The following is a 259,428-nucleotide window of genomic DNA, read 5'->3' as shown; positions in this document are numbered from 1 at the left end:
CATCATCAGGTCTGCTCCCCCCCTTCCCTCTGCTCCCCCCTCTCACATTCCCTGGTACCTTCGGTCTCTCTGGCGGTCCCGGTATCCTGCATCATGGGCGCCGCCATCTTGGAAAATGGCAGGCGCATGCGCAGTGCGATTGTAATATTTCACCAATGAAACTTGGTGAAATATCACAATCAAGCCATGGCCGATGCTGCAATAGCATCGGCCATGGCTGGAGACACCAATGAGACCCCTGTCGACTGACGGCACCCATCTGCTGCCGCCACGACTGACGGCAGCCGCAGTCATTAGCTCCCCTCCCCCTTCCCTCCGCTCCCCCCAGCCTTCCGATCCCCCCTCACCCTCCCCAGTACTGCCTGTCACTCTAGCCACCCCGGTGTCCTGAATCATGGGCGCCATCTTGGAAAATGGCGGGCGCATGCGCAGTGCGCCCGCTGGAATCTGCCAGCTGCAGATTAATTCATTTATTTTGATCACTGTGAAACTCAAAGTGATCAAAATAATAAAAAAAAGTAAATAAACCACCCTTTATCACCCCCATAGGTAGGGACAAATATTTCCCATTAGGGTTGGAATTAGGGTTAGGGTTGGAATTAGGGTAAGGGTTGGGATTAGGGTTAGGGTTGGAATTAGGGTTAAGATTAGGGTTAGGGGTGGGTTGGGATTAAGGTTAAGCTTGTGGTTAGTGTTAGAGTTGGGATTAGGGTTAGGGGTGTGTTGGGGTTAGGGTTGGAGTTAGAATTGAGGGGTTTCCACTGTTTTGGCACATCAGGGGGGTGTCCAAACGCAACATGGCGCCACCATTTATTCCAGCCAACTTTGCGTTCAAGAAGTCAAACAGTGGTCCCTCCATTCCGAGCCTCAATGTATGCCCAAACAGTTGTTTACCCCCACATATGGGGTATCAGCGTACTCAGGAAAAATTGCACAAAAACTTTTGGGGTCTAATTTCTCCTGTAACCCTTGGGAAAATAAAAGATTGGGGGCTAAAATAATTTGTGGAAAAAATGTTTTATTTTCATGGCTCTGCGTTATAAACTTCTGTGAAGCACTTGGGGGTTCAAAGTGCTCACTCTCTGGCGGTCCCGGTATCTAGTTTACAAAATGGGGTTAATTGTGGGGGTTTCCACTGTTTAGGCACATCAGGGGCTCTGCAAAATGCAACACGACACCCGCAGACCATTCCATCAAGTCAGCATTTCAAAACGTCACTACTTCCCTTCAGAGCCCCGACGTGTGCCCAAACAGTGGTTTACCCTCACATATGGGGTACCAGCATACTCAGGACAAACTGGACAACTTTTGGGGTCCAATTTCTCCTGTTACCCTTGTTAAAATAAAAATTCGTGGGCTAAAAAAACATTTTATGAGTAAAAAATTATTTTTTATTTTCACGGCTCTGCGTTATCAACTTTTGTGAATCACTTTGGGGGTTCAAAGTGCTCACTATGCATCTAGATAAGTTCCTTAGGGGGTCTAGTTTCCAAAATGGGGTCATTTGTGGGTCAGCTCCAAAGTTTAGGCACACAGGGACTCTACAAATGCAACATGGTGTCCGCTAATGATTGGAGCTAATTTTCTATTCAAAAAGTCAAATGGCGCTTCTTCCCTTTCGGGCCCTGCCGTGCGCCCAAACAGTGGTTTATGACCACATATGAGGTATCGGTGTACTCAGGAGAAATTGCTCAACAAATTTCAGGATCCATTTTACCCTGTTGCCCATGTAAAAATGAAAAAACAGGCTAAAAAAATTTTTTGTGAAAGAAAATTACTGGATCAATTTGTGAAGCACCTGGGGGTTCAAAGTGCTCACTATGCATCTAGATTATAGATAAGTTCCTTGGAGGGTCTAGTTTCCAAAATGGGGTCACTTGTGGGGGAGCTCCAATGTTTAGTCTCACAGGGGCTCTCCAAACATGACATGGTGTCCGCTAAATATTCCAGCATATTTTCCATTCAAAAAGTCAAATGGCGCTCCTTCCCTTCTGAGCCCTACCGTGTGCCCAAACAGTGGTTTATGACCACATATGAGGTATCGGTGTACTCAGGAGAAATTGCCCAACAAATTTTTGGATCCATTTTATCCTGTTACCCATGTGAAAATGAAAAAATTGATGCTAAAAGAATATTTTTGTTGGAAAAATTAAAATGTCCATTTTTTCCTTCCATGTTGCTTTAGTCCCTGTGAAGAACCTGAAAGGTTAATAATCTTCTTCAATGTAGTTTTGAGTAGCTTGAAGGGTGCAGTTTTTAGAATGGTATCACTTTTGGGTATTTTCTGCCACATAGACCCCTCAAAGTGACTTCAAATGTAAGATGGTCCCTAAAAAAATGGTTTTGTAAATTTTGTTGTAAAAATGAGAAATCGCTGGTCAACTTTTAACCCTTATAACTTCCTAACAAAAAAAAACTTGTTTCCAAAATTGTGCTGATGTAAAGTAGACATGTGAGAAATGTTATTTATTAACTATTTTGTGTCACATAACTCTCTGGTTTAACAGAATAAAAATTCAAAGTTTGAAAATTGCAAAATTTTCGCCAAATTTCTGTTTTTTTCACCAATAAAATAAAAAATTATTGACCTAAATTTACGACTAACATGAAGCCCAATATGTCACAAAAAAAAAAAATCTCAGAATCGCTAGAATGCGTTGAAGCATTCCTGAGTTATTACCTCATAAAGGGACACTGGTCAGAATTGCAAAAAATGACCAGGTCATTAAGGTCAAAATAGGCTGGGTCATGAAGGGGTTAAAGAGAAACTATCAGAAAATTACATTTTTTTTAATCCCTCCTCAACATGACATACTGGTACTTTCCATTTTGAAGTGCGTTCCCACAAATTGATGTACCGGTATGTCCTGACGATTTTGCGGGCACAGGAGCTGTGCTTGTACAATCACCACTTGGAGCTTAGCTTAAGTACACGATCGCCACTTGGAGCTTGGCTTAAGTGGTAGATGAGCTCCAGCTGTCACAGCCAGGGCAAGTGCCCGCACCCCCCGGCTGTTTAACTCCTTAAATGCTGCAATCAATAGTGACTGCAACATTTAGAAGGGAAGAGTAGGAAGGAGTCTCTCTCCTCTTGACCGAAAATGGTACCAAAAAAAAACTTCAACTCATCCCACAAAAAAAACAAGCTCTTGCATGACTGCCTCAAAATATGTCAATATGAAAACTTTTTGTAAGACAAAAAAAACAAAATTTTTAGTTTGTGATAGTATCAATACATAAAATGCCAATACAAATCTGGTATTGCTGTGATCACACTGACTCGAAGAATAAAGAAGTCTTATCACCCTGAACAGTGTAAAAAAATAAATATAAAGAATTCTTCACTTGCGGTTGAATTATTCATTCTGCCTCCCAAAAATCGCAGTAAAGCTCGTTTCACATTTATCCATTCTATGACTAAGAGCTGCTGCAAGTCAGGCGTCAGAAGATTTTAATATAGTACCTAAACTAGTTTGTGGTTTTATGGATTTTCAATAAACTTTTTTTTATCTACTTTCGTTTGGATGTGCCACATTTCTCAAATTTTGTCAACAACTGCTCAGCACACCAGCGAAATTCCTGGCACCCACAGCAGCTCATTCATCCATCCTGCATCCAGCTGATATACAAAGAAGGTGATGAACCCTGTTTTATTCTCTGTATACACACTTTTATACTGTGCAGAGAGCTTGCATTGGGGTTTCCATGTAAATCTCTGAAATATGTGATTCAGAGAGAACCCCAGGCCGAAGATTCCCAATGAGGCAGATCGAGCCACTTTAGACTCAGTCTGGTCTATGATCTGGGAGACGTGCACAGCAGCCCAGTTAGCCACAGTTTTGTGTACGTCTGAAAAGAAGGACATCACTGAACAGAGGCCAGACGGAGTCAAGAGTAACTACTTCCTAATTCTAGTGAATCAATCCTTTGAAGGTTTAATCCAAATAGCATAATTTGGAGATTTAGATGGAAACCCCGATATACAGGTGCTTCTCACTAAATTAGAATATCATCAAAAAGTTAACTAATTTCAATTCTTTAATACAAAAAGTGAAACTCATTATATAAAGTCATTATAAACAGTGATCTATTTCAAGTGTTTATTTCTATTAATGTTCATGATTATGGCTTACAGCCAATGAAAACCCAAAAGTCATTCTCAATAAATTATAATACTTTACACTCCCTGACAGAAGTTATGTCGCTTATCCATGTTATGTAAATAAAAGCTTATAACCTGACGTTAAATTCATCCTTTGGTTGTATAAATTTTTCTTTTGAAAGCTGAAACCCTCCAAAATGTGGTTTAAGTTAAGAAAATAAATTGCCATCAATGCAGAAATATTGATCATTTAATGGACACAGAACGGTCAGATTTTGGCAAGACAAAAGTTTTGTCGGCCACAGAAAGTAATGTGATATTCAAACAAATAATTAACTTAAAATACAAATATATGTTGCATAACATTGGTGAATGAAGTTGTGGTGCTATTAGAGTCATATTTAATATTTTTTGTGACTTCCATGAACTTGAAGGACTGCATCCATGCGGTTAAACAATGATTCATACAATTTATTAATGAAGTCATCAGGAATAGCAAAGAATGCAGTCTTACATGCCTCCCAGAGTTCATCTAGATTCTTTGGTTTTGTCTTCCAAGCTTCCTCTTTCATCCTACCCCAAACATGCTCAATGATGTTCATGTCTGGTGACTGGGCTGGCCAGTCCTTGAGCACCTTGATCTTTTCTGCCTGGAGGAACTTTGTTGTAGAGATGGACATAGGAGATGGAGTACCATCCAGCTGCAGAATGACCCCTTTAATGATTTGGAATACAAGAGGTAGCTAATACTTCTTGATATTTTAGGCTATTGATATTGCCTTCCACCTTGCAAATATTTTGCACACCCCCATACTGAATGTAACCCCAAACCATGATCTTTCCACCACCAAATTTAACTTTTCTGGGTATATTTTGGATCCATTTGGGCTCCAGTAGGTCTCCTGCAGTATTTGCAGCGATTGTGGTGTAATTCTACTGAAGATTCATCAGAGAAATCCACCTTCTGCCACTTTTCCAGCGTCCATCTGTTTAGCAGGCTGTGGGACTTTGCAAATGCCACACGGTTTTTTTATTTGCCTTTTGTTTAGTGCTGGCTTCTGGGCACTGATTTGACCATGGAGGCCATTTCGAGACAGAATCCTACAAACTGTTCTAGTTGACACAGGGACTTGGTGACCAGGCCTGTTGGAGCTCTCCTGCAGTGGAAGTGGAAGAGGGGCTTGCTTTGGATTTTCTAACCAACAAATGTTCCTCCTAAGCAATAGTCTTGCGGGGTCTGCCGGACCTGGGCTTGTCAAACACATCTCCAGTCTCTTTGAATTTTTTTTAATTCTTTGTACTTGACGCCGAGACACATTAAAGGTGCCAGCCACCTCTGCAGTGGATCTGGTCTTCAGCCTCTTGATAATCCAGGCTTTGGTTGCAGGGTGGATTTTTGGCATGTCGTCAGAGCTCAAGTTGCAGCTCAAGTGAAGGTCTGGGGTGCTGGGTTTCTTTTCATACACACCCACTAATTAACTGATCATTTACTGAGCACAGGTGAGGATGTAAACTAGGATTGGGTACATTATATGACCAGGCGTCAAAACTTTTGTCTTGCCAAAATCTGACAAAATCTGTGTCCACTAAATGATGAATATTTCTGCATTGATGACAATTTATTTTCTTAACCTAAACCACATTTCGGAGGGTTTCTTTTAAATGAATAATTTATACAACCAATGGATGAATTTAATGTCAGGTTATAAGCTTTTATTTACATAAGATAAGCGACATAACTTGTCAGGGAGTGTATAACACCAGCTTGAAAAATTATTTAAAAAATTCAAAAAGTTGGCCTACTAAAATGTATGTTCAGTAAATGCATTCAATACTTGGTCAGGGCACTTTTTGCATCAATTACTGCATCAATGCAGGGTGGCATGGAGGCAGCCAGCCTGTGGCACTGCTGAGGTGTTATGGAAGCCCAAGTTGCTTTGATAGCAGCCTTCAGCTTGTCCTCATTGGTGGGTCTTGGTCTCATCTTCCTCTTGACAATACCCCATAGATTCTCTATGGGGTTAAGATCAAGCAAGCTTGCTGGCCAATCAAGCACAGTGATACTGTTGTTCCTAAACCAAGTATTGGTACTTTTGGCAGTGTGCACAGGTGCCAAGTCCTGCTGGAGAATGAAATTTCCATCTACAAAAAGCTTGTTGGCAGAGGGAAGGCATGAAGGGCTCTAAAATTTCCTGGTAGATGGCTGGGCTGTCTTTGGTCTTCATAAAACACAGTGGACCTACACCAGCAGATGACATGGCTCCCCAAGCCATCACTGATTGTGGAAACTTCACACTAGACCCTCAAGCAGCTTGGATTGTGTGCCTCTCCACTCTTCCTCCATACTCTGGGACATTGATTTCTAAATGAAATGCAAAATATACTTTCATCTGAAAACACCACCAAGGACAACAGTATGGTTCTTTTTTTTTTGCTTGGCCCAGGTAAGACGCTTCTGGCATTGTCTATTGGTCATGAGGGGCTTGACGCAAGGAATGCGACACTTGTAACCCATGTCCTGGATACGTCTGTGTGTGGTGGCTCTTGAAGCAATAACTCCAGCAGCAGTCCACTTCTTGTGAATCTCCTCCAAATTTTTGAATGGCCTTTTCTTAATCCTTTCAAGGCTGCGGTTATCCCGGTTGCTTGTGCAGCTTTTTCTACCACTTTTTCCTTCCAGTCTATTTTCCATTATTATAAGATAATCCTTTAATCGTCCCACCATGGGGAAATTCAGAGCATTACAGCAGCAAGGCAGGAACAAGTACAGATACAGATGCATAAAAGGCATTACATTGACAGTAGGTAGGTACATATACGAAAAAAAAAAAAATGTAACCGGACTGTCACAACTTTGGATCTATCAGTTCTCTGTTTGGGTCGTTCTCCGTTTTGGACAGTGCTGGTTATACAGCCTAACTGCAGCAGGAAGGAAGGACTTTCGATAGCGCTCCCTCTCACATTTAGGATGAAGTAGCCGGTCACTGACAGTACTGCACATCTTTGTCACGGTCTCATGCATGGGATGGGAATCATCCCATGCATGAGACCGTGACAAAGATTTGCAGATTATGCTTGGAAACAGCACTCAGTGAACAGCCAGCTTCTTTAGCAATGATCTTTTGTGGCTTACCCTCCTTGTGGAGTGTCCTTATGGACATCGGTCGAGTCTGCAGTGTTCCCCATGATAGTGGAGCCTACTGAAACAGACTAAGGGACCTTTTTAAACTATTAGGAAGCCTTTGCAGTTGTTTTTCTGCTACTATAATTTACTGAGACATTGACATTTGGGTTTTTATTGACTGAAAGCCATAATCAACATTAACACAAACACTTGACATAGATCACTCTGTTTGTAATGACTTGATATGAGTTTCACCTTTTGTATTGAGGAACTGAAATAAATTAACTTTTTGATGATATTCTAAATTTAGTGAGAAGCACTTGTAAGTAGTCAGAGTAGAGCACAGGGTAAGGTAACCCCTTCCCTTCTGAGTTCCAGTTTATGGCTGCTACAAATAGTAGTTTTACCACATGAGGCATCATCATATGCCAGAGAAATTGCACAACAATTTGGGTGGTCCAATTACTCTTGCTTCTCTTGTGAAAATGAAATATTTGGCGATTTAGTAAGATTTTTGTCAGAATTTTTTTTTTTTCATGTTTATGGCTCAACGATATAAAATTTTGAGAAGCACCTGTGGGCTTAAGGTGCTCACCACACCTCTAGATAAGTTCTTTGAAAGGTGTAGTTTCCAAAATGGGGTCACTTATGGGGTTTTTCACTGTTTAGGCACATCAGAGGCTTTGCAAGCACGACATGGCTTCCACTATCTACTTCAGCCAATTTTGTGCTGCAAAAGTCAAATGAAGATCCTTCCCTTGAGCCCTTCCATACGCTCAAACAGTAGTTTTCCACCAAATAATGGGTATCGGTGTACTCAAGAGAAATGGCAAAACAAATTTTCGAGCCCATTTTCTCATGTTCCCTTGTGAAAATGAAAAATTTGGGACTAAAGCAACATTTTTTAGGAAATATTTTTTTTTTCCTTCCACAGTGCTTTAAATTCCTGTGAACAACCTAAAAGGTTAATAAACTTCTTGAGGAGTGTAGTTCTTAAAATGGTGTCACTTTGATATTTTATGACACATAGGCCCCTCAAAGTGACTTCTATGTAATGTGGTCCCTTAAAAAAAAAAATTGGTTTTGTAAATTTCGACAAATGAAAAACTCACTGATGGAAAAATTAGAAGGGTTAAAAGCTTAAAAAAAATGTTTAAAAAACGACGCTAATGTAAAGTAGACATGTGGTAAATGTTATTTACTAATGATTTTGTAAGGCATAACTTTCTGGTTTAAGTGCATAAAAATTCACATTTTGAAAATTGCGAATTTCAAAATGTAAAATTTACATTTTTTATTAAAACAAATCTAAATCATATCAACCTAAATTTACCATTAACATGTCCAATCTGACACGGAAAACAAAACAATCTCAGTCACTGGGATATGTTGAAGCGCGCCAGAAATATTACCTCAAAGTGACACTGGTCAAATTGAAAAATTTGGCATGGTCAGGAAGGTGAAATCAGGCTGAATGGGTTAAACCAGGTATTTGTCTCCATATTACGATCTTTATTAAAAAAAAATATAAAATCTGATTTTCACACTGAACACAGGGGCTTTCTTAGGATTACAATGACAGTAACAAAACCACACACATTGGATACAACAGGATCCACTAATCACAATAGGCAACGTCACCTTTGCTAAGGCTCATTAGATTCATCAGTAGAAAAAAAAAATAGGGTCAGAGTCTGCTCATTGTGGATTGTACATTTGTTGCTTCTTGAAACACCATGAAGTTTGAGTCCCAAAAAGCCCAGTGTTCACCATGTTAATTGCAAGATTTCCATTTTTATTACAGATTGAGAGATGTATAAAAAAAAGCCAAAAATTAAGCCAATTCACAAAAAACTCATTTACACAATAGTTAATTATCCGATGATAGTTTCCCTTTAAAAAGTATTAGGAGAGCCATTTTTCATTTTTTTCCCTCTCCTTCTGCCAAGTCATAACTTTATTTTTCAGTCTACATAACAGTATGAGGGCTTGTTTTTTTTGTTTTTTTCAGGACAAGTTGCTCTCTTGAATGACATCATTCATTTTATCATGTGATTAACTGCGTTGAAATTGTAAAAGCAGTGCAATTCCACAGATTTTCTTTTCTTTAATTCACCATGTTCACTATTCTCCAGATCAGTACGAGTATGCAGATACCAAAACATGCAGTTTTTTTTTTTGTTTTTTTTTTTAAGTGGTGAAAAAAAAATTGGAACTTTGTAAATAAATTTTTTTTTGCTTGTGTTGCCATTCTCCAAGACCCGTAACATTTTCAATTTTTGGGATATGGCACTGTGTCTGCTAATTTTTGCACCCTGAGCTAACGTTTTTACATATACAATATCGTGCTAGATATGATGCTTTGGTCGCCTCCTGTTGCGGCAGGCAAAAAACTAAGTCTAACGTTTCAATTGTTTTTCTCATTACGCTCTTTACAGTTCAGATCAATTTATTTTCGTACTTTTACGAATGCAGTCATACCAAAATATTTTTTTTTTTTTTTTTTTTACATGGGACAAAAGGGGGGTGGATTTGTTTTTTTTTTTCACTTTTTACTGTATCTTAGTCCCCTTTGGGGGTGCTGAAACTGCGATCGTCTAATCGTTTGTAATTTTTACTATACATGGAGGTGTTGAATTGCTATGTGTAGTACAATCTGTTTTGAACACCAGCTAAATGCTGGCTTTCACAAAATGGTCATGACAAGCTTGGAGGTCTGCAGCAGATCCCCAGCTGTCATGGCAACCCATCAGCGCACCACGATCACGTCACAGGTCTTCCTACTTTGCGCATGTTAAATGATGCTGTCAGATTGACAATGGTATTTAACATGTTAACAGCCGCAGGTGGAGGCAGAGTATGACTGCATAATACAGCCATCATCGGTCAGGAGAGATGCGGGCTTGGCAAATAAGAACAAATCCTAAATTACAATAACCGTCACCTTGTTATACCGATAGAAACCTGTCGTAGAATGTTTGGGTAGATGCCTGTGAGCATGTGCAGTAGGAAGCTCCGCTGCTATCACCTGGAGATTCTTATAATGTTCAGAACAGTAGCACACAGACGTGTGAGCGGCCTCTTCTTACCGCCTGGAACCTCCGGTAGTGTTAGTGGAGCACATCTTCCTACATACGGAGGGTGGATTTTTCTGCTGCACATGCTTCACTCATTTTAATTCTATAGTGATGACGGCACTAGACAAAACAATTGTGATAGGCTAATTAAATGTATTTAGCAATTTCTATATAATGACTTTTGTTTTAGCCATTTTCTATACTCTGAGATCCCCTTTAAGCAGAGATCTGTAGGACCATGGAAACATGGCTCTTTGTTAATACCATTTGCAGCAGTTTAATCCTTTAGTGGCCAGGCCAAATTTTTCAAAAGAGACGTGTCACTATGTGGCAATAAAATCTCAGTGATTTTAAGATTTTTGGGGGGGACATATTATATTTTATGATAACAGTGAAGTTACAATGTTTTGCATTTCATTAAAAAGTAAGAAATTTGACAAATTTCTAAAAATAATCAATTTTCAAATTTTGTATAATTATCCCTTTAAGCCAGACAGTCATACCACACAAAATAGTTAATAAATACAATTTCCTTCATGTCCGCTTTGTAAAATGTCCTTTTATTTTGTTTGGATGTTTGTTAGAAGATTTAAAATTGCAGTAGTAATTGTTCATTTTTTTCAAGTAAATTTACAAAACTTATTTTATTTTAGGGACCTATTCCGTTTTCAAGTAACTTGTGGGAGTCCTATATATTGGAAACCTCTCACAAAAGTGATACCATTTTAAAAACAGCACCCCACAATATATTCAAAACTGCTGTCAGATACAGGTGCTTCTCACAAAATTTGAATATCGTCAAAAAGTTAATTTATTTTAGTTCAATACAAAAAGTGAAACTATGTATTAGGCTGGTTTCATACTTGCGTTCTTTTGCGCAAAAACTCATGCGTTTTTTTCCTATTCTTTACATGGGTGTGCATACACATGCGTTTGTATGCGCATGCGCTTTTTTTGTAGTGTGCGCTCGGGCGCACAGAATGCACTCTGTTGCATTTTTTGTGCGTCCGACTTCCCCCCCAAAAAACGCATGCGCACGCAATGCGTTTTTTTTCACCCAAACACCCATTATAGTCTATGGGTGCGTATTAACATGCGCACGTCAGCGCAAAAAAATGCATGTTTTCTTTTAAAAACGCGTGCAAAGCCGCAAAAAACGCTCAAAAACGCATGATGCGTTTATGTGCGTTTGTACTGCGCACGGTGCGCAGCGCAAAAAAACGCAAGTGTGAAAGTAGCCTTAGTCATTAGAGAGTGATCTATTTCAAGTGTTTATTTCTGTTAATGTTGATGATTATGGCTTCTTCAAATGAAAACCCAAAAGTCATTATCTCAGTACATTAGATTAACAAAAAACACCTTCAAAGGCTTCCTAAGTATTTAACCTCTTCAAGACCGCAATACGTATATATACTGACCTGAGATATAAGAGAATATCATCCCCATAAAGGTGACAATCCAGCAGTTTTCGGCTGTCCACTATATCTGACAACTTGCCGTATCACAAATTATCGGTGTTGACACCGTCCATATCTGTTTAACCCCTTAGTTGCTGCTGTCAAAAGTGACTACATCAAATAAATGGTTAAAAGATTGTGGGGGCTTGCACTTTAATCTAATTGACACACCGAGATCATGATTGTGTGGTCCTGATGTTTGCCATAGCTGTTCATGGCCAAATAGCGGTCAGTTCAGAAGTTAGCGACATTTAGGTGGTAAACAAACAATTTTTCATTCCGGCTATACCACTTTGCATTAATTCCTAAAAATCACCTGAAGGGTTAATAAACTACCTTACAGCGGTTTTCAATATGTCAGGGGGTGCGGTTTTTAAAATGGTATCACGTTTGGGGTTTTCCAATATATAGCACCCCTAAAGTCACTTCAAACCTGGATAGGTCCCTCAAAAAAATAAATTTTGTAAATTTCCTTGAAAAAATGAAAAATTGCTGCTACATTTTTAAACCTCCTAAAAGGCTAACAAAATAAATTACAGTATAAAAAATTGTGCTGATGTAAAGCCGACATGTGGGAAATGTGGTTTATTCATGTTTTTCTGTGGTATGACTATCTGGATTAAAGGGATAATCAAAGTTTGAAAACTGCAATTTTTTTTTACATTTTTGTCAAGTTTCTGATACTTTTATAAATAAACACAAAACATTTCAATCTAAATTTACTATTATCATAAATTATAATGTGCTGCGAAAAAACAGTATCAAAATCACTGGGATTTGTTGAAGCATTCCAGAGTTATGACCACATAAAGTGATATTGGTCAGAATTTAAAAAATTGGCCTGGTCACGAAGGGGTTAAAAAGGTCCCTTAGTCTGTTTTAGTAGGCTCCACAATCATGAGGAAGACTGCTGACTTGACAGATGTCCAGAAGGCAGTCACTGACACACTCCACAAGGAGGATAAGCCACAAAAGGTTATCGCTAGAGATGGGCGGACACCTGGATGCTGTATCCAAGCATATTAATGGAAAGTTGAGTGGAAGGATAAAGTGTGGTAGAAAAAGGTGCACCAGCAATCGGGATAACTGCAGTGCAGCCTTGAAAGGATTGTTAAGAAAAGGCCATTCAGAAATTTTGGGGACATTCACAAGGAATCAACTGCTGTTGTAGTCATTGCTTCAGGAGCCACCACACACAGATGTATCCATGACATGAGCTACAAGTGTCACATTCCTTGTGTCAAGACACTTTTGACCAATAGACAATGCCAGAAGTGTCTTACTTGGGTCAAGAAAAAAAAAAAAAAAAAAAGAACTGGACTGTTGCACATTGATCAAAGGTGTTGTTTTCAGATAAAAGTAAATTTTGTATTTCATTTTGAAACCAAGGTCCCAGAGTCTGGAGGAAGAGTAAAGAGGAGCACATTCCAAGCTGCTTGAGGTCTATTGTGACATTTCCACAATCAGTGTTGGTTTGGGGAGCCATGTCATCTGCTGGTGTAGGTCCACTGTTTTATCAAGACCAAAGTCGGTGCAGCCATCTACCAGAAAATTTTAGAGCACTTCATGATTCCCTCTGCCGACAAGCTTTATGGAGATGGAAATTTCATTCTCCAGCAGGACTTGGCACCTGTCCACATTGTCAAAAGTACCAATACCTGGTTTAAAAACAAAAGTATCACTGTGCTTGATCAAGGCCAGCAAACTCGCCTGACCTTATCCCCATAGAGAATCTATGGGGTATTGTCAAGAGGAAGATGAGACACCAGACCCAACAATGCAGACAAGCTGAAGGCTGCTATCAAAGCAACCTGGGCTTCCATAACATCTCAGCAGTGCCACAGGCTGATCGCCTCCATGCCACGCCGCATTGTTACAGTAATTGATGCAAAAGGAGCCCCGACCAAGTATGGAGTGCATTTACTAAACATACATTTCAGATTTGAAAATCATTTATCAAGCTGGTGTTATAAAGTATTCTAATTTACTGAGATAATGACTTTTGGGTTTTCATTGGCTGAAAGCCACAATCAACATTAATAGAAAATAAAATACTTGCAATAGATCACTGTTTGTAATGACTATATAAAAAGTGAGTTTCACTTTTTGCATTGAAGAACTGAAATAAATTAACTTTTTGATGATTTAGTGAGAAACACCTGTAGTATGTTAACCCTTCAAGTGATTTTCCGGAATTAATTCAAAGTGGCATATAAAGAACAAAAAATATTTTTATCATCTAAATGTTGCTTATTTCTGAACAGGTCACTCTAGCTGGCAGAACCTTAGGTCATTATTTGGCTGTAAATTGCCATGGCACCCATCAGGACCCCATAATAATGATCACAACATGCCGATGGAGGTTAAAGAGGGATCTCTCACACTCTTTGGCATCTAGATGGTAAAGAGTCACTTCTGACAGCATTTAAGGGGTTAAACAGTCATAGTTGGTGCCAACACAGATTGTGACTAATGGAGCACGGTGTCAGCTATAGTCTACAGCTGACAGCTGCTGCATTTTCACCCATCGAGGGACACTATTCACTCTCATCGCAGGTCAGTTGTGTGTCTTATTGGTGGTCACTAGTGATGAGGGAATGTGCTCGAATAAGATGTGATCTGAGCATGCTCATATGGTAACCGTGTGTGTTCGGCGTGCTCCAAAAATATGTTCCGAGTCGGGTGTTCGACATGAGCATATTATTCAAGTATGTTAAAGTAACTCAGCACACATGAGCATGCTAAAATAACATCTTATCCAAGTGTTCGCTCATCACTAGTGGTCACTATTGGTATATAAATATATATATATATATATAGCAAAACCCCATCCAAGTGTTGTGAGTACATGGTCACAGCAGCACATTATTTCAGGAGAAGGGTCAATATAATGGGAGGCACCGACACTTAACACCTGTAAGTAAAGTTAACAGTGGTGATAAAAGGATAGGCAGATTAATATACCACTTTCTTTGATCTTGTATCAGAGTGCAGTCATTTAATATGTCATTAAAAGTATTCATTGTGCTGATAATACAAAATCGCTTTATATTTACAAGGCATTCAGCTGACATTTTTGCAGATTTTGTAAATGTGCACACAACTTTTTTTTACACCACAAACCACCAATATCAGGTAAGACCAGTTAACCATTGGAGAAGAGAAATTAATGGCGAGCTCTTGCATACAGGTGATGCACTCATTCTATTAAAGCGGTGTTACAATTCCACACAACTCTGCATCTGAGGGTCTACATAACGCAACTGGGTGCCTGAGGTCTAACACTGCAGCAGTGCCAATCATTTCTGGTCTCATGCCCAGGTTTTCTTGGACATTCACAAGTGCTTCTCACACCGACCCTATATAAAAACTCAGGAGATCTGTAAGCTCTATGTACGGTAAATAATTGTGACATATGACCAGGCTCGCTAAGTGACAATTTTGGAATATATTCTAAAATAGACTCCCAAACTTCATACTCCCAAGAGTCTCATATCTCAATACCCGGCACTGCCGCCAGCACTGGGGACCGTAGCGCTTAGCTGCAAAGAAATACATGCAGCCGCACACTCCGGTCCCGAGTGTCGGTGGCAGTGCCGGGTACTGAGGTGCGAGTTTCTCGCAAGTGTGACCCCAGCCTTAAAAGGAGACTGGCAGTCTATGACAATTACATGCATCTAAAGGAGTCATGGTAAAAGGATTTATTAGTCAACAGTTCCAACTGTGACTCCTAAAGGCCAAATTTATAGATTCTAGTCTTTACAATACAACCTTAAAGGGATTTTCCACAACACTTATACTGATGACCTATCCAAAGGATAAGTTATCAATATGAACTCAGGAGAGGAGGGCAGAGATCGATACACAACAAAAGCCACATCAAAGTTGAACTGCGCACCCAAGTTTGGTTTGAACAGTTATTTTGTGCTAACAGCTTAAGTTAAAGAATGACAATGCTTCCCAAGTGCCTATCTGGCCTTGGTTTAGTGCACTCTTGCAATTCAGTGACACGAGAGGTTTGCAGTGTTCTATTTGTCCTTATGAGCTACAATTGATAGTACTGATTAACAACCAAAGGTTGCCGTTTGTAACAGAAGCGTAGACCAGAATCACTAAGTAACTTTATAATCTGCTTTCCAATGTGATTAAACTGAATAGGGTGAATAGAAAATGTTAGTTTAAAAAAACATTTATAAAATATATCCATTTGATGCAAAGTATTTGCTTTAGCACCGATGAATGTATTCATAAAATTATGCATATTAGAGTTGGTGCAAATTGATCCATCGGCCACTGTATGGGAGCCCCAAAAAACACCTCTTACCAGCCAGCATCTGTGGCTCACCTTCTGATTAGTAAGCCTGGTACAACATCACATGTATACCAAGCAACATTGATGACTTGACGCTAAACTCGCTAATCAGAAGATGATGAGCCATAGATGTTGACACGCATTATTCGGTTCTCAAGTCTCCCGTCTAGTGGCCACAGATCTAGGACATGGCCAATGGAGCAGATCCTGCGAATCGATCTGCACCAATTCAACTGCACACTAATATTGAGAATACGCACCTAAACAATTCAATGAAGCACCATTAGGAAGGATGTTATACCATATTTTTTTTCTTTTTAATATTATAGTAATATAATTGAGACTATTAAGACATCATGTATTGAATAAGATGTAATTTGGCCTTATAGTGAGACTCGATAAATTATATAAAATTAATAACTCGCCTAACTCCTCTAAACAAAATACAGCAAATTTACATACACCCCCTCCATGCTGGAGAATTTAGGTTGATTTGCATACAGTTAGGTGATTACTTGCTTACATGGGTTGTACAGGAATACATTTACTTTTTTATAGTCAAAAGGCTTGCACATGTTTAAAATAAAAACACCCCGATACCCAACCTCTTCAGGCCCATTGCAGGTTTCCAATCGCTGCTCTGGTCTGTGTGTACTGGTGACCTTGGCAATATCATGACTACAGCACGCTGCAGCCAATCATGGAGGTCAGCGGCTCCGCAGACGGCATGAGCTCAGTGCTTGGCTGTAGCAGTGATGTGCGCTTTAGCCATGTCATTGCTGTGGACAGTAGACAGACCAGAACTGCAGAAGAATGCCCGGAGAGTATCATAGTGTCTATTCTTAACTGTGCTCCATCCTTTAGGATAAAAATTTGCTCCACAAAGGAGGTCAGAAAACCCAAGCTCTTTGCCCCATTTAACGCTTATCTTATGCATTTTACTTGCTTGTAATACAGCACCATTAAAGGGGTTGTCAAGGACTTTTTTTTTTTTAAACTACATGCCTAAAAAGGAACAGGCAGGCAAGTTGCTAAATCACTTGCCTGTTCTACCTGATGCCGATACTGCCCAACACCAACAGAGCACCTCTTCCTCATCCAGGCTGCTCTGTCCACAGGGAGTGACTGCCGATGTCATGTTGATTGACAGTCAGCCCCCAGCAGTTAGGCCAGCTGTCAATCAGCGTGACACTGGTAATCATGCCAGCCAATAGAGCAGTTCACATTAAAATAGGTTCCCAGTAAAGAGAATCGTTATATATGGAGATGGATCTTATTATGCACCAGTCCACACCTATTTTCTATTTTGAAGTGACGGTCAGTCTTATTATTAGTCACTGGAGCAGAGGGGAAGACAAGCAGCTGCTCTATTGACACATCATCGGAAGATGCTGAATGGCTGGCAGGAGCAGTCAGTGACTACTCTGAGCCGGCAGAGATCGGCACAGGGTACAACAAGTAGGTAGTGAGATAAAAATTACATGACTGTTAGTTTGACTCCTTAATGACCTATTATGCGTATTGTCCGTCATAGGTCACCTCCCCCTCTTTGGTGCAGGCTGCGATGAGCCCACACCTTTTCCGGTACATGACAGCTGATCTAATCAGCTGATGTGCTCTTAATAGCCGTGTGTGGAATCGCGATCCACCTGCGGCTCTTAACTAGTTAAATGCCGCTGTCAAATTTAGCTTGCGCAAACCGGATGCGTGTCTTAGCTCTGCCCATCAGCGCCTGTGTCACATGACCACCGGTCGCAAGAGGTTGCCATGACAACCCGGGGTCTGCAGGAGTCCCCTGTGGTTGTCTTTGCCGAAATGCTATGAGCATTTTAGCTACACATAGCAGGGCTATGGTGTCAATAAAAACGTCAACTCGACATGCAAAAATAAGTCTGCACCCAGCCCCAGATCTCGAAAAACGTAGATGCTACAGGTCTCGGAAAATGGGGGATTTTTTTTTCACCACTTAAATAAAAAAAAGAACCTATATATGTTTTGTGTCTTACGAACCCGAAATAATCTGGAGAATCGGAATGGCAGGTCAATTCTAGCATTTAGTGAACATAGTAAAAAGAACAAATTGTGGAATTGCACTTTTTTGCAATTTCACCGCAATTAGTCCCCCACCCCCCCTTTTCCAGTACACTAAACAGTAAAAGTAATGGTGTCGCTCAAAAGTACAACTCGTCTCGCAATAAACAAAGCCTCTCATGGCCACCTTGATGGAAAAAATAACAAAAGGTATGGCTCTGGGAAGAAAGGGAGCAAAAAAAAAAAATGGAAAAACAAAAACGGAAATACCCCTGGTCCTTAAGAGGTTAAAGGCCCAGTTAAAAAAATAAAATAATCCCAGATAACCCCCTTTTACGGAGAAAAAGAAGGGGGTTTTGGAATATACAACTGTATTTTCTCCAAGTTTGAGATGATATTTCCCAGACATTAAAGTTATTGTCCTTTGCACAAATAAAGCCAACATTGGATAGGTTTTTTTTATTAAATAAATGCACTCAAATACAAGACCTTCTTAAAATATATTAAAACAATATATTAAATTTATTTGCCCTGCTTTTTCTTCATCAATAAAAACGTTTATATAAAGTATATATATATGTTATGAATTTTACATTATTAAATTTCATTTTACGTGTGTTGCATGCAGGTGAAAAGTACGACTTTTTGCGTTCTTCGAATTTCGGTTCACTAATTTAGTGAATATTGTGGTATTTTGTTGCACTGTGTTCAGGTGCCATCAGGAAACGTTTTTTTACAAAAAGATTTACATTTAAAAGTAGTTTCAGTGTTTGATAAAAACTCGACTATATGACGCAAGTTTCCTCTTTGTCACACAATAATAACCTATACCTGTATAGGATATAGACTTAATTACAGAATCACCTGTGAGCAGATTCAGAATTGTAAAACGAATATAAGAGTGTGCGGAGTGGATTATGGCATGCAGCATAGTAATGAGAAAATAACACCAAGTTACATAACACAATATAAATCTTATTTTTTTTCTTTTTTTTACCAAAACTATAAAGAAAGGGACACACTTTTAATGTGACACATTTTTTTTTACATATTTAAAAACAAAATTGGATTAAATAAAATTTACAGTGAGTACAGCCCATTTGTGCAAATAAATACCCATGTTAATGTACTCTCACAAGCATAAAAAAAAAATTTAAAAAAAAAGGGAAAAAAAATATACAATGTCCAGGACAATCAACTCCAAAAAAACATAAAAAGGCAAGTTTTCCACTCAGGGCCGAAAAAAAAAAAAAAAGTTACCATCATTCTGTTACCATATGGCAGTTTTATACCCGCTACAGAGCATTTCAGCTCACGATCAAAAAATGGGTTATGTCTATATGAAAGTACCGCAGAGGAGGGAATCAAATGAGGACGAAAATATGATATTGTGGCATTGTGTACAATAATTAATATATATATATATATATATATATATATATATATATATATATATATGCACATTTTAAGGGGATGAGAGTATGCATCTCAATGAGAATGTGCAAGAAGCACAAATTGATAGGCATGGTGACATGGAAGAAAGTGAATTATGAAAGTAAAAGAAAAAAAAAAAAAACAAAGGCGTGGGAATAAAACAATGAAAGGAGAAAAAGGGAGAGCAGCAATGCAGCTACAGTTACATGGTATGGGTGCTGGACAGTGAGCCAGGAGGTTGGCCGATAGGGGACAAACAAGAGATGTACAACTGTAAAGGGAACAAAAAAGTGCACAGATAGTGGAGTTAGAAAGAGAGAGGCTGTAGTAAGTCCAGTGTGCTTCTTTTGGGGCGGAAAAGGAAGAGAGGAAGAACTGTGATGGAAAGAGAGGGAGGGGGAGAGAAATATTTTATTCCTCCAGGTCTTAGAGGCAGCCCTCTTTTCTCTTTCCTCACATCTTCCCCCACCCATCTTCACACGCTATTGCGAGCTGGCACGTTCCAGTATGCGCAAATCATAGTTCTTTTTGATACTGCGCAATTTGAAGCGGCTGAGCGGACTATTTTGCTGCACGGAGGCGTTTTGTGCTGCCATGGTGCTAGGGAAGACTGCCACGATGGTATAAAAGGCTGCCAGGTCGTTGTTGTGAACTTGGCGCCCATTCTCTGCAGGTCCATTGTGGTCACTATTAGGTCCTGGGGCATGACCCTGAGTGTCCCTTAGCCACTGTATTTTGGCCCCAGACATTGCCAGCTGTGTAAAAAGCTTGCCTGCTTCTGCTCGTGTGATGCCCTCTGGGAGGTCTGTGATTTCTAGGACTCTGCCAAGGACTAAAGGAGAGAAAAGGGAAGAAATGTTAAGATGTAAAAAAGGGAATCATGATATCTATACCAGTTATAGAATTCAAAATGACTTGCCTATGTCTGCTGTACCCAAGTCTGTAGATGCGGACTTCAGAGCCTGCCTTTTACCTCGGTTTCCATGTTTCATCCCTGTCTGTCCATTCAGAAGGATATGGTGGAAGAAGAAAGTAACCATGAGACTCATATCAATTATCAGTGTCTAAAATATCTCTAAACATCACTAAACCAAACAGATGTACTTACAAACGTAAGAATTCAAAGAAAAGAAATACAATGTTAATGAGTTTCCAAAATATGATCACCGCACCATTCAGCGTCTATGGGACTGATAGCCTGAAAGTGCACGCTCAACGTACATAGGAAACCTGGGACCTCTGCTCTCATCAATGGCTGTTTAAAGAAATAGTTCCCAAAAGATTTATCCTATTAATATACTGCAGTCATCATATTATAAAGCACTGTGTACATACATAATATTACACTATAAACTGTGCTCCAAATTATTATGCAAAAAGAGTTTAGGAGTGATAAGGTTAGAATTTTTTTGTTTGTCATTTAAACTCATTGATGGTGGTGTGTCAGGGCTCTTTATATCACTGAAAGCAATTGCAGATACCTGTGCAAATTAGTTTGGCAGGTGTGTCCAAATAAAGGCAAGACTACTTAAGAAGGCTGTTCCACATTATTAAGCAGCCTACATTTTTTTGCCAAAATGGGAAAGAAAAAGGTTGTGTCGGCTGCTGAGAAGCAACAAATTGTGGAGTATTTAGGTCAAGGCATGACTACAATCAACATTGCCAAGACACTTCATCGTGATCATCGCACAATCAGGAAGTATGTAGCAGATTCCCAGCACACACGTGTGCGTGCTGATAAGGAAAAATTGAGGACTCTTTCCAACAGGCAATTGCATCAGGTTAAAAGAGCAGTTGCAAAAATGCCTTGTCATAGCAGCAGACAAGTTTTTGAAGCTGCTGGTGCCTCCAACGTCCCCCGAACAACAAGATGCAGGGTCCTTCAGAGGTTTGCAGCTGTGTGAAAGCCATCCTGTCGACCACCTCTGTCCACTGCACACAAGCAGAAACAGCTCCAGTGGGCCAAACGATACATGAAGACTGACTTCCAAACGGTTTTGTTCACCATTGAGTGCCGTGCAACGCTCGATGGTCCAGATGGATGGCTTGGAGGATGGCTGGTTGATGGACACCCCATGAAAACACGGTTAAGGCGCCAAAAAGGAGGAGGTGGAGTAATGTTTTGGGCTGGAATCATGAGGAGAGAGATTGTCGGCCCCTTTAGGATCCCTGAAGGGGTAAAGATGAACTCCATAATCTATGTGGAGTTTCTAAAACAGCACTTCCTGCCATGGTTCAAGAGGAAGAACCGTGCTTTCCGCAGCAAGATCATTATCATGCATGATAATGCACCGTCTCATGCTGCAAATAACACATCTGCATCTCTGGCTGCTATGGGCATAAAAGAGGAAAAACTTATGGTGTGGCCACCATCTTCCCCTGACCTCAACCCCATTGAGAACCTCTGGAGCATCATCAAAAGGAGTGTCTATGATGGCGGGATGTAGTTCACATCTAAGCAACAGCTCTGGGAGGGTATTCTGTCCACATGCAAAACAATTGAAGCACAAACCATCCAAAAACTGACAAATTCAATGGACGAGAGAGTGCAGAAGCTTCTTTCGAACAAGGGGTCTTATGTGCAAATGTAACATCACCTAGAATAAAGTTTTGACTTGAAAACTGATTTCATTTTGTAATAAGCTGATAATGCTTATAATTTCACAATTGACCATTTTTTTGTTCAAAATAAAAATAAAAAGGTTGCAAACTCTGCTGTGCATAATAATTTGGAACATGCATTTTGAGTGTTTCTTATTTTTAAAAATATACTGTTTTCATAGGCAGTTTGTTCAAAAACATTGCAATTATACTAGAATATTAGATGACTGGAAAATAACAATGACTGCAATTCATATAAGTAATTTAGAGAAAATATGAGGAAATATTTTTTGCATAATAATTTGGAACACAATGTAATATATATATACAGGGGTTGGAAAAAATAATGGAAGCACCTGGAAACATCAACAAAAGTTAATTTAATATGGTGTAGGTCCACCTTTTGCGGCGATTACAGCCTCAGTTCTCTGAGGTATGGATTCATACAAGGTGTGAATTGTTTCCAAAAGGAATTTTAGCCCATTCTTCAGTTAAAACACCCTCCAGTTCTTTGAGCGACGATGGCGGCGGAAATCGACGTCTAACTTGAATCTCTAAAATCGACCATAAATGCTCAATAATGTTGAGGTCTGGGGATTGTGTGGGCCAGATGAGATGCTCAACTTCATTACAATGTTCCTCGTGCCATGCTTTAACGATTCTAGCTGTATGAATTTGTGCATTATCATCCTGAAAGATGGCGTTCCCCTCCGGGAACAGTGCTTGAACCATAGGATGCACATGGTCGCCCAAAATGCCTAAATAATCTCGGCTGTTAATTCTTCCATGATGGGATATCATTGGCCCGGCGGATCTCCACGAAATAGCACCCCAGATCATCACAGAACCTCCGCCATGTTTTATGGCTGGGAGAAGGCAGTCTGGATGGAATGCTTCTTTCGGCTGTCTCCAAAAGTACACTCAGCCGGAGGTCGGAAATAGGGTAAACGATGATTCGTCTGAGAACATCACGTTTCCACTGCTCGAGGGACCAATTCTGGAGGTTACTACACCACTCTAAACACTTGGAAACATTTGTCATTGAGAGCAGCGGTTTTCGAATTGCAGCTCTTCCGTGGAATCCAGATTTGTGCAGGTCCCGACTAACAGTTTTTGTGGAAACTGGGTTCTGTAGGTATTCATGGAGCTCAGCAGTGATTTTCGGAGCCGTGGTCTTGCGATCCTCTCTCACAATTCGCTTTAGAGTCCAACGGTCTTTCTCAGTCAACTTCGACTTTCGGCCGGACCTGTGCTTTGCTGCGGACGTTTTTCCTTCTCTTTTAAACGCAGTCATTACTTTGGAGACAGTACCTCTTGACACGCCAAGCATTCGGGTACTTTCTGTTACACTAGCGCCTGCCATACGAGCACCAACAATTTGGCCGCTTTGAAAATCCGAGAGGTCTACCATTGGTATCAGGGTCTCATCAATGTTCTTACAATTCTGCAAAACAAACAGTTAATTTACATACACATATCACATAACACAAATAATCAACTACAAAACATCATATGTCACGGTTTGCATGTTTATAACATGTTCGAAGATTATGATGCCAAAACGTTAGGTGTTTCCATTATCTTGTCCAACCCCTGTATATACACACACACACACACACACATATATATATAATTGGTCACGCTAATGTAGAGGTATCAGACTACAAGGGGCTGAATATAAATGCATGTCACAATTTTCAGATTCATATTTTTTTTTAAATATTTAGAAAACCATGAATCATTTCCTTTACACCTTACAAACACTTGCTACTTTGTGTTGGTACATCACAAAACATCCAATAAAATACATTTAAGTTTGTGGATGAAATGTGAAAAATATGGGGAAAAGTTCAAGGTGTATGAATACTTTTTAAAGGCACTATATACATAGATACATATAAGCACATACATACACTAGTGGTGTACACATTTGTAAACTATCAGTATATTTTTTACATTTTTTTTGCATTAAAAGGGTTATATCATGCGTGCAACCCATCTTCGTGCACTCAATTAGGGCATGTGCATGGCATTCATTGGCACAAGCGCCATTTAACACTACAATCCCATGTGAATGATGGAGCTACTACCAGTGGTCTTGATTTCGAGAAGAGTCCGATTTGAAGGAGAAACGACTAATACACCCATATATGAGAAACTCTTATAACTGCAATGCTCGCGCTCTGCCTGGTTGGCGCGAGCGTGGGGTTGTGGCCCCACTGTGCCAAAAACCAGACTACCTTGGTGTTCACTGGAGCCTCTGACGGTGAGGTCAGGCTTGAACGGCAGGTAGCTGCCAGGTACCACTCTAGGGTGGTGTCTGGCTGTAGCAGCTGATCCCACTGGGGGACGGAACTGGGCGACAGCCTCGACTGGCAAACAGGCAGGTGCACACGGCTGGTACTCTGGTGAGTAGGTGGGCACGGCTGGTACTCTGGTGAGTAGGCGGGCACGACTGGTACTCTGGTGAGTAGGCGGGCACGGCTGGTACTCTGGTGAGTAGGCGGGCACGGCTGGTACTCTGGGGAGTAGGCGGGCACGGCTGAGACAGAAGGGGCAGGAAGTGACTTGGGTAGGACAGAGACACGGAGTGGAATGAATGGTATATGGGAACCGGTAGGGACCTGTTCAGACTGGTTGAGCTGGAACCGATACAGAGAGGACAGAAGCACGGACAAGTATGAATGTTATATGGGAACAGGTAGGAGCTTGTTCAGACAGGAACCAGTTCAGACTAGAGGGCAGAACCGCAGGGTGCGGTGCAGGGCAGAACCGCAAGGTGCGTAGCAGAGCCGCAGGTTGCGGAGCAAAAAGAGGAGCAGAGCAGAACCACAAGGTGTGGAGCAAAGAGCAGAGCAGAGCTGCAGGGTGCGGAGCAAAGAGCGGAGCAGAGCAGAGTGCAGAGCAAAGTCGCAGGATGCAGAGAAGGGTGCAGAGCAAAGTCGCAGGATGCAGAGACCACAAGGAAACACACAGCGGGATAGAAAAGGCTACAGACAGGGATAGAAACGGACACAGGTAAAGGACTCAGTTCAGACAAGGTCAGGTGTGGGATAAGGTACAGGAATAGGACACAGTACAGACAAGGATGGACACGGGAACAAATGCAGGACAAGGATTCAGGCCTGAATGTGCAGCCCTCAGGGAGGCGGGAACAGAAGACACATAGCACAGTAACAGGTCTGGGAATGCAGCCCCCAGAGAAGGCAGACAACAGAGACAGGACCTGGCAACTCAGCAGCAAGGCACTGACAGAGAAATCGATGCTCAGGCATCCTCCAATGGGCGAGGATGCCTTAAGTACCTGAGGCCTCTTGGCAATTGACTGGGGACACCTTAGGAAGGTGCACACTGACTCTATAAGAACCAGGAAGTGCCGGTGCCGTCCCCCTATGCACACAGCCAGGAAGCATGCAAAGAGCAGTCAGGAGACAACAGGCACACAGTATGGAGCCGGCAGAAGACAGAACTCACAGCATAGCCTGGAGTAGTGAGTAAGTTGTTTTGTAAGGCAGGTGGGGATGGGAGGCCATGCAGTGATGCCGGCAGGGTTGTTGCAATAACTGAGATTTCATTTCAAGTCAATCTCATTTATAATGTAGTTATAAAGCTAACTAGTTTTCTTATAGGCCATAAAAGGGAATGTACGAAAGATGTTCTAGATCGCTTTCCAATGCCATTAAGTAAACAGATTTATAAGGTTACTCTGACCTGCAATAAACACCTGATTTGTGGACTATGCCAATATTCCTATGCGGTTTCCTATAGCATTAATTCTGTGCATCAAGAAAAACGTAAGAAATCAACAACCAACAGGTATGAAAAACCTTAAACATTTGCTAAAAATCAGGACACTGAATGTAACCATCAGCTTTATGCTACAATTTTAATAGCGTACCAGTTGTGTGGAGTAGGGTGGTTGACTGTGTAATAATGGGGGACAAACTGAAAGGTTGTACTGGAGTGGCTGTCCAAGCAAAGAGTACCGGCCATCGCCTGCAAGTAAAGGAGTGACAGGTTACTAGTGCACTGAAACCATACGTGTAAACAGTTAAATTTAATGTACATGTACCTTGTCCTGGGCCAACTGGTCGGGAAAACTGGGGGATGACAGATAATGGCGACAGTCCTGTGCAGACACTGTTGATGTTGGAGCCTGGAGAAGGTGTTGGAGACTGTGCTGGAGATGTAATAGGACTGTTCATAACGTTACTAGGCTAGAGTGGGAAAAAAACCACCAAAAAAAAACTCTGTTAAAGGGTTTGACAGGTTGAAAACCAAAAATAGCATGTACATGGATTTCCTCAAACTTCATTCAGAATAGAAAAGTGACAAAAATTTCAGCAACAAATCAACCACATGTAACACAAGGGTAAGTGTCCAAAGGAATTAGAAAAATCGGCAGTGTCTGTAAACTGCATTCTTCCTAGTGTGCCTCGAGTTAAGATTTGCAGCTGTTAGACTGCCTCAAATCATGCAGCCGCAGAGACTCAAACATAATATACGAGCACACCCAGAAACTCGGATGTCATCACTATTATCATGTACTTTGCAGTTTTGGGATATTATGCTGTAATCACTTTTCCATAAAACAGTGAATTATGCCATCTCCCTACCTGAGTGCTAGGATCAGATCCATACAGATGTTCAGGTTTCTGCCGTTGGTCAATACTAAAATATTTGCAGTGGTTCCACTGGACCATTGGTGGGTTTTGAGACGTTCCTTGAGGACCATTTGGTACATTCAACTGCATCACCACCACACCAAGACTTGAAGGGTTGACTCCTGTAATAGCAATGTTAAGTTACTGTAATCACATCAGCAATGAAAAAGACATATAAGAATATAAAATTTACATGAACTCTACATTTTAGGTAAAATGTAAAGGGGAAGTAACATATAATCCATAGAAAGAACTAAATGTTCCCTCTTCATCTCTCAATCTGTATTTCTTGTCTTTCAGGCAGATGGGGGACTATGATGAGAATTTCATTTTACGTATCCCAACCTTATTTTTAGCAATCTGTACATAAAATGACTCAAATGTTATTGAGATTCATTGTGACAGCTGACTGGCAGCTCAGCAGTTAGCCAGAAATGTACTGGAACACCGACAGAACTATGCAAAAAGGTGACCTGGATTCTTTGAGGATAAGTGATGATTCTGGGTACACCAGATAAATAAGTGACTAGCGGGTGGTTAGGGATAGTCACTTTTCTTCCAATTTTATAAATGGCAGCTGATACCCTTTCCATTGAATACAAACTGATTATATTGCATATATTCTGATGAAGAATTACCTGTTTTTTATCCCCATTTGATTCACGAACACAAAATTTTTTAATTCAAAACATTAAATATCTGATGCCCCTTGTGGTTCTCAAGTAGCAGAAGAGAGAGATTTTTGGTATTTACCGTAAAATCTCTTTCTTGGAGCCTTCATTGGGGGACACAGGTTACCATGGGTGTATGCTGCTGTCGCTAGGAGGAGGACACTATGCAAATAAGAAAAAAATAGCTCCTGCTCGGCAGTATACACCTACCGACAGGCACAAAGCAATCCAGTTGGTGCTAAAGCAGTGGGAGCAAGCACAACAAAAACTCAACCTATGTACCAACCCAAAACAACGGCAAATTGGCCAACACGGTACAACATTAAGGGAGGGTGCTGTGTTCCCCAATGAAGGCTCCAAGAAAGATTTTATGGTAAGTACCAAAAATCCCTCTTCTTTCTCGCTTCATTGGGGGACACAGGTTACCATGGGACGTCCAAAAGCAGTCCCAAGGGTGGGAAAGAAATGCTGAGAGAAGGGTAATTAGGTCGGCCGGTGGGAGACTGCTGCCTGCAGTATCTTCCTACCCAAGCCTGCATCAGCAGAGGCGTGAGTATCTACCTTGTTAAATCTCACGAAAGTATGGAGAGACGACCAGGTAGCAGCCTTGCAAACCTGCAAGGCCGAAGCCTGGTGACGAACGGCCCAGGAAGCTCCCACAGCCCGGGTAGAGTGAGCCCTCACCCCCGGAGGAGGCTGTTTGGACTGAACGCGGTATGCCTCCAGAACCGTTGAACGAATCCGAGTAATGGTGGATTTGGAGATTGGAAACCCTTTCTGACGACCTTCAGACGACAAACAGTGAATCGGACTGACGGAAGGAAGCAGTCCTAGCAAGGCAGACTCGAACTGCCCTGACCAAGTCCAACTTGTGGTGAGTTGGAGAGGGATACAGAGGAGAGATACAGAGGAGAGGACGATGTCCTCATTGATGTGAAAGGCAGACTACCTTTGGCAGAACGGAAGGAACCGGTCTGAGGACCAACCTTATCCAGATGTAAAATTAGGAAAGGAGAATGGCAGGACAATTCTGCCAACTCTGAGACCCTCCTAAAAGAGGTGATGGCGACCAGGAAGGCCACCTTCCACGAGAGGAGGGAAAAATAAATATCCTGAATCAGCTCAAAGGGCACACACTGGAGGACGCTCAAGACAAGATTTAGATCCCATGGATCAACCGGAGACTGGTAAGGAGGCGCTATGTGAGTGACGCCCTTAAAAAAAGTCTTCACCTGGGGAAGGGAAGCCAGATCCCTCTGGAAGAGGATAGCCAGAGCGGACACCTGACCCTTTATGGTACTGAGGGAAAGGCAGGAATCGAGACCTGTCTGTAGAAATCCAATAACGGAGGGAAGAGAAAAAGTCATAGGAAACAAACTGTTGTCCTCACACCACCGAAAGAAGGCTTTCCAACATCTTTGATAGATGCGTGATGATGTTGGTTTTCTTGCCTTAATCATGGTCTGTATGACTTTGCGGGAAAAACCTGCGTCTCTCATGACCGCGGCCTCAACGGCCATGCCATTAAACTCAGAGACCGAGAATTCGGGTGGAAGAGGGGCCCTTGCGATAGAAGGTCTGGAAGCCTCCAGGGAATGTCTGAGAGCATGTTCACTAGCTCCGCATACCAGACCCTCCGTGGCCAATCTGGAGCTACTAAGAGAAGGGGACTCCTTCTACCTTTATCTTTTTCACGATTCTTGGAATCAGGGGAAGAGGTGGGAACAGATAAGGCATGCGAAACTGGGACCATGGGATCACAAATGCGTCGCAACCGACTGCCATTGGATCCCAAGACCTGGCTACGTACTGGGGAACCCTGTGGTTTGTTCGAGACGCTATGAGGTCGACATCCGGAACGCCCCACCTCAGGCAAATTTGGTGGAAGACGGCGGGGTTGAGAGACCACTCACCTGACACGAGCCCCTGACGGCTCATGAAATCGGCTTACCAATTGTCCACCCCTGGAATGTGGACGGCCGATATGGCGGGAACATGGCTTTCTGTCCAACGCAGAATCTTTGCTACCTCCAGCATGATCTCCTTGCTGCGAGTTCCGCCTTGGTGATTTATGTAAGCCACCGCCGTGGCGTTGTCTGACTGGATGCGGACCGGCTTGCCTGCGAGGATGGACTGCCAGCGGATGAGGGCAAGAAGGATTGCCCTGATCTCCAAGAGACTGATTGGGAGGAGAATCTCCTGAACATCACAGCGTCCCTGCGCTGTGAGGTGGAGGAAAACCGCTCTGCGAACCAGGAGACTGGCATCGGTGGTGATGACTTGTCACCGAATAGGAAGGAAGGATCTCCCGCGTAGGACCGAGGTGGAAAGCGTCCACCAGGTTAGGTATTGCCTCACCTTGAGAGGCAGAAGCACCGGTCGGTCCAGGAAGATCATTGTCTTGTCCCAGGCAGACAGGAGGGCCAGCTGGAGAGGGCGGGAGTGAAACTGGGCATACGGCACTGCTTCTAAGGAGGCAATCATCTTCCCCAGGATTCTCATGCAGAGCCGAAGAAGAAGAGGGACCGGGCGCTTAAAGGCTTTGATCCCCTGCCGGAGGGATGAGAACTTCTCCTTTGGGAGGAAGACTCGAGCTTGGATGGAGTGGAATTCCATGCCCAGGAATACGAGACGCTGAGTTGGGATCAGGGTTGACTTCTCTTTGTTGACTATCCAGCCGAGACGGCGCAGCGTGTCCAGAGTGATCTGGAGGCTGTGACAGCAGTCTCGGCGCGACGGGCCCTTGACCAGGAGGTCATCGAGATAAGGGATTATAAGAATCCCTCTTGAACAAAGGATGGCCATGACCGCCGCCATGATCTTCATAAAGACCCTGGGGGCGGATGCCAGACCGAATGGGAGAGCAGTGAACCGGTAATGGTACTCTTGTATGGCAAACCGAAGGAATCTCTGATGCTGCACACAAACAGGAACGTGCAGATAAGCATCCTGAATGTCCACAGAGCAAAAGATATTCCCCCGGCTTCATGGAGGCGATCACCGAGCGCAAGGACTCCATTCGAAAGTGGCGAACCCGAAGGTGGCGATTCAACTGCTTGAAGTCCAAGATCGGGCAAAGGGAACAGTCCTTTTTCGGGACTGCGAACAGGTTTGTGCAGAACCCGGAAAACAGTTTGTGCCAAGGAACGGGTACGATTACTCCTGAGTTTAGGAGGGAAGATACAGCCTGGAGAAGCCCTGGGGCATGAGAGGGCTGTTTTGGTGGATGAGAGAAGAAGAAACTTCCTTTTGGGGGCGAAGAAAATTCTATCTTGTAGCCTGATGTGACAATCTCCCTGACCCAGGCGTCATCGACCGCCGCCAACCAAGTCTCCTTGAAAAGACGAAGCCTGCCTCCCATCCTGGAAAGATTCCCAGGTGGGGGTGACCCATCATTTTGAGGAAAATCTGTAGCCGCAAGAAACGGAGGGCTTAGAGGGGCGGCTCTTAGACCTCCAGTGATGGGTAGGTTTTAAGGAAGGTTTCCTTCTGCGGAAGAACGGTCCTGCTGTGAGAGTCTGCCTGAAGAAGAGAAAGGTCGAAAGTGCCGAAAAGGCTGGGGGCCCATTCTGTTGAAGGGGCGTCTTGGCCTGGATTGGAGCAGAGAAGTACATATGCCGCAGAGAAGTACATATGCCTCCGGTGGCATCCGAAATGATCTGGTCCAGCTTGGCCCTAAAGAGCCTGGAGCCCTGGAACGGTTGGCCATTGAGATTTTTTGGATGCTGGATCTGCGTTCCACGCCTTCAACCAAAGGATGCGGCTAATAGTAATAATGTTGCTGTTTGCTCTTGCTGGGCAAGCAGCAGCAATCAGGGAGGCATTCAACAGGCATTTTCCCGCATGGGCAATTTGGTCTGCCAAATCTGCTAGCTCCTCTGTGGGAGCTGACGCCGCAATGCCTCGGCGAAGTATCTTTGCCCAGGCCGAAGTGGCTTTTGCCATCCATGTGGAGGAAAAATTTGGGCAGAAAGAAGCGCCTGACGCCTCAAAGGCTGATTTGGTTAAAGCCTCAATCTGTCTGTTCGTAGCCTCTTTGAGAGACGCCGCATCGGGAATGGACAGGACTGTGTGGGATGCTAAGCGTGAGACCGGCGGGTCCACCTTAGGAGATTCAGACCATTTGCTGACAAGGTCTGAGCTAAATGGGTATAGGATGTCTAGTCGTTTTCTTCCCGGGAAGCATTTGCTGAGATGTTCCCAGTGTCTAGAGGTAGTGGTCTCAAACTCATTGTGATTGGGAAAAAGTCTGGAGGGACGTTTTACCCGTTTGAAAAAAACGGATTCGTCCTGAGCAGTCACATCTTCCTCTTTTAATTTCGAGGGTTTGAACGATAGCCGAAATAATCTACCATGTCCTGCGTTTCAGAGGTCTGATCTGCATCCGAGTCAGACTGACAGAGAGGCTACATCTGACCCGACGTCCGCCTCTGAGGAGGGGGAACGGGCAGAGAGGGCAACCTTGGTGCTGTCGAATCTGAAGAGGAGCTAGACAGAGTCCGTTTCCTAGACCTTCCTCCTGATCTCGCCCTGTTGAAGGTCATGGTCAGAGGTGCGTGCGAATCACCGTGTGAGGTGTTCGGAGCACTGGTGGCAGCAGTGAGATGCAGCATACGTTACAGGACCTGTACCAGGGACTGTGATATTTTGGTCAGGTCTGAAACCGACTGAGACATGGCAACAGTCAGACCTGAGACCGACTGGGACATGGCAACAGCCCACTCTGGAGGGGGTTGCTCTCATCCCAGGCGTTAGAGTTCTCCTGAGGGGCAGACATGGTTGAAGGACTGCAGGACGGACAGAAGGGAGACAGCTGGCCTGAAGCCCACTTTCTCTTACAGCGGACACAAGCGTAGTGAATTACCGTAGGAATATAGCCAAAGGCCCCTGCAGGATTGGGCATAGGTAGAGCCTATGTGAAAAAAGCTGCAGCAGGATGCTATTGAGGAAATACTGCTGAGGGGAGCTAACAAAGTGGCCAGGGGTGGGGAATGCAGAGCCTACCAGACACCCAGAGATGCAGCAGAGCAGGTAGCCGTGTCCCCTGCCGGATTCCTGATGCAGGAAAGCAGGTAGCTGTGTCCTGAGTCACAGAAGACGCTGCAGGAGTTCAAGATGGACGCTGTGCACCCTCAGCCACGAGACGTGCTGAAGCAAGCTGTGGGCGGGGTTATCATCCTGATGAGAAAATGCCGGAGGGGGCGTGGCCTAAACGGAGAACAGCCTGGGGGAAGAAGGTTGTAAAATGTCGGTCAGCGCGCGCTGTAAAGAAAAGAGGGTGCAAAATTTTAATCTGGGGCCCGTGCATAAGGAGAAACGGGAGCTACAGGAGCCCTACCGGTGAGCGCTGCTGTGGAGGGAGGCGTCATACTACCTGCTTGAATCGGCTCCTCTTCATAGATGAGGACCACATCAGGAGCCCTCGGGAGGGAGACAGTCCTGGGACAGAAGATCCTCCTTCCCACACCGTGCAGAAGACGGCGTCAACCCCTTAGTAAAAAAGGGGGGAGGCCACCAACGGTGACCACCGTCTTCCTCTCAGCCCTGTGGGGAGGGGAAAGGCGAGGACTGGACACCAAGAGTCACCCTGAAACACCCCAAAGGGGGACAGGGGACAAGTCCGAGAGTGGGTGATACCACACTACTCTCTCGATCGCATAAATGTGGGAAGACAGGGTGAGAAAAACTGCACCCTGTCACCTGAAGAGCTGTATCTGAAAAACAAACGGGAAAAGATTAATAAACACACACATGGAAAAACACTTGCGTACCTGGTGTTAGATCCAGGTCCGCCTCCTACAGACACCAAGCAAAAACTGGATTGCTTGGTGCCTGTCGGTAGGTGTATACTGTCGAGGAGGAGCTATTTTTTTCTTATTTGCATAGTGTCCGCCTCCGAGCGACAGCAGCATACACCCATGGTAACCTGTGTCCCCCAATGAAGCGAGAAAGAAATTGCCTTACAGGTCACATGAGTAATAAAGCTATGGTCATTATAAAGTCAGCAATGGACCGTTGCACATTAGCCACTGTTTGTCAAGGTGTTACTACATATGAAAAAAAATAAAATAAAAATAGCAGAATACAAATAAAAAAAAATAAAAATCAAAAGCTCAGATTTTGAATAAAGTAATAAACTAATTGGAGGGGAGAAATTATCCCACAGATGTCAGAGGAGAGAAGGATCCAGCATGATGAATGTCAACCAATGACCTGCTGCTGCCAGAGGATTCTGGAGGACAGGTAATTATGGAAGCAGCTCTTCAGTGGAAGCACAAGAGTTCTCGGCCAAGCTGAGTAAGCCTCGTGTGCATAGGGAGATCAGGAGGAATAGCTTTTGGGTGATCAATTCAGCCATCACCTTTCTAGTGCTTATAGGGTCATTAATGTAGTTGTGACTATCATTACACTATAAATTATTGGCGTCAAGAGCAAACACGCACTGCATAGAGTTACACCAAATGTGATCAGGTGCAAGAAAACGGTAAAGCAGCTTAGAGGGGTTGTCCACTACTGGACAACCACATCGTAAATAATTCAGATCCCTAATTAAAATAAAAACAGTGAATACTCAAATCATGCAGTGACACCGTTTCAGCGACGTAGGTGCCACACAGTTCCCGGTGAGCGACATGTCTTGTTACGCGTTACCTGTCGGCTGCAGTTAAAGTTGCGGCTGCTTGTCAGCTGCATCCTTTACTAATTCATTAGAGTGGATGTCCGCTCTGATGGAATATTGATCAGCTACAGCCAATGAGCTGCTGCTCATTGGTTATAGCTGGCAAGCGAGGAAACAAGTCACTCAACAAGAACAGAGGTGCCAATATTGCTGAACGGCGCATCTTCAGAAGGTTGAAGAAAGTTTTCACCTAAAAGGTCCCAAATGAATTAAAATGGGGTTGAACATTAGCAAACACCCCCTTTAAACTTCATGAGATGGCAAAAGATGACAGGCAACAACAGGAGTAATAAGTCATGGTGCAGTGCATAAATAATCCACGAGAGTATCAAGAGTCAATGCACCATATCATAGCCGATTTACCAGTTCATTTATCCTTTAGTGAAAAATTGTAAGCGATTTGCTTAGTATCTGTTGGTAAAAAGTTCCAATAAGGGAAACATACGCACTAGGTAAAGGCTACATAACATCTTTTCCTTATACAGTGGCATGTAAAAGTTTGGGCACCCCTGGTCAAAATTACTGTTATTGCCAACAGTTAAGAAAGTTGAAGATGACATAATCTCTAATTTATTGCTATAGTGTACATGACTATTGCTATTCACAGTCCTTTTTTTAAGTTTTGGAAAAAACATTGAGATATTGAGAAAATTGAGAACATAGAATCATCAATGTCAAGTGGTGCTGTGTACGGAAAAGCAGTGAAAACCCAGAGTAGGTCTGGATGTGAACTGCACTAATTAGGAATGTGCAGCAATATGTCCTTACCTGAATACTGCTGCTGCATTTGTGGTGGACTGCAGGGAGAGGGAGACTGAGGCATCTGGTACTGCTCAGAGCCAGGAGGGAGAAATCCAACAGATGGGCTGCAAGAAACATGGAAAGGATGTGACAGGACAGGCTTTATTAAAACCATGAACCCAATCGAAATTATACACACATGTAGGCAGTTGGGCCACTAAGAGTGGACCGAACAACATGGGATGAGGAAGCATGACCACTGAGTTACTAAGCAGCACAGGATGCTGAAACAAAAAAATCCCACACACTTAAAAAGGTGAAGATTCACTTTAACTCCTTTTGGACAGTCAGTGACATTGAGGGTGCATTGTAATGGTGTGGGCGCAGAAGGCACCACATCGGCAGTAGGTGTTGTGAGCGAAATACACTCTTCTATGCCTTCAGAACTCTAAATTAATAAGATTTGACTCCTTATTTCGGTCACAAAATCAGTTTCCAACATGCGTCTTTCAGGACTATAGCTTTCATCCACAAATGACAAAATATTTTCCATTATCTCCTCTTTCTATGAGGCATGCCATTCTAAATTTAAGATGGACTGTTCCCACTATTTTGTCAAACCCCAATGCTGCAGGACCTCAGTATTCTTCCCTGAGTCCCTGCAAATATTCAGCTCTTATCTGCTAATTTTCCATTCTTTTCACTGTCCCATTCACTTCCTTATTAATATGTGCAGTCACATCTTTGTCTTTGATTTACTCATTTCTACAGGTCTTCACCTTGTAGTTATATCTGACCTGCATCTGTTGGATGTCTGATAATGGAAACAAGCTTCTTATCTTAAGGGCATGTCACACTAAAGGGCCTGTCACACTAAGAGATATCGCTAGCAATATCGCTATAACTTTTTTCGTTTTTTTTTTTTTTTTATTTTCACAGCTCAACTTTATAAACTTCTGTGAAGCACGTTGGGGTTCCAGGTGCTCATCACATATCTAGATAAGTTCCCTAAAGGGCCTGTCACACCAAGTGATATCGCTAGCAATATCGCTATAACGTCACTGGTTTTGTGACGTTATAGCGATATTGCTAGCGATATCGCTATGTGTGATACTTACCTACAACCCGCTCCCCCACTGGTTATCGCTGATCGCGCGAGAACAGGCTGGACCGTTTCTCGTCGTCAGCTTCCTGCTGTAATGACGAGCGACGCGTGGAGCCGGGCGGGAGGACGCAGGATCGCCTAGTGTGACAGGTAAGTAGCGACCCCCGTCCCCAGCGATGTCGCTAGTGAGATCTGCCTGTGTGGCAGCTCACTAGCGACCACTTAGCGATGTACCAGCGATCCTGACCGCGTCATATCGCTGGTCGGGATCGCTGGTGCATCGCTAAGTGTGACAGTACCATTAGAGATATCGCTAGCAATATTGCTATAACTTGTGACGTTATAGCGATATTGCTAGCGATATCGCTGTGTGTGATACTTACCTACAACCCGCTCCCCCGCTGGTTATCGCTTATCGCGCGAGAACAGGCTGGACTGTTTCTCGTCGTCAGCTTCCTGCTATGACGACGAGCGTGGAGCCGGGCGGGAGGACGCAGGATCGCCTAGTGTGACAGGTAAGTAGCGACCCCCGTCCCCAGCGATGTCGCTAGTGAGATCTGCCTGTGTGGCAGCTCACTAGCGACCACTTAGTGATGCACCAGCGATACTGACCGCGTCATATCGCTGGTCGGAATCGCTGGTGCATCGCTAAGTGTGACAGTACCTTTAGTTAACCGTTTTATCATAATTAATCATGTAGTACTCATAGTATTTTGTAAATTGCTCTGTCAGCCTTCACCTACTGGTAAGTTCATCCCCTCTCAATGTGATTAGCTCTTAAGGTGGTGTCTGCTTCACTACCATGTGTCTTGGTTATCATTGGCCTTAAATCTGGTTACTCTACAATTTGAACACCTATGTTTCCATCCTGTATTCTATATCTACTGTACATGTCCAGCGTCCTGGTCCGTTCTAGAGAGGAGGTACTGAGGATTCTGTCTGATTAAGTCCATCTAGTCCATTATTATTAAAACATTCATACAACATTCTGTTTCCTATAGTGGTTTCTTTGCAACCTCCACTTATTACTTCTTCAGCCACATTCCTCCACTGTTCAGCTTTTTCTGTTATAGCCCATTGTTCAACAACCAACCATAATACTCTTTCATGAACAGTTTCCACTTAATCCAGATTTTCCTCAGGGGGCATTCCAGCCTTTTTGTGCATTCTTTTACTGTCTCTAACAGCACCTTTACCTTCACATCCTCTATTTTTTGCTGTCTTTCCAATAGATGTACAAGTGCACTAAATTAGATCAAAAAGTTAATTTATTTCAGTTCTTCAATACAAAAAGTGTCTTCTCTCCCTGTACACAACAAGTTTTCCACACTTGCCTCAAACTCCGTGCTAGCACAATTTCCACAATAATAGGCATAAAGCCATGGGTCAAATAGGCAGGCATACAGCCACAAATCCTAATATTGTAACATAGTCAGGCACAGATACTACAATACAATCAGTAAATGGCCTACAGGATACCCCTCCTGCTGAGCTGGTCAGTCTCAACAGCTAAACAAGATAACAGCAACTCCAAAAATCCTCCAAGTACAAGCACCACTATTTTTCACACATACACTGATCAGATCACATGCACACAGTTCAAAAAGGCACAGTTCATGGACTATAGTCCCAGTGGTCCCCAAACTTTTTGATCTTGAGAGCCACATTCAGCACTGAGGAGCAACACTCTGCTCCTGTCCCCCTCAAAGCAATGTCAACAAAAGCCCCCATTATAGGTATAATCATAACAAAAGCTTTTCCACAGAAATCACTCAAAAGCAGTACACTCAGATCCAGGGGTTCCCACAATCACCCATTCAGTATTGTCCCATCAAGGACTCCCAACACAGTCACATCCAGCTTCAAGAACCTCTTCTAACAGGTAGTACCATCCTCCAGCATACCATACTTAAAACATCTCTAAACCCCTAAGGCTCCCGTCACATTTAGCGATGCACCAGCGATACCGACCACGATACGACCCGGTCAGGATCACTGGTGCATCGCTAAATGGTCGCTAGTGAGCTGCCAAACAGGCAGATCTCACCAGTGATGCAGCAGCGGTCGGCGGTCGTTACTTACCTGTCAGACGCGGCGATGAAGACGTCCTCCCGCCCGCGTCCAGGACGTTCTCGCACGATCAGCGATAGCCAGCAGGGGAGCCGGTCGGAGGAAAGTATCACACATAGCGATATCGCTAGCAATATCGCTGCTGCGTCACAAAATCGGTGACGCTTTAGCGATATTGCTAGCGATATCGCTAGCGATATCGCTATGAGTGAAGCCCCCTTTAGACCAGTATATGTGCAACCAGATCTGCTCTACTGTGCAGGGCTACTCACACAATCCACCATTTTGAGATGTGCTCTTCATACCTGTTTGCTAAACCTGGACCTAATGCACCAAGCTGGCATTAGTCGCGAGCCACAATCCCTGGGACAGCAAGCCACATGTGGCTCCCGAGCTACTGGTTGGAGAACCCAACTAGACTATTAAATGCAAAATCTCTCACCCATATTGGAGGTAGACCAACTCGCAGTAAAAGTGAAATACAATTGTAAGAATAAACTTCTTACCTTATGCTGCAGTGTTTGAATTCACTTTTAATCGAGGGTCTACCTTAAACGGAATCTGTCACCCTGCTTTTGGCCTTTCAGCTGCCGGCATAGACATTGGGGGCTTATCTACAGCATTCTGTAATGCTGTAGATAAGCCCCCGATGTAACCTTAAAGAGAAGAACGCCTGCGCACTGCAGGACTCTGCTCTTCCCTCAACAGGGCAGAGCAGTGCGCTTGCGCCAGAGCCATTACAGGACAGGAGAAGAGGACGTCACCACATGAAGGAGGGAGGCGTTGGACCGGACCGCAACACCCAATGGACCGGACCGCCCCCTCCGGTGAGTATAACATAACGTGTTTTTCTTCTCTTTCAAGTTACATCGAGGGCTTATCTACAGCATTGCAGAATGCTGACCTGCTCTGCTCTGACCTTATGACTGCACAGTTGGCTCAGGTCTCGACGCAGCTGGAAAACCTGGCCTATAGTAAAGAGGTTGGAGATGCGGTGCGCCCAATGACAGAAAGAAGAGGACCTGAGAGCCGGCAGCGGGATGGCTGGAGACATTAAAAAAATAAACACTTGCCTCTACGGCTGCCTTGCTGTTCCTTGTCCGTTCCTCTTTTTGCTGATGGCGTAAAGAGGAGGACAAATGATGGCTGCAGACATCAGCGGTGAGGAGAGCATCGGTCTGTCTTCTTTTGAACATCCAACATAATGTAGTTAGGTCCATATATATTTGGACAGAGAACATTTTTCTAATTTTGGTTCTAGACATTACCACAATGAATTTTAAACAAAACAATTCAGATGCAGCTGAAGTTCAGACTTTCAGCTTTCATTTGAGGGTATCCACATTAAAAAATTGGATGAAGGGTTTAGGAGTTTCAGCTCCTTAACATGTGCCACCCTGTTTTTAAAAGGGACCAAAAGTAATTGGACAGATTAAATAATTGTAAATAAAATGTTCATTTCTAGTACTTGGTTGAAAACCCTTTGTTGGCAATGACTGCCTGAAGTCTTGAACTCATGGACATCACCAGACGCTGTTTTTCCTCCTTTTTGATGCTCTGACAGGCCTTCACTGCTGTGGTTTTCAGTTGCTGTTTGTTTGTGGGCCTGTCTGAAGTTTAGTCTTTAACAAGTGAAATGCATGCTCAATTGGGTTGAGATCAGGTGTCGGACTTGGCCATTCAAGAATATTCCACTTCTTTGCTTTAATAAACTCCTGGGTTGCATTGGCTTTATGTTTTGGGTCATTGTCCATCAGTAGTATGAAACGACAACCAATCAGTTTAGCTGCATTTGGCTGGATCTGAGCACACAGTATGGCTCTGAATACCTCAGAATTCATTCGGCTGCTTCTGTCCTGTGTCACATCAAACACTAGTGAACCAGTGCCACTGGGAGCCATGCATGCCCAAGCCATCACACTGCCTCCGCCGTGTCTTACAGATGATGTGGTATGCTTTGGATCATGAGCTGTATCACGCCTTCACCATACTTTTCTCTTTCCATCATTCTGGTAGAGGGTGATCTTGGTTTTATCTGTCCAAAGAATGTTCTTCCAGAACTGTGCTGGCTTTTTTAGATGTTTTTTAGCAAGGTCCAGTCTAGCCTTTTGATTCTTGATGCTTATGAGTGGCTTGCACCGTGCAGTGAACCCTCTGTATTTACTTTCATGCAGTCTTCTGTTTATGGTAGATTTGGATATTGATATGTCTACCTCCTGGGAGTGTTGTTCACTTGGTTGGCTGTTGTGAAGGGGTTTCTCTTCACCATGGAGATTATTCTGCGATCATCCACCACTGTTGTCTTCCGTGGGCGCCCAGGTCTTTTTGCATTGATGAGTTCACCAGTGCTTTCTTTCTCAGGATGTACCAAACTGTAGATTTTGCACTCCTAATGTTGTAGCAATTGCTCGGATGGGTTTTTTCTGTTTTTGCAGCTTAAGCATGGCTTGTTTCACCTGCATGGAGCGCTCCTTTGACCGCATGTTTCCTTCACAGCAAAACCTTCCAAATGCAAGCACCACACCTCAAATCAACTCCAGGCTTTTTATCTGCTTAATTGAAATGACATAACAAAGGGATTGCCCACACCAGTCCATGAAATAGCCTTGGAGTCAATTGTCCAGTTACTTTTGGTCCCTTTAAAAACAGGGTGGCACATGTTAAGGAGCTGAAACTCCTAAACCCTTCATCCAATTTTAATGTGGATACCCTCAAATGAAAGTTGAAAGTTTGAACTTCAACTGCATCTGAATTGTTTTGTTTAAAATTCATTGTGGTAATGTCTAGAACCAAAATTAGAAAAATGTTGTCTCTGTCCAAATATATATGGACCTAACTGTAACTAGGGCTCATAAGCAAGTCTAATAGCCGTAAGTTAGGAACTGCCTGTATGTTCATTAGTTTCATCAGGTAAGAACAGGCAACAACTAACGAGACCCAACTACACCAATCCACTGAGCAGAAGTCTGGCCAGAAATGGTCTTCATGGAAGAATTCCAGCCCAAATCCATGCCACTGTCATGGAAATATGGCCAAGTGGCACAAAAACATAGAAAGTGAACGCAGAAAAATGGCAGCAGGTGCTCTGGACTGATAAGTCAAAATGTGAAATATTTGGCTGTAGCAGAACGAAGTTTGTTCACTTAAGTGCTGGAGAGCGGTACAATAATGAGGGTCTGCAAGGAACAGTCAACATAGAAGCAAGTTTGGGTTGTATTTCAGCAAATGTAGTCTGGGAATTGGCCAGGATTAACCCCTTAACCCCCGCAGCTTTTTTCGGTTTTGCGTTTTTATTTTTCGCTCCCCTCCTTCTAAGAGCCATAGCTTATTTTTCCATCAATATGGCCATGTGAGGGCTTATTTTTTGCAGGACAAATTGTACTTTTGAATGACACCATTGGTTTTACCATGTTGTGTACTAAAAAACGGTAAAAAAATTGCAAGTGTGGTGAAATTGCAAAAAAAAAGTGCAATCTCACACTTGTTTTCTGGTTGGCTTTTTTGCTAGGTTCAAGAAAATGCTAAAACTGACCTGCAATTATGATTCTCCAGGTCATTACGAATTCACAGACACCAAATATGTCTAGGTTCTTTTTTTTTTTTTAATCTAAGCGGTGAAAAAAAGTTCCAAACTTTACTAAAAAAAACAAAAACAAAGAAAATTGGGCCATATTCCGATACCCGTAGCGTCCCCATTTTCCGTGATCTCGGATTGGGTGAGGGCTTGTTTTTTGCGCACCGAGCTGACGTTTTTATTGATACCATTTTGGTGCAGATACGATCTATTGATCGCCCGTTATTGCATTTTAATGCAATGTCACAGCTACCAAAAAAAACGGAATTTGGCGTTTTGAATTTTTTCTTGTGACGCCGTGTAGCGATCAGGTTAATGTTTTTTTTTTTATTGATAGATCAGGCGATTCTGAATGTGGCGATACCAAATATGTATGAGTATATTTGATTTGATTTTATTGTTTTATCTTGAATGGGGCGAAAGTGGGCGATTTGAACTTTTATATTTGTTTTTTTTTTTTATATTTTTAAACACTTTTTTTTTACTTTTGCCATGCTTCAATAGGCTCCATAGGAGGCTAGAAGCTGCCACAACTCGATCAGCTCAGATAGATAGAGGCGATGAGAGATCTCCTCTATGTAGCTGAATTACTGACTTGCTATGAGCGCCGACCAATGGGTGGCGCTCATAGCAATTTGGCACTGACAACCATAGAGGTCTCCAGGAGACCTCCGGTTGTCATGCCGTCACACCGGTGACCCGAGATCACGCGACGCGGGTCACTGGTGAGCGTATTTCTGGTCCGATGGCCGGAAGAGCTTGTTAAATGCCGCTGTCAGCATTTGACAGCGGCATTTAACTAGTTAATAGCCGCAGGTGGATTGCAATTCCACCCGCGGCTATGGCGGGCACATGTCAGCAGTTCAAAACAGCTGACATGACCTGGGAAATATGTGGGCTCACCGCCGGAGCCCATTTCAAAGACAGTGATACCGACATCGGCGTAATAGTACGTCTGATGTCGGTAAGGGGTTAATGGTGCCCTCAAAGCTGAAAAATACAGGCAGATACTTAGTAGTGCAATACCATCAGGCAGCCATCTGATTGGCCCCAAATGTATTCTGCAGCAGGAATCACAGGCATAAGAGCCAATATCAATAAGAATTACATTCAGTGACAAGAGGTCCTGGAAGTCATTATATGACCAGACCCATGATCTCAACATTATCAAGTCTTTGAGGGCTTACATAGACAAAAGTATCCTAAAAAAAGGTTGTGGTTTTGAACAACCTTCCTGCAGAGTTCCTGCAAAAACTGTGTGTGTAAGTGTACCTGCTGGAGTTGCTTTGATGCCGTTTTGATAGCAAAGGGTTGTCACACTAAATAATGATTCGATTTAGATTTTGCCTTTGCTCATTCACTTTGCATTTTAAGTGATAAAAATAAAATATCGAACACCATTTTTGAAATTATTTTTCTTTGCATTTTTTTCCACACTTGCCTAAAGTACGTTTGCAAATACTGTACGTTCTGCATTGCCATGACAACATCAACCCATAAAGTTAGAACGTTAACATGTTACTGTATTTCTCAGACTATAAGACGCACTTTTTTACTCCAAAAATATGGAGGAAAATGGGGGGTGCGTCTTATAGTATCGGGGCCCCTATGACCGGGGATGGGATAGTACGTCATCACAATCAGCGGTGCCCCCGGGGGGGGAGCAGCGCTGATCGCGGCCGGGTGTTAGCTGATTTTGACTGCCAACACCCGGCACTATGTGACAGGGGCGGTCACGGACCGACCCCGGCACGTTAACCCCTGGCACACTGCGATCAAACATGAAAGCAGGCACGAGGAAGCCTCTGCAGCGCCTGTCAGATCGCTGATCTGTCACAACGCTGTGTGAAGTGTCAGATCAGCAATCTGACACTTCACAGTAATGTCCCTCACTGGGACAAAGTAATAAAGTATAAAAAAAAACAAAAAAAACTAAAAACATTTATAAAAAAAAAACACTAAATAAATGTAAAAAAAAAATCCATAAAATTCATTTTTTGGAAATAAAAAAAATAAAAATAAAAGTACACATATTTAGTATCGACGCGTCCGTAACGACCCGCCCTATAAAACGGTCCCACTAGTTAACCCCTTTAGTGAACCCCTTAAAAAATAAAAATAAAAAACAAAGCAAAAAACAATGCTTTATATTCATACCGCCGAACAAAAAGTGTAATAATGTGCAATCAAAAAGACTATAAATAACCATGGTACCGCTGAAAAAGTAATCTTGTCCCGGAAAAAACGAGCTGTCATACAGCATCATCAGCGAAAAAATAAAAAAAAGTTATAGCTCGCAGAATAAAGCGATGCAAAAATAATTTTTTACAACAAAAAGCGTCTTTTAGCGTATGACAGCTGCCAAACATAAAAACCCGCCATAAATAGTATATCAAATCCCCTTTATCACCCCCTTCGTTAGGGAAAAATAATAAAATTAAAAAAAAAAAAAAAAGTGTATTTATTTTCATTTTCCCATTAGGGATAGGGCTAGGGTTAGAGTTAGGGCTAGTTCTAGGGTTAGGGCTAGGGTTATGGGTGTGTTGGGGTTAGGGCTGGAGTTAGAATTGGGGGGTTTCCACTGTTTAAGCACATCAGGTGCTCTCCAAACGCAACATGGCGTCTGATCTCACTTCCAGCCAATTCCGCGTTGAAAAAGTCAAACGGTGCTCCTTCCCTTCCAAGCTCTGCCATGCGCCCAAACAGTGGTTTACCCCCACATATGGGGTATCAGCCTACTCAGGACAAATTGCACATATCTAGGTAAGTTCCTTGGGGTGTCTAGTTTCCAAAATGGGGTCACTTGTGGGGGGGTTTCCACAGTTTAGGTACATCAGGGGCTCTCCAAAGGCAACATGACACCCGCAGACCAATCCATCAAAATCTGCATTCCAAAATGACACTACTTCCCTTCCGATGTGTGCCCATGCAGTAGTTTTCTCCCACATATGGAATATCAGTGTACTCAGGACAAATTGGACAACTTTTGTGAAAATAAAAATTTGGGGACTAAAAGATCATGTTTGTGGAAAACATATGATTTTTTTATTTTTACGCCCGGGAATTATAAACTTCTGTGAAACACTTGGGGGTTCTAAGTGCTCACCACACATCTAGATAAGTTCCTTGGGGGGTCTAATTTCCAAAATGGTGTCATTTGTGGGGGTTTCCATTGTTTAGGCACATCAGGGGCTTTCCAAACGCGGCATGGCATCCGATCTAAATTCCAGCCAAAAAAGTCAAATGGAGCTGCTCCCCTTCCGAGATCTGCCATGCTCCCAAATAGTGGTTTACCCCCACATGTGGGGTATCAGCGTACTCAGGACAAATTACACAATAACTTTTGGGGTCCTGTTACCCTTGGGAAAATAAAAATTTGGGGGTGTTAAGATCATTTTTGTGGAAAAAATATGATTATTTAATTGTATGGGTCTACGTTATAAAATTCTGTGAAGCCCCTGGGGGTTGAAAGTTCTCGCCACACATCTAGATAAGATCCTTGGGGGGGGGGGGGGGTCTAGTTTCCAAAATGGTGTAATTTCTTGGGTGGTTTCCACTGTTTTGGCACATCAGGGGCTCTCCAAACGTGACATGGCGTCCGATCTGAATTCCAGCCAATTTTGGTTCCCCCCCACATATCAGGTATCAGCGCACTCAGGACAAATTGCTCAATAACTTTTGCAGTCCAATTTGTCCTGTTACCCTTGGTAAAATAAAAAAAAATTGGACCTGAAGTAATTTTTTTTGTGAAAAAAAGTTAAACGTTAATTTTTTTTTTAAACATTCAAAAAATTCCTATGAAGCACCTGAAGGGTTAATAAACTTCTTGAATGTGGTTTTGAAGGAACAGTTTTTAGAATGGTGTCACTTTTGGGTATTTTCTATCATACAGACCCCTCAAAGTGACTTCAAATGTGATGTGGTCCCTAAAAATAAAATGGTGTTGTAAAAATGAGAAATCGCTGGTCAACTTTTAACCCTTATAACTTCCTAACAAAAAAAAAAATTTGGTTCCCAAATTGTGCTGATGTAAAGTAAACATGTGGGAAATGTTACTTATTAAGTTTTTTGTGTGCCATATCTCTGTGATTTAAGGGCATAAAAATTAAAAGTTGGAAAATTGCGAAATTTTCGCCAAATTTCCGTTTTTTTTCACAAATAAACGCAAGTTATATCCATGAAATTTTACCACTAATATGAATTACAATATGTCACGAGAAAACAATGTCAGAATCACCGGGATCCATGGAAGCGTTCCAGAGTTATTACCTCATAAAGGGACAGTGGTCAGAATTGTAAAAATTGGCTCGGTCATTAAAGTGCAAACCATCCTTGGGGGTTAACGGGTTAAAACCTAGGTGCGTCTTATGGTCCAGTACATTTTAGAGTATGAAAAATACAATACTTATACTGCAATGTGGACACACAAAAAAAAATGCTTTACTTTTCATTACTCTGCTATCACTCTCCCTCTCCCCAGACCAAGGAAAATAAAGGTTTTTAATACATTGTGCATGTTAAAAGCTACAAGTCTGGCTTCTGGGGCCGACCTTTCTTCTATGTGGTCTTCAACAGCTTCGGCCTGCCTATTTTACCAGATAGAAATAGATGAGCAGCAATGACTATTGCTATCCTTCACTTATTTGGTATGATTTTCCATTTGTGGGAAGAAGCCACTAACATATGTTTTGAGATATTATATTCAAGTTCTCTATATTTGTTCTACAATATCTTTAAGGTTGGAGTCACAGTACTGTAAAAGACGGCCGAGTGCTGTGTGATAAAACATCACATACCACTCTGCCCAGTGTTATACTATGGGGCAGCTCAGATCTGCATGGTGTGATTGGCAGCGAGACTCCGCTCATTTGCACCCATATAAGTCTATGGGTGCATGTGAAACATCGCACTGCACTCACATCATCTCGATACAGTGCGATTCCCAGCGACACCGGCAGCAGAGATGGAGAAATTACTTTCTCAGTCTCCTCTGCAGCTGTGCTCTGATCCGGTCATGTGAGCAGGAGCCAAGGGTAACTAGCATATCGCATCGAATGCAATACACTGGTGTGATTCCAGCCCAATACTGTTTCTATTATATACTAAATGTCCAAATAGAAAATGTTAATAGGGGCACTAACCAAAACATTATTCCGCATACACAGGGTGGTGCACAGCAAATACAAGTATCCTTTCTCACAAAGCTATATAATCAATCTACTCAGCCTTCCCTGCTCTATTATAACATAGTGCCTGCAGACTGGACGCCATTTTCATGGGAGCAGGTTCCCTTTAAGGAACTATTGTTTAAAAGCACCCAACTCTATAAAGAACAAAAACATCTTCTACCCATACTGGGATCCATATATAAATTGTAATACTAAAACAGGACATGCAATGCATCAATGAAAGTCAGTTTACCTGGAGCCATTTTGTTGTGCTGGTGGTATAACACTGTAGTATATTGGCATCCCTCCGCCTGGCATGGCTCCCTGCACTGACTGGTTAGCCGGTACCAGTACAGATTGCTGATAGGATTGTGGCACAACTCCCTGTGATTCATTTCCCACAGGAACCTAGGTGAAAGTGCAAAATTAAGGGGATTTCTACTTTATCATTATTTGAACAAATGTGTTCACGACCGATTTGGTGGCACCTAATATCATTTTACCAAGTAGTATTGGTTCTCCTCCTGCTCTCGTTAGCGTATGTTTCCTCAAACTGCACAGCTCTGCTGTTCTCAAAATGGCAACTAATGGAGGAGCATGTGACCAGACCTGTCCATCAGTTTCCTCCAATCAAAAAACAGATTTCCTATGAGTAGAATTATTTCATTGGAGGAGACGAATGGACAATTCTGGTCACATGCTCCTCCATCTAATGCCATTTTGAGAACAGTAGAGCGAAGTTATCTATAATGACCACTGCATTACCAGGGGTTCATCAAGGAGGAGATTGCCGTTAAAATTTTATGTTAAGAAGCATCCCAAAATTGTGTCCCAAACACACAGAGGGTGAAATAAGTATTGAACAGTCACCAACTTTCTAAGTAAATATATTTCTAAAGGTGTTATTGGCATGAAAGTCTAACCAGCTATAACAACCCATCCAATCCACACAGGCAAAGAAATCACACCATAGAGGTCCATACATTAAGTTATGTGTAATATAGGGATTTTTGTGTACTCACCATAAAATCCTTTTCTCCGAGCCATTCATTGGGGGACACAAAGACCGTGGGTGTTATGCTTTCCTGCCACAAGGAGGAAACTAAGTAAACTAGAAAAAGTTAACTCCTCCCCTGCGGCATACACCCTCTCGCTGGACGAGATCTCATCAGTTCGGTGAAAAAGCAGTAGGAGCTTAAACAGTTGAACAATAACTATAACTATGTTCCAACATAAAGATGCTAAACAGGCTGTGTCCTCCAAAGATTGGCTCGGAGAAAAGGATTTTACGGTGAGTACACAAAAATCCCTATTTCTCCTACGCCTCATTGGGGGACACAGAGACCATGGGACGTCCTAAAGCAGTCCCTGGGTGGGGAGCATACATGTGCTAAAACCCCATGTACCACTGATTGAACTCTGAGGTACTGCCGCTTGCAGAATGCGTCTGCCGAGCGCTGCATCCGCAGAGGCCTGAGAATGAATCAGGTAATGCTTTGGAAAGGTATGCAGACTGGACCAAGTCGCAGCTTTGCAGACCTGTACTGCCGAGGCCTGGTGCCGAATGGCCCAAGAGGCGCCCACTGAGCGGGTAGAATGTGCCGTAATCCATGCTGGGACAGGCGCGTTCCTGACACGATAGGATTCTTGAATCGCGAGGCGGATCCACCTGGCTAGCGTTGCTTTGGAAGCGGCTAGCCTCTTATGCCCGTCTGGAAGTATGAACAGGGCATTTGACTTGCGGAAGGGAGCCGTCCGCGAGATGTCCCATCTCAGAACCCTAACCACATCCAGAGTGTGGAGGGCTTCCTCAATACGATGGACTGGTGCTGGACAAAAAGGCAAAACAATTTCCTCAGTGAGGTGGAAAGAGGATACGACCTAAGGCAGGAAGGACAGAGCCGTCTTGAGGACTTCCTTGTACTGATGAAAATTCAGGAACGGAGGGCGGCAGGATAGAGCCGCCGATTCTGAAAGACGTCGGATTGACGTAATTGTCACTAGAAAGACCACCTTCCAAGAGAGAACAGTCAGAGGAACGTCGTTGAGGGGTTCAAAGGGAGCCTACTGTAGGGCCCCAAGAACCAGGTTACGGTCCCCAGGTTCCAATGGTCGTCTATAAGGAGCCGCCACATGGGCAAGTCCCTGAAGGAATGTCCTGACTTGAGGTTTCGTGGCAAGTCTGCGTTGGAATAACACTGACAAGGCTGAGATCTGGCCGTTGAGGGAACTAAGTGCGAGGCCCGATGTTAGTCCGGATTGAAGGAATTCCAAGATAGTAGGAATGGAGAACGTCATAGGGAATTAGCCACGATCCTTGCACCACGAGAAAAAAGGTTTTCCAGGTGTGGTGATAGATGCGCATGGACACAGGATTCCTAGCACTTATCATTGTGGAAATCATGTTGTGAGAAAACCCAGCCTTTGTTAAAATCCAGAATTCAATGGCCACACCGTTAAGGACAGGGCCCCGGAGTTCTGGTGGTCAAACAGACCCTGAGAGAGCAGATTCGGACGATCTGGAAGACGCCAGGGAACATCGGCGACTAGCTGAATCAGTTCTGCGTACCAAGCGTGGGGAGGCCAATCTGGCGCGACAAGAATCACTGGTACTCTTTCCGATCTGATCTTTTTGATGACCCTCAGAAGCAAGGGAAGAAAGGAAAGATGTACGGAAGCCGGAACTGGAGCCACGACAGAACTAGGGTATCCGCACCGATGGCGCGTGGATCACGTGATCGGGCGATGGATTGAAGAACCGAAGAACCTTGTTGTTTAATCTCGAAACCATGAAATCCACATCCGGAGTCCCTGAACGATGACAAATCTGCTGAAAACCTCCGGATGAAGTGACCACTCTCCCGAGGCCAGGCCCTAGCGGCTGAGAAAATCTGCGGCCCAATTTTCTACGCCCGGGATGTGGACTGCCAAGATGGGCGAATGATTGGTTTCGGTCCAATGGAGGATGTGACTCACTTCGTGCATGGCCATCCTGCTTCGTGTTCCCCCCTGGCAGTTGATATACGCCACAGTCGTGGCGTTGTCAGATTAGATCCTGATGGAGTGGCCTGCAAGGAGATGGTGAAAACTCCGTAGGGCTAATCTGATCGCTCGAATCTCTAGGATGTTGGTGGGGAGACGAGACTCTCGAGGAGACCACCGACCCAGTGCCGTGTGGTGACGAAAAACCGCACCCCAGCCCAGAAGACTGGCGTCGGTGGTTACTACAAAGCAACCATTGTACTGGGAGAAAAGACTTCTCTTGATTCAGGGAGGATTTCAGAGTCCACCACTTGAGGGCTTGTCTGACCCGCAGAGACAGGAGGAACCGACGGTCCAGAGAGAACGGGTTCTTGTCCCAGACTAACAGACTCACAAGTTGCAAGGGACGGAGATGGAACTGGGCAAACGGGACAGCCTCCATCGTTGCTACCATCTGTCCGAGAACGAATGGAGAGAGAGACTGGTTGAGAAAGAGACCACGCTGCTTGTTGTAAGGCTCGGGTCTTTTCTGGAGGGAGAAAGATCAACCCGCGGGAAGTATCAAAGATCATTCGAAAAAGGAAAACTTGAGTCGGCTTTGGGAAGGACTCTTCAAACTTTATTTTCCAGCCCAGGCGAGAAAGTGCAATAACCGTTATATTTACGGATTCCTCGCATGCTGGAAAGGACGGGCTCTTGATGAGCAGGATGTCCAGATACGTTAACACTACCACTCCCCGAGAGTGAAGAATGGCCGAGACAGCTGCCATGACCTTGGCAAAGACCCTGGGGGCAGTGGCGAGTCCGAAGGGCAAGGCAACGAACTGGAAGTGTTCCTCGTGAATTGCAAAACGTAGGAACTGCTGACTGGACGGGCAGATCGGAATGTGAAGGTAAGCGTCCTTGATATGGATGGATGCTAGGAACTCTCCTTTTTCCAAGGAAGTGACAACTGATCAGAGATTCCATTCGGAACCACCATACCTTGACCAACTGATTTAACAGTTTGAGGTCCAGTATGGGCCGCATCGTCCCGTCCCTCTTTGGAACCACAAAAAGGTTTGAATAAAAACCTCTGAACCATTCGTCCTGAGGGACCGGAATGACAACTCCGTCCTTTTGCAGCACCTGAACAGCCCGAAGGAAGGCTGTTGTCTACTTTTTGGGAGGGAGGATGGGAAGAAACGTGTTGACAGAGGAGAATTCTATCTTGTATCCGGAGGACACCAGTTCCCTGACCCACTTGTCGTGGACGAATACGAGCCAGGTGTGACTGAATGAAAGAAGACGATCTCATACTCTGCCAACGTCCGCCGGATACCGCAACAAGTCATTGCGTAGAAGATTTGTGGGATCGGGGTCCTCGAGAACCGAATGCCCTGGGTCTGGGCTTCCAAGAGCGATTAGGTCTGTATGAGACCTGGGTGCCTCCATCTCCGCACGGGGGCCGACTAGAGTCTGAAGAGAAGGTAGAGGAGGACCAACCGGAGTTATTGCGATAAGAAATCGCGTCGGCTGTTGGTTCCGAAACGGCTGAACAGCCTTTTGCTGAGGAGGGAAATTACTTCCCCCCCCCCGGTAGAATCAGAGGTGAGCTGGTCCAGCTTCTCCCAAAGAGGCGACCAGTCTGATAAGGTAGAGAAGTTAGCGATCTTTTAGACATGGCGTCCACTCGCCAGTCACAGAGCCAAAGAGCTCTTCTAATGGAGATTGCATTAGCGGCAATTTGAGCAGCCCCATTGGGGGCAGCAAAACAGGCATCAACTACAAAATCTCCTGCGTGAACTATCAGCCTGGCGACGTTGGTAGCTCCCAGAGGGAGATTGCTACCCTAAAGAGCAGTGATTAAGACCTCTGTCCAAGCGGCCATAGCCTTAGTGACCCAAATCGCTGCAAACAATGGAAAAAACACCGCTCCTGAAGCCTCAAAAACTGAGCGGGCGAGATAATCAATTTGACGATCAGAGAGGTTTCTGACCGAGGAACCTTCCGAAACGGATAGGAGCGTCTGAGAAGCCAGCCTCGATACAGGAGGGTCCACAGATGGGGACTGCAACCAATCTTTGGTTAGGTCTGGGTAAAAAGGGTATTTAGCCTGAATAGACTTATGCCCTGTGAATCTCTTATGTGGTCGATCCCTATGTCTCTGGACAATGTCCTTAAAATCAGGGTGGCTGGTAAATAATTTGCGTACACGCTTGGTCCTCTTAAACGAAAAAGCGTGTGCTGGAGTAGGAGTATTTTCCTCCTTTAACTCCAGAATCCTGATATCGGATTCTATAAGTGAATCAAGCGATTCTTGGTCAGTTGGAGGATTGGGGAGCTGAAGTGTCAGATTCCAATTCAGAGTCGTACTCGCTGTCACCATTAGGAGAGGGAGAGCGGGAAATAGAACTTGCTGTTGCTGAAGCACGAGAGTGACTGAGGGACGCGTCATGGGTCCGCTCTATCGCTTGACTGTCCCTTGAACAAGTACGACCCATGTTGGTGGACGGTTCCCCGCGAATATGCCCTCTGATTTAAAGAGGCTTCCCGGAGAGAGTCTATAGGCTGTAGTCCGTGACTCCACGGACCGTGACAGGGGCGCAGCCCACTCAGGGGGACTAAACGCAGGAAGACTCGCAGCAGCGGCAGCGATAGGCGTTTGAGCGCAGGCCACGTCGCAGTCCGTGCATAACAGATTAATCTGGCGCAGGGCAGAGTAGATTTGCAAGGGGTACACACGGCATAGAACATAGTGTGCTTCTTAGCAGCCTGCTTAGCGCTCCGGAAAGGGTTAACGGCAGAGTCTGACTGCAGCAGCAGAGAATGTGCCGGGAAAGGGTTAAGCCTTAATCTGAAGGCAGATGCAGCTTACCCGGTCCTGTACTGCGTCCCCCGGGAGGAATAGCTGTTGTAGTGTCACCCAGTATCCGCCTGAAAGGTCACCACACAGCTCTGAGGTAAAAGGAGATGGCCCCTGAGATTATAATTGCGTGTCTCGCCAGTAATGAGAGGCGCCAAGAGGAGGGGCGGCGATAATAGCGCGGGCGGTGCTATGCAAACTGCGGCCTAGTAGGCCTGAAAAGCTGGGGGCTCAATTTCTGGCCTACCCGCGGTAGGCGCCGGGGCGGCGCTATGGAAATTGCGGCCTAGCAGGCCAGAAAAAGACGAGGACTAAAATTCTCAGGCCACCCGAGAACGCTGAACGCGGGGGGCGCCGGTGTGCCGCTGCTGACGCTAAGTCAGCGCTTCTCCCGGGGGCAGGATCCGACCTCGTACCTCCACTGCAGTGCTCACTCAGCGCCGAGTCCATTCTTCTCATCATGGGCTGGAGTTCTTGAAGGGGGGTGCTCGATCGGTCCTCCCTCTGGGCAGGGGGACGGAGAGCTTAAAGAGGTATGCTCAATCGGTCCTCCCTATGGGGAGGGGGATGGAGAGCTATGGGGCTGACTCAGAGCTGAAGAAAGCGCTATACAATCTTCTCCACAACGGGTCTTCTGCGCTCGCCCTCGAATCTGTGATGGGTAAGGAATCAGCCCCTATTCGTCGCAGGAAAGTGTACGTGAAGGGTTACTCCACGTGCTTGCCTGTTGTTGGTTCGGGGGAGAGCGGGCCGTAGAAAGGAACTGTCGCCCCCTTCACTCCGTTAATTAAAAAATAAAAATTTACAGAAAAATTCAAAAATAAAAAAAACGATGGGGTCTGAAACCAGACCCAAGTGCCTCCTACAGACACTAAGCAAGAACTGATGAGATCTCGTCCAGCGAGAGGGTGTATGCTGCAGGGGAGGAATTAACTTTTTCTAGTTTACTTAGTGTCCTCCTAGTGGCAGGAAAGCATAGCACCCACGGTCTCTGTGTCCTCCAATGAGGCGTAGGAGAAAATGTGAAATTAAATTTATCTAGAATGAAACTTATTTAGTACTTCGTACAACAGCAGCTTTAGGGTATGTGCACACGTTGCAGAAAATTTCTGCACAAAAACCTGAATCCCTTCCCAGAAACCGCACCTATTTTTCCGCGGCGGTTTTTGCGCGGTTTTGATGCGTTTTTGATGCGTTTACCGCAGCGGTTTCTAAAAGCATGGGAGAAGCCTAAACCGCAGAAAAAACCGCAAAATTAATGTGCATGCTGCGGTTTTTACCGCGATGCGTTTTTTTCGCGGTAAAACACGCATCAATGTGCACAAAAAGTGCAAAATGCATAGAAATGACTGTGCACCTTATTTTTAGCGGTTTTATAGCGGTTTTATAGTGAAAACCGCGGTAAAAACCGCTAAAAAAACGCTGTGTGTGAACACAGCCTTAAGATACCTCCTGTACGGAGAAACCAGTCGCATACATTGCTCAGGTGTGAATTTTTTTTTTTTTTAAATTCGTTTAGTGAACCATTAGCAGTTATATAATACCCACATTTAGTACAAAATGTAAAGCGTGATACATAGTATATATATGCTCAGGTAACCTGAGGACGTGAAGCATAATATGTGCAATAATTGTGTGTGAATAAAGCAGACAATCAAGTGAATAACAGTAGTGTTGTGTTATTGTACCAGTAATAAAAAACCTGCCTAGCTTCTAAACCTACCTACATCTACCAAAACGTAAACAGTTCCACAGCCTACTTCTATACAATAAACGGTTTACTGTGCGACTTCCCCCGCCCTGCAAAGTGAGGTGAGAGGAGTTCCACCTCTCCCAAATCTTTTTGAATTTACCTGGGCATCCTCTATTTTGATACAGTGTACGTTCATATGGGATAATCGAGTTTACCAGAGTGATCCAGGACCCAAGAGAAGGGGGTGAATTCCCCATCCACCGTAACGCTAGTATCTTCCGCGCCATCAACAGTGTTACCCGTAGAAAAATCCCCACATAATGACCCCAGGCCTCCTCATCCCACACTCCAAACAGACAGATCAGTGGTTCAAGGGGAACAGGGGTTTGTACCAAGGATGTTAATAAAGACGTCACCCCCCCCCCCCAGTATTGCGCAACAGGACAGCACCAGATCATATGGATAAAATCTGCATCTACTGAGTGACATCTTAAACATTCCGATGACGGGTACCGGCCCATCCTAAAGAGTCGAATAGGAGTAAAATATGATTGATTAATAATATACTGTACAATTGTATCATCCTATTGGCAGACGGAGACACCCAGATTGGTGACTTCAGGATTTCTTCCCATTCCTCACCCAGTGTACCCGGGATGAGTCTCTCCCATTTCTTCCTAACGGAGTCTAAGGCATTTTCTGTCCCCACTGACAGCATATATGTATATAGAGAGGAGATGAGACCTTGAGGGCCCTGTGATTTAAGAATCCCTATCAGAGGTAGAGACGAAATGGTATTATCTATTCCCATACATCTCATGTGCGATTGAAAAGCAGATCTTAGTTGTAAATAGTGAAAAAAATTGGGATCTCGGGACTCCACGATTAACTTGTAATTGCTCAAAGGATACCAATGTTCCATGATCATATAGATCACCTATCGTCGAGACACTGTATTGAGCCAAAAACTCAGCGGATGGATGTTAAGTAGTACCGGGAAGTAGTCATTATTCCATAGGGGCATTTCAGCTATAACATCCCCAAATCTAACCACCCCCTTGATCTGTCTCCATATCGATCGTGCCAGACAAAGCAGGGGTAACAGTTCCGAGACGTTTATTTTCCTCATTTCCAAAAAACCCAGTAGGCAACCAATCCCTGCAGCGTGAAGTAGATGGTTCGCAGAATTCGGAAGCTGGCCTCCAGGCATCCATGTACTTATGGCCTTGGCCTGCCCAGCCAAATAATATAAAAAGAAATCGGGTAACGCTGCCCCTCCTCCCTTCTTGGGCCTCTGTAGAGTGGTTAATTTAAATTTAGGCCTGGCTTCCCCCCAAATAAAAGATGTGGTTTGGGAATTTAAATTAGCAAAAAAGGATTTGGGTACCACCACCGAAATATGCTTAAGAAAGTAGCTAAGCCTGGGGAGTAATATCATTTTAATTAAATTAATACGTCCGGCTACAGACAGTGGAGGTTTGCCCCAGATCGCGAATTTACTCCTGACCATCTCCAGCAATGGTTGTATATTGAATTGCAGATCAAATTTACTACCTTGAGAGATATGAACACCCAAATATTTAAAACTAGTTACAATGGGCAGTAAGGAGAGAGTCTCAAGTTGTGGCATTGGAGTGTGGGAAAGAGGCATCAAAGCAGATTTCTCCTAATTTATGTATAGGCCAGAATATTTACTGAAATTATTTATGGTAGTGATCACTCTTGCCAGGGTCTCTTCCGCTTTGTCCATAAATATCACCATATCGTCAGCATATAGGCCTATAGTATCTATCCGATATGCTATTTCTATACCAGCAATATTAGGGGAGGATCTTAAACGTATTGCCAGCGCGTCAATAGCAAGAGCAAAAAGGGCCGGGGAAAGGGGACATCCCTGACGAGTTCCCCTATGTAATGAAAATGGCTCAGATATGGAGTTATTTACAATAACCCGGGCCTTGGGCTTCATGTATATAACATTAACCCATTTTTGGAATCTTTCACAAAAATCCATACCTCTGTAAACATGTGCGGAGAAAACGCCATTCAAGCGAGTCAAAGGCCTTGGCCGCATCCAGCAATGCCAATGCCCATTCATTATCTGGTACCAGAGAGCTATATTGGACCACTGACTGGACTCATCTGATATTTATGGAAGTACTCTTACCCGACATAAAACCCTTCTGATCAGGGTGTACAAGATCTAATATGATTGAATTTATTCTTTTGGCTAAAATTTTTGTAAAAATTTTATAATCCACATTTACTAGTGATATAGGCCTATAAGATCCAGTGTCTAGAGGATCCTTCCCCTCCTTTTTAAGAACTATTATATTGGCCTCATAAAAGGACTCCGGCAAGCATCCCCCCTCCCAAATCCCACGAAACACTATCAACAAAAGGGGTGCCAGTATATCCTGATATTTCCTATATAGTTCCACAGGAAATCCATCAGGCCCAGGGGCCTTCCCAGAGGCCATGTCTTTTATGGCATCATCTACCTCCTCCAGAGTAAACTCTGCATCCATAATGGCCCGCTGGGAAGGACTTCGCTTAGGAAATTCTATATCTAACAAATAATTTAAACACTCCAGGTCATCCCCATCGGTCTTAGAATTTTACAATGAACCATAATAGTCAGAAAAACATTTTAGTATCTCTTGAGTTGAGGAAACCAAAGTACCATCTGAGTCACGAATCTGTAGAATTGCGTTAGTAGCATTATGCTGCCGTACTAAGTAGGCCAGAAATTTACTCACCTGATTCCCCATTTCAAAATAAGATTGACGGGCAAAGAATAGTTTACGTTTCGTTTTAGTGTCAGAGCATTGAGCATATAGCCTTTGAGCGGTCAGCCATTCTACCCTGTTATTGTTAGTTTGATCCAATATATAGGCTGCCTCTGAATCTTTCAGACGTCGCTCCATCTCGCCATCCTCTTTCGATGTCACTCGCTTAATATGAGAAATTGTAGAGGATAAACAATCCCGTAAATAAGCTTTAACCCCTTCCTGACATCAGACGTACTATCCCGTCCATGGGACCCGGGCCCCTATGCCCATGGACGGGATAGTACGTCTACCGCGATCAGCGGCGCCCACGTGGTGAGCGCCGCTGATCGCGGTCGGGTGTCAGCTGATTATCACAGCTGACACCCGGCACAGTGTGTCAGGGGCGGTCACGGACCGCCCCCGACATGTTAACCCCTTGCACACCGCGATCAAACATGATCGCGGTGTACCGGGGGTTAAAGGGAAGCATCAGCAGGGAGGGGGCTCCCTCCGTGCTTCCCTGAGCCCCCCACGGCAGCGCAAAGTGCAGCGCTGCTGCGGGGGGCTCCTTTCCTGCAGGCCCCCGAATCCAAGATGGCGACGGGGGCCTTCGGGGGCCTGCAGGAAGCTGGCTTCCTCAGTGCCTGCAAAGCGCAGGTATGAGGAAGCCTTCTGCAGTGCCTGTGACCTGGGACTATTTAATAAAGTAAATAAAAAAAAGTGTTAAAATAAATTAAAAAAAAATCGCCAAATAAATTAGAAAAAAAAAAAAAATTCCCCCAAATAAATCCATTTTTTAGAAATAATAAAAAAAAACAATAAAAGTACACATATTAGGTATCGCCCTGTCCGTAACGACCCGCCCTATAAAACTGTCCCATTAGTTAACCCCTTTAGCGAACCCCTTAAAAAATAAAAAACGAAGCAAAATATAATGATTTATTATCATACCGCCAAACAAAAAGTGTAATAACGCGCGATCAAAAAGACGCATATAAATATCCATGGTACCGCTGAAAACGTCATCTTGTCCCGCAAAAAACGAGCCGCCACATAGCATCATCAGCGAAAAAATAAAAAAGTTATAGCTCGCAGAATAAAGCGATGCAAAAATAATTATTTTTTATATAAAATAGTTTTCATTGCATAAAACCGACAAAACATAAAAAAACAACCTAAATAAGGTATCTCTGTAACCGTACTAACCTGAAGAATAAAACCGCTTTATCAATTTTATCGCACGCAAAACGGTGTAAACGCACCCCCCCAAAAGAAATTCATGAAACGCTGGTTTTTGTTCATTCTGCGTCACAAAAATCGGAATAAAAAGCGAACAAAAAAATGTCACGTGCCCGAAAATGGTACCAATAAAAACGTCAACTCGTCCCGCAAAATATAAGACCTCACATGACTCGGTGGGTCAAACTACGGAAAAATTATAGCTCTCAATATGTGGTGATGCAAAAACTATTTTTACAATAAAAAGCGTCTTTTAGCGTGTGAAAGCCGCCAAATATAAAAACTGCCATAAATAGTAAATCAAACCCCCCGTTATCACCCCCTTAGTTAGGGAAAAATAATAAAATAAAAAAAATGGGCTAGAGCTAGGGCTAGAGCTAGGGCTAGAGCTAGGGCTAGAGCTAGGGCTAGAGCTAGGGCTAGAGCTAGGGCTAGAGCTAGGGCTAGAGCTAGGGCTAGAGTTAGGGCTAGAGTTAGGGCTAGAGTTAGGGCTAGAGTTAGGGCTAGAGTTAGGGCTAGAGTTAGGGCTAGAGTTAGGGCTAGAGTTAGGGCTAGAGTTAGGGCTAGAGTTAGGGCTAGAGTTAGGGCTAGAGTTAGGGCTAGAGTTAGGGCTAGAGTTAGGGCTAGAGTTAGGGCTAGAGTTAGGGCTAGAGTTAGGGCTAGAGTTAGGGCTAGAGTTAGGGCTAGAGTTAGGGCTAGAGTTAGGGCTAGAGTTAGGGCTAGAGTTAGGGCTAGAGTTAGGGCTAGAGTTAGGGCTAGAGTTAGGGCTAGAGTTAGGGCTAGAGTTAGGGCTAGAGTTAGGGCTAGAGTTAGGGCTAGAGTTAGGGCTAGAGTTAGGGCTAGAGTTAGGGCTAGAGTTAGGGCTAGAGTTAGGGCTAGAGTTAGGGCTAGAGTTAGGGCTAGAGTTAGGGCTAGAGTTAGGGCTAGAGTTAGGGCTAGAGTTAGGGCTAGAGTTAGGGCTAGAGTTAGGGCTAGAGTTAGGGCTAGAGTTAGGGCTAGAGTTAGGGCTAGAGTTAGGGCTAGAGTTAGGGCTAGAGTTAGGGCTAGAGTTAGGGCTAGAGTTAGGGCTAGAGTTAGGGCTAGAGTTTGGGCTAGAGTTTGGGCTAGAGTTTGGGCTAGAGTTTGGGCTAGAGTTAGGGCTAGAGTTAGGGCTAGAGTTAGGGCTAGAGTTAGGGCTAGAGTTAGGGCTAGAGTTAGGGCTAGAGTTAGGGCTAGAGTTAGGGCTAGAGTTAGGGCTAGAGTTAGGGCTAGGGCTAGAGCTAGGGCTAGAGCTAGGGCTAGAGCTAGGGCGATGGCTGAGATTAGGGTTAGGGGTGTGTTGGGGTTCGGGTTGGAGTTAGAATTGGGGGTTTCCACTCTTTGGGCACATCAGGGGCTCTCCAAATGCAACATGGCGTCTGATCTCAATTCCAGCCAATTCTGAGTTGAAAAAGTCAAATGGTGCTCCTTCCCTTCCAAGCTCTGCCATGCGCCCAAACAGTGTTTTACCCCCACATGTAGGGTATCAGCCTACTCAGGTCAAATTGCAAAACAATTTTTGGGGTCCAATTTCTCCTGTTACCCTTAGGAAAATAAAAAATTGGGGGCAAAAATATCATTTTTGTGGAAAAAAAATGATTTTTTTATTTTCACGTCCGAGCGTTATAAACTTCTGTGAAGCACTTGGGCGTTCAAAGTGCTCACCACACATCTAGATAAATTCCGTGGGGGGCCTAGTGTCCAAAATAGGGTCACTTGTGGGGAGTTTCAATAGTTTAGGTACATCAGGGGCTCTCCAAACGCACATGACAACCGCAGACCATTCCATCAAAGTCTGCATTCCAAAATGTCACTGCTTCCCTTCCGAGCCTCGACGTGTGTCCATACAGTAGTTTTCTCCCACATATGGGGTGTCAGCGTACTCATGACAAATTGGACAACAACTTTTGGGGTCCAATTTCTCCTGTTACCCTTGGGGAAATAAAAAAATTGGGGACTAATTGATCAGGTTTGTGGAAAAAATACGATTTTTTTATTTTCATGCTCAGGCATTATAAACTTCTGTGAAGCCCTTGGGGGTTCAAAGAGCTCACCACACATCTAGATAAGTTCCTTAGGGGGTCTCGTTTCCAAAATGGGGTCATTTGTGGGGGGGTTTCCACTGTTTAGGTACATTAGGGGCTCTCCAAAGGCAACATGACACCCGCAGACCATTCCATCAAAGTCTGCATTCCAAAACGTCACTACTTCCCTTCCGAGCCCTGACGTGTGTCCATACAGTAGTTTTCTCCCACATATGGGGTGTCAGCGTACTCAGGACAAATTGGACAACAACTTTTGGTGTCCAATTTCTCCTGGTACCCTTGGGAAAATAAAAAATGGTGACTAACAGATCATGTTTGTGGAAAAAATTCGAATTTTTTATTTTCACGCCCGGGCGTTATAAACTTCTGTGAAGCACTGGGGGGTTCAAAGTGCTCACCACACATCTAGATAAGTTCCTTGGGGGGTCTAGTTTACAAAATGGTGTCATTTGTGGGGGGTTTCCACTGTTTAGGTACATCAGGGGTTTTCCAATCGCGACATGGTGTCCGATCTCAATTCCAGCCAAAAACGTCAAATGGCGCTGCTTCCCTTTCGAGCTCTGCCATGCGCCCAAATAGTGGTTTACCCCCACATGTGGGGTATCAGCGTACTCAGGACAAATTGCACAATAACTTTTGGGGTCCTGTTACCCTTGGAAAAATAAGAATTGAGGGTGAAAAGATCATTTTTGTGGAAAAAATATGATTTTTTTAATTGTACGGCTTTATGTTATAAACTTCTGAGAAGCCCTTGGGGGTTCAAAGTTCTCACCACATATCTAGATAAGTTCCTTGGGGGGTCTAGTTTCCAAAATGGGGTCACTTGTAGGGGGTTTCCACTGTTTAGGTACATCAGGGACTCTCCAAACGTGACATGGCGTCCGATCTGAGTTCCAGCCAATTTTGCATTGAAAAAGTCAAACGGCGCTCCTTCCATTCTGAGCTCTGCCATGCGCCGAAACAGTCGTTCCCCCCACATATCAGGTATCAGCGTACTCAGGACAAATTGCACAATAACTTTTGCAGTCCAATTTCTCCTGTTACCCTTGGTAAAATAAAAAAAATTGAACCTGAAGTTTTTTTTTTGTGAAAAAAAGTTAGATGTTCATTTTTTTTTTTAAATATTCAAAAAAATTCCTGTGACGCACCTAAAGGGTTAATAAACTTCTTCAATGTGGTTTTGAGCACCTTAAGGGGTGCAGTTTTTAGAATGGTGTCACTTTTGGGTATTTTCTATCATATAGACCCCTCAAAGTGACCTCAAATGTGATGTGGTCCCTAAAAATAAAATGGTGTTGTAAAAATGAGAAATCGCTGGTCAACTTTTAACCCTTATAACTTCCTAACAAAAAAAAATTTTGGTTCCAAAATTGTGCTGATGTAAAGTAAACATGTGGGAAATGTTAGTTATCAAGTTTTTTGTGTGCCGTATCTCTGTGATTTAAGGGCATAAAAATTAAAAGTTGGAAAATTGCGACATTTTCAAAATTTTCGCCAAATTTCCGTTTTTCTCACAAATAAACGCAAGTTATTTGAATGAAATTTTACCACTAACTTGAAGTACAATATGTCACGAGAAAACTGTCAGAATCACCGGGATCCATGGAAGCGTTTCAGAGTTATGACCTCATAAAGGTACAGTGGTCAGAATTGTAAAAATTGGCCCGGTCATGAACGTGCAAACCACCCTTGGGGGTGAAGGGGTTAAGAGCATCCCAGAATACATTGATATTTCGGGGTTCGGGGTGGGATGAGACGAAGCAACGTAATTGATCTATCGTTCTATCAGGGGATGTTATCAACTTCAGCAAAAAAGGGTTCAACTTCCATGTTATCCTATTAGTCAATGGCCCAAATTTAAGCTTGAGAATAACTGGACTATGATCAGAAATTCCTCTACTTCCATGTTTAATATCATCCAACCACGCCGCCAGACCACTAGACCCAAAAATGTAGTCTATACGAGAAAGTATACTCCTTTGTCTCTGGATGACGCACCCTCCATAGATCTAGCCACCCACTACCCGTCATGAATTGTGACAGTTGGGATGTGCCCAGGGGGGGGGGATCCCCGCCCTGTATTCCATCACCCAGTCTCAATTTATCCAAATGGCTATTCATGACTAAATTGAAATCTCCCATACAGATGACATGTGCGTCTGGGTAATTCAAAGCAAAGCTCAATGCCTTCTGAATAATTGATATATTGGCCGGAGGGGGATTATAAATACAAAGGATGACATATTTCTGAGAATTAATCATCGCGTGCACAAACACAAATCGTCCCTCTGGGTCTTTCCGGGCCTCCCTAACCTCCCACCGAACATCCTTATGAACCAATAGTGAAATTCAATTCCCCTTGAGTAGCAGGTGTGAAAAGCATGTATAAACCATTGCACCCACGGTTTCTGTACCCACCGAACCGTATCTCTGGTCAAATGCGTCTCCACCAGAGCCACAACGTGAGGACGGTAATGTCTAATTTGGGAGAACACTAATTTTTTTTTCGAGGGGTTTTTATGCCTCTTACATTCCAGGTCATACAAATCAGCTCAGAACCCATTCTCGTCTATCTGGATATAATGCATGATGATGCCTGAACCAGGTGCAGAGAACCCACACAGATAGCAGAATTTGACGTCAGCTGTGGCCTCTAGCTAAACAATTATGAAAAGTAAAACTTTTGAAAAAGAAAAGGCAAAACAGGAACCTAGTAACATAGGCGTACAGTCTTACGCCCCCATCAAAAGATAAACAAGGGGATACCATCACTGTATACAGCGTCCGGTATATCTGGCATCTGGGAACTCGCCAAGAGAGCTCCAATTGGACTGTTAATTGAGAGGATCCAAGATAACAGCCGCCACATTAGGAATCTTTCGCAGGGGATCCCCTATGGGATCGTAGCCACTCAGCCGCCTCCGCCGGATCTGTAAAAAATACGGAGGAGCCTTCATGGGCAATCCGGAGCCGGGCCGGATATATCATCGAATATATAATGTTCCTGTCCCTGAGCCGCTTCTTGACCTCGAAGAATTGTGCCCGTTGCTTCTGCAGTTCCATGGAGAAATCCGGAGAGATGGAAACGACAGCATTGTTGAACTTGATAGGACTTTTCAGGGGTGCGAGACGCAGAATGGTATCTCTGTCTTTGCAATTGAGCAGGCGTGCCAGGAATGGCCGAGGCGGAGCCCCAGGAGGCAGGGGTCTTGTGGGGACCCTGTGAGCTCAATCAACAGCGAACATTGATGAGAATTCATCCCCCAAGGAGGTCTTAAGCCAATCTTCCAGAAACTGCTCAGGATGTTGACCTTCCGAGAGCTCAGGCAGTCCAACAATACGGATATTATTCCGGCGCATTCTATTTTCCAAATCATCCGCCTTCTGCTTCCAAGCATTCATGGAGCCCACCACCTTCGTTAATTTAGCCTCCATGGGTGGAATGGTATCTTCCACCTTAGACACTCTTGTCTCCACCTCCGTAATACGTCCCCTCATAGCCTGCATATCCTGACGGAGTCTCCCCACCTCCGTATGAACATCCTCAATTTTCTCCGTCAGGGATGTCCTGGTCAATGAGATAAACAAGCATCGGAGCAGTTGATGCAGGCTAAGGGTCAATTCCTCCTGGTCCATCTCCTCCTCACCCCTCCTATTATGTCGCGCACTTTCAGCGGGGTCAGCTCTAGCAAATTCCTTCAGTTTTTCCGCCGTTCCCGACCCTTTAAGTCGGCTCATGATTGTCTGCAGTGCGGTTTAGCGGGACAATTAAAACGTGTAATCCAGGTATTGCCCACTACAGATGGGAATCACAGCAGGGCTGGCAACAGTTAATTGCGGATTAGACCACCGAGGGACGCCACAGGGATTACAAGGATGGTAGCCAGGTACCGACCAGATCTTAATGACCCGGGGAGGGAGGAGGAACCCCGCAGAGGCAGCTGCAGTGGGGAAGGGCGCACAGAGCCTCCCCTGGTAATGGCGCCAACCAGCACACTGAGCCAATAGATTAAGAGGGATATCACGCAGGGCCCGTTTTTCCAGGGCACTCACCGCGCGTCCCCTCAGATTGCCAGCCGGTTTTCTTTACTGCCCGGCGGCGGTGCAGCAATGGAGATCGGTCGCTTCCATCTCTCCTGCCGCCCGCTCCCAGAAGCCTTCCTCCAACCTGCCACGGAGTGTCCAGGGGTCCCAGTGTCTAAGGGGTGTCCAGGTAGCCGTGAGTGCGGTGTCAGGAAGAGGTCCAGCGGTAAGGATCTTACAGGATGGTGAGGAGCTCTCTGTACCAGCGTCCTCTCCCGTTCAAGGCATAGGCACGCTCCCTTAGGTGTGAATTTAACCCATTCTTCCACACAAAAACACTTTTCAAATCTTGAAGCTTCCTTCAACTATATGAAGTTTACCAGTGCCTTATGCTAAAAAACAGCCCCAAACCATAATGTTTCCACCTCCAAATTTCACTGTTGGTATGGTATATTTGGAGTGACGTGCAGTGCCTTTTGGCCTCCAAACATGGTGTGTATTATGGTATTCAAAGAGTTGAATTTTGGTCTCAACTGAGCAGACTATATTCTCCCAGTACTTGACAGGCTTGTATAAATATTGAGCAAGCTTTAAAAGCACTTGAACATGTTTTTTGTTAAGTAATGGAGTCTTGAATGGCGAGAGTGCACATACGCTATGGAGGTTCAGTGTAATAGTTTTCTTTTAAAGGGAACCTGTCAGCAGGATTGTGCATAGTAACAACCTACACACAGTGTCAGGTTGGCGCCGTTATACTGAATAAAAGGATACCTAGTTTGATGAAATCCATCTTGTGGCCGTTTCTTAATCTTTATTTTCACTTTTGTGTTAAGGGGAGTCTGTCACCCATATTTAGTGACATCATGTAAAGATATCACCCAATTGTGCGTCCCATAAAGGATTGTATTAGGATTTTTTATTCCCTCTGGCCCCGCACCTTTGAGGCATAAATACCTTTTTAATCTTGTTGGGGGATGTATGCAAATCGCCGCGGTCCAGTCCGATGGGCGTGGCTTAGTTGCCTTCTCCCCCCCCCCCCCCCCGGCTTGCTGCACGTAATCTTCATCTGTGAATATCACAGATAACGTTGGTTTCGGCACTTGCGCACTGTAAAGGACTCCGGCACCTGCGCAGTATGCTTTGCCCAACTGTGGGCGAAGCACATAATTGGTCCTGCGCATGCGCCAGTATTTCTTTATCGCCTTATTGGGGGACACAGATTACCATGGGTGTATGCTGCTGCTGCTAGGAGGCTGACACTATGCAAAAACAAGAAATCTGGCTCCTCCCCGGCAGTATACACCCACCGACAGATACCAAGTACCTCAGTTTGTGCTTAGTGTCTGTAGAAGGCGGACCGGGATCTCCCCAGATCCGCAGATTAATAATCCCTTTTTTCTTTTAGGTTTTTTAGCCGAACCTTTTAATCTTTTCTAATTTATTTTTCAGGTTCAACATCGGGAAACAGGGTGTAGCTATCACCCTGATTTCCCATATGCGGCTGAGCGAGCAGTGTGGTGTCACCACATCGCAACTCTCAGTACCGCAGGCAGGACTTTTTCCCTATCACCATTCGGTGCTATGGGCGGACGACAGGTGGCCGGTCCTTGCCAAAGCAACTCCTCATCCCTATCCCGGGACAGGGCTGAGAGGAAGACGGCGGTCGCCATCGCTCCCAACAAAAGGACGCCGTCTTCTACATGACACGGGTAAGAGGACCTCTCCCAGCGGCCTGCTCCCTATTCATGCCCCTGCGGTCATCCTCTTCAGGGACGTCAGGTAAGATCCTGAACGATCCCTTAGCCCCGCATGTCTCAGGAAGCAAAGTGCAGCATTTGAAACTCCTGCCTCTACTCCTTCACTACAGCCGCGCGTCTCTCATATCAGCCGTGCTCCTTTTTAATACAGAGGCACATAACACTGGTGGTCTTCCTGGGCACAGGGGAGTCTTTTTTACATAGCAGGGTAGCGCAGGCTCACCTTAATTAGCGGCACCGCGGACATCAGTATAGAAGCTGGGGCAGGGAGGGAGACCGCTTTCACTTTGTCACGCTCCCTCCTCCCCGCTCTGAGCGCGCTCCCATTTACTCTGGGCGCGCTTTCTTCGTTCTGGGCGCCCATTCCACACCTATCACAGCTCGACTTTCTTTTTTGGGGATGTCAATCTCCCTTTTTACCGCGCCCCCTCTACTATTGCCCAATCACCTCCTGGCGCCGAATCCCGCCCTACGGGCTCACAACCTGTTTCCTCCTGCAATTTTCACTGCTTCATGCGCTGCTTGGGGGACACATCAGGGTCCAGCTGCTCGTCAGATTCTCTGTGGGCTCAGCGCTTAATGGCAAATTGGCTCTCCTCTGCAGTCCTTTTCTATGTTGTTCAGCCATAAGGTGTAACTTTCCTATGCTCAACCCTGCAACGGCTCTGTCTTTCAAGCCCACCGTTACCCATTACGCCTGTGCACGCTGTAAAAAGTGGGCTTCAGGTCAGTCGTCACTCCTCTTTCCGTCCTGCAGTCCTTCAGTTATGTCGGCCTCTCAGGAGCACACCGATCCCCGGGATGAAGGTACTTCCCCTCTCCCAGAGTGGGCCGTTGCAATGTCGCAGTCGGTCTCTGATCTGACTAAAGTCTCAGTCCCTGGTCCAGGTCTTAGAACGTTTTCTTCAGCTATCTACAGCCACCCGTGCACCGACCACCTCTCAGGGTGAGTCGTCCGCACCTGACCGCGACCTTCAGAGGGACAGGCCGAGTAGGATTTCTAGGAAGCGTGTTCTGTCTGGCTCGTCTTCCAGTTCGCTAGGCCCGTCTGTTTCTCCCAGGTGTCCTTCTTCAGAGAACGACCCTAGGTCAGACGACGATCCCCAATCGGGATCTAGTTCAGAAGCAGATTACATATCTAAAACGCGGAATATGGTCGATAGCCTCCTTTCTGCCATATTCCAAACCCTGGAAATTAAGCAGGACAAGCCCCCTCAGGAATGTTCTGTTCCATTTAAGCGAGCGAGGCCTCCATCGCGAACCTTTCCAAACCACAAGGAGTTCGATACTACTCTAACCAAACACTGGGAACACCCTGAGCAACGCTTCTCAGGCCGCAGGTACTTAGATGTCCTGTATCTCTTTGATGTGGATCTGCTCACAAAATGGACCAAAGCCCCCGAAGTGGATCCTCCAGTCTCTCGTATAGCCTCTAAGACGGTTCTATCCCTTCCGGACGGTGCATCGCTTAAGGATCCAGCAGACAGGCAGATAGAATCTCTGGCTAAGTCTATTTTTGAGGCATCCAGCGCCTCTCTCAGTCCTATTTTCGCCTCCTCCTGGGTGGTGAGTCATTTCAGCTTGGGCTAAAATTCTTCGCAGAGGCATCTTAGCGGCAGCTCCTCAGGACGAGTTGGCAGATCAAATTAATCATGTGGGTAAATACCGCTTAGCCGCCTCCTTGGATGCGGAGCAAGGGCTAACAGCAACATAGTAGCCATACGCTGAGTCCTTTGGCTAAAGTCATGGAATGTGGATACCACCTCTAAAAAGTCGCTTACCAATCTGCCATTCCATGGTTCTAGGCTCTTTGGAGCCAAGCTGGATCAAATTTCTGATACCACTGGTAGTAAAAACACTTCTCTCTCCCAGTCTTGACCAAAACGCTTTTTTAACAGAAAGGATTTCCGGCCGTTTAGGCCCTTTAGTCCCTTCTCGTCCACAGAGAGATCTACCCAGCAAGATCGGCCTTCTGCCTCTAGGGAGCGAGAGCAGAAAAAAAACAGCTTACAAACCCGCTCCCCGCTGGAGATCACGAGGACAATACTCCAGGTCTTCAGGTGCCCATTCTGGTAGGTTCTCCTCCAAGCGACGGGTCACCCCCACCTGGAAGTTAATCCAGGGTGGGAGGCAGACTTTACTTTTTCGCTGACGTTTGGCTGTCTGTTGTCGACGACGCTTGGGTCAGGGAAATCATTGCATCCGGATACAAGATCGAATTTGCTTCCCAGCCAAACAGACGATTTTTCCTGTCTCGACCTCCAAGACAGCGGTCCCACATTCCAGGATTCTTTCAAGCCGTTTCCTCCCTTCTTTGCGCCGGAGTGATTGTTACCGTTCCATCAGACGAACGGTTTTCAGGGTTCTACTCAAATCTCTTCGTAGTCACGAAAAAAGACGGGACCTTTCGACCAATCCTGGATCTCAAATTGCTCAATCGCCATGTGAAGATTCTCCACTTCAAAATGGAGTCGCTTCGATCGGTGATAGCCTCAATGGAACCCGGAGAATTCCTTTGCTCTGTGGACATAAGGGATGCTTATCTTCACATCCCTGTTTGTTTGCAACATCAGAAATATCTTCGATTTGCGATTCAGGAATCTCACTATCAGTTCACGGCTCTTCCCTTCGGACTAGCCTCTGCTCCCCATGTTTTCACGAAGGTAAATGGCAACAGTCATGGCCATCCTTCGCTCCAAGGGGATCCTCATCATCCCTTACCTGGATGATCTCTTGATCAAGGGCTCGTCCCATCAAGACTGCCTTCAAAGCCTCCAGATAACCCTGAACACGCTCTGTCGTCTCGGATGGATAGTCAACAAGGAGAAGTCCATTCTGAGCCCCACTCAGCGTCTGAACTTCCTGGGCATGGAATTCGACACGGATCTAGCTCGGGTGTTTCTCCCGAGGGAAAAATTTTCGGCTCTTTCCAAGGGAATCCGAGCCCTAAAGCGGTCAACGCCTATTCCCTTTCGATCCTGCATGAAAGTTCTGGGGAAGATGGTAGCCGCCATGGAAGCAGTGCCCTTTGCACAATTTCACCTTCGCCCCCTCCAGCTGTCCCTTCTTTCAGCTTGGGACAAGAGTACGGCGTCTCTGGACCGCCCCATTCTCCTCCCTCTCAGAGTGAGGCAATCCCTGACTTGGTGGACAATGACAGCGTCAGTTCTACAAGGGAGGTCTTTTCTTCCACTTCAGTGGCAAGTCATCACCACCGATGCCAGCCTTCTAGGATGGGGAGCGGTTTTCCATCAGAAAATGGCCCAAGGACGCTGGAATTCACAGGAAGCTCTCCTCCCTATCAATCTTCTGGAGATCAGAGCAATCTTCCTGGCCCTTCTTAGCTTGCAGCCTCTCCTTGTCGGCCTGCCGGTCCGCATTCAGTCGGACAACGCCACGGCTGTGGCGTACATAAACCACCAGGGGGGCACTCGCAGCAAGCAAGGTCAGAAGTGGCCAAGATACTGCGCTGGGCAGAACGTTACGTTCCGGCAATCTCCGCCGTTCACATTCCAGGGGTGGAAAATTGGGCCGCTGACTTTCTGAGTCGTCAAGGCCTAGCATCCGGCGAATGGACTCTTCATCCCACAGTCTTCGATCAGATATGCCAGCGCTGGTGCTCGCCGGATGTCGATCTCATGGCATCTCGGATGAACCACAAAGTTCCGTGCTTCGTAGCCAGGTCCAGGGACCCTCTAGCAGTCGATTGCGACGCCCTAGTTATTCCGTGGTCCCATCTTCCTTATCTGTTTCCGCCTCTTGCCTTGATCCCTCGAGTGGTCAAAAAGATTAAATCGGAAGGCGTGCCAGTGATTCTAGTGACGCCAGACTGGCCGAGACGGCTTTGGTAAGCGGAACTGGTAAACATGCTCGCGGACGTTCCCTGGAGGCTTCCAGACCGTCCGGATCTTCTCTCGCAAGGCCTCCTTTACCACGAGAATTCTCAGTCTTTGAGTTTAACGGCATGGCCATTGAGGCCGCAAATCTGAGAGAATCAGGTTTGTCCAACCAGGTGATCCAGACTATGATCAGGGCCAGAAAACCGGCCTCTTCCCGCATTTACCATAGGTACTGAAAGGCTTTTTTCCGTTGGTGCGACGGTAAAAATGTCTTTCCGATGTCCTTTTCTATTCCATCCATACTTGGGTTCCTCCAGTCTGGTTTGGAGGCGGGTCTGTCCCTCAGTACGCTCAAGGGCCAGGTCTCCACTCTATCCTCTTCCAAACAGAGCTCGCTTCCTTGTCGCAGGTTAAAACCTTTCTCCAAGGGGTCGCCCACGTGGCTCCTCCTCATCATTCGCCGATAGAACCGTGGGATCTCAATCTCGTTCTTAGCGCTCTTCAAAAGGCGCCATTCGAGCCTATCCAGGACATTCCGTTATCCTTTCTCATGGAAGGTACCTTTCTTGATTACCATTACATCCATCAGAAGAGTTTCTGAGTTGGCGGCCTTGTCATGTCGTTCCCCTTATCTGGTTCTCCACCAGGATAAGGTCGTCCTCCGGCCCGTTCCTTCTTTTCTTCCAAAGGTGGTATCCTCTTTCCACATTAATGAGGATATCGTCCTCCCATCTTTTTGTCCCGCTCCTTCTCACCCTCTCGAGAAGTCTCTCCACAAACTAGATGTAGTTCGAGCCTTGCGGGTCTATCTCGCTAGGGCTGCTTCACTTTGCCAGTCCAATTCCTTTCTGATCAACTCTGAAGGTCGCTGGAAAGGGCTTGCGGCATCCAAATCCACGATCGCTCGCTGGATTCGTTCTACCATTCTGGAAGCGTACCGACTTCAGGAAAAACGGCCCCCTCCGGGAGTGAGGGCTCACTCCACCCGGGCTGTGGCAGCTTCGTGGGCCGTTTGACACCAGGCTTCGGCCTTGCAAATTTGCAGGGCCGCGACCTGGTCATCTTTGCACACGTTTGCGAGGTTCTACAGGGTTCTTTCCCAGGCCTCGTCTGATGCAGTCGTTGGAAGGAAGGTCCTGCAGGCGGCGGTGGCGCACCGGCCGACCTAAGCCCTTCCTGTTCTTTCGTTCCTTATTGCTGTTCCGGCCCTTGGGACTGCTTTGGAACGTCCCATGATAATCTGTGTCCCCCAATAAGGCGATAAAGATGGATTTTTGGTTCTTACCGTAAAATCTCTTTCTTGGAGCCTTCATTGGGGGACACAGCACCCTCCCTGTTTTAAGTTGTACCGTGTTGGGTTGGTACATATGGTTATAGTTATGTGGCTTCTCCTACTGCTTTTTCACCAACTGAGGTACTTGGTATCTGTCGGTGGGTGTATACTGCCGGGGAGGAGCCAATTTTCTTGTTTTTGCTTAGTGTCAGCCTCCTAGCAGCAGCATACACCCATGGTAATCTGTGTCCCCCAATGAAGGCTCCAAGAAAGAGATTTAACGGTAAGAACCAAAAATCCATCTTTTCCAGCGCGGTCTATGCCCCGGAAGTCTTCACATGCAGGACACACTTCCGGGGCATAGACCGCGCTGGAAAATACCAGCACATGCGCAGTAGTGATTATATGCTACGCCTACAGTTGGGAAAAGCATACTGCGCAGGTACCGGAGGCCTTTACAATGCACAAGCGCGGAAACCAACGCTATCTGTGATATTCACAGATGAAGATTACGTGCAGCAAGCCGAGGGGGGGAGAAGGCGACAAAGCCACGCCCATCGGACCGAGGCGATTTGCATACATCCCCAACAAGATAAAAAAAGGTATTTATGCCTCAAAGGTGCGGGGTCAGGGGGAATAAAAAATCCTTATACAATCCTTATGGGACGCACAATTGGGTGATATCTTTACATGATATCACTAAATATGGGTGACAGATTCCCTTTAACGATATGCTTGAGTCCTAAGGCGGGGTTCATATATGTGGTACTCTGATTAGGTATTCATAATGCAGACTGCTAACAGGTCACTGATACATCACTAACCTGCCCCCTAGTTTGCATAATGAACACCATCACATACTGAATTAAAAAAAAAACACTTATGCAGGCAGGTGCCAGCCATAGCACCTACGCTGCAGCATAGACGCATCGTTAGGCTGGGGTCAGACTTGTGAATACAATGCGAGAAACTCGCATCAATACCCGGCACTGCCGCCGGCAATCGGGACTGGAGTGTGCGGCTGCATAGAAATACGTGCAGCCGCACACTCTGGTCCCGAGTGCTGGCAGCAGTGCCGGGTATTGATGCACGAGTTCCTCGCATTGTACTGGCAAGTCTGACCCCGGCCTTATTGTGCACTTAATCCCTTTTGCAAATTTACTTGAGTGAGGGAAAAAAAAAAAAAAGTAATTTTGAAAAAGGCACCCCACGCAGTAGCAGCTATCGATTTGTATAGAGATTCGATAACTGCTGTTGCGCAGGCGGTGCCATCTTGCGGAAGATAAAAAAGTCCTCCGCCAAGATGGCGCCGTCCGCGAATGCGCAATCTTAGCCGTCGTCAATCTCCAAGACCTGATACTGCGCAGGCGGCGCCATCTTGGAGAAAGACTTTTTTCTGCACATTAACCATCAGATTATGCTGCACCTGCCTGCAGAAGTGTTTTTTATTTTTATTCAGTATGTGATGGTATTTATTATGCAAACTAGGGGGCAGCTCAGTGAGGGATCAGTGACCTGTCAGCAGTCTGCATTATGAATATCTGATCAGACAGAGCACACATACCTCAGGACACGACAATCTCATTAACACAAAACTGAAAATAAAGATTGAAGAACCACCACAAGACAGACTTCATCAACCAAGGTATCATTTTATTCAGTATAACGGCGCCAACCTGACACTGTCTGTAGGTTACTGCCAAATCCTGCTGACAGGTTCCCTTTAAACAATTCTATGTGCTGATTACTGGTCTTTCTGTAGCTCTCCACAGGTAGTCATTGGGTCTTGGACAACTTTTCAGATAATGCTGAGATCTTGTGGGGAGCACCGGGTTGTGGACGGTTTATGGTGAAATGATGTTCTTTTCACTTGCAAATTATGGCCTCAACAGTGCTTAATGGAATTTTCAGTAGTTTAGAAGTGATTCTGTAAACAATACTTATTTGAAACAATAAGGTTGCAAAGTCTTGAAACAACTCAATGGTTTCACTCATCACAAGAGGTTTCTTGTCTGACATCTTGGTAAAGAGATACATTTTTAGAGGCCATCAGTTGAACCAGATGATATTTTCACTAAGTGGCAGGATTGCTTTCTAATTACTGATAGATTTCAGATAGTGTCGTGACTTTACATGGCTTTTTGCACCTATTTTTCTTCATGTGTTAAATGCTCCCCCCCCTCCCCAAGTCATTTCTCATTATTACACAATTTATTGAAATCTATGGTTTGATTTATTTGCCCCTGTTGGTGGGATGAGTTGTTACAGAGATCTGGTGAGAATTTCACATCAATAGCACCTTTAGTAATAGATTTACTTAGAAAATTGGTGACGTCGTCAATACTTATTTCACCTGCTGTACAATAAGAATTGAGAATAAAACCTCTAATATAACTTCAAATAATTTAGATCTATTAATTTGGAAATGTTTAATAGTACACACATTTTTAACTCTTTCCCTTCAAGTTTAAACTCATTATTATTCCCAAAGATTTTATAATGAAGGTGCTTCAATGGAAAACCAAGCAATAGGAGTTAAATTTAAAAAGAAAAAAAAAGACAAAAAGCAGAAAACTGGAGATCTGGCCATGAGCACACTTACTTGATATGAAGGTAACGGAGTGTACTGCACCATCATGCTCTGCATCTGATTTCCTACATTGCCTCTTTGGCTGTTAAGGATGGCAGGACTTTGTGATGGCTGGACACCCATCATACCTTGGTAACTTGGTGGCTGGTTAGAAATTATGGGCTGCATACCTATGACACAAGAGAAATCAATACTAGGGCTACATTCATACACGTTTGTGCTATCAGTTTCTTTCTCGGACAACACACCGACCCACAATTTCATTGATCCATAAACATCAATGTGTCTAATCTGTCACACTCTGAGATTATTTGTATACTCAAACTTGGTCATTAAAGGGAATCTGTCACCTCATTTTAGCCCCATCAGCTGCCGAGATAGACATCGGGGGCTTATCTACAGCATTCTGTAATGCTGTAGATAAGCCCCCGATGTAACCTGAAAGATAAGAAAAACAAGTTAGATTATACTCACCCGTGGACCCGGCCCAGTCCGAGGGGTGTCACGGTCAGGTCCGGCGCCTCTCATCTTCATACGATGCTGTCCTTACTTCTGCCGTGGCTCCGGCGCAGGCGTACTTTATCTGCCCTATTGAGGGCAGAGTAAAGTACTGCAGTGCACAGGTGCCGGACCGCTCTGACCTTTCCCGGTGCCTGCGCACTACAGTACTTTACTCTGCCCTCAACAGGGCAGATAAAGTACGCCTGTGCAAAAGCCGAGGGAGAAGCAAGGAGGAGGACATCATCACTAGAAGATGGGAGGACCCGGACCACGACACCCACCGCCCCCCGGTGAGTATAATCTAACTTGTTTTTCTTATCTTTCAGGTTACATCAGGGGGCTTATCCACATCATTACAGAATGCTGTAGATAAGCCCCTGATGGCGGCGCCGGCAGCAAATAGGGCTAAAATTGGGTGACAGAAGATTCCCTTCAATGTCTATGAGAATCCATGAGCCACGGATGAAAAATGAATACATCCTGTTTACTTCAGAGTTCCATCCGTGTTTCACTGATCCATTTGTCAAGAGTAATGGATAAAAAAAATAAATAATTCAGAAGTTTTAACTGCATAAATTTTTAAAAACGGATGAAAAATAAAAAAATAAAACAAGTAACATGAGGGCAAAACGGATGACAAGAGAAAAATTGTTCCGCTTTATACAGATGCAAGATGCTCAAACAGGTGGAAACAACACTGCATTTTTACCACTGGATGCAGAGTAGAAATTTTAAGAATTTAAAGGGTTGTTCTAATGTTCCCTTTTCGGGAGCACAGCAGCTTCTTGCTTTGCAGGGGGTGGTGCACTCAGGAAGACTGACAGTTCGAACCAGCAGCATCGATGTGTAGCAGTTTTCACTAAATGCTCTCCCACGTGGTTTATAGAGACAACTTTGCCACTGCAACAAGGAAGAAGCATAGTGGGATGGAAACTAGATAGATCAAGACAGCTTCAGAGTGCGGCAAGCACACGCTAAAGCAAAGAGCCTAAAAGCGACGTATTTCTTACCTAAGAAACTGGCCACTCGGACTGTATTGGTGGCCGTACTCTGGCAACAAGTTATACATTCTAATATTAAAAATTACATAGTTCTTCACAATAGAAAGAACATTTAATAGGAGGTAAATTGCAATCCTGCTTGATTTTACAAGCACTTTACAAATTTTACCTATTACTTGAGACAGCCCGGTTAAGAAACCACATCACAACAGCAGGAAATGAGACCACACATTGCACATAAAAAGGAAATTAGATGAATACATAAAGCTAACACACTTCGCATTTTGAAGGTGTCGTACCAGGTTGTTGAGTCGGCTGGGTGACCTGCTGATTGCGCTGTGAACTGTAGGCTGCTGGGTGTGAGAGAGGTCTGTATTGCTGGCTAGAGTTTGGGTACTGCCCAGTAGGATAATATGAGACCTGAATCTGGAATACAAAAATAAGTGAATATCAATGATAAGACGAAAAAGGAAAGCTATAGTAGTTCTTATGTATACTATGCCCAGCATAACGCTCGGCTTATCCAAGAAAGAAAATGCTTGGGTGTTCTTAAAGAGCAATAATTGTGTGCAGAAATGTGAACCTATCATGTACCTATCAATTATAAGAAAAGAAAAAGGGACATTAGATGAAATGATTTATCTTTTATCAAATTCATGTAATTGGTAAAATCAGATCTCTCAGAAGATTCCCCTCAGTATTACAGGGACGCAGGTTTTTACTTTCAAGTCCAATTTTAGGGAATTCATACTGTATCCCAATAAGCAGTGAATGAATTAAACACCAATCAGAAAAATAATTACCTCACCTCCTGCAGGAGCTTGTACTTTACTAAGGATAGAGTACTGCTATTCATCAGCCATTACAGGATGCCCCTGTTTACTACTAAAGGGGGACACAGCTGATTATCAAGGTTTAATCTACTAGAATAGCTGATTATAAAGAGTTATCATCTAGAAGAGGACATGGCTGCTTCTCAATGTTTACTCCTCTAGAAAACGAAATTGTTTCTTGTCAAGTGTTAATCTGACTCTCACTACAAACATGCACAGCCTTCAGCTCCAATGAAGAGAAGACTGACGAGATTTACTTCTATGGCTGCTTCCTCTAATCTCCTCCTTTTGAAGTTTCATAGTACATAGGTAAATTGACTCTTCAGAGAAGAGGACTAAAATTCTATTGCCACCTATAGGAAGTAGCAATCCTAGTGATGTGAACCCTTTAACGAGCCTTGTCACGTGACTTAGGATAAAAGCAAAAACCATTATCTCTATTTGCAGACTGTGTTTCGGTGTATTGACCCTCATCAGTGCAAAGTGTTAGATGTAGTTTGGCTGCGTGAGAGGTGTCTGACCGGGATCCAAGGGGTATCGTTTCTCCTTGCAGAGAGAGACATGTCACTCTCCGCAAGGAGAAACTATACCCCTTGGATTATAGTACATAGGATATTATCTAAAACTAAAGAGCAAAGCTTCCAATGTGTTTACAAGCTGCCCGGGCTCCCTTCCACACAGTGGTATCTGCCAATATAGCGACAACAGGGAGCACAACTTTTAAGGACAGCAGTTTCTTTCTCTAATGATGATGGGTTCTCCAAGTTAATGTATGCCACTGAAGACCATTTATTTGTGCCAATATATTTAGAATACGTTGAGCACCAAACCTTTTCCATAGAGCAAGTGAAAAGATAACAGACTTTCTGCAACCATGAAGAGACAGAATGTAAAGAGTACCTGTCACCCGTTTGTGGCTGCCCTTATAGTTTAAAACAGTAGAAAGTCAGAGTAAAAATAGAAAAAAAATGTCGAAGAATGCCCCTACGGCACCTATAAGGACCAGATTTCGCACTATCTGCAATCTGTTTCATAATTTATGTTCTTCAGTAAACTCATCTGTCTGCAGCTGCCATTTTTTTTTTATTTTTAAATCTTTAAGAGAAAGGGCAGCTTTTGACATGTGAAGGTTGCTCTGTACTAGCCCAGATCACTAGAAATGTATTATGAGATTAATCTGAACAGAACTTTGAGCCTGGCACTTGATGAATGGAGTAGATTTAACTTAAAGGGTTACTCAATTAAGTTCTGACTGATCCACAAGACAAGGGATGATTACTAGATCAGTGAGTCCTCAGTGGTTGATACTTTTTAATGGCTAACTGAAAAGATGGTAACAAATTGCAAGCTTTCGAGACTACTCAGGTCTCTTCATCAGGCATTGACTAATACAAAATCTGAAGAATCACATTTATACACAAGACAGCACAGAAATAATGCAACAGATAAGACAAGTGATGTGAAGCAGAACTGTCTTTATGGGAGAGGGTGAAACATAAATATTGGAGCAGTTCATAGATAAGGAGCCTGAAAGTTTTATTGCCCTCTGATGGGGTCTAGTTCTGATGTGATCACCCCAGAAGGTCTGAAGAGCAAACTCCTTAATTTATGTAAAAATACATAAATCCATGCAACACATTCATTCCTGCACTCAATGTGTTGAAAGTTTTCATAAATTTGTACTCCGAGATTCTTCTCTCTCTCTGAGACTTGAAGTTACCTTTTAATACAAGTAATTGAATGTCCATGTTATGACCAGGGATACAAAAATGTTTTGACACCGGTAGATCCATTCTTTTTTCTCTTATAGTGTGACGATGAGAATTCATCCTTGTTCTCAGTTTTTGCCCTGTCTCCCCCACATACAGACCCCCAGTTGGACATTTAGTACAAATAATTAAGTACACCACATTAGATGTGATGCAGCTGAAAGTTCCTGGGATCTTGTAGTCCTGATGCGAATTGGGGATCTTTATCTTGTCCGTGGTCATTATAAATGGACAGGTTTCACATTTTTTTCTGGTTGCAAGGAAAGGTTCCTGCAGCTGTTGGAGAGGACAGGGAGCTTCTGACAATGATGCTTCTTAAATTTGGGGGCTGCCTAAAGCACAGTAGTGGGGGGTCTGGAAATATGGATTGTAATCTGGCATCTTTTTGCAGTAAAGGTTGTAATTTCCGTGCAGCTCCCCTTAGCACTTCCAGATTTGGATTTTAGGTGACTACTAGAGGCACCTGGTTATTTTCATCTTTAGGTTTGTAATGTAGCAGGTGATTCCTTGATATTCTGGTGGCTCTTGTAATTTGGTTTTCAATTGTTCTTGGATGGTAGCCCAGATTCAAAAAGGTCTTTCTGAGGCGACCAAGGTGTTTGTCTCTATCCAAAGAATGGATCTACCGGTGGCAAAACATTTTTGTATCCCTGGTCATAACATGATGGACGTTCAATTACTTGTATTAAAAGGTAGCTTCAAGTCTCAGAGAGAGAGAAGAATCTCAGAGTACAAATTTATGAAAACTTTCGACACATTTAGTGCAGGAATGAATGTGTCGCATGGATTTATGTCTCTTTACATCAATTAAGGAGTTTGCTCTTCAGACCTTCTGGGGTCATCACAACAGAACTAGACCCCATCAGAGGGCAATAAAACTTTCAGGCTCCTTGTCTATGAACTGCTCCAATATTTACGTTTAACTCTCTCCCATAATAAAAATTCTGCTTCACATCACTTGTCTTATCTATTGCGTTATTTCTGTGCTGTCTTGTGTATATTTAAATATGTGATTCTTCAGATGTTGTATAGAGGTACCGTCACACTTAGCGATGCACCAGCGATCCCGACAACGATATGACGCGGTCAGGATCGCTGGTGCATCGCTAAATGGTCGCTAGTGAGCTGCCAAACAGGCAGATCTCACCGGCGACATGGCAGCGGTCGCTACTTACCTGTCAGACGAGGCGATGAAGACATCCTCCCGCCCGCGTCCACGCGTCGCTCGTCTCCACAGAAGGAAGCCCAGCTGGAAGCTGACGACTAGAAACGGCCCAGGACGTTCTCGCGCGATCAGCGATAACCAGCGGGGGAGCCGGTCGGAGGCAAGTATCAGTATCACACATAGCGATATCGCTGCTGTGTCACAAAACCAGTGACGTTATAGCGATATTGCTAGCGATATCGCTTAGTGTGACAGGGCCTTTAGTCTAGCCTGATGAAGAGACGTGAGTAGTCTCGAAAGCTTGCAATTTGTTACCATCTTTTCAGTAAAGTCCCCTTTACATTTAGCGATGCATCAGCGATCCCGACAACGACACGACCCGGGGAGGATCGCTGGTACATCGCTAAATGGTCGCTAGTGAGCTGCCACCCAGGCAGATCTCACAGCGATGTAGCGACGCAGCAGCGGTCATTACTTACCTTTCAGATGCGGCGATCCTAACATCCTCCCGCCCGCGTCCACGCGTCGCTCGTCGGAGTCAGCAGGAAGCCCAGCAGGAAGCGCCCGACGAGAAATGGAGCTGCACGATCTCGCGCAATTAGCGACAGCGGGGAGCCGGTCGGAGGTAAGTATCACACATAGCGATATCGCTGCTGCGTTACAAAATCGGTGACGCGTTAGCGATATCGCTATGTGTAAAAGCCCCTTTAGCCATTAAAAGGTATCAACCACTGAGGACTCTCAATTCTAAATATTCTTCTATCTACTGGTTAACACGGTGCAAAGCTATATATCTTTCCTGTACTAGATCAGTGGGAAGTTTGAACACCCAACTGATTGCCAGAAAAGGGACAAAAGTTTTGTTCAGCGCTCTGCTATCTCTGGCAGTTTCATGGGGAATAAATGACGTGTCAGTGCACATGCTGGAACACCTCTATTCAAGTGGTAAAAACGGAAGTCTCCAAGATCAGATCCCCACTGATCTACCCTTTAAAGGGAACCTGTCACCTTCCCCAGGCGTTTTTAAGTAAAAAAGCCACCTTGTGCAGCACTAATGCTGCATTCTGTCAAGGTGGCTCTTTTATTTGGCGTCCCTTCCACCGCAGAAATAAGCGTTTTTAAAATTTGTCTGACATACCAGAAGTTTGACCGGGGGGGCAGGTCTTACCCCCTTGGACAGAGACGCCTCACATCCATTAGTCATGTCCTCCTTTTGAATTTGGCGCCACCTCCACAGCGTTCATTTCAATTCCTTGGGCCTGCGCCGTAATATCTTTTCTTGGGCATGCGCAATTAGCGCTGCCCGTCCTCTGACATCACATGATGTCTGAGCTATCGCGTCTGAGTGGACGAGTGGACGTGCGGCCAGAGATCCCGCCCCGCAGTGTCTTCTGATTTATTCACACTGCTGGGCTGGGAATCTTGGGCATGAGCAGTAGTTCTCTGCGGCTCTCCCTCAAATCCCTCCGCCTCTTTCCTATTGTGCAGCGCCATAGGAGGAATCGTCAGCTCATCCCTAATTGGCGATTCCTCCTATGATGCTGCACAGTAGGAAAGAGGTGGAGGGATTTGAGGGAGAGCCGCAGAGAACTACTGCGCATGCCCAAGATTCCCAGCCCCGCAGTGTGAATAAATCAGAAGAGACTGAGGGGAGGGATCTCTGGCCGCATGTCCACGCAGGCGCGATAGCTCAGACATCATGTGATGTCAGAGGGCGGGCAGCGCTAATTGTGCATGCCCAAGAAAAGATATTACAGCGCAGGCCCAAGGAATTGAAACGAATGCTGAGGAGGTGGCGCCAAATTAAAAAGGAGGACATGACTAATGGATGTGAGGCGTCTGTGTCCGAGGGGGAAAGACCTGCCCCCCCCTGGTCAAACTTCTGGTATGTCAGACAAATTTTAAAAACGCTTATTTCTGCGGTGGAAGGGACGCCAAATAAAAGAGCCACCTTGACAGAATGCAGCATTAGTGCTACACAAGGTGGCTCTTTTACTTAAAACTGCCTGGGGGGGGTGACAGGTTCCCTTTAACACTAGGGAACAAAGATGCAGTACAAGTGCAGTATTACTGGCAACGCATGCCTTTTTTTCTGTGGGTAAAATTAAAAAGAAAAAAAAGATTTGCTGAGGTTACAGAATTACCTGCACGCTTTTGCAAATCACGCTTGACAACATTTAAGTTCAAGGCTATGTGCCCACAATCTAGAACTGGCAGCGCTTTGGGTTCAGAGCATGTTCCCTGCGTCCAAAGTGCTGTTATCTATTGAACGCAGGTGAATCCGCATGTGATCACTGAACTGTGCAGATTCACTGTGTCCAATATGTTGTACGGATGAAATTTTACTTGTTTGCAGAGACTCTCACTCCGCAAGAGATATTGACATACTGGAGAGACTCGCTGCATGTCCATCTCCACGGGTGAGCACAAGTAAGCAGAGTCCAAATGATTGTGGGCACATACCCTAAGAGGCGAATCTGGGTTCAAAAATCCCCTGAATAGGCATGGATCTAAAAGAAATCTGCAGCGGCGAAAAGGGGGTGCTTACTGTGCTAGCAAGGATTTCAATGTATATCACTAGTTAGCATATTTTAAATCTACAGCTAAACCAGGGAGTTTGGATCCTGCATCAGAAACTAGAGCCCCCACCACTGATGCATGAGGAATCTGCTCAGAACAGGAAACCAGAAACGCAAAAAAAAAAACAAAAAAAAACTATAATGGTAAGAGTAGACATTTACTCTAACCTTAAAAATCATTATAGCAAGGACAAGACTTGGTCTGCAGTGCCAAATCAAGGGAAAAATGAGAAACTAGTCTGGGTAAGAGAGCTGAAGCAGTACACATTCGCCTGTAGGGGTCAGACCCTACTGAGGATATTCAAGAAAGAAAGAATATAATAAATGAATGTCTATGACCAAGCAATACAAATTCCAGCATTTAAGTCATACATACTTGCTGTGGAGGCTGCATGAATCCCTGTGTTGGGATGACCTGCTGTGTGGGAGACGGGTGCCCTGAGGAAGGGTAGCCTGTAGTGGGAATGGCTTGTCCCCCAGTTGTCATGATGAATCCAGCCTGCTGCGGATGCTGGGAGATCAGTGGAGACGGATAGATGGCAGTGGAGGGATCAGGTGCCTCAGAGGAGCCCTGGCGACTCAAAGTCATCTGTCCAAAGTGACTATTTAAATCATCAGCCTGATGGAAGGGGAGGAGGAGGGACAAAAAACAGTAAGATCGTCTGTAAGGCTAAGACAGTGTGTCCCATCTATCAACAGCATTGTATAACTCACACACTGGAAGAAACACACGGGACTAAGGTTTGGATGTTGTGCACTGCGGTGGTCAATGATAACTGGCAATGGAGCCCAAGAAGCACAAGTCAGCATAAAAGGTGGGGGCTCGCTGTGCATTTTAGTAGTGTGACTCTCCAATTTTAATTATTCGAGACTGCGTACTTCCGTTGACCTAAGCAGTTTTTTTTTTTTTAATAAACTTTTTTCCTGCTCCTATGGATTTTTTTTTTTTTTTACATGTCTCAAGATCAGCTATCATGTCAGAAGAACTGCATGCAGAGGAGATGAAAAGCAATGGTCTGTCATTTGGAAATTCAAGATTCAGGCTATGTACCCAAGTTGCAGAGATTTCGGCAACGCCCGCCACGGGAAAAACGTGTGCGGAATTCAAGCGCATTCCAAGCGATTTGAAGCATCGCTTGGAATGTGATTGTCAGGTTGGTTACACTCGTCAAAAATAGTGTTTCACTAGTGTGACCAACTTTTTACTATTGAGGCTGCCTATGCAGCCTCAGTAGTAAAAGATAGAATGTTAAAAATAATTTAAAAGTGTAAAAAAAAAAATCGTGGTATTCTCACCTTCCGGTGTCCCGCGCAGCATCCCCAGGCCTCATTGATGCTCCCGTTCCCAGTAATGCCTTGCGACTAAGACCTTTGATGACGTAGCGGTCTCGTGAGACCACTACATCATCACAGGTCCTTGCCGCAAGGCATTACTGGGAACGGGAGTTGGCGGGAGCATCGGTAAGGCTGCGCGGGACGCCGGAAGGGGAGTATAACCCGATTTTTTAACAGGGATATGGTCCCCTGGGCCTGGAGGAGTCTCCTCTCCTCCAGACCGTGGGTACCATCCGCACATGATCCGCTCACTTTGCGCATGGTGGGCATAGCCACATGCGGAAAGTAAGCGGATCAATGCATTCCTATGGGTGTGGATTCGCCGCAAAAATAATGAGCATGCTGCGTTCTTTTCCGCTATGCGATTCCGCTGCGGAAAAAAACGCAGCATTAGCACAGCAATGCGGAATCCCATAGGAATGCATGGGGTGCGTTCTGTATGTGTTTTTGCGGCAAAAACGAATACAATCCGCAACGTGGGTACACAGCCTTAAAAGTGAACCTGTCAGTAGAGTCATGCTGCCCAATCAACATGCAGCATGAATCAGAGGCCTGGCTGCACGAATGCAGCCAGGTGTGTTATACTCACACACGCAACAGCGTTTCAGAGACAAGAGTTGGAAAATCCAGCTGGGAACTATAGGGAGAGACTGGACTAGTCCGATAAGGCTCCAGGCTAGCGTCTACCTACCCCACCCCAGGTATTTGACTGCCTTCTCTTTATGTATACACACAGCAGAGACCTGCTAATCAACTGCAGCAGGGCAAGGCGATGTCTGATGGAACTCCTGGCCAGCTAGTCATATTTCCCTATAGTAACAGGTCGGCTTTAAAAGGGTTGTCTTTTCTTCATTCTTTAGGAGTGCACCCGCTTTCTGGTGGGGCTGTGTGCTCCCGCATGATGACAGATCAGACCATGGTCACTGTCGCACCGATGGCCTGAGCAGTGCGTGCTCAGATTCTGCCAGATGGCAGATCAGACCATGGTCACTGTCGCACCGCTGGCCTGAGCAGTGAACGCTCAGATTCTGACAGATGACAGATCAGACCATGGTCACTGTCGCACTGCTGGCCTGAGCAGTGAGCGCTCAGATTCTGCCAGATGACAGATCAGACCATGGTCACTGTCGCACCGCTGGCCTGAGAAGTGCGCATTCAGATTCTGCCAGATGACAGATCAGACCATGGTCACTGTCGCACCGCTGGCCTGAGCAGTGAGGCAGTGAGCGCTCAGATTCTGCCAGATGACAGATCAGACCATGGTCACTGTCGCACCGCTGGCCTGAGCAGTGAGCGCTCAGATTCTGCCAGATGACAGATCAGACCATGGTCACTGTCGCACTGCTGGCCTGAGCAGTGAGCGCTCAGATTCTGCCAGATGACAGATCAGACCATGGTCACTGTCGCACCGCTGGCCTGAGCAGTGAGCGCTCAGATTTTGCCAGATGACAGATCAGACCATGGTCACTTTCGCAAAGCTGGCCTGAGCAGTGAGCGCTCAGATTCTGCCAGATGACAGATCAGACCATGGTCACTGTCGCACTGCTGGCCTGAGCAGTGAGCGCTCAGATTCTGCCAGATGACAGATCAGACCATGGTCACTGTCGCACCGCTGGCCTGAGCAGTGAGCGCTCAGATTTTGCCAGATGACAGATCAGACCATGGTCACTTTCGCAAAGCTGGCCTGAGCAGTGAGCGCTCAGATTCTGCCAGATGACAGATCAGACCATGGTCACTGTCGCACTGACGATGGCTGGATGCAACACTCAGTAAATAAAAATCCCTGCTTTCATGAGCACACAGGACTTTTAAAAGAAAGCATATCACAAAGTTGTTTATTTTTTACGAGCACTTTGCAATTACACCCGTTTAAGATCATGATGGAAAAATCCCCTAAATATTCGTAATAGACCGATAACTTTTTTTTGTATTTGTCCATTGACTGAGCTGTGTGAGTGCTTGATTTTTGTATGGTGAGCAGACTTTAAGATACTGATCTGGAGAACAAGTAATTTACTGAACTATTATTGGATTTTTTTTTTTTTTTTTTTTTTTTTTTTAAATTTTAAGGAAGGTGTGGCGACTGAAAAAACGCAATAATTTGTTTCCAGGTGTTCATCTTGCAGGAATGTTATATTTTGATAGATCACGTTTTTACAGAAGCGGTGATACAAAATATGCTTATTTTAATGAGTGAAAGGAGGGTTTTAAATTTATTTTAAAAAGTTTAAAAAAAGTTTTCTTTAGTCACCTTTGGGAACTGCTGTTGTGGGCAGATGTTGGCTATCTGCTGGGTATGGTGCAGGCTCAGCTCCTGAACCCGCTCCATACACCAACACCTTATGTGTGATTTACATTTGTTTTCTTTGTTCGAACTTTTAAAGGTCTGGAATTTTTTTAGCTTCCTGAAAAGGTTTCCTAAAATCGTAAATGATAAGTGCTTAGTTATTGCAATAGTTCACATTTTTCTCACATCTATCACATTTGCTGAATAAGAATCCAAGTCTGGGTGACAAACCCTTGTGGATGTTTAAACACAGTAAGGCTAGTTTCACACTAGCGTTTTTCTGCGCAGTGCAAACGCATACAAAAAACGCATCATGCGTTTTGTATGCGTTTGCTGCTTTTTTTGCGCATGCGTTTTAACCATTTTTACTCTTAAAACGCATGTGTTTTTAAACGCAGACGTGCACATGTCCATGCGCACATCTGTGTTCCCATAGACTGTAATGTGTTTTTTTGCGCATTCCGTGCGCATGCGTTTTTTTGAGACAGGTCGGACGGACCAAAAATGCAACAGGTAGCGTCCGGCGCGCTTGGGCGCACACTACAAAAAACGCATGCGCACGTAAAACGCGTGCAAACGCTAGACCATGCGCACCCATGTTAAAGATAGGGGAAAAGGACGCATGCGCATGTATGCGCAAAAACGCAGCGCAAAAAACGCTAGTGTGAAACCAGCCTAAGAAAGAAAAAAGGCAACGAAAAGTGCTGCTAATAAAAAACAGATCGATTTATCATCGGGTTTGCTAGAGAGCCACTCATAAGATGGAGACTATGACAAATGTAATTTTTCAGCCAGAACAAATTATTCATCCACACTCAAATATTCCTTTTGGAAAGACAAAACTAGCTGTACATGAGCCACTCATACAATTAATTCAATTAATAAGAGGAGGGAATGGAGAAGTGAATATACCAGATTGTACTGCTGGGGAGCTGAAACTGGCAGAAGGACCTGGGGGCAGGAGCTGGCGGAGTACTGGACCGGTTGTGGAGAGGGCTGGAGGGTCTTGGAACCAGCAGAGCAGCATGCAGAGAACAGGACAGAAAGGGTGGGATCATGTAGTGAGAGGAAAAGGACACAGTGGTTGAATATTGCAAGAAAGGGTTAAAGAACAAAAAAATATATATATGTTAGTTCCACAGTCATATTTACAAAGTAACACATTAATAGAGACAGGAAAACAAGGCACAGAAACCAGCTCAGGATTTAATTAGTCTCATCTCCAATTCTGGAAGCACAAACAGATAAAGGCTACCAGTGAGTCACACGCCTGCTAAGCAACAAGACATGACACACACATCTAGGCAAAAGAGCTGCCGAAAACATTTGGGCGATATCGCAATGGCGGTCCATGTGCCAGAATATTAAACACCTCTCTCCGAAGGGTAAGGCTTTCACCAAATGCTGAGCTTCTCACAATGCACACGGCACACTATGGCAGTGGGCAATGAAGTCTTATAGAGGGTCTCCAGTAAGACACATGGCCGACACGACCGATTCACCACCATGGGAGAGGAATGAAATAAGCAACGTGTGCATGAGACTTCAGGATCCTCATTCACTTTGCAGGTACTAGTTAATCTTTGAGGTTTTGTGACATCTGGGCAGAAAAAAAAAAACTTGCAATGTGTGCACAGACCCATACACTAATAAGAGGTTGTAAGGCAATGCGTCTCAACTCCAGGCCTCAAGAGCCACCAACAGGCTTAGTATTGCACAGGTGATAAAATGAATGCTTGAGCAGGTGATGAAATTATCACATGCGCAATACTAAGGATAGCCTGAAAACGGGACCTCTTGGTGGGACTGGAAATGAGAAACACTGTTGCAAAGGAAGATCCACAAGCTCCAAATCTTCCCATCTATGGATCTATCCATAAAGATAAACCTGTATTCCGTCAGTGATCATTTATGGGTAGGGAAACAGACGAACCTCTACATATACAGTGGGGAAAAAAAGTATTTAGTCAGTCAGCAATAGTGCAAGTTCCACCACTTAAAAAGATGAGAGGCGTCTGTAATTTACATCATAGGTAGACCTCAACTATGGGAGACAAACTGAGAAAAAAAAAATCCAGAAAATCACATTGTCTGTTTTTTTTTTCATTTTATTTACATATTATGGTGGAAAATAAGTATTTGGTCAGAAACAAAATTTCATCTCAATACTTTGTGATATATCCTTTGTTGGCAATGACAGAGGTCAAACGTTTTCTGTAAGTCTTCACAAGGTTGCCACACACTGTTGTTGGTATGTTGGCCCATTCCTCCATGCAGATCTCCTCTAGAGCAGTGATGTTTTTGGCTTTTCGCTTGGCAACACGGACTTTCAACTCCCTCCAAAGGTTTTCTATAGGGTTGAGATCTGGAGACTGGCTAGGCCACTCCAGGACCTTGAAATGCTTCTTACGAAGCCACTCCTTCGTTGCCCTGGCGGTGTGCTTTGGATCATTGTCATGTTGAAAGACCCAGCCACGTTTCATCTTCAATGCCCTTGCTGATGGAAGGAGGTTTGCACTCAAAATCTCACGATACATGGCCCCATTCATTCTTTCATGTACCCGGATCAGTCGTCCTGGCCCCTTTGCAGAGAAACAGCCCCAAAGCATGATGTTTCCACCACCATGCTTTACAGTAGGTATGGTGTTTGATGGATGCAACTCAGTATTCTTTTTCCTCCAAACACGACAAGTTGTGTTTCTACCAAACAGTTCCAGTTTGGTTTCATCAGACCATAGGACATTCTCCCAAAACTCCTCTGGATCATCCAAATGCTCTCTAGCAAACTTCAGACGGGCCCGGACATGTACAGGCTTAAGCAGTGGGACACGTCTGGCACTGCAGGATCTGAGTCCATGGTGGCGTAGTGTGTTACTTATGGTAGGCCTTGTTACATTGGTCCCAGCTCTCTGCAGTTCATTCACTAGGCCCCCCCGCGTGGTTCTGGGATTTTTGCTCACCGTTCTTGTGATCATTCTGACCCCACGGGGTGGGATTTTGCGTGGAGCACCAGATCGAGGGAGATTATCAGTGGTCTTGTATGTCTTCCATTTTCTAATTATTGCTCCCACAGTTGATTTCTTCACTCCAAGCTGGTTGGCTATTGCAGATTCAGTCTTCCCAGCCTGGTGCAGGGCTACAATTTTGTTTCTGGTGTCCTTTGACAGCTCTTTGGTCTTCACCATAGTGGAGTTTGGAGTCAGACTGTTTGAGGGTGTGCACAGGTGTCTTTTTATACTGATAACAAGTTTAAACAGGTGCCATTACTACAGGTAATGAGTGGAGGAAAGAGGAGACTCTTAAAGAAGAAGTTACAGGTCTGTGAGAGCCAGAAATCTTGATTGCTTGTTTCTGACCAAATACTTATTTTCCACCATAATATGCAAATAAAATGAAAAAAAAACAGACAATGTGATTTTCTGGATTTTTTTTTCTCAGTTTGTCTCCCATAGTTGAGGTCTACCTATGATGTAAATTACAGACGCCTCTCATCTTTTTAAGTGGTGGAACTTGCACTATTGCTGACTGACTAAATACTTTTTTTCCCCACTGTATAAGCACCTAACACTTTCACTGTCAAGGACATACGCCATAGTTACAGCTAGAATATTAGAGCAAAGAGCTTGGCTTTCAAAGCTTGAGACCAGGGATAGTGGTTACAATAAAGGGATGAGTAAGGTAGCTGCGAGCGATATTGGGGGAAATGAGATGGCACTTTCTTCCTGTTAATGCCGTTATGGTATGCTGCCACGTTCAGGATCTGCTGCTGTTATGAAGCCGCAGAATGTCCACACATATTGTCCAAATTAGTGGACATGCATTTATGTTTTTAACACATGAGGATTTTCCTCATTAATGCAAGTTTATGGGGAAAAATCCGCACGTGTACTAGCAAGAGAAATTGTCATGCTGCGGATCTGAAAGATGCGCCGCATGTCCGTATCTGCAGGTGATCCGCAGGTGCACATAGACACACAGTGGATATGGGATATCTAAAAATCCCATCCACTATGCTGTAACGTCCAGCCGCTGTGCTTTTGACACTGCATAAGTACGTAGCGTGAAAACCGCAGCAAATCCAGAATGTGTTAGACTGGGTGCCCACGATCCTGAACTAGCAGCGCTTTGGACAAAGAGTACGTTAGCTGCGTCCAAAGCGCTGCCATCTATTGAACGCAGGTAAATCTGCATGTGTCCACTGAACCGTGCGGACATACTGCATCGCATACATTCTTGATTCATCTTGCAGAGAAGCTGGAAATTGACATGCTATTGTCGGGAAAGACGCGCCACATGTCAGTCTCCACTGGTGATCCGCAGAAGCATAATGAGCATGGGATTACTTGAAATCCCATCCACTATGCCATCGCAGATGGCCGCCGTGGGTTTGACGCTCCACAAATATGCAGCGTCAAACCCGCAGCAGTTTCTGATCATGGGCACATACCCTAATTCTCACATCCCCCTGTACAGCTTCCAGCATAACCCTTCCTCTTACCAGAGTCTATGGCCCCAATTTATAAAATCTGGCATTGTTGACACTAGTCTTGATGATGGGGTGTGTTTGTGTAAGAGGCATCCGATTCATTAAGTGGTGCACACCAAAATTCATGAATCTAACAGGTCTTAAAAGTGGTGTGAGCCTTGCCACAAATCTTACCCCAGTCAAAGACTGGAGTAAGATCTGTGGCATAAGGTATGGCACAGGTTGTCATGAATTCTATGAGTGTGTCTTCCCACATCACGTCCAAACACCTCCTGTTTTGTCAGAGGCGTCCGAAAATGACATGAATTTGCGTAATCTCACATTTTCAATGTAAACAGTGATGAAATGGGGCCTGTACGCGCTATGTGACTGATGAAGGGGGACGGGTCATATCATGTTACCCTGTGCACTAAACAGATCATCTGCTGACTCAGTGACTGACAAGTTAACTCGTGAGCTGGCACAGGTAGAAGCAGCGTAGGATTTCTTACACCTTTATGAGGTGTTACTTTGGCCAGACTTTTGGTCTCATACATTATAAAACATTATGCTATGGCATGCATGAATGTAAAGCACTATGGAGCACTTCTACATTATGTCTAAAGTCCATTTAATATAAATATATACACACAATTTTGTTATATTTCTTATATTTTACAGACATTAGATACAAATGTGGAAATACCCCATAGTACTTTTTGCGTTTGTCAAAAGTGGAATATTTCTCCAGGCAGTGAAAGAGTTACAACCAATGACCGTATGATAGAACAGAGAAGGTGGACAGTATAAGGAATGATCAGCCACGGGTAAATAAAGCTAGAAATCCAATATTAGATTTAACACAAAAGGTGAGAAAACCCTGAGAGCCAGAAGTTCCACAAAGTGAGTGAGGTAGCGGCTGACACACGGCGCTGCTCACCTGTGACAGTAAGTGGTTACTCATGGACTGTTGCTGCGGAGCGGGTGGCAGTGGCTGGTGAGGGTGGGGATGTTGCTGTGCAGTGCAATTTATGATGCTTCGAGTAGACTGCTGAGCAGAGGAGGCTTGGTTGCATACTTCTGGAGTACCTAATGGCAAACCTGGGGAAAAAAAAAAAAACAAGCCATGCATCTGTCACAGCAATATTTATTCAAGGGGGAGAGAAAAAAAAAAAATAAATAAAAGAGAAAGCGCAATATAGCAGTAAAGCATAGGTAACACAATGGTAGCTCTCAAATACATTTATAGCAAACTTTAAACCAAATCCCTAGACAGATTTGCTCATTGCTGTTTCTATGGTAACGACCACAAAATAAGGACACGAGAAACTGGGTAATGATGTATTCACACAATTCCTTTCTCATAAGAAAAGGGAAGGAAGAACCAAATTTAAAATAAATAATGTTGGTCCATCCTGAAGTTCCCAATCAGGTCACAGTACACCCCACTGTGTGTAGGCGGGCACCGCCAGCTATAGAAACTATTAACACCTGATCCGGCATATGTTCTCCTCTGCATTATATCCACAAGTGCCAGGGCAAGTGAGGGTGTCGCGACTCAATCAGCGTGATATACGCCTCGGACGCTGTTTGGGTCGGGAGACCTGCGGTCAGTCCGGGAATTGCGGCTGTGAAACATGTGCGATTTTGATAACGTACCTGGTCGGCCAGTGCGGTTGGTCGTGCTTTTGTTACTGCCAATGCTGTCTCCTCTGGTCAGGATAGAGATTCCACTGAAGCTGCTGGCTTTGGTAACTGGAGGGCGCATATTGCGACAGGAGCCATCAGAGTCGGTGCTGCTCCATGGTCTTGGATCCAGGGACTTTAGTTCACTTTCAGTGCTGCTCTGACGGCTGCCCGAGCCACGATTCAGCAGGTCTCGGCTGCCTCTACAGGGGAAGCACGCGCTTGTTTCAGTTCATTATTCTCATTATTCAAGTGCATAACGCGGATTGTCAGAATACATTGATCAGATCCTCCGTCACCTCCAATGTCCTCTTGTGAAGATGGGCCTGCACATTAGGTGATTGTCAGCTCCCTGGTAGACCAAATCAACCATCTAATGTGCACGGAGTAGATGGAAATATTGAAGTATGAAAGAACTGGGCATGTGGGATTTCATCACACACAATCACTTGTTTGCAAAATGGCAACAGAGATGCCTGGCAGCGGCCTACCCAACTCTCCATATTAAAGGGAACCTGTCACCAGGTTTTAGCTACCTCATCTGAGAGTAGCTTGATGAAGGGACAGAGATCGATTCCAGCTATGTATCACTTACTGGACTGCTTGTTGAAGTTTAGATAACATCCCTGTTTTATCTGCTGCAGATCTAGCAGTTCTCTGAATACTGAGCTCTGTATAACTCCGCCCACACCACTGATTGGTAACTTTCTGTGTACACTGTGCATAGGCAAAAAGCTGTCAGTAGTATGGGTGGGCACAGAGCTCAGGAAAATGGAGGACCACATGGCAGCACTCTTACTGGTTCTTTAGCGATTACTTCCTGCTGAAAAAACAGTGATTTTATCATAACCGCTGCAGGTAGCTCAGTCATACATCACTGGAGTCAGTGTCTCTGTCTCTACATTATTGTGCTCTCAGATTTGGTGACAGATTCCAAGCACACAGAGCTGAGCAGGCGTGAAAGTGGGAGAAAGGAATAGATGTGAGCTAAATGCACTCCTTCAGGAGGCTTCCTGCAACTCAGGGGGTCTGCAATGTGTCTAGTGCTTAAAACTTTCAGCAATTCTTCTCTTAACTCTGCCGCCCCATAGCTTTAATGCATATAACCTAGAGTGTGAATTCCACACGTTATGAAAACAAATCTAGGTTACTCTATCCATCCTATATATGAATGAGATGCATGAAAAAACTGTCCTACAACTCAACAGTCACAGATGACAGTTTAAGAGCGTCTATGGGAGCGTGAGTTTATAGGAAAAGCTCCCCTCTTGGTTGACTTGAGCTAGGTATCTACAGCTTTTTAGGATTTGCACCACAAGTCAAAAGAGGTTTAACATCAGCAAAAAAGAAGTGAAACGCACATCAATAACTGAACATGCAACTCTGATAGCCCAATACATGATGAACTAGAAGGTGGACATTCATGACAACTTGAAACTTGGAAGTCAGTCCGGGGTCCATCTCCAAAACAATGACAAGAACTAGAAATAATTGGAAACTTTACCTAGAAAGACAATCAAACACGAGCAGGAAAATCTTACGGCGATCACACGGTTATAGATGCATCATGCCCTACCTGTATGGACACAACAGCGGCACAATGGCTGCACAGGGCTCCAAACCAGACAGAACATTGCATTGCACAAGAAAACAAAAAAAATGATGTAGCAGCCATGAAAACCAGTCTTCTGATGGAAATAAATTACAGGGCAACCTACCCACATTGCAGAACAGGACGATTGCAACACACTACATGTCAAGAAGACCCTCACAAGCAGCCATGCGAGGAAGATGTGGGCACCAGTGACCTGGACATAGAATATTTATAGTACACAACATAGAAGGTACCTAAACAATTGTCTCCTTTTGTGAGAGAGAGTGGAAAAGCCTTCGCGGTAGAGTCTGTAGGTTATATTAAGAGGGAGGGAAAAATAGTATTGAGTTTGGCATTTTAAGGTGGCACTGCATGTAAGAGAAAATGGAAGTACAGCGGATGTACAGGGGTTTCAGCCTGTCTATCACTTCATGATCACTGGGGGTGTCTAGCCTCTGGTACCCTACTGAGCCTCAGAACACAAGTAGTACAGCTGGTGCAGTGATGCTCCTCCTTTTCATGGCTGTTCTTGCACAGCGGCCTGTGGTTTTAGAGGGATCTGCAGTGGGGCTCCATTCAAGTCAATCCAGAGTCAAGTGATCCAGTTTCAGGTGCATTCACAGCTGGGGCACCACAGTCAAGGGACAAATCACAACAATAAGCATTATAGTCTCAGGCTCTGCGGGACTAAGGTTGGGTTCAGACAGTCATATTTCTCAAACCTACAGCCTCATAGGTATATGTGAGGTTGTACTTTCAAGTATAGGCATTGTGGTCTGTACGTGAACATGAAATATGGCTGTCTGGACCATACCTTGAACTGGTCCGATCCCCACTGATATCCTAGGGAATGACATCAGTCACCTTACAAGTGAAAACCACAACTAAAACTGCAGCATTTTGTGGCTTCAGTTGTAAAGAATTCGTATCATTCGCCACTAAAAAGTTTGAGCTTAAATGCATCCATCAGCCTACGGAAAAACTCCAGGATTGGTACCAGCGAAACCTCAAGTATAGACGTCAGATATTCTTCACATTCGGCTGTGCCCCAGTGCAATGTTATGTAGGCATTACCTGGTTCCATGCTATACACACACACACACACACAAATAATAGCCATGATCGGTGAATGTCGTTAGTAGCTCACTATAGACCAGTTAGATTTTACACGACTTACCTGTTATCAGGAATATGACCATTTTGGGCAGACTAAAAAATAAAAAACAAACAGTACGATCAGATACTATTAGAGCTTACACTGTTCCCATACCACAACTATGGTGTTTAAAGGGGTTGCACCCTGTTAGTAAATGTATGTTCCCAGCTGCAGGCTATTATAAAGACACAATCCGTGCTGTACTACTTTTCCTTGGGTCCACCTGCGAGTCCTCACCACTGCTCCCAGTGTTTGGCACTGGCTGTGACAGCCAATCGGTGTACTGCGACGTTCCATTTATACTGCCAAAGTCGCTGCGCTCACAGACTGGCCATCGCGTGGTCAACATAATGCTTGTGCCACAGCCAACACCAGGCACCGGGGCAGCAGCAGAGACTCGCTGGTAGACCCAGTGAGTGCGTGTATAGAAACGGTTTGTTTCTTGATATCCTGGAGCTGGGGACATTCAATTTATTGAAAGAGAACAACCCCTTTGTGATATGCAAGTATTACTGAGTAGGGCCCCAATTTACCAAATTGGCACTGCAGTCTCCAATTCTGCCTACACAGACGGCATAACAGAACACGAAACAAGTAGGTCTATATATGGTTTTAACTTTGTACAAATAACACATTTCAAAGCCAATGCAGATGATAGATTGTCTCCATTAGAAGTGAAGAAGGCAAAAGGAATAAAATGGGCGGAAGAAAAACCATTTACCTCTCTTGCAAAAATCCTTTCCCGTACTCGTTGATATTCTTCTTCTCTCTCCTCTATGGATTTGCTCCGTCTCCCATCTTGCAAGGGAACTCTGATCTATAAAATATGAAAATAAAAACAGGAACAGTGGAAGTAACTAGAAAAAGAAAAAAAAAAACAGTAAGTTCCAGAATCCGTTTTAGAGGGTGGAAAAATAGGTAATTGCCCAAGGACCTCATGGCAAAGCCTCTCCTATCGAAAAGGAAACAACCTAAGAGTGGAGAAGAAAAATGATCAGCTTCATATATCTTGTAGATGCAAATCCCATCATGGAAACTTGCAACTATATCAAGGATAGGGCCCTATCCTGTGAAGAGATGTGCATCCGTAGCCACCTCTCCATTCCTACAGGCTACAAGATGGGTGTCAGTGGAGTCTTGTACTTGAGAGAAGTGTGGTGGTTCAGAGATGGGACTTGCATTGGGGAGTCAGTTATGGAATAAGATTAGTGATAAGCGAACGTGCTTGGATAAGGTGTATCTCAACACACTTGTGTGCTAATAGAGTATCTTCAGCGTGCTCTTCATCTGTCCACACTGCCAAAAGTACCAATACCTGGTTTAAAAACAACAGTATCACTGTTCTTGATTGGCCAGCCAACTCGCCTGATCTTAACCCCATAGAGAATCTATGGGGTATTGTCAAGAGGAAGATGAGACACCAGACCCAACAATGCAGATGAGCTGAAGGCTGCTATCAAAGCAACCTGGGCTTCCATAACCCCTCAGCAGTGCCACAGGCTGATCGCCTCCATGCCACGCTGCATTGATGCAGTAATTGATGCAAAAGGAGCCCCAACCAAGTATTGAGTGCATTTACTGAACATACATTTCAGTAGGCCAGCATTTCAGATTTTAAAATCATTTTCTATCTGGTGATATAAAGTATTCTAATATACTGAGACAATGACTTTTGGGTTTTCTTTGGCTGTAAGCCACAATCAACATTAACAGAAACAAACACTTGAAATAGATCACTGTTTGTAATGACTCTATATAATTAATGAGTTTCACTTTTTGTATTGAAGAACTGAAATAAATTAACTTTTTGATGATATTCTAATTTTGTGAGAAGCACTTGTGTATCCCTGTGCAACAGCCACAACATATGCATGGATAGCATGTTTGTTAGGCAATCCATGCATGTGTTGCGGCTGTCGAACAGCCACAAGACATGCAACTGCGGCGACTTAACATAGAATATCTTTGGCGTGCTTGAATACTATCCGCACACGAGCACATTCGCTCATCACTACATAGGTTATACACATGCTGTACATGTATATGTATGAATCAATGGTAGGACAACACAATAAACACCCACAAAGATTTTTCTCCTCTTCCATAGCCAAATTAAAAATGTATATAATTAAGGGACATGGCCAGTACAGTGTTTAGTTACAGATGTGAACACACTAACAGGACGTGAAGACAGGCATTAATGCCGATAATACACAAATTATCATTAACAAAATCCGCTCTACCTGATTATCATCACGGTCCATACTGGCATCATCTCGCTTTAGGATGAACCTTTGTTGAAATTCGCAGCTCTTTTCATCTTTGATGTGCTCTGAGAATCTTTGTTCAGGTCTGATAAACCAAGAAAAATTCATATAACTATGTCTGCGATCACATGTAAAGGAGCCCTTTATACCCTAAGCCAGCACAGGAGTGAAGCATTTCCAACGTAGACTTGCTTACTTCAACCACGTGCCCAATGACTGGAATACCTGTAGTGTTCCTCTCCCCATTTTACTTTTAACACTCTGCTGATCCCAAGATGTCCAGAACCAGGCTGCCGATCTACAATCTCAATGAAGAGGTGGTCTCGTATTTGCACTATGGCTTCCCTCCATGTCTATGGGACGAACCGGAATAAATGGCCATAGGCCAACCACTGATTAACAATATACCCTGTTACTTTGTGCATTCAGCTGCCATCGGCAAATCTGCATGATGAATACCATCACATGCTGAATAAAAAAAAAAGCCATTTTTTATTCAGTATGTAATGGTATTCATTATGTTAACTAGGGGGCAGGTCAGTGAGGGGTCAGTGACCTGTCAGCAGTCTGCACTATGAAAACCTAATCAGAGCACCACATATATGAACTCTGCCTTAGGACACGGGCATATCATTAACACAAAATTGAAAATAATGATTAAGAAACAGCCACAAGACGGATTTCATCAACCAAGGTATCATTTTAATCAGTATAACTGTGCCGACCTGACACTGTGTGTAGGTTACTATGGATAACCCTGCTGACTGGTTCACTTTAAGCAAGCCCCTTGGAAGCACTAAACATTAGAATGGGTTTTAATACTGCGACGCGCCACTTTCTGGGCAATGCTGCAGCGAGGACTAGTCACGGTTTCCTTGCTGAAAGTACATACTGTTTGCTTTTATGTCCTACCTGCATGAAGCAATGTTGGGTGGGATATCAATCAAAGCTGTGTGGACACCAGGGCTGTGGAGTCGGAGTCGTGGAGTCAGAGTTAGTTTTGGTTGGAGTCGGAGTCGGTAGAAATGTACCGACTCCGACTCCAGCTTTAAAAAAAATGTATTAATATTTCATAATTGAACTTTCATATGAATTTTATAAATGTTACTCAAATGTATATGTTCTATCAAACTATGAACAACAGTGATAAGCAGTTCTGCTGGAGATAGAGACATTTCTTACTTCTTGTGTGTCACTGTTCTCCACTGCCCTTATCTAATCTTATACTTGGTTAACCTCATGCTGCCCCAACCCCCCTACTTACAATGTATGAAACTGAAAGTGAAAATGTGTTGCAAATTCTTAGTAGTAAAGCTCCTCCTCTAGACTAGATGATACTAGGTGTGTGTCTTCCAAGCATCTCACAGCTGCCTGCTACTCAGAAGAGGAAGACTGTAAGAAGTATTATCCTTTCAACAAACTTTGCATCAGTTAACTGTGAGTACATGAGGAATAATAACAGTATTACTGACCACTATATCAGTTGTACGACCTGGCAATAATTTTGTACAATTGTTTTTAGGAAAAACAATTGTCATTTGGATTGTGAATGCAGAATTAAAAACCTGAGAATGTCAAAGAAGCTTCACATTAAATCAGCTGTATTTGAACATTTCACCATCACTCAAGATAGAAAACATTGTCTGTCAGTGTATGACAAATGATCCAGACGAAAACAAATGCTGTGAAGCCAAGATGAGTGCATATTCAGGCAAAGATAAAAATGCTCCTACCAGAGCTTCTAATCTAAAGAGACATTTACAGTGCTTTCATCCAGAAGTACTGAAAGCAGTGGATGAGAAAGACTGCATCCAAACCAATGAACCAGTGCCCAGCTCTTCCAGCCAAACAAAGGAGCAGAGAACTTTGCAGCCATCAGTTGCAAGATATTTTGTCAGTGACAAAGTTACTGTGACAATGACAGTAGATACATTTAAAAAACAGATCATAGAGCTTGTTGTAAAGGATAGTGTGCCTATTTCATTATTTTAACGACCAGCTTTTATGTGTCTGAATGGGGAAATGGCCCGCAAGCTTGGTGTTTCTCTGGAGAGAGAGAGTATTAGAAAATTAGTAATCGAAGAAGCTTTTAAACAAAAGGAAGAACTTAAAAAAAAAACTCTCAAGGGACGCTTTCTGTTTCTTAAAATGGATGCCTGCACACGTCACAGAGTGAACTATTTTGCCATCAATGTTCGATTTGTTTGTGACAAAAATGAAATAGTTACCAAGACATTGGCAGTAAAAGACACCAAAGCTCATCACACCAGTGAGTTTCTCCAGGTCTTGGTGGAAAAGGTTCTGCAAGACTATGAACTTAAAAAAGAGCAAGTTCTTTCTGTCGTAACTGACAATGCTTCAAATATGATAAGTACTATTAAGCTAATGAATGAGAGTAATGATGGTGACCAGCAGCTAGAAGAACATTCTGGGTCCACAGACACAGAAATGTTTGAAATAGAGGAACACAGTATTGTAACTGAGGAGCAAACTGAAGTTGCTTCAGATGAACAGCAACATGATAGTTTAGATGATCTTGTTGAAACTGTGTCAATATGTTCTTTCATTCATCACATGCGCTGTGTTGTGCATACGCTACAGCTGGCTATAAGAGACAGTCTGCAAGAAGGACATGCTGCTGCACTGATTGGCAAGGTGAGAAAATTGGCTACTGTTGCCAGAACCCCTAAAGTTGACTCAATTTTGAAGAGACGTGCTGGAAAAGGGGCAATTATTGATCAAGCCACACGATGGGGCAGTACTTACTTAATGATTCAGCGCTTGGTTGAACTGAAAACCTTTCTTGTAGACATGGCTAACCCTCAACTGACGCTAAATGAAAGTCAGTGGAATCAGGTGACTGAGCTGGAAAAATTGCTAGAGCACCCATTTACAGTGACTAAAAAATTACAAGCAGAGGACTTAACTCCAGGTATTTTCTTAAAGGAGTGGAAGAACCTGATGTTTCGCCTGTCCCAAAGAGGAGGGTTAATTGCAAGTGGCATTGCTACATCAATGAAACGGAGAGAGGAGCTACTATTACAAAATAACATTCTTTTGGCAGCTGTTTATGTAGACCCAATGCATCGGATTCTTCTAGATGATCAATAGCTAAGTAAAGGAAAAGAAGCTCTGTTTGAAATAGCAGTAAGGATGAAAGGGTTGCAGAACAGTCAGGAGGAACAAGAAGAATTTGGTCGTCCTGCCACATCTTCACCCTCATCATCAACTGATGAAGAATTTAATTTCGAAAAATATTTGGATCACAAGGACCGTGCAAAGCGTTCCCGCATAAAAGAAGAGTCATCCCCATCAAGCAACACAGCCAGTACATTTCAGCAGAATTTTTCATGTGCACTAAAAGAAATTGAGAAATTTGACCGTTCATCAAAAATAACAGTGCAACAAGCGATTCCTCTGTATCCTGACATTGTCAGAGATGTTGCCCGAGTGGTTACTGCTTTGCCACCAACACAAGTTAGTGTAGAGACTCTGCTCTCAAAATAATTAGATCAGATTTGAGGGCATCCATGAAGGAGGATCTGACAGAGGCAATACTTTTTCTGATGACAAATTTATAGATTTCTTCTTAGTAACTGCATAAAAGTGTTTATTGCATATTTACATACAGTTTAGAAAAGTTTATAAAAGTTATTTGCTATATTCTAATTGTATTCTAATAAATGTAGTTTTTGCTCTAAGTGGTCTGATTACTTATATGATGGTGAGAAACTGAATAAGCACGATGTTTAATATTTTACAACAGTAAATTTGTTGTTATGAATTGGCCATTTATGAAGGAGTCGGAGTCGGAGCCGGAGTCGGAGTCTGAGCCGGAGTCGGAGTCGGAGCCTGATAAAATCCAGGAGTCGCAACTGTGGCTTACCGACTCCACAGCCCTGGTGGACACACTAGCAACGAGGAGACGACAGTGAGTGAAAAGCCAATTATTCATGGTCTGACTCTAGCACGGTATGTCAATGGACTAGCAATCACCGACAAAGAGCTTGCTCATTGGGAGCAATGATTCTTAAGCCAACTTAATAATCAATGCTGATCGGCAGCGCATTGTCCCGTGTGAATAGGTGATGTGCTACCAACCACGTAATATTATGTGGGCACAAAATGATTGGATTAAGGATTGTTCTGTGGCCATAGATTGTTTGCTGGCTTGTCTAAACAGGTGGGAGTCCAACATTGGTGGTCATTTAACTACTGTGGTTGGCACACGGAAATGTGCCCTAATCCTTGCGGCTGGTGACTGGAAGGAACAGCAGGTCATTAATAATCTAGTCGGCAGCCTTTCTACCCATCTTCTGCTTTTCTACATATTGTGGCGGTCATATTCAAATGATCACAGTGAAACGTGATCGTCAAGGATGAAAATCTAGAAATTGTCATCCTGAAAAATAATTAGAAACCACATTCTAGTTATAGGCCTTGATTCATCATGGCCTTGTCCATTTGTCTTCAAGTTTTGGGCCCTTTTCTTTGCACCCAATTCATTATTCTATTTGCACCTTTTTTGAATTCCACTTTACGTGCTCGCTTGTGTTTTTTTGTGCGTTTTTCCTGCCTTGTTGGTAGAGTTCAGCATTTCCAGATGTTTTCATTTTATTCATCAATTACAACTTTTGGCGAAATTTGGCACGTCTCTGCTCATTTTTTTACTTTGCGGAAAATTCATGAACCGTATGTGCCAGTTTGAAGAATTTAGCACAGAAAATGGCAACGAATTCCACAAAGCAAAAAAACAGCAAATAATGAATTGGGGACATAGCGTGCAGTGGGTGACTTACATTCGTGTGTTACCGGTTTTGTTAATGATTACAGCTTTGCCCGTTTGGTCTACGTTATGATCCATGCCAAAATAGGCAGCAGCACGGTGCAAAAGCATCCTGTGATATGAGGTCATTTGTGGAAACTTCTTAAATTGATTGCTGAAGAAAGAAAAGAAACACAGGCAAGATTTAATACTGAAGGATTAGAGCGCAATTCAACCCTATGGATAAATACAGGCTGTGCAACCTAATACACTTTGATCATTTGTTCACATAATGCCCACTCCGCCACCAACTTTGGTTTCCCCTTAGAAATTAGCAAAATGTGGAAACTGGGCCAAAATTCTTTTTACAAGACTATACAGTCCTAACGTAAGGCAATGGTGGCAACGTTTGTATGCATTAAACCCTACAATTGAATATTTCAGTGACCGCCGATGGAGAGGCACTTTTGAGATGAGAACACTTGCGCTGCTCTGATAATTATATTAAATATAACATTAAATAGAAGGTTTTCTTTGACATTTGTAACATTATTAGAATGTGCCCTACCCCTTTAAGTGTCTATTCTAGGTAATGGCCCCCTAAAAAAGAAGCAACCTAATTTCTAAGCATAAAATGCTTTGGCGCCTCAACAAAAACCATCGCATCTGTGTACTGGATCAATCTAGGGGAAATGTATTTACATGCTCCACTTAAACAACCTCATTGGGAAGCATCACACCAAGACAAAATATCTATACTTTGATGTTTCTTTCTAAATAGGTCAGGAAATAAAAATACACCAACCTCTGGGATTAGCACTACAACACATGCTGAATAGATGCGGGCCGCAGCATGCTGATTTACATAAGGATTCTCACCATCTACATGGCGAGGAGGATCCGGCTGGCACTTACCTATTGTCATTAATAAATTCAAGGATTTCTTGTTCTAATTTTAGCAGCATCATTCTGTCCCTAGGGAAAGTAAACTTTGGATTAGTAATTTACAACAACATCTCTATAGCTGTTAATAAACAGAAATGGCCAACACATAAAAGCAGAAAACGTGCAAAAAATACTAGTGTCACAAATCGAATCTTACACCCCAGAGGAGACTACAGGGCGGCACCATATACGAGACCTCAGCTGCTTCTATTCTATGGGGAGAATTTATTATTACCACAAGGCAAATTGTTTGTGTGCACTTTGACATTTTGCACCACTGGAGAGCGCTTGTATATTTATTATGCTTTGCTTACATCATCATCACTGTCCCCATTGGGGCTCACAATCTAACTTCCCCATCAGTAGCTCTTTGATATGTGGACAAAAAGCCACACACAGGAAAAACATACAAACTCTTTTAGGATGTTGTCCTTGGTGGGATTTGAACCCAGGACCCCATTGCTACAAAGCAAAAGTAGTAACCACTGAGTCACCATTTGCCAAGAAAACTGTACTTCATATATGCAGGAAAGGTTTGGTATATTAGTGCACACACCACAAATATGTGCCACATCTACTAAGGCGGTGGACAACCCTAAATGAATATAGCACACCTTCCATCTGCACGCTTTGGTTTCAAGACTGACATATGAAACACCAAGCCTTCAGAAATTCACCCTGTATGCACTGGACATCTTGGAGAGGCCCTTTTCTATTAGCCATAGCAGAGTTGCCCCACTATAAGCATTAACCAAAGTCAATGTGCACTTTTTAACCAGTACAAGACTAATACTGGCTGTTTTGCCCAGGCCAGGCTCATCAATCTTTTTCTTTTAATTCCATGTGAGAAGCAACTAGTATTGCAGATCTGGCCGTATTTCCTGCACGTTACCCTCTGCCAGAAACACTTAGAAATCAAATTCCTAAGACATATCTGTATTGTGTCCCTAATATATTACACTGCTTTTGCCTATATGTATGCCCTTTTATTATTCCATCTTTTGCACCCCTTTTAAGCACTGTACTCTTTGTATATTAAATTAAAAATTGAAGAAGGTTGTCCCATGTCTGAAAGATCGACAGAATGAGTCATTTTTAGCCCAGTTAAAAATGGAGCTGCAGTGTGCACTCCCAGCTAACAAAAATATTACAGCTCCTGGAATTATTTTTTTGTATTTTCTCCTCTGTGTTATGGAGTTATTAGTTTTGGAAAACTCAGGTTATAATTTATGATTTTTCAATGGTTGTGCCTAAGTTTTACCCTGCGTAATGTTGACCAATGATAAGCAGGCAGCAACATACAGGATAACAAAGGACACACCTCCATGCCTAAAGTGTGAGACATGCAATAACAGACATTTTTATTTCACTGATCTCACTGCAGAACTGTGTGTAACTACAAAGTGCTGGGTGTAGAGCCGAGATTGTCAACACTTTCATCTCACGGAAGCTAATGTGGGAGAAAATACACTGGAGGTAGAGCTGAGCTTTGTTTCATTACAAACACTTCTTGCAGCTCTCCTCTCACAGTGCTGTCCAGCTCTGTTGTATCCCCTACCCACCCCAGCTGAAGAAATGTTAGCAATCACATTCCTCCTTGCTGTACTGCCTGTCCTCCCACACTGGTTGTTGTGAAATTAAGGCTGATAGGTGTTCATAATTTGTGCACTCTGTAATCATATGCCGTCCTGCTCCGTACATGATGTACTCTCTTACAGCTCTGCAGGGAGACCAGTTAGAAGTTCAAACTGTCTGTTATTACATCTCTCACATTGAGAAACTTGCTCTAAGCTATTGTAGAGACATCTTTTTTCTCCTACATGTTGCTAAAGTGTTCCCATGGGTCAATGTCATGTAGGGGGAAGATATACATGCCCCCAGAGAAAAATCTCTGCTAATGCCCCCTGCCCCCTTGGACTTAAAAGGAATCTGTCACATTTCACCTATCTAACCTATTAATATGGGCATACATGTTATAGACTGCGGAAAAAAGTTCTACCTGTATGTCCAACATCAGATGCGTTGCTGTTGATGAATCATCTTTATCACTTTCTATAAATGACCTCTTCCAGGTTATGGGGAGGACGCTGTCTGCAAGATGAGCTCTGCCTCCAGAGCTTATTTTAAATGAAAGGGGGAATTACCAGTGTGATATCTAATCGATACCAGTGTGATGGCCACTATCTGCTCTCCTGATCTCCCTGCAGAGCTGTGTGTCGTTATAACCGACACATCATAGATACCAGTGTGATGTGTAATGGTGAGCAGTGGAATGGCCACTCTCTGCTCTCCTGATCTCGATGCAGAGTTGTGTGTTATTATACCTGACACATCTGCAGGTTCCTCTCAGCTTCAGCTTCCATCTCACAGGCAGACAGAACTGCAATATTGTCACAATTCAGCAGAGCTCAGGGCATTGAGAAAAAATTATTTTATAAGCTAATAAAACCACAGTGGAGAGTCAAAAATAAAAAATAGTAAATTCAAATTGTACTAAGCTCTGCAGCCACTATTCCATGAAGTGGCCAGTATATCAGGCCAACATTGGCGAAAGATCCTCTTTAAACAATAGGTAGTGTTTTCATGACACATTCCCTCTAGTTGACACTCAACATTTTGCAAATCGAAGTGTAGCTGAACTCTTGAACAAGTTTTCAAACATGCCTTCGGGCGTTACAGAAAAACATGCTTTGCACATTTCATCCAAAAGAACAGTTGCTATAACCACCACCAGTGCGCTAATAATAAATGATCCACCTGTAAAACTGGGAGAACAGCCACAAAACGTGCTATTTGTGAGGACTAGTGACAGAGAAACATTAGGATCACAAAGTACAAGATAGCTAGACGCAGGAAAATTACAACAGGATTGTAGCAGACGCAATCTGAGTATGTCCACTTAGGATATAGAGGCTCCTCTCCATTATGTGACCATCCATCTATCTCACACACAGAAAACAAAAACTGGCGCCACTGCCCCAGGATATGTCACCGAAATAGAACTATGAAGCTGCTTTCATAGAGATCTGATGCGTAGCGGCCACAATGATCCTCAAAATCTAGGACTATTTTTCTTTAAAAAAAAAAAAAGGCTTCTGCAATTTATCTATGACAGCACTAAGTGTAGAAGTAAAAAAAAAAAAAAAAAAAAAAAAAAAATCAGAAAAATAATAAATACCTTGGGTTATTCTTCAGTGTGTTCACTAAAAATTCATGTACATCTATTCCAGTAGAGTCTGTGTACTCTTGGCTAGAATCTGCAAGAAGAAAAAGAAAATCATTATGGAAAAAGACCCTTTGGGAACCAAGTCACATCATAAAATATTGCAGCAGATTTACTAGTCCAGTTCACTATTCGGACAGTACAAATGTGGACTAGATAGTCTGAAAATGCAACATCATGCTGGAGGAGACATTTGCTGCATCTTTTCAGACCTTTTCCTAACTTTGCTACATTGAGAGAAGTGTAAGGCCTGTTTCACACTTCCGTTTTTGTGTCCGCCAAACGGATCCGTTTCCGTTTTTTTTGACGGATCCGCGGTAACCGTAATGGAAGTCTATGGGACAAAAAAAAACGGATCCTGCAAAAAATGGCGGATCCGTTTTTTTACGGAAAACAACGGATTTTGACGGATTTGAAAAAACGGAAGTGTGAAACAGGCCTAAGAGAAATCTGTCAGCGCTTGACTGCAGGTCCGTACATTGCATGTGAGCTCTGAAAAGTCGCACAACGACAGCGCAACTCAGTGAGTGGAGCCAAAATGTCCTAATTTTTGTGCAAGGGAGGTGCGTCAGGCATGAGACACCACAGTGCATCTAACGCATGACAAGTGGTGGCATTTCCTACACCAAAAATCTCACACCAGATTTCTGGTGTAGCGCAAGGAGGCGCACGTCTTGATGAATTAGGGCCGGTGTCCTGATTTCATATCCGGCCTAGAATACCAATACCAATTTAAACCCCCTTTCACATGTATTTTTGAAACAATTAGGACTCATCTCAAGTATTAGAAGAGATGCAGGTTGCATTGGTTTGGACTGATGAATACTGAAGAAAATGACTGGGGTCTGAACAATTGATGCCTTAACCAACATCGATCCCTAGAATGAACGGGTTACGACAGATTTAGTTACTCCTACAAATCAAGGTATGAGGCATTGAAGGAGTGTGGAAACCCCATAAAACCAAAACCTGTCCCAGACCCTCAAATTCTTTTCCACCACATTCACAACAGCGACTTGACACAAATGCATACCAACCTCTAGACAACATTTTCTTTGGCCCCTTCTCTTTACTTTTTTCCTCCTTCTCAGACCCATCTTTGCAGGACTTCTCCTCCTTATCAGACGGGCAGCTGATATGCAACTGAATAACATCCTGCCACAGAACAAAGCTCAATTACACGGTGTACATGGCGCGCAGAGGAACAGGTAGAGCGGCGGGCATCGTTTTCGTCAATTCTTCCTCCAGAGCCCTTCACTAGTAGTATAAAAGATCCATAATTTGTTTTCTTTCAGAATTATACAGAAAAGAATCCTCATTAAGAAATTGGAGACATGTGGAATTCCATTAAAAGGTGCCATGAACAATTGGGGGAATAAACAAAACATAGTGGACTTGTGCATGACGTTTAATATCAAGAGTATTGGCTGGCCAATACCGGCTATATAAGTTCCTATCCAAACCCATCAACGCCACTTCCTTTACTCCCCATTGAAAACTCACGGAGGTCCAATGTGTATACAAGGCCTTATTTGATCAGTGTTTAAACAAGCGTGTGAAACAATGGTACCGGTGTCAGCGTTTTGGATCAGTTTATCATCAGCGTATGCTCCATGTGTCAATTTTTTACCATAAGTGTCTTTCGTGGATGGATAAAATAAATGACAAAGCTTCTCCTATGCTTTGCAATGTTCAATACATACAGCACACAATGTACACGGATTCCGTCCATGTGCTGCACATGTTTTACACAAACCCATAGATTTGAATTGGCCCTTGTCATCCGTACTGGAAAAAAATGGACAAATCTCCGTGTGTTTTAGGATGAACACAGTCTGCGTAAAGACACGGACATGTGCATAGCACCATAGCTTATAATGGGAACGTTTTCTACCCGTGAAACATAGACATCTGAGTGAGGCCTAAAGGAGAACGACGCTGCTAGATCCAAGCACTTCCAGACTGTTGCCCTCCTTCCATGTCCTGGAATCCAACTTAGTTTTTGATGAAAGATGACAGATGTAGGAATCAAACTGTACAGTAACAGTGTGAAGGTAAAATGATGTCCCACCTAAGCAACCCCCAAGGGCTTCATTCACGCAGTGTAGTAACATTTCTATGCAACAGTCTCTCAGTCTGAGAGTCCAAAGCTTTACACTGAACTATTGATGCTAAAATTACTACTATAAAAGAGTAACAGATATTAAAAGGCAGATTCAAAATGTTCATGGAGCCACAATTGTACCTGAGGTTCCAAGGGGCAATCCACAAATGGTCCAGATGACTCTTCACATACAGCTAAGCTTCTCACCAATTTTAACTTTGAGTTTGACTAAAGAGAAAAATAAAATATTCCTTGCACATAAATGACATCATAGAGTAGTTTCACAATGCTAGAAAAGGCACCCTAAGGTATTCATCATTTCTTTTGCGCCTGTTTTTTTTTGTCTAGTTTCTACGCCTTTTTCTTAGTATTTTATAGGTGCGCTCTCTTATTTGTTTTTCACTTTCCACTTTGTACGTGAAATTCAGCAATTCCAGGTGTTTGATTCCTCAACTGAGTATTTTTAAAAACCCTTAATATTTAATGTAGTTCCACTCCAATCTCCACCCCTACCCCTGTGTATTTTGGAGTATGCCAGTATTTTCGTGCAATTTGTGTGCCATTTTGCAGAAAGTGAAACTTTGCAAAAACCGTGCAAGACAGAAAAGAAACTTAAAAAAAAAGTTAATGGATTGTGCAATGCAAATTATGAAGAATTTGGCTCAAAAAACAGTATCTAATACCACAAGACTAAAAAGGAAAGTGACTTTAAAAATAATTAAAAAAAAAAAAGAGACGCAAAGGATGAATCTGGGGGTCGATAGAATTCTGTCAAGCAGACCTGTTTCTTTGGCGTACATGTGAATGGAAGCTAAATGGCCGCTCAATGCAAATCCCTTCTGTCCTGCTGTGGAGGCATATAACCATATACTACCCAGATGTAGATAGCAGATAGGTACCACACATTTGATTTTGCTCGTGGATGCCATGACCAGCAGGTTGAGTGCATGCGGAATATCCGAACAAGGACTGTCCAAACCCATAAGGATCAGAGCCGCTCCTCTCGCATACAGCCGCCCTCCGTTCTAGGTTATGGAGGGAAGCTTCCCTTCTATGACGTCCATATACCATGTCAGGAAACACAGAAGGGGCTTTTGTTATGTCTGCTGTATTTTGTGTGAAACCGTTCAACAGGTAGCTTTAGCACTGCCAGACATGCTACAAGACGTCAACTGTATGACTTGCGTATAGCAGCTCTGGTGTTAAGGGTCTCATGACTGGCAGCAAACTGTTTTTATTTAATTTTTATTGAAATATTTTCATATTCAACAAGAAACTCTTGAAAAAAAAAAAAAAAGAATAGAGATTAACAGATTACAATGAAAACAGTAAATCAGCTTTGTGTGATATAGCTACAACGTTATGGTGATATACAACTTTCATATAACGTATTTTACACATTATAAGACGCAGCGTCTTATAAACCGAATACAGCTTACCGGCTGTGGCGGAGCATGGTCACAGGAGGTAATGTCGCCACTGCAGGAGGCCGGTGGCGCAGCATCTTATAAACCGAATATAGCTTACCGGCTGTGGTGGAGCATGGTCACAGGAGGTAATGTCGCCACTGCAGGAGGCCGGTGGCAGGAGTGGGGCGATGCTGCAGGCCACATGCTGGGAGGAGGGGGTGTCCCGGCGGTGCGAGGCTGCAGACCCCGAGTTCCTTTCCCATTGATTTCCATGCAGTGGGCTTAGGGAAAATGGCTGCCTGAGGCAGCACATGCACAGATTGAGATCTCAGGAACCGAGATTTCAAGAGATCATAAGATAAAAAACTGACTTCCAATCCTACTTTTTACAGATTTTTTGGCAACTCCTTCATGTATGGTAAAACATACAACTTCTTAAATGACACCTTACGGACATGAGATTTCTGGAGATGGGATGGAGATCCTAGGCTTTAGCCTGATTGCATATTATTTTAGTCTACCTGGGAGTGAACACGCCAAACAGAACTATGAAAACGGCATAAACAGCTCTACAATGTAAGGTGTGAAAATGAAAAAAACACAAGAGGAGCAACAGCTGTGGGTGGTATACCTTGGCTCTCTTCCTGGCATGTCCGTGACTAGGATTTCGTCTCTACACCAACGGAATAAACCCGTGAGAAGAAGAGAAAAAGAAACAATAAAACCAATAAACAAAAGCAAACAGCAGCATACACATTGAAATTGCCGACATCTACATACATGGTCTAGTCATGTACAAGTAACCAGAGTAGGCCGATTTTATTATTTGAGTAAGGATACAATCAAAAATCAAACATTCAATAATATTTTAAGAATATTTCCCAAGAGGACTAAGCAGTAAGAGAACATAGGACATAAAATAAAGCATCCTCAGGCTACATTCACAATAGTGGGTCTCCATCAAACTCTGGCTACAAATGTGGCCACCACAGTCACACACAGCTCCAGGCGGACCCTACAAACTAGAACGGACTCCATTTTGTTTCCAGTTAATCAGCTGCCACTTTAACATTAAAAATAAATATAACTCTGCATTCTGAGCTATTTTCCCATTAGGCTATGTTCCCACAATGATCTTTTGGAGAGTTCCTTTCTGCACATAGTATGTAAATTAGGTCACTTGGGTTTTTCATTGTGTTTTTTGTCTTTTGTTGGTGTGTAACTATGTAAATAAAGTACTTTGTGTCTGATGCTTCTTGGTATTTGGCCTTCAGAAAACTATCATACAACTCTATTATACAGATACGTGTGGACCACATTAAGGCTGGGTTCACACGTAGCGGAGCTCTTGCGGAAATTACGGCGAGAATTCCGGAATACCATTCCGCGGGAAAATCGCATTTTAAATTCCCGCGAAAAAAACTAGCATTTTGCAAGCGTATTTAGCTTGCAGAATTGCTAGCGGTTTCCAAGCGATCTGTAGCATCGCTTGGAGAACTGATTGGCAGGTTGGTCACACTCGTCAAACATAGTGTTTGACGAGTGTGACCAACTTTTTGCTATTGAGGCCGCCTATGCGGCATCAATAGTAAAAGATAGAATGTAAAAAAATAATAATAAAAAAAATATTGTTATTCTCACCTTCCGACGTCCCGCACAGCCTTCCCGCCTCTCTCCACGCTCCCGGTCCCAGTAATCCTTTGCGACAATTACCGCGATGATGTCTGTTCTCGCGGGATCGCGACGTCTCGCGGTCATTCGCGATTACGTCGCGTGAATGACCGTGAGACTTTGCGATCCCGCAGGAACGGACGTCATCGCTTGCAAAGGCTTACTAGGACCGGAAGATGCCGGGAGCGTGGAGAGAGGCGGGAAGGCTGCGCGGGACGTCGGAAGGTGAGAATAACAATATTTTTTATTTTAAATTCTATTTTTTACAGGGATATGGTACCCAAAGCCCGGAGGACAGTCTCCTCTCCTCCGGACCGTGGGTACCATCCGCAAATGTTCTGCTTACTTTTCACATGTGTGCACAGCCACATGCGGAAAGTAAGCAGAACAATGCATTCCTATGGGTGCTGAATCGCCGCGATTCCGTGAAATTAATGAGCATGCTGCGTTTTTTTACCGCGAAGCGATTCTGCCGCGGTAAAAACCGCAGCATTAGCACAGCATTGCGGAATCCCATGGGAATGCATGGGATGCTTATTTTTCGTGGCAAAAACACGCGGAAAATACCGCCGCGGAAACGCGAAAAAAACGGTACGTGTGAACGAGGCCTTACATTTAGTGCGTTTCTGCAGTGAAAACATATATCCATATAATGGGAAAACAGGCACATAAAACGGTTTATGCCTAACAAGCAGGCAATCCCTGCAAGTGTTGTGGCTGTTAAATAGCCGTGATGCATGCAGCCGCAGGGACTCCAACATTTTAAGAGCACGCTGAAGACACTCAGCACATGAGCATGCTCAGATAACACTTTATCCAAGCACATTCCCTCATCACCAATTAGAATGTACAATGCAAGGAGATCTGTCACTGCCAGTGCATTGTGCCCCCTTTAGTCAGTCAATCAGTGATAGTACCGGGGGGAGAGTCTGACCTCCACAGACTTGATATTGATGAACTATTGTAAAGATAGGTAATCAATAGTGATTAATGAGGAGCGAGTGTGCTTGCTACTTGAGTTTTCTGAGCACGCTTACGTTTGTGTCTCCGCAGCTGCATGATTTGCGGCTGTTAGACAACCTGAACACATGCAGGGATTGCCCGTTTCTTAGGGAATTCCCACATGTATTTAGGCTGTCTAGATACTCGGAGAATACCGGAGCATGCTCAGCGTTTTACGTGAATTTTGATTTTGGTGGAACTGAGCGAATACTTTCCTTTTAAAGGAAACTCGTCATGTCACAAAACATTAACATTGCAGATAGGTGGTTAATGTGAAGGTTATTAGTGTTATTAGCTGCACGGCCTTGGCTGGCTGGAAGAAATGAACTTTATTCCTCCTGGCAGCCTCTGGCTTTCAGTCATAGAGGCGCAGCTTCAGTCAAGGCTCCGTACATAATGAGTGGTGGCTATAACTATACCCTGGCTTTGAGTGAACGCCGACTCTGCATGCCACCTGTGCCGATTCAGCTTTCAGTCAGTGCAGTCACAGCCGCCGGTCACTATGTACTGAACGATGACTGAAGCTGCGCCTCTATAACTGAAAGCCAGAGGATGCCAGGAGGAATAAAGTTAATTTCTTCCAGCCAGCCAAGGCCGTGCAGCTTTTGAACTCCATTAACCTGTAAATTAACCACATATCTGCAGGCTAATAGTGTTCTGGGGACATGACAGGTTACATTTAAGCTTCAGTACTTTGGTGACAACAGCATACATTTTGTTGTTTGTTTTTCGGCCTGAAGATTTAGTGAATGCTAAACTTACAGATAGATAATAGTGATGAGCGAGTATACTCGTTACTCGAGATTTCCGAAGCATGACTGTTTGTTAGGGAATTCCCACATGTATTCAGCCAGCCTACAAGTCGCAAATCGTGCAGCTGAGACGATGAAAACAATCTCCGAGCACGCCAAAATACTCGGGGGATCACTCGAGCATGCTCGGGAAATCTCAAGTAACGAGTATACTCACTCATCACTAATAGATAATCCTTGTATCTTCGGTGCCTATTCAGTTTAGTGTATAGGGGAATGCTCCCAAGTACAAAGGCTAAAATGCCAAAAGAGTCAGTGATGCAGACCTGTTACCACTAATTAAAGATAGATGTGTACATAAAAAAAGAAATAGAAGAAAAAAAAGTGCTATTATAAATAGGGACAAATGCCCCCTTGTATGGTTTTGAGGCCTATATAAGCTATATGTCGTCATACTATCATCAAACGCAGCATAACAATCTATTACATTATGAGAAGCATAAGAACCTGAGGTTCTTGACGTGAGTTTGGTTCGTCCGATTCCTGTTCCTCTTTACTGGGTGACCTAGATACCGCCTTGCTTCTGTTCACAGACTCTTCAACTAATCGCTTTTCTGACTCCTTCATGATCTCCAGAGTTTCCTGGGTTGTGTGGCCATGGGACATCTTCAACATATTACTACACAAACGGTATTAACCTGCGCAAAAAAAAAAAAAAACAATGAGAAAAGACTAAACGTATTTGACAATTTTTCCAGTTCACAGTTATTTGCTCCTCTTGTTAAGGAGCTCCAAATAAAATTAATAAGAGTGGCCATCAGCTTAGCACATAGAAATCAGAGCAAATGAGCTGACAGCGAGCCATGGTGAAGGCATCTTTACTGTCCCTACCTGTTACACCGTAAGATACGGACTGCGTATTGTATGACACTGGTGTGCTTTTGTGTCTAGTTCACAGAACCATTTAATTTCATTGGCAAGTTTGAGACACAACTCAAAGTAGAACATATCTCTGGGTTTTTATTGTGGACAGTTAGGCTATGTTCACACGTTGGATTTTTTTTTCTTTTTGACACATTTTCAGCTGCATTTCACAGTGCCAGCAAAGTCTATAAAAAAAAAAAAAAAATCAGAAATCTCATGCACATTTTTTTTTTTTTTTGCTCTAACTGTTACTTTTTCACCCATTGCTTTGGTAGTGCAAAAAACGCTGCAAGAATGCAGGTTTCAGGATTTGCTGCATTTTTGGTGCCAAAACCTGATGAAGCTGAACCAGATAAAGTTTAGTGCATAAAAAAAATTATTAGCATGCACAAGAGACCAATGTACCCTGACAAAAACACAGCAATAAAAATGCAGCAAAAACTAAGCAAAACCTGCTTTGTGTAACCAGCTTAAGGGTGTGTGCACACGCTGCGGATTGGTCTGCGGATTTAGCAAAATCCGCAGGTCAAAAGACCTGTGGTTTATCTGCGGATTAGCCTGCGGTTTTGCCCTGCGGTTTGACACCTGTACAATGGCGCAGATGGCAAACCGCAGCGGATTCCGCACAAAGAATTGACATGCTGCGGATTTGAAACCGCAGCAAATCTGCGCGGAAAAATCCGCAGCATGGGCACTGCGTTGCTCTGCATTGATTATAATGGTACTGTACAACGCAGCAGAAACTGCTGCGGATCCGCAGGGCCAAAACCGCTGCAGTTCTGCGCAGCAGAATCCGCAGCGTGTGCACACACCCTAAAGCAAACTTGTCACCAGGTTTGGCCGCTACAAGATGCGGCCACTGCCTTTCAGGGCTTTTGTACAGCATTCTATAGTGCTGAAGATAAGCCCCTGATCCGACCTGAAAGATAAGAAAAATAAGTTTTATTATACTCACCTGAATAGTGGTGCGGTCCGTTGGGTGCAGCAGGTCCTGGTCCGGCACCTCCCATCTTCTTGTGACGCCGTCCTCCTGCTTGCTTCATGGCTCCCCAGCATCTCGCGCCTGCGCAGGCGTACTTATCTGTTCTCTAGAGGGCAGAGCAAAATACTGCAGTGCGCAGGCGCCATGAAAGGTCAGAGCGGCCCAGCACCTGCGCACTGCAGGAATTTGCTCTGCCCTCAAAAGGACAGATAAGTACGCCTGCGCAGGAGCGAGATTCCGGGGAGCGATGAAGCAAGCAGGAGGACGGCGTCACAAGAAGATGGGGGACCCCGGACCCAGACCTGTGACACCCATCGGACTGTACCGCCCCCCCGGGTGAGTATAAGACAACTTATTTTTCTTATCTTTCAGGTCGGACCGGGGGCTTATCTACAGCATTATGGAATGCTGTATATAAGCCTGAAAGGCAGTGGCCACATCTTATAGCGGCCAAAACTGCTGACAGGTTCCCTTTAAACTTTGCATCTAAAAAAAAGCAGCAAAAAACGCAATGTGTGCACATAGCCTTAGTCTGTATTAAACAAAAAAAAACACATGCGAAAGGGAACATTGATTGTAATGGGTCCATGTTGCATCTGCAAAAATAACGGAACAGGTAGGACATGTACCCACACAAAGAAAAAATTCTTGGTATAAAAGTAGCCTAAAGAACCCAACTACAAAAAATGGACACAGTGATGAGAATAACTGCACAGTCGCAGCTGTTGTGCACAGACACCACCATTTTTTGCATTAGATCTGCCAAAGGCATTGTGAACAGAGGCCTACTTCTATCACAGCACAACACACATCTAAATATATACTGTATATATACTGTATATAATATATACATATACACACATATGCGTGCAGAGAGCAGTACATCATTACAGACAGTCCTGCTACGTCGCTGACAAGCCAGAAGCATGCTAATATTGTGACGACACAACCAAGCACCATTATGGAGACGGTAAATCAAAATGAAAAATTCTTAAATAATTAATAAATTTTATTAGTCACAAAAATGTTAAAGTAATAAAATAACTATGGATAAAAACATCACTGCAGATTATTCTACAACCAATCTCTGAATGAAGCATTGCAACAATTTAAAGTTCTGCCTTTACCAGGGAATGCAGGCACACAACATGGATGACAAAGGATCAACATGTCACAATAGCCGAACGTACCCCAAAATCCATCAATCTGCCCGTTTTCCATTGCATGCTTCTGTTCTAGTTTCTTTCATTAAGGTTTCTGTAAAAGTCAGGCCGTTTTATCCATATGAATGAATCAGCCTCCGTCCCCCAGGACAGCGTGGGAGGCTGTGAGGAGGAGGAAGACATGATAGTCTTTGACAAGAGCAAACCGACACAGGGAAAGGACGCTGAGATGCAGATTTATAGCGATAGTGATCCAACACACAGGCGCAGATGTGCAGCCTACATCTAAATGCACACTGTAGGGGTAACACTACCGCAGGTCCTCCAGCACGGGGGGGGCTTACCAGCCATGACTGCGACAATCACACAGATCATAGCCAACTGTCCAAATATTTACCAGTATACCCTTTAGGCTATGTGCACACATTGAGTAAATGGATGCAGACATTTCTGCACCATTTCTGAATCTCTTGGCAGGAAAAACGCAGCTGAAAAAAAAAATAGGTGTTTTTGCCCTGATTTGAATGAAGTCAATGGTGAAAAACTTACAATTAACATGCTGCAAAACATTTTCTGTACCAAGTCTGCAAGTCAAAAATACTCAACATGTGCATAAACTTCAGGTTTCTCATTCACTGGCCTCAGGATTGTTATAGGTTTTGCTAGAAAATCTGCATGCAAAAAATAACGCCCCAAATCTGCAAGATGTGCACAAGCCCTTAGGGTGTGTGCACATGTTGCGCATTACCCTGCGGACTTTTCAGCGCGGATATGGCTAAATCCGCAGGTCAAATGACCTGCGGATTTAGTGCGGATTTCCCCTGCGTCTTGACACCTGCGGATTCCTATAAAAGGAGCGGGTCTCAAAACGCTGCGGATCCGCAAAAAGAATTGACATGCTGCGGATTTAAATCCATGGAAAAATCCGCAGCATGTGGCAGCACTTTTGGTTTTAGGTTGACTTTAATGGTACTGTGCAACGCAGCAGAATCCGAAACGTGTGCACACACCCTTACAATTCTGCCTCAATTTTATCAGTAAAATAACATTTCACCTCAAGATAGCAGTACGGTGTACACTTGTCTGGCAGTGAACGATCCCAGCAGCTCAGTAGTATGGAGTGGTAGGCATCCTGCAAGTAATTGTGAGGTGCCCATGTTTGTGGTCAACTTCCATATAAAAGTAGAGGAATAATGGAAATCCAGAATGGCTTCATATATATGGATAGAAAGCCCACTTGCCAATGTAGTGTTGACATTTCAGTTCTTCACCAGCTGTGCCTTCCCGAGTTCTTCATGGCTACAGATCAGTGTCTATATTGGCGTGCTTGGGAGTCTTTAGCCCTTAGATACATTGCACAAAATGAAGTGGTCCGAACCCACCAATATTGGCAGCATCTGACAGTCTAATGTGTATATGGGGCCTTCCGACTTTTCTACAAGAGGGGGTGGGAAGGATCCGAAACTTCAGATTTTCAACAGCCAATCGCTTTGTTCACTGGGAGAAAAGACTCCGCCACAGATGTCTGGCAGCGACTCACTCATAGTGAACACAGGAGTGATCAGTTGTATGTGGGAGTCAGGAGAACTGCTACCTAATGTGTAAATGGACCTTAAACCTCCAGTGGCCAACAGTCCAGAGTAAGTTCTGTCCCATACGCTCTACAAATTTGAGGACCTCCAGAAATATACACACACTCCATTGAAGTGCTGTACAGTTGAGTGCTAAAAATTTTTAGTCACAAATTTTGGCTTTCACAAAGTTTCCAACTTCAGTTTTTATACCAACAACTATGATGAGTGATCAGAACAATTGCAAATGTAAATCAATCATTTATCAAATCATCAAGAACTTCTGAGAAGTTCAAATGCTGTGCAGAAGGCTTCAGGGAGGCGAAGAAAGTCTACTAAGTGCCACAAATGTCTACTAAACAGGATTCAGCTACGGCATTGGTTCAACATTATTTTTATTATTCCGCCAATTATTCCATGGCGCTTTACATGTGAAAAGGGGTATACATAATAAAAACAAGTACAGCAATCTTAAACAATAAAAGTCACGACTGGTACAGGAGGAGAGAGAACCCTGCCCACGAGGGCCCACAGTCTACAAGATCAGTGAAGAGCTTGCTCGGGAATGGCAGCAGGCAGTGGATCTACACGCAGTGAGGCGAAAGATGTTGGAGGCTGATCTGGTGTCAGTGACGGCAGCAATGAAAAACATGAAGGACAGACTGACATCCTGCAGGAAGTACAGGGCTTGGACTAAAGAGGATTGAGGTAAAGTTTAATTTCTCTGAATAAGCCCCCTTTTAGATTGTTTGAATCCGCTATCTCTCAGAAAACTCTGTTCTCGACCCTCTCCAATCCAGTTTCCGCTCTTTACACTCCACTGAAACTGCCCTCACTAAAGTCTCTAATGATCTGCTAACAGCTAAATCAAATGGTCATTACTCCATGCTAATTGGATCTCTCTGCAGCATTCGACACTGTGGATCATCAGCTCCTCCTCACTATGCTCCATTCCATTGGCCTCAAGGACACCGTTCTCTCCTGGTTCTCCTCCTATCTCTCCGACCGCTCCTTTACTGTTTCTTTTGCCGGTTCCTCCTCCTCTCACCTTCCCCTTACTGTTGGGGTTCCTCAAGGATCGGTTCTAGGCCCCCTCCTCTTCACCTTGTACACTTCCCCTATTGGTCAAACAATCAGTAGATTTGGTTTCCAGTACCATCTCTATGCTGATGACACCCAATTATACGCTTCTTCTCCTGACATCACGCCAGCCTTTCTAGAAAACACTGGCGATTGTCTAAACGCTGTGTCTAATATCATGTCCTCACTATATCTGAAACTGAACCTGTCAAACACTGAACTCCTGGTGTTTCCTCCCGCTACTAATGTACCTATACCCGACACTGCCATTTCCGTGTGTGGTTCCACTATTACTCCCCAGCAACATGCCCGCTGTCTTGGGGTCATACTTGATTCCGAGCTTTCCTTTGCCCCCCACATTCGATCACTGGCTCGCTCTTGTCATCTGCACCTCAAAAACATTTCTAGAATTCGACCTTTTCTTACTTTTGACTCTGCAAAAACTCTTACTGTTTCTCTTATTCATTCTCGTCTCGACTATTGTAACTCTCTTCTAATCGGTCTCCCTCTTACCAAACTCTCCCCTCTCCAATCTGTCTTGAATGCTGCAGCCAGGATCATATTCCTCACCAATCGTTACACCGATGCCTCTACCTTGTGCCAGTCATTACACTGGCTGCCCATCCACTCCAGAATTCAGTATAAACTTATTACCCTCACCCACAAAGCCCTCCATGGCTCAGCACCACCCTACATCTCCTCCCTTGTTTCAGTATACCACCCTACCCGCGTCCTCCGTTCTGCTGATGACCTGAGGTTAGTATCCTCAATAGTCAGAACCTCCCACTCCCGTCTCCAAGACTTTACACGTGCCGCGCCAATTCTTTGGAATGCACTTCCCAGGTCAATACGATTAGTCCCCAATCCCCACAATTTTAAGCGTGTCCTGAAAACGCATTTATTCAGACTGGCCTATCGCCTCAACACATTAACCTAACCTATCCCTGTGTGGCAGAGCCAAAAGTTTTACCATAACCAGGTTCCCAGCATCATGTTCCCACATGCTTTATGCATCCATTAGCCCTCTGTGTCTGTACTGTTACACACTTAACATTATGGCTGGTCCATACAATCAGAGCAACTGTTACCACCCACCTTTCGTGTCTACCTCTTTCCTCATAGACTGTAAGCTTGCGAGCAGGGCCCTCACTCCTCTTGTTATTTGTTATAATCTACTGTATGTGATTATTGTTATGCTGTAATGTCTATTGTCTGTACAAATCCCCTCTGAAATGTAAAGTGCTGCGGAATATGTCGGCGCTATAAAAATAAAATTTATTATTATTATTTGAAACATCTGGAAGAATGATTGCCCAGAAAAGAAAAGGTGAGAACTACCATGAGCCCTGTGCCATGCCAACAGTAAAGCATCCTGGGACCATTCAAACGTAGGTTTGGTTTTCATCCATGGCAGGGGCTCACTCACAATTTTGCCTAAGAACACTGACATGAATAAAAAATAGTATCTAAACATCCTCCAAGAGCAATGTCTCCCAACGATCCAGGAGCAATTCGGTGATGAACAATACATTTTTTCAGCATGATGGAGACCATGTCAAAGGTGGGCAACTAGATTATTACCAGAGATGGATGACCTCTCATAAGATGAGAGGTTGGAAAAGAGGGGCTTGATTAGCTTTGAAAAAAAAAGCTGCCTCAGAGGAGATCTCATTTATGTATAAATATATGTGTGTAGCCAGTAAAAAACACTGGCACACAACTTATTCCTTCCAAAGACCATACTAATGACTAGGGTGCACGCATTACATGTGAAAGAAAGACGATTCCAGCAGCTAAGGAAAGAGTTCTTTACAGTTCAAGTAGCTAGTCTGTGGAATGCCCGACCACAAGAGGTAGTAATGGAGGTTGGATGAATCTCTTAGTACACACAACATTGTGGGTTATGGAGAAATTAGTGACAAAAAATGTATAATTGGTGGAGAAAGGTTGAACTTGATGGACGTAGGTCTTTTATCAACCTATGTGCGCAATGCTCAAAAAAGTGGATGACAAACAAAAACCGAGAAATTGTGATAAACTCCAAGCACTGATTAGGCAAGAATGTACTGTCATCAGCCAGGTTCTGGATAAGTCTTGAAAAATAAGGATCAAAGCTATAAATATTGAGTTTTTACATAAACTTGATGTATTTGTAAGTATAAAAACTTAAAACGCTTACGGTAAATTTGTAGTTCAGTAACCACAGAAACATCTGACTAAAAGATCTAAAAACAATGAAGCAGCAAACTGCGTGAAGACCAAAAATCTGTGTCGGTCTTAAAACTTTTGGCCGATACAGTTGTATAGAAATGTAAGATCATAAGGGATTACGACCGGAGGGCAGAAGTGTATATTTGCATACAAGGGCTTACTATAGAATTGTAAAGCAGATCCGTCACCGGATTTCAGAAAGAAAACTGTAAACATTATTAGATTTTTTTTTTTTATTAAATCTGATAAGACTGTTATGTTAACTTTGTAAATGAATGTATGATCCGGATATTAATATGAACCATTACGGGTCCAGTTAGATCCAGTCCATTTTACTATCGGGTGGGAAAACTTTCATATAGGGTTTTACAGTCATTCTGACATGGGTTTTCAGAGTAAGAGCACCAGCCTCATCAGGACAAAGGTCTATGAAGCAATACATGTAATTTTATTATGAAATCTAGTGACAGGTCTGCATTGGCATTAACAGTGATCACTATATATTGCATATATCTAACAGAACCGAGCTGCAGGTCTCTAGGACTATTGGTTACTAGAGCGTGAATGGAGCAGTGTGATCCTGCCTATGTTCACTGTTATCGGATGAAAATAGGGGTGCCAGGTGTCAGATCACCACTGATCTGGTGTCAACATCATAGGTTTGGAAAATGCCTTTTATTAAAAAAAAAAAAAAATTATATACATATACAGTTATGACTTCTCTGTACAGTGCAGGTAAAAGGCAGATCTATGAACTCTATAGAGTTCAGAACTGTGAAGCCACAATCATCCTGATAACAAAGTAATACAGTTTACCCCAAGGCAGACGCATCAGGATGAATCAAATGGACTGCACGCCAACACCCAGGATGTGCACCGGAAAATTCCATCATTTATTCTAAAGTCCTTCTTACATCTAAGAAATGAGCATGCAAATCAGACCAAGAAACGCAGCCCTGCAAGGTTACAATGATGATCCCACGAACGGATTTTCTCTCATTGGAAGAGGCAGATAACCAATCACAATTCCAGCTCCGTAGCAACCAGTTCTATCACCATGTGCAGCCAGTGAGGAAGCGAGACTTGTAGGAAAAGCACAAGACACTCTGAACCAGCTGTGCTGAGAACAAGCAGAAAGCATCATCAGTAAGGGTGCCCGCTAAACAAGCTAAAGCATCACCCATAAGCATGCACGCTGAACCAGCAGAAAGCATTACATGTGAGCGCACCCGCTAAACAAGCTAAAACATCACCCATAAGCGTGCCCGCTGAACAAGCAGAAAGCATCACACATGTGAGCGCGCCCACTAAACAAGCAGAAAGCATCACCCATAAGCGCACCCGCTGAACAAGCAGAAAGCATCACACATGTAAGCACGCCCACTAAACAAGCAGAAAGCATCACCCGTAAGCACGCCCGCTAAAAAAGCAGAAAGCATCACACATGTAAGCGCGCCCACTAAACAAGCAGAAAGCATCACACTTGCAAGCACGCCCACTAAACAAGCAGAAAGCATCACCCATAAGCGTGCCCACTGAACAAGCAGAAAGCATCACCCATAAGCGTGCCCACTGAACAAGCAGAAATCACACATGTAAGCGCGCCCGCTAAACAAGCAGAAAGCATCACACATGTAAGCGCGCCCACTAAACAAGCAGAAAGCATCACACTTGCAAGCACGCCCACCAAACAAGCAGAGAGCATCACCCATAAGCGTGCCCACTGAACAAGCAGAAAGCATCACCCATAAGCGTGCCCACTGAACAAGCAGAAAGCATCACCCATAAGCGTGCCCACTGAACAAGCAGAAAGCATCACACATGTAAGCGCGCCCGCTAAACAAGCAGAAAGCATCACACATGTAAGCGCGCCCACTAAACAAGCAGAAAGCATCACCCATAAGCATGCCCGCTGAACAAGCAGAAAGCATCACACATGTAAGCGCGCCCACTAAACAAGCAGAAAGCATCACACATGTAAGCGCGCCCGCAGAACAAGCAGAAAGCATCACCCAAAAGCGTGCCCGCTGAACAAGCAGAAAGCATCACACATGTAAGCGCACCCGCTAAACAAGCAGAAAGCATCACCCATAAGCGTGCCCGCTGAACAAGCAGAAAGCATCACAAATGTAAGCGCGCCCGCAGAACAAGCAGAAAGCATCACCCAAAAGCGTGCCCACTGAACAAGCAGAAAGCATCACAAATGTAAGCGCGCCCACTAAACAAGCAGAAAGCATCACCCATAAGCATGCCCGCTGAACAAGCAGAAAGCATCACACATGTAAGCGCGCCCACTAAACAAGCAGAAAGCATCACACATGTAAGCGCGCCCGCAGAACAAGCAGAAAGCATCACCCAAAAGCGTGCCCGCTGAACAAGCAGAAAGCATCACACATGTAAGCGCACCCGCTAAACAAGCAGAAAGCATCACCCATAAGCGTGCCCGCTGAACAAGCAGAAAGCATCACAAATGTAAGCGCGCCCGCAGAACAAGCAGAAAGCATCACCCAAAAGCGTGCCCGCTGAACAAGCAGAAAGCATCACAAATGTAAGCGCGCCCGCTAAACAAGCAGAAAGCACACATGTAAGCACGCCCGCAGAACAAGCAGAAAGCATCACACATGTAAGCGCACCCGCTAAACAATCAGAAAGCATCACACATGTAAGCGCGCCCGCAGAACAAGCAGAAAGCATCACACATGTAAGCGCGCCCACTAAACAAGCAGAAAGCATCACACATGTAAGCACGCCCGCAGAACAAGCAGAAAGCATCACACATGTAAGCGCGCCCGCAGAACAAGCAGAAAGCATCACACATGTAAGCGCGCCCGCAGAACAAGCAGAAAGCATCACACATGTAAGCGCGCCCGCAGAACAAGCAGAAAGCATCACACATGTAAGCGCGCCCGCAGAACAAGCAGAAAGCATCACACATGTAAGCGCGCCCACTAAACAAGCAGAAAGCATCACCCATAAGCACGCCCGCTGAACAAGCAGAAAGCATCACACATAAGCGCTCCCCCTGAACAAGCAGAAAACATCACACATGTAAGTGCGCCTGCTAAACAAGCAGAAAGCATCACACATGTAAGCGCGCCTGCTGAACAAGCAGAAAGCATCACACATGTAAGTGCGCCTGCTAAGCAAGCAGAAAGCATCACACATAAGCGCTCCCCCTGAACAAGCAGAAAACATCACACATGCAAGCGCGCCCGCTGAACAAGCAGAAAGCATCACACATGTAAGTGCACCTGCTAAACAAGCAGAAAGCATCACACATATAAGCGCTCCCCCTGAACAAGCAGAAAACATCACACATGCAAGCGCGCCCGCTGAACAAGCAGAAAGCATCACACATGTAAGTGCGCCTGCTAAACAAGCAGAAAGCATCACACATGTAAGCGCGCCTGCTGAACAAGCAGAAAGCATCACACATGTAAGTGTGCCTGCTAAACAAGCAGAAAGTATCACACATGTAAGTGCGCCTGCTAAACAAGCAGAAAGCATCACACATAAGCGCTCCCCCTGAACAAGCAGAAAACATCACACATGTAAGTGCGCCCGCTGAACAAGTAGAAAGCATCACCCGTAAGCACGCCTGTTGAAAAAGCAGAAAGCAGCACCTGTAAGCATGCCTGCTGAACAAGCATAAAGCATTACCCGTAAGCGTGCCCGCTGAACAATCAGAAAGCATTACCCGTAAGCGTGCCCGCTGAACAATCAGAAAGCATTACCCATAAGTGTGCCCGCTAAACAATCAGAAAGCATCACCAGTAAGGGTGCCCACTGAACAATCAGAAAGCCTTTTTTTTTTTTTGTTTAAGATTAAATGTGAATTGTTAATGAAGAAAAAAAAAAAATTAAGACGTTTCCTGAAAACAAGCCTTAAGTCCTCTTTTGGAGCAAAAAAATAATATAAGACCCTATCTTATTTCCAGAGAAACACAATAGTAACTTGTGGAGACACACAAGTCAGTGGGTGCTCTCACCCACTGGCCCGGCTGTCTGTAGAAATACCGTATGGACCAGAGATCACCCTATTGAACACCCGCACTCCTTTCCCGTGGTCAGATTACTATACAGACAATACATGGTGAGGGTAAAATAGTGTGGCAATACTTTATTGAATCACCAGACTATACCATATGCAGCTGAAACCAGAAGCTCACATACACGATATAAAAAGACACATCTGCATGTTTTTCTCAATATCTGACATATCATCAGAATAAACCTTTCCCATTTTAGGTCAATTAGGATTACTATAATTATTAATATTTGCCAAATGCCAGAATAATGAGAAAATGTTTTAAGCCATTTTTATTACTTTACAGTTTACATACGATTGCTATGCCTTTAACCATTAGTGACAGAGCCAATTTGGGACTTAATGACCAAGCCAATTTTTACAATTCTGACCACTGTCACTTTATATAGTTATAGCTCCAGAACGCTTCAACGTAACCCACTGATTCTGAGATTGTTTTTCGTGATTTTTTTTGATCGCAGTCTTTTTAAAAAAAAAAAAAAAAAATAGTAAGTCAAACCCCCTTTTATCACCCCCTTAGTTAAGTAAAAATAACAAAATATAAAAAGTATTTTATTTCTATTTTTCCATTAGGGTTAGGGTTGTGATTATGGTTGGGATTACGGTTAGAGTGGGATTAGGGTTAGGGGTGTGTCAAGGATAGTTTTGTGGTTAGGGGTGTGTTGGGTTGGAGTTAGAATTGAGGGGGGGGGTTCCACTGGTTAGTTACAACAGGGGGTCTCCAAATGCGACATGGCGCCACCGTTGATTCCAGCCAATTTTGCGTTAAAAAAAAAAGTCAAACGGTGCTCCCTTCCTTCTGAGCCCTGCCATGCGCACAACCCGTGGCTTTCCCCCACATACGGGGTATTGGCATACTCAGGAGAAATTGCACAACAAATTTTGTGGTCCATTTTCTCCAGATACCCTTGTGAAAATAAAATGGTTCCAAAGTAAATTTTTTGTGAAAAAAGTAAAACGTTCATTTTTTCCTTCCACATTGCCTTAGTTCTCGTGAAGCACCTGAAGGGTTAATAAACTTCTTGAATGTGGTTTTGCGCTGCTCAAGGGGTGCAGTTTTAAGAATGGTGTCACTTTTGGGTATTTTCTATTATATTGACCCCCCCCCCCCAAACTCACCTCATTTGTGAGGTGGTCCCTAAAAAAATGGTGCGTAACGTACTGCCCAAAGTTCCTTCTGGTTTGAGGAGGCTTCTAGTTCCTGACCCCTCCATTCCCCCTGAGCAACCCTGCTGTCCATGTGTGCTCCCCATCCCATGGGACTGGCATCTGTGGCGATTATGTGTGATATTTATGTTACCCAGGGGATTCCCTTGGATAGATTGTCGGTATTCCTCCACCAGGCTAGGGAATGAATAGTTCTCGAATCTAGGGTTATGTGACCCCTTAATGCCAACTGGTTTGCTAATATATCCCATTGGAGATCCCTTGTATGTAGTTGCGCTTACTGGACTTCCGGTAAGCAGGCGGAAAGGGAACCCAGCAGTGACATCGCTTTTCTTAGAGTCATGGAGGGGTTCCGTATGGGCTTTTGCCACTATCTGTGCAATTTTTTATTTTTTGTGGTTTGGGAGGCGGAACTCTTGCTTGTTTGAGTCTAATGTGAGCCCTAGGAACTCTTGCACTTTGCTGGCCTCCAGCCTTGATATTTTCAGGTTTAGAAGCCAGTCGAGGTTCTGTAGAGTGTCCATCACTCAGTCCCTCTGTTCTTTGCAGTTTTGGGCTGAGTTGCTTGCTATTAAGAAATCGTCCAAGTATGGGATTATTAGAATGTCCTGCTCCCTTAGGTGGGCCATCATCTCTGCTAATTTTGTGAACACGCATGGGGCTATAGATATTCCAAAAGGCAGGGCTCTGTATTGGAATTCCCTTATCTTCCCCTCTATGGAAATCGCTAGTCTGAGGAATTTCCGGGAGTCTTTGTGAATGGGGACGTGATAGTACACGTCGCAGAGATCTAATACAGTCATGGAACAGGATTTTGATGGTGGATTTGATTGATTCCATTTTGAATTTTTGACATATCCATTTAGTTTCCTTAAATTTATAATTGTTCGATATGTGCCGTCCGGTTGGAACACTAGGAAAAGCGGGGAATAGAACCCTTTGCCTATGTCCTCAGGGGGAACCTCCTGAAGGACTGCTTTTATTACTTGATTTAGGACCCCCGCTTCTTAGAGCTTTTTGTTCTCGTGTAGAGGATCTTAGTGGGGTTACCACATATTTTTGAGGTGGGAGAGAAAGTCTATCCTCAGGCCTGACTCGATTAGATTCAATATCCAAGGGCTGTTCGAGATTTTTCCCCAGGCTGGAAGGAAAAAGGATAATATTCCCCCCACCCTGGGTGAACTCTCATTTTGAGGATTTTTTGACCTGGGAAGAACTGCCAAAGAGGAAACCTCTATCCCTCTTTCTCCCCTCATCCCATCTGTTGTGTTCCCTCGATGGCCTTTTACGAAAAAACTTTTTGTTCCGAAAGGACCGTTTAAATGCCACAGGCCCCGGGTTCGGAAAGCCTTTTGTCTTAGCCCTCGCCTTCTGGAGGATATCATCCAGTGTCTCCCTAAATAAGAATTTTCCCTCGCATGGGATTGAGCATAATTTCATTTTAGTTTGCAAGTCCCCAGGCCAGTATTTAAACCACAATGCTCTCCAGGCTGCATTCGAGAGGGCTGCCGCTTTAGATGTTAAGCGGACTGAGTCACCTGACGAGTCCTTCAATAAGGCTGCAGCTCCCCTTATCACTGGGATAGATTCTAGAATCTCATCTCTAGGTGTGCCCTCCCTCAGTTGTTTCTCGAGTCGATCCACCCATATCATTAGGGATCTGGAGGTACATGTTGCTGCTATGGCCGGTCTAAGGTTCCGCTCTGCTGATTCCCAGACCTCCTTGAGGAAGGTGTCCGCTTTTTTGTCTAAGGGTTTTTTTGTTAAGTGTACCTATGCCCTCAAAGGGGAGGGCGAACTTTTTTGAGGCCTTGGCCACGTCATCTTGTCCCAAGATGTGGTCGTCTCCTCGTCAAAAGGGATATTTCCTTTTAAGGGAAGGGACCGTGGAGTTCTTCCTGTCTGGCTTCCCCATTCTATTTTGATCGGGCCTGGTACATTTTCATTTAGCGGAAACACCCTGCGTTTCTTTTGGCCCAGTCCCCCGAACATTATGTCCTGAACAGACCTTTCAAGAACAGGGTCCGTCACCCCCATGGTAGATCTCACAGCTTTGTCTACCTCTTCTAGGGGAAAACAATGACGCCCCCCCCCCCCCCCATTTCCTCGTCTGAGGATGAGGAGGAGTCTGATGGATCCGAGTTAACTTCTCCAGATGTAGAGGGATCTGACTGGGAACCTACTAAGGTGTCCTTTTTTACTTTATCCCCCTGTTTTAGAGATGTAAGGGCACTCTGAACCTATGATCTAATTACAGAGGCGAAATCCAGGGTTTCCTCGCAGAGAACTTCTTGTATACAAGATTCACAGAGCTTCTTATCCCATGATTCTAGTAAGGCTCTGTTACAAGTGGTGCATTCCCGGTTCTTCTTTTTCCCCCTTCATTCCCTAATAAGCAAAAGAAGCTTATTACAATGGTGAACATTCTAGAAGATCACTCACCAGATGAATGCGGTCGCAGGTACTGGTTCTGGAGGTGGAATCGGATCCTGTACAGGATGATCCAAGGATGGTGACTTGCTCCTTGCAGCTGATCTGCGTGGAGTGCCTACTGGATCGGGCGTCTCGCCTGTCCCGGTCCTTCTGTCTGTGGTGGTGATGCTGCTGCTGCTCGTCGCTATCCTCCATCTTGCACAGGACGCTTCCAGCCAGGAGCATTTTCTAATGGCCATTTTAAAATTTTCCGATGTGGGTCGTCATTTCCTCCCATCCTGCGCCGCGCTTACCCAGGATGCGCTGACTCAGGGACCCGGAAGGAGTCTTCTATTTCTGGGGCAGCGGCCATCTTGGTCCACCTCTGTATACCACAGCGCTGCAACCGCGCATCTGCCCAGAGTCCCCGCAAGCCTCAGCCTCCTATCCGGAGTGGTGGCTCCGTCTCTGACACCCCCCCTCACCCTGCAGACCCATCGGTCCCAGCGGTGGTGGCTTCGGGAACCGCACCCGCCGTGACAGGGGCCTCCCCGCTGCGAGAATCTGGATCAGCCCCGGATCTTCATCTTCATCTGTCAGGTACCACAATCCTGTAGGTCACCAGTCAGGCACAGGAAACCAACTGGGGACAGAGGAAAGGTACGACCCTTTAATCTGTAGGTTCCTGTCCCTGAAGGGCGGATCCCCTCTCTCCGAGGTGCTGTCATGGGGCATAGAGAAATAAAAGATTTTTTTTTTAGACTTTCTGCAACATGGAGAGTGCCCCAATTTTCTTCTTCTAAGTATTTGCTCAGACAAACGTCTCCATACGTTCAGTGATGGTCAATGGATCAGATCTGTATTCCTCCAACTGGGGCCATGGTCCCTTAAGCTGACATCCTGTAGAGCAGGGTTCCCCAACTCCAGTCCTCAAGGCCCACCAACAGGTCATGTTTTCAGGATTTCCTTAGTATTGCCCAGGTGATAATTGCATCACCTGTACAATTCAAGGGAAATCCTGAAAACATGACCTGTTGGTGGGCCTTGAGGACTGGAGTTGGGGAACCCTGCTGTAGAGTGTCTGAAATCTGTATTCCGGTTGAAGCCATGATTCCCTGGCTGCTGTTCTGTATACTGTTTTTTCAGAAGGATAGAGGTCCTTTTTTATACCCACATCTGTCCTTCAGGCCATCATCCACAGGTCAGGGGAAATGTGAGATGAGGCTAACTCTAATTGTTCGAGTATTCAATGTACATCATTTGTCCTTCAATGTTTGCAGGTCAACAAGCGTTAGGGATGGATACAAAGGGTAATCAACATGTTAGCAAACCGATTGTTCAACGACCTTACGTCCCTGTTTCCCCAAGGATAGCAGCACCATAAGCTGCAACAAACATCAATTCAAGAGTCAACGTTCAGGCTCATATTAACAATGGCCTATGTCTCTTGACCTACAGGAAAATAAATCAGGCATAATTAAGAATTAATGCTGTGCCATCCTATAACTCCAAGTATATCACACAGGTCTGGTGTTGGGTTAGTATGTGAAGTGTTACTTAACAGAAAAGTAAAACAACAAATGGGAATACCAGCAGCGCCTGATGGGCCTCACTAACTTGAAAATAGGGTCCATGGAGATTCAGAGAGGTGCCTACTGTTTTGCCAGCTTACAGTTTTAATGGAACCATTAGTCCAACAGAGCCATCACAGATGTGCATTGTATGTGAAAAAAATTGTTTTCTTGTCACCTAGAATCCTTGAGCTTAGGATTTCATGGCACTATATGTAGCTGGGAGTTTACTGTATGCCTTACATTACACCACATTCATTACTACCTAAACTGAATTGGTAACACAGGCAAGGGGAGAGGGGGAGGGATGGATTTTGCAGATATTACAACCTGACAGTTTCTGGCAGATAATAAAATGGCTGATCACTGTGACTTACAGGTAGCGAGAGCTGGGTCCTAATCGCTCAATTGTCTTGTCCTGAATGGGTAGAATGGTGGCATATGATCGGGTCTATGGGAACAATGGAGATGGCTGGGCACTGTAATGAATAGAGCAGAACCTAGTCACCTAGAGAAATAAAGGCTGTATATGAGGACTATACAACAAGATTTTGATGGGTAGATAGCTGTACAGAGTAGGAAGCATTACTAAGGCAACAACTCCAGTTATAAAGAACGATAGATTATAAAGAAATAACTGGTATAAAATCTGGTGACAAAATATTTAACACTAAAATGATCAGTTAAACCATTCCTATCAGTCACAGCAGATCACAAACAGGTGTTCTGAAAAATGATATCAGTACAGTATCTTTTTAATACCTCTATTGCATGCCATTCCTGCTGTTATTTCTCCTAGAAATTTCTGAATAAATCATCACCTGGGCATTACCTACACTAACAGCACTGATTAACTAATGTCAGACATGCCTGTGGGAGTCGGTAAGCCAAATTACTGACTCCGACTGACTCCTCAATTTCCCTGACTTCCGACTCAGATGCCGGCTCCCCAGCACTGCCTTTCTACTGAGCATGTACATAAAGTGCAGCACAGATTCATCTCCACTACGACTACTGTAAGATAGTGCCTACTGTTTGTGTTGGAGGACACTCACTTGGCTGCGATATTGAGCATACAGGAACACTTTCTTACTTAAAACAGTCCAATGCAGTTTATTATGCCATCATAAACCACTGAGGAACATGTTACACATCACATAGTCCAGAGCCCTTCATAATACATGACATTATATTGCAGACTCTACACATGCCAGACTTCTCACTTCGTCCAGTTGCCGTGGGAGACCGCACGCCGAACAGTTCCGTAACATCCACGGAACATCACAAGCACCCAAGCACCAACAGTCTAAGGAGTTACCTTACAGGAGCTCCTGCTCCACAGACCTCCTGTCAGTCCTGGTTACTGGGTAAGTTGTCGAATTGGGATCACCGTCCTTGTGTCCAGTGCACTACCGACAGTCCAGATCTTCAGACAGAAGGCAACTCCCCCAAACGCAGTGCCTTCACAGACTCTGCAAGCACAAGTGGACTGTCCGTGTGCTTTTCAGGACGTCTGTCCCCCTTGGGACCGTCCAACACACAGGCCTCACCGGGTGCTATGCAGGGTTCCGATCCTACTCCCAGGATATCCCAACACACCGGCCTCACTGGGTCCAAAGCCTACCACGTGCTCTTCAGGGAGGTAGCACACCTTCCAACACGTAGGCCTTCCAGGACCTTCCACATGAACCAGTCAGGTCCATACACTCTCCCCATATGACGAGACCTCAGCCACATTATATGGTTCATAACCACACCCACAGGTGAGGTATAGATCACAAGGTCATGACCTCACTGCAGGTCCTTTTACACACAGCCACACACAGGCTTTATCTTGGGTGTTCAGACACACGCCCTTGGGTGGGTATGTAGGTGACTGGACCCACCCATCTCTCCAAGTCACCTGGAAGCCTCCCAATGTACAGCAAAAAACCCATCAGGAGTAGATCTGTACATCAAAACACGTTCAGGCTTCCATCACAGGGCTATTCACCCCTGTGATACATATCGGCCATTTACAACCATGCCTCTCACTGTTTCCCCATCACAATAAAAGAAACTCCTGCATGCATGTTCTGGGGAGCCCATACAGCACCCCCTAGCTGTAACAGGGGTCACTGCATCACACTCCACAGCTCTGCCTTTCTACTGAGCATGTACATAAAGTGCAGCACAGATTCAGCTCCACTACAACTCCACAGCACTGGTCACTACTGAGCATGTACATAAAGTGCAGCACAGATTCATCTCATCTATGACCCCACAGCCCTGGTCACTACTGAGCATGTACATAAAGTGCAACACAGATTCATCTCATCTACGACTCCACAGCACTGGTCACTACTGAGCATGTACCTAAAGTGCAGCACAGATTCATCTCCACTACGACTCCACAGCCCTGGTCACTACTGAGCGTGTACATAAAGTGCAGGACAGATTCATCTCATCTATGACCCCACAGCACTGGTCACTACTGAGCATGTACATAAAGTGCAGCACAGATTCATCTCATCTACGACCCCACAGCACTGGTCACTACTGAGCATGTACATAAAGTGCAGCACAGATTCATCTCATCTACAACTCCACAGCACTGGTCACTACTGAGCATGTACATAAAGTGCAGCACAGATTCATCTCAACTAAAAGCCTACATCCCTTAGATCAGGAATAGAACAGACATTTATAGGACATTTAATTACTTTCCCAAATTATGAAAACAATTAAAGCACATTCAGCACTGAACTACTGTACCCAATGTATTATATGTTTTAGGAGTCGGTCCATTTAAAACAGACTCCAACTACATCATAATGGACACAGACTCAGACTCCACAGCCCTGCTGGTAGCACACAGTTGTTCATCAATTCATCAATATTCAACAGCATTAACAGGAACGGCAGAACACAAATCTAAGAAAATACGATCCAGAATTGATGCATGGGGAACACATTTTTACTACAGACATGCCAGGACTGGCCACGGGTTCTTTTTAATGGTTTCTCCATTCTGGATAGGGCAACCACAAATGCAGACATAATACATTACGAATCTTCAATAAAGTTATGTTTGGCAGCACCTGGCTTCATTGCACTGACCTCTTGACATCTATAATTGTCAGTGAAGTTTCATCAAACGTCACTTGCACTATTGATTTACGCAGAATAAAATTGGGCAATATACCATTATATCTTGAGAAATATGCCTCCTTCGCCACTTATATGCCTCCTTCACCACTTATAAGCCAATTTTTCTCTTCCGTTGCGCCTCCGGAACTCATCCTCCTCTCAAAAAAAAAATAAAATAAATTTAAAAAAAAAAACCCTCAAAAGTTTCTTGGTGAAAGAAAAACTATGCTAGTATCTAACTACTACTGCTAGTATCATATTTAGGCCAGGTGCCCGTGATCCGGAAGTAGTAGCGTATGTTTGCTGCATCCAAAGTCCTGCCGTCTATTGAACGCAGGTAAATCCACATACATTCCATTGATGTCATTTCTCTTGCGGGGAGACTAGAGTCTCTGCAAGAGAAATTGATACACTGCGGTCTTAAAAAGACACGACGCATTTCAGTCTCCACGGGTGATCCACAGGCGGTTATGGACGCATAGTAAACATGGGATTTCTTGAAGCCCCATCCACTATGCTGTCACAGCTTTAAGCTGCGGGTTTAAGGCTGGTTTCACATTAGCGCTTTTTAAGCGCACGCACGGCCGGGGGTAGCTCCGCCCCCGAGCCGGCTCTCTGCCCGGCGTGCCCGCCCCTTGCTTGTAGCGCCGCCTCCTAGCGGACAGCGTCGCCTGCGATCGGCGCACCCTATCTTTAGCATAGGGTGCGCAGATCGTGCGCAGGCCGTGCGCTAGTTGCGCTTTGACCTGCGCTGCGCACTTTTGACGGTGCGCCGTGCGCGCCAAAATCCGAAAAGTTCGATTTTGGCGCGCACGGCGCACCGTCAAAAGTGCGCAGCGCAGGTCAAAGCGCAACTAGCGCACGATCTGCGCACCCTATGCTAATGATAGGGTGCGCCGATCGCAGGCGCCGCTGTCCGCTAGGAGGCGGCGCTACAAGCAAGGGGCGGGCACGCCGGGCAGAGAGCCGGCTCGGGGGCGGAGCTACCCCCGGCCGTGCGTGCGCTTAAAAAGCGCTAATGTGAAACCAGCCTAACACTGCATAAATAAGCAGCGTCAAACCCGCAGCAATTAATGATCGTGTTCACATACCTTTACGGTTCCTATTCATCTAAGAAAAGAGGAGTCGGAGGAGTGAGGAGCACTCCACACACAGACAGAGCTACTAGCAAATTTATTTTACTTTAGTGCTTGATTCACAGCCACACTGCTCATTATTCCAGTATTATGACATCCATGTGCTACAGAAAAAGCAGAACAGGATTCCATCTCTATGTGCTGTGTTTGGGAGACATCACAGCACCTAGTCTCCACTCACTAGATCAGAGGCAACTGAAAACTTCACACAAACCGTGCAGAAGTAGAAAACTGGTGAAAAATAAGAGATACAATGGCCGGAAACAATGTTATTCCTCATGTACACACAAGACAGCTTATTCTGACAGATTACCTAAAAAGACGAGAACATTTTAAAAGTGCTATATCACACTATTCCTCTGATGTGTCAAACAAGAAAATATTCAATGCAATGTAGTATTATAAGTGTCTGGACAAATATAGACTTCCCCCTCTAAAAGCTCATATAATTAAAAGGGCAGAAATGAATTGTCTATTCATAGGGCCGACATCCACAACCACTTCACAGACCATCAGTGGTCAATTTTGGATCCTGTTTAACAGCTGGTCATCTTTTAGGAGCCAATATATAACAAATCAGGCAAGTGGAATACATCAATGTAAAACGCTCATTTAAACTAGCTGGAGGGAAGTGTTATGAAATGACACCAGAAATCATGAAACCAGACTAAAAAAAGAAAACTGCAATTACAGCTCTGAAGTGCAAATAATCACCTCACCAGACTGATCTCATCCGCTGTAGTCATTTATTCACAGTACTGCATACTAAACTTATGGAGGGGGAGGCCGGACAAATCACAGGATTTTGAGGAGACTCTTTATTTAGATAATAAAATTCTATATATACGTATACATACATGGAAAAAAGAAAACCCAAACCCTTAAATCTAGAAAAATGTGTCCAACATAATCTATCAAGTCATAAGGTAAGACTACAACATGGTAAATAGCAGATGTCATTGCTCTAGCGCTTTAAACATTTTACTGTTCCTGCACGAGTCACGGAAAAAGGTCAGCCTTTACATGCCCAGATTTACTGCTTTTCATAAAGGGTACCTGTCAGATTGAAAAAAGTATCTGATCTGCAGGCAGAAGTTGAGGAGCGAATCAGATTCATAGACATTGTGTGTCAAAAGTTACAGTAAAACTTACATTTTATTCATTGCAATCCCTGGTGTTTGTTATGTATGAGTCCAGTGGGCGGTGCTACTTCGTGACTGACAGTGTTCCCTGCATGTCTGTACATGCAAAGATCGCCATCAGTCACTGGTAAGACCGTCCACTGGACTCGTATACCTACAAACACTAGGGACTTAAGTGAATAATACAAGAGATATTGAATGTTTTCCAAACACAACTATTTACCATTGTGCTCAGCTTCTCCTTCTATATACCATACTGTCCACATCAGACTGCACGTACAACCTGAGAGGTTCCCTTTAAGGAAAGGCACAATGGTAAGGCCTCAATCAGAGATGCGCGATTTCTCAAGAGCACAAATTAAGGCTATGTGCATACATTGAGGATTGTAAGCGGTTTTTCTGCGTTTTTTTTGCCACGAAAACGCATACAAAACACAACCCATTGAATTAAATGGCATTTCACATATGCTGAGCTAATGCTGCATATTTTTCCGCGGTGGAATACGCAGCATGCTCATTCTTTGTGCGGAATCGCGGGGATTCCACACATAGGAATGCATTAATCCGCTTACTTTCCTCATGTGGCTGTGCCCACCATGCACAAAGTAAGCGCATCATGTGCGGATGGTATCCACGGTCTGGAGTAGAGGAGACTCTCCTCCAGGCCCTGGGTACCATATCCCTGTTAAAAAAAAAGAATTAAAATTAAAATAAAAAATTAAAATAAAATAGAATTATCTTTCCCTCGGATTGATAGGGTTCAGTAGTACAATGTAGCATGTGCTGTAAATTTTTTCATATGAATTTGGGAAAGTTATAAAATGTCTGTTCTATTCCTGATCTAAGGATCTCAGCTTTTAGTCGAGATGGATCTGTGCTGCACTTTATGTACAAGCTCAGTAGTGAGGCAGTGCTGTCAGAGTCGGGAGTCAGGGAAATTGAGGAGCCGGAGGTTTGGCTTTCCAACTCCACAGCCCTGTTGGTTCCATCACATCGGTCCGCTGCCCTGTTCTGCTTCACATCGGGTTTTGCAGGATGCCCAGGGTGACTCAGTGACATCTTCCTAATCCTATTTAAGGTCCATTAGGACACAGAACTGTGTTTTAGGATTGAGACTCTAGTGTTCCATGTTTGGTTTGCTCCATTACTTGCAGTGTTTTCAAATTGCTTCAATCCCTGCCAAGTTCCACCCATGACTGCTCCTGAGAGTCCAGAAAGTACAAGTCCTTAATTTCACGTGTCCTCTGAGAAGCTGCACCAATGTCTGAAGTCTGTGTAATATAATCATTACCTGTGCTCATCCTACCATGGTGCCATTCCAGCAGGAGGTCATGATATAGGTGCCCATATATACATTTCAGGTAATTTTCCTATAGAATAGTGATTTAAAGAGGCACTCCCATCACAGTTTTTATCTTCTTAATATATAGCAATCATATAGCACTGCGTACTTACAATTGCTCATTTTGCCTTTCTACCCAACTAATTCTTCTCTTTTCCTTTAGGTCTATGATAGCACATGATTAAACACGGACTAGCTGAATTCATCTAAGCGCTATGTAGAAACAGGAGGTCAGTTTTCCCTGCATGAGTCATAAGCCACTGCAAAAGTCTCTGGCGGCTGGGACAGGAGTTCAAGAAAGGAATAATAAATGCAGGGACAAGATAGTGCTGTGCAAATTAATTGGGACAAAGCATTTTTTAAGTAAAATCGTAAGTTGGTTACCAGTCAGTGATTCAAACCAGTTTTAACTGCTTTGAACAGGTGTGAGTGTACAACCTTGAGTAACAAAATGTGGTTTGACTGGTTTTAGTCAGAAAATAACAGCTAGCTGCCCCCTCAGCTTCAGTTGAGAGTTTGTTTCTGTGAGGAGTGGTTTAGTGTACTTTTTCTCACAGTGTGATTCGTGCCTGTAACAATGGATGTTACTCCACGGAAGAGGTCTAGAATTATTACTCTTAATAAACATACAAGTCTGACTAAGAGAAATCGCTTATACCGTTGGTATTGAAAAATCTACCGTTTCAAGAATAATTCGCAGACACAATGAAACTGGATCGTTTTCTCCAAAACGAAAAGGGAAATGTGGAAGAAAAAGGAAAAACGACACCAAGAACTGATAAAACACTTATCAGAAATAGTAAAATTAATGCAAGAAAAAGTAGTAAAGACCTCCAAAGAGACTTGTTCGCTGCAGGTATTGATATTAGCGATTCGACTGTACGGCGCAGGATTCTGGAAGTTGGTCGGGGGGGCAACAAAGCCAGTAAAGAAACAACTTCTGACATCTCCAATGAAGGCAAAATGGCTCGCATGGGCAAAAAAATATAAATCTTGAACAACTAGCCAGTGGAAAAAGGTAATTTTCAGTGATGAAACCCATCTTTTTGTTCAAGGGTACAGAGCAAGTATTGTTAGAAGAAGTAAAAATGAACCATTGCGAGCTGATCATAGTCAAACAAACTGTAAAACACCCTCAAAAACAGATGCTTTGGGGCTTTTTTTTACAGCGGATGGTACAGGGAGCTTATTTCCTGTCGATGGTATGATGAATACATCCAAATAAATAGTTGTTTTAAAACGTTTTAAATAGTTGTTTTAAAACGTTTTATTGTGCCATTCATGCGTAAATTTGAAGGAACATTCCAACAAGATTTGGCTCCATGCCACAATTCCAAGTGTGTGAAGAAATTTCTGGAAGAAAATAAAGTAAAAGTGCTGGACTTACCTGGCAATTCACCAGACTTAAATCCTATAGAAAATTTGTGGAGCATTTTGAAGAGACATCTTGGCAAAATGGGCTGTACAACCAAAGAACACATGATAAACAGTGCCATACAAGTGTGGTTCCATGATGAAGAATTTATGAAAAACTTGGTACAATCAATGCCAAAACGCATTGAAAATCTCATATCTGCTAAAGGAGGACATATTTCTTACTAAAATTAGTATGTAACAGTGCATTAACATTTTATTATTAAATATTCAAAAATATGTTTTTTTTTTGCTTTGTCCCAATTAATTTGCACAAAACTGTAATTACTGTTTGTACAAAGAGCAGAGAAGAAATAATGGGTAGAAAGGCAAAATGAGCAATAGTAAGTACATAGTGCCATAATATACTACAATCATATTATAAAAGAATAAAAACTTTGGGAGGAGCACGTCTTGAAATGTATCTGAGTCCCCAAAGACCAAAGGAATTGGCACAACTATTTATGGGAGAAATTCAGTAAATTACATAAGGTAAATGCAGATATTACCGCCAGGATTGTTCCATGTCCTTTACTGCTTATTAAAAACAGCAATGCCTTATTCATGTAAAACTGAACAAAAGGCGAGCGTCACACTGACACGCAGCTTCCATGTTCAAGGGTTGGAATATATCTCGCAGAAAACTTTGCTGCAATAGCGAACATTTTGCAAGTGAGAATGTAGAAATCACTAAATTCCACCCCCAAAAATGATATAATTAAAGGGTAAAATTCTCACCATATCACAGAAACACTCTGTAGGTCAGAAAGAAAGTCAACTAGCACATTGTTCTCCTTGTTAAAAAAAAAACAAAACAATCCGATACAGATACAGCAGACGCCTATCCCTCGGATCAGAAGCAATCGATCACACCGATAGCATGGATTTATACATCCTTCTAGCTTCCCCCACCTGCCTGAGGAATGATCACTGGAAAACACAAGAGACTGCAATGCAGACTTATTGGCAATTAAAATGTTAAAGCATTATTATTTTATTTTTTTTTTAGCCTGGGAACTGCTATTGACGTCACTAAAATTGTCACTTGGCAACCAATAAAATAGGGATATCCTCCACGGGGGTTCCCTGAATGGCTTACATGGAAATAATTCGGTGTGCTCTCAATCATACCCAGATACAGCGATGCAGCATGGCACTTCCTATGCTCGCCAAGGTCAATGCAGGGTTCTTTGTCCCCCCCGTTTTATTAGAATCTCCCTAGCAGCCAATACTGGCGTTCCCCTCCCTACCCCTCCTCTCCACATCTTCTGCTTCACAATGCCAACCTGCGTCATACAGACGGAAATCCCAGCTGACGTAGATGCATCAGGACAGGAGAGGAGGAGAATGCAGATTCCAAGAGGGCAAAACCGAGACAGCAGCAGAAACAAGAAATCAGAACTGTGCACAAAAGAATGGCAAAAAAAAAATAATAAGCAAGCACAAAAATCACAACCAGAAACATGCTTCTAGCTGCTCATCCTAATAGGCAGAAAATAATGCAATCACTATAAAAAAATAAACAAAACTGTGAAAGTACAGCTACTCCAAGAACCTGTGTGTTGAAGGGGTTCTCATCACCTCCTCTCACTCATGCATTAGGAGCAGCAAGGGGCTGATGATGTGGAGTCAGCAGGTACCTGCCGGGACGTATGCCGGTCCAGGTGTCCTGCACATGTCCTATTTTAATAAGTAGGACCGGTGCACGATACAGAGCCCCTCACCTGCCGATGAGAAAGCGAGTAGTGCTGGAGAACCTTTTTAACATTTAATTTCCGGACAGTTAGTGAAGCCAGCCGCTTTATTTAGCCAATGTTATCCCTCATTTATTTTAGGTGTCAGAACCCTGGGCATTACTGGCACCGTGTAAACAGACCATCGGATCGCCTAAGCTGAATTGGGTGGAAGGGGAACATAGATGTGATATTTGCTGACTTTTTGTATTCTATCTACATTGCACAACACACTTAAAAGGAGGTTCTCTGATTACAAGACCTTATCTCTCTACACAATAAGTATTGACTATTAAAGTGGAGGTCCAATCACTGAGACCATCAATTGCCATAACAGGGCACGTTTGTTCCCTGTCAGAATGCAGAGCCAGCAGGCTTCGACTGTCCCGCCATTCATTCAATCACTACGGGACTGCTGGAGAAAGCCGAGCATGTACACTGCATTCAGACAGGGGACAAAATTGTCCCATACTGGCGACCACTTGTGGTAGGGAGAAAGGTGGGGTCTCAATCGCTGGATCACCACCAATCTAGACGTTATCACCTTTCCTGTGGATAGGTAATAGGTTCTTGTATCCAAAATATCCCTTCGACTTTTCTATCCTCAACATTTTATATCTGGCCACCAAGAAAAAAATACAACAGAAACAGTAAAGTACGGTGATCTCTTTTTTTTCTAGGTAAAGACAACTGCTGAGGTTAAAATGTCTTGGCCACATTTTGAGATGATTTGCGAGTCAAGGCCTGGCCCCATCCTCGGTAAAGCTCCAAAAAATCTGGTCAAAGCTAGCAAAACGTATGCTTATCCAGGATGTAGTAAGCGTATGGACGTTCTACACTGCACACTATCCCAATCGAGGATCGAGTGGACCACACTGATACCACAGTGACAGAAATCCTAGGTATATAGTCCCCGGAGTGAGACTGGCCAGAAGGAGGTGGCTGTGGGGGGTGTAAAGCAGGAGAAGGTATGAGAAGGCTGCGAACAGTTGTCCATGTCTTTTTTGGCCTAATTAAAAATAAAACAGAAGCCAGACAAGGACTCTGAACATGGCCAGAGACTGCAGAGAGGGATGTTTGAGGAACAAGCAAGGTGGGGAAAAAAGAAAAGGGGATGGCCTACAGTTCCCAGTGCGGTTGTGCTAGAAGTCAGGTGCAAGAAGCGTCTTTGTTTTAGCACAACCAATTTAGAAAAAAAATGTATTATTGATCTGCATTGAATGGAGATGAGTGCTCACCAGATAATTCTCCAAAGAGTCAAGAAAAGGAGTGTGGTTTAGGAGAGTCTAAAAATGCGATAGATAACTGGCCAGCTTTGGGGCACAAAATCATTGCCTAAATCAAGCCCCAAAGCATGCACCGCTGTGATAAACTTTCTGGGAATCCATGTTTACGCCATGTACCCATTAGTAGTAAATTAGTAAATTTGGCCCCACTATATTCACACCATCATATTAAGCACCCCCCTAGAAATCACCATATAGACAGATTAGATATATATCCACCATCCCCACCCATCTGACATGTGCACATATAGGACTTGTGCTTCTGAAGACAATGAAGCCTACCCAGCATACCACCCTGACCTAACCCTAAGAGCAGTAATAACCCTATATACACATATGTACATGTTCAGACCATCACGCTGCACGCAAGGGGAGGAAAAGGTAATAAAATGCTGAGTTCACAGGAGGAATACTGTTGTAGGGACAGAATGGTAGAGATTGGCAGTAGACCATGCGAGCATCTGACGGTGGGAATCCCCTGTTATGCCAAAGGCACATCAGTGACGCCATCCACTAAATGAATGGAGCGAGGGGTGAATAAATGACAAAAATAATTAGCAGTCATTTCTGTTAACCCGCATGCAGCTCCTTCTGCTCTCAGTATTGCCCCACAATACGTGACATGATCGTACATTACAGAATATCCCCCCACTGTTAGAAACGTAGAACATGTGGTTAGCTGCTGGTAGTTGTATGGTAAAACCATCGATTTTATAATTAAAGCAAAGCATGGAGAAAAAACGATAAAGTGAACAAGCAATGGCAACCAAGCATGGAGGGACCCCGAGAGCGACTCCCTCCTCCATGAATTCAGCAGCAGCAGCAGGGCGAGAACCATCAAATGGCCTCTTGTGTACTGGCAGAGTTTATGAATGGGATAAACAATCACTAAACATGAAGGCACGGATCGACGACCGCAGCATACAAATCAGTCACACTCACCGTAGGGTGGGTGGGGGGTATGACGAAAATCAGCTATTCCACCCTATGGAGGAGATCATCTTTGTGAGGCGCAGGAGCAGATTAATTTCAGCAATGATTCGGCAGCCGGATTATTTTCTCCCAAAATGCCTCAGATGTCACCCCCTCCCTTCTCTCTCGCTCTCCTTGTGAATGGAGTGCTATGGACTCTGGCTGCCTTTCCTTTGCCAAGATAATTGCTCTGACAAGCTGCTCTGAAGCAGGGCAGAGCCCAGCTGTTCCCATCCGCTGTCACACTGAGAGTTCTGCCAATAGTCGCGCACACAGCCACCCACACACACGCTCGCGCTCCTTCTCATTCAAAACACTCTTTAATGGAACAACCTCCGCAGCTGCTTAAAGACCAAGAGTACCTTGCAGAACACTGGAAAAACAGAACACTGTGGGCTGAAAGCCACGATATGATCACGGCCATCATACAAAATGAATAAGAGCATCAATAAACAAAGCTCACTTATAAAAGACGGGTTACCAGTCCCAGCAATGCACAAGCCTTCAACGTTAATGGACTCACTGGAGGAAACTGGCCATGATTTCCCATTACAGATTACATCTACGTTTAAATAGTTTGTCCACTAGTAAATACTAGATTTATTGAACAGACCGAGAAAACTTAATATTTACATGCATTAATGAACTTATCCATTGAAAAGTTATTACACAATGTGTGGCCACCTGGTGTTATGGGTGCATGAGCGTGCACATGGCTACCTACTGAGCCAAGAGCTGGGTCGTGGAAATATGGAAACCGCTGGATGGCTAGACATGTTAATGATGGTTATTACTGGTTGTCAAAGGAACGTTCTGCCACACTGAATGCACTTGGACATGCAATTCATCAAGATCTACTGCTGGGAGCGCTTTGCCATTGCCAACCAATAGCATCTTAATGGGACACAAATCCAGAGACGTTGCAAATCGTGGTAGCATGTTTGGGCCATGTCGTGTTGAAAAACAGCTCCTGGGGCACTCAGAAAAAATGGATGTACTACTGGTTCAGCCACCTAATCAATGCAACGCCAAGCTATTAGTGTACCTGGCATGAAGACTATAAGAATCTGGCTACAGTATATTATGCTAACCCTCACCATAATCCTGGGAGGACGGGTGACATTCCCGCATTAAGGCTATGTGCCCACATTGCAGTTTTGAAGCAGAATATTCCTAAGCAGGAACGCACACCCTCTGCCGGAAAAACGCATGCGGTTTTTGACACGGTTTTGTAAGCGATTTTGACGCGTTTGTCATGCGCTTTAACATGCGTTTTCCTATGCATTTTTGCAATACAAGTGTATGTATGCGGAATCGCATGCGATTCCGCAAAATTAATGAACATGCTGCATTTTTTACCGTGAAGCGATTCCGCAGCTGTAAAAAACGCATCATTAGGCTAAAAATAGCAGCCCGCAGCTGCCCAGAAAAGGCACATCTATTAGATGGGCCAATTCTGGCGCTTTGCCCAGCTCTTCCCACTTACCGTATATACTCGAGTATAAGCTGAGATTTTCAGCCCATTTTTTTAGGCTGAAAGTGCCCTCTCGGCTTATACTCGAGTCATTGTCCCAGGGGGTAGGTGGGGGAGGGAGAGCGCAGGAGCCAGCAGCTGTCAAATCATACTTACCCCCTTCTGGCGCTGTCTCTGCACTTCCCTGCTTCTCAGATGGTCTCCGGCGCCACAGCTCTTCCTGGGTTCAACGGTAACGTGGTACCACTCATTAAAGTCATGAATATGCACACCACTCCCATAGGCGTGGAGAACATATTCATGACTTTAATGAGTGGTACCACGTGACCGCCGAACACTGGAAGGAGCTGCCGGCGCCGGAGACCATCTGAGAAGCAAGTGTAGAGACGTGCCAGGAGGGGGTGAGTATGACGGGGAGAATCATGCGATATTCACCTGTCCCCATTCCACCGCCGTGCGCTGCTGTCTTCCGCATCCTCTGGTCAGAGGGGGCGATGACGTGTTTAGTGCGTGCCCTCTGCCTGAACAGTCACTGCAGAGACCCGGAAGACACAGCAGCGTGCGGCGGTGGAATGGGGACAGGTGAATATCGCAGGTATTGGGGGCCTGAGCCAGCAGCGACACCAGCACCTGTGTCCCATAGCGCGCTGGTGTCCCCACCTGCTCAGGACCCGGCACCTGACCCCCAGCAACAAGAGGTGAGTATGTCATTCTTTTTTTTTTTTTAATTGCAGCAGCAGCATATGGGGAATATATATCTATGGAGCATCTTATGGGGCCATCAACCTTTATGGAGCATCTTATGAGGCCATCATTAACCTTTTTTGCAGCATTATATTGGGCATATTTTAATATGGAGCATCTGATGGGGCCATTATTAACCTTTGTGCAGCATTATATGGGGCATATTTTTTGTATGGAGCATCTTATGGAGCCCATCATGAACTTTATGGTGCATTATATGGGGCTTTTTTTGCATGGAGTATCTTATGGGGCCCATCATGAACTTTAAGAGCATTATATCGAGTGTACTTTGTATGGAGCACCTTATGGGGCCCATCATGAAATTTATGGAGCATTATATGGCGTGTATTTTGTATGGGGCCCATCATGAACTGTATGGAGCATTATATGGGGCTCCTGATTCTCACCTACCACGCCAGTGCTGTAATACACAGCGGATCTCCGTCCAGATAATCCGGAAGGAAAGTCTGCAGCAAATGCGCCATGCATGCACGTTCCCACACAGTTCAACCTTTGCTTTGACATGACAGCGAGAGGCTTTACAATCCGCGCCATAGGTCTTTACAATCCGCGCCATAGGTCAATTTACACTTTGGATTTTCTCCACAATGTGAATGAGATGCTGTTACTGTAATGTACAGGTGATATTGGATACTGATCGTACTCATAATTCAAAAATATGTTCTTCCTCGACAGTGTACCCCTTAAGGGGGCTGTCCGGTCAGAAGTTCTATTCAATATGGGACTGGTGGGGGTCCGATCAGCTGTTATAAACTCTGGCGCCCGGATATAATCACACTGAATGGAGATAGCCCTAAGCTACATCCAAAGTGTGGGGGCCGCAGCTCTGTGGTTCTATATGGCTGCCACCAAAGCTTATGACAGCCAATTGGCGGAGGAGCCGTGTATTGGCTTACACAGATCCCATAATGGCCAATTCGGAGGAGAGGTCATCAATATCTTCTAACTGTACAACCTAAGGAAATCAACCTGTCAATACGTATACCAGACCTGGAAAACTGATTAAACCCTACACATGGCCGATTCAGCGCATCCCCACGGCCACGGTCCCCATTCTACTGTCCATATGCCATCTTAGTATAAAGAACAGGAGCTGCTAAAACTCAGCATCCACCATGTGCCCAAAGGGAACATTCAGGCATCTTCAGATCCTGATGTAAGACAGCGAAAACTAAACGATTGTTCTATTATTTACTGCCTTCCCAGAATCCCCCGCTACGATACAAGCCAGAGCCCCCATTGCAGGACATGAACCAAATCTGTCAAGAGCTGGAGGAGAGCACGTGGCCCCCAATAAGAACGGAAAATTATCAATCCTCCGCGCTCTGAACCATGATAAATTATTCAAAAGAAAAGAAAAAAAAAATCTCTGTAGGAAGAGAAAAGACTAAGAATAGCAAAAGGGATTCAGTCTGAGGAAGATCGGTCCCAGAAGAGTATTTTGGGGTGACTAAAGATCCTTGCGTTTTTCCAAAGGGTATCTAAAAAGCTCAGTGTTAAGCCATCATACATCACCATGGTTACACGCAGCGAGAGAACCTCAGGAATGGAAGAGGCGCCTAGGTAAAGGAGCTAAACAAGACACATGCAAAATGACAGGGATAACAGCTTCCAGGAGGACACACACTTCTGCAGATTCTTCACCTTCTCCCTTTATTTCTTATTTTTAGCTCTATCCCAGAACCGATCGCCTCGCCAGGCTGCTGCCACCTTCTGATTAACAACCTAAATTCTGGTGTCTGCTCTTCTCCAAAGCCTCCGGAGAAAAATTAAATATTCTATCACTTATCTATAAAAGGAAACCACCCCCTTGTCCTCGTGACTTGCCTCGCTCTCCATCGCTTACCCATGGATCATAGGACTCACTTCATCTGCCATGTCTGAATTCTCCTGGCCCTCAACAGCAGGCATAAAACGCCATAGTGTGCCATTACAGGAATATATCGCACCTCAAAACACACTTGCTCCAAAGGAAAATATAAATATATAGAAAAGAAAATACATCATAACACAAGCTATAGACGAGAAGTATTCACCCAATTTCACAGCCGGTGATTGCTGGGAGACACAAGAACAGGTAGATTTAACCGCTTTATGCAATCTAGAGCCCATTACCGTAAGAATGAATGTTGTGCACAAATGATGGAGAACATGGATTTCGAATATGATGCAAAGAAAGGGCCGTGAGATAAAAGCAAGAAAGACATTCAAATGATGTATTCTAGACACAAATGACAGAACTGTACATAGGAAGATGTGCTGATGACTAATGGGGGGATACTGCAGCACACGTTACCTTCCTATTGTTGGCTGCAGCAGGGTAATTATTATATTTGTGAGTACGGCTGCAGACAACCAACCTCATCATTTCCAAACCGTCATGGTTAAGGCAGGAATTTAAAAAAAAAAAAAAAAAATCTATTTTCCATCAAGAACCTCAGCACTTGTCCACGGACTATGCATGGTCATCACCGGGCTTACTTTACTCCATTCCTAAGGAGCTCCCGTAAAGCAACTGACTAGTGTGACCGTGGCTTAGACGTGACCATGCCAGATTTCCTGTTGGGCTCATACGATCAGAACCCAACAGTAGAGGACAGTGCTGACGCTTTCCATTAGCACAGTCTATGTGCATGGAGCAGTCAGGCCCAAATGGAAACCATCACACTCAACAGCATCTAACCAATTCTTGGATCTGAAGCTGGAATAGAAGCTGTGAGAGAATAAAATGAAATATTCAGGTTTTGTTTTTTTTTTCCTCTTTAGCTCTGGCCGCCCATACTGACCATACAGTTGCTTGTGTTCTACTTTCAGAGGAATAAGGAGAAAGAGATGCTGGCGGAGAAGGCAATCTTACCTCTTAAGATCAGGCACACTGAAATCAAATACATCCCATATTCTCTCCCCAAAGAGGAGTTATTACGCTTTCTCCATACACAAAGACCAGCAAGTTCGGACTTGGAATTTTTCTTTTTGCCAACATAAGTCTTCCTACAATACACATTTGATATGAGTTTTGTGTATCCAGGATGCTGCGGTCTTCACCAAATCGTGTATTAGCACTGCTTCATTGCTGTACTGATTTCCCCTTTAGCAGCCAACAGAGATCCTTTTGTTTGCGCTGATAAACAGTGACTAGTATGTGATTTCCTCGGAGTAATACATGCTGGATTTATGTTGTGTGTATCCAAGATGTTACCATCATCACTAGCTCTCATGTATCAGCACAGCTTCATTCCAGAACTGATTTTTCCTCCTACAGCCCACGTGGCATCTCCTATTTTGTGCTCCTGAGGAATAAGTGATTTTTTATCCATTCCTTGCAGAGCCTGCTATGGATGTTGTTCTCTCTACAATCATAAAGCCTTGTGTGCGTCGCATTTCTATCTGCAGCCTATGCAACCTGCTTTCCTTGAAAATCATGGGGATTGTTCCCTATCCACTAGTGAACTGCCATTTACAGCAGAGTAGCCTGCACAGTGGGGAAATGTGCTGTCATACCAATATTTGTTCAGGAGGATATCCAATCACTTCAAGAATTTATACCTGTAATTGCTTTGGATATAGAGATGTATATTTCTGATTAGCCTTTTGGGTATGTTCACATGCCTGTATTATATAAGCTGTATTACGGCCGTAATTCCCATCCGAACCATGGGTCTCCTGACTCTGATTAACAGTCAGATACATGCCTGGTTTACACACAACTTTCTGCAAAAATTGCATAGCTTACTGCTACTTTTTGGCAACCCGAAAAAAAACATTAACCAGACGTTATTTGTAACGCACCAAAAAAATATTAAAGGCACTACGAGGTTTGTTTTTTTTTACATTTCTTGTGTATTTTGGCTCCCTAGTGATTTTTATTATTGCAGTCAAAGCATGCCCTTGGTGTGTTTTTTTTATTGGAGGATGGCTTACATTCTTTTTAATCTGATTTGACATATTGGGTCAGAAAAATTAAACCAAGTCAAATGTGCTGCCAGCGCTCTCAGCTCGTTGTCAGCGACAGGGACAGCGTGGTCAGACCCGGTGCCTGTCCGTATTAGGAGAGACAGATCTCGCAGAGGCTTCTTGTTTATGCCGAATCCTACCAAGTGTTTATACAATATTACCCGCTTTCCGGCTGGTACATCTGCGATACGGACTGACCCAGTTCTAGCACACAGATTACACTCTACCGTATGATAATTGCAAAGCTCTTAAAATAGTTTGGCTGCTATTTCACGAGTTCGCATCTCCAAGTTTTTTAGACATCAGCTCAGCATGGATTCACAAATTTAGAATCAAGGTGAAGAAAAGGACAAGAAACACATTTCCGGGGGTGGGAGGTGTTCAAGGTGTTCAGCAGTTTACGGTCTTTGCAGCTACTTTATAGAAAATGTTCTGAAACGAAAGACCAGATATATAGAGAGAGAGAGATAGAGATATATATATATATATATATATATATATATATATCAATCTATATCAAAAAAGGGCAGCACTACCAAAATTAAATAGTTGGTGCAAAACCTATTCAGCAGTGTCCCAACAGCCAAATTAACAAAAGTAAAAAAAATAGGCAGCACTCAAATTAAATGTGAAAAAAAAAAAGTGGATACTTTACTGATCCTCAAGTGGCAACGTTTCAACGGTGACCCGTCTTTATCAAGCCTTGATAAAGACGGGTCACCGTTGAAACGTTGCCACTTGAGGATCAGTAATGTATCCACTTTTTTTTTTTTCATTTAATCCATTTAATTTGAGTGCTGCCTATTTTTTTTACACACATATATATATATATATTTATTTTGGCTGTGGAATATTGTGGGGGGTACGAAACGCTGCCCTTTACAGTACCAGTACACTGAATAAGTGTTGAATTCTCGAGCTGCTTATTTTTTCCTTGCAGATTTGAGCCAAGGTGTATTTTTTCAGATCTGAAGCATGTCAGCAATTTTTTAAACATTTTTCACTCACTACAAGGGGAAAAAAACTAAAGTAATAAGGTGACTATTATCATATATGCGGCGGTTTTTTCTGTTTTTTTTTTGGTTCAGAAAAACTTACTTAACACAAGCGCACATACCTTATAGCCTTGACCAATAGGGTGTGGCTAATATGGTAATCATGTAGAAGGGCCTAAAGACACGCCCCCAGATAATCCTGTGAACCATGCCCCTTTGTAAAGCCCATGAAAATTATTACGGAAAAGGCCCTCATCTCTGGAATCATACTGAGGGGGCTAAAAATGAAAACTCAAGAGGGCCACGGGAACAACCTGAAAGCAAAAACTGGCCACTTTTCACCAGGTGACAGGTCCTTTTTACCGGACAACCCTAAGCAAACAGCTGGCTATGCAGAGGAAAGTTATAGCCTGGCAGCTATTTCCCTGAGGGTTATTGGATTATTACACTGCGGTTAGGAGGATGAATGACTGTCCATAATAGTCAATGGCTTTAGCCTACCAGAATGGGAGCTTTGCCTGCTCATTAAGGAGAGTCCAAAGCAGAAGATCCCCCTCTATGATCTCAATATGCCCCAATAGGACATATGGACAGGGATATTCTTTAGATCAGTGGTTCCCAAACACCAGTCCTCGCAGACCCCAACAGGTCATGTTTTCAGGATCTCCATAGTGTTACACATGTGAGAGAATTCCTGATGCCTTGATGATACTTCCATCACCTGTGAAATACTAAGGAAATCCTGAAAACATGACCTGTTGGGGGCTGTGAGGACTGGCATTTGGGAAACACTGAAACACTGCTTTAGCTCAATATAGTTTAGCAATGCAGACATAATAAACGCGCCTAAGCAGAGGACTTGATTTAGTTTTTGTTAACTAGTCACATAGGTCGGAGATCAGGATATACTAATAAAAAGCCCAAACGTGAATCGTTTTTTGACACGGACTAGTAAATCTGCCTGCATGAAGGAGACTGAAATACATGAAGAATTTGTCCATGCTGTGCAAGTAAAGTGAGTGGCGGCAGTTTTGCGGATTATTCTAAATTGCAGAATTCATTGTCTAATTTATGGAAGTATTCCTAGACAATTCTCTTATCTTTATGGCACTGCTAACAAACTTCACCTGCAGATGTGAGGAGATGCAGACATTCAGTGACATTTCGGCACTACAGCACAATCATACGTGGGGTTCAGTATCACTACACAAAACATTTTACAGCTCCACAATCAGCTCAATGAAAGTGTAAGATAAACGGGAAGATGGGGGAATTTATGTATGTTTGTACATCTGTAAGTACCATATTTTACACATCATAAGACACTTTTTCCCCCAAAATTTGGGGGGTAAATTGGGGTGCATGTCATAATGCGTATATACTACCGTTGCTGCAGGCCGGGATGAGGGGGTGTCTGGCGCTGCTACCCAGGGGGTTCGGTGCTGCGGAGGGGCTCTGACGACATTTTGTGAAAGGCCAAAGCCCCCCGCAGTTCTGTGGCTTCCTGTGCGGTGGACTCCGGGAAAATGGCCGTCGGGGGGCGGCGTATGCGCAGATGGAGATCTCAGCATAAAGATCTCAGGAGATGAGCTGAAATCTCAGTCACCCACCACCCATAGCTTTGCTTGCGTATGTATAAGAAAACCACCCAATGTAAGTCCGCACCCGCTAAGATTTTCGTAAGTTTACCAGTGAGATACAGGATTTTTAGGGCAAAAAGAGTCCAAGTCTCTAATGTGAAAACATTTAAGCTATGTGCCCACGTAGCGATTCTGAAGCAGAATAAACCTGAGCAGAATCGCACACCCTGCTCCCAGGAAAACGCATGCGTTTTTTTACGCGCTTTTGTAAGCGTTTTTGCATGCCTTTTCCTAAGCGTTTTTGCCCATATAATTGATGGTATGCCGAATCGCATGCGATTCCATAAAATTAATGAACATGCTGCATTTTTAATCACTAAGCGTTTCCGCAGCGGTTAAAAACGCATCATTGGCACAACATGTGCGTTTTTCATTAAAAATCAATTGGATGCTTTTCTTAAGTGTTTCTACAGCAGAATCGCTTGTCAAAAAGCGCTGCAGAAACGCTTAAAAAACGTTACGTGGGCACACAGCCTAAAAGTACTTTCTGTATGCTCACATGCTGCGGATTTATTCAAATTTTCATATAGTGTCTAAAAAAAACCACACACAAAAAAAAAAAAAAAAAAAAAAATCAGGCTGCAGAATTACCGTAGTTATCAGTAAAGCAAATGACCACTTCAATCAAAGTTTCCACACAAGGCAGTGATTACAGGGCTAATGGGTAATCACTACCTGTAATGTTCCACATAACTAAAGAGAAAAGACAAATCACAGCTCTAGCAGACTCCTAAAATTATCCTCTTAATTGAAAACACTAATCTGCATGTGGTTAATTGATTTGGGTTTATTCATTTGTGGTCTATGCTATGGATTCCCCATAGAAATAATGGTGCATCTCACAAAATTAGAATATCAAAAAGTTAATTTCAGTTCTTCAATACAAAACGTGAAACTCATTATATAGAGTCATTACAAGCAGAGTGATCTTTTTCCCATGTTTATTTCTGTTAATGTTGATGATTGTGGCTTTCAGCCAATGAAATCCAAAAAAGTCATTAACTCAGTAAATTAGAATACTTTATAACACCAGCTTGAATGTTGGCCTACTGAAATGTATGTTCAGTAAATGCACTCCATACTTGGTCGGGGCTCCTTTTGTATCAATTACTGCATCAATGTGGCGTGGCATGGAGGCAATAATAATAATTTTATTTCTATAGCGCCAACATATTCCGCAGCACTTTACATTATAGAGGGGACTTCTACAGACAATAGACATTACAGCACAGCATAGCAATAAACAAACAGATCAAAACAGATACCAAGAGGAAGGAGGGCCCTGCTCGCAAGCTTACAGTCTATAAGGAAAAAGGGGAGACACGAAAGGTGGATGGTAACAATTGTTTTTATTGTTTGGACCATCCCTAGTGTAAGAATCAGGTATTCCTGTTGCTGCATGAACCAGTTAAGAGTCTAAATATGTAACAGTACAGACACAGAGGGCTATTAAATGCAAAAAGCATGTGAGAACATGATGCGAGGAACCTGGTTATGGAAAAAAATTTTTAAATGAGCCACACAGGGATATTTAGGTTAGTGCGTTGAAGCGATAGGCCAGTCTGAACAAATGCGTTTTTAAGGCACGCTTAAAACTGTGGGGATTATTCGTACTAGCCTGGGTAGTGCTTTCCAAAGAATTGGCGAGGCACGTGAAAAATCTTGGAGACGGCTGTGGGAGGTTCTGACTAATGAGGATGTTAACCTCAGGTCGTTGGCAGAACGGAGGGCACGGGTAGGGTGGTAGGCTGAGACGAGGGAGGAGATGTAGTGTGGTGCTGAGCCATGGATGGTGTGGTGGGTGAGGGTAATAAGTTTATACTGAATCCTGGAGTGGATGGGTAGCCAGTGTAATGACTGGCACAAGGTAGAGGCACTGGTATAACGATTGGGGAGGAATATGATACTAGCTGCAGCATTCAGGACAGACTGAAGAGGGGAGAGTTTGTTAAGAGACCGATTAGTAGAGAGTTACAATAGTCCAGATGAGAATGAATAAGAGAAACAGTAAGAGTTTTTGCAGAGTCAAAAGTTAAAAGGGTCGAATTCTAGAAATGTTTTTGAGGTGCAGATAACAAAAGCGAGCCAATGATCGGATCTAGGGGGTGAATGAAAGCTCTGAATCAAGTATGACCCCAAGACAGCGGGCATGTTGCTGGGGAGTAATGGTGGAACCACACACGGAAATGGTAATGTCGGGCATAGGTAGGTTAGTAGAGGGAGGAAACACAAGGAGTTCACTTATTGACAGGTTCAATTTCAGATAGAGGGAGGACATGATGTTAGAGACAGCAGTAAGACAATCACTGGTGTTTTCCAAAAAGGCAGGCGTGATATCAGGAGAAGTGTATAATTGGGTGTCATCAGCATAGAGATGGTACTGGAACCCAAATCTACTGATTGCTTGACCAATAGGGGCAGTATGCAAAGAGAAGAGGAGGGGGCCTAGAACCGATCCTTGAGGAACCCCAACAGTAAGGGGAAGAGGAGAGGAGGAGCCAGCAAAAGATACAGTAAAGGAGCGGTCAGAGAGATAGGAGGAGAACCAAGAGAGAACTGTGTCCTTGAGGCCAATGGAACGGAGCATAGTGAGGAGGAGAGATCCAAGAGAATTAGCATGGAGTAATGACCATTAGATTTAGCTGTTAGAAGATCATTAGAGACTTTAGTGAGGGCAGTTTCAGTAGATTGTAGAGGGTCGAGGATAGAGATATCTGAGAGATAGCGGATAAGACGGGTGTAGACCAGGCGTTCCATGAGTTTAGAGATGAATGGAAGATTAGAGACAGGTCTATAGCTAGCGGCAGTGTTTTGGTCAAGGGATGGTTTTTAAGTAATGGCTGTATGATGGCATGCTTAAATAAGGAAGGAAAGATACCGGAAGAGTGAGAGGTTGAATATTTTTGTTATGTGAGTGTTGACAGCAGCAGAAAGGGACTGGAGGAGATGTGATGGAATGGGGTCACTGGTGCAAGTGGTAGGGCGAGAAGATGCAAGGAGCTTGATTACTTCATCTTCTGTTACTGGTTCAAAATCAAGAGAGTGAGCTAGCTGCAGTGGGGGAGGGAGGACAATGCATGGTATGAGGTGATTGGGAGATAATTTCCTGTCGAATATGGTCAATTTTTTCTTTGAAATAATTAGCCAGATCGTCAGCATGGAGATCCGTGGTTGGGGCCTGCACTCTTGGATTGAGTAGGGAATGAAAAGTGTCAAAGAGACGTTTCGGGTTATTGGATAGTGAGGTGAAGAGGGTATTGAAATAGGTTTGTTTTGAGAGTTGTGAAGTGCAGTGTTGTATGTTTTAAGCATAAACTTATAATGGATGAAATCGTCATGTAGACTGGATTTTCTCCACAGACGTTCGGCGCACCTGGAGCACTGCTGTAGGAAGTGTGTTTGCAGCGTGTACCAGGGTTGTCGCCGTCTTTGCCTTGTTGTTCTATGTATAGGAGGTGCAGTTTCATCCAGGGCACTTTGAAGCGGTTCATTGTAATGCTTCAGTGCAGAATCAGGACATGAGAGGGAGGAGATAGGGGCCAATGATGACTGCAAGTTCTTCATAAGTTTCTGGGTGTTAATGGCCTGTATGTTTCTAAAAGTGTGGAAAGTGGGGGTGATCAGGGCAAGATAGCAGTTCTTGATAGAGAATGATAGGTCTGTGGCACTGCTGAGGGGTTATGGAAGCCCAGGTTGCTTTGATAGCAGCCTTCAGCTCATCTGCATTGTTGGGTCTGGTGTCTCATCTTCCTCTTGACAATACCCCATAGATTCTCTGACTTTAGTCTTGATAAAACACAGTGGACCTAAACCAGCAGAGGACATGGCTCCCTAAACAAGGACTGTGGAGTCGGAGCCCATTTTGGTGGATTCGGAGTCCAAGTCGGTGTAATGGAAATTGAGGAGTCGGAGGTTTGGCTTATCGACTCCACAGCTCTGCCCTAAACCATCACTGATTGTGGAAACTTCACACTACGCCTCAAGCAACTTGGATTGTGTGCCTCTCCACTCCTGACTCCAGCAGACGTCCGCTCCTTGTGAATCTCCCCCAAATGTTTGAATGGCCTTTTCTTAATCTTTTCAAGGCTGCGGTTATCCAGGTTGCTTGTGCACCTTTTTCTACCTCACTATTTCCTTCCACTCAACTTTTCATTAATATGCTTGGACACAGAACTCAGTGAACAGCCAGCAAACTCTGTTTGCACAAGCAAGACAGCAGACTTGACAGATGTCCAGAAGGCAGTCATTGCCACACTCCACAAGGAGGGCAAGCCAAAAAAGGTCATGGCTACATAAGCTGGCTGTTCACAGAGTGTTGTATCCAAGCATATTAATGGAACGTTGAGTGAAAGGAAAAACTGTGGTAGGAAAAGGTGCACAAGCAACCGCAGCCTTGAAAGGATTGTTAAGAAAAGGCCATTAAAAAATTTGAGGGAGATTTGCAAGGAGTCGACTGCTGGTGGAGTCATTGCCTCAAGAGCCACCACACACAGACATATCAAGGACATGGGCTACAAGTTTCGCATTCTTTGCGTAAATCCACTCATGACCAATAGACAACACCAGAAGCATCCTACCTGGGCCAATGAGAAAAAGAACTGGACTGTTGACTCAGTGGTCCAAGGTGTTGTTTTCAGATTGAAGAAAATAGCATTAAATTTGGAAATCAAGGTTTGTTTTTTTAATCAAGACCAAAGTCAGTGCAGACGTCTACGAGGAAATTTTAGCAGAGCTGTGGAGTCAGTAAGCCAAACCTCCAACTCAGACTCTTCAATTTCCATGACACCAACTCTCTCATACCAGGGCTGTGGAGTTGGTAAGCCAAACCTCCGACTCCAACTCCTCAATTTCCATGACACCACCTCCGACTCAAACTCCACGACTCCGAATCCCTAAATTTTAGAGCACTTCAGGCTCCCCAGAAGTTCCAGAAGATTGGAGAAGAGCAAATGTTGCTCCTATCTTCAAAAAGGGGAAGAAGGTGGACCCAGGCAACTATAGGCCGGTGAGTCTGACTTCTATACCAGGAAAGATCTTTGAACAAATTATTAAACAACATGTATGTCAATACCTGGATAAGAATGAAGTGATTAAACAGAGTCAGCATGGGTTTCTAACTAATAAGTCATGTCAGACTAACTTAATTTCCTTCTATGACGGTATCACTGATTGGGTGGATCAAGGAAATGCTGTAGATATAGTATATCTTGACTTCAGCAAAGCATTTGACAAAGTCTCTCATACAATCCTTATTGAAAAAATGACTAAGTATGGAATGGACAAGGCAACTGTTAGGTGGATTCATAACTGGCTTAGTGATCGGACCCAAAGAGTGGTCGTAAATGGCTGCACATCCAGTTGGAAGAATGTCTCAAGTGGGGTACCACAGGGCTCTGTCCTGGGCCCTGTATTGTTCAACATCTTTATCAACGATTTAGATGAAGGAATTGAGGGTAAACTGATTAAATTTGCTGATGACACAAAGCTAGGAGGGATAGCTAATACTAGAGAAGAGAGAGAGAGGATTCAAAAAGATATAAATAAACTGGAGAAGTGGGCAGCAACTAACAGAATGGTTTTTAACAGGGAGAAATGCAAAGTACTACATCTGGGCAATAAAAATGAAAAAAGCATATATAGAATGGGAGGAATAGGGCTAAGTGACAGCACATGTGAAAAAGACTTGGGTATACTAATAGATCACAGACTGAATATGAGTCAACAGTGTGATGCAGCAGCAAAAAAGGCAAATGCAATTCTAGGATGTATTAACAGAAGCATACAGTCTAGATCACGTGAAGTCATTATTGCCCTCTACTCCTCTTTGGTCAGACCTCATCTGGAATATTGTGTACAGTTTTGGGCACCACGTTTTAAAAAAGACATCAACAAACTGGAGCAAGTTCAGAAAAGAGCGACCAGAATGGTGACCGGTCTACAAACCCTGTCTTATGAGGAAAGGTTGCAGGATTTGGGAATGTTTAGTTTGCAAAAGAGAAGACTGAGAGGAGACTTAATAGCTGTCTACAAATATCTAAAGGGCTGTCACATTGTAGAAGGATCAACTTTATTCTCATTTGCACAAGGAAAGACTAGAAGCAATGGGATGAAACTGAATGGGAGGAGACACAGATTAGATATTAGAAAAAACTTTTTGACAGTTAGAGTCATCAATGAGTGGAACAGGCTGCCACGAGAGGTGGTGAGTTCTCCTTCAATGGAAGTCTTCAAACAGAGGCTGGACAGACATCTGACTGGGATGATTTAGCGAATCCTGCTTTGAGCAGGGGGTTGGACCAGATGGCCCAGGAGGTCCCTTCCAACTCTACGATTCTATGATTCTATGACAAGCTTTTGGAGATGGAAATTTCATTCTCCAGCAGGACTTGACATCTGTCTACTCTGCCAAAAGTACCAATATCTGGCTTAAAAACAAAACTATCACTGTGCTTGATTGGCTAGCAAACTCGCCTGACCTTAACACTATAGAGAATCTATGGGGTATTGTCAAGAGGAAGATGAGAGACACCAGAACCAACAATGCAAACGAGCTGAAGGCTGCCATCAAAGCAACCTGGGCTTCCATAACACCTCAGCAGTGCCACAGGCTGATCGCCAACATGTCACGTCGCATTGATGCAGTAACTGATGCAAAAGGAGCCACAACCAAGTATTGAGTGCATTTACTAAAAATACATTTCAGTAGGCCAACATTTCGGATTTTAAAATCATTATTCAAGCTGGTGTTATAAAGTATTCTAATTTACTGAGATAATGACTTTTGGGTTTTTATTGGCTGTAAACCATAATCAACATTAACTGAAAAAAACATAAAATAGATCACTCTGTAATGACTATATAATATACGAGTTTCATTTTTTTAAAACGAAGAACTGAAATAAATTAACTTTATGATGATATTCTAATTTTGTAAGACGCACTTGTATAGTTGACTCTGAAATGTTTCAGCGGTTCAGAGAAAGACGCAGATGGTGACTAAGCCGTATGGGAGACCAGTCAAAAAGGCGTAACAAAAATATAGAGTAGCCTGGAAACAACACAACATTAAGTTGTGCATACAATTTTGTACCAGTTCATGTAGTTTTTCACCAGAATTCTGATAAAACCTCGTTTATGAATCAGGCCCATAGTGACTTATGTTCTCTTGAATCTCTGTGCGAACGCAGTCCGGATTCTCCAGTATTGTCGGTGAGAGTGGACAGTCATGTAACCGCAACTATGCGATTCGCCTAGATCTACTTACCAAGATGCAGTCCGACTAGATGTGACTGGCTTCTCTCAATACAAGTGAAATAAGAGAAGCTGAGCACATCTAGTCAGCATGCAACTTCATGTACGCAAATGACATGACCACAAGCTCTCATTGGCAATACCGGAGAATCCTAACTGCGTGAGATAACGTAGAATCCTTACAGAATTAAAAAGTCTGCAGTTACAGAGTCCAGTAAGTGACTCCACAAGTACCGTACCGTATATACTAAGGTAATGAATATGCACGCCTCTCCACTTCCATAGGCGTGGAGTGAATATTCATTACCTTAATGAGCGGGGCCATGTGATCGCTCAGCCAGAAGAGCTGCAGGCGCCGGAAATAGATGCATCGAGGGCACGCAGGCAAGGTAAGTAGATTGTTTGTTTTTTAATAGGAAACATGCATACAAGGACAGGGACGGGGGAGCCATGCATACAAGGATAGGGGATAAGGAGCCATGCATACAACAAAGACAGGGACGGGAGCCATGCATACACAGGGATGAGGGGACAATGTATACTCGGCTTATACTCAGGTCAATAAGCTTACCCAGTTTTCATGGCAAAATTAGGTGCCTCAGCTCATACTCGAGTATACATAGTAATTTGTCCCCATTTTTTGCTGAACACTGATTGGGCAGCATAAACCTAGTAAACTATTCTCTTCAAAATTCATGAAAGTCACGCAAAAAAATAATAACATTCGGATTATCTGCAGTTCTTACAAATTAAATAGTAAAAACGATGGAAAGGGACCCCTGGGACCCAGCTCCAGCACAGCCATCCCCCCTCCGGTAAGCTACAATAAAAGCTGACTATAAGGCTACGTTCACATCATCAGTATTTGGTCAGTATTTCACATCAGTATTTGTAAACCAGAACCAGGAGGAGTGGGTCTAAAATACAGAAGTGGTGACGAGTTTCTATTATACTTTTCCTATAATTGTTCCTCACGTGGTTTTGGCTTACAAATACTGATGTAAAATACTGACCAAATACTGATAGGCCATTTTCACACTAAGATGCACCTTCATTTTATTTAAAAAAAATAAATTCCTCCCCAAAATTCGGGGGGCGTTTTATAATCCACAAAATTCAGTCTAAATTTCAAGCTATCAGAAAACAGCTAGAAAACGTACGCAGGAGCAGCGAGCTGTGGTTGTGCCCCATAGACAAACACTGTTCAGCACATCTAAGCTCCTTCGTGCAGAAGTTCCTTTTATTTGGGTTAATTGGAGGGGTTAATGGGTTTTTTTGTATTCTTGTGTAAATAAATTGAATATCAATAACATTTGGATACCTTTTGGATAATATTTGTGCTATTATATGTATTTTGCCGGTAGTTATAGGATTACATTCATATGGGAAAACCTGCAGCCACTGACAACTCTGTGCTTCCCTGTACATGTATAAGTAATATACATTTATACTCATACAGAACCAGCACGAACTGACCAGTGTGAATACGTGCGGGTCAGGCACGTGTCTCCCTGCAGCATAAGTATCACTGCAGCAAGAGTATCGTGAAGATGCAGTTATTACAACGGCTGAGAATTTACATCCACCTCTTCACACAGGTACAATCTTTGCTCCTGCTACAATCCCTGCTTGTTGTCATCTAGTGCAACATTTCCTTTAATGGTATATAACAGTGCCTACTGAATGTTTGCTAAATTCATTTGTTGCATTGAACTCAATACTTACTGCTGTATATCCATGTTGGGGCCAGTAGAGATGCTATCAGGTGCAAGGTGTTACTAGCATATGGATGTAGCCAGGCCCTGTGCCTTTGGATTGTGTAACCTCCCCTGGTGTGCTAGGCAACTGGTAATTTATCCCAAATCAATTCCCACAATCCCGCTCACCTGATCCTCTACTCAGTCCTATATATTCAGATGCCTCCTAAGGGGGCACGTGTGCGGGTCATGCATGTGTCTCCCTGCAGCATAACTATCACTGCAGCAAAAGTATCGTGAAGATGCAGTTATTACAACGGCAGGAGTCAGGACCCCACATTATGTACCTGTCTCTTTTGGGTATGTCTGCTAAGTAAGCACTTCTATTACTTATTCTCCTCACTGCTGGTGACATATTTCCCAATCCTGGACCCCCACAGCTCATAACCCCCATTACTACCCCTTCCTACCGCTCCCTATCTAATAAAAACTACTGCAATCTTTCCAACTCAAAACCCGTGCCATTGATACCCAACCCCCTTGCTCCCTCTCTCTGGAGCACTTTGGAATGCCCGCTCCATCTGCAATAAGCTCCATGTGATTCATGACCTCTTTCTCTCTCGTAATCTTGCCTTTCTCGGCCTCACAGAAACCTGGCAGACACCCTCTGACACCGCCTCCCCTGCTGCGCTGTGCTACGGCAATCTCCACTTCACCCACACTCCTCGCCCTGGCAACAGACTCGGTGGAGGAGTGGGTCTTCTCCTTTCTTCCAACTGCACCTTTAACCCAATCCCACCTCTTCCCTCCCTAATCCTCCCCTCATTTGAAGTCCAGTCTGTCCACATCTACTCTCTCTCCAACCTCCAAGTGGCCGTCATATACCGACCTCCAGGCCTGACCACTGCCCAATTCTCTACCTGGCTTCTTCACTTTCTTTCAACTGACATCCCCACTATCATCATGGGTGACTTCAACATCCCCACGGATACCCTTCAGTCAGCAGCCTCCAGACTCCTGTCCCTTACTTCATCCTTTGGACTTACTCAGTGGTCCTCCTCAGCCACCCACACAGACGGACACACACTAGACCTGGTCTTCACCCGTCTCTGCTCCCTATCTAACTTCACAACCTCCCCTCTCCCTCTGTCCACCATCTACTCACTTTCTCATCCCTGGCCTCCTCTCCTGGCACCCATGTCCAGCAACATGCGAACCCCCGCAGAAACCTTGCACACCTAGACACCCACGCGCTCTCCGACTCTATTCTACCACTGGCATCCATATCCTCACTCCAAGACACAGACAGTGCCACTGCTTTCTACAATGCCACTGCTTTCTACAATGCCACTCTCGCATCAGCTATTGACACGGTCGCCACTCTCGTTCATGACAGAATGCAACGTACCAACAGACAACCCTGGCACAATAACACCACTAAAAAGCTCTGGAAAGTGTCCAGGGCTACAGAGCGGCGTTGGAAGAAAACAAATTCGCAAGATGACTTCACTGCATTCAAACAGGCAATTCTCGCTTTCAAATCTGCCCTCACCTCTGCTAAACAGGCCTACTTCACAACCCTGGTATCATCCCTATCCTACAATCCCAAACAGTTATTCAAAACTTTCAACTCCCTCCTCCGCCCACCACTGCCCCCTCCAACCTCCATCATCTCTGCTGAGGACTTTGCCACGCACTTCAAAAATAAGATCGACCAAACAAGGCAAGTCTTCTTTGTTCAACCACCACAACCCCTTTGTATACCAGACCAATGCCCAAACCCCATAACCTCCCTCTCCAACATCACTGAAGAGGAGCTTAATCGCCTCTTCTCCAAATCACACCTCACCCCATCCCATCCCTCCTCCTCCCCAACCTCACCACCACACTTATCCCACCTCTTCAACCTATCGCTAACGTCCGGTACCTTCCCTTCTGCTTTTAAACATGCCACAATCACCCCTATCCTTAAAAAGTCAACCCTCGACCAAACCGCTATGTCCAGCTATCGCCCAATATCACTGCTCCCATTCACTTCCAAACTTCTGGAGATGCACGTCCACGCTGAACTTTCCTCCCACCTCTCATCTAACTTGCTCTTTGACAATCTACAATATGGTTTCCGCCCCCATCACTCCACTGAGACAGCCCTGACCAAAATTACTAACGACCTACTTACAGTCAGAGCAAACGGACAATACTCTATACTCCTGCTTCTAGACCGGTCCTCTGCATTCGACAAAGTTGACCACTGCATCCTACTACAGATCCTCTCCTCCTTTGGCATCAAAGACCTTGCCATATCCTGGATCGCCTCATACCTTTCAAACCGCACATTTAGCATCTCCCACTCCCACACTACCTCCTCATCGCACCCTCTCTCTGTTGGAGTCCCCCAAGGCTATGTTCTAGGACCCCTACTCTTCTCAATTCATACCCTTGACCTGGGTCAACTCAAAGTCACACGGATTCCAGTACCACCTTTATGCTGACGACACTCAGATCTACCTCTCTGGCCCAGAATCCCGGAGTGTCTATCAGCCATATCCTCCTCCTCTCGCTTCCTCAAGCTCAATGTGGACAAATCTGAACTCATCATTTTTCCTCCATCCCACAGATCTTCCTTACCTGACCTATCTATCACAATTAATGACATCACGCTTTCCCCAGTACAGGAAGTCTGCTGCCTCGGAGTAACCCTTGACTCTGCCCTGTCCTTCAAACCGCACATCCAAGCTCTTTCTACCTCCTGTCGCCTCCAGCTCAAAAATATTTCCAGAATCCGTCCTTTCCTCAACCCTCAATCTACTAAAATGCTTGCGCACGCCCTCATCATTCCCTGCCTCGACTACTGCAACATCCTTTTCTGTGGTCTCCTTGCTAACACCCTTGCACCTCTCCAGTCCATCCTTAACTCTGCTGCCCGACTAATTTATCTCTCTCCTCGCTACTCCTCCGCTTCTCCCCTCTGCAAATCTCTTCACTGGCTTCCATTCCCTCAGCGTATCCAGTTCAAATTACTAATACTGACCTACAAGGCCATCTATAAACTGTCTCCTCCATATGTCTCTGAACTAATCTCCAAATACCTTCCCTCACATAATCTCCGGTCATCCCAAGACCTCCTTCTCTCCTCCACACTTATTCATTCTTGAGCCAACCGCCTCCAAGACTTCTCCCGAATAGCCCCCATCCTCTGGAATTCTTTGCCCCAACATGTCCGACTATCAACCACATTCGGATCCTTCAGACGGAACCTGAAAACCCACCTCTTCAAGAAAGCCTACAGCCTGCAATGACCCCGCTGCCTCTTCACCACTGGAGTTATCACCTCAACTAACACCGGAACTGCTGCAACCCATCAACCTACTGTCTCCTTCCCCACCATCCTGTAGCATGTAAGCCTGAAAGGGCAAGGTCCTCTCCCCTCTGTATCAGTCTGTCATTGTAAGTTTGTTTACTATAAGTGATAGCTGTAATTTGTATGTAACCCCTTCTCATGTACAGCACCATGGAATCAATGGTGCTATATAAATAAATAATAATAATCTAATATATAACATCTAATTGTATTACAATTACACAGTTTTCCATAGTCGAAAAAAAATTTCTAAGTATATTTTGCATTGTAAGGTTATGTGCACAAGCTGCGTTTTTAACGCAAACATATGCAAATTAAAAGCTGCATTTTACAGTACCAGCAAAAGCTATGAGATTTCAGGAATCTCATGCTCACACAGTGGATTTTATTCCTGACTGAATTGGAAAACTGCTGCATGTCACTTTCAGCGTTTTTTCACCCATAGAAAGCAGTAAGTGCAAAAACAGACCAAACATTGTAGGTATCAGGTTTCTGTTGCATTTTTAGTGCGAAAAAGCAGGTGCAGCAGGATGTGAAAATTCTTTTTGTGATTTTCCCCAAGTTTAAACCATAATATCTTGGTGTCCCCTCATGAGAATGGTAGATGGGATTAGTGCAGTTTAAATTAGTGATATGTATAAAGTAAACATTGGCCAACTGAGGGGTGAAATTGAACAATACCTGATTAACTCAAGGGCTAACTAAAGTGTGAAATGTAAATGGTGTCCTACAAACACTGTGCCAATGTCTTACCAATGTCGGACCAATTCACCTCCCCCAGCTATTACATTTGTAATTGTGTATTTTTCGACAAACTACTATGAACTAATTTTTCAGATATAAAATCTTTTTCCACTAAATAATTTGATTAAATAGCGCCTTTTTCCAAACATGTTTTATGATTTCACATACCATATATACTCGAGTATAAACAGAATTTTTCCGCTTATCTCATGCTGAAAAAGCCTCCCTCGGCTTATTACTAGAGTGAAAAGGGGGCTTTACACATAGCGATATCGCTAGCAATATCGCTAAGGCCTGTTTCACACATCCGTTTGTCAGCATCAGTCAAGATCCGCAGATTTTGAAAAAAAACGGATCCGCCATTTTTCTTGGCGGGTCCGTTTTTTCCCCATAGACTTGCATTATCGGCAGATCTTGACGGATGTTCATCCATTGGATTAGATACAGTGGGGCAAAAAAGTATTTAGTCAGTCAGCAATAGTGCAAGTTCCACCACTTAAAAAGATGAGAGGCGTCTGTAATTTACATCATAGGTAGACCTCAACTATGGGAGACAAACTGAGAAAAAAAAATCCAGAAAATCACATGGTCTGTTTTTTTTTCATTTTATTTGCATATTATGGTGGAAAATAAGTATTTGGTCAGAAACAAGCAATCAAGATTTCTGGCTCTCACAGACCTGTAACTTCTTCTTTAAGAGTCTCCTCTTTCCTCCACTCATTACCTGTAGTAATGGCACCTGTTTAAACTTGTTATCAGTATAAAAAGACACCTGTGCACACCCTCAAACAGTCTGACTCCAAACTCCACTATGGTGAAGACCAAAGAGCTGTCAAAGGACACCAGAAACAAAATTGTAGCCCTGCACCAGGCTGGGAAGACTGAATCTGCAATAGCCAACCAGCTTGGAGTGAAGAAATCAACTGTGGGAGCAATAATTAGAAAATGGAAGACATACAAGACCACTGATAATCTCCCTCGATCTGGTGCTCCACGCAAAATCCCACCCCGTGGGGTCAGAATGATCACAAGAACGGTGAGCAAAAATCCCAGAACCACGCGGGGGGACCTAGTGAATGAACTGCAGAGAGCTGGGACCAATGTAACAAGGCCTACCATAAGTAACACACTACGCCACCATGGACTCAGATCCTGCAGTGCCAGACGTGTCCCACTGCTTAAGCCTGTACATGTCCGGGCCCGTCTGAAGTTTGCTAGAGAGCATTTGGATGATCCAGAGGAGTTTTGGGAGAATGTCCTATGGTCTGATGAAACCAAACTGGAACTGTTTGGTAGAAACACAACTTGTCGTGTTTGGAGGAAAAAGAATACTGAGTTGCATCCATCAAACACCATACCTACTGTAAAGCATGGTGGTGGAAACATCATGCTTTGGGGCTGTTTCTCTGCAAAGCGGCCAGGACGACTGATCCGGGTACATGAAAGAATGAATGGGGCCATGTATTGTGAGATTTTGAGTGCAAACCTCCTTCCATCAGCAAGGGCATTGAAGATGAAACGTGGCTGGGTCTTTCAACATGACAATGATCCAAAGCACACCGCCAGGGCAACGAAGGAGTGGCTTCGTAAGAAGCATTTCAAGGTCCTGGAGTGGCCTAGCCAGTCTCCAGATCTCAACCCTATAGAAAACCTTTGGAGGGAGTTGAAAGTCCGTGTTGCCAAGCGAAAAGCCAAAAACATCACTGCTCTAGAGGAGATCTGCATGGAGGAATGGGCCAACATACCAACAACAGTGTGTGGCAACCTTGTGAAGACTTACAGAAAACGTTTGACCTCTGTCATTGCCAACAAAGGATATATCACAAAGTATTGAGATGAAATTTTGTTTCTGACCAAATACTTATTTTCCACTATAATATGCAAATAAAATGAAAAAAAAACAGACAATGTGATTTTCTGGATTTTTTTTTCTCAGTTTGTCTCCCATAGTTGAGGTCTACCTATGATGTAAATTACAGACGCCTCTCATCTTTTTAAGTGGTGGAACTTGCACTATTGCTGACTGACTAAATACTTTTTTGCCCCACTGTATTTTGCGAATCCACCAAAATTTTGGCGTCCGCTGACATCACTGGACGGACAATGCATTTATGCTACTCCTGGAGATTTAACCCTAAATACCGTAGGGGGTCTCTCTCTCTCATATCCCGGCACGGCTCGCCATCCCGCGATATCCCGGCACGGCTCGTCATCCCGCGATATCCCGGCACGGCTCTTGACACCGCGAGTTGCCCGCTCTCAGATCCAGCTACATCGGCAGTATTTTTTTTATTTTTTCAGCGCGGTTCCTTTAACTGTCCCAGGTCGGCGGATCCCGGCGCACCAACGGTCCGGTGGCTCCAGTTAGTGTTTCCACGGCTACGGATCCGTTCTCCACCTTTTTGGCGGATGACTGACAAGAAAAACGTAAGTGTGAAACAGGCCTAAAGTGTCACCGATTTTGTGACGCAGCAGCGATATTGCTAGCAATATCGCAACATGTGATACTCACCTCCGACCGGCTCCCCCGCTGGTTATCGCTGATCGCGCAAGATCGGCCTGGTCCATTTCTCGTCGGCGGCTTCCTGCTGGCGCCGATGAGCGACACGTGGACACGGGCGGAGGACATCATCGCCGCGTCTGAAAGGTAAGTAAAGACTGCTGCTGCGTCGCTGGTGAGATCTGCCTGTTTGTCAGCTCACTAGCGACCATTTAGCGATGCACCAGCGATCCTGACCGGGTCGTATCGTGGTCGGGATCGCTGGTGCATTGCTAAATGTAAAGGGGCCTGAAGTCCCACAAGAAGGAGGGGGGAGTAGCTGCGATGGAGATGCGGGTCACAGGAGGCAGGAGCCAGCTGCAGCGGATAAGCCTGTGCCGACTGCTCAAGAGAAATGAATATTCACTGCCCTGGCAGTGAACATTGTTCTTTTATAGCGTGCACCATAGTCGCAGCCGCCAGCTTTCTGCAGCTGCCGGGCAATCACGTGTGCCCACTACTTAAAGAGAACGGAATATTCACTTCTTTCCACTTCCATGGACAATGAGGACAGTGAATATTCATTCCCTTAACTAGCCGCTACACGTGATTGCCCAGCCGCTGCAGCAAGCCAGCGGCTGTGACTACGGTGCCCGCTATTAAAGAGCAATAAATATTCGCTGCCCTCCATGCCCATAGCCCGGTGCGGAGAGCAGTGAGTATTCCAGCAGCTGTCCTCTGCTTGTAGGCAGCACATGAAGTCACTATCATGCGCTGCTTACAAGAATCAGAACAAGATGCTGCGATATAGCACAGGTAAGATAAGTAGGATGGTTTATTTTTTTAATGCTTTTCTGATAGGGACCATGCACATCAGGATATGGAGGAGGGGGCCATGCACACCAGGATGGGGAGGAGGAGGCCATGCACACAAGGTTGGGGAGGAGGAGGCCATGCACACCAGACTTATACTCGAGTCAATAAATTCTCCCATTTTTTGTGGTAAAATTACGTGCCTTGGCTTATATTTGGGTCGCTTATACTCTATTATATACGGTATGTCTTGCATTGGTGCCCTAACATTTTGCATTGTTCATGCAATGGTGGTGGTGGCAAAGCTGAACTTAGGGATCATGAAAAATGTAGCAGAATCTTTTTTTTGTAAACAGCTTCTTTATTGCCAAGACAGAAGGTTTTGCTTTCAGAAAAAACTCAATGTATGAACACAGGATTCTGAGACAACCTTTAGGTCATCTTCAAAAGTACACCGCTTTCCTACCTCCCAGCTTCCTGCTTGCCAGGTATGGCAGTGTGCTCCTGATGATTGATTGTTCAGACCTGTAGCATGGCTGAGCCACAAGACCGAAATATGGGTTCTCCAAAGCCTTTGCCTTTTCAACAGAGGTCTCAAACACGCGGCCCGCGGGCCATCACATGTCTCACTACCTGAGGAAGGTAGAAGGGGGAAGGCAGTGGCACGCATTTAGGAGCGCGCAATGGCTGTGTGCTCTGTGTGCACAGGACCTGTGATGAGGTCACAGGAGGGGAGGAGTCAGAGGTCACATGAGCGCGCGATGGCTGTGTGGTCTGTGTGCACACGACCTGTGATGAGGTCACACGAGGGAAGGAGTCAGAGGTCACATGATCAGGGGCCTCATCAGTGTATGCAGGAGGCTCCTTTGCTGGTTGCCATGGTGCTGGATGCCGATAATTTTATGTGTGGGGTCAGGAGGGGTTTACAGGGTGGATGTAGCGGAGCCGCGTGTGTATGAAGTGTACGGAGCGGAGCCGCGTGTGTATGAAGTGTACGGAGCGGAGCCGCGTGTGTATGAAGTGCACGGAGCGGAGCCGCGTGTGTATGAAGTGCACGGAGCGGAGCCGCGTGTGTATGAAGTGCACGGAGCGGAGCCGCGTGTGTATGAAGTGCACGGAGCGGAGCCGCGTGTGTATGAAGTGCACGGAGCGGAGCCGCGTGTGTATGAAGTGCACGGAGCGGAGCCGCGTGTGTATGAAGTGCACGGAGCGGAGCCGCGTGTGTATGAAGTGCACGGAGCGGAGCCGCGTGTGTATGAAGTGCACGGAGCGGAGCCGCGTGTGTATGAAGTGCACGGAGCGGAGCCGCGTGTGTATGAAGTGCACGGAGCGGAGCCGCGTGTGTATGAAGTGCACGGAGCGGAGCCGCGTGTGTATGAAGTGTACGGAGCGGAGCCGCGTGTGTATGAAGTGTACGGAGCGGAGCCGCGTGTGTATGAAGTGTACGGAGCGGAGCCGCGTGTGTATGAAGTGTACGGAGCGGAGCCGCGTGTGTATGAAGTGTACGGAGCGGAGCCGCGTGTGTATGAAGTGTACGGAGCGGAGCCGCGTGTGTATGAAGTGTACGGAGCGGAGCCGCGTGTGTATGAAGTGTACGGAGCGGAGCCGCTTGTGTATGAAGTGTACGGAGCGGAGCCGCTTGTGTATGAAGTGTACGGAGCGGAGCCGCTTGTGTATGAAGTGTACGGAGCGGAGCCGCTTGTGTATGATGTGTACGGAGCGGAGCCGCTTGTGTATGAAGTGTACGGAGCGAAGCCGCGTGTGTATGAAGTGTACGGAGCGGAGCCGCGTGTGTATGAAGTGTACGGAGCGGAGCCGCTTGTGTATGATGTGTACGGAGCGGAGCCGCTTGTGTATGATGTGTACGGAGCGGAGCCGCTTGTGTATGTTGTTTACGGAGCGGAGCGGCTTGTGTATGATGTGTGCGGTGTGGAGAAGTGCGTGTACTAGGTGTGCTGAGCGGAGATGTGCGTGTATTTTGGCATGGGGGGACCCCATTTGTAAGCGCCGGCTCACATGCAGAGCTGACACTATCATCCGCTGAGGTAAGCTGTACATCACAGCTGACAACCTATTTGAACGGCCAAGATTGGTATTAGCACCGATCGCGGCAGTTTAACCCCTTAGATACCACTATCAATGACTGTATTAAGCTTGAAAGGAATGCGGCCCGTCAGCTTAAATTTTTTTTACGTGCGGCCCATTTATTCTGCCAAGTTTGAGACCCCTGCTCTACAACATCTGAGAAAAGCAGTGACACAATATGGATTAATCCAGTGAACTGACCAGCTTCAGAGCAGTGCCTGAAAGCTGTATATCAAACAGGTTCCCATTGCGTACTCCTCGCCTAGGAAACCTGCCATTCCAGAGATTGCAGGGGTGGTCAGTAACCTTGACGACATACTTTAAACTATAAAATTAAAAAATCCCTCAAATTTTAAAAGAAAAAAAGGGGACTTTTATAAAAAGATAAAACTTACAAAGATGGTACTTTTTGCAAGCCATGTCATTTTAACCATTTAATAAGATGCAATTTTTTTAATACAGACCCCATAGAACAAGTAAAAAGTGAACGGAATATTTACAACAGAACTGCACACACCAGGTCTCCTCTTCGAGAAATAGATGCTTAGTTACTCAACTGCCTTAAAGAAGCTGCTGGCACGATAGGGCTAAATATAGTAGGGAAGAGTTGTAAAGCAGAATTTTTATTTTAATTTTTTTACACAGCCACTATTAATCTGGATATTTTTCATACAGAAAATCTCACAAACTCATAACATCCCTGCTCCAAAAATAAAAAGCATAAAGAGGTATAATTTTCAAGATATAATCACCATTATCTGTGCTCTTAATGCAAAATTAAACAGCATAAAATAATTATTTGCTCACCTACCAACCAGCAAGAATTCTGGCTCTCATAGGCCTGTCAGTTATTCTTTAAGAAGCCCTTCTACTCCCTACTCATTACCTGTATTAATTGCACCTGAATTTACCTGTAAAAAAAAAAAAAAAAAAAAAGTCACCTGTCCACACACACTCCAACCTCTCCACCGTGGCCAAGACCAAAGAGATGTCTAAGGAGACCAGGGATAAAATTGTAGAATTGTACAATGCTGGGATGGACTACAGGACAATAGACAAGAAGCTTGGTGAGAAGAGACAACAACTGTTGGTGCAATTATTAGAAAATGGAAGAAACACAAAATGACTGTAAATCTTTCTCGGTCTGGGTCTCCGTGCAAGATCTCGCCTCTTTGAGTAAGGATGATCGTGAGAAAGGTCAGGAATCAGCCCAGAGCTACAAGGAAGGACCTGGTCAATGGCCTGAAGTGAGCTGGATCCAGTGTCTCAAACATTACTGAAAGTCAATACGCAGTCATGAATGAAAATTATGCAACATGGTCCCACAGCTCACACCAGCACACGTCCAGGTCCATTTGATGTTAGCCAAAGACCATCTGGATGAATCACAGGGGAAGGTCATGCGGTCAGTAACAAAAAGTTCTATTTTGGTCTTATCAACTCCATTTGCCGTGTTTAGAGAAAAAAGGACGAGTACAACCCAAAGAACACCGTCCCAATCGTGAAGCATAATGTGGAAATCATCATACCTTGTGGCTGCTTTTCTGCAAAGGGGACAGGACGACAGCACTATATGATGATGGATGGGGTCATGTATAAAGTGACATTTTGGCGAACAACCTTCGTCCCTCAATGGGAGCATTGAAGATGGATCGTGGCTGGGTCTTCCAAGTTCCAAAGTGACAATAACCCAAAACTCACAGTCAGGGTAATGCTAACAATAATTTCAAGGTAATAGAGTGCCTCAAGGCCCCGTCACACACAGCGAGATCGCTAATTTTGTGATGCAACAGCAATCTCGCCAGCGATCTCGCTGTGTGTGGCATGCATCAGCGACCGCCCCCCCCCCGCCGGGTATCACTGATCGTGCTTGATCGGCCAGGGCCATTTTTTGATCGTTGGTTTCCCGCTGGCCAGCGCGCATTGCTGTGTGTAGCAGCGGGAGACCAACGATCAGCGAGCTCGCAGCGCTGTAAGCAGACCCTGGGAGCTGGTATCCAAGGTAAATATCGGGTAACTAAGCACGCGCGTTGCTTAGTTACCCGCTGTGTACCTTGGATACATGCGTGCTGGCGCTGGAAGCTGGTATCCAAGGTACACAGCGGGTAACTAAGTGACGCGAGCGTTTAGTTACCCGATATTTTCCTTGGATACCAGCTCCCAGTGCGAGCACGCAGGTATCCAAGGTAACATAGTAACATAGTTATTAAGGTTGAAGGAAGACTTTAAGTCCATCTAGTTCAACCCATATCCTATCCTAACCTGCCATAACATGTTGATCCAGAGGGTAACTAATTGACGCGCGCTTAGTTACCCGATATTTACCTTGGACACTAGCGTCCTCACTGGTCCTGATCGCTGGTGAGATCTGCCTGTTTGGCAGCTCACCAGCTATCATGTAGCGAGGCACCAGCGATCCTGACAAGGTTGTATCGTTGTTGGGATCGCTGGTGTATCGTCTAGTGAGACGGGACCCTTAGTCTCCAGACCTGAATCCAATAAAAATTATTTGGAGGGAGGTAAAACTCAATGTTGCCCAGCGACAGTTCTGAAACTTGATTGAACTGGAGAAGATCTGTATGGATGAATGGGCCAAAGTCCCTGCTGCAGTTTGTGCAAACTTGGTCAAGAACTACAAGAACCATCTGACCTCTAATTGCAAACAAAGGTTTCTGTAGCAAATATTAAGTTCTGTTTTTCTATTGTATCAAATAATTAATTTGCATTTTATTTAATAAAATAAGTAAAAATCATGCAATGTGATTTTCTGTTTTTATTTATTTTTTTAAAGATTCTGTCTCTTACAGTTGAACCTCTCTATTCTTTGTAAGTGGGAAAACTTGCTAAATTGGTAGTGTACCAAATACTTATTTTCCCAACTGTATGTTTAACAGCAGCGGCCAGAGCTGAGTTTTCCCCAGTTAAACAAAGAAAGTAATCCCCTCCCCCCCCCCCCCCCCCAAAAAAGGAGTATTAGTATCACAGCATCTGTAAATGTCCCATCTTTCAAAATATAAAAATTAACCCACATGATAGGAGACAATTTTAAGGAGAAAAAACACAAATCACACGAGGATTGAGTCCTTCCGGTCACCACACCTCCTAAAAATTCAAAACCATGCACCGTATGTATTCTAGCCAGAATGACTGGTAACTTCTGAGATTTCAAACAGAACACAGGTCATTCGAAGACTGGAGGTAGCGGAGGGGCAGGGGAATCACGGACAGGGAGGAGAAGACCCCGTACACAATCCAGCCCCATGTACACCAAAACACAAAGTAGAAACCTTGGAATGGTGATTAAAGAACAACAACAACGTGGATTTCTTCATCAAAGATATCATTTTAATCTGTATTACAGCGCCATTACAACTGTACCTTTACTTTACAAAGTCATGCTGACAGGTTCTTAAAAAAAAAAAAGTGAAATGACATGTTGAAGCTATATGAACAGGTCCAAAGGGCTTTATATTTTTGGAGAACTTCCTCTATCAAAGATTTGATCCTAGACAGGAGGAGAGAAAATAAGGGGAAGAAATTTCAGGTTGCTTGTTTGTACCAAAAAAAAAAAAAAAAAAAAAAGTATTCAAAAACTATATACACAATGCGTTTTGGCTGTTTGCAGCCTTCTTCAGGTGTACACTTGAAAACACATGAAGGCGGCTGCCAACAGCCGAAACGTGTTATCAGTTTTTATAGGAAAATTTTGACCTACAAGCAACCTGAAATTTCTGCACCTTGATTTCTCTCGGTGGCAAAGCCAGCATCATTCCCTGGTCCTCCTGTCTGGAATCTACTTTATGGTATACTTCTGTTTCAGGGTCCAAACCCTCACCACGAAGTCGGTACCAGTCTTTTGCAAATACATCCATACTCAAAGCGGGAGTTGTGCCTCAGTTTGCACAACCGTATCAGGTGAGCAAATTCCTATAGATACTCACCCACTTAATTGATGATGTCTCACTACGCTTTGATAGCGCCACATTTTTCTCCTTTAGGAACTTCATCACTGTCTATCAGAGTTTAAACCTTTGTTCACAATTAGGTCATCATTTTCATTTAAACTGGTTTTAAGATCAATGTGAAAGATTTGTTGAAATTTTTTATATCAAGCACAAATTAAAAGGGTCACACACCTCCAAAAAAGTATGGAAAAAAAAAAAAAAAGAGAGACTCTTTAGCTGCGTTCCAAATATAAAGCACAAAAATGTAAGTGGCATTTTTTAATTTATTTCCATGCACATCTGTCAATTTTCAGTTGTCAACCTTCTATCACTCAAAACGTCTGCCACCGAGATGATTGTAAGTCATAAGACACAGTCTTCAACAAACCACACTCCCCGAACCGCATTCGTTAACATATGGACAGAAATACTTTGTCACTTACACGGATTTGATTAACACATTTAATTTTAGCTACACAAGTATAACTTGCCTCCAGAACTCAAAATGACGACTAGAATGTTCGAGCCCATATGAAAAGGTAATAAAACAATCTTAGGGCCCCTTCACACTGCATTTCTAGGAACTCTAGCTCACGATAATTGTGCAGAGTAGACAGGCTGACAATCACCTCACAATCGTTCTCGAGAGCTATGGCGGCCTGTGCACAGAACGCCAGTACTGAAGCTGGGTCGGCCACTATAAACAGGCTATACACCACAGCAGGACATTTTGCTGGTCTGCGGTTGCTTAAATCGTAACTGTCGTTTTAATTTCTATTTCATAAGTCAATAGATATATAAAGTGCTCTCAGTGAGAGAAACAAAATAGGAATCTTGTGGGTATGATAACTTTTAATGGCTAACAAATAATAGTGAATGTTGTTACAAAGCAAGCTTTCGGGACTGCTTACGTCCCTTCATCAGGCTGATAATAAGTCAATAGTACACATGAAAATAAACTACTTTGTAAAATGTTATCAGAGAAAATCTGCCTTTTTCTCTGACAGAACTGAGCAGTCATTATCAAAATTCTCAATTCTGAGGTAAAATCCATACTTAGTGAAGACAGACTGTCCCATTACTGAGATAGAACCTCATCAGTAGCAGATGCCATCTATCTACATAGAAGGGAGAGGAGGAGCTCTGTCTCTAGCTCCTCCAGCCACATAAAATAGTAACCGTAGCATCGACCACCTCCTTCCTATATCAGGAATGGGATGTGTCCCAAAGGAAGGTACATAATTTGGCTTTTGGACTGTATCTTTTACTGGACTGAGCTCTAAGGGGTAAAGTTTCTCCTTCATACTGCAAGGCTCATTAAAGGGGAACCTGTCAACCCCCCTGGGCGGTTTTAACTAGAAGAGCCACCTTCAGCAGCACTAAGGCTGCATTCTGTGAAGGTGGCTCTTCCGTTTTGCATTTTTGGACGCGCAGAATCGCATCAAATCCACAGTGTAGTGCACAGCCCACGTTAGTCAATGGTATATTAAGAATGACTGTGCAGATGCTGCGGAAAAATCAGCGCAGATCTGCAGCAGATTTTTTTCCGCAGCATGTCAATTCTTTTTGTGGATGCGCAGCAGTATTTTCAGTCTGGCACATATATATTCATTCTCTCTCGAAACTTCATTCCCAATACCACCTGACAAATCTGCACAGCAAAAACGCATTAAAATCTGCAAAAAATCCACATCAATTCAGGATTAAATCTGCAAGCGTTTTGCAGTGCGTTTTCTGCCAAGAGGTGCGGATTCTCTGCAGAAAATTACGCAGGCTAATCTGCAACGTGTGCACATACCATAACGGGGTTCTCCCACAAGCAAAGTTAATGTTATAGTTGATTTTAATCAATACATCTTGGAATAATTATTTCCACAATTAGAGGTTTTAAAAAAAAAAAAATATATATATATAAAATAAAATAACGTTCCTGTGCGGAGATAATCTTATACATGTGCCCCTGCTGTGTACTGTGTAATGGCTGTGACTGACCATACAGCAACATGGTCTGATCACACCACATCTGCTGGGCAGGGGAGAATGCAAAAGAGTATACAGACAGGACAGCAGGGGATCACAGCTGATTCTTTTTGTAAGGTAAAACATTTCCCTAACAGCTTTTTAAAAAATGTTTACCTTAAAAGAAAGAATTATTTGTAATCATCTGCTGTAAGGTCTGTATATTTTTTGGCTTCCTCCACTGCGCAGGAGCTGTGGTATGATCAGACCATGTTCCTGTACGGTCAGACACAGTCATTACACAGTACATAACAGGGACACATGTACAAGATTATCTCAGAACAGGAACATTTTTTTTAAAACACATCCAATTAAGGAAATTATTATGATTCCAAGACCTATTGATTAAAATGAACTTTGTTCATGGGAAAACCCCTTTTAGGAATTCATCTAGGGGTATATGGAGCACTTTGACTACAAAAGCGTTTAACAGATTCCTTTACCATTGAGCTATAAAAATGAAAAGTAAAATTTTCTTTAAAAAAATTGCTTTACTTTTATTTATTTCTTAATGTTCCCAAAATCTAGTAAGAGAATAAGTGCCCAGCAATTGCACAATTTCTCCCGAGTCCAGCAATGTCTTACATGCAAGTCATACACTGTTTGGGCGTTTCCTAGATTCCTTTATAATTCAATTTGAACATTTACAAGCAATATTAAGAAAAAAAATGTATACCTTGCAATTCATTATTACGCAATTACTCCTGACTCTGGAAATACCCTACACCACAACTGCTTTACCGAAACAAGTTTTTCTGGAATGTTTTTTTCTCGCCATGTTGCATTTGTAGAGCCCCTGAAGTAATAAAACAATGGAAATCCCCCATAAGTGAACTCATTTCAGAAACTGTATGTCACGACCCACAGTTGTTGGTCCAGCAGACGGCACAACTCACGCAAGCAATGGGATGGAAAAAGGGAGAGGAAGGCCCAAGTAATAGGGAGCAATGGACGGGGCATCTCCTAACCACAACCTGTGCCTATATATAAGCTCTCCTAACGCCCTACATGGGTCCCTCCCACCGCCGTCAAGTGCCTGGTCCCTAGCTGTCACCTCACAATACCCTGGCTTGTGCACTGGCCGGTAAGGACACTAGTCTCACCACTGCAGATGGTATAAACACAGGGGGTAGTGACAAGAACGAGACACAAAAAAACAGGGAACATGAAACTTGTGCCAGCCACTGCTGCCAAGCTCCATACAGCAGAAGAAAAGGAATGTGGAAACTGAACTCCACAGCAACCAACTTCTAGGCTGGTCTTCATAGAAAAACTATTACCAACAGTCAGCTGATGCGTCATGTGACTATTTAAAGGATGGTGGGAGTGGTCACCACCCACATCAGCTGACCAGCAACAAAGCAGCTTCCAGCAAGGAAACTGACATTAACCCTTGCTGGCACGAAAGCAAAAAAAAAAAAAAAAAAAAAAAATAACACGTTTAAAATTAAAGCAGAGCTGTCACAAACCCAAAAAATGAATCGCGACACTGTAACCTTGGAGGCATTTATCAAGCGATGTAGTTAACATTTTGACCCAAAGAGGGTCTTCAAGAAGATTAGCAGATGGTAAAAAGTGAAAATTTTAATACTTCCCAATCTAGGGTTCGTTTTTGTTTTACAGCTTTGGCTGTTTGGTATAAGTGACATATTAATTTTGTTCTGCAGGTGAGTATGATTACAGCAGCACTAAATTCATATAGTTTTATGCTTATTATGTACAATTATTATGCACAATAAAAACATTTTTTTCTTTAAATATTTTGGTGTCCCCAGATTGTGAGAGCCATAACATATGTTTCTTCTGAGCTCTATGGTGGCTAACTGTTTTTCAGGAGGAGTGGTGTTCATTATTGGGACTATTTTGAGGTACAGTGGGGGAAATAAGTATTTGATCCCTTGCTGATTTTGTAAGTTTGCCCACTGACAGACATAAACAGGCTATAATTTTAAGGGTAGGTTAATTTTAACATTGAGAGACAGAATATGCAAAACGCTGCAAAGCCTGCCCCCATCGTGACATTACCGCCCTCCTGATGCGATAGTATCGGGCCTCCATCTAGTCTATCTATATTTTATTACAATAAAAACACAGCGTTTTTAGGGGTTACCATATTGTAAGAGCAGTAACACTTATTTTTTGCATTGACAGAGCTGTGTGACGATTCAGATTTCATATGACAAGTTGAAGTACGGCACTTCCCAGCTGCTTATGATGTAACAGTACCGTATATCACAGCACAACTGCATCTGGGAAAAATGCAGATTGGGAGAAAAGTAACAACCCGGGCAATCATGTGGCTCTGTGCCCACTGCACCCAAACCCTGTGCTTGGCGTACATACTGGGGTCAAACATATCCCACAGTTTCCACCAACCTAACGGAGACCATAACGGAAACACAGTCAGCCTATCTAGCCAGGCCATTAAATGATCGCAGAGTTACTAGCATGTGGCTACCTGGTGGCCTTTTAACGTATGAGGTCAGCATGTCTAAATAGCTAAAAATGGGTATTTTTTTAGTTCCTAACACAATTCAAAATACCATAATACAGTGAGAAACATCAACAGTATATGTCACTAAAGCGTCCTGAGGTACACCTCCAACAGAAGGCCGGAGAGCAGCATGCACCAAGCGTGGATCAGCCGCAAGTGACTGCGTTAGTATCATTAAATAGGAAGAAATTGAAAGCAGAATGAATACAGAAACAAAATTGACATTTGAATACCTCTAAAATTCTCAAACCAACCAAAGAAAACTTGCATGTTAAAGTCTTACACATCTCACTAGACCTTTGGCAAGCTGATCAATGGGCTGCCTGTGTAAAACACACAAATCTAAACATACAGTCATTCATACATTCACGAATAATGGTGCTTCTATACATGCAGGTTTAGGAAATAGGTGTGGTGTTGAATCAATCTCTTAAACTTAGTGGAGCGGCTACGAATAAGTGGAATAAGTCTTTAAGTCGCAAGACTAAACCAAAGAAGATCAATTGTCCGCAGTGCTTCATTACCAACAAGTAACAACATTTTATAAAACAGGTCAACCACTCACCATCATTACACTGCTCAGGGAAAACAAATTCTAAGTAAATCAAGTCGAGTTCTGCCGATAGTCCATCCAGGCTCAGCCACAGGCAACATCTACATCCAATCCCGCCATTTGTCTTTAAGTCGAGCGGTGTCTGATGTTCAGTACGGTTTTGAGAGATGGTGCCTGTCTGAGCTTCTTTTGTAGATCATGCAGAACCACCAAGTGCCAAATGTATAAAATAGTGGTTCATTAGTTATACTCACATGGAAACTATTGCAAAAGTGCTTTTGATAAAACAAGCCACATGCAGCCACGTTGTGGCAAGGCTGATCACTTTACCCAACTCACGTTTCCATCAACATTAACAGCTTGTTAGAGTGTGACGGGAGCTCAGACGATGCTCAATTTAAATACTCACAACTGTAATTAAAAATGGATGAAAAAAAAAAAAAAGGAACACTCAAGGGACCAGCAAGAATAAAAGAAAAGCAGAAACTGGCCACTACTGACCTGGTGAAAAGCCACTTCATGTACAAAGCATCCTGGTTATTGGTATTAGGTAGACATGGAAAAAATTACAGCCCAAAAGGCCAACAAATTCATGTTACTTCTACTTGTGGTCTTAAAAGACAGAGAGACCGCATAATAAGAAGTTTTATGTAAAAACAGAATACTATAGTTATAGGTCCATACATACTTCTGACTTCAAAAATGACACAAACGAAAAAAATTAAAAAAAATTGCGTCTAATGCCTAAATGGTGTGCTAAAAATATATAACAGATTCAAAGCTAGTAGTCCGGGGTAGTTGTAAGAAAAGTATTTCAAGGCCACTGACAAAATGACCGGATGCTGGAGGGTGGCTATCAATCTACCGGAATCTTTCAGCACTTATTTTGGCCAAAAAGCACAAAATATTTGGTTCCGTACAAGCAGGTACTACTTTAAGCTGCAGCTCAGTGTGCTCAATCCACGCTCAGTAGAAAGGCTGTGTATGTATTTCAATCTCAGCACGAAGGGCAGAACAAGCAGCTAGACCCCTCAGAAAGTAACACATCTACAACACCACATCTACTGGAGGATTTCCACATTTCTAGTCAATCAGAACCGTTGAATCGCAGCTTTTCCATATTTATTAACACGTGCCACCTTCTTGCGGGCCATCACACTGCTCTGAGGAGTTTGACAGAAGTCTACAGCTCTTCAGCAGCAACTAGGTTCACAATGTGCCTTGCTTGTTATAATGGCTGCAGGCAAAGAACTGGAAAGCCTCCAAGGTATTTCTTAAAACCTGTTCTAATGGGACCAGAGACACAGTTAATTAAAATGGTAAAGCTATGCAGAAGCAGATACATGGAGCACACACAGGAGAGAGGCTAGTGCTGTCTATTCCTGACTTTAAATAACTTGGAAGCTAATAATGGCAGGAAGAGGGGGAAAAAAAAAAAAAAAAAAAAAAAAAAGGAACGAAATGCCATCACCGCTAATGATCTGGATGTTCCGAATAATAAAATCGTCTGTTACATGTGGAAAGTCAGCGCTGAGTTAATTTGCCGCAAATAGCAGCTACAGAAAGAGCACTTCCCTGTAACATACACCAAGGAAACCCATATAACTAACTCATGTCAAGAAGTTTAATAATCTTCAAAACCAAAATGACAGCCAACATTGATTTTTCAGAGGTTTGGTTAAATTTGACAATAGTCACACTAAGGGTATGTGCACGTAACTTCTTTTTCAGCTGGACTCAACCGGACGTACCGCTTACAAAATGCTAAAAAGAGTGCACATATGCCCTGCCTCGTCACAATGACTTGCCCGCATGTACCATCTTTATCAGAGTCTTTCAACCAATTCAGGATTCGAGAGGCTTGAAGCGATTAAAATGAAAAACCGGACCATTGCTCTAGCAGCTTCTGTTCGGAGGGCACTCATTAGCTAATATGTAAAAAAAAAAAAAAAAAAAAAAAAAAAAAAGGTGCAAAAACTACCAAAGACACGCCAAAGACGACACTTAAAGCCTCTTTCACACTTCAGTTTTTTACAATCAGTCACAATCCACCAGGTTTTGAAAAAAACGGATCCGCAATTTTCTTTTGAGGATCCGTTTTTTTCCCCATTGACTTCCATTATTGGCGGATTGTGACGGATTGGCGTCCGTTGCATTCGTTTTTTTTGCGGATCCGCCAAAAGTTGCTGTCCGTCACCATCCTCAAAGATTTCAAAACGGAGCTTGCAACGTTTTTTTCTCTAGCGGATCCTCCAGATTCCTTTAAAATTCTTCATTTGTCGGATCCGTCAAAAAAACGGACGGGTGGCATCCGTTGTCATCAGTACTAAAACGGATCCGCCATCCGTCCTTTTGGCGGATTTTGACTGATGCAAAAAACTGAAGTGTGAAAGAGGCCTAAGGAAAAACAAACACGGCGGTATCCTGAAGAGTCTTCTGCTTCCAAAACTCAACAGGTTTTCAAGAGTCACTAGGTGCACGTACTTATAGACCTCATCCAGAAGTCTGTTAGGTCATGTTCAGTATTTTTTTTTTAGAAATTCTTTAAGTAAAGTCTTTAACAAACAAGGAAAACAAAAGAATACAACATCTTTTTTGTGACATAAAATAAAGGTTACTATTTGCATAACCATTTATTTTCAGAGAATGACAAAATCATCTAACTATAATAGGAAGTGGGGGGTAAAGGGTGTGGAGGCAAAAACTTAGGGAGAATGGGACGAAGGGTAGATAAAGGGTTCCGAGGTGTACTGCTCAGAGTGCTGAGGTTGATTAAGTAGTTAGAAAGTTCAGACTTTCAAATGGGGGTATAAACATTAGATTTTGGAGATACATCAGTATTTGTAAGCCAAAACCAGGAGAGGAACAATCAGAGGAAAAGTGTAATAGAAACACGTCACCACTTCTGGATTTATCACCCACTCCTGGTTTTGGCTTACAAATACTGATGTAAAATACTGACCAAATATTGAACGTGTGAACATGGTCTTATGTGCACATTAAAGACTGACAGATTTACACGAGTGTGCTGGGTCAGGTAATTAACAGCGTGGGTTTTTTTTTTTTTATACAAAAACATGGATTTTTGTTAGTACTCACTGTAAAATCCTTTTCTCCGAGACGCTCATCGGGGGACACAGGTACTGTGGGTGTATGCTACTGCCGTCTGGAGGCTGACACTAAGTATATAAAAAAAAGTTAGCTCCTCCTCCGCCACATACACCCTCGCCCCGATTGCGGGTGGAAACCAGTTTAGTGCAATAGCAGTAGGAGAACACAAAAGGCAATCTAGCCTTCAAGCAGAATACCATATGTCTGAAAAAGGACCACCCTAATTTTAAAAAGGAAACATATTAAATAAACAAGAGCCAATTGGCTAATAGGGTGGGTGCTGTGTCCCCCAATGCGCATCTCGGAGAAAAGGATTTTACGGTGAGTACTCACAAAAATCCATGTTTCTCCTTCGTCTCATTGGGGGACACAGCTACTGTGGGACGTCGTAAAGCAGTCCCTGGGTGGGAGATTGACTCACCGATCCAAGCCACATGCACCTCCTGCTAAAGGTGCGCCACTGCTGCTCGGAGAATTCTTCTACCCAGGCTCGCATCTGACGAAGCCTGAGTATGCACATTGTAATGCTTAGAAAAAGTGTGCAGGCTGGACCAGGTTGCTGCTTTGCATAGCTGCTCTGCCGAAGCCTGGTGCCGAAGAGCCCAAGAGGCGCCCACTGCCCGAGTAGAGTGTGCTCTTATCCCTGACGGAATTGGTGCGCCTCTAATCCGGTAAGCCTCTTGAATAGTTAGACGGATCCATCTGGCTATGATCGATTTTGAGGCTGCGAGTCCCTTCCTGCGCCCTTCGGGGATAACAGAGTCTGTCTGACGAAACGGTGCCGTCCGCGATACATACCTTCTGAGCGCTCTCAATGTGTTGAGCGCCTTTTCCACCTGATGTACTGGCGCTGGACAAAATGAAGGCAGGACAATGTCCTCATTAATGTGAAAAGAGGACACGACCTTCGGCAGAAAGGGGGGAGCTGGTCTAAGAACTGCCTTATCCTTGTAGAAGGTAAGAAACGGTGCTCTACAAGATAGGGCTGCCAACTCCGAAACTCGCCTAGTGGAAGTTATGGCTACCAAGAATACGACCTTCCTGGAAAGGTACGACAACGAAATTTCTCGTAACGGCTCAAAAGGAGCTTACTGCAGGACACTCAGGACCAGATTAAGGTCCCAGGAGTCCAGGGGCACTCTATAGGGGGGGTACTAAATGTGAGACCCCTTGAATGAATGTCTTGACCTGCATGTTGGCAGCAATTCTTCACTGGAAAAGGACAGACAAGGCCGATATCTGTCTCTTAAGGGAGCTCGGGGCTTACCCTGAGTCTAGGCCTGAGTGAACAAAAGCCAGGATGTTGGGAATCGAAAAAGACAGTGGAGCAACCTCGTGCTCTCGACACCAACCAAAGAAAACCTTCCAAGTGTGATGGTAAATTCTCGCCAAGGTAGCCTTCCGGGCGCTAACCATTGTAGCAACCACTTCACGCCCAAACCCCGCTCGGGTCAGGATCCAAGATTCAATGGCCATGCCGTCAAACACAGGGCCCTTGAGTTCGGGTGGCAGATCGGCCCCTGAGACAGTAAGTCTGGTCGTTCTGGCAGCCGCCAAGGAACGTCCGCGAGGAGCTGCACTAGATCCGCGTACGATGCCCGACAGAGCCAGTCTGGCGCCAGCAGAATTGCCGGATCCCCCTGTTTTGATCTTCCTGATGACCCTCGGAAGCAGCGGGGGAAACGGGTACGGGAGGCGGAACTGGTTAAATGGTAGAACCAACGCATCCACTGCGATCACTCGCGGGTCTTGAGACCGAGCGACAAACACGGCCACTTTGGCGTTTATCCTGGAGGCTATTATATCCACGTCCGGTGTCCCCAACCGTTGGCAAATATGCTGGAAGACCTCGGGGTGTAGTGACCATTCCCTGGACATGACACCCTGCCGGGTTAGGAAGTCCGCCGTCCAATTTTCCACGCCTGGTATGTGGACTGCCGAAATCACCAAGTGGTTCCCCTCAGCCCAACGCAGTACATGCTCTCTCTCGCACATGGTTGCCCTGCTGCGCGTGCCCCCCTGATGATTCACATACGCCACCGCCGTAGCGTTGTCCAACTGAATCCGGACAGGTCGTCCTGCTGGAAAGTGCTGGAAATGTTGCAGTGCCAACCGCACCGCACGTATCTTCAACAAGTTGATCGGGAGGCGCGCCTCCTGTTGCGACCACCGCCCCTGAGTCGTGTGATGGTGGAAAACCGCCCCCCAACCGAGGAAGCTCGCATCGGTTGTGATCACCAACCATTGATCTGGGGGAAAGGGCTTCCCCTGAAGAAGAGAGGAGTCGCGCGTCCACCACTGTAGTGACCGTTTGACTTGAGAGGACAACCTGTACTGACGATCGAGCATGAATGGACTCTTGTCCCAGGATGCCAAGAGAGCATGCTGCAGGGGACGAAGATGAAATTGGGCAAACTGAATTGCTTCCATTGCCGCCACCATCCTCCCTAGGACCCTCATCCTGAACCGAATGGTGTGATGGCCTGGCTGTTGAAGTTTCCGAACTCCCTGCCTGAGCCCTAGAGCCTTGTCCTGAGAACTACCAACCCTTGGGAGGTGTCGAAAATCATCCCTAGGAACGAAATCCTGAGCTGGAACAAAGGATGACTTCTTCCCGTTGACCAACCAACCCAGGCGGGATAGGGTATCCAGTGTGATGCTGACATTTTCCTTGCATGCCCGAAAGGACGGACCTTTCACCAAAAGGTCGTCTAAGTACGGCAAGACCCCAATGCCCCGAGAGTGTAGAATGGCCATTACCTTCGTGAATACTCTGGGGGCGGTGGCCAACCCGAAGGGCAGAGCTACAAATTGGAAATGCCGATTGCGAACCGCAGGAACCTCTGATGCAGAGGAAAAAGAGGGACGTGCAGGTAAGCATCCTGGACGTCGATTGAGGCCAAGTATTCTCCCTGCTCCATGGCCGATATAACTGAACGGAGGGATTCCATTTGAAAGTGTCTGATTCTGATGAACCTGTTCAGGAGCTTTAGGTCCAAAACCGGCCTTACTGTCCCGTCCCTCTTGGGGACCGTGAACAGGTTGGAATAAAAACCCTGAGTTCTCTCGCACTCTGGTACAGGGACAATGACCCCGTTGCACTGAAGCACCTCGATGGCCCCTAGCAATGCCTCTGCCCCGGATTCCGCATTGGGAAGCTGGGAAAGAAAAAAAATCGTCTTGGAGGATAACTTACGAATTCTATTTTGTACCCGGACGACACTAATTCCGCCACCCATGCGTCGCGTGCTACCACGACCCAGATGTGGCAGAACCGGAGTAGACGGCCGCCCACTCTGCCGTCTTCGGGTAACGGATGCCCCGAGTCATTTAGCTGAGGGCTTCTGGGACCTGGCCCCCCTTGACCTGGGCAGGCGGCCTCGCATCCTGCCCAGCGGGTTGGCTCTATACGTGACCGGACGATCCTTGTCTTGGTTGTAGCGAGCTGGGGCAGAAGAACTGGCCGCTGCCATCCACCCGGGGCTGCGAAATGCCCGAAAGCGTGCCTGAGGCTGACGAAATGGCAGCTTAACTTTCTGCTGTGGGAGAAAACTGCTTTTTCCCCCTGTAGCATCTGATATGAGCTTGTCTAATTTCTCCCCAAATAGGCAGCTACCCTGATAAGGCAGGGAAGTCAAGGATTTCTTGGAAATCGAATCAGCCCGCCATAGCCTTAACCACAGGGCTCTCCTAATGGCGATTGCATTCGCCGCTGCTAGTGCTGCGCAATTAGCCTCATCTAAGGATGCATTGATTAAATAGTCACCCGCCATTGCGATCTGGCCTGCTATTTCCGACACGTCCGTCGGCAGGTCTCTATCCTGCAGGACCTTATTTAAAGAATCTGACCATGACTACCCATGTTGCCACGAAAGAAGGAGAGCGTGCTGATCCTGATGCTTCATATACCGAGCGGGCAAAGCTCTCCATGAGGCGATCCGTGGGGTCCTTAATGGACGAAACACTAGGCACTGATAAAGTCTTTGTAGCCAGGCGTGACACCGGGGGATCCACAACCGGAGATTCTGCCCATCTCTTACAGAGCTCTGGTGCAAACGGATATCTCGTTTCTAGCGTTTTCTGGCTCGAAAAACGCTTGCTTGTCTGGACGTTCCCTGTGATGCTGCACTATGTCCTCGAACTCTGGGTGAGTGCCAAACACTTTATGCGGTCGCCTGGCCTTCCTAAAGGATACTTTATGACCTGAGCTTAGAGAGACGTCCTCCTCAATACCCAAAGTCTGATTGACAGCTTCAATGAGACTGTCTACAGTCTCCCGACACCCCGGGGTATCCAGGTCCAGGGATTCCTCCACGTCATAATCTGAACTCTGCTCACTCCCAGAAAATGGTGACTGAACGAGACGCCGCACTCACAGATGCCGAAGCACCGGAGGGGCCTGGAGACGCAGTGTGGGCTCTCTTCCTATGCGTCTGCCTAGAGAGAGTGCGGCCCCTGCAGGCCGGAGGCTCTTGTGAGGAACCCTTCCAGACAGGCGAGCCGTCGTCTCTGCCCCAATCCGGGGCCTGAAGAGTCTCGATCGCCTTCGTAAGCGAAGCCATGGACCGCGAGAGTGATAACGCCAATTCCGGGGAGTCCAGACCCCTGGGCTCCGTCGCAGAGGAGGGCTCCTGGGCGCGTTCGGAGTCACAGGCTTCACATAACTTAACAGTCTGCGCTCGTGGGAACATAACCCCACGGGAGACGCATGCGGCATAAAGGAACGTGTGCGTCTTTCCTTTCCTGGACATACTGCTGCTTGGGCCCAATCTATGAGATTCTGAGGGGAAAGGAGGAGGGTAACTTTTTATTGCACGTAGCGTGGCACCAGGGACGGGGGTCGCACTTACCCTGCTCCTGCGTCCCTCCCGCGCTTCTGCCCTGCCTCTGCTGCGCTCCTTCACCTCTGGGTAGGCGGCGATGATGCTCTCCTGGTCGCGGCCTACCCCTTACTGAAGCCGGGGCCTCAATTTGTCCGGCGCCCGCCCTAGCCACCGCTCTCCTTCACCACCGCTGGGTGTCTTTCCCATCCGCGGCCTCGGCGTACAGGTATAGGGAGGGAGGATAAGAGATGGGGAAGAAGAGGGGAGAGAGTGGAATGGAGACTGCTGGATTACAGCCCTAGCCCCCCAAAAAACCTGACCTGACAATCCTTGCCGCTGACCTGGAGCCTCTTCTGCCCAGGGCCCTCCCCAGCCATCCATACCTGCTCCATTGAGTAGAGCCATGAGGTAATCCATTTTGGACGGTGCAGGCACCCTAGCTCCGTCCGCCTTGCAGGGGCGAGGAGAGGGACCGTCCGCCGCCATGCAGCACCGCCGTCTTGCGTTTGTGGAGCAGTGGGGGCCGCACAGACTAGTCTTGTGCCTCTGTGCAAGCCCATGGTTTCAATACCTAGGGGTGGACAGGGCTAAGTCTGGCATAATGTCCCACGGTGCGGGAAAGGATACGTGGAGGGACACTCGCACGTGCTCGCCCATTGATGGTTTGGGGAAATCGGATCCTTTCAATAGGATGTGCTGCCCCTGTCTTATCATAAAATAAAAAAGAAAAATAGATGTCCGGGGAAAAGTCCCAGAGATGTCCCTTGGTGAGGGAAAGGATACACGGAGACGATACTCAACGCGTGCTCGCCCGTTGATGGTTTGGGGAAATCGGACCCTTTCAATAGGGTCCGTCGCCCCTGTCTTATCTTCATGGGAAACAAAAAAAAAAAAAAAAAAAAAGTCTGGAGAAACCCAGACATGTGTGCCTCCAAAGACACGAAGCAAAAAACTGGTTTCCGCCCGCAATCGGTGCGAGGGTGTATGCGGCGGAGCTAACTTTTTTTTTGTATACTTAGTGTCAGCCTCCAGACGGCAGTAGCATACACCCACAGTACCTGTGTCCCCCAATGAGACGAAAGAGAAAAACTATAATTGTTTTCTCAACATCCTATATAAAGAAAAAAATTAAAAAAAAAAAAAAAAAGATCTGAGAGGGAGAATTTGATTCATTTTGATCAAAAACTGTTTCTTGCGAACACTTGGTCACGAGATCAGTCCAATAGAACATGTACGCACTAGTGTCTGAACAACACAGACAGGAAACAGACGTTTGAAAGAGGCCTAAAACTAACCTTACATCTTCTTCCTTTTTGGCAAGACCTTAAAGCACATACAGTGCCTACAAGTAGTATTCAACCCCCTGCAGATTTAGCAGGTTTACACATTCGGAATTAACTTGGCATTGTGACATTTGGACTGTAGATCAGCCTGGAAGTGTGAAATGCACTGCAGCAAAAAAGAATGTTATTTCTTTGTTTAATTTTTTTTTTAAATTGTGAAAAGTTTATTCAGAGGGTCATTTATTATTTAACCCCTCAAACCACCAGAATTCTGTTTGGTTCCCCTAAAGTATTAAGAAGTATTTCAGGCACAAAGAACAATGAGCTTTACATGTTTGGATTAATTATCTCTTTTTCCAGCCTTTTCTGACTATTTAAGACCCTCCCCAAACTTGTGAACAGCACTCATACATGGTCAACATGGGAAAGACAAAGGAGCATTCCAAGGCCATCAGAGACAAGATCGTGGAGGGTCACAAGGCTGGCAAGGGGTACAAAACCCTTTCCAAGGAGTTGGGCCTACCTGTCTCCACTGTTGGGAGCATCATCCGGAAGTGGAAGGCTTATGGAACTACTGTTAGCCTTCCACGGCCTGGACAGCCTTTGAAAGTTTCCTCCCGTGCCGAGGCCAGGCTTGTCCGAAGACTCAAGGCTAACCCAAGGACAACAAGGAAGGAGCTCCGGGAAGATCTCATGGCAGTGGGGACACTGGTTTCAGTAAGTACCATAAGTAACGTACTCCACCGCAATGGTCTCCGTTCCAGACGAGCCCGTAAGGTACCTTTACTTTCAAAGCGTCATGTCAAGGCTCGTCTACAGTTTGCTCATGATCACTTGGAGGACTCTGAGACAGACTGGTTCAAGGTTCTCTGGTCTGATGAGACGAAGATCGCGATCTTTGGTGCCAACCACACACGTGACGTTTGGAGACTGGATGGCACTGCATACGACCCCAAGAATACCATCCCTACAGTCAAGCATGGTGGTGGCAGCATCATGCTGTGGGGCTGTTTCTCAGCCAAGGGGCCTGGCCATCTGGTCCGCATCCATGGGAAGATGGATAGCACGGCCTACCTGGAGATTTTGGCCAAGAACCTCCGCTCCTCCATCAAGGATCTTAAGATGGGTCGTCATTTCATCTTCCAACAAGACAACGACCCAAAGCACACAGCCAACAAAACCAAGGCCTGGTTCAAGAGGCAAAAAATCAAGGTGTTGGAGTGGCCTAGTCAGTCTCCTGACCTTAACCCAATTGAAAACTTGTGGAAGGAGCTCAAGATTAAAGTCCACATGAGACACCCAAAGAACCTAGATAACTTGGAGAAGATCTGCATGGAGGAGTGGGCCAAGATAACTGCAGAGACCTGTGCTGGCCTGATCAGGTCTTATAAAAGACGATTATTAGCTGTAATTGCAAACAAGGGTTATTCCACAAAATATTAAACCTAGGGGTTGAATAATAATTGACCCACACTTTTATGTTTAAAATTTATTAAAATTTAACTGAGCAACATAACTTTTTGGTTTGTAAGTTTTATGCATCTGTTAATAAATCCTGCTCTTGTGTGAAGTTTGAAGGCTCTAACTTATTTGCATCTTATCAAACCTGCTAAATCTGCAGGGGGTTGAATACTACTTGTAGGCACTGTATGTACTGTCACCCCAGTGAGTCGAAGATGGATATCTAGCTAATAATTCTAAGAACTTAAGTTGTGTCTCTTATAATCCACAAAGGGTTGTAATTATATAAACTTTAGTATAAAACAGAAAAAATAGCATACCGTGAATGTGTCCTGTCCCAAAATACAATGAAAACTGGAAGAAACACATACATCTGCTGTATGTGCTGCAGGAGATTAGTCTCTTCCCAGGCATCTCACACAGGAGCTGCATCTAGTTATAAGGCAACTGGGGGAAGCAGCAGACCTCCCCTCCTCCTCCATTGTTTATCCTGCCATAAAAGACCAGAAATACAAATGGTGGCAACACAATCAATAGGTGTAAGCTGCAGAACTCCTTGGGCCATCAGCCATCACTAATGAACTCTATACACACCTGAACTCCTTTTGAAAGGCTCATCTCTGTAGAGAACAAAGGATTAGACATGTAAAAATGGAACATGCCCAATCCCCTCAGTCTCCCTTACGCCCTCCCCTACACGACTGAACAGCTCACCCACTTGGTGAACATTCAGTCCCTTTTACTCAAGCAGCACTTTTGGTGTCATTGTGGCAGCTGCTACATGTTTTTTTTCACTATTTTTGCCTCCCGAAATAGGCATCACCGTTTTAGCAGACCAGCGTACACTGTGGGTGAACCTTCTTTTTCCAACAACTCGATGGATCTGTTGAATGTAAAACTATTTCAAAATGAAGGAAACGCTTGGTAAAACGTAGATAAGTATTACAATATTCTTAGTCCATGATAAATATATCAACTACAAAGAGGATTTGCAGACACAGGGCTGAGAGCTACCTCGCAGCACAATAATCTCCTAATCATATTAAATCAAGCCGTGTGGAGTATCTGCTTACTTCACTTTACACCGCTATACCGACCAGAAAGACGACACGTAACACTTTATACTGTATGCAGCGCAAGATCCATTAACTGCAACACAGAACTGATCGTGGATGTCAGACATTTTCCTTTCAATAAAAGGTAAAAAAAAATGCACAAAATTCACATAAACATCTGGTTGACGTAATTTTGCGCTATTCCAGTGGAGAAGAATGCTTTAAGTTTTATTCTCACACAGTGAGCAGCAGCAGTAGTTACGTCTCGGCCCTTGAAACAATCATATATATTAGAGGAACACATGAGATTTGTTACATCGGCATATAAGGCAAATTTATCACAAAAGCCTGACCTTTTAAGATCATCACATCGTCCAATGCTCAGGCAGATGTGCAGTGTGTGCTTAATTCAACCATTTCGATACAGTGTCAAGACATTTCTGAGGCTCCGGCAGAATGCAGACAATCTCTGAGACGCCTATATCGATGAGTCTATGGACGCACTGTGTTTACAGTCATAACAGTACATACATCAGGAAGTCTACAGCCCGACACTTGCCACAGTCAGGTTGGACGCCTAGTAGCGATGAGTGAACATGCTCGCGTGCTAACCGATTGACTACGGTGTGCTCAAAAAATCCATTTGGAGTCCATGCGCCTGCATGTGTTGTGCGAACAACTGTGACACGTGCAGCCACAGGGACTCGAACATTTTTCGAGCACGCTGAAATCACTCGGTTAGCACCCGAGCATGACGGGATAACTTCTTATCAGAGCACGATTGCTCATCACTAATGCCTAGGCATTGGACCACCAGAGTCACAGATTTAACACAAAAAAAACTGTTCAATTTAGTACAGAGGGGTGGTCTGTTGAACTTTCCTATGTCGATTAACGGTATACAGGTGCATAATGGCCAGATAAGAGTCAACAGGTGTGCACTTTTGGCCTCAATCTGCATAATAGGTGCCTAAGGGAACATTAAATTACACATTGGACAAAGCTTCTGACGTACAGTGGGATATGGAAAGTATTCAGACCCCTTTTAATTTTTCACTCTGTTTCATTGCAGCCATTTGATAAATTCAAAAAAGATCATTTTTTCCTCTTCAATGTACACTATGCACCCCATCTTGACGACTAAAAAAAAAAAAAAAAAAAACAAATGTAGAAATTTTTGCAAATTTATTTAAAAAGTAAAACTGAAATATCACATGGTCATAAGTATTCAGACCCTTTGCTCAGTATTGAGTAGAAGCACCCTTTTGAGCTAGTACAGCCATGAGTCTTCTTAGGAATGATGCATCAAGTTTTTCACAATTGGATTTGGGGATCCTCTGCCATTCTTCCTTGGAGATCTTCTCCCTCCAGTTCCGTCAGGTTGGATGGTGAACAGCCATTTTCAGGTGTCTCCAGAGATGCTCAATTGGGTTCACGTCATGGCTCTGGTTGGGCCAATCAAGAATAGTCACGGAGTTGTTCTGAAGCCACTCCTTTGTTATTTTAGTTGTGTTTTGGGTTATTGTCTTGTTGGAAGGAGAACTTTCAGCCAAGTCTGGGGTCCAGAGCATTCTGGAAGAGGTTTTCATCAAGATCTCTATGTAGTTCGCCCCATTCATGTTTCCTTCAATTGCACCCAGTCGTCCTGGCCCTGCAGCTGAAATACACCTCAATAGCATGATGCTGCCACCTCCATGTTTCACTGTTGGGATTGTATTTGGCAGGTGATGAGCAGTTCTACCAGAGAATCTTATTTCTCACAGTCTGGGAGTCCTTCATATGTTCTTAAGCAAACTACATGCAGGCTCTCATATGTCTGGCATTGAGGAGAGGCTTCTGTTGGGCCACTCTGCCATAAAGGCCCAACTGGTGGAGGACTGCAGTGATAATGAACTTTGTGAAACTTTCTCCCATCTCCCTACTGGATCTGTGGAGCTCAGCCACAGTGATATTGGAGTTCTTTACCTCTCTCACCAAGGCTCTTCTCCCACGATTGCTCAGTTTGGCTGGACGGCCAGGTCTAGGAAGACTTCTGATGGTCCCAAACCTCTTCCATTTAAGGATTATGGAGGCCACTGTGCTCTTAGGAACCTTGAGTACTGCAGAAATTCTTTTGTAACCTTGGCCAGATCTGTATCTTGCCACAATTCTGTCTCCGAGCTCCTTGGACAGTTCCTTTGACCTCATGATTCTCATTTGGTCTGACATGCACTGTGAGCTGTGAGGTCTTTTATAGACAGGATCTTATAGATAAGATTCTGCAGGTGAAAAACTGGCTACGTCAATGGTGCCGTCAGCAAGGATTTGGATTTCTGGATCACGGAGTGAATTACCTATACGATGGACTACTTGCTAGAGTTGGGGTGCACCTTACGAAGACTGGAAAACATGTATATGGAAGTCGCCTTGCTACACTCATCAGGAGAGCTTTAAACTAGAACAATGTGGGAAGGGAAGCAAAAGGCCAGAAAAAGCCATACACCTGACAAATGCTATTGAGAACTCTGCTATTAGAAGTGGAAAGGAAGAACAAAGACAAAAGAAATCTAAATAATAAAAATATTGGAGAAAGCGAAACCAATCACAAACATGGGCAACAAACAAGGAGAATTGGAACCACTAACGCAGGAAAAGAAATATGATGTCATTGGTATCACAGAAACTTGGTGGGACAATACACATGATTGGAATACAAGGATAGAAGGATACAACTTATTTGCTAGAAATAGACTTGATAAACGAGGAGGAGGTGTCGCATTGTATGTTAGAAACGCGTATATCTGCACAGAGATTGAAGCTTCAGAGACTGGGAGTTCTGTGGAAACTGTTTGGATAAGAATACAAGGACAGAACAATGGAAAGGACACCATTGTAGGCATTTACTACAGGCCGCCTGTGCAAGCTGAAGATATGGATGAACTCTTTATGCATCAAATGGCCAAGTTTTCCAAAAAATATGACATAGTTGTCATGGGAGATTTCAACTATCCAGACATTTGTTGGGAATCTCTCTCAGGCAAAACTAACAGGTCAAGGAAATACTTATCCTCTCTTGCTGACAACTTTATCTTCCAAAAGGTAGGGGAGAAAACAAGGGGATCTGCTACCTTGGATCTAATCCTTATAAACAGGGAGGAAATGGTTGAGGAAGTAAAAGTGGCTGGGACCCTGGGAGGAAGCGACGATGCCATTTTAGAATTTTGGGTAACTAGAGGAGGAAGACCTGTGAAGACTCAGACGTCAAGGTTAGATTTCAGAAAGGCAGATTTTAAGGGATTCCGAAATAGAATTGGAGGGATTCAATGGCTGGATATCCTTAAGGACAAAAATGTTCAGGAAGGATGGGAAATCTTGAAAAATGAAATTCTCAAAGCAAAATCGTTAACAATTCCGAAAAGAGGGAAGAATAGAAAGTGTTTAAGGAAACCAGGATGGATGAACACAGAACTTAAGCACATGCTAAAAAGGAAGAAACATGTTTATAAAATGGAAAGAGGGTGGCATATCTAAAGAAGAATATAATGCTGTCTGCAGAACCTGCAGGGCACGAATCAGATTATCTGAAGCTGACAATCAATTGAGGCTTGCAAGAGATGTCAAAAGCAATAATAAAGGATTTTGGGGACATGTCAAAAGTAAAAGAAAAGTCAAAGATGCTATAGGATTTTTACAGGATGAAAATGATGAAATGGTAAGACAGGATGTTGAGAAGGCCAAACTTTTAAATTCCTATTTTGCATCTGTTTTCTCTCAGAAAGGAAATGTAACATCAACGGTTCTTCACTGTCCTATTAAGGAAATAGAAGAATCCAGGATATCTATAAACAGAAAGTTAGTGAGGAAACACTTAGCTAACCTAAATGAATTCAAGTCTCCAGGTCCAGATGAATTACATCCCAGAGTTCTGAAGGAGATAGCAGAAGAAATGAAGACATTTTTGAACCCCTCTCCATAATCTTTGAAAATTCTTGGATAACAGGAGAAGTCCCAGAAGACAGGAGAAGAGCAAATGTTGTTCCTATCTTCAAAAAGGGGAAGAAGGTGGACCAAGGGAACTACAGGCCGGTGAGTTTGACTTCTATACCAGGAAAGATCTTTGAACAAATTATTAAATAACATGTATGTAAGTACCTGGACAAGAATGAAGAGATTAAACAGAGACAGCATGGGTTTGTAACTAATAAGTCATGTCAGACTAACTTAATTTCCTTCTATGACAGAATCACTGATTGGGTGGATCAGGGAAATGCTGTAGATATAGTTTATCTTGACTTCGGCAAAGCATCTCACACAATCCTTATTGAAAAAATGGCTAAGTATGGAATGGACAAGGCAACTGTTAGGTGGATTCATAACTGGCTTAGTGATCGGACCCAAAGAGTGGTCGTAAATGTCTGCACATCCAGTTGGAAGAATGTCTCAAATGGGGTACCACAGGGCTCTGTCCTGGGCCCTGTATTGTTCAACATCTTTATCAACGATTTAGATGAAGGAATTGAGGGTAAATTGATTAAATTTGCTGATGACACAAAGCTAAGAGTGATAGCTAATACTAGAGAAGAGAGAGAGAGGATTCAAAAAGATATAAATAAACTGGAGCAGTGGGCAGCCACTAACAGAATGGTTTTTAACAGGGAAAAATGCAAAGTACTACATCTTGGGAATAAAAATTTAAAAAGTATATACAAAATGGGAGGAATAGGGCTAAGCAACAGCACATGTGAAAAAGTCTTGGGTATACTAACTGATCACAGACTGAATATGAGTCAACAATGTGATGCATCAGCAAAAAAGGCAAATGCAATTCTAGGATGTATTAACAGAAGCATACAGTCTAGATCACGTGAAGTCATTATTGCCCTCTACTCCTTTGGTCAGACCTCATTTGGAATACTGTGTCCAGTTTTGGGCGCCAAATTTAAAAAAAAGACATCAACAAACTGGAGCAAGTTCAGAAAAGAGCGACCAGAATGGTGACCGGTCTGCAAACCCTGTCTTATGAGGAAAGGTTGCAGGATTTAGGAATGTCTAGCTTGCAAAAAAGAAGACTGGGAGGAGACTTAATAGCTGCCTACAAATATCTCAAGGGCTGTCACATTGTAGAAGGATCACCTTTATTCTCATTTGCACAAGGAAAGACTAGAAGCAATGGGATGAAATTGAATGGGAGGAGACACAGATTAGATATTAGAAAAAACTTTTTGACAGTTTGAGTGATCAATGAGTGGAACAAGCTGCCACGAGAGGTGGTGCGTTCTCATTCAATAGAAGTCTTCAAACAGAGGTTGGACAGACATCTGTCTGGGATGATTTAGTGAGTCCTGCTTTGAGCAGGGGGTTGGACCAGATGGCCCAGGAGGTCCCTTCCAACTCTATGATTCTATGATTCAGGTGTGTGCCTTTAGGGTATGTGCACACGCAGTTTTTTTGGTGTGCGGATTTTGGAGAGAAAACTGCAGGTAAATCCGCAGGACAAAAGTCCTGCGGTTTAGCCTTGCGGTTTTACACCTCATAATGGATGAGGTGTAAAACTGCAGCGTTTCTGCACCAAATAATTGACATGCTGCGGATTGTAAACCGCGTGGGAAAAATCCGCAGCATGTGCACAGCGTTTTTTAATTTCCATAGGAAATAAAGGTACTGTACAACGCAGCAGAATCTGCTGCGGACCCGCAGCTGCAGAAACGCTGCGGAACCGCAGCAGAATCCGCACCGTGTGCACATACCCTTACAAATCAAGTCCTATCAGTTTAATTAAACACAGCTGGACTTCAGTGAAGGAGTAGAACCATCTCAAGGAGGCTCACAAGGAAATGGACAGCATGTGACTTAAATATGAGTGTCTGAGCAAAGGGTCTGAATACTTATGACCATGTGATATTTCAATTTTTCTTTAATAAATTTACAAAAATTTCTACATTTCGTTTTTTTTTTTTTCAGTCAAGATGGGGTGCAGAGTGTACATTAATGAGAAAAAAAAATGAACTTTTTTGAATTTACCAAATGGCTGCAATGAAACAAAGTGAAAAATTTAAAGGGGTCTGAATACTTTCCGTATCCACTGTACTCCTTAGGCCATGTGTGAACTTCGCCTAACTTGCAGGTTTCAGCTATGTCCACTGTACTGATGAACTTGATACTTACATGGAATGCAAGATAGACCATGAGCTACTGTCATATTACGCATCAAGAACAAAGCATACAAAATAACAGAATTAATGTAGATACATATTTTGTACATACTTACAAAAACAGAATCTAAAGAAGTCTACTGGAGAATCCAAGCAACGCTACGTAGAGACGACTTCATTCAACCCAGCAAAGTGGATAATCTTCTTCGTCTGTCAGGGAGGAGAGCAATGTATGAAGAGAAACTTGCACAGTGCTACAAATCACATGCAATGTCAATTTCTACAGAATAATGAGCTCTGCTCCAGAATCCAGTGCGTCTCCACAATCTACACTAGCACATTAACTACAAATGTATACTACCTGCCATTTACCTGTGCCATTACTTCTGCTCCATCTGGAATGTTCAGAGCAGTAAAAGGATAAATAACCTACGATGAGTTCTGTGCTCTCACTTATTTAACACTGTTGCAATTACCACAGAATAAAAGAAACTGTACATTTTCTAAAACTTAAAAGGGTTATCTGGGACTTTGTTTTTCTTTTTATGGGGATAAGAACATACAGACAGGTAGTTGCTACTGTTCTGCCCTATGATGATCCCTTCTAGCTCAGACAAGGATTCTCCAGATTCAAATCAATAGAACAGCTCTTCGGTCTGCTCTGTCGATGTCACTATCGACGACATGCTGATTGACAGCCAGCTCCCCCTTGGCTTGGCAGCGGGAAGCAAGTGTCAATCAGGAGGACATTGGCAGTGATGTCCCATCTACAAAGCAGAGCAGAAGAGAGCTCCATCAGCGCAACATCACCGGAAGCAGGAGAATCACCGGCAGGAGCCATAAGTTAGCAAATAGTCACAGGGTTGAACAAGCAGGTAATTAGCAACCACCTACCTGAAAATTCTTATCACCATAGCCAAAAATAACTCAAGTCTTGGATAACCCCTTTAAACTTCAACTAGAGTGTGAAAATATGCACAATTTTTAACGGCAGCTCATGTTGAGAGAAATTTCAAACATCTTGAAACTGAAGAATTCAAGGCAATCCAATGGGGGAGACTTCCAAACTAAGGTAACCATCATTTTTAATGTTTATTTCATAAGTCAATAGTACTCCTTAAAATAAGCAAATCTGTGATTTATCTCAGAGAAATCTGCTTCTTTCTCCACCAGCACTGATCAGTCATTCTCAAGATGCTCAATTCCTGGGTAAAATCTGTATTCAGTGAAGACGGATTGTTACATTACTGAGATAGGAGATGGCAGGTGATACTGATAAGATTCTATTAAGAACCAGAGGGAGAGCTCTGCCTCTAACACCTCACCTCCTTCCCTTTACATAGGAGAAGACAGTTGCTACTGTTAAGATGTAATAAAACAATCTGTCTTCATTGAATACAGATTTTACTCAGGAATTGAGAATTTTGAAAATGACTGATCAGCCTTGGAGAAAAAAGTAGCAGATCTCTCTGATGAGAGTTTGTAAAGTGTCTTATTTCCATGTATACTATTAAAGAAGTTGTCCACTACTAGGACAACCCCTTCTCATACTCCATGCTTGAACTCAATAAAATACAAAAGTCTTAAAGTCTTAGTTACTCACCGGTTAACGGTATTTTTCGGAGTCCATGACAGCACCACCTGAGAGAGGGATCCGCCCTTCCTAGGAACAGGAAAACCTACAGATACAAAAAGGGCGGCACCTCTCCCACGCATCAGTTGGATTACAGAGCATAAAAGAGGACCTCCAAGGTTAATGCATGATTATATGTACAACAATATTAATACTTAAATTTTTATCACCCGTGGATATGTACAAAGGGAAGACGTGCACACCCAAATTAACTAAGGGAAGGGAATCTATGGGTGCTGTCATGGACTCCGAAAAATACCGTTAACCGGTGAGTAACTAAGACTTTATTCGGTCGTCCATGACAGCACCACCTGAGAGAATTACAGAGAGTAATCACTACTTTAGGGGGGGGGGGGGGGGGGGGGACTACAGCCTGCAGAACCCTGATACCGAAGGAGAGGTCTGCAGAAGCACCCAAGTCTAGCCTATAATGACTATAAAAAGTGCTCGGAGAGGACCAAGTGGCCGCCTTACAAATCTGGTCGATGGAGACTTCCGATCTCTCGGCCCACGAGGTCGCCACGGCTCTGGTGGAATGCGCCTTCAATTTCTCCGGAGCTACTCTACCTTTTGAGGTATAAGCTAACGAGATTGCTTCTCTAATCCATCTGGCTAGTGTACTTTTGGACACCCTAAGACCTTTCCTAGGGCCTTGGTAGGAGACAAAGAGGGCATTGTCCTTCTTCCAGGGATCGGTAGCCGCTAGATACTCTAAGAGGCATCTCCTAACATCTAAAGTGTGTAGCTTCTCCTCTTTCTCATTAATTGGTTTAGGGAGGAAGGATGGGAGGACTATTTCCTGCGACCTATGAAAGCTGGAGGCTACTTTTGGTAAATACGCTGGGTTAGGTCTAAGTATTACCCTATCCTCTTTTACCTGAAGAAAAGGTGGGCGCCTAGACAATGCCTGAATGTCGCCTACCCTACGGGCTGACGTTATGGCTATCAGGAAAGCTATCTTGAGGGACAGGCTCCTAATAGAGGCTGACGAGATGGGTTCAAATGGCGCTTCTGTCATAGCTGTGAGGACTAGGTTCAAATCCCATGGCGTGAGTCTATTCTTTACTATTGGTCTGGATCTACTCGCTGCTTTGATAAACCTATTGACCCAGTAATTAGCCGCGATGTTGCAGCTAAAGAGGGCCCCTAAGGCGGATACCTGTACTTTAAGGGTACTGGTGGAGAGACCCAGGTCCAGCCCTTTTTGTAAAAATTCCAAGATCTGGCCTATAGGGACGGAATCATCAGTATTTATATTTGAGCTTTGGAGGAATCTTTTCCAAATTCTGACGTAAATCTTAGTTGTCACCACTTTCCTACTTTTTAGTAGAGTGTCAATTAGGTCTGGGGAGAAGCCTTTACTTTTTAGCAGTGACCGCTCAAATTCCACGCCGTGAGATGTAGGCCAGCCACCTGAGGGTGGAAGACCGGGCCCTGGGACAGAAGGTCCGGGATGTCCGGGAGAACCCAAGGATCGTCTACCGACATGATCCTGAGGTTCGAGAACCATGCTCTTCTGGGCCAGAACGGGGCGATGACTATGACCCTTGCCCTGTCCTTCCTGATCTTCCTCAACACCAGAGGAAGTAGAGATAGGGGAGGAAAGGCGTAGGCTAGCCTGAAGTCCCATTTTATCAGTAGCGCATCTACTGCCAGAGGAGTCTCCCTGGGATTTAGGGAGCAAAACTGTCTCGTTTTCGAGTTCTCCTTGGTGGCGAATAGATCCACCTCTGGTTGACCCCATCTCTGCACGATCTGAACGAAAATGGAGGTGTTTAAGGCCCACTCTCCTTGTTTTAACAGATTGCGGCTTAGGAAATCTGCCGCGACGTTCTCTTTTCCTCTTATGTGAAGAGCCGTGAGAGATAAAAAATGCCGCTCTGCTAGCTGAAACAACTGTCCTGCCACATTCATCAGAGTTTTGGATCGAGTTCCGCCTTGGTGGTTGATATAGGCCACTGCCACTTGATTGTCCGAGAGAACTCGTACGTGATGGCCCTGTAGATACATAAGGAGCTCTTTAGCTGCGTGTACTACCGCTGTCAATTCTTTCAAATTAGAAGACATTTGTATCTGATCCCATTCCCATAGGCCCTGGACCAGAATTTCCTCCATATGCGCCCCCCAACCGGAAGGACTTGCATCCGTGGTGACAACGCGAGTAATGTTATACTCCCAAGGGACCCCTCTAGACAAGTTATTTCTTTCTAGCCACCACTCCAGGGACTCTATTGTGTTTCTGGATAAGGTCAGTCGACCTTCTAAGTTACCCCCAAGAATCCTCTGATACCATAAAACTTCGCCCTGTAGAGTTCTCGTATGAACTTGGGCCCACTGGACCGTGGGAATGCAGGACGAGAGGGAACCCAACAGGGACATGGCTTTCCTGAGGGACATGGAGGGGTTGTTGGAAGCGTTCAGGACCCGGCCATGCAGGTGCAGCAGCTTCTCTGGGGGCAGACGGCATTCCTGCTTTTTAGAATCTAGGGTTAGGCCTAAAAATTGTTGAATTTTTAATGGCTGCAAACGGGATTTTTTGATATTAAGTAGCCATCCCAACCGCTCTAGAGCCGCCGTTGTTTTCTGTAATTGTTCTAAACACTGCTCGGCTGAACTGCCTATTATAAGGAGGTCATCTAGATAGGGAACGACTAGAATGTTTAGCTCGCGCAGATGGGCCATCACCTCTGCCATCACTTTGGTGAATACTCGGGGCGCAACTGCCACCCCGAAGGGTAAGGCCGCGTACTGGAAGTGCTGGATTGACCCCTCCAACTGAACCGCCAGTCTAAGGAAAGGTTGGTGTGCTAGACATATGGGTATATGGTAGTAAGCGTCTTTCAGATCTAGGACCACCATGAAGCAGTTTTGAAACAGCATTTTTATTGCGGTGTTAATTGTTTCCATTTTAAACGGACGTACGACCAGGAATTTATTGAGGGCTTTGAGGTTAAATATAGCCCTAAATGAGTCGTCCAGTTTACGGACCAAGAACAGGGGGGAATAGAAGCCTTTCCCCCTCTCTTCCTCTGGAACTCTCGTCAGGACTTTTTTGTCCAGTAGCTCGAGGACCTCGGTCTCCAGGGCAGCTTGTTCTAGCGGGGAAGATTTGAGCGGAGTTACCCTGAACCGATCTTGGGGAACGCAGGAGAACTCTAGGTGCAGTCCTGTAGCTATCACCCCCAGTATCCAGCTGCTATTTGAGATTCTGGCCCAGGCCAGGTAGAAGGCAGATAATCTTCCTCCTACCGGAGCCACTAGTCATTGGGGCGGCTTCTTATTATCCCGTGATGGACCTTCTTGGCGCCCCCCTCCTCCGAACATGAAGCCCGTACCTCTGGTTTTCTTGTTGTCCCATCTGTTCTGATCTCTGGCCTGCCTCCTGCGGGAATACCCTTTCCTAGAAAAGGGACGTCTCCAGGATGTAATCGGCAGACTCGGAAATTTCTTTTTCTCATCCCCGGCTTTCTCTAACAGTTCGTCTAGGACGGGGCCGAACAAGTATTCACCCTCACAGGGGATAGAACAGAGACGGGACCTGGCTTGGATATCTCCAGGCCAGCATTTTAACCAGAGGGCTCTTCGGGCCGAATTAGACAAACGTGCAGACCTGGCCGCCATTCTTACTGAGTCTGCCGAGGCATCTGCCAGAAAGGCAGCAGCATTCTGGATAATTGGAAGAGACTTACGGATGGAAGCTCGCGAGGTTCCATCCTTTAGCTGGGAGTCCAATTGATCCAGCCAAACCATCATGGATCTGGCTGCGCACGTGGCTGCTATTGCTGGCCTTAGGGCGCCTGCTGACATCTCCCATGTGCCCTTTAAAAAGGAATCTGCCTTTTTATCTAGGGGGTCTTTAAGGGAGGCCATATCGTCGAAGGGTATAGATGACTTTTTGGAGGCCTTAGGTACCGCTGCATCCAGCTTGGGGGCCTTATCCCATCGACTTACTATTGGGTCCTCAAAGGGGTATCTTCGCTTGAAAGCAGGCGGCATAGAACCCCTTTTTTCCGTTTTTTTCCACTCCCTGTCTATCAGGCTCTGGACTCTTTCGTTTAATGGAAAAGTCCTTTGGTTTCTGGGGTCTAGACCCCCGAACATAATGTCCTGAGCAGACAGTTCTGTCTTTTTTTCTTCTACCCCCATGGTTGACCTTATGGTTTTAATTAATTTATCCATTTGGTCCAAGGGAAAACAGAACCGGCTGGAATCCTCTTCGGAAGAAGGAGAGGAGGCCGAGGACTCTAAGGAGATATCTTCCCTCCTAGGGCCGACTGAAGATTCTGAGCCTGAAACACTAGCCCGTCTTCTTTTAGAAGAATCTTCTTTTGATAGGGCTTTTATTTCAGTCCTGATTAATTGCCTCAGGTCTGTAGCGAAGCTTGGAGCTTCTTCCGCTACCTGCATAAATAGGGACGAGTGTAAGAGTCTGATACTACACTCACGTTCTACCCCTCATCTCCGTCCCTACCGTCTGTCTCACGCAACACTGACACAATCTCTTAGGGTGGCCATCTGGTAAGGGGCAACTACAGAGGGCACATTCCTTGTGCTTCTGCTTCCCTGTGGCCTTCTTCCACTGAGAATCAAAAAACATAAGGGGACACTGCATCAGGGTGCATTCTCGCAGACCTCTTACCCTTGCAGATGAGGACAGGTACCGGATCATGGGGGGCTGCAGGAGGATCCTTTGGCCTAGAGGAACTACTGTGGCTCTGTCCACTCGAACGTCCCTCCTTCCGCCTCTTAGGCTGGTCACTGGGGTGCTTTGCCACGGGCTGCACCTCTTGTGGGTCCATGGGGGCTTCTGTTGTGTCCATCGCTGGGCCTCCAGAAGCACCTCAGCAGCAATGCCTTCTGTCTTAAGAAGGCTTCCCCTCCGGATCAGCAGGAACTCTGTCCGGTGTTCGGGCCCCCCATTGGACCGCTCCTCGCGATCCTCCCCTTCAGGCCTGCCCGGCCCCCTCAGGCGGCGGGCGCGCATCGGCGCGTGTCCACAACAACCGGAAGTCGACCGGCATCCGACTTCCGGTTTCGGCGCTAGGCCCCGCCTCCTCCGCCGCGTCACTTCCGCCGCGCGACAGAGGCCGCGGGGACACGCGGCAAGGGGCTAGCACTGCGCCGCCGGCTCGGAACCGCCGCTCCCTTTGTGGGACACCGCCGGCGGCGCCCGCCCGAACGGACCGCACCCCCGGGGGAAGGAGACACAGGGGGACACCGCTTATCTCACCGGCCCCATGGAGAAGGCGCCCACCGGACCCTGTCTCCGCCTGCTCTTACCACTGCCGTGGAAATCCTACCCGGACCCACCGTGGCGCATCCAGGGCCCCCAGCGAGACCGAGGTAGGAGAACCCCCCGCTACCTGAGTCGGTCCGCTGGCCTGGGAATTCAGTTATCCATGATGGACGATCTGTAGGGAGTTCTGTCCTTGTTAGGAACAGGAAACTAACTGATGCGTGGGAGAGGTGCCGCCCTTTTTGTATTTGTAGGTTTTCCTGTTCCTAGGAAGGGCGGATCCCTCTCTCAGGTGGTGCTGTCATGGACGACCGAATAAAAAAAGTTTATACTCACTACCTGTGCTGACGCCGTTCCAGTGGTGTCGGCACTCACAGTCCCGGGGCCCTCGCACGGTTGTTCTGACTCGTGAGCCTGGTGCCCAATTAGCGTTGCAGCTGCACGGTGGCTCAGTGGTTAGCACCGCAGCCTTGCAGCGCTGGAGTCCTGGGTTCAAATCCCACCAAGGACAACATCTGCAAGGAGTTTGTATGTTCTCCCCGTGTTTGCATGGGTTTCCTCCGGGTTCTCTGGTTTCCTCCCACACTCCAAAGACATACTGATAGGGAATTTAGATTGTGTGCCCCATCGGGAACAGCGATGATAATGTGTGCAAACTGTAAAGCGATGCGGAATATGAATATGTTGGCGCTACATAAAAAAATAAAGATTATTATCTCTCACTTCCTCTTCATGTCCAATTCATATAAAGGCGGGCTGGACTCACGTGTCATAAGAACCTGACGAAAGTGTCAGGACCGCGAGTGCTGACACCGCCGGAATAGCATCAGCATGGGAGGCAAGTATAAGCTTTCTGATTTCATCAGCATCAGACATTTAGATCAAGAAGGGGTTGACCTAGTAGTGGACAACCCCTTTAATTTACTAAATAAAAAGTAAAATAACGGTTACACTTAAAATAGGTCTGAATTTTGGTTAAAAAAAACGTACATACAAGTCTTGCACCACATCTATAAAGTGCTTTTAACCATTTTCCTCTCAAGAGTTTTGGTCAAAATGGAAAAGTAAAATATTTTGACATAAAGGGCTACAAATCAACCGTGTGCGCCAAATTTCTGTTTGAGCGCAAGTTGGTGTAATCTAAAAGCATCTAAGGCAGGGTTCCCCAACTCCAGTCCTCAAGACCCACCAACAGGTCATGTTTTCAGGATTTCCTTTGTATTGCACAGGTGAAGCAATTATCACCTGAGGAATACTAAGGAAATCCTGAAAACATGATCTGTTGGTGGGCCTTGAGGACTGGAGTTGGGGAACGCTGGTCTAAGGACCCCGTCACACATAGCGACGCACCAGGGATCCCGACAACGATATCACCTTGTCAGGATCGCTGGTAAGCTGCCAAACAGGCAGCTTCACCAGCGATCAGCACCAGCGACACGGGGGGGGGGGGGGGCTCCCTGCACCAGCGCGCTGGTAACTAAGGTACACATCGGGTTTCTTAGGCTGTGTGCACACGCTGTGGATTAGGTGCAGATTCATCCGCGCGGATTTTGTAAAATCCGCAGGTGAAGCCACAGGTCAAAATACCTGCGGTTTTACCTGCGGATTGCTCTGCGGTTTTGCCTTGCGGTTTTTCATCTCCTCAATGGAGGAGATGGCAAACCGCAGCAGAATCCGCAGAAAGAATTGACATGTCAATTCTTTCTGCGGATTGAAAACCGCAGATAATTCGCGCTGAAAATTCCGCACCATCTGCATTCCCATAGGGAATCATGGTACTGTACACCGCAGCAAAAACTGCTGCGGGTCCGCAGCGGCCAAAACCACTGCGGAACCGCAGCAAAATCCTCAGCGTGTGCACACAGCCTAAGACCTGCGAGCCGCTTAGAAACCCAATGTTTACCTTAGTTACCAGCGGCAGCTCGCTGATCGCTGGTCTCCCGCCTGTCACACGCAGCGAAGCATGCTGGCCAGCGGGAGACCAGCGATCAAAAAAATGTCCTGGCCATTCCAGGACGATCAGCGATACCCGGCAGGGGGGCCGGTCGCTGATCAGTGTCACACACAGCGATCTCGCTGGTGAGATCGCTGTTGCGTAACAAACCTTGTGACTCAGCAGCGATCTCGCTAGCGAGATCGCTATGTGTGATGGGGGCTTTAAAATGCAACTAATTTATCAACAAGAATCCATTTATATGATTTTATGATATACAGAAAGTTTATCAGACAGGACTAGTTAGTCTGCCTCAGTTCTCTGCAATGAGAAAACACACATATCCTGAGTGCAGTTTAGAAGCTCTCTGGAAAAAAAAAAACACTAAAGGCAGCTCTGTGGACTAGCAGTTTCTTCCTAGTTATGTCAGACACAATGCAGTACTCATACATAAAATCCTCCATACAGGAAAATTAGGCTGATCTCCAATACCTGAAGAAACCCCTAAAAAGGGACAAGTGACATCCTTACGATAGCTCATCAACATCACATTGGTGGGGTTCTTATACCTGGCATCATCACCAATCAGCTGTCATCCGCTCTGGTGGTGGCCAGATGCCAACCGTGAACGCAGCATAAAAACACGGCTCCGCTTTATGGGCTTGTTCACACTTAGTGTTGTTAGAAAAAAAAAAGTGTTTCTGTCCCAGCAAAGTGAATGAGATTTGCTTATTCTTTACTTCCAGATTTATTTGAAGCAGTAACTTCCAATCTTGATCAGGTCAATTCTTTCAGTGTTCTTGAAATATTTTTAACAAACTCAAATGGGGAAACAAAAAAAAAAGTGGCAAAAATATTCGTATTGTACGTAGCATTTTTTGTGCAAAGAGGTTTTGGTGCAGAAACTTATGCCACAAATACTTAACGTGTGCACCTACCCTAAGGGTGTGAGCACACACTGCGGATTCTGCTGCGGATCCGCAGCGGTTTTGGTCCTGTGGATCCGCAGCAGATTTTGCTGCGTTGTGCAGTACAATTATAAAGTATGAAAAATGAAAACCGCAGTGCAGACACTGCGGAATTTTCCGTGCGGTTTTTCTGTGGTTTCAAATCCGCATCATGTCACTTCTTTGTGCGGATAAAGATAATACTAAGATCACCCATAAGTCCAGGAGGAGAGTCTGCACACAGACACCCCACACGTAAAGCTGCCGTTTACAGCTTCATCAGGGAAAGTGTCACTATCAAGTGTGATATCACCCATCTGCAGGCAGATGACTGCGATATCATGTCACCCAGTATTCTCCTGGTTGCCTTCATATAATTTTACAGCAAAGCCTTATGTTTAGGAAAACGTTCAGTTTTGTGGAGTTCATTGGTGCCACTTCTATCTACAAGTCTAGAGCGTCACCAGAAAACGGTACAGATGCCAGCAGACATTTAAGTCACCAAGGTCCGGTTGGAGATGTCCTTCACATCAGCTGCTCTTTCAATATTATAATCAGAGGGAATATATGTTCTCCAACTGGTAAAAGAAGAGTGATAACATGAACAGCTTATGTGCTCCCCCCCCCCACCCCCCCCAAGGACACCAAAGGATGGAAATGGGGAAAGAGACTGCCTGTTCCTGAAGACTCCTGCACATCCCTCTTATAACACACTGAACTAGGAAGTAAAACTGCTCCATGAATAATGTACCTACAATAATAGGAATCACTTGTAAGACAACTGGGCTTTAAGGGGGTTTTCCAAAATGTATTTACAAGATGTAGTTAATAGGACAAAATGCATTAAAGGGAACATCTCACCAGATTCATGCTGCCCGAGCTACAGGCAGCACGCTCCAGACAGTGGCTGGCTTACTGCAGGTCGGCATCTTTCTCTCTAAATCACGGTGTTTCAGAGAAAACATGTTTGGAAAAGCCAGTCGGGAATCATTTGTCTGATCGCTAGTCCAAGGCAGATTCTTTGCGCCCCTCCACACAGACAGGTCTTTTCCTAACTGTGTATACAGGGAAAGACCTGTGAGTCCACGTTAGCGGGAACAAGCCACTGGGGACTAGCCATGGACTAGTGTTCCGATCTGAATTGCTAGCTGGGGACTATGGGTTTTGGATCACTAATCCAAGGGTGGCTGCAAAAAGGTAGCAAATGTCTGAATCGTGCTGACAGATGTTCACGCATCATGAATCTCATGTCAAGTTCAAGTCAGATAAATCCCTGGTCTTTCCAGCTCTAGTTGCTGTTGACAGTGTCTGCAGGAGCCACGGATGAGGTCTATAAGCGACCATATGAATGATGTTTGCCATGTAATCACTACAGGGAGCAGTGGCCATGGATCTGCAGGACACTGAAGAAGCTCCTGGGTTTAAACCCCTCATGTTCTCGCCATGAGAATGGTTTTCAGGCTATATGCACTAAATACATCCTACAGATATAGGACGTTCATCCTTGGCAGCGAAAGTGTCAGCAATGATCAGGTATTCAGTAGTGCCGCCATCAGTACATAGCCTGAAGATGGGGCGTCCATGTGACGCCAGTATAGAGAGGCTGAGGTTAATGCAAGCATTGACACAGGATTTATATTGGGGCTTAGTTCTAAATACAGGGACCCCATAGAAGGAAGGACCTCCGCTGCCCCTGCAACACAACAGTGGCCAATCAGATCCCAACTCTCATTTCTCAGAAGGCTTTTGGGACATGAGAGAAGCCACCTGGTTGGCAGCCCCAGTCTGTCTAGCACCCCCGTCCTGTGCCCGCACTGGTCACCTACCTGCTCCTCAGGATGCGCTCCCCTCACGGCTCCGCACAGGTAACTAAACGTAATGGATAAAGCTGTGTGATGGGAAGCTGTGGTAGAATGACATGGATGCCTCTGCCCTCCCTCCAGCCCGGTCAGCCCCGGCTATACGAGTGAGGAGGAGGGGAGCCTGCCAGAGACACGCGCGGGGGGCTGGGGGGCATCACAGAGAATAAGAGCGGAGAAAACAAGGGATGGGCGGAGAGAAGAGATGAACGAATGAAGAAAAGGAGAAAAAAAAAAAAGAGAAAGAAAAGAAAAGGAAAAAAAGGAAATGAAGGAAGGAAAAAAAATGTCGAGACCCCTCCTCCTCCTCCTGGTAAGCGACGTGCTACGCTACGAGCGCGCTGACATCACACACTACGACATACGTCACCGTCCCCATAATGCCCCGGAAGCCGCTAGTTCCTGCCGACTAGTGACGTCATGGCCATGTGACCTGACTGCGCTTCCATCACGTGACGGCACTTTATGCCTCTCAGTGGCGGAAGCAGAAGAGCTGTATGTGTCTGGCAGCGCGGCGTGTCTGCCCTCCGGACCTATAGGGGGAGGGGGCGCAAAGGAAGCGCACGGAGGGTCCATGTTCCGCAGACACACAGAGCACCGCTTATCACGTCTGTGCTCATAGCGACCAATCACATCACAGCTTTCATTTTGTCTGAGCAGGTCAGCCTCTTCCCGGCCTCTGCTGTACTGTGCAGACAGCCGTATAGCTACCGTGCGACGATCAGGCGGCCACAGGCAGAGACCGCGCTATCACCGCTGTAATCATCGTGCTGCCACTGGTCGTGGCCGTGTAACCCTTCAGATGCTGGCAGCATCTAGAGCAGGGGTCCTCAACCAGTAGCTCGGGAGCCACATGCGGCTCGCAGTCCCATGAATTGTGGCTCGCGGCTGTCTGCCAGATTGGTGCATTAGCTCCAGGTCTAACAAACAGGTATGAAGAGCAGATCTCAATATGGTGGACTGTGTGAGTAGCCCCGCACAGAAGAGCAGATCTCAGAATGGTGGATTGTGTGAGTAGCCCCGCACAGAAGAGCAGATCTCAGAATGGTGGATTGTGTGAGTAGCCCCGCACAGAAGAGCAGATCTCAATATGGTGGACTGTGTGAGTAGCCCCGCACAGAAGAGCAGATCTCAGAATGGTGGATTGTGTGAGTAGCCCCGCACAGAAGAGCAGATCTCAGAATGGTGGATTGTGTGAGTAGCCCCGCACAGAAGAGCAGATCTCAGAATGGTGGATTGTGTGAGTAGCCCCGCACAGAAGAGCAGATCTCAGAATGGTGGATTGTGTGAGTAGCCCCGCACAGAAGAGCAGATCTCAATATGGTGGACTGTGTGAGTAGCCCCGCACAGAAGAGCAGATCTCAGAATGGTGGATTGTGTGAGTAGCCCCGCACAGAAGAGCAGATCTCAGAATGGTGGATTGTGTGAGTAGCCCCGCACAGAAGAGCAGATCTCAATATGGTGGACTGTGTGAGTAGCCCCGCACGGAAGAGCAGATCTCAGAATGGTGGATTGTGTGAGTAGCCCCGCACAGAAGAGCAGATCTCAGAATGGTGGATTGTGTGAGTAGCCCCGCACAGAAGAGCAGATCTGGATGCACATATACTGATCTTAGGGGTTTCGACGTAATTTAAGGCTGTGTGCCCACGATGCGTATTTTAAGCGTTTTTGCCGCGATTTTCGGTGCGAATCGCATCGCATTAAAAATCACAGCATGCTCATTCTTTTGTGTGGAATCGCAAAGAATTGCCGCGATTCCGCACCCATAGGAATGCATGAGAATCGCTTACTTCCCGCATGTGGCTATGCCCACCATGCGGGAAGTTAAACGTCTCATGTGCGGTTGGTACCCACTGTGTGGAGGAGACTGTCCTCCAGGCCCTGGGTACCATACCCCTGTAAAAAAAAGAAAAAATCGGGGTATATTTATCCCGTGCTGCATTCCCGGCCTAAGCGTTCCCAGTAATGCCTTGCGGCAAGGTCCTGTGTTGACGTGGTCTCGCGAGATCGCTATAGTAACGCGAGACCAACATCATCACAGGTCTCGCAAGGCATCGCTGGGAACGGGAGCGTCGCTGAGGCTGCGCGGGACGTCGGAAGGTAAATATACCCCGATTTATTTTTTTATCATTTTTAACATTCTATCTTTTACTATTGATGCCGCATAGGCAGCCTCAATAGTAAAAAGCTGGTCACACTTGTCAAACACTATGTTTGACAAGTGTGACCAACCTGTCAATCACTTTCCAAGCGATGCTTCAAATCGCATGGAAAGTGCTTTAGAAAATCGCGAACAGAATCGTGGTGAAATCGCGCGGAAAAAAACGCGCGATTTCTGGGAAGGAGTCCGGTTTTCATTGTGCGTTTTAAAACGCTACGTGGGCCCATAGCCTAAGTGTGGTATGCTGGAGACAGGATGAAACTACCTGTGAGAGGAGGTGCCTGAAGCTGGATGTGACAGTGTGGTGGGAGTGCTTGATGGGAGAATCCTGAGTGGGGGCATTGTAGGAACCCCTAGATCTGTTACACTGCTTTGAAGTGATTTCTGTGGAAAAGCATTGGTTATCATACCTGTAATGGGGGCTTTGGTTGCCACTACTGTGAGGGTGGAGGGAGATAAATGTGGCTCGTGACCCTCTCTCAGTGCTGAATGTGGCTCTATGTCAGAAAGGTTGGGAACTACTGATCTAGATGAATATTTGTGGAAGGGGCACCTGCTTTATTCCCATTGGTACCCCATGATTGCACAGTGTCAATGGTTCTAGTGGTGACACTGGGCTCAGCCAGCTATGGTGGCCTGTCCAGTCCTTATTGACACTGGGCTCCGCCAGCAACAGTGGCCTGTCAGTCCTTATTGACACTGGGCTCCTCCAGCTATGGTGGCCTGTCAGGTCCTTACTGACACTGGGCTCAGCCAGCTATGGTGGCCTGTCAGGTCCTTACTGACACTGGGCTCAGCCAGCTATGGTGGCCTGTCAGGTCCTTACTGACACTTTGCTCTGCTTGCTATGGTGGCCTGTCAGGTCCTTATGACCCTGGGCTCAGCCAGCTGTGGTGGCCTGTCAGGTCCTTACTGACACTGGGCTCAGCCAGCTGTGGTGGCCTGTCAGGTCCTGCCATAAGCAGGGTCTAAACTGTCCTGGCAGTGTATGACTGACAGGTCTAATAGGCTGCAGCACAGAAAAGTATTGCAGGATCTTAGACCAATGAATAGACTAGTGAAAGTTAATGTCTCGACCCGGTTTCTCTCTTTTTTCCTGTGGCATGTCCTATGAAGACTTGGATTCAGTTTTGATGGGGGCCATCAAGAGGCGTCTTGCACTTTTTTAAATCATAATTTTTGTCAATGATATTTATTCATATGTGTTTTTGCCACTTTATTTTATGTCATTGGTATTTTGCACTATGTCACTTTAATTATTTTCACTATGCACTTTATAAGCCCTTATGGATTTATCTGTATATTAGCTTATATTGCTGTCTATGTGTACTTTTTTTTTATAATGTCCACTCTATATGGACTTTTTCTATTTTATCTTTGTAAATAATTTCATGATCCTATATGGATACCTCTTTGGTCTTCCTTAATATGTACGCCCTTGTGGTTTTCTTGAACTTGGCCGCTGCTGTGTGCACGCGTGCCTTGATCTCTGCACTACTTCCGTTCACCTGCGACTATCGTATTTGCGATGTGCGCATGTCCAATGACATCGCCCTGACTGTCGCAGGGGACTCACTTATGGTGCACAGGATCCAGGACACGTGCGCCATATGAGCTGGCGTTTAGGGATTGATTCCCCTATATCTTTGGGATACGGCATAAAACACTCCCCTTTTGAGAAAGCATCTACCGAAACGCGCGTTAAGGGGGCCAGCGGGAAGACGTAAGGACTGTGCCAGTACTAATGGGTGAGCAGGATTGACTGTGGGATATATGTGTATTGGATGATCTATGTATTTCATTGATTCTATATCTATGTTATGGATTCCCTATATAAATAATGATCTGACTCACCCCTGGATAAGTTTGTCTTTGTTCATCTCCTCCGCTGTATCAGTGTGTCTCCACACCTATTCCCCTCCCTGGTGCCAATATGTATGGCTATTACTTTATATATGTAATCAAGTTTAATAAACTTTTGGATTTTATTATCCTTGTGGTGGTTTCTATGTACTCCATTCTCTTTGGTGTTTTTTATTATTTAGCGGTCGCAGTCGACTACTGCATTTTCCTTCCCGTTGAGGTAAGTCATCAATTGTTAGGCCTCGGATAACCCGATTATCAATGTGTGGCACACGTGTCTCCAGAAGCACAAACCGGGCACTATGTATTGGGTACTAAATGGCATATTTAAAATTTTCACTCCGCAACATTCGCTGTGCTCTAATTTTTGTAAAATGCTAGCAATTATGAATTCTCAGATTGTGATTTGCAAAATCATATCACTTTCTCTAGTCACCTTCCACGACAGCAGTATCGGAGGATGTCTCCCCGCCCTAATGGGGGACAGGAAATGCACAAGAGGTTAAATAACCCTCCCCTTCCTACTACCTCCAGTGTTTTTCCTTCCCCTATGGGGCATGAAGAGGTCCGAATAGTGCTGCCGTGGCACTAATTTCCCTCCCTACCTGATACTCTACCGGATGATTCCTGCACTTTGGTGGTAACTATACATGCTAGTGTGTACAGCAAAAACACTGGAGGTAGTAGGAAGGGGAGGGTTATTTAACCTCTTGTGCATTTCCTGTCCCTCATTAGAGCGGGGAGACATCCACCGATACTGCTGTCGTGGAAGGTTCCTAGAAACCGAATTACCGGTAAGACTAATTCTATTTTTTGGGGATTTCTGCTGTTTTTACACTTTAAGGTCTTTGAAAATGGTGCCCACAAAGTACTCCAAGAAACCATATGCCCAAAAAGCCAAATGGTGCTCCTCCTAATCTGAGCCCTGCCATGTGTCCAAACAGTAGTGTAAGACCACGTCTAGGGAATTATCGTACTCGGGAGAAACAGTTTTACACATTCCTAGTACGTTTTTCTTATTAGCCATGATAAAGAGGAAACATTAGAAAAATCTACTTATTATTGTAACAAATGTAATTTTTCATTTTTTTTTTTACAGTCCAATGATAAAGAAACTGGTAAAACACCTGTGTGGTAAAAATGCTCTTTACACCCCTACTGGAATTTCTTGGGGTGTGTAGTTTCCAAAATGGGGTCTCTTTTGGGGGTATTCTGATATTCTGGCACCTGGGTGGCTATAAAAGTGGCACCCATAAACTACTCCAGCCAAATTAATGCTCCAAAAGCCAAATACCAATTATTCCCTTTCAAGCTCTGCCATGTGTATGTATAGTAATTTCTGGTCACATACTGGGTAATGTCCCATTTGCGAGAAATTTCTTTATAAATTATGGGGTCTATTCTAATTTCCCCTTGTGAAAATGACTAATTTGGGTCTAATTCAACTTGTTAGTGTAAAGAAAGTATTATTTAATCTCCAGTATCATTATTTCATCTTGTGAAACATTACTTGGTTCAAAATTCTCCCACCTCTAGACTAATTTCCTAGTTCTGTAGTTTCCAAAACAAAGTCACTTTGGGTGCGGGTGAGGGGTGATTTCTGTTATTCTGGCACATTGAGGATTCTGAAAGTGGTGATCACTAACTATCCCAGACAAAATTGCAATCCAAAAGCCAAATAGCTTTTCTCCCTTCGGTGAACACCGTAAAAATAAATAAATAAAAAAACGAAGCAAAAACCAATGCTTTATCATCATACCCCAAAACAAAATGTGCAATAAAACACGATCCAAAAGATTAATGTAAATAAAAATGGTACTGCTGAAAACATCATCTTATCCCGCAATAAACAGGCCACAATACAGCACCATGAGCAGAAAAAAACAATTATAGCTCTCAGAATAAAGCAATGCAAATTTTTTTTTCTATAAAAGTTTTCATTGTATAAAAACATCAAAACATAAAAAAAATATAAATGTGATATTGCTGTAATCGTACTGACCCGATGAATAAAGCTACCTTACCAATCTCACCAGACGAGGAACGGTATAAAAAAGTTCTACCTCCCTAAAATTGGAATCAAAAAATGTCATGCCTGAAAATGGCACCAATAAAAACGTCAGCTCGGCCCGCAACAAATAAGTCCTCACAGCTGTTGTCCGAAATATGGAAAAATTATAGCTGTCTAAATATGGGGTAATCAAAAACTAGTTTTCGCAATAAAAAGAGTCTTTTAGTGTGTGACAGCACCTAAACATAAAAACCCGATATAAATCTGGTATCGCTGTAATCGCACCAACCCAAAGAATAAAGTCGTCTAATCACTTGTACCGCACGAGGAATGGCATAAAAAATAAAAACAATTCTTCACCTGTTGTTTTGTTCATTCTGCTTCCCAAAGGTCTCAGTAAGTCTCGGCGCACATTTACCCTGCACTCTATGCATCGAGATTTCTGTGTAAAACTCTTAAATACATAATTCAGACGGAACCTCCGGCAGAAGATTCCCTATAATGAGGCAGATGAAGGCTCTGTGGATGCCGTAGGACCTGTGATCTAGTGGTGTGCATCTTTTTAGTATTGCATAAAAGCTGAAGGACACCGCTTAACCTAGGCCAGTGCTGCCTCGTTATTGTAAATGGATCATTCGGGGTTTCATCTGTCACGTCACTCAGAGATTTAAGAGGAAACCCCAAAGTAAGTGCTCAGCGTAGAGTATCGGTTATATGTGATGCTCAATGTTATGTAAAAGCTTCAACTAAATTACAGAAAAAGCAAGTCCCTATTCAGATCTGTCATCTGTTAACGGAAATATAGGAGGCTTCTACATTACTGGTAGTACAAAGGCTCTGGAAAGAGAAATGGCTCCTCACCCCCAAAAGAAATTCCGCAAATTCTGCGTATCCAAATGCCCCCTTCCTTCTCAGCCCCAGTGTGTCTAAACCACATTTAGTATCCACATGTTTGGCATTTCTGTAGCCTAATTTACGGGTGAGTGTCTAGAAGCGTGAGTACTTGTCACTACAACGTACTTGTCAGTACAATGGCATTTAGTAATTTTTACTCAGGAACACCCACGACTGCTTGTTCTGGAAAATACCCATGGAGTCAAAATCATCAATAGACCTGTGAATAAATTTTCAAAGAGATATAATTTCCAAGATGGGGTATTCTGCTTTTCTAGCACTTAGGGGCTCTGTATATGAAGTCCGCAAACTATACTAGGAAAATCTGCGCTCCAGGAGGCCAATAGTGCTTCATCCCTCCTGAGTCTCGCCATGTGGCTAAGCAGCACTGTACAGCCACATATGGGGTATTTCTACATTCAGCAGAAATTGTAGGACAAATTTTGGTGCCATTTTTACCCGTTTCCCAGCAAGAAAATGTACAACTTGGGGCTAACACACAATCTTGGTGCTAAAAATGTAATTGTTTTTTCTTCACTGCTCAATGGTATAAAATTCTGTGACACACCTGCGGTGTCAATATAATCACTGCTCCCCTAAATGAATTCATGAGAGGTGTAATTTGTAAAATGGCGTCACTTATGGGGGGTTCTGCTGGTCTGACATCTCAGGGGTTCTAGCAATGTGACATGGCACCCTCAAACCAGTCCAGCAAAGTCTGAAACTCAATATGGCGCGTCTTCCCTTCTGATCTTTGAGGTCAAAAAAGCAAAATGGATGTACTAAAACTTAACCTTTATTAGGTCTAATGTTAAAAATGACAAACATGAATATGTGCAAAATGTGAAAGGCGCAACAATCTGGAGGGAAGGGGACCTCAGTGAGAACAATTGCCCTGTTACCAACAACATACACAAAGAAATACTGATAAAAGGTACTGACAAAGTCGTAGGCGCTAGGAGTCAATCTGCTCTAATGGACCTGTAGGTTATAAAGGCCTGTGGGAATATTTATCCATACATCCAAATAAAGATCAAATACTTATGAGTAGCTTAATGATAGCCTCCTTTCAGGAGTTACTTGTATATATCATTTGCATAAAATCTCTTTTGTATGAAGTCACATATAATGCATAAATTCGTAGCCACTTTTTCAAATACCGTAATATAAAGTGCTCTAAGTGCTATTGTAAAAAATTATCAAATGTGGAAAAGGCTGGGTTCAAATATGGGTGTATATGTGACTCTAGTCACACCCAAAAAAAAGTCCTTTTATCCACCATATAATCCCACCAGACAACTCTTCTTAGCTTTGCACTGTGCCTCAAAAGTAGTTTTCAACCACATATGAGGTATTGGTGTACTCAGGAGAAACTGCACAAATTTTGAGGTTCATTTTCTCCAGTTACGCTTGTGAAAATGCAAAATTTTAGGCTAAAAAACATTTTTGTGGGAAAAATGTGTGTTTTTTTTCGTTTTTGTTTTTTTTTTTTATTTTCACAGCTCAACTTTATAAACTTCTGTGAAGCACGTTGGGATTCCTGGTGCTCATCACATATCTAGATAAGTTCCCTAAAGGGCCTGTCACACTAAGTGATATCGCTAGCAATATCGCTATAACGTCACTGGTTTTGTGACGTTATAGCGATATTGCTAGCGATATCGCTATGTCTGATACTTACCTCCGACCGGCTCCCCCGCTGATTATCGCTGATCGCGTGAGAACGTCCTGGACTGTTTCTCGTCGTCAGCTTCCTGCTGGGCTTCCTGCTGTGGAGACGAGCGACGCATGGACGCGGGCGGGAGGACGTCAGGATCGCCTCGTCTGACAGGTAAGTAGCGACCCCCGACCCCTGCTATGTCGCTGGTGAGATCTGCCTGTGTGGCAGCAGATCTGCCTGTGTGGCAGCTCACTAGCGACCACTTAGCGATGTATCGCTAAGTGTGACAGTACCTTAAGTGGTCTAGTTCCCAAAATGTGATCACTTGTGGGGGGGTATCCATTGTTTAGGCACATCAGGGGCTCTCCAAATGTGACATGGTGCCCGCTAATTATTCCAGAATATTTTACATTCAGAAAGTCAAATGGCCGTCCTTCCCTTCTAAACCCTGCTGAACACCCAAACAGTGGTTTTTCCCCACATATGGGGTATCGGTGATGAATTTCTCAACACATTTTGTGGTCCATTTTCTCCTGCTACCCTTGTGAAAGTAAACACAATTTGGTCTAATAGAAAATTTTTGTGAAAAAAAGTTAAATGTTTATTTTTTCCTTCCATGTTCCATTAATTCCTGTGAAGCCCCTGAAGGCTTAATAAACTACTTGAATGCGGTTTTGAGCAGTTTGAGGGGTGCAGTTTTTAGACTGGTGTCACTTTTGGGTATTTTTCATATAGGCCCCTCAAAGTGACTTCAAATGTGATGTGGTCCCTAAAAAAAAATATTTTTGTAAATTTTGCTGTAAAAATGAGAAATCACTGGTCAACTTTTAACCCTTATAACTTCCTAACAAACAAAAAAAATTATTTCAAAAATTGTGCTGATGTAAAGTAGAAATGTGGGAAATGTTATTTATTTCATAACTATTTTGTGTGACATGACTCTGATTTAAGGTCATGAAAATTAAAAGTTTGAAAATTGCAAAATTTTTGCTAAATTTCCTTTTTTTCACAAATACCGTAAATTTTACCACTATCATGAAGAACAATACGTCACGATGAAACCTCAGAATCAGTGGGATCCGTTGAAATATTCCAGAGTTTTTACCTCACAAAGTGGCACTGGTCAGAATTGAAAAAGATGACCTTGTCAGGAAGGTTGTCAGGCTTCGGGGTGAAAGGGTTAAAGGTGGGGCTGGATTCTGTATTTCCTGCATTTTTCGCATTTTTTCCTTTTCAATGTGCGCTGACAGTGTCCTCTCTTGCCAGCTCATCACTTTTCATTAGAGCCAGTAAGGGAGCGCACTGTCACTGTGCATTGAAAATAACTTAACACAGTCAACAGGGAATGCATTCTGAGCATTCATCAGATTTGACAACCAATGCATGCTCAGTAAAGCTAGGTTCACGTTTGCAGATGGCCGAGCTGCGGACTTCCTCTGTGAATGTGATGTGGCGACCCGCGTCGAGCGCAAAATGTTGTAATTTGATGCGATCGCCGCATCCTAAAAACAACACATGCGGAGGCATCCGCATACATCTGCATGACCTGCGTACCCAATGTTAAAGATAGGGTACGCATGCTGTATGCGGAAGCTTGACGGAGGAGGTGCGGCAGTGGGTGAAGCTTCACTGAGGAAGTCCTCAGACCTCTGCAGCTCGGCCATCCGCAAATGTGAACCTAGCCTTAAACAGGGACTAGATCATCCCCTGAAACAAAAGTCATTGATGATTTCCGAATAAGGGAAAGCAGCCGCATCATTGACTGAAGCCCCGTTACCCTGATTACATCCTGTTTGAGTATCACAGCAAGCACTGGGGATTCTCAAATGAAACATCAATGGAACAGAAAAAAAAAGCAGGAAGATAGGGTAAATGCATCCAAACACTTCTTAAATAACCACAACAGACAAACTGCTAGTTTTTCCAACTTTGCCATTGAAAACATACCAAGACACTTTCGTAGTGGGAGTGGATAAAAAATGCTTCACAATACAGAAGCCTATTGGATCTTTGCTCTGAACACCAGAGTCCCCTCGGGTTTAAACCTTCAAAAAAGGCATGTTGCGTTATTAATTTTCTTGGTCTTCGATTTGTTTTTTCAATGTCACTGTTGTTTTAATTTCCGTGTTCACATATTTTAAATTCATGTATTCCATTTGCTGATGATACCGATAGCATGTCTTAATTAGTGATGTTCACATATAAGGTTCAGTGGCGTAACTACAAAGTTATGGGCCCCGGTACGCACTTTCAAATGGGGCCCCCCATGCCAAAATACATGCACATCTCTGCACCGTACACCTCGTACACGTGCGGCTCCTCTCCGTACAACTTGTACACACCCAGCTCCGCTCTCTACACCTCGTACACACGCGGCTCTGCTACATCCACACTGTAAACCCCTCCTGACCCTACACAGAAACTTTACCTCATCCAGCACCATGACAACCAGCACAGCAGAGTCCTGCAGACAGGAGGCCCCTGATCATGTGACCCCTTGACTCCTCCCCTCCTGTGGCCTCATCACAGGTCCTGTGCGCACAGGAAAGAACAGCCTAGGGCATCATTGCAGGCTGTGGGGGGCTGCGGTGGGTCTATCTGGGAAGACAAGGATGGGGTGCATGGGTGGGCGTGGCGGCTCAGTGCAGTGCAGGTAGAGTAGACTCCCGAGCGGGACTTTGTGGGGGGGGGTCAAAAACGGGGCTGTCCCACGAGAATCGGGACGGTTGGGAGATATCATGGTCTGACCTCCCGGGCCCCTGACTCTCCCCGGTCCCGGTCACAGTGGCGACTGCTGTGACCGTGGAAGTTATGCCCCTGGTCAGGTTACTCTCTTTTTCATATCTTCATTCATACCAAGCTTAAGAACATGTGCGACATTCGAAAAAGTGTCTAGTAATTACATCCATTATCATCTCCATTCTTCCTATCATGGACTATAGCTTTACATGCCACTAAATATGTACCTGGATATACTTATATTTTTAAATCAATTTTGGAATAAAGTATCTTTTATTGTAACTTGGCGACCTGTGAACTGGATCTTCCTCCTCCTTCTATGTTCTTTAAATAAACTGGGGCAATCCCTCAAAAACAGTGAAATTCCAGGTTATGAGATCGCAAAGCCAAAAAAAGGCCAAGGGAGGGTTGTGTGTGTGAATATTTTTACAAGCCACTGAATATTACACCTAAAATGCCCATGGTGTCCTTTTATTCCTGAGTCTTGTTGAATGTCCAGACAAAAATGTAGGATGCATATAAAAAACAGGAAAACAGCATAAAAATAAAATATATATATCCCAGTGGGAATAGCTGGGCACTGAATCGGCATATTTGTGGAAAAAGGGCAATTTTTACTTTGTTCTAGCCATTGCACACCAAATCATGGAAACCGTCTGTGAACTTCAAATACCTGTTACGCCTTTTGATAGGTACCTTAAATGGTGTAGCTTTCAAAGTCTCTACAATTATCTGCCTATTCTATGTTAATCACTAAATTAGGCCTAAAGAGCTCTTGGTGCTTAATCACACCTTAGTTATACATGTATGTCCAAGCAAAAAAAAAAATTGGGCCATGTGAAGGGTGTTTCTAATATCTAGAAATCCAGCATAATAATTAGATAGCTGCCTTTTCATGGTGACACAAGCTGTGCACAATATATTAGGCACCTACAAGGCATCTTTATGTAAAAAATACCATTTTCATTTTGCAATATATAATGCACATTCATTTCTGTAAAATTCTCTGTGGTTAAAATACTCACTGCACACCTAGATGAATTTGTTCCATAATAAACTTCAACGTAACCACTACATTTAAAATCTTGCTTTGTTTTAATTAGAGATAGGCAGACACCTGGATGTTCAAGTCGACCAAACAGTCAAAAGTTTGAGTTCAGAATCACAACAGTAGCCTAACCTGGACCTGAATGGGGGCCTGAACATTCAGTGTTTGCCACACTGTCATGTGTCTGACAGCGCGGCAAACACTGCTTCTGATCGGCAGTAAAATCATTACTGCCGGTCAGAGAGCCACGGATCCCATGCTGTCAATTGAAAACAGCATGACCCCGCAGCTGTGATCAGAGATATAAAATTTACCTCTGGTCACTGTCATGGGCTGATGGGACTACTGCTCCCATCAGTCTAGGCCTGCTGCTGCTGATAACAGCGAGAGCAGGAGCAGCTTATGGGAGCATTTATCTGCTGTCTTCTGTGCTCTAAATAAATAATTTAAAAAAAAAAACGGTGTGGGTTCCCCTTTATTTTTGATAACCAGTCAGGCAAAACTGACAACTGGGGGCTGCAACCCTCAGTTGTCAACGTTACCTAGGTTGGTTATCAAGAATAGAGGCATCCCCACGCAGTTATATTATTCAAATAAATAATTTAAAAAAATAACATGGGGTTTCCCGCCATTTTTTGATAAATGGCGGGAAACCCCATGTTATTTTTTTAAATTATTTATTTGAATAATTAACATTTTTTGATAACCAACCTTGCTAAAGCAGACAGCTGGATGCTGGTATTCTCAGGCTGGTCAGGGGCCTAAAAATAGCAGCCCACAGCCATCCAGAAAAGGCAATTCTATTAGATACGCCAATTCTGGGGCTTTGCCCGGCTCTTCCCAATTGCCCTATAGTAGTGGCAAGTGGGGTAATATTTGTGTGGTTGATTTCACCTTTGTATTGTCTGGTGACATCAAGCCCACGGATTACAAAAGGAGAGGCGTCTATAAGATACCTATCCATTACTAAACTTATAATTATATGGTAAGTAAACACACAGCAAGAATAAAGTCCTTCTTTAAATAAAAACAACACACTTTTCCTTTTTTTATTTAAAAATAACAAAGTTATACTTAGCTAACACCCATTTCATTGAATCCCTCGTCTCCTGTAATAAAGCAAAAATAAATCAATATTCCTCACCTGTCCGTCATTCTGTTTCAATGTAATCCATGTCTGGGGATTACTAATTTTCAACCTGGACAGTGCCAAGATGCGACCGTCTAGGCTGAGAACCAATGATCAATGAGAGGCTGCGAGCACAGCATCATTGAGCAGCGGTGACATCATGAAGGTTACCGCCGGTCACTGAGGCTGCATTCCCTGAGGCTGTATTATGTTATCAACAGCATATCTACAGTTTTCACCGGACAAAGTGCTGCTAAGAACAATGATTTCTGTTCCGGAATAAACAATCCAGTTACTTGATGAATAGGCAGCAATTTTCTCATTTAGTATAATGCACCCCATAGCCCTCCACATAATATAATGCACCCTATAGTCCTCCATACAGTATAATGCACTCTAAATAGTCTTTCATATTGTATAATACACTCAATCATAAATAACTAAGTCAATTTTGTACAACCACAAGAAAAAATAGACCCCTAAAATTAACCTTCAATAATCTTTCTAAAAGCGTTGAAGATTAATCACAAACAGCACATATGACAAAAAATACTAGGGTGTTTTCGGGTGTTCGGGATCAGCCAAAGTTTAACAGAAAGTAAAATATGTGCACCGAATGAACCCTAATAACGTAGGGGGAAATGCATTGGGACTAGGAAGGGACTATGAATGGACTATGAACGGACTATGAACTATGGAGTTCTAAATGATAAGTGTTTACTCTTTCTGATATCATATTTGATGGTGAGAATATGAATAAGGAATTTATAATAAGTGTGTATACTTCCCTGATGGTTGTTTTTTCTGATACCAGATTGATGGTTCTGTTGTTAAGGGGCGATATATATGCCCAAGCGATCTACTTTGACTGGGGATACTACTATTGTATTACATTTGTATGCCTTTGCCCCTCTAGATATTATTAATGACCTCAATGGTGGTTTGCAGTGTGACAACCTGCATTCCCATGGAAACTTGCATTCTATGTGTGTGATCCCTAATATGAGGAACTGTACAGTATAATCTTATGACACTCCAGAACCATATTTTAAAACAGAGGGCTCCTTACCCTTACTGCTTATAATATCTGTATATGTGATCTCTGTGCCTGCCTTAGCCATCTCCATATACAGTCATATGTTAAAGTTTGGGCACCCCTATTAATGTTAACCTTTTTTCTTTATAACAGTTTTGGTTTTTGCAACAGCTATTTCAGTTTCATATATCTAATAACTGATGGACTCAGTTATATTTCTGGATTCAAATGAGGTTTATTGTAATAACAGAAAATGTGCTATCAACAATGCAATACAGATCATAATGAGGTTCTCATGAATAAATATGGACATATATCCCAGGGAAAACCCCCTCAAACTCCCCAAGTTGGAAAAAACCCGGCAAGTCACAAAAAAAAAATTTTTGTGACTTGCCGGGTTTTTTCCAACTTGGGGAGTTTGAAGGGGTTTTCCCTGGGATATATGTCCATATTTATTCATGAGCACCTCATTATGATCTGTATTGCATTGTTGATATTTAAATAAAGAATTTTGATATTTTTTTACAATTATGTGACTTTATGCTCTTTTTGCTCCTCCTGGTTTTTCATATCAGTTGCAGAGCTTATGTTTATGGTGTTGGAGCAGGGTTGTCCCTTGTATCCACACCATTTATTTCACCTATGGGATTTTTGTTGCTATTGATGGAATATATAGGCTGAACTGGATGGACAAATGTCTTTTTCGGCCTTGCTAGCTATGTTACTATGACTTGTCACATATTTTACTTCCTGTTAAATTTTAGCTGATCCCAGACACCTGTAAAATACCCTAGCATTTTTTGTTTGTCATATGTTCTGAAGGTGATTAGTCTTCGACTTTTTAGAAAGATTATTAAAAGTTAATTTTTAGGGATCTATTTTTTCTTGAGGTTGTACAAGTATAATACAGTCTCCATAGTCCTCAATATAGTATAATGCATCCTATGCTCCTCCATATATTATAATGCACCCCATAGTCTTTCAAATACTACAGTGCAATGCCCATAAAATAATGCACCCAATAGTCCTTCATATAGCATAATGCATTCCCCAAAGTCCTCCATACAGTGCAATGCATTCCCCATTGTCCTCCATACAGTATAATGCAGCTCCCATATAGTATAATACACTCTCAATAGTCCTTGATAGAGTATAATTCAGCCCCCATATAGTACACATGGTATAATGTACTCCAAATAGCCCTTGATAGAGTATAAAGCAGCCCCTACAGAGCAAAATGCAGCCTCCATAGAGTATAATTCAGCCATATAGAGTATAATGCAGCTCCCATAGATTATAATGCATTCTCCATAGAGTATAATGCAGCCTCCATAGAGTATAATGCAGCCCTATTGAGTACAATTTAGCCTCATAGAGTATAATTCAGCCCCATAGAGTATAATGGAGCCACCATAAAGGATAATGCAGCCCCATAGAGTATAATGCAGACCCCACAGACTATAATGGAGTCTTATATAGTATAATGCAGCCTCATATAGTATAATGCAGCCCCCATAGAATATAATGCAGTTCCCATAGAGTATAATGCAGCCCCATATAGTATAATGCATCACCATAGAGTATAACACAGCCTCATATAGTAGAATGCAGCCCCATGGAATATAATGTAGCCCCAAAGAGTATAATGTAGCCCCTACAAGATGGCCACTGGACAGGTCCTTGAGGGGAGATATGTATTATCGAAGTTGGTAGCTTCGGTGATGTGAGCTCGGAAAGCATGCTCCATCACATATAGTGCTGAAAGTTATTAGGACATTCCAGGTCCAAGTTTTACAAGCAGTCAAAAGAGATAGTTGGTAATGACTACTCACATATCATCACCGTAGGGGCATGGTTTGGCAAATAAAATGGAGACCAAGTGTCTCATTCAGTGTTAGGGCCCCGTCACACATAGCGATCTCGCTAGCGAGATCGCTGCTGAGTCACAAGTTTTGTGACACAACAGCGATCTCACCAGCGAGATCGCTGTGTGTGACAGCAATCAGCGACCGACCTCCCTGCCGGGTATCGCTGATCGTCCTGGAATGGCCTTGACATTTCTTTGATCGCTGGTCTCCCGCTGGCCAGCACGCATCTCTGCGTGTGACAGGCGGGAGACCAGCGATCAGCTGGTAACCAACGTACACATCGGGTATCTAAGGGACGCACGTCCCTTAGAAACCCGATGTGTACCTTAGTTACCAGCTCCCTGCATCAGCACACTGGTAACTAAAGTACACAGCGACACCGCGTGCTCGGCGTCGCTGGAGCTGATCGCTGGTGAAGCTGTCTGTTTGACAGCTCACCAGCGATCATGTAGCGACTCACCAGCGATCCTGACACGCTGATATCGTTGTCGGGATCGCTGGTGAGTCGCTATGTGTGACGGGGCCCTTAGTGACTAGAGGTGTGGAGGCCTGCATTGTGTCTGCTGAAAGTCACTGACTTGAGCAGGCACACCCACAGTGCTATGTGGTCTGTTTACTTTCTGTTTGTTTTCACTTTGTCCCAGAGAAGGCTCTTTTTTGTTTTGCTTAAGCAGGTTTATGGAGTTAACCTGACTGGACATTTTTATGAAACCACTTCCTGTGCCTGCCTCAAATGCAGGTGAGTGAGTACAAAACTCTACACTCCATAGAGTATAATCCAGCCCCATAGAGCATAATGCAGCCTCATACAGTATAATGGTGTGACAAGAAAATTGCCCACACGGAAAACTGCCCACATGGAAAATTGCCAATTGCATAATCACAAAGTTTCAGATCTATGATATTTGAGGTTCAAGGTGAGGATGTTCACATGATATGTGAAAAATGCCCACAGAAAATTGCCCACAGACATGAATACCCACAGGAAAACAGTAGCGAGTTATAGGTGAGATGCTCTGCAAGACAGAGAGTAGCATAGATCTATAGGTTAAATGCTCTGCAGGACAGAGGGATAGTATACAGGTATATGTGAGATGCTCGGCAGGGCAGAAGAATAATCTAGAATTGTAGGCGAGATGCTCTGCAGGACAGAGAATAGTATAGAATTATAGGTTAAATGCTCTGCAGGACGGGGGATAGTATACAGGTATAGGTGAGATGCTCTGCCCGGCAGGAGAATAATATAGAATTCTAGGTGAGATGCTCTGCAGCACAGAAGCACATTTGCTTCTGCTTTTTGAGGGAAGGAGTCATGATAATGTTCTGTTGGATCTTGAACTATGTTGTCATCTTTTGTTTTGAGAATTGAATGGCACTTTGAAGAGCGATGCAGTCGACATTTCCAAGTCACCACTGCGCTGATAGTATGAAATGCAAGATATTCAAACCCCAAGTAAATCATAGCTTTGTTGTTCCTCTGGCTAGAATACTTTAGATGAACTCAAAATACACTTTTATTGAAAATAAATTAAAAAATATGGGGAGAGAGCTATTAAAGTACATGCTTTAACTAACCAAAACACAATTGGCTGGTACAGCAGGAAAGCCAATGTTCACTGGGGTTGTACCAAAAGGAATGACAGGATTGCCAAATTGAAACAATCGGGGTGGGGAAGCGCTGGAAGGAACATGTGAAATGTCAACATGGAAACCCAGTTGACTTCCCTGGGCTCCAATGAAATACAATACAGCACAACACAGGCAGCAAAGAAAATGCAGAATGGATTTCACCACAGGTCTCTGGGCCCAGCTTACTGCTCCGGGCTCTACAGGTTCGGTTCACTCATACCTAGTCCCAGAGGACAGATTCTGTTCTTACGAGCTGTCAGTCCACTGTGCTAAAAATAATTCCACTCTCAGTGTGGTGTGTATGAGCCTAGAAACCCTTAATCAAATCCATTCTGCATTTTCTTTCATCCTATGCCTGCCTACACCTGCAGTATATGTGTATTGTTGTGAGTTCATTTTTCCTTTCACCATTGAGGTCTGATGAACTCCCTCCTCTGGTGAAGGAAGGTAGTGAGGCTGATTACCAAACACCTGGGCAGCTAGATGATGACTGGGTGGCTGGAATTGAGGACTGGATATAAGGCAGCCGACGCCCTTCTGCCTTGCTGGTGATCCTGCTGGATTCTTGGAGACCAGTCTGATTACTGCATCTCAAAGGTAAGTTTTTCTGCTCTGCTTTGTACACTTCAGTTTTGTTTTTGTTTTGCCTTGTTTTTTGGGAGTTCTGCCATCCCCGGCCGGGGGTGAGCTGAATTCCATTTTTGTCTCTGATCTGTTGATCTTTTGCTCTGTCTTCAGAATATACCTGAGTGCTGATATAGTCTTTTGAAGCCTAGCGACTTCAGGGCCTGTTTTTCCTATCAGTCGGTTGGCACATTTTGGATAGGGTTTTTGCGGATGGCAGACAGCAGCTTTCCTATCCTGTCCTATTTAGGCCTCTTTCACACATCAGGTTTTCGCCGTCAGGCGCGATCCGACACTTTTAACAAAAACCGGATCCGGCGACATGCAATGCTGGATCCGGTTTCCCCCCCATTGACTTGCATTTGCGCCGGATCGTGCCGGATGGCCATGCGTTTCATCCGGTTTTCGCCGGATCCGGCAATGTGTCGCAATCCGGCGTCTGGAAAAAACGGCTACTGTAACGTTTTTTGTCTCCGGCGAAAAAGCCGGACACGCCGGATTCGGCGTGTCCGGCTTTTTCACACAAAGAAAGCCTATGAGCGCCGCAATGCGCCGGATCCGGCGATAGCCGGATCCGGTGGCCGGATCCGTTTTTTTTTGGGTCTGAGCATGCTCAGTAGCTCTGCCCACAGCACACATATATAAAAGCATGACAGTGGGACCCTCAGCCACACCCAACATGCCACCAAAGACAACAAGCAGGCGCAGGAGAAGGCAGGAGACCACTGCAGCACCATCAGCACCACCACACCCCAAATGGAGCAGGAAAGGGAACATGCAGAACAACGCGAGGGGAGTCCAGCAGCAGATGAGAGACGGTAATTATCAAATCCCCCATTCCTAAAAACTAGGGCCATGGAATATCAAGATATTCATTGGCCCTTTGTTTCTCTTTATTCAACAGCCGCCCAAGAGATGCAGCAGCAGCAGCACCACTGGCAAGAGCAGCAGCACCACCCACAGCCATGGAGTCTGGCCAGCAACATGACAGCACATCTTCTTCTGGGAGCCCTCCCTCGCATCGTCAGCGTTTGACGGTAAGTTTTTATTTCCAAAATCCATCATCTCTGTAATATATGTCTATTCATTGGCTTTTATTTCAAAACAGGAATCAAGCTGAAGAGGAGCTCTCAGAAGAAGAAGGAAGGGGTGGACAGACACCTGGAGTGGGCTCACAATTGGTAAGTTTTTTGCATCAAACGCAGAAACACAACATCACACTACACACAACACATAGAAAACAATGTACCGCAGACCTCACACAGCAAACAAATGCCAACATCCAAACACATACATTTTTTTCTTTTCTTCTCTAGTCTTCCCAATCTGGTGCTCGGCCAAGAGGTCCTCGCAGTGCCTCCCAGGGTCATCGGCGACAGCAACGCGGCGGTCACCAGCGTGTAAGTATAATGTTTAAGTTAAATTTTGGTACACTTTTTATTTCATGTCTTAAAGTGTGGTGACTAATTTTGCTATTTTTCTATTTTACTTTAACAGCCTTCACAGCGTGCTCCCGACTCAGACGGTGAGGATGGAGGAATTGATGTTGACCACCTCATCGATCTCGTCAGAGAAAGGGAGCCGCTATGGAATATGGCTGACCGCCGCCATGCTGACCTGATTGTTACCCGACGACTCTGGGAGGAAATCTGTTCGCTCCTTGTGGGCCGCTGGGATGACCTCGATGCTCGGGCCCAGATTAAAGAGCGTAAGTATATACAGTACCAGTTGCTTGATGTAAACCAGTGTTTATTCGGACTCCCATGACAGCACCACGAGAGAGGGGATCCGCCCTTTAGGAACAGGAAACCTACAGATACAAAAGGGCGGCACCTCTCCCACGCATCAGTTGGTTTCCTGTTCCTGAGGGGATGGGATCCTACAGAAGACCGGATCCCAGGGCCGGCCGATACAGGTAGCGAGGGGGTCTCCTACCTCGGCCTGGTGCGGAACTCCTGGAAGACGCCACGGTGGCCCAGGATGGGTGGCACGCCGGTGGCGGATGCAGCAGGGAGGGCGTCCGGAGGAGGTCCGTCTCCAGGGTAAGACCGCCGCCGGTGAGTATGCCCCCCCGGGGGCTCCCGGCTCCTGCGGCGCAAGTGCGGTGGTAAGGGGGGCCGGCGCGGCTGCGGGGCGCTGAGACCGGGGAGCGCTGCATTCCAGAGCGCCCGGGTGTCCCGCGTGACTTCCGGTCACGTCGGGGTCGCAGTGACGTCAGGGGGCGGGCGGAGGATGCGCTTCCGGGTCGGCGGCGCCACTGCGCAGGCGTGAGAATCCAAGATGGCGGCGCCCATCGTAAAACGCCGATAAGCGTCGGCTCTCCGGCCAGGTGCGGCGCCAGATGGGGAAGGGAGCCCTATTAAGGGGGGAGGGGCGCGGCAGGAATACTGCTGTCCGGAGGAGGGGTATATAGGCAGGACCCTGGCAGGGTGCCTTGCCTTGGCCACATTATTGCGAGCAATAATGGAGAGCGAGCAGCAGCAGCAACGGCGGCAGCAGCGACAAGCATCACTACCGCCCCTGGATGACCTTCGGCAGGGCAAGCAGAAAAAGAAAGAGTCCCGTGACAGTAAGGAATGTGCGGGACGAAGTGACCAATCCATTCATAAAAGCTCCTCTAGGCAGACAGGAGCATTGACTGAGAAAAATCCCCCTCATTCTCCGGTACTTGATTGAGGCACTGGTAAGTGATCTTCGTGAAAGTTCACTCAGTGACAGGACCCCCCTTCTGTGTTTTATTTTAGGGGAAGAAGGCTACAAGTAAAACTAAACACAGGGAATGCGCACTCTGCGCATGCCCATTACCAGACTCATGCCCCAAGAAATTGTGCCCCCCCTGTATTCAGCAGACAGTGGCGGAAGAGTCGCCCGCGGTAGCGGCGAGTTTAAGGGACATAGTCAGGGCAGAAATGAAAGAAACTCTAAAGTCTTTGTCCCAGCCAGAAAGTCTAAGGGGCGGGGTCCCGGTGGAGTCCGATTCCTCGGCAGAATGGAGGAGAAGTAGAGACTCCCAGGCTTCATCTCCCTCGTCCTCCTCAGGAGAAGAGGACTCTGGGCGGTTTTGTTTGCCGCTTGACTGGGTAGACAAGCTGGTCAAAGCAGTCAGAGGGACAATGCAAGTGGAGGAGCCTAAGCCCCAGTTATCCATGCAGGATGTCATGTTCGGGGGGCTGGAGCAGAGGAAGCGTAGAGTCTTCCCATTAAATCAGAAAATCCAGGATCTGATCCACAGAGAGTGGAAAAAAACGGATAAAAGAGGGTCGCTACCACCAGCCCTCAAACGCAGATATCCCTTCGACGATCCGGCAGTGAATACTTGGGACAAAGCCCCCAAATTTGATGCAGCCATTGTGAAGGCATCGAAAAGATCCTCGCTACCCTTTGAGGACATGGGATCCCTTAAAGATCCCCTAGACAGGAAGGCAGATACCTTCCATAAGAATACCTGGGAAATGGCTGCCGGGTCCTTAAGACCAGCAGTGGCATCAACATGCACGGCCAGGTCCATGATGGTCTGGTTGGACCAGTTGGAGTCACAATTAAAACAGGGTACGTCGAGGCAAACAATTCTTGGGGCCCTACCAACAATCCAAGAGGGAGCAGCATTCCTAGCAGATGCCTCAGCGGATGCAGTAAGAATGGCCGCCAGGGCAGCAGGTCTCTCTAATGCGGCTCGTAGAGCCCTGTGGCTAAAGTGCTGGCAGGGAGACATTCAGTCCAGGGCGAAGCTCTGTGCTATTCCGTGTGAAGGTGAATATTTGTTCGGCGCAGTCCTGGACGAACTGCTTGAGAAGGCTGGGGACGACAAGAAAAAATTCCCAAATCTCTGGTCTGCGTCCTACCGACGTCCATTTGGTAGAAGGAGATTCGGTCAGGGGAGAAGGCGCAATTCTTCGTCTATTAGAGAACGTCCCAGATGGGAAGATAGAAGGAGAAGAGGTACGGGCTACATGTTCAGACGCTCGTCGAGAGATCAAAAGAGACAGAATCAATGACTAGTAATTCCCGTGGGGGGTAGACTGTCATCCTTCCTCCCGGCATGGTTACAGATTACAAATAGTGACTGGGTGCGCAAGGTAATATCCACCGGGCTTAGATTGGAGTTTACCCAGGTCCCGCTTGATACCTTTAAACCAACTCCTTTAAGATCTTCACCCCTCGAACAAGCAGCTTTAGAAGTGGAGGTCTTGAGCCTTTGCCAGAAAAACGTCCTGATAGAGGTTCCAGAATCTGAGAGAGGAAGAGGGTTCTACTCTCCCTTATTCCTAATCCAAAAACCTGATAAAACATTTAGGACGATTATTAATTTACGTTTCCTTAATGAGTTTTTGGTTAATCGTACTTTTAAGATGGAGTCCATCAATACAACAATAAAAATATTGTTTAAAGGGTGTTTTATGGCAGTCATAGATTTGAAAGATGCGTACTATCATGTACCTATCCATGCAGATTTCCAGCAGTACCTGAGAGTGGCGGTTTCAGTAGACGGCACAGTCCGTCATTATCAGTATAGAGCCCTTCCCTTTGGTCTCTCAGCAGCGCCCCGGGTATTTACAAAAATAGTGGCCGAGGTTATGGCTCATTTACGGGAAGTGGACATCTTAATTGTTCCATATTTAGATGATTTTTTGATTGTGGGAAAATCGGTGGGCCATTGTTTATCCCAGATAGAAAGAGCTAAATCCAGGTTAGAAAACCTCGGATGGATATTAAACTACGAGAAATCCCGACTCCAGCCCTTAAAGATACAGAAGTTTCTAGGCTTACTATTAAATTCAGAAACTCAGCAGTGTCTATTGCCATTGGATAAATTGCAAAAGATACAGCAGCAGGTTCTTCGGGCGATTGATAATCCTTCTATGACCCTCAGACAGGCCATGTCCCTGTTAGGCTCTGTAACCTCATGCATCCCAGCAGTCAGGTGGGCACAATTCCATACTAGAACCCTTCAGAAGGACGTCCTGGTTAATAGCAGGGCCTTGGAAGGCTCCTTACAGGGTCGAGTGTTGCTAAGCCCCTCAGCGGTTACATCGCTTAGATGGTGGCTCGATGACGAGAACCTAGCCTCAGGGGTGCCCTGGATAACGCAGATAACCCGTATTATAACCACAGACGCTAGTCCCTTCGGTTGGGGGGCCCATATGGGGGACATAGTGGTACAGGGACATTGGGATTCTGATACTGAAATCTCATCCAACCAGAGAGAGCTATTGGCGATAGAGCGGGCAGTCAAAAAACTCATTATGTACCTACAGGGCCATCATGTGAGGATACTCTTGGACAACCAGGTAGCGGCAGCATATGTCAACCACCAAGGTGGAACCCGCTCCGACGCCCTGATGCGGATAACAGAACGTCTCCTTCAGATAGCAGAGGAAAGTTTTCTATCTTTAACGGCCCTCCACATCAGGGGAAAGGACAACGTGAAGGCAGACTTTCTAAGCCGCAAGGCTCTAAAGCAAGGAGAATGGGCTTTGAACAGGGATATTAACCACCAGATTGTCCGCAGATGGGGTCAGCCAGAGGTAGACCTCTTTGCCACCAGAGAAAACAGGAAAGAAGAATCGTTCTGCTCTCTGAATCCCAGGGAAAATCCACTGGCAGTGGATGCCCTCCTGATAAGATGGAACTTTTCTCTGGCATACGCCTTCCCACCATTAAATCTTCTACCTCTGGTAGTAAGGAAGATCAGGGAAGATCGGGCAAGAGTCATATTAATTGCCCCCTTTTGGCCCAGGAGAACCTGGTTCGCATGGTTGAGGACCATGTCGGTATGCGATCCCTGGGTACTGCCAAACCTTCCGGATCTCCTCTACCAGGGGCCAGTCAGCCACCCGCAAGTAGCGGGACTCCATTTGACGGTGTGGTGTTTGAAAGGACACTATTAAAGGATAGAGGGTTCTCCAAGAATTTAATTGATACCCTCCTAAAAAGCAGAAAACTAACTACCACTAACATCTATGCTAGGACCTGGAAGCGATTCCTGTCCACCTTTCAGTTTGATGTCAGAGACGGAATTCCCACAAAACATATTCTGGAGTTTCTCCAGAAGGGTCTCGAATTGGGTCTCTCCACAAGTACATTAAAAGTACAGGTTTCAGCCTTAGGAGCCTTGTTTGCATGTGATATTGCCAATAACTATTGGGTAGCAAGGTTCATCAAAGCGGCGGCTAGATCGAGACCCATACACAAAGACAGATGTGTGCCTTGGGACTTAAACTTAGTCCTTACAGCCATGACAGAAAGTCCGTTTGAACCTTTGGATTCTGCCTCATTAAAGATTATATCTCTTAAGGCAGCATTTCTGGTAGCGATAACATCCGCACGTAGAGTGAGCGACATACAGGCACTTTCCAGATTGCCCCCTTACACAGAGTTCTTACAGGATAGAGTAATCCTAAGGCCAGATCCAGCATACCTTCCCAAGGTAGCATCACAATTTCACAGGACACAAGAGATAGTTCTGCCTTCCTTCCTCCCTAATCCGACCAACCTTAAGGAGCGAAAACTTCAGGCATTAGATATTAGGAGATGCTTACTTAAATATTTAGCAGCCACGGATCCTTGGAAGAAGGAGAATGCATTATTCCTATCCTTCCAAGGTCCCAGGAAAGGTTGTAGAGTATCAAAACGCACATTAGCAAGGTGGATTAGGGAGGCTATCTCTCTTGCCTACACAGCAGGTAGAGGTCCGGCTCCGCAGAACCTGAGGGCGCATTCCACTCGTGCCATGGCATCATCTTGGGCAGAAAGATCTGGAGTGTCAATTGATCAGATATGTAAGGCGGCAACCTGGTCATCTCCTTCCACCTTTTTTAACCACTATCGGTTAGACATGGGTGCCTCCTCAGATCTCACCTTTGGGCTAAGGGTGCTGCAGGCTGTAGTCCCTCCCTAAATTAATTTTACATCTCTGTAATTCTCTCGTGGTGCTGTCATGGGAGTCCGAATAAAGTATTAAGTTACGTACCGGTAACGGTATTTTTCGGAGGCCCATGACAGCACCCTTAGTTCCCTCCCTTGTTCACATATAGGGGTGCACTCCTTTAGAAGATTGTCCACAATTTACGGTATGAGGGAGATGGTATAAAAATATTTCTGGTAAATAGGGTAGATAGGTTGTATATATTATATGTTGTGTACTAACCATGGTAACCTCTCAAGCTCTGTAATCCAACTGATGCGTGGGAGAGGTGCCGCCCTTTTGTATCTGTAGGTTTCCTGTTCCTAAAGGGCGGATCCCCTCTCTCGTGGTGCTGTCATGGGCCTCCGAAAAATACCGTTACCGGTACGTAACTTAATACTTTCCCGAACGCCAGTCCTCGTGGTCCCCACGGATCATGTGTTCAGGATTTCTATTTACTATGGAAATCCTGAAAACATGACCCCTGGGGACCATGAGGACTGGAGTTTGGGAAACACTGATGTTGTATACTAACCACTTTGTCCTTTCTCGTTTCAGGGGACAGAATTGTGAAGCGGTGGCGGTCTGTGAGGGATCGTTTCAAGAAGGAGTTCAATAAAGAGATGCGGGCCCCGAGTGGATCTGGAGGACGCAGGAGCAAGTACAAGTACACACGAGCCCTGTCGTTCCTCTGGGATACAATGGTCACCAGAAGGTAAATATTACACACCACATGTGAAAAAAAAATGTTTAGATGTAACAATTTTTTTTCAGCCAGGGCCATGCCATGTCACTATTTTAATTGTTTTTTTTTCTCTTTATTCCACAGCACGGTGAGCAGCACTCGGGAGCCTGCACGATTGGACCCTTCTGAGGCGATCCCTGAGGAGACCGGCACCGAGGGACACTTCGACCGCCTCGGTACATCTGCACCTTCCCACACATTCGACCCATCTGTCCCATCCACCAGCACAGGAGCATCGTGGCCGCCTACATTACATGAAGCTGCTGGTGAGGAGATCACTTTCCCTTTACCCCACCCTTCTACCCCTGCCACCTCTAGTATACCTGCGGGTACTGGGCGGCAGCGGCAGAGGGGTCAGGAAAAGACTTATGCGCCAGAGTTCTTGCATCTGAATGCATCTTTCCAGAACTGTCTAAAAGTCTTGTCAGAGCAAATCTCCGCAGGCTTTCAGCAGATCAACTCCAGCATTCTGGAGGTGAAGACACTTCTGCAAACCATGCATTCAGAAGCAAGATCTTCGCCAAACCACACCTTTTTCAGGTCTGTTGTGGAGCGCATGGAAACGCTCTCTCCTAGCCAGCAGATGCATGTAATGCATTCGTGCCATGGTGCTCTCCAGCACGTTACCTCCCAACCTCCTCCCACCCCAGTAGTTCCTCCACCTGCACCCCCTCCAGCCACTTTCCATCCTCCCCCTCCTATTACATACCAGCCACCTCCCCAGTACCAGCAACCTCCCCAGTACCAGCAACCTCCCCAGTACCAGACATCTCCCCACTTCCAGCAACCTGGCCCGTACCAAACTCCTTCCCCGTACCAAACTCCTTCCCCATACAACTTTCCATCAACATCATCTGCTCCTACAGTCCCTGCCCAACCCTCCACTCCACCGCCCACCACCTCTTCTGCCTCCCACATGTCCACCCATTCTGTAGCTTTTTCCACACCTTCACCTCTAACTGTTCCTTCCCCACCACGATCCCAGTCCTCTCTCCACACTCCCAGTGTCGAAGTGTCCCGCAGCCCCTCCAGCACTATTTCCACCCCACACTACACAAATTTATAATGTGTGTATTTCAATAAAAATGACTAGAGTTGAGCGACTTTGGTCGGATCGGGTTTCATGAAACAAAATTTGTTTCAGATGAAACTCGTCCGACTAGGGCAAAAAAAGTCGGAGTTTCGTCCGAAACCCGACCCCAATGCAAGTCAATGGGAAATAAAAGTCGGCATTGAGCGGATGAAATTCATCCACTCAATGCCGACTTTTATTCCCCATTGACTTGCATTGGGGTCGGGTTTCGGACGAAACGCCGACTTTTTTTGCCCTAGTCGGACGAGTTTCATCTGAAACAAATTTTGTTTCATGAAACCCGATCCGACCAAAGTCGCTCAACTCTAAAAATGACCATTTGGTTTCAAACCTTTATTAAAAAAGTTTTTTTCACTTTAAAAACATTTTACCAAAAAAAAAAAATTTTAAATAAAAGTTTTATAATGGTTGTCTGTCATTTCTTTCTGCGGCGAAATATGTTAAAAAAAAAGGTTAAATACAGGGTATTTAAAAGGTAAAAAGGATCTCAAAACCAGGTATATAACTGTGGGTAAATTTTAGCTTTTTGCCACAGTTGTGTTCCTGGTTGTGTTTGAAGCAAAGTATTCACCTAAAAAGTTGTGTTTATTGTTGGTGATTTCCTAACAATGTACACAACTTTTGTTAAAAGGTGAAATACTTTGCATAAAACACAACCAGGTACACACCTGTGGCCTAAAGGTAAAAATAGTAAGACCATGACAAGATAGCCAACTTTGGTTGGCAAAGGTATATACTGTTGGTACAGAAGATACACAAGTTTGGTTAAGGGCACAAATCTTTCACACTCTGTCATCCTGCCAGTGTACTCTGCCTTGAGGTGACATAAAGTATTGTGCAAAATTGTCCCTCATTACTGAAACCGTCACAGAACTTCTAGTGGTAATGTCATGGTAATCTTGCAAGGTGGTTTCTTCAGAGGTGTCCTCAATGGAAATGGGTTCCTTGCAGATAACAAAATTGTGGAGTACCACGCAAGCTTTGATCACCTCGTCCACAGTTTCTGTCTTGAGGTTGATCGCAGTCAATAGGACCCGCCATTTGGCTGTCAGAATACCAAAGGTACATTCAACCATTCTTGCTCTTGTGAGGCGGTAATTAAAAATGCGTTTTGTTCTTGACAATCCTCTGCTACCGTACGGTTTCAAAAGGTGTTCTGACAGCTGGAAGGCTTCATGCCCTACACAGACAAATGGCATAGGTGGACCAGATGTTTGCGGCAGCGGTCTAGGGGATGGGAACTGGAAGGTGTTTCCATACAGTTTACGCCCCATGACAGACAGTTTGAAAACTTGAGAGTCATTGGAGCGGCCATAGGCCCCAATATCAACAGCAATAAATTTGTATTCCGCATCAGCGATGGCCATGAGGACAATTGAAAAATATTTCTTGTAATTGAAATATTCCGATCCGGCTGGCTTTACAATGCGGATATGTTTCCCATCCACAGCGCCCAAGCAGTTCGGAAACTGACATATCTGTTGAAACTTTTCTGAAATTTCAATCCACGTCTCTGTTGTGGGCTCTGGTAAAAACTCTTCAGCTAAGGAGTCCCACAGTGCACGGCATGTGTACTTCACTATTCCAGATATGGTGGAAATACCGAGTCTGTACTGGAAATGCAGTGACGAATGGGATTCTCCAGTTGCAAGAAATCTGTGGGGAATTAAAAAACAATCAATTAGTTTAAAATCACAGCATTACATACCAAAACTCAGCTATAACACTTGGAGATGCAAACTACCACCAACAAGATTGCAGTGAAAGTGTGCTCTGATGCGAGCATATCCAATAAATGTGGCTTACCTTAAAGTCACCATCAGACGCTCTGCGGGTGAAACAGAGAAGCGGCAATAGGTGTCCGATTTTCTTATGAGGTGTGCAATGCGCTCCACCAAGTAATCAAAATTCTCCATTTTCATCCGAACATATCCAAAAAATTAATCCGGGTTTCGTCTAAGGTCCATGCAGAGTGTAGAATAGACCCCACGCGTCATTCTCTTGGCTGTGATGGGGTGGATCCACAAACGTCGTCTACGATGCCTGATGCGCTGCTGTCTCGCTCTCTCCTTCTCCAGAACAATGACCCTCAAACGATTCGCCTCCGCTGTAAAATCCGCCAAATTCTTCAAAATATTTCCAATCACAACATCCATCTTCGCCAGTAACTTGCTCTTCTCTACAACCTGCACTTTCTCCTCTACAACCTGTCAAAGAAGGGCTGTAGGAGCACGCTATATATAGTTTTTCAGTAGCCAATCCCGTTCGGAAGGCCACAAGGGGCGATTTTAAAAACCGGATCCGGCGTAATCCGTCGAAAAACGGATCGAAAACCGGATGAACCGGATGAGACGGATCCGGTTTTGGCTGTCAAGCGCAAGACGGATCCGGCAGAAAACCGGATCCGTCACATCCGGTTTTACAAAACATTTGCCGGATCCGGCGCTCCGGCACGACGTCGGAATGCGCCTGACGCCGAAAACCTGATGTGTGAATGTAGCCTTAGTTAGCTTGGGCCCCATCATTTGCTCAACCTATCTTTCTATCTGTGTTAGTGTTTTCATCTTGCTTCACCGTCATTATATGTTGGGGGCTGCCTATTGCTTTGGGGTCTGCTCTGGGGCAGTTTTTCCCCTTTCTGTCATTAGGCTATGTAGCTCTCCGGCTGTGATCGAGGGGTCTAGGGCACCGTAGGAACCCCCCACGGCTACTGCTAGTTGTTGTGGATAGGTTCAGGGGTCTGCAATCCGATAGCTGCCAACCTCTCTGGTTTTTTCTGGACTTAGCTAGTATTTTGTTTTTTTCCTCCTTCGGTGACTCATCATAACAGTGTATGATACATAACTACGTAGGCTCTGTTCACTCTTACTCTTGGTAGTCATAAGTGGATAGGGAAGGAAGTGCAGGTGCCAGAATCACTGCCACTGTAATCAATAGGAGAGTGGCGCTGCTCTGGCACTTCCAGCTCCTGTGTTGGTCAGTGACATCTCTATGGAGACACACCGGTCAGTGGGTGCTCTTGTCTGCTGACCTGGCTGTCTTTCGAGAGCCTGCAAAAACCAGGGCTCATCCCACTGAACGCCCGCACTCGATCCCCACGGGTAGAACACCACTCAGACAACACAGGGTGAGGGGAACACACATTGGTAAGACTATTGGTTTACCAATAGAAAAACAGGTGCAACGACTGTGGTTGCAGCAATGAAGGCCACGAGCAGGCACGGGGGTACAGATGCCTGCTTCTGCTGGATCTCCGTCCTCACTGAAGGCGCAGACCCAGATGACATGCATGGTGTTGCAGAGACCCATTGGGTCCTTGCACTGCGATACATGCTGCACTGCGACACATGCAGTGGCTGTGAGCTGACGTCGGAGGTGCAGCCACATGGAGCGGCGCATGACAATGGCGCACACTCCGATGTCAGCTGCCGGGCTGTGCGGTGGATACAAAAGACACAGGGCGAAGTGGGAGCAGAGGAAAGGTGAGTAGAATATTTTTGTTTTTAATTATGCATTAGGGGCAGAACGGGGACACACACACTAGGAATTGGGACCATGTAATCCAGGATGGGGACATATATACCAGGATGGAGACCATTTGGACCATACACACCAGGATGGAGACCATATATACTAGCATTGGGACATATACTGTATCCCAGGATGCTGACATATTCACCAGGATGATGGGTATATATACCAGGATGGGGGACATTTCACTACATAATGAAAGGGACAATTCATAAGTCTTTATAGAATTTAGAACACTACAGGGACCCATACATCTGACCAACGTGCGTGGGGGGGGCAGGTCCAAATTTGGCACTGGGACCCATCGGACTCCAGTTATACCACTGCAAAAACATACATTCTCAGCAAGTACACAAGATGGTACAAGTGGCAGAATTTCACCTTTCTGCTGTGCCTTCTGGGCTTCCAGAAACATCTATCTCTGCCAGCAGCTCCCTGCTTTTGGTGGGCTCCCACTGAGATGATAATGTATTAGATGTGACCTGCAGTCCCATGTAACTCCACAGATAATACAGTGATACTTTTGTGAGTACTGATAGCAGTAATAGCTCCTCTGGATCACATTGCTGTTGGTTCTGCATGTGCTGCTCTTTTGGGCTGGTGGGAGGAGTAATGCAGAATCAGTGAGAGATAAGCAGACTATATCTATCTATTGCTGATAATGACAGACTGCTACAAACCACAGATCTTCATTTTTGCAGTTTTGTATTAGATCAACTGTAAATCACAAGTTAATCACATATCATGTGAGCATTCTCACCTTGCACCTCAACAATCATAGATCTTGTCATGATCCAAGGTGAATCTGACAAGTAAATGGACAAAGTGAACTTTTTTTCCTTTGGCTTGGTGCCAAAGTGGTGTGACTGCCCCCAGTGGCCATTAGAATTATTACACGTGGTGTCGTTCATTCTAAGTTGCCCCGGTCGTGGTGAGCGGTAGTGCACTTTAGTTTCTTTGGTTTAATGTGCACTTAATTACAAATCAGGTGTGAGGCTCTATAAAAGAGTTCAGGTGTGTTTGTTCACTGTTGGTGATATTGTGAGTTAGTCATTCTCAAGGAAGCCTGAAGGAGCTGAATGAGAGTCCTGGGCAGCCCAGCCAGAGGGGTTGAGTCAGCTATGGAGTCTGCATGGAGGGCTGGCATGGCATGGTGGAGTCGCAATTTATGGTGTCAGCAGGAGGTGCTTGCATGGCTTGGTGGAGTGGCGATGATGGTGAGAGTTGCACTCAGCATGCTGGACTTGGTTGCTGAAAACTGGACTCAAGCATGCTGGAATTTTTGGCAGAAGCTGGACTCATCTTTGGGACTCTGTTTACTGGGCAGCTGCAACTGGTGGTGGACTCTGCTCCTAGGCTGCACTATGGTGATGGATCCGGTTATGGTGATGGATCCGGGTGGAGGAGAAGATGCACACAGGTGGTGGGCTCTGTTGCTAGGAGTGTATGCAACAGAGCAAAGCTAAGTGGTGTTCCCCCTGTATTGTCATTTTCCCTTGTGTGTGTTTAGTGCAGTGGTGGGATTAGTTTCCGCACCGACAAATTCCCTACTGAGCGTTTAGGGTAGGGCCAGTCAGGGTTTTAAGGTTCCTGTGCGTCGCCCGGTGCGGAACCGGCATAGGGAACGTTAGGAGTGCAGGGACTCTGGCTCAGGGGAGTGCAGGAGGTCTCGACGCCCCTATTCCCTATCGCAGGGCCCACCATTGTTAATGTTACCCAGGTTCCCCTTTATTATTTAAATTCGCCTTACTGGAGGCGGGGTTTCCAGACTATTGGATAAATACGTGTAATACCTAAATTCACCAGTTGGAGGCGGTGTATCCAGCTGCACGTCTTATTATTTAAATTCGCCCTACTGGAGGCGGTGTATCCAGGGTCACGTGTGTCATATGGGTTCTCCTTGCGGTACTTGCTGCGTCCAGACACGTGACCGTGACAGATCTTAAACTTTGTAATGCTGCAATTGACAATTTTCCGTGTGGGCAATTTTCCTTATGGGCAATTTTCCATGTGGGCAATTTTCCACATGGGTAATTTTCTGTGTGGGCAATTTTCCTGTTTGCATTTTTCAGGGAACCGTGTCCTCAGTGCCTTCACCATCAGAAGTAGGGCGGGGAACAAGGTGAGCTGGGCGCCCCTAGTGTTAGGGACAGGAAAGGAGCCCCTGGTCCCGTAACACACGACAACAGAGTTGTGACACTAGGCATAGCTGGCTGACCCAGAAGTCGGCATGACAACAATCAGGCCTTCGCGATGATGTCAATGGGGGTGCCGTTTGATGGGGAGAGGAAGCTTCCTCCCTGTCCTAGCCTCCTAAATCTTGCGATTTTTATTGATCATGGCATTTAGGTAGGTTAAATGGCAAGAGGCGGTGCAGGAACCGCTCCGGGCAGTGACAGCCAAGTCTCGGCTATTACTTACACCAAGCTCCTGGTGGAAATCGTGCGGGCACTTCTCCTGCTTTCTGCTCCTGCTTACTGCCCCTGTAAGTTTACGTCATAGGTCATAAACCCCTACCTGACCATAAAGTAAACTTATGTCAAAGGTCGTGAAGAAGCTAATGAATCGAAAGTGAAAATATTTGATACAAAAGGCAGTTTATTTGCCAAAGGGCTGTAGAGCAGTAAAATAAGTGTCTGCAGGCAAAAGTTAAGCATGGTGGAGGGTCCAACTCCTTGCAAGTTTGGTGCTGCATTTAAAAAAAAAATGTAGTTGGGATCTTGATTAAGTGAATGATGTCCTCAGTGCTTAAAAATATAGGCAGATACTATTTCATCATGTAATGCCACTTTCTCTTGATGATCTGCAAAATTTAAATATATCAACTACAAGCATAAAATATAAGGAACCTTACAGGACCCATAAAAGGGGAAAAAGGTGATTACATTCAAATGAAAGTGGAAACAAATATGCATAAAGCTGTATAATGTAACATTCTTACTAATTTATCTTTATATATCTTTTTATTCATCTAATTTATCAATCATCACTTATTATCTATAGAAAATTCCATAATTCTGGCTTATGCTTTTAATGATCACTGTGCATGTTTAACCTTACTTTCTAGGTGAAAAGTCATATCTATTGACTACCTAAGTCCATTTGGCACCCTGATTGTTTGGACACAAGTTTGGTACAGAGTCTTTTAACAGATTATTTACATTTCTGATTAATCAATGTTGAAATATTTGAAATGCATTGAATTTTTATGCAGCGGACCTACCATAGTGACAAACCATCTTATACTAGCTCTTTGAAGTTTGCAGTATTATATTGTTTGGAGTGCCAAAACTTCCATTACACTATACTGTATGTAACACAGCACAGTCTTAATGTTTTGTTGCAACGATTATAAAAATTACAAATATGCATACATTTTAAGGCTGAATTCAGACATCCTTGTATAACGCATACCACAAAAAACATATGACCATAAGTCCTGCTGTAAAATTGTATATTTTATTAATAATTTAGTAAAAGCAAAGTTTTTTTAAAAAAAAAGCAAAGCAGCAATGTCAACATAATGTTATAATCACTACATAAGCAGAGGGGGTAGTGGTGTCCACTTTTATACCATACCTAATACAATGAACACTTTTCTACACTTAATATTTTATACGCTTGTGTTGCACTTTATTTCCAGCAAAGTGTTCATTGTATTAGGTATCGTCCTATAAAAGTGGACAGCACTGCCCCCTCTGCTTATGTAGTGAATGATTATAACATTATGTTGACATTGCTGCTTTGCTTTTTAAAAAAACTTTGTTTTTATTAAATTATTAATAAAATATACAATTTTACAGCAGGACTTATGGTCATATGTTTTTTTGTGGTATGCTTTGTTCAGTTTTTTGACTATTCTAAGAAGTATTACATAGTCTGTGGGGATCCCGGCTGAACATATACCACTTTGTCTGAGAGAATATTCTGTTTAGTTGCTGTTTTCCCCCCTTTTTCCTTTTGTTTGCTTCAATCCTTGTATAACGGTCCGCATATGTACCGTGATGCAAGTACAGGCCACAGGTCTACTGACCCACGGCCAGTCTGTGAATCTCAGTTGGTACACAGATCGTGTTTTACTGATATCTGAATTTATATACACATAGCTAGAATTGTGGATTACAGAAAATGGCATATTAGATGCGACGAGAAACTCTCCATAAAACATAGAAATATGAGAGAACATTTGGGAGCTTAAATCTCTATTTAAAGTAGTATACAAATTGCCTCTTCAGAGAGAAAGAGGACTTGAACTCTATAGCGCCACCTGTTGGAAGTAGCGATCCTACAAGTCACAATCGACTCTTAAACGAGTCTTGCAATATGACTTAGGATTAAACCCAAATCAGAATTTCAATTTGCAGACACGGTGTTTCGGGCTATTGGCCCTCGTCAGTGCAAAGTATGAGAACTAATTTGGCTAGGTGAGAGGCTCTGGACTGAGGTCTAAGGGGTAAGGTTTCTCTTTGTGGAGAGTGATATACCAGCTCTGGCTTGTCATGGTAAGAAGGCTTATTCGCCGTGCAATCCTCCTCTGGGAAATTTAATATGCAAATTGCCTCTTCAGAGAGAAAGAGGACTTGAACTCTATTGCGCCACCTGTTGGAAATAGCGATCCTACAAGTCACAATCGACCCTTAGGCTATGTGCCCACGTTGCGTGTTAAAACACACACAGAAAACCGGACTCCTTCGCAGAAATCGCGCATTTTTTTCCCCGCGATTTCACCGCGATTATGATCGCGATTTTGCCGCGATTTTCGCGTGCGATATTCAAGCACTTTCCAAGCGATTTGAAGCATCGCTTGGAAAGTGATTGACAGGTTGGTCACACTCGTCAAACATAGTGTTTGACAAATGTGACCAGGTTCTTACTATTGAGGCTGCCTATGCGGCCTCAATAGTAAAAGATAGAATGTTAAAATGCTAAAAAAAATAAAAAATCGGGGTATATTTACCTTCCGGCGTCCCGCCCTGCCATCCTTGGCCTCAGCGTTCCCAGTGATGCCTTGCGAGACCTGTGATGACGTAGTCTCGCGTTGCTATAGCGATCTCGCGAGACCGCTAGAGTCACGCGAGACTACGTCATCACAGGGCCTTGCCCTTACTGGGAACGCTAGGCCGGGAATGCAGCGCGGGACGCCGGAAGGTAAATATACCCCGATTTTTTATTTTTATTCTTTTTTTTACAGGGGTATGGTACCCAGGGCCTGGAGGACAGTCTCCTCTCCTCCACACCGTGGGTACCAACCGCACATGAGACGCTTAACTTCCCGCATGGTGGGCATAGCCACATGCGGGAAGTAAGCGATTCTCATGCATTCCTATGGGTGCGGAATTGCAGCAATTCTTTGCGATTCCGCACAAAAGAATGAGCATGCTGCAATTTTTTCCGCGATGCGATTCCGCCGCGGAAAAAAGCGCAGCATTAGCACAGCATGTGCGGAATGCCATAGGAATGCATGGGGGGGCGTTCTGTACACGATTTTTAAACGTTTTCGCAGCGTTTTCGCGCCAAAAATCGCGGCAAAAACGCTTAAAAATCGCTACGTGGGCACACAGCCTTAGTCTTGCAATATGACTTAGGATTAAAGCCAAATCAGAATCTCAATTTGCAGACACGGAATGAATGTGTCGCATGGATTTATGTCTTTTTACATTAATTAAGGAATTTGCTCCTAAGACCTTGTGGGGGCATCACAACACATTAGAAGACACCAATCAGAGGACAATAAAACATCCGGACTCCTTATCTATGAACTGGTCCTATATTTATGTTTCTCCCTATCCCGTAATGATAATTCTGCTTCACATCACTTGTCTTATCTATTGCATTTTTTCTGTGCTGTGTTGTATATAAATATGTGATTCTTCAGATGTTGTATTAGTCTATGCCTGATGAAGAGACCTGAGTAGTCTCGAAAGCTTGAAATGTGTTACCATCTTTTCAGTGAGCCATTAAAAGGTATCAACCACTGAGGACTCTCAATTCTGAATATTTTTCTATCTACTGGCTAATACGGTACAAAGATATACATGTTTGCAGACACGGTGTTTCGGGCTAATGGCTCTCGTCAGTGCAAAGTATGAGAACTGATTTAGCAAGGTGATAAATGTGGATTGTGTTTGAAATAAATTCTAGGTCTGGCTTGTTTTATGACAATGTACAAAATGATGTTTTATTATTTTTATTAATATTCACATAGAGAAGACATATTAATGCAGACTATTTTTACCACATTAATCAAATGTATCAAACAATAATAAAAGGCGGGTAGTGATACAACCATGAAACAGCTATACAGGCCAATCATTAGATGAGGTAAGGGAAAATGAGAAAGTAACCAAAATTGCAGCTGTTTGTCTTTGGTAATCAGGTGGAAAGAGTGAGGAATGAGTAACCCATACACAGCAAATCCGACAGCCTCCAATATAATAGTTAATACCAAGTGGCTTTATCTTAAAACAGATGAAGTGATGTGCAGCCGCAAGTGCTGTGTATTACATTACATGGTAGCCAAAACAACTCCTAACTTAGATACAGCCAACGTGTATACAAGGTCCTCTTACCCATGGTTTGTAATGACCGTATGCTACGCAGGAGACCCGTCGTGCGTTTCGCACTTGCTTCCTTGGGGGCAGTGTGATCTGAACTAGCTGCAGAGTTTAAATGTCCCTTGGTGTAAATAATCTGGCCAATCTGATGAAGGGAGTTCAATTCATCCTCGCGTATCCAGCGCATGGAAGACTTCTGGCACCAGTCCATCACTTACGGTGTCCCGACTGCGATACGTGTCATCAGGAACAAGTGTTCCGGTGATGTCAATTGCACGCATCGCTCCATGAGGACACCTTCCTGGATGGCGACACACAGGAAGTGTCGGCATCATGCTCTACACAAGGTAGGACTGCCCCTACTCCACAGGGCACTGTGGTGGCCATATTAGATCCTGGCAGAAAAATATAGTATCATACTGTATATCAAACAAGTCATTAAAATTCAAAAATTGAATATCAGATGCTTCCAAGCTGGAATTCAGTCCTGAAGGGTCCCATAGCAGTTGCAATCAAGTCAGAATACAAAACAATCCTCAGATGTTAAATAACAGAATTCAGAACACCTAAGAGGGAAGTACTTAATCCAAAAGAAGATGGTCATCCGCTACTAAGATAAAATGCAAAAAGAAAGAAAACATCTGAATTTAACCTAACTTTTATAATTAATTTTTAAATTGGAATTAATTGCATAAAATTGAACATTTTCAAATACCGTATATATTTGAGTATAAGCCAACTGAGTATAAGCCGAGGCCCCGAATTTGGCCACAAAAATCTGGGAAATGTTATTGACTCAAGTATAAGCCTATGGTGGGAAATGCAGCAGCTACTAGTAAATTTAAAAAATAAAAATAAATAACAATAAAAGTAAAATTGAGACATCAGTAGGTTAAATTTTTTGAATATCCACATTGAATCAGGAGCCCCATATAATGCTCCATAAAGTTCATGATGGGCTCCATAAGATGCTCCATATTAAAATATGCCCCATATAATTCTCCATAAAGGTTAATGATGCCCCTTACAATGATGCTGCTGTGATAAAAAAAAATTACATACTCACCTTTCGCCACTGGGGGCCAGATGCCAGTGTCCTGAGCAGGTGGGGACACTGGCACACTATGGGGGCCAGGTGCTGGTGTCACCGCTTGCTCAGGCCCCCGACACTTGCGATATTCACCTGTCCCCGCTCCACTGCCGTCTCTTCCGGCTCTCTGCAGTGACTGTTCAGGCAGAGGGCATGCACTAAGCACATCATCGTGCCCTCCCACTTGAACGTCACAGCCAGAGGACCCGGAAGACACAGCGGTGCTCGGCGGTGGAACGGGGACAGGTGAATATCACAAGTGCCGGGGGCCTGAGCAAGTGGCGACACCGGCACTAGCCCCCATAGCGCGCCGGTGTCCCTGCCTTCTCAGGACACCGGCACCTGTCCCCCAGCGACGAGAGGTGAGTATGTAATTTTTTATTTTTTTAAATTGCAGGGACTGTGACTCGTGTATAAGTTGAGAGAGTCTTTTTCAGCCAAAAAAGGGGCTTAAAAACTCAGCTTATACATGGGTACATACGGTATATATAAAAAAAATATATATATTTATATACTGTGTGTGTGTATATAATGTATCTACATTGATTTTATTAAACTTTATTCCCATTTTTGTAGCGAAGCTTTAAAAAAAATCTGGGTATTACAATTCACCATTCAGAGCTACTGAATGCATACCTGGTTTGATAGAGGGACCGGCAATTTGCACAACAGAGAAATGACAACACTTTTTAAAGCTTGATGAGGGCGATTCCATGTTATGTTACATTCACAAGCCATAAACTGAGTTAATAATGGCTACAGACTGTTCTTTGAAGGCAGGCACAAAAATGAGTGAATGTATATTGTACAATACACTATTCTCAATAGATTTCAACACAGTTTGTTTTTTCAACAATACAAATTAAATACAACATACAGTGTTATTAGTTGGTAACTTACGTTACACAAAAAGGAAAGGCAATTGTCTATATCATGAGACTGCCAAATTTTCTGTTCTGGTGAACAGGGGAGAAGCACTATTTTTATTGTATTAAAACACCATAGTCCAAGCAACTTTAACAAATTTATTTTAACCTCTCAAGTTAAATGCAACAATTTTTATTGCAAGAAATGTAGGTAACTTACGTTACAACACAATATAGTAACTTACGTAACAAAACAAAGCATATGTTCAACTTCGTCAGTGTTCATATTTGAGAAGGCAAACTGACTTTATTTAGACGAAGCATAGGCTGCATGTGAATTCATTGGTGTGAACTACATATGAAGACTAAAAATTTAGCATAAAAATGTAACCAATACCATACTTCAGTTGTCAACATTTTTGCGGAGTGGAAATTTTGATTACAAAATATGACCGTTGATCAATTACATAATGTAGACTACAGGAAAGATATATATCTTTGTACCATGTTAGCCAGTAGATAAAAAAGTATATATTTGTATGCCTGATCACAGCACCATGGACATGAAATTACTTGTAATGAAAGGTAACTTCACATCTCAGAGAGACAGAAGAGTCTGTGAGTATAAACTGATGACGACCTTTGACACTCGCAGTGCAGGAATGAATGTGTTGCATGGATTTATGTCTTTTTACATCAATTATGGAATTTGCTCCTAAGACCTTGTGGGGGCATCACACAGCACAAATCCAGACCCCAATCAGAGGACAATAAAACTTTCACTTCTTATCTATGAACTGGTCCAATATTTATGGCCATAACTGTCTATCACTCCTCCATAATGATAATTCTGCTTCACGTCACTTGTCTTATCTATTGCATTTTTTCTGTGCTGTGTTGTGGATAAATATGTGATTCTTCAGATGTTGTATTAGTCAATGCCTGATGAACAGACCTGAGTAGTCTCGAAAGCTTGCAATTTGTTACCTTTTAATGGCTAACTGAAAAGATGGTATCAACCACTGAGGACACTCAATTCTGAATATTTTTCTATAATGTAGACTAAGTTTTAAACTTGGCCTACATATGTGGTTCAGTCCAATGAATTCAGACACAGCTAATGAAGAGCTTCCACAAGGATGTAAATTTGTGCTCACCGCTCATTTAACGTCCTGGCTAATCAAAAAATTCCCAAATGTCCCTATATTCAATATCAGGGTCGAGTTGGGTTTCATGAAACCCGACTTTCTCAAAAGTCGAGTCAAACGAAATTGGCCGACTATCGGGAAAAGTCGAAGGTCCGACTGAAACAAGAAACCCAATGCAAGTCAATAGGGAAGCAGTCGGCAGGGAGTGGAGGACAGTAAACACACCTACATGCCGGACCGCTATTTTAAAGTCCGTGAAATCTCTCTCTCCCCAGACGCTGCACATGTCATCTCGTTGCCCACAGTGTATGTCCTTGCTCAGTGGCTGAAAAAAGTCACGTGCAAGCATTCTGGGAAATCCGACTTTGGCGCTCATTTTGCTGACGGCATGGCCGACTTCACGCTGTGGTCGGGTTTCGGTCGGCAAAACCCGACTTTGCCATAAGTCGGCGACTTAGGCCTCTTTCACACTTCAGTTTTTTGCATCAGTCAAAATCCGCCAAAAGGACGGATGGCGGATCCGTTTTAGTACTGATGACAACGGATGCCACCCGTCCGTTTTTTTGACGGATCCGGCAAATGAAGAATTTTAAAGGAATCGCAGCCTGGAAAAGGAGAGAGAGAGAGAGATTTTTTTTTTTGCAGGCTCCGTTTTGAAATCTTTGAGGATGGTGACGGACAGCAACTTTTGGCGGATCCGCAAAAAAAACGGATGCAACGGACGGCAATCCGTCACAATCCGACAATAATGGAAGTCAATGGGGAAAAAACGGATCATCAAAAGAAAATTGAGGATCCGTTTTTTTCAAAACCTGGCGGATTGTGACTGATTGTAAAAAACTGAAGTGTGAAAGAGGCCTTACGAATCTGGCCGACCTGTTTCGCTCAACTCTAGTTATTAGCATTGTAATAGACCTTGTTTTTAGTGGTTCTAAAGCCAATAAATATGCCTGCAAAATACCCTATGTTATGAAATTTGGAAAAATAATATATTATAAAGTATAATACTTATAATATAAAGTAAAATGAACATCAAAATTATGATCGTTTGTAATTATTTCAAAAAGCTGACTGTAAGTGTTGTCCAAAAATTGAAAGGCAGGTAACTTACGTTGAAAAACTGAAGTTACTTGCGTTACAAGGCTGATGGTAACTTACGTTACAATAAGTTTACTTCATACAGAAACTGTGAAACTTTTAGCAGCAACATAGTGAAACTTAGTGAATATTTAATACATTATGCAATATAAGAACTCTGAAAGTTACAACTTAATTTATGCTTAGTTCTCAATGCTACAAAAACTTTATCCTTTTGGTAACATACGTTACTGAGAAAATGTCTACAATGGATATGTGCAAAATTTCTGGTAAACAATAATCTTACAGAACCAAAGATATTATAGTAGTTTGGTTTCCTAACAGTACTTTTATATTTACTGAACTTAAGTTATGCATGTTGCTAGTTAATAGTAATCCACTTACAAATATAGCCTATATGATTCCAGTAAGTGGTATAGTACAGTAGGTGTTCACATGCAACCCTCTGCCATTTTGGAAATATATGGAATTTGAAAGAAACAGTGTTGCCACCTTATGCCATGTGTAATGAAGTACCACCTTACAAAAAATTAACTATTTCCAAAATATTTGAAAATTTTGAAAATATTCCTTCTCAGTAGAGTTGAGCGATACCGTCCGATACTTCAAAGTATCGTATCGGATGGTATCGGCCGATCTTTAAAAAAAGTATCGGTATCGCCGATTCCGATACCGGAAGTCCCATTCAAGTCTATGGGACTTCCGGTATCGGAATAAGAAAAACCCTTTCCTGCCCTTGTACAGCCTCTCTGGGGTCTGTACGGGCCTTTCGGGGGGCTGTGCCGGCCTGCCAGGGGGTCTGTGCAGGCTCCGGTGGTCTGTGCCGGCCTGCCGGTGGTCTGTGCAGGCTCCGGGGGGCTGTGCCGGCCTGCCGGGGGGCTGTGCCGGCCTGCCGGGGGGCTGTGCAGGCTCCGGGGGGCTGTGCAGGCATCGTCCGATGGGACTACAAGTCCCATCGGGCGATGCCTGCTACCATGACAGTGATTGACACATTAGCCAATGATGGGACAGTAGTAGTCCCATCATCCGGCTAATGTGTTAAATGTAAAAAAAAAATAAAAAAAAAAAAAAAAAAAATTACATGCTACATACATACAACATGCATACTACATACATGCTACATTCATACTACATACTACATACATGCTACATACATACTACATATATACTACATGCATGCTACATACATACTGCATGCTACATACATACCACATACATACTACATACATACTACATACATACTACATGCATGCTACATACATACTACATGCTACATACATACCACATACATACTACATATATACTACATGCATGCTACATACATACTACATGCTACATACATACCACATATATACTACATACATACTACATATATACTGCATGCTACATACATACTACATATATACTACATGCATGCTACATACATACTACATGCTACATACATACCACATACATACTACATACATACTACATATATACTACATGCATGCTACATACATACTACATATATACTACATGCATGCTACATACATACTACATGCTACATGCATGCTACATACATACTACATACATACTACATGCTACATACATACCACATATATACTACATACATACAATACATTCATACAATACATACATAGACATACAGTACATATAACATAGAGTAACATACTTACCAATACTTGTCACATTGTTCCCCGAAGCCATTGTCGTCTACGGAATAAATATTAACATAACAAACCACAAAAATACTCACCCACGATCCGAAGCAGTCCACGAGTGTGTCCCACGACGATCTTGGGTAGAGAACTGCAGCATCAGATGATGCTGCCGTTCTCTACGGGCTGCAGGAATCCAATGACGGAAGGTAGGTATCCTTCCGCACTGTATTCCTCCGCCACTTAAAAAAAAAAAGTCCCTAGTCTCACTTTATGCCATTGCTGTGTGGGAAATTCCCACACAGCAATGGCATAAAGTGAGACTAGGGACTTTTTTTTTTTAAGTGGCGGAGGAATACAGTGCGGAAGGATACCTACCTTCCGTCATTGGATTCCTGCAGCCCGTAGAGAACGGCAGCATCATCTGATGCTGCAGTTCTCTACCCAAGATCGTCGTGGGACACACTCGTGGACTGCTTCGGATCGTGGGTGAGTATTTTTGTGGTTTGTTATGTTAATATTTATTCCGTAGACGACAATGGCTTCGGGGAACAATGTGACAAGTATTGGTAAGTATGTTACTCTATGTTATATGTACTGTATGTCTATGTATGTATTGTATGAATGTATTGTATGTATGTAGTATATATGTGGTATGTATGTAGCATGTAGTATGTATGTAGTATGTATGTAGCATGCATGTAGCATGTAGTATGTATGTAGCATGCATGTAGTATATATGTAGTATGTATGTAGCATGCATGTAGTATATATGTAGTATGTATGTAGCATGTAGTATGTATGTAGCATGTAGTATGTATGTAGTATGTATGTAGCATGCATGTAGCATGTAGTATGTATGTAGCATGCATGTAGTATATATGTAGTATGTATGTAGCATGCAGTATATATGTAGTATGTATGTAGTATATATGTGGTATGTATGTAGCATGTAGTATGTATGTAGCATGCATGTAGTATATATGTAGTATGTATGTAGCATGTAGTATGTATGTAGCATGTAGTATGTATGTAGTATGTATGTAGCATGCATGTAGCATGTAGTATGTATGTAGCATGTAGTATGTATGTAGTATGTATGTAGCATGCATGTAGCATGTAGTATGTATGTAGCATGCATGTAGTATATATGTAGTATGTATGTAGCATGCATGTAGTATATATGTAGTATGTATGTAGCATGTAGTATGTATGTAGTATGTATGTAGCATGCATGTAGCATGTAGTATGTATGTAGCATGCATGTAGTATATATGTAGTATGTATGTAGCATGCAGTATATATGTAGTATGTATGTAGTATATATGTGGTATGTATGTAGCATGTAGTATGTATGTAGCATGCATGTAGTATATATGTAGTATGTATGTGGTATGTATGTAGCATGTAGTATGTATGTAGCATGCATGTAGTATATATGTAGTATGTATGTAGTATGTATGTAGCATGCAGTATGTATGTAGTATGTATGTAGTATATATGTAGTATGTATGTAGCATGTATGTAGTATGTATGTAGTATATATGTAGTATGTATGTAGCATGTAGTATGTATGTAGTATTTTTTTTTTTTTTTTTTTTAACATTTAACACATTAGCCGGATGATGGGACTACTACTGTCCCATCATTGGCTAATGTGTCAATCACTGTCATGGTAGCAGGCATCGCCCGATGGGACTTGTAGTCCCATCGGACGATGCTTGCACAGACCCCCGGACATCAGCACAGCCCCCCGGCAGGCCGGCACAGCCCCCCGGCAGGCCGGTACAGACCCCCACAGGGTGCACAGACCACCGGCAGGCCGGCACAGCCCCCCGGCAGGCCGGTACAGACCCCGGGCAGTCCACACAGCCCCCCGGCAGGCCGGCACAGCCCCCCGGCAGGCCGGTACAGACCCCGGGCAGTCCACACAGCCCCCCGGCAGGCCGGCACAGCCCCCCGGCAGGCCGGCAGAGACCCCCGGAAGGCCCGAAATGACGGCGCATCATGATGCGCACACACCGCGCATCATGATGACGTCAGGCCGTCAATCAACTGAACTTCCGATTCCGATGCCGAATTCCGATATTGAAAAAATATCGGAAGTCGGTATCGGAATTCCGATACAGCAAGTATCGGCCGATACCCGATACTTGCGGTATCGGAATGCTCAACACTACTTCTCAGCATGGAATCGCCCATGACAGAAAGAGATCCAATAGATATGTGGAGATTAAAAAGCACCAATAAACAACAATATTCTTGTTACAGTAATTGATACTGAGTTTTATCACCCTTAGACATGGTGTTATGCACCAGGATTCTCCCACTGCACAGGGTAGATCCCAAGCCTTGTCTGCCTCTACGGTCTCCCTTTCTGCCTCGACTGCAGTAGAGGCTGCTCAGCAGAGACATCAGTCTCAGCGTCTTGCTCAGACCCATGCAGTTCACTTGGTTACTGCTGGCTTTCCAGCCAAAGCTATGGTGACCAGCAATAAGCAGCAGCTAACAGACACTACGGAGGCCAAGTCCAGAAATCACTCTACTGAGCGTGCTCCTTTGGTGGCGACCTCTCATTGGTGGTCGGTTGTCAGCTGTTCAGGTGATGTGGCAGTTTCAGATCGGTCCACGAGCAAGGTCCTGTCTGACTGGACTAAAGCAGAGCATATAAAAGGGTCTTTTGGCCACACGTTGGCGCTCTTAGATCCTCTATGCTTTATGTGTGTCAGTGGATATGTTAACACTCTGTGTGCATGTGTGCTGCCTCTAGCACAGCGATTGTGTGTGTCTAGGCAGTGTAGGGTGGGAACTCCCGCTTGGCTTAGCATCTGACCTCAGGCATCCTGAGTCGCATGTGCTGTTTAGCACAGCTGAGTGTTAGAGCAAGCGAAACCACGAGGCTAGACTTTCCTAGGGGTAGTTATAGGGACCCCAACTAGTGTCATTATTTACTATACTCCTATGAAGTCTAACAGGGTATAGCTTTGAGTGATCCATTATTGTACCACTCTGTGTAGCAACCGAACAGGTACTTTTGCACTCTTTCCACACGGAGTGACCTTTAACTCTTTGTGCTTACGGTGCTTGCACACAGTGAGCCAGTGCAGGCCATGAAGGTATCTCAAGCATAATCCCATTTTGCTTGCAAACCCCCTACCTGCCATGTCTGTAGGCAGGCCATTATGCCAAAAGAGAAAAGATCGCGTCTAGTGGCTATTGGTGGAGGCTCACTAGACACGGTGGAGATTTCCTCCAAACTAACTTTCAGGGTATCACTGTCTTATGGGTCGACTTCCTACACTACTGATGTTCGTGTGGATTCTGGGGCTGAGGGTAATTTCATGTCTTCCACCTTCGCCCAACAGCACGCAATACCTCTGGTAATGCTCACCAAGCCGATCACCATCCGGGTTGTAAATGTGTCCATGTTATCCTCTCAGATCACACACCAGACCATTCCTCTCTCCCTGGCTATTTTTCCAAAACGTCAGGAGATAATTTCTTTATTAGTCACTCCTGAGGGTATTGACGACGTATTGTTGGGTATACCATGGTTGCGTCATCATTCACCTCACATTGACTGGTCTACCGGGAGCATACTGGGATGGAGTAGGTCATGTGAGGACAGTGTTTGGGGTCCCAGGTTCAGGTTGGCTCTTCTGAGGTCACCACAGATCTAATCTCTCTCCCTAAATATTATTGGCAATACATAGACGTGTTCTTCAATAAAGCCACGGAGAGTCTTCCGCCTCATTGCCCATATGACTGTCCTATAGACCTCTTACCAGGTTCGGAGCCTCCCCGGGGCATTTCTACTCTTTATCTCTCCTGGAGACTGAAGCTATGTCCCAATACATCAAGTAGAATTTGGATAGATGGTTTATTAGGAAGTCAGTGTCTTCTTTGTTCAGAAGAAGAACGGGGAACTTCGTCCATGCATTGATTATAGGGGATTAAATGCTATTACCATCAAAATTAAATACCCTCTTCCACTCATCTCGGAGCTCTTCGACAGACTGCAAGGGGCAAGGGCATTTTCCAAGTTAGAACTGCCTGGTGCCTATAATTTAAATCGTATTCATGAAGGGGATGAATGGAAGACTACGTTTAAAATGCGGGACTGTCATTATGAGTAACTGGTATTGCCATTCAGTCTCTGTAACGCTCCTGTGGCGCCCCTGAGGCTCAGTCGCCACAGAGGTACTGCACCTTCTCCTAAGGTGTAGTGCCCCACCATCCAGGTAAGGTGGGAACTCCTTTCCACACTCCAACACTCGCACCCCACACAACAGGGTAGTTCTGCACAACCATATTGCGGCTCAGTGCTTAGAGAGTAGCAGAGCACCTTTGGTGGTTCCCTGCTTGGAACACTGGACGTGCTGGGAGGTGGGTGGAGTTAAGATACATAAAAGAGTGGGAAAGTATAGGATGACAGGTCAGTCTGACAGAAGGTCGGTCGGGTAGGAAGTCACTCAGACAGGAGTGAGGATCCCTGGAAGAAGGGATGGAGGAAGGAGTGCTGCAGCTGCCTCAGTGACCTGAGCCAGCTGGCACGGGAAAGGAAAAGTAGGAGAAAGACGTAGAACTGAAACCTAAGCTTCCATAAGAGAGAGAAAGACAAGTACGGAATGAAGGAGTATGGAGAACAGAGAGGACGTGGGTTAGAAGAGGCACCCTGCCTATAGGTTCTCAGCGCAAGGCCGGGGCCCGGTCCCCGAGGTTGTATGGACACTTATGGTTCTGCAGCAGACATCGGTGGAGTAGTTGGCTGTAAATGCACTACTACCATCTAAGACTTGGGACACAACAGCAATTGGATAGAGAGCTGGGACTCAGGAGAAGGGAGTCCCCGAAGCATGCTACAGCTGTCTGCCGTACAAGTAGAGTTCTTGGGAACATCAGTCAGGAGGAACTCCAGAGTACCACGGTACTGGAGATCTTCACACTTAAAGGCGCTATAGAGGAGACGTTCAGAAAGGTACATGTTGGCGGAGTGTTGGAGGGGAGCGTTCCATCTTGCCTGGAGGTTGACGGGGCCTCTGAACCGGAGCTTTGGAACTACAAGCCCCGGTGTCCTCCATTCATTCGTGCACCAACCCGCTCAGCACTGCTACATCTGGGTATCATCCTTTACACCGCCTGTGCCTCTCCTCATCCTTTGCAACTACACAGCCCTGGGGCTACAGCTTCACCTGTGGGGAGCTACACCAGCTGTGCTGCAACACACTACCAGCTGCAGAGGATCTGCATGCAGCGTTGGCCTAATATCTCACTTGCCAAACACCACAGGTGGCGTCACGAACTATTCCATTCCATTAACTACATTTCCCCAATTACTTGGGCACCCAGGGCCATGGACCGGGTCACCGCTGCTGTGACACATTCCCCTGACACCGGCCCGGTACCGAGTACCCCAAAGCCCTGGGAGGGCGACCCACTCCCGCCATCTTCCAAGACTTTGTTAATGACATCTTTCAGGAGTTAGTATCCTCATTGGTAGAAGTATATCTGGATGATATACTTATTTACTCTCCAGATATTGACACTCACCGAAGAGATGTCGGTAAAGTCTTTAAGTTATTACGCTCTAATTCCCTTTACACTATGTCAGAGAAGTGTGTGTTTGAGCAGGAATCTTTGTCTTTCCTTGGGTATATTATCTCGGCCAAACTATTGGCTATGGATCCTGCCAAACTGGAGTCTGTGATGAACTGGCAAGAGCCGCATTCCCTTAAAGCGGTGCAGTGCTTTATGGGGTTTATCAACTACTATTGTCAGTTCATGCCTCACTTCTCCACCCTGGTAGCTCCATTGGTAGCCCTCACCAAAAAGGGAGCTAATCCCAAACAGTGGCCAGAGGAGGTATCCAAGGGTTTTGCTTCAGTGAAGTCCCATTTCACCAGTGCTCCTGTGCTACATCGGCGTGATGTGGATAAGACTTTAATTCTGGAGGTGGATGCCTCTTCCGTCGGTGCAGGAGCAGTCCTTTACCAGAAGAATGCTCACGGTCTGAAACACCCATGTTTCTTCTTTTCCAAGACCTTCACACCGGCAGGGAGGAACTATTCCATCGATGACTGGGAGTTATTGGCCATGAAGCTAGCCTGCTCTGAGTGGAGACATCTCCTAGAGGGAGCTTGGTATCCCTTTCAGGTCTTTACTGACCACAAGAATCTGCTTAACTTGCAGACGGCCCAGCAGCTGAATTCTCGCCAGGCCAGATGGTTCTCATTCTTCTCCTGGTTTAATTTTACTCTTCACATTTTCTCCGGGTAGAAGAATTTGCATCCCGATGCCCTATCTCTTTCCGTTGTCTCATCCGAGGAGGGAGACTAGCCAAGGCTTATTGTCCCTTTGGAATGTCTTCGAATGGTGGCTCCACTGTCTCTGGAGCAGGTGTCTCCAGGCAAATCCTATGTACCACCTAACCTGTGCCCGGAGGTCCTCTCTTGGGCTCACTATTCTAAGTTAGGAGGGCATTTCAGCATCAAAAGGACCACTATTATTTGGGTAGTCACTGACAATTTCTCCAAAATGGTCCATTTGGTTCCTCTTCCATGCGTGCCTTCGGCACAGGACTTGGCGGTACTTTTTGAAAAACATATCTTCTGCCTTCATGGGATGCCTGACAAGAAAGACAGCAATCGGGGTCCCCAATTCGTGTCTCGGTTCTTGAGGGAACTTTGTCGGCCATTAAGCATAGAGCTCAACCTCTCTTCAACGTACTATACCGAGACAAATGGGCTGGTGGAGAGGGCCAACCAGACTCTTATCACATACCTACGGCACTTTGATTCTGCCAGGCATGATGACTGGGCATCCTTGCTGCCCTGTGTGGAGTTTGCTTTGAATAACTCAGTTGCTGATTCCACTGGGCAAACGCCGTTCCTCCTTAATTACGGTCAGCACCCGCATGTACCTGTGCCCATGCCCATTTCATCTTCCGATGCTAGGGTGGTGGATTGGGCTGTGGAGGCGCGTTACTTCTGGGATCGCACACAGGATGCTATAAAGGCCTCTAAGGAGAGAATGAGGATCTCTGCTGACGCGTATCATCGTCCTGCTTCGGTTTTTGCCCTTGGCAATTTAGTGTGGCTCTCTGCTTGTAACATCAGGCTGCGTGTAGAGTCCACTAAATTTGATCAACACTATTTGGGTCCATTCAGGGTTCTGGAATAGGTGAATCCTGTGGTATATCGTCTCAGCCTTCCTCCACATCTGAACATCTCCAACTCCTTCCATGTCTCTCTGTTGAAGCCCAAATGTGACGACACCTGGAGTGGACCCTCTGGGTCGTGTCACCAACCCAGGGCGAGCTGACCTAGTGAGGACCACCCCCTATACAGGGAGTGTCAGGGGCAAGCCCAGGGGGGTATGTTACTGTGACTGTTGGAACCAGATGGCCATCTCACAGAAGACACGAGTGAGTTTGTCTAGCAAAGTGCAACTGGTAGTGAGCAGAAAGCAGGCGTGTGCAAAGCGTGGTTACAGGGGCGCGCAAGGTACAGGACAGTACAAGACATAGGCACGAAGGTACAGAAGGCTTAGGACAGAACCAGACGAGTACACGAGAGCACGGTGGGGACAGAGCAAAGCAGAGTGCATGCAGGAGAGCACGCCTGGGTGCAAGGCAAGGCAGTGTGCGTGCTAGAGAGCACGCCTGGGTACAAGGCTAGGTGCGCGCTAGGAAGCACGCCTGTGTACAAGTACAGGAATGAAGCACAAGGCAGAGTGCAGGCACAGAGCTCAAGCCAGAGTACAGGCACGGAACATGTGCTAAGAAGCACGACAGAGCAGAGTGCATGGCTCTGAGTGCATGCTAAGCAGCGCCGTACAGAAACAGGGCTTGGGCTAGAGAGCACGACAGGGCAGAGTACAGGAACAAAGCACAAGGCAGAGTACAGGCACAGAGCTCAAAGCAGAGTAAGGTACCGAGCACTAGGCAGGGTACAGGCACAGAGCACAAGGAAGAGTACGGTACCCAGCACAAGGCAAGGGACCTTGCAGGGAAGCTCAACAATAATCAGGCACCTCCCATAGGAAGTTGTGTCCTGATATGGGGCAAAAGCATAAGGTCTTCCGGGTTAGGACCTTCAGGACCATAGAGATGGCGTGGCTGCATGCAGGGCAGAGAAGGGCGCAAACACATGCTGGGGATAGCCGTGCAGCCACAGGATCCAGTGTAAGGTGCGCGTGCGCACTAGCAACAGCATGCAGCCATAGGGCTACGTGCGGGAGGTGCGCACTCGAGGGATCCCCGGCGCGGCTGAGGCACCGGAAGTGGTGACGTCAGTCACGGGGTCCCGGGCCTCAGGGGAATGCGGCGAAAGCAGCATGACACTGTATATATGACCCAGTCATCCGGGACTCCTGCCAGGAGCTCGAATACTTCCTTGGACGATTTCAAGGTCAATGCCTTTGTCGGTTCCAAGGTGGTGTGTGGCAAAAAATTCTTTTTGGAGAACTGGAAGGGTCATGGGCCAAAGGATAGGATCTGGGAGTTGATTGAGCACATTTATGCCCCACAGCTTATTGCGGCTTTCGAGCGTGACAACCGTCAACGGGGTGAGCCTAGCAGGGGTAATGTTAGGCACCAGGATTCTCCCACTGCACAGGGTAGATCCCAAGCCTTGTCTGCCTCTGTAATCTCCCATTCTGCTCCA

At 44.5% G+C, this 259,428-nt stretch overlaps 1 protein-coding gene across 9 annotated transcripts; it reads right to left on the bottom strand.

Annotated features, from left to right (window-relative positions):
* Positions 1-18,547: 18,547 nt before the first annotated feature.
* On the bottom strand, positions 18,548-207,740 carry R3HDM2 (R3H domain containing 2). Of its 9 annotated transcripts, XM_073576831.1 has the most exons (28): positions 207,384-207,739; positions 195,925-196,018; positions 129,901-130,002; positions 113,286-113,503; positions 112,902-113,092; positions 109,601-109,642; positions 107,702-107,788; positions 106,494-106,611; positions 105,412-105,490; positions 102,204-102,263; positions 101,323-101,463; positions 96,500-96,608; positions 94,978-95,073; positions 94,278-94,309; positions 93,355-93,408; positions 91,480-91,709; positions 90,761-90,921; positions 86,268-86,360; positions 82,110-82,352; positions 75,687-75,813; positions 73,898-74,055; positions 47,064-47,218; positions 34,921-35,018; positions 26,755-26,924; positions 26,211-26,355; positions 26,037-26,134; positions 20,457-20,535; positions 18,548-20,369 (listed from the first exon to the last, which is right to left on the bottom strand). In XM_073576831.1, the coding sequence occupies exons 5-28, from the start codon at positions 113,067-113,069 to the stop codon at positions 20,020-20,022; spliced, it is 3,093 nt and encodes a 1,030-aa protein (XP_073432932.1). In that variant the 5' UTR covers positions 113,070-113,092; positions 113,286-113,503; positions 129,901-130,002; positions 195,925-196,018; positions 207,384-207,739; the 3' UTR covers positions 18,548-20,019. The 9 variants fall into 9 exon arrangements, with proteins under 9 accessions (XP_073432932.1, XP_073432931.1, XP_073432933.1 ...); XM_073576830.1 differs by lacking the exon at positions 113,286-113,503; XM_073576832.1 differs by lacking the exon at positions 129,901-130,002.
* Between the last annotated feature and the right edge of the window lie 51,688 nt (positions 207,741-259,428).

The sequence above is a fragment of the Dendrobates tinctorius genome, unplaced genomic scaffold (assembly GCF_039654945.1).
Source record: "Dendrobates tinctorius isolate UK_male_01 unplaced genomic scaffold, ASM3965494v1 ptg000051l, whole genome shotgun sequence".
Lineage (NCBI taxonomy): Eukaryota > Metazoa > Chordata > Amphibia > Anura > Dendrobatidae > Dendrobates > Dendrobates tinctorius.
The sequence above is the reverse complement of the archived record's forward strand: the minus strand, read 5'-3'. Positions and strand labels throughout refer to the sequence as shown.

What these genes read in the sequence shown, in the direction of transcription:
- R3HDM2 (XM_073576831.1), bottom strand. Translation starts at nt 113,069, where the DNA reads ATGTTGAAGATGTCCCATGGCCACACAACCCAGGAAACTCTGGAGATC. An exon ending in AAAGGATTTTTGCAAGAGAG is followed by an intron (nt 94,310 to 94,977) that starts GTAAATGGTTTT and finishes TTTATTTTTTAG; the next exon opens with TCTGCCCAAAATGGTCATAT. An exon ending in GTAACCACTTACTGTCACAG is followed by an intron (nt 86,361 to 90,760) that starts GTGAGCAGCGCC and finishes GCTGGTTCCAAG; the next exon opens with ACCCTCCAGCCCTCTCCACA.